This window comes from Pantherophis guttatus, chromosome 8, assembly GCF_059756535.1.
Source record: "Pantherophis guttatus breed Tessera chromosome 8, ASM5975653v1, whole genome shotgun sequence".
Lineage (NCBI taxonomy): Eukaryota > Metazoa > Chordata > Lepidosauria > Squamata > Colubridae > Pantherophis > Pantherophis guttatus.
The window spans coordinates 29,505,481-29,739,083 of record NC_142070.1 but is presented as its reverse complement, the minus strand read 5'-3'; the positions used below and the strand labels follow the sequence as shown (position 1 = coordinate 29,739,083).

General features: G+C 37.2%; 2 protein-coding genes and 2 long non-coding RNA genes across 8 annotated transcripts; 3 read left to right on the top strand and 1 right to left on the bottom strand.

Annotated features, from left to right (window-relative positions):
- The first annotated feature begins 38,853 nt into the window (after positions 1-38,853).
- Positions 38,854-41,820, top strand: POU4F2 (POU class 4 homeobox 2). The gene is made up of 2 exons (XM_034401289.2): positions 38,854-39,745; positions 40,378-41,820. The coding sequence occupies exons 1-2, from the start codon at positions 39,464-39,466 to the stop codon at positions 41,311-41,313; spliced, it is 1,218 nt and encodes a 405-aa protein (XP_034257180.2). The 5' UTR covers positions 38,854-39,463; the 3' UTR covers positions 41,314-41,820.
- A 6,832-nt stretch (positions 41,821-48,652) lies between these two features.
- LOC132710409 (uncharacterized) lies at positions 48,653-55,935 on the top strand. Its single transcript, XR_009621108.2, has 3 exons — positions 48,653-48,746; positions 52,179-52,313; positions 55,877-55,935. It is a non-coding gene; the product is annotated as an uncharacterized LOC132710409 (long non-coding RNA).
- Positions 55,936-56,382: 447 nt separating this feature from the next.
- Positions 56,383-105,238, top strand: LOC117654663 (uncharacterized). Of its 2 annotated transcripts, none has more exons than XR_004588354.2 (4): positions 56,383-56,454; positions 60,421-60,844; positions 62,244-62,316; positions 104,988-105,238. It is a non-coding gene; the product is annotated as an uncharacterized LOC117654663 (long non-coding RNA). The 2 variants fall into 2 exon arrangements; XR_004588355.3 differs by lacking the exon at positions 104,988-105,238 and adding an exon at positions 66,106-66,271.
- TTC29 (tetratricopeptide repeat domain 29) lies at positions 84,101-192,274 on the bottom strand. Of its 4 annotated transcripts, none has more exons than XM_034401487.3 (12): positions 191,979-192,273; positions 181,748-181,842; positions 175,131-175,214; positions 161,749-161,972; positions 155,447-155,632; positions 147,695-147,907; positions 145,483-145,565; positions 122,679-122,770; positions 118,256-118,379; positions 113,935-114,172; positions 84,454-84,514; positions 84,101-84,204 (listed from the first exon to the last, which is right to left on the bottom strand). In XM_034401487.3, coding segments are annotated over exons 2-12 (1,395 nt in total). In that variant the 5' UTR covers positions 181,837-181,842; positions 191,979-192,273; the 3' UTR covers positions 84,101-84,203. The 4 variants fall into 4 exon arrangements, with proteins under 4 accessions (XP_034257378.1, XP_034257376.1, XP_060542851.1 ...); XM_034401485.3 differs by having other exon boundaries at positions 145,483-145,568; positions 191,979-192,271; XM_060686868.2 differs by lacking the exons at positions 181,748-181,842; positions 191,979-192,273 and adding an exon at positions 178,031-178,373 and having other exon boundaries at positions 145,483-145,568.
- Between the last annotated feature and the right edge of the window lie 41,329 nt (positions 192,275-233,603).

Here is a 233,603-nt window from a genome sequence, read left to right as displayed (position 1 = left end):
GACCGTTTCTGCAGCCGCAGTGTTAGCCTTGATCCCTGGGAGTTGGACTATGCGGTTCTGACTCAAAATCTCGAAGTAGAGTTTATCGATTATTGCGCCTGCATGCATGTAGTTGATTTGCTGTCTCAATCCTCATGGCAATTTATAGACCAAAAAAAAAAAAATTTTTTTTTTAACACTCCAGGAATAAAAATATTACAATATCAAATAACCTAGAATGGTTCTACCCATTAAATTGGCCATAAAGAGTTATAACGTCTAGCCAGAATCTTTAACTGTTCAGTGGAGAAAGGACAGGCCACAGATGCAAGATATCTTCTGGTATGGACTGAGAGGGCTATGATACACTCCCAGGCATTAGGAAGTAGTTTCTCTTGGCCTCATTAGCTCCTCGTTTCCTGCTCACCAATTTACATATAGGTATGACAACTGGGAACATATAGGTTCCCAGCTAGGAGGCTGGGCAAGGCTGGCCTACAATTCTGGAAATTCTAGTTTCAACTTCTGAAGGACACCAGCTTGTTATATTTGCTGATCACCCTTGTCAAGGATTTACTTTTATTACTCGTCTCTTCTGTTTTACAACAGTTGTATAATCTGATAAAAGCAACACGCCCACAAAAATGAAACACTACTTCATACATTTAATTTGTTAAATGTTACTATCTATTTAAGTAGTGGTGCAGTCCAATATGCATTTACAGAAATGTATAGTTAGTTACCTGACTTCAAGGAGAATTACTCCCTGTTAAAAGATTAAGATGATTAAGATACTTATATATTCTAGTGTCTTGTAGGAAAGAGATGTTATGACTCTCCAGAGGTTGCTGAAATACTGTTCTGTTTAACTGTAGCTAGCACAGGCATTGCAACATCCTCATTACTGTGCCTGGCTAATTCCTGGTGAATGCCAGACAAGTTTTATCTTAAGAGAGCAGATGCTACACTGTTTGTACTTAAGAAATGCCTGTTTACTCTTTAAATGTTAACAAAGAAATGAAATTTCTTAAGAAATGTTTCTATTTAAGAAATGCCTATGTTTACTCTTACCTCAAAGATTGCCACCATGGCATTGCTGTCATCAGGTAAGAGCTACTATGAGATGCTTTTCTTTCCCCAACAGGTAAGTTTGCAGTATAGCTAAAAGAACATATTCAAAAGCAGCATTAACAAATCAAATACAGATTTGACAACTGTCCAGAAGTGAGTTCCACAGACTCCCACCATAAAATAAGTGGTGTACAGGACTGTACTATAAAGACAGCATGAATGAGAAATTATCAGGACTATTGAAAGAGACTAAGCAGTGTCTCTGTAATATTTAACTTGGGAAGAGATCTGATTCTTATTGCTCATGTTGCACATTTTAGCATTGGCTTATCTGCTCCTGCATTCCTATTTATTTTCTTAATTCTAAAATTCAGGATGTTTTCTGTTACTGACCTGAATGACACCCAGGATGCTATCTATGCTTAGCATATGAGTGAGTCTTTCAAACTAGACCATTGAACCGCAAATTAAGCAGCCATTTTTCTGTCTAAGATGGTAGGATAACCTATGAAGTTATTTTATGTTTCTGTGTGTCATTCAAACAAAGAAATTAAATCACTTTACTAAATCACAGAAAAGCATGTGATATACAGACATCCTCTATGGTTAGGACCATTAGCTTCTCTTCTTGCCTTTCCAATTGATGTGTGAGGGCCACACCTTCTCAGTAAGCACTTAGGCATCACCTGCTGGTTCTGAGCATTGCAATCTTTACTAACTCCTCCCCAATAAATTATAATATGTAATCAGATAGTGAGGAAAATATATTCCAACCTTTTGAATTGTTTTCATTGATCCCAATAGCCCTCCCCCCCCCATCTCTCATCTTGGAGGATAATTTTTTCAACTGCTGCTCTGCCTTTTTAGACTCCATATATAAACTAACTTCTGCACAAAACTGTTCGAAGCCTGCAACTGTAGCCAGCCACTCAAATGTTCAGCAGTAATGTGGTACATGGTAACAAAGTACAAAAATGAGGAAGTAATAAAGGGGGAGGATGAAGAAGTTATGAGAGGTCCTTGGTGCTCTTTGAGCTTGCTTGTTAACTTGCAGATGTTTCTTTACCCAAACTAGATAATATCATCCGTGCTAGTTTCCTATTCACTAGCACTCATGATGTTACCTAGTTTGGGTGAAATGCCTGCAAGAAAACAAGCAAGCTCAGAGAGCACCAAGGACCCCTCATGACAATTCTGAGCTGCAAATAGTCTCCTTTATAAATCAGTTAGTTTCCACTTTTATTTTCACCGGCTGGAAAAGACAGGTGTTTGAACAGATCTCCCTCGCTTAGGCTTAAAGTGTTAAAACCAACCTTTTGGAACTACGGGATAATTTCCAAGGCCTTGCTTGTTTCTTGTTGATCTCTTGCATTCATATGGCTGCCATCTCACAAAAAGTAGCCCTGGACAGCATACAATTTGTAACATTTTCATGTTAGTAAGACGATTAAGAATTTGGAAAGTCATCACTTGGGATAACTCTTGGACTTTTGCATTCACAAACTAGCCAGCATGAACGTCATCAGACGTTCATCAGCCAAGCACAAGTTGACTAGAAGGCTACTCTTCCTGTTTCCACAAACACAAAGGTTCAGTGTTAACCCTTCCTAAATTTGTCTTTTTCTTGGCAGAAGACATATTTTCAAGCAAAAATCGGAGCTGCAGTGACATACCATATTTTTCGGAGTATAAGATGCACCTTTTTTCCCCAAATGTAGCCCCGCCCAGCTTCTCAAGACGGAGGTTTCAGAGACTGAAAAAAGCATCAGAAATGAAGCTTCAGAAAAGAAGCCCCCAAACAAAGCTTCAGAGGCTTTTTTTCTGAAGCTGTTTCGGAGGCTTTCAAAGGCAGAAAAAAAAGTTTTTTCTGAAACAGAGTTTCAGAAACTTCAGAGTTCCAGAGGCAGAAAAACAAAAAACAAAAAAAAACAAGGCACAGGCTCACAACCAAGGAACCGGTTGCTAAAATTCACCTCTGGGAACAGCTGATTGGGGGTATTCTGGGAGGCCGATCCACCTGCCAATCAGCTTTTTTCTTATTTTCCTTCCCAAAAACTAAGGTGCATCTTATACTCTGAAAAATATGTTATATTTATTTCCTAAGAAAAATGTGTGAATATACATTGTACAAATGAATGTACAAGGAGCCTGAAATTGCAAGAATGGTATCCACAGATAAAAGGTGACGTCTGAGGACCATGTTGAGGATCGCAAGGGTTGCTGGTTCAGGGTTGTTCATTTGGTGCATCCTTTATGATGAAACGGAAACAAATCCATCTTGTTTAGAAATGAATGGGTGACTGCAAGCCCCATTGTGCTTTTTGCTATTCTTCAATACTGTTTTAATAATAATACTGGCATTTCTGTGCAGTCAATTTGGAAAAGAGCATTAGCATTAATGGCTAATTCAGTCATTTGATCAAATATAAGCTATTGTAGAGAGCTGAGCCCCATGATTCTGTAACATCTGCCTTTCCTTTGGGAAAGGGCACACCTATTATAAAATAAAGACAACTTAATCTCTTGTGATTTATTCTGTTTCATTATGTATGAGTTCCTGCCGAATGAGATTTCTCCAAGTCTTAGGAAAATATATATGATCTTCTGTACTACACCTGGAAGTCAGTGGACTTATTTCAATGTTAAATAAATCTCTTCCAATCATAAAATACCATCTCCTTGGCTATATATGCCGTGCCTCTTTTGTCTCCCTCTTCCTTCAAACTCACCTCTTCTGTATGGCTTAACTTATTCCTATTTCCAACCATAATTTATCAGATGTTGTATGCATTTTCTCATATTCAGTATGGCAACCTTCACCTTTTTAGCCTTCCTACACACGCTAATGTTTTACAGTCCCACTGTGGTTTAAATGGTAAATTTCTTGGGAGAAGAAAGTTTTCTTTTTATTATGGAGCTCCATAAAACACAATATGCACTGATAGCAATGTATGAAATACTAATATCATTGTGATCTTGGCACTATAGTTCGACTTTCTGATTAAAAGATACCCATAATATGGAATTCTGTTACTAAAGTATTGTTACACATTATGATTTTGACCTTTGCGTTCTTCCACTACACTTAGTTATACCTTATAGCGCTTAGGCAGCATTTCATATATGTATTGCAAGCTTCATCTTGACTTGCAGCTTAGTGCAACAAACCCATCCAATTAGAACATAGCTGGTAAACCCTGGTTAGATAAGATGTGATTCAACATGTATTCCGCTGCTAATTTGACATGCTATAAATATGCTTTTGGTTGCATTTCCTTGCAAAGCAAGGGTAGTCAACTCACGATGGTAGAACAAAGTCCTCTAAATGAGGTCAGAACATGAGAAAGTGTCAACTTTTTTCCAGCTGCTTGCTGTTAAGTGACAGAGAAAACAATGTCATTCTCAGAAAGAGAATAAGAGAAAGAATTACTTTACAGTGGTTACAGAAAGAAAGAAAGAAAAGACAATATAATTTTTGGCTACAACCAAATGTATTCCTTAGTTTAATCCTACTCTTTGTGCAGCCACAATAAATTGCTTATTCATGCTAGGGTCCAGAGATGCCAGTGTAAACAAAATGCAAAAAAGCCGTATATTTTTTAAAATGATGTATGGCTTTTCTGCCATTCAGCATCAGAGAATCTGTAACAGATCAGCAGAAGTGATGCTGTGGAGCATGAAGGACCAAGCCATGGGCTGCCTGTCATCCTTGGGGACTGCCTGGTGCTCTGTTATAAGAAATGTAGCCTCCCTTCTACGGTTCTTCAATACCAATCAATGGACTGCTCAAGAGCATCTCCCAGTGGGAAGCAGTCTGGGACCAAAGGCGTACTGCTAATGTGGAAATTGTATCTATCTGATTTAACTGGAACTGCCTCTGGGGGAAAAAAGATGGGATGAGGGGAAATAGGACAACTTACAGTGACTCTGATTGAAGCAACATATAGGCATTTGCAATTAAAAGCATAACCAAAATATTTTCATTTTACCTATTTTTCAGCTAAAAAGAGAGACAGCTTGATGAAGTGGTTAAGGTGTGAGCAGAGGTGGGATTCACTTACCTTCCCTACCGGTTCGCAAATGTGAACGTGTGCATGCGCAGTGGTCGCGCATTACATCTGGGTGGGTGGGCGGAGCCACTTGCAGTCACCACTACCAGTTTGTGAGATCCGGAGAAAACCGGCTGAATCCTGGGTGTGAGGCTAGAAACTGGAAGGCTGCAATTCCTCACATTAGACATGAAGCAAGCCAGATGGGTGAACTTAGATCAGTCACTCTGTCCCAGCCCTGGGAAGGATGGAATGGCAAGCCACTTCTGAAAAACTTTATCAAGACAACCACAGGGACTAGGTCCAGTCACCAAGAATCAAAACAACTCAAAGGCAAATACATCATTTATCAGCTAAGACAAGTTTTTAACTTTCTGGCCCACAAGCCAACAATGCCAACAGAAGACTCGCTGAAGAACTTCCTTTGCTTGTTGCCTAAAGCCATTAAACATAGCTTGTCGTCCATTAGAAGGACACAGCACAGATAAGGCTTTAGAGCAGTGCTTGGGTAACTGGGCCATAACCTATGGAGGCATGTTCAAGAAGATGGTAGTTGGAGTCATCACATTATCACATGATTTGTTTAACTGGTGTACTGAATAAACTACAACAAAATTGCACAATTACTGGGCATTACTGGGATAGAATGTGAGTTTGACTCAAGAAGGAAAGAACGATGCTGTTACAGAAAAGATAATCTGAATCCTGGGGAAATGGAAAGTGTGACAAACCCCAAAGAACTCGGCTTCAGTTGTGCTAGGCATAAGTTGAAGTAGAGAGGGGATTTGACAGGCTTTCAAGAGTTTGTTACAATCCCTTAACCGCATTGAAGTATATTTTAAGTCTCCTAATAACTTCTGTTTCATCATGTTGCCTATCTCAACAGTTTAATAATCAAACCAAATGCCATTTAGGTTAGATGATGTGTGCCTGTAATTTATATTTCAGCTTGTTTGTACCTGTTAATCTTTTACATGTTTCCTTCTCTGATAGTCTAGAGCTATTTTATATGTTGTTTCTTAGCTAATGTGGTTAAAAATGTTAATTCACTAAATGTTTGTATGCTGACAGGCCTAGTTAAAGTCTACTCTATTAGGAATTATGTCTAAAGAACTGTCTTGACCTTTACATTCATATCTGATTTAATTTCATCTCCATATGACATTCTTTATCCTCATATAAATAGAGAGATAAACGATTTTCATAAATGCTGTGGGATTTTTAAATTATATGGTAGTGAATATCATCCGATTATGCATTGAGACAGCAGAGATTTCAGAATAAAAGGAAGCCCCCCACAAGATAAAGATACCTCAAATGAAAAAAAAAAGAGGGGAGTAAATAATTTAAATTGGGAAGAACAAAGAGCGTCAAAAGGAACAAGATAAAGAGCTGTATTAATTATAAATGCAGAAGTTGAAAAAATAATATAGCAATATAAGAGAGAAAGGTTACAACCCATTTTGACTTTTCATAAGTATTAAATGGTATAATTTTAAGTTTTCTCAGCCTCTGAGAGAAATGGGTCTTGCTATTTTGCCCCAGGAAATTAGTCAAAATTACATTAAATGAGAAAAAAATGTTCCAATATCTGCTAAGAATGTGGCATACTTGAAGAAATATCTGCTTTCAAATCCAGCTACTCATATATAAACTGCTTTCCTAAAGCTGATACTATCCAGATATCTAGGACTACAATTTCCATTATGTCAAGCAGCATAGCTGATGACCATATTGTCATCAGTTTGGAAACAGTGGTCTTTATACGTAATAGCAACCGCGCTTTGATTTATATACCGCTTCACAGTGCTTTACAGCCCTCTCTAAGTGATTTACAGAGTCAGTATATTGCCCCCAACAATCTGGATCCTCCTTTTACTGATCTTGGAAGGATGGAAGACTGAGACAACCTTGAGCCGGTGAGGATCAAACTCCTGGCCATCAGCAGAATTAGTCTGCAACGCTGCATTCTAATTACTGCACCACCATGGCTCTTGGAACCTGCTAAATTGAGAAAATTGAATTAAATTGTCAGGGGACATGAAGCATTCCTGTGCAGTGGTGAAATCTGAACCAATTTGTTACCGTTTTGCTGGTTGCGCATGCGTGCTATGCACGCACATGCGTGCTTTGTGCCAAACACACACTGTGTGCACATGCAGTGCACACCTAACACGCTGCACGCGTAATGCCAAATGGAGGCTTGGAAAAGTAAGTAGAACGGGGGGGATCAGCTGTGCCACGCGATTTAGCTTTGCTAAAAAGCAGGATATCCTGCTTTCTAGCAAAGCTAAACCACACGGCACAGCTGATTGTTGGAAATACCAGTTCGGAGGAATCGGTAGCTTTTTTAAATTACCGGTTTGCCCGAACTGGTAGCTTTTTAAATTACCAGTTCAACTGAACCGGTAGCTTTTTTTAACTACCAGTTCACCTGAACCAGTAGTTTTTATCACTACCGGTTTGCTGCGGTAGTGGCATTTCACCCCTGCTCCTGTGGTCATAAGAGTATGACTCAGAGGGGACACCAAAAATCCTGCACATTGACATGTGTTAATAAAAATCCCTGAGATTATGTTTGGGAAAAGACAATGAAAATTTCTAAAGAAGGAGATATTAAGTGTACAGTCGCAAACAACTCTGGTGAGAAGAAAAAACGGAGAGCAGTTAAAGAAGTCAATGTGAAGGTCTTGGTTTGCTTGATTTATAAGTAAGATGTGAGGGAAATGCAAACAGAGTCAGGCCCCAAGGGAAGAAGTAGCCTGCAAGTGGAGAACTTGTGTCAGCAAAATAAAAGCTCAGATTAAGCTGATATTAGTAAGGAAGCTAAGAAGGAGAAAAAATGATTATTTACATCAATTCAAAAGAAAAGGAGAAGAAAAGATTCTGTGTATCAACTGCTCGAAGAAGAAGGCAAAAAAGAAACAAAAACGTATAAGGTAACAAAGAAAAGGCAGAACTCCTCCAATTTCAGTTCAGTCTTCTGCAAAAAAACAAAAAGTGTTCCACCAGAAATTAAATATTAAGATGAAGGAACAAAACTGAAGTTGGCAACTGAAAGAGACTTCATCAGGGAATAGGTCTTTATTTTGAAATAATTCAAATCTTCAGCCTTTGGAGGTCCTGAAGGAAGTAATTGATGTTCTGTTGGGCACATATAATATTGTGCATGTATTGTTTTTCATGCCGTGCATTATTTTTGAGAAATCCTGAAGAACCAGCACAGTTCTACCGTGTTTCCCCAAAAATAAGACCCTGTCTTATATTTCTTTGAACCCTGAAATAAGCGCTTGGCCTTATCGCCATGTGCTCAAAAGCCCAATTGGGCTTATTATCAGGGGATGTCTTATTTTGGGGGAAACAGGGTAGATAAGGAAGGAACAAACATTGTCTCTGACTCCAACGTAGGGGAAAACAAGATACACCAAATCAGTCTGATATTGACATTTAGGAAAATGTTAGAATAGGTCATAAAGAGATTGATATGCATCTTGATATGCATCTTGAAAAAATATAGTAATTATCTGAAATCCGCATGGATTTGTCAAGACTGATTTACCCTATTTTTTTGTTTGGGTTACTTTTATAGATTGTGGGAATACTGTAGATGTTGACTATATTTGACTTCAATGAAACATTTGACAAAATATCCCATGGCACACTGAAAAACAGCTACTTAAATGTGGTCTAGGTGGCATGACAATTAAGAGGATACTGTCAAACTTTCCAACTAGGATTCTGCAATAAATAAATCATAAATCTCTTGATACTTCTCAACTTGGCTAAGTTTCTCTTTTAGATTTGGCAAAAATCTCACAGATACAACTTGACTTAATAAAAAGAAAAGTTATTGATGATAAGAATAAAAAACACAAGATAGTTAATTCCCCACAGCCAGTAAGAAGTTATCCACTTCTTTCTTCTGTCTCATACATAAATCATCAAACTCTTGATGTGGTACTTAGTTGCCTTGAAACAGAACATTATATGCTTACATAACTGCCATCTTTGACCTGATAAGAATTATTGCATAATCCTCACAATTATATTTTTGGCTTGAAATTCAGTCCTTTTTAACAATGATTGCTCATCAAATCATTGTCAAGTAGAGTACCACAATGATTGCTGTTCTGTTTTTCAGTGTTTTCTTTAATGACGTGGGTGAGGAGGTAGAGAGAATGTTTAGCTTAATTGCTGATATAAAATTGGATGGGATAGTTAACTTAGAAATAAAAGCCCAACCCATCTTGATAAATTATAGAAAAGAACTGAAACTAAGAAAATGAATATAATTTCACTTAGGAAAGAAAAAAAAGGAATGTACCCATACAGAATGGGAAATACTTGGGTTGATAAAAGTACTTATAAAAAAAAAAAAACCTAGTGGTGATTGCAAACTGAATATAAGACAGCACATATAATCCCAAGAAGAAAGGAAAAAGATTAAATTTGATACAAATATATTCTTAAAGACTATAAAAAATATAGTGAGAAAGCAAATGCATGTGCACACACACAATATGTATAGGTACAGTACATGGCCAACAAATCATGAATACCCAGCAGACCAAAAGGTATTATAGTTTGTTAATGGTAATATACTCTATATACCATTAACAAACTATAACAAATTTCATAACCAATTTCTACTCAATTGATGTCTCTACTGAACAGTCAAAATCTTTGATTAACAAAATTAAAATCAATAAAATATTGAAAATAAAATGTATATTAATCCCATTCAAAGTATAAACTCTAGAACCCATGGCATGTGGCATAATTTCATATGTAGAATTGTAGTCCAGAAATTATTTCCAAATAAGATTAAATTCTATGTCAGATTTAATTTTTAAATACAAAAATTCTAGATATTCTAAAATTTTATTCTAGATGTTGAAATATATTCCCACAGTTTTATTAGCCCATTAATTAAGGATTTAGAGAACTGAAACAATCAGAGAAAGCAAAGATGGTGGAACTAGAAACTAAGCCAAATGTATAATCACAAAAGAGTAGAATATATTTAGCTTTGATAGTACGAATATGATTTATTTTTTCTTCCATTTAACCATGTCTAATTGTCAAAGACTAGACAGGTCCCTGCAGGGTTTTTTTGGCAAAAAGTTTCAGAAATGATGTGTTATTGCTTCCTTCCTAAGGCTAAGAGAAAGTGACTAGCCTTGCAATAACTTAAACTATTGGATTTAAATTATTGGAAGACAGATTCAGAATAAATAGTAAGCTATTACCAAAATTGTCTCGGACTTTTTGTCCCTTTCTTTGTTTGTTAAGCAACCAAAAGTTTTTTCGTAAAGAAAAACTCAGCATTGGTGCCATGGATATTCCATTATGCTATTCCCTAAAATTAAGCCTAGGGAAGGAAGGGACATGCAGAATTACTCCTTATGTAAAGGGAAACATGAACAATTTGAACATACTCGATTCATACAGCATGCTGAGCATAATGAAGCAACCTGTTTTTTGCTTACTATGTTGTGCCAGCACACACATGTTGCTATTTGAAAACTCTGGTTTATTGAAAACTGTGGCATATTATGTGAATGTAACCAGGGGTGAAATCCAGCAGGTTCTGACAGGTTCTGGAGAACCAGTAGCGGACATTTTGAGCAGTTTGGAGAACCGGTAGCGGAAATTTTGAGTAGTTCGGAGAACCGGCAAATACCACCTCTGGCTGGCCCCAGAGTGGATGGGAATGGAGATTTTGCAGTATCCTTCCCCTGCCACGCCCACCAAGCCACACCACACCACACCCACAGAACTGATAGTAAAAAAAATTGGATTTCACCACTGAATGTAACCAAATGTTATTTGATGAACTCTGGGTAAGCAAAGGGTCTGCTTAGAACAGAAGTCTTCAAACGTGGCAGCTTTAAGTCTTGGGGACTTCAACTCTCAGAATTCTCCAGCCAGCATTGCTTGGCTTGAATTTGAAGACCTCTGGCTTAGAATGATCCCACATTTCAGAAGTAAAAGTTCATCTCTTTGGCCTACCTTGGTGGAGAACACAGGAGATAAAGATGTCTTGAAAAAGATCAGTGAGATACTGCTTTTTGTCTTTAATCAGAATTTAATGCCATTTTAAACCATCTCTGCTCCAATAAACCCATGTTAGAATAAATAAAAAAGAAGAGCAAACAAAATCATAAGATAGTGTGAGCTAACTTAAGGCAGAATGTCAGCAAATAAAAGAAAATCTTGCAACCATTCTTCTTTTCTATCCTTTTCAGGAGCTGAAGGTTGCAACGCTGGTTTTAAAAATGTTTTTTTTTTGTCCAAATAACCATTATTTCTCCCATTCATTGAAATTTTAATTTTTCTTTTGCTCACACAGACGTGCACATACAAAAGTTATATGCTTTACGTAAAGAGCAATTTACATTCTCGTACCTCCCTGATATTTAATGGTATTAATGCCATACACTCTTAAATGCTGTTTGTTGTTCTATACTCTTTTTGTTGTTACTCTGTTATCTGCGCATATGGGTAACGGTAAATAATCTCCATTTTGAAAGCTTTCCTTGTCTGGGAATATTTCTTCTAAGAAAGCTGAGGGACTTTTCATCAAAAGAAATCAGATGTAAAAGCAAATCCCAGCTGAGAGCTGTTTCTTGCATTATATTTTAATGATACATACAGACACTCGGGAGTCATCACTACCATATCTGAAATGACATGCAAATGTAACATGAGAATACCAATACCTCCCTAGGCAAAGGAGAAACTTTTAGAGGCAAAGACTTCGGAGAGTAGCATTGTGACTTTAAATTTAAGCTGACAAATCTTCAAAGCGACCTTAAACAGAGGAGAAACTATTGCTAACTTAACATTGGGTGAAACATCCCTCTTTCCTCCATATTATCATATGTTGTCCACCCCCCCACCACCAAATTTCACCATCCATGTAAGTGCCTGGTATACATATTTATGCAGGCTTTGGGGGATTGACAGTCCACGCCCACCTCCAATAAAATACATGAGAGTTGATCTCTTTATTTTCAAAAATTGTCTCTTCACTTTTTTCAATATGACTTGGCATCATTATGTTGTTCTTGAATAAGAAAACTATTTGGTCTACTTTGCTAGATGTGAAGAAATTGTAAGTTAGCTATTTGTATAAGAGGGGTGGTGAGATAAGAGAAGAGAAATAGGTTTAGCACTTGACCAGATCTGAAAATTGTAAGAACTTGGCCCTGTCTTTGGGTATATTTATTTCCCATGTCCAAGTTCATCCTGAAGTAATAATAATAATTGGATTGGTAACCAATATTCTTACATTTAATTGTAGAAGGAAGTCATTTTAATCTGCCGAAAGAGCAACAAATGTACAAGGAAGTCCTTACTGGAAGCAAGTGAATCTATAGAAGCTTATTCTTATATTTAGCTAAGTAGAACCTTATTCATCGTATAGAGTCATATGGTGACTCTTCTTGTACAGTATTATAAACATATTCATCTTTAAGATGCTCATAATATTCTTGCTTTGATGTGACCCAATACACTTCATTCCTATTCTTTCCAATCAATACCTTCCATTTTTATCTTTAATTATCTTTAATTAAGCAAACTAACTAGGAATAGGTTTTTGAATGTACTATTGGTACTGTTTGCTTTCCTTTTAATTCCATCCAGATCACAACATATTTAGTTTTTCCACCCAATTATCAGAAAAATGGTGCTTTCTGATACCAAGGCATTCACAGTCTTTCTATATAGAGTCTATGGAGCCACAAAATGAAATATTTAAAAACAATTTAAAAAGAAGAAAGTTACAATTTTTTTTCACATGGTTTTGGCATTTTGTCATGAGTTTTTTGCAATTTCAGACAAAGTCTTATGAGATTTCACATAAGAATTAATGAGATTTGGGAACTGAGATTATCAACTTCTATGATATCTGAAGATTCAAATTCCAAAAAGATTGCTGGATGAAACTGATTTGCTTTACTTTTATCAATATGAAAAAAAAAACTTTGTACGTTTTATTTGTAGTTGTATTTCTAATAAAACTGAGCAACAACTACCAAAAATGAACAGTGAAGATCCTTGGTGTCAGAAGTATAGAATAGGTCAGTTTGAGGAACAACATTTTGATTAAGAACCGATTGTAGAAGAAAGAAGAGTAATAGGAAAATATTTTAAAAGTCGTTAAGAAATCTTGCCTTCTTGTACCTGTGTTTTCTTGATTGTAGTCTGTTTCGATTTCTATAACCTGGTGATGCAAAGATCAGATTTTATTGTGAATTTTTAAAAATATATTTCTAATTTTTATCCTTGCAGCCATGAAAAAAACATGCTAATTTTGGAACATTGACCAATATATCGGGGAGAATTTCAAGAGATTTTGCTTTTCTGATACTATGAAGAAACTCTCATTGTGTTTTAAATACCTCTCATATAAACACAATATTTTTAGAAGGAGTGTGTTTGTGTGTAAAATACAGTTGATGGAACCTGAATAAAGTTGAATCCAGTTTTAGAGTTATGAAATAATATATTTTCTATTAGACTGCACTTGAATAAAGATTTGCATTATATAACCTGTCCAGCAAATATCCAACACTCTGCAATTCTTTCTTAATCTTATAGAAATAATAACATTTTATATATAAGATCCCATGTGGACTCTATATTAATGTCTGGCTGGTAATATAACAGCACCTCTAGGCATAAACAAACGTTTATTAAAACAATAATAATTTCCTGTAGACTGGCTGGTGCTGTTAATTTCTTACTAGGTACTTCAAGAAGAAGAATGCAGATAACTTTATGCAAAAATGAAAAAAAAAATACCAATTTAGAAATTCTTAAGTAGTATGTGTGAGTTACATATAGCACCGCCTTGAGCACAGCACTGCTTTATGTTCATAAACTTTTTCTTCTTTGAGAACCATTAAAGATAAAACAAAATCATTTTCTTTTTTAATTGAATCATGAACATTTGCAATATAATATCTCATATTAAAATGGATTAACACATGCCAAAACTAAGTTATCCAGGTGGTTACTAAGTTGAAATTAGTTGAAACTCAGAGCACATCCATGAAACAGTAATAATTTAAGTCTCATTAATTCCACTTGGATGTACACTAACAACATCTGCACTAGCCTTTCTAATCTGGTGCCCTCAAGCTGTCCTGGGTTTCCAAGTCCCAGAATTCATAAACAGCATGGCCTTCAGGCATCATGACTAGGAATCCTGGGTGTTACAATTACATTATATTTAGAGGAGAGCACATTGAGGAAGGCTTAGTTTCTACTCTGCGGAAAGGAGATCATTCAATCGCATTTATGGCCTTTGGTCATGATTTATCGGACTGACACATGCTCAGTTTAAAGCAGGCTTGATCAGTCTGACTGCATAATTTTAATTTTTTTATTTTTAACTCAAATGTATACAGTAAGCAATGAGTGATCCTTGATGCTCTAGGAGCTTGGTTGTCTTCTTACAGACATTTCATTACCAAACTATGTAGCATCATCAGTGGTAATAGTGAGTGGGATTTGCTCTCATTTTATACTAGTGGCTTGCCCTACCACTGTTGGTGGAAGTGGTCCTGGTAGTTTACTGGTTGGGCTGCTTACTGCTAGCTTGTTGATAGCCACTTTTTGGCCCTTGAATGTTAGTCCAATATCAATCTTGGTGTTAATATCTGCTCATCTGACCACTGACCACTGGTGAGGAGGCATTCTGCTTTTTTACCCATTTGTGGTCATTCTGTTTCTTCTTTTAGGTAATGAAATATCTCTGGCATGATGACTCAATGGGGCACAGTTTGTCTATTTTTCAATTAAGGGGACATCGAGTCATTCTATGAGAGAGATGAATGGTCTCTAAATATGATATATTCATATATTAAAAAAATAAATATACAATTGGAAAGATAAGTATTTTATGAAATATGTGCTGCAATACTATGAGGTGATATCTCACAAAGAACATCATAATTTAAGATTAGATATGGGTCATAGGCATAAATAATCATAGAACCTGGAAGTACTCAAGAGGGGCAAGTGAATAACTGATAGGGATTTTGAGAGAGAGCAGCATTAGCATCTAATGACAATTAACAATAAGAGAGCCACTGGCTGAATTTACATGACACTAAGCTAGTGTGCTTTTAAGCTTAGTATTAAGTCAGTGGCCAGCCATTTAAGACCCTGCTTAAATGTTGTTAAATGTAGGTAAGTAAGCAGGTGTGAAATCCAGCAGGTTCTGACAGGTTCTGGAGAACTGGTAGCGGAAATTTTGAGCAGTTCAGAAAACCGGCAAATACCACCTCTGGCTGGCCCCAGTGTGGGGTGGGAATGGAGATTTTGCAATATCCTTCCCCCTGGAGTGGAGTGGGAATGGAGATTTTGCAATATCCTTCCCCCTGGAGTGGAGTGGGAATGGAGATTTTGCAGTATCCTTCCCCTGCCACGCCCACCAAGCCATGCCCACCAAGCCATGCCCACAGAACCAGTAGTAAAAAAAATTGGATTTCACCACTGTAGGTAGGTGAAAGTGTAGTTTTGACTGTGAGCTGTGAAGTTGGAATACATTTTTCCCCCTAATACTTGGATGAACAGATACAAATTCGATTATGGAAGAACAAGGAAACAAGGAAGAGTTGTGCCTAGTAGCAGCCTGAAGAAGGGATGTGTTCTTAATCTACAACTTCCCTACTTTCATCAATGTAGACTGTTACATGTGAGGCACATGTAAATATTAGATTAGACCTGACCTGGTAACTTCTTTGCCTAGGTAGAAAGGAGGCTTTTAAAAAAATTATATCAGTTCACAGCCTGCAAGTGTTGCATATTCATATCAATCTTAGTTGTTACACAGCTGAAAATTCAGGGAATGAGAATACTCTAGTTGCCTTTGTATTGCTTGGGGGTTTGCTGTTCTATCCTATCAAGTCAATTTCCCCCCCTCAAATTGAATCAGCACATGTACATTGAAGTTTTCAACATCACCCACAAGGTTTTTAAAGCTTGTCAGATGAATCTGCATAGGTCTCTAATCATGAATAAAAATGATTTCAGATATCATCTTTATTTCAAGTTTTATTTCATGGGATTAATTTAACTGATTGTGCTGATGGCAGTATTAAGTTGTTACAGCAATAAATAAATGTTCCGTTTCAAAAAATGCAAAGCTCTGGATTTAGTTAATTTTTACTATATTTTTTCAATCAGTATAAGAATTCAAAAGTGCCACCTCCATAGTTTACAATGTGATATCATTTTTATAAACAAGATGGCCCTTTTATGAATGAGAAAGGTCTTAGAATTTCTAATTCTCTTTATGGCATTCTCCACAACCTTTTTTTTTTAGTTTGGTTTCTTATTACTGTACATGGATGTGAAAAAGTCTATCTGGAAAAAAATGTTTATACAAGTTTCTAAGCTGTCCTTGCATAGAATTAGGAAGACCTTGATGGAGATGATCCAAGATATGGATTTCAGGGGGTGGGGGGAGAAAATGCAAAGTGACATGAAAATGTAGCCATTGTCAAGAACCAAAGCAGCAGTTAATATGATGAAGGCTAGATCAGTAGTGTGCAGTTTTCACAAAAGCAACTCTGGAAGAGCTGGTAACTTCATTACAAAAATGAAATTAAATTTAAACTTTAAAATAAGAGTGTACATAAAATGCAATCAATGATTTAAAAAGTTCCCTCATCTGCACCATTGACATTTGTGGAAATTTTTTGGAATGATTTAGATGGTGAACCCGTTGGTTCCTCTTAAAGCCTCAAATTCTAGATAATATTCTAACTATTCTTCTAAATGTTGTGAAACCAATTTTTTTTAATGTATCCAAGCAGGCTTTGGTCTTGTTTTTCTTTAAGGAAAAGTCCCATGCCAGAAAGTAAGCTTTTTAAAAAAAAAGAGGGGGGGGGGCAAAGAAATATCTAAAGGAACAATCAATGGTATATCTTTACTTTGCAGGATTGATGGTGTTGATTATATGGAAGGCCAGCTAATTAAGCTTACTATAAATTGTTGCTCATTAGAAATCCTGCAAGCTTTTTGATCAAGAAGCAGCATTTTGGTAGTGGAGTAAAATTGCCCAATTACTGTGCTGATGAGTTCTTCTATAAGTATTAATGGTAAGAAATCAGAAAAGTCCCTGAAGGAGGACTTTAAGCCAAGCCTGGGTTAATAAATAACCCAGTTGTGCTCTGTGTTCTCCAGATTCTAGAAAACCTGTGTATATAAATCAGTTTAGATGGGACAGAAACCTTGAAGACTCAAAGAGATAGAGGTGAACATAACAGTCAGGGGCAGCAATGTTCCCATAGACATCTTACTGGACTGCTCCCTCTCCCATGTGACAATTTATGATGCATACACATACAAGAAGAAGGAAGAGTCTAGGGCCTGGTGGCTCAGCAGACTGATAGCATTGTGATTAACACCAGCTGTCTGCAATTACTGTAAGTTCAAATCTCACCAGGCTCAAGGTTGACTCAGCCTTCCATCCTTTCTAAGGTAGGTAAATTGAGGACCCAGTTTGTGGGGGCAATAAGATGACTTTGTATAAATATACAAAAGTATGAAGGCTATTGCTTAACGCATTGGAAGCCGCCCTGAGTCTCCAGAGAAGGGTGGCATATAAATCAAATAAAAAAAAAAAAGAATAGAAATTGGTATGACACAAAACAAAATATTAGCTTCCAGCCTCACTTTGTTTGCATCACCGTGGCCACCAAATGGACACTTTCTAAAAAATAAACAGGATAGATCAGCCGGTACACTTCAGGTCTTTATCTAAAAGTGTGTTTATCTGAGCAACATGAGTTGGTGATTTCGTGGTAAGAAAAGGGATTGTGTAGTGGCTGGTAAATTAATACCTTCTAATCAGCTGGAACCCTCTTAACAAAACTGTGACTGGGCCAGCCGTCCAATGGATATCTTGAAACACAACATACTTTCTCAGATGTTAGATTTCTCTAAATGCACTCAATAATAGACACATCTTCAGAAGATTGAAGGGAGGCACTATGATGAAAGCAGCATTACACTGAAAACTGCACCTCCCTTTTACATGTATTATGACATCACACACACACACACACACGTGACATGGAAGCTTGCAACCTGATGGTGGGAGACACCATTTTGGTGAAAGCATTGGATTTTGTGGAAATCTTTGCCAGCAAAAGGAAAAAAAAAAAAGTTTAGATGCTCTGCTCCAGGATATCATTTACTATGATTTGGACATAATATAGCAACTTTCTTAAAGGACTATTTAAATGCCCTTGAGAAAGTAGTTCTTGTTAAAAGAACATTACAATTGTACATAACAGTCACACTTAGGGGTATAATTGTAAATAAATTCTGTGATACAAATCAGTAAATATGGTGGGGGGGGGTGTCTATTCAAGAGTCGGAATCTAGGAGATGGATTAATTTACCCTGTTTTCATACACAAGTTTACACAACTTTCCAAATGTTATGTTATTTCTATCCTGCCTTTCTACAAAGTTGCAAAAATAGCTTATGACTAGTTTGGAAATACCATGCAAGCCTAGTTACAAGAACTGAGAGTTTCACATAAATTTTTAAACACCCTATCTACTATTGTTTTTATATCATCTTTGGTTTATTTTGTTTTCACAGATATATTTATGTTTCTTTGCTTTTCTTTGCAGAATAAAAATCAAGATAGATTTCTTAAGTGTTTTTGTTTGCCAGTTCCTCCTTTTGTTTCTAGATTGTAAATTCCACACTGAATTTTGGGGAAAAAAAAACACCCTTGATTTTTCTTCTCTTTAACTATGATCAATATACTTGACAAACTCTTCTAGGAAAATTAAGCAGGCAGCTTGTGAATGCAACTGTTTATTCTGAACATTTCATTTTATCATTTACTAAAATATTGCTATAAAATTCCTTGTCTAAGATTATAAGATTTAATTTAAGAACATCTCTTCCTTCTTTCTTTGCATCCTATATTGGTCAAGTACCCCACAACCCACTTGACAAATTTTCTGAGACTTACGTAATGCCACAGGCAAAACAAAACAAAAAAAGATGTGAGGAGGAAATAGAATTTTTTTTCTCTTGTTATTACATTAATCTCTTAGTTCAGATGTATATAAATTCTATTTTATATTAATATTTTGTATTAATTCTGATTAAGCAGATACAGAAAAACATCTCCAGCTTAATAAATGAACTGTCCTCACCTGAATCCTATGATCTGAGGCTATGCTATCTCAGATAGAACCTGGCCTAACAGTTTGAAGGAAAACTCCATTGCATCAAACTTACTTAGTGAATCCACAGATGCACCCATGCACTTGTCTTGACTACTATTGTGAAGCCAACCACCTTCATAATGAATTGGCTGAATTGTCAGAATGCCAGACTCCCAGGAATTTGCTTTTAATTTGACTTGGCTTACAATGTTAGTAATTTACCAAAGTGATGAATGTTCATCATGCTTTTGACTGCCAACATGTATCTTCTACCAGTCTGTCCTATATAGCTGTTGTTACATTCTTTACATTAAAACAACCAAATCTGATCTATCTCATTCTACCCCGTCATTCTGATATAATGAGAATACAGATCTGGAGTCTGAATCTCACTATTCAGATAACATTAACTAATATTATTTCAGTATATTCTTACTCTTACTTACTCTCTAGCATCTATGTTTTGTTTTATATCAAGTTCAGGCTAAAAGCATTCAACTCATGGTACAGAAGAAATGAAAATTAAGATCCTCATTGTCAATTCATTGTAAGAAGAAATTGTAACAGTATATAAATTTGCAGCTCAACCTGCTTAGAAAAATATTAATCCTTGGTGCTAACATCCTGATAGTGAAAGATCCCAGGTCCTTCTGTATCAATTGGGATCAAGTTGCATCCATCTTATCTAAGTACCAAAAGATACTAAGATGTATGCAGCTGTAATGTGGATTACTTACAGGCCATTGCCAAACATAGGATGTTTTAGTCTGCTGTTGTGGCCCGCCAGCGGCCAGCAGAGCTGGCAGCAGATTCTGACAGTGAGGAGGTTGGGGAGGAACATGGGCCAGTCCTGGAGTCTGGGGAAGGCTTGGACAATGGCTCTGAATTGGAGACAGAGAGGGAGCTAAGGCCATCTGGTAGTTCTTTGCTGCCTCCGGAGTCTCCGGAGTCTGACATCAGCGAAGCAGAAGAATAGCGTGAGCCTGTTCCCAGTGTGCGCATGCACAGAGCTGCCAGGAGACAGAAACAATTAAAGAAACAGGGTCGACTTGGGAGTAAGGCTTGAAGATGATTAGCCCCTCCCATAAGACATAAAAGAGAAGCGAATGGGACCTGAGCTTTTGCAGGAAGCAATTTGTTCATCTGGCCGATTCAAGATTTGAAAATTCTGTTTGTGACTCTGTGCCAAGTTTGTTAGAAGAACGTCATAGACTAAATATCATTGATCAGGAAGAACTGGCGTACAAAATAAAACAAACCAAACAACACTATTTTGAAAATGCCAATAAACTGGGTAGATGGCTGTCCTACAGATTAAAAAAAGAAAAAGAGAAAGGGACTATTCACCAGCTGGAAGATACAGAGGGCCACATTGTTAACAAAGAAGAAGATAAATTAGAGATCGTCCGTGAATATTATGCTACTCTATATAAAGAAGAAGAAATTCCTAAAGAAAAAGTGGACCAATACCTGTCGGAAGAAAAACTTCCACTGATTGGGGAGGAGGAGAAAGAAATGCTCAACAAAGAAATTACAATGACAGAATTAAAGACAGCTATATTGAAACTCAAAAAGAACAAATCACCAGGCCCAGACGGATTCCCAGGAGAACTATATAAAAATCCAGATTTAGAGGAAATTCTCCTACCAAAATTGTTGGAAATTTATAATGAGGCCTTGACAAAATCCAAAATACCGGAATCGTGGAAAAAGGCATTTATCACACTCCTCCAGAAAGAAGGAGCGGACTCAAAATTGATAAAAAATTACAGACAAATCTCCCTCCTTAATACGGATTAAAAGATTTATATGAGCATTATAGCAGGAAGATTAAAGATAATCCTGAACAATTTAATACATGGTGACCAAAACGGATTTCTCCCAGGGAGACAGATAAGAAACAACATAAGGATGGTATTAGATGTATTTGAATATTATGAGGAACACCCAGATAAAGAAATAGCACTGGTCTTTTTAGACGCCCAGAAAGCATTTGATAACCTGAATTGGGAGTTCATGAAACAACAAATTAATAAGATGGGATTTGGATCAAATTTTGTAAACACGATAACTACAATTTATGAAAAACAAAGGGCTAATATTCTATTAAATGGAGAATTGACAAAAACCTTCCAAATTAGAAAGGGGGTGAGACAAGGATGCCCTCTGTCACCACTTCTGTTCATATTAGCTTTAGAAGTACTACTAAAAAGGATTAGAGATAACAATCAAATTAAGGGACTGACAGTTAGGAAGGAGACGTATAAGACCCAGGCATTTGCTGATGATGTAGTACTAATTATGGAGGAGCCATTGGAAACAGGCGTTAAAATACTGGAAGAGTTGGGTAAGTATGGAGAGGTAGCAGGTTTCAAATTAAACAAATCCAAAACTAAATTGTTGACCAAAAATATGACTGAGGACCAAAAGAAAGCACTGGAAGAATCAATGGGGCTTCAAATAGTTAAGAAGGTAAAGTATCTGGGTGTATGGATATCGGCAAGGTGTTCGGCCCTTAAGGAAAATAATTATGTGCCCCTGATCAGGAATATCAAACAGGACTTAGAAAAATGGGGGAAACTTCAGATATCATTCCTAGGCAGGATTGCAGCAACAAAGATGAGTGTACTACCCAAGTTGCTGTACCTATTTTAAACTGTTCCAGTCAAATTAGATAAAAAAAATTTCTCGGAGCTTAATACTATCATTAGAAAATTTATTTGGGGGGGGGAAGAAACCAAGGATAGTGATTAGAAACTTGCAAGACAAAAAGGATAGGGGTGGTTTCGGACTCCCTATATGGGAGACTTACTACAAAGCAGCAAATTTAGTATTTTAATTTAGTATTAAATTAAATTAAATACTATTAATTTAGTATTAAATTAAATACTGGGCATAGTAGTAAATACTACTATGCCCACTCCTAAATTTAGTATTTAGGAGTGGGCAATCTTGGGAAATAAAAGACTCCTGACCTTGGAAGGGCACAACCTTCAGAAGGGCTGGCACTCTTACCTTTGGGATACTGGAAAAAGAACTAGAACATACTTCCATAGACACAAAATAAGAGATACATTAATGCTGACATGGGGTGAAATAAGACGAAAACAATACACAAAAGTTCTGAGATGGCTTTCCACAATGGAGGCAATAATATATCCCAATGTGTTGGAAATGGGAAAAATGGTTAAATATAAAGAGATATTAGACGGGGGAGAGAACCTTAAAACAATTGAAGAACTGAAAGAACAGGGTATTCCTATAGATTGGTGGCCATATGCACAAATAAAATCCCGTTATAAAAAGGACAAGGAGGAATTTGGCATAGAGACAGGCACTAACAGATTCGATAAGATCTGGATGGGCACTGATAATAAAATACTAGCCAAATTATACAATTACCTGCTGGATTACGACATGGTAGAGGAGGTGGTCAAGGACCCAATGATAGCATGGGCCAAAAACATTGGACAAAACATAAATTTAAATGAATGGGACTCAATTTAGAACAGCAAACTCAAAATGACTAGGGCAGTAACCTATAAGGAAAATCAATATAAGATGTTCTATAGGTGGCATTTAACACCAGCTAGGATCGCCAAAATTTATCCTAATACGAGTCCGAACTGCTGGAAATACGGCCATCATCAAGGCACTTACTACCACTGTTGGTGGACCTGTACCCAAGCGAAAAAATTCTGGAGGATGATTTGGAAATGGATTACGGAAATAATAGGAGACAATATTGACTTTGAGCCAAAAATCTTTCTCCTGGAAATCCTGAAAATAGAATACGCAAAAGAGAAGAGGTACTTAATTACACACATAACGACAGCTGCAAGAATTTCTTTCGCTCAGTATTGGAAAGAGAAAAAATTACCACCCGAAGAACATGTAATCAGGAAAATATTGGAGTGCGCCGAAATGAATAAATTAACACTAGAAATTAACGATAGAGAGAATACAGAATATTATAGCGTGTGGGATATGTGGTATGAGTGGATAGAGAAAAGAAACAAAAAGTGAAGCTCAAGTAGCATAAAGTTTAATTTAGTAATCAATTAACAATGATTATATAGAATTGAGTATTACTACTTGTAGTATGAACTGCAATTGAGTAGGGATGTAAGAATATGTAAACAATAAGTAAATAACATGTATATATGATCATAAAGAATTGTGTATGATTATATGTAATATCTCTCAAACCAAATATAATGCAAGGAAGCAATACCATGCAAATAATAATAAGTAAATAACATGTATATATGTATTAACACCACGGAACTGGAAATGTTTGAATTGTATTATCATATTTCACAATAAAAATTTTTTTAAAAAATAAAGAAACAGGGTCGACTTGGGAGTAAGGCTTGGAGATGATTGGCCCCTCCCATAAGACATAAAAGAGAAGCGAATGGGACGTGAGCTTTTGCAGGAAGCAATTTGTTCATCTGGCCGATTCAAAATTTGAAAATTCTGTTTGTGACTCTGTGCCAAGTTTGGCCTTGCCCTGCGTCTGGAAATTAGCTCTTTGGTAGCGTTCCATGTGAGACAGGTGGGTGTTGATAACCTTCCTCTGAATGATTGTTTATCAAGCCTTGCAGACTGTAATTGAAAGTAATTTACAACCATATGAATTAAAGAGGTTTGCCGGGACTAAGTTTGTGCTGTTTAATTTCTAAGGAAGCCTAGGTCAGAACAGCTGGGCAGAATAGATTGAAGGGTCTGAAATTAATTGGCAGTTAGGGGCAGAATACCAATGAATGGGATATTCTACTGTAAAGTAAAATTTATAGTTCAGAATTTGTTTTAGAAAGTAACGATTAAGGACCTGCATTACAGTATATTGAGAGCATTTATAACTATGAAAATAAAATAAATAAAATAAGAGCTAAATGAAATATTACCCTTGTTTTAAACATATTTGTATCCATATGGAATATATAATTTCTTACATAAGCTTGAATTTTAAGGCAGTTAGGAACCAGGTCCTTATATGGTTAAGGACCTGGTTCCTTATGCATAAGAACATCTTAGTGATTGATGTACTTCCACAGTTTTTTTCCCTTTGGATTCATGCTCATTGGGTGCCCCTTGTGCTCTATCTTTACAATCTAATAGTGCACACCTAATCTTACAACATAGTTTGGAAAAGTCTTTATCATAAGCAAAATTGCTTGGCTTGGCTCATTGAAGCCAAGCTGCTAATAACAAAATGGATGTCTGAACTACTTGCTTGTCAAAAGGATGTAATTACCTTATGCTGTATAATTAACTTTAGATCTTTCTGATATGACTAGTTTCCATAATGTATAAAATTATGTTCTTATTTTTCTAACTATGTTAATATACATGCAAACTCAATCATCTTTCCTTCAGCTGAATACAATAGAGGCTGTTGTATGATTTGTTCTTATATTATAATCTAACAGCAACATTTCTGGTTGGAATAAATGATTAAATTTTAAGCAATACTAGCTGCATTATAACAATTTTGTCAAGACATATAAGCAAAATGTTCTTTAAAAAAAAAAGAAAGAAAATGCCATGACTGAGCCTACATAAATGCTCCCTCATCATCATCTCTAAAGAAAGGCCTGCTCCTTAATCCTAAAATTGGAGAGAGAGTTGTTATGGATCCATGGAAAGAAATATCAATTTGTACATGCAAATAGGCACATCATTACATTACTATATTTCTGTTTTTAAAGAAGAGACTCATATGGGAATTGCTTAAAAGGCAGGATCAATCTTCAGCATCTAAACCAATTTAATTTGTCATTCTGATTTGTGTTTTTCTAGTTTCCTTCTTATATTTACAGTTTAGGTGGGATTATTTTCCCCACACATAAACACATAATAGATTTTATACTGTCTTTATGTAATACATATATACATACATACATATGTGTATGTATATATATATACATATACACACACACACACGTATATATTTGTGGGTATGTGTCAAAGTTTATCTACCCTGCTTATTCAGAGTCCAACTTTTCTTTCCATAGGGTATCACATTCTCTTTTGATTTTTGTACCAGTAGGTTTAAACTAGGGGTGTCAAACTCAAGGCCCATGGACCAGATCCGGCCCACAGGGTGCTTAGATCTGGCCCGCAGGGCTGACCTGGAAACAGCAAAGGACCGGCCCTCAGTGCCTCTGCCAGTGAAAATGGCCTGTTTTGGACCGCCAGAAGAGCTGGTGGCAGACTCAGACAGTAAGGAGATTGGGGAAGAACATAGGCCAGTCCTGGAGTCTGGAGAAGGCTCTGATGAGTGCTCTGCGTCAGAGGCAGAGATGGGACCAGGGCCATCTGACAGTTGTCAGCTGCCTTCGGAGTTGGACATCAGTGGGGCAGAAGAACAGCTTGAGCCTATTCCCATTGTGTGCATGCACAGAGCTGCCGGAAGGGAACAGCTAAGGAACAAGGGTCGACTTAGAAGTAAAGCCACAGGTGGACTGTGAATGACCCCTCCCAGAGGGAATAAAGAGGAGCAAAAGGGGAGGGGAGTTTGCAGGAGGCAATTAGTTCGCTTAATTGGTTCGTGACTCTCAGAGACTTTTTGCCAAGTTTTGAAGATATTGTCCTGGCAGCTCTCCAAGTCAGATAAGGTCTGTGACTGTAAATTCTCCCTTGAAAGACTTTGCTGGATGTGAATGAGAGGAATTCACAGTAACTTAATAAAAAGGAGTATTTGTCGGGACAAGGAGTCTGCTTAATGGTCTTGGGAAGCTTAGGTCAGAACATGGCCCTCCCAAGCTCTGTTTTAGCTGGCAGAGGGTTGCAGGAGGCCATCACAGCCAAAAATGGAGCTCGGGAGTCTGTTTTCGCTAACAGAATGCTTGGGCCACCACAGGCGCCCCAACATGAGTGACATCGAGCTGGCCTTGCCCACCCTAGCCCACCGAGGACAAACACAACCCTAATGCAGCCCTCAATGAAATCAAGTTTGAAACTTCTAGTTTAAACACTTCCCAGCCTTTCAATATCTTTTCTAAGACCTTCATTATGACCCTAAAATGCTAGATTTGTTGCATATTTCTCCACTGCTGGTTCCTTTACTGTTGAGAGTTTATTCTAAAAAGCAGAAGCTATCCATCATGCTTCAGTGTATGTGTATATTTTATCATTTGTTTGGTTTTCTTTATACTTCACAGTACCATTGCTTCAATGTGCTCCTTGACTTTCATTATTAGAGCTTGCAGATCATTTTCAGCTGTCAGAATAGTGCTGTTTATTGATGTTTCTTCCTCTAGTTTTAAAACCATGTTCATCTTTTTCCAATCCAGTCTCCCTCAAAATATATCCAGCATATGTTAAATAAGTAAAGAAACAAACAAACAAATAAATAATATTCAGCCTTGCATTACCCCTTTGCTGACCTGGAACCAGTCTGTTTCTCCATGTTTTCTTCAGATTGCGGCCTCCTGTTTTGTGTATAGATTTCATATGAGGACCATCAGATTCCCATTTCACCAAGGGAATTCCACAGCTTGGCATGGCTGACGCAATCCAAAGTCTTTCTAAGTCAATGAAGCACATATTGACCCTTTTCAAGTATTCCTTTGCTTTCTCAATGTGTCAGCAACAATATCTCATGTTCCTCAGCCTTTTCGAAAACCAGGTTTGTTATTTGGTTTCTTTTTCCATCTAGGTTAGATGCTTCTAATCAGTATTTTGCTTGTATGTGAAATATTGAGAGACACTTTGTGTAGTCTATTTTGTTTCCTTTCTTTGATACTGGTAAATAGATTGATCTCTTCCTGTTGGACACTGTATCATTCCCCAGATTTGTTGGCATAATTTGGTTAGAACCTTTACTGGTTGTTCGGGGAGAGGAGCAAACAGGGGGGCAGGATGACTCAGCCAGCAACAATGATTCCCAACTAGTTTGCTTTTCACGGGGGCAGGAGGAGTGTGTGTGGCGGTGCTGGAAAGCGAGGAAGCCTTTGAAGAAGGAGTGCAGGTGGGCTATGAGTCATTGTTCCAGGCTGGATGCTTCAGCAGGAAGAGCCTTCACCATGATGGCTGTCAGGAGCGAGTCGCCCTGTCACTGTTCCTGTTTTCCGTCTCCTCACCCGGAAGCTGTCAGGGTCTAGCGGAGCACACTGAAGGAGAGGTCCTTCTCTCCAAGTCCAGGTGCAACTGGCAGCTTGCTAGCTCGAAAGTGGATAAAAGTTACCAAGCTTGGAATGGTGTATGTGTGTATAAGCAATGACCCCCATTTAGCCCGCCTTTCACATGTGGGAGAGGACTGGAAAGCGAGGGCAGGAAGTCTTCAGAGAAGGAGTGTGGACTGGTGGGAACGTTTGCCTCCTTTAAGCTGGACCAGCTTTGGAAACCAGTGTGGAAGGCCCAGGCTCACAGTGAATTGTCCCCGTGGTGAGTTGGCCAGGCCGAAGTGTCCCATGGTGAGGTGGAAGGTGCAAAGTGGAAGGGATGAAGTGGTGCCAGCAATGTGCCAGCAATGAGGTGGCAGTGGCAAGTTGTCATAGACCCTTCTTGATATTTCTATATTTTTTTGTTTTGACTTCTCTTCCCTTTTTTCATTTTTCACCATCTGTATTGATGTCCAGTTTGGTTTCTTCTGTTTTTTGGTCTTTTCAGATTCATCCTTAACAACTTTTTATGTTTCATTCTGTAGTTTCTTATGATTCTCTATTAATGAAGTTCAGTATGGCAATGTATGCAGTTTCTGAGTAGAAATAAAGAAAAATGTGGAATAGAAAGAATTAATTACATAACAGGAAAACAAAGTGAGTTTAATTGAGTTGGAATGTCAAGAAACTGGATGCTTTGAAGAAACTTCAATTAAAACAAGATAAGAGGCTACATTTAACATTCACTTTATAGAATTTTGAATCCTAAAATTTAAACTTGCTTTATTTACTTACCAATCAGTTAAGAGAGAAACACTAACAATTGCTACAGTGTTGAGAATTGGAGATTCCTAATCTAATTAAAATATTGACGTAATGTGTTTATGGTGAGTATAGTTACAAACACATGTATTTTTTATTGGATTTGGAGGTCACCTTATATCTCTACCACAAATCTTAATATTGGAGAAATGTATCGATATTTTGTTATAAATTGTTTTAAAAATGATTTTTGTATTTTCAAAGTTTTAATGGTTATTCTTAACCTGATAATAAAGAAACCAACACAATATTACGCATGTCTTTTTAAAAATAAGCCCTACTAAGCTGAGTAGATATTTTTTTCCCCAACAAACTACATTGGGTTGCAAATGTAATGCTCTACCAAGAAATAAATGATAGGTGGCCGATATGCTTTCTCATAAACCTCTATTTCCCCTTAAATAATAAAGCTATCCTAATTGAATTTCTTTACTATCTGTTTCATTATTTTTTATTTCTAGTACTGTGGAGGCAAATGACAAATTATTTCACAGTTTTAAGCATGTCCTAATAGGGATGTTGGTGGACAAGAACCGATTTCTTAACAGGCACCATTCAAAGCAGTGGCAATAATCTTAAAGATGCTTAAAGATCTTAGTCCCCAAATGTCACAGGGAACATGACTTTCTAAACCAGGTTGCTGGAACACCAAGATCTGATGAACTTGGTGTACCAACAACCCTTCCTCTGATCTAACTGTGGGAGAGGACTAGTTGATTGCTATTTTACAGTTGACCATAAATAACCATTTGGGACTTTCAAATGGCCTAACCTTTTTTTTGTGGGGGGAGGGGTTGGAAAACTTCGAAAAGAATATAGATTTAGATTGAAGTTGCTTGTCTCCCCCGCTCCCGCTCCTCAGCCCATATGTGAAACAACTGCCAGTCATCATTAAGTGTACTGGTTTTAAAGGTTTGAAATGTTTTAAAGCAGTGGTTTTTTTTTTCCTCTTTAAATTTATCACCACAGCTTCAAGATACTGCATACAAAATCTGTAACACTTTGTCCATCGTTATCTTGGAAACAAGATCAGCTCCGGTATGATCAGAGATATGTTTTGGACTGCAATGAGATGCATGCTTGCCCTCTGCCCCCTAGCCAGCCATTTTTTGGGCAGAAAGCCAGAAAGAAAACTACTCTCACCTTGTTTATAATGAGTTATGTGCTCACAGATCAGGACAGCGCTATTCACTAGTGATTTAGAACAGACATAATAGAGACAGGTTACTGATTGACACTGAGGATAGCAAATTTATGCCAGTATTTTTTTGTGGTGACTGACTGAAGTACTCAGTAGCTGGGAAAGACTCTATTATTATTTCCCTATTACCAGCACATCATCTTTTAGAGTTTCCAGTCACTGTTGTGTCAAAACAAACAAACAGGATACATTTGATGTTATTTCACTGATTGAATACTGTAATACTATGAAAATATTCTTGATTACTAGTGGAGAAATTAACTACATCTGAAAAATTTCTTACAAAACATACTTCACATCCTCATTAAGAAAGGTTGCTAGTTTCAAGAAAGCTATTCTTCCTGTGGACTTTGTCTTCTAACCTTTTAGGGTTGGCCATAAACACTACACAACATGTTACATTGAACACTTTCATAATCTGTAACACTTTCATAATTTTTCAGAGTATAAAATACACCAGACTATAAGACGCACCTACCTTTTTTGGTGAGGAAAACAAGAAAAAGAAATCTACCGCTGCCACTTCCTCTGCCTCCCAGCAATTTTGCCTCGTTGCAGCAAACAGCAAACAGCCTGCTTTACTTTCATTTTCAGCATAGCTTGATTAGCACAAAGAAGAAAAAAACATCTGCTCCAGCAATTTACCTCCTTGCAGCAAGCAGCAGAGGCCCGCGCAAAACAGCTGAGAGCAAAACAGCTGAGAGTCAGGAGGCCGATTCAATCAACTTGTGCTAATTAGGCTGTGCTGAAGCTGAAAGCTGTTTCTTCTTGCTGCTTGCTGCAAGGAGGTAAACTGCTGGGAGGCAAAGGCCAAAGGGTGGGGGCCAGTGGGTGGGCTGGACTACATTCAGGGTATAAGACACACCTAAATTTTCATCCCCTTTTAGGGGGGGAAACGGTGCACCTTATACTCAGAAAAATACGGTAGTTAAATTCAGCCAACAATGGATCTGAATAAACTCAAGTGTAATCTCCCTTCACATCTGACAAACAAAAGTATTTCATTCTCTTGTAATGTGTTTTGAAAGGGTGTGCTAATGAATCTTTCTGAATGAAAAGTTATCAGAAATAGAAGAACTTATGCCCTATGCCCTATATTGCTGAGCACCTGCTAGTATGGAAGATTGTAAGCTGGGAACCAACAAAAATAAACCCAACATGAAAAAAATCCTTGTGTTTTTCATATATTTATTTTGCCCAATCCTGTACACCAAGGCAATAATTGTTACTCCACTTGATTCCTGATCAGCAGTTTGCTCACATCCTTTTCACATTAGCTGTGTTCCATTTTCCTTGTCTAAGGTAATGAATGGTTATGAATACTAAGGACAGTCATTCAGTAATTATTTTTTAATTATTAATTGTTTTGTTAGAACCCTTATTTTTTAAATTGTATTTTCACTATTGTGGAGCTAAATCGAAATATGGTTGGGTTTCTAGGGAGTTCCCCTTATGTATTTTTTTCTCCTTTGATAACATTACTACAAATTCTGTACAAATACACTTTGAGTAGTATATAGTTTGCTTCTGACTTGGAGCAACAGCTCCTAGAACTCTACAAAGCAGCACCAAAGTGAATTGAGCTTTCTTGACACACTTCCTGTTCAAATATCCTGCTTAGCAATTGCAATCAATTGCCAAGAAACATAAACCCAGCAAGTATTTGCTGAGTACTGTCCAGCAAGACCTATAGTTCTCACCCTTAACCCCAAAGAAATCATGAATTCTGGAAAGGAACAGAAATTATTCAGACGACTATCTGTGTTTTCTCAGTTTAATGTGAAAAATAGTTAGAATTCCATTTCTTCCAAGGAAGAATGCATTGCATTTCATTAGATGACTGTCTTATGCATCAAATTGGTCCATTATCTGATCAATGGCAATCATTCTCTAAACTGATCTCTTTACATTATTATTTCTCTCTCTCTCCCTTTCCTCCAAATCTGAAATTTTCCAGTAGGCAGAAAATAAAAGGGCATATGACCCTTTTAAAGTTTCTGAACTGATATGGGGAATCCCAGTGAAGTTGAATGTGTAGAGGTCCCATCAAAAAGCAGGTTAATTTTTTCACAGAAACCTGTGAAGTATGTTCCATCATGTTTCCCACCAAGTAGGATTCTGAAGCATCTGTAGAATTGTCATTTACCTGGGAATTACATTTCTATTGAATTCATTTTGGAAGACCCTGGCAAACAATTATGATTTTTGTCAACTAATCAGGTTTCTTGAAGAGTCCAACTTCCCTGTTTAGTTTACAGAAGGAGAATTTAGAATGGTCCAATAACCAACAGTATACACATGTAAGAGCTGAATCAATTACAAATTCAGCTAAGGGTGAGGGGAAAGAGAGAAGTGAGCAAATAGGTAGCCAAAAGGCAGTGAGTTTAAATGCATACATTCAAGACAAGCTCTCCCAAGAACTCCTGGATAAATTATGCAGTGGGATTTCTGGATTTCTTTCAAGTAATTACGTTTCGATTTCTTGCATTTCTTTTAGTGCCAGGAAGCACAAGGCGCCACAGATTGCAAAAAGCTTCATTGATTGTTCCGTGCTTTAAGTTTGATTTCGTGACTTGACTTAACTTCAGAAAAAAGGTACATTCACTGGCCAGGGAACAACTAGCAGGTAATTGCCAAAGATAGCTCCACTCTCACTGCTCTGTTCTTGGAAAGGAAGGACATCAGGCTTCAGCAGCAAAAACAATTAATTCCAAGGGAGCCTAGCAGAGATGCATGGACATTTACAGTACTGAAGAATAGATGTGGCAAGCATGGGCTATAACGTTGGTTACATTATAATTGTACTGGCTAAAATTGAAAGGCTGAGTTTAAGTGCATACATGTATCCCTGTCCTTCCAAAAGAAGTTGCAGCAGTCTCTTCAAGAATTTGGTTATCTGTGTGTGCAAGAAAAATGGGTTATTTTATTATCGTTTTCTGCATGGACTGACTCAAAATAATTCATATTTCATGGTCCCAATTCTAAGAGAATTTCCAAGTAAAAGTGCATCAGTTTACCTCTGTCAGAAAGGTGCTGCATGTTTCCTCATAAGTTCCCCTTCCCCCACACACAAACACACACTCAAGCAATAAGTGACACTTACTTGCCAATAAATATAGATATAACTGCAGGATGCCTGCCTAGCAAGCAAGCTCTGAACACAATGGAACTAAATCCAAGTTAAGAGTGGGCTGCTACTCTTGTATAATGCTCCATCTATGGGACCTATGAAGATAGACATCTGGAGATATGTTTGAAGCTCTCAGAAAGTTCTGGGTAGAACAATGTTCTCCAACCACTGAGAAATCTTACAAATTCACTTTCCACTTTCTTGGCTTCCTGATTTTGTGGATATCCAGAACAAATTCATGTATCAAGCTAAAATGTAGTAAGTAGTTTGATTCTCAGATGACATCTTTATAGTGATTGTGTCATTATGACAAATTCAGGGGACTAGATGAAACAAACTGTATCTTATTATTATGTGCAAATCTGACTGTAACATTGCAGGAGAAAGGTTGAGCCTGCCCTTGTTTTCACTTCTTCCCAATCTCTAGCTCCAGGCAGGCTCAACAACATTCTCCTCTTTCCCTGGAGGCCACGTGTAGGAGTAGCTCTTTGGGCTAGAAGCATCAATGGGGAGGGGGGAGATAAAGGAACTTCAGCATCTGGAAAAGGATCGACGATTCAGCTTATTTGTTGCTCATGTCACTGACATTATCCTGATGAGAATCAGTTAGGTACTTCTGAACGTGTTGGGAAGGAGTAGTTCCTTTTATTCCTTCTACTGTCTTTGCTACTGGAAGAGTGGGGTTGAGAGCAAAGTGCTCAGCTCTGACCTGAATTCAAGTCGTACTTCCCAAAATCTAGAGATCCTAGTTCTCCTTGGTGCACAAGAGAAAAACTGAGCAGGTTGTCTCAGTCCTTTTTTCTATTTCAGAGTACAAAGAACAGAAGAGACATGCAAGCCAGGCTTCTTTTCTTCCTCAGTCATCTGTTCTATAATTAGTTTCCCACCAGTTAACACTTGGCTTGAAGTAAACCCACCTGCTGGAAACATAATAGGGCTTTCTCGGAGAAACTAGTACCAGTTTAATGGCAGAATTTCATCTCAAAAGGAAATAACCCCTAGCGTCGGGTTGGGCAAAAGCATTTCCTTCACTCACGCCTCCTCTTTACTGCGCATTTGTGTGTTTGTGTAGGTGAGCGCGCGAGAAAAAAACCCTAAAAGGCAACTTTTCAAGATGAGCCGGTTTGTTTTCCACGCTGAGTTAGAACGTCCGAGGCTGTGCTCTGTCCAGGGTGCTGATCCTAAAATTGTTCTGTAGAGCCAGCACTCATGTTAAAGCTTTGCGATGCCGCTTGTCTGATTTCACCGCCTGCGCTAGAAGCCACAGTATAGAATCTATAGTATATATTGTATAGAGTGCGAAAGATGACGTTGTGGGAAATATGAAAGAACTGTTATCTAGGTAAAACGGGCTGAAAAACTTTAAACCCTGAGAAATAAGAGTAATATTTCGAAGCAACTGCAGCAAACAGCTCCTTGATTCTCTGGGGTATAAGAAGAGGGAGCTGGGAGGGATGAGATACAGCACAATCAGGCTTGCAAGATTAAAAAAATCATGTTGTTATGCCTAATTTCAATAAAGGTAGCTTGGAGTTGATTTCCTTATCTGGTCTCTTGATGGAATTGATAATTAGATTGTCCCAGGAGAATTTTTAGTATGGGGCAAAGAAAGTGAGGAAGTTCTTTGATCAGGTTCCTTCACTGGGAACCTGTGATGTGGCAGGGTCTAACTTTTTTATGCACTAGATAAAACGGAGCTGTTAACCAATATGTCTTCATTGCTATAAAAAGTGGAAGGTATCTGTCAGTTATATTCTGATTTAAAAAAATAGATATAAAGTAGTTACAACCAAACTTTCTGCAAAACAAATGTAGGATTTCCAAAGAATATAGCCTGTATCTTTAGTGGATTAAAATTTCATTTGGCAGATTATGTTCAGTAAAATATGAATGTATTGCTTTAAATTTTAATCATAAATCAGAACAGAGATACATGAGAGGTGACAGAGTTTTATGTGCAGATGTCCATGGAGGTCAGGCAATGAAAGAATGGCTCTAATTTCATTTAGTCACATCCATTTGTGGAGAGGCCATTCTGAAGACTAGTGGATTTGGAAGGCTTGCAAAGGCAGCGGTGCTCTTGTACTAAAAGGTTTATACAGCTTAGGGATAGCTGCATTTCACTTCTATCAAAGGCTATTCAGTGACCTAATATATATAAAGTGTAATCAGATAAGGAGGCCTCCAAATCCAAATGTACCCTTAAATCCTTTGGTCTTCAGATTTTCTGATCACTTGTACCAATCCTCAAATAAGAACATCTCCTTCCTTAATAGTGTGGAAATCAATAAAGATTGTTGTTCTGCAGAACTAAGAATTATCAATATGTTTACCCTGGAATGCCTGATGGGTCCTATAGAATTAAGATTATAGCTGATTTCTTACTAAATTCACAGAGGCTACAATCTCACAATGATTGGTGTCCAAACTATATTCCATCAGGTGGCACAGCTTTATTGCCTTGATGGGGTGATAGGGTTGTTTTTAAAAAATCTTTAAAAATGACTAAATAGGAAATCGCAGAGGTTTGAATAAATTTGTTTAGAATATCCTATTCATCAATTGTTCTGGGCTTGAATGATGACATGAGGATTTGTTTCAAAGTCCTTTCTCAATCCCAAAAGGAAGTTTGCAACCCTAACTGAGAAGAGGATCATACATATTTACCGACAAGGATTGAAATCAGATCACTGTTGAGCTACCTAACTTTCAATGAACTGATCAGATTATTTAGTAGACATTTAAAAACCCAGCATTTCTCTAAATACTTTGAACGACAGCCCTAATCACTTCAAACTCATTGACCATGATTCTGAGAATGATAAAATCTGTAATCTTAATCATCTCCATGACTACTTATTGGGAAAGGCTAGCTTAATAGCAGGTGAATGAAACTATTTCCATCCTGGCCAGATCTTTGGTGGGAAAAAAACCATGGAAATGGTGGTTTAAATAAACTTAACTAAACGTAGCATCAAAGTTTGCCTACTTCTATCACAAATACACTCTCTATTAATGAATATATTATAATCCTTCATTTATTGTAGGAAGTGGTGACAAGTGTTTAGCATTTTTGAGATCACTTGTCAGTTGCTATTAAAATCAAGATTAATTCATATTAACGATATGCATTCTCAGTTCTCCCAAGTGACAGCATGCATTAAAACAACTATTGCAAGTAATTAAATTCAATACATGGGGTCAAATATTTTTAAAAGCAGTATTTAAACTCTAAAGTTCATTTGAGAAACATGCATGAAATTCAGGTCATCTTGTTAGTTATCTTTTGTAACATTAGGGATTTGAAAGTTTTATTTTAAATCTTTTGGGGAAACGTAATTGCTTTGCTTTTATTTTTCAATGTTTCCTTCAATTTAAGTACTAAATGGCTCTTGTTTATTTTAAAATTCCATATCTGTAACCAAATAAACAACTTCCCTGTCAGATCACCATAACTATGAGCATGCCAGCTACTTTCTCCTTGCTTTTAGCTCTCCCTTCTAAATTTATTTTAAATACAATACAGTGAAAATACAAAAATATTATCTGTGGATTTTTATTAGGCTTTTGAGATGTTCAGTAGTTTAGTCTAATTAGACAAGCCAAAAGCCTTTTGGAGATTAAGCAAATTGGACAACCCTTGTTAATTAGAACATAATTTAAAGTTTGAAATTATATCACTGATAAAGTAGCCTAATTAGCATCACAATATGGTAATGGCCTACCAAGACAGCCATGTGGAGGGTTGGTATGAACTCCTTAAAGGCTTGCAAGAATCTGTTTCCTTTCTATGATGTCATTAATAAAAGATTTCTATAGACTTCAGGCTTTCAACGGGTACATACAATTTATAGTACACACAATGCATTAGCCCATAGTGTGGCTTCTTCTTCTTCTTTTTTTACTATTATGAAAACTAATAAATTCGTCAAGCTGAATTAAGCATACAAATCAGATGAGGCATAACAGATTACATATTGAAGCACCGTGTCTCCGGAGCCTAAATGAAATTTCAATCTAATAATTCCTTCCTGGCCCGGCCATAATTTGTTTAGAGATGTTGTTCCACTCCTTTCCAAGCGCTGTTCGCACAATAATTAAATGATACTCAAGCTTTTAACTTTGATTTATTTCATTTCACTGAGCTGGCGACAGTGAGAGCTGATACAATGGATTTTCATTTATATATTTATTTCCTTGAAAATTACAAAGCCTACAGTCTGGGGTGAGAAACTCACTAAAGCTGCCTTGTATGAAATTAAAGAAAAAGAGGAGGGGGACGAGGAGAGAGAAGAAAAAAAAGCCTACTGCACTGAAATTAAAAATAGCGCAGGAACATAAGATTGGGCTAATAGGCTCAGAGAAACCAGCGCTCTGTCTCACGCAGAGACCAACTGGGTGTATTTGGAAAGGCCACAAGAGTGGGATCTTCCACTGTCCCGGCAACCAGGTCTTAAAGTATCTATGATTCAGGAGGTTCTAAACAGCCATCAAAGCAATAGCGTCTCTACGGTCTTAGCAGATACACCTGCCGAACCCCACAGATATTTTAAAGACGGAGCCCAACCGTTGTCACTTTAATAGCCCTAAACACTTGTTTAGTTTTGAAGTCAGAAATTCTGAACCTAAGCGTGGCTTCCTTGAGGCGTACGTAGTTCATGAAGTACTAAGGCGTCAAAGCGGAGAAGAGTTGCCCAAGGAAACCTGCCTATTGTAGGTGAGGCGTTCAATTCCCTCAGCGTTGCCGTCAGCTTGAAGCGCTCCAGTGGAAAGCTTGGGAATTCCTTGCAGAAAGGCATAAGGCCAAACTGGGAGGCACAGCTCAGTTAAAAAAAAAAAAAAAGGCTTGCTGGCGGTTGGCAAGAAGCATAACCATCAGCGGTCTTCGCTGCAGCGGTTAGTCCTCCTACCCGCCGCAGCTCCTACCCTTTAAGGCACCCACAACGAGACAAAGGTTGACGGGCGTGGGAGTGACTGAAGAACAGGAGCAGCGGTGTCGGCGGCCACACGCTCCGGCGCGCGCCTGCACCGGAGAAAGGGGCAGCAGCCGGAGCAGCGAGAGCAAACTCCCAGGAGCCCGCGCGGCAGAATAAAATCGGGCGCCGGCAACAACTTACCCGGCTTGTGCCAGCCGCTCATTGGGACGGCGCCATGTGCGCGCGGGGAGGGGGGGCGTATATGCGTGTGTTGGGGTAGGAGGCGGTGAGGAGTCCTCCCCGCTGCATCTGCGCAATGGGGTCTCTTAGGGCATCTCTCCCCCTCGCGCCCCCTCTCTAATTTCAGTGTGGTGGCGAATGAATGACGGTCATTCGAAGTGAAAGGCTCTCAGAATGTCTCCACACGCCTTTTCGCTCCAACCTCTGGGCGAATGTTTCTCTCAGTCGTGCCACCCTTGCTCCGCATCGCCCTTCCCCATACTGGGGCCGTCTAAAAGTATTTTGACTTTCATTCCCTCCCTCCCTCCCTCCCGCCCATCACCCACCCGCAAAAGCTTAGGCTGTCTTGTCCTATGTTCGGAGGCCATGGGAGTTGTAATTCAAGGCGTTTCGCAGGACTGAGGTTTGGGAAAGGTTGTCCTTACAGGTACGGTCTCCAAAGTTCATTCACCAGGAAACAGGCGCGGAGAAGGAGCCGATTCAAAAGTTATCTACTCCAAAGCAGCATGATTTTGGTGACCTTTCAATCACAGCCCTACTCCCAGGAAAGCTCAAAGGAACCGCCTCAGAGATACGTTCCAAATAGCGGTCCCTCGGCAGACCCAGCCTTCCGTCTCCGAGGAGCCACCGGACACTTTTCTAGCCGAAAAGAAGGCCAAGGCGCGACTTTTTTACCCGCGCTTTTTCCCCCCTCACATTTCACTTCGACTTCAGCACAAGCGTTTTGCTTTTTTTCCTCAAGTCCTTTCTCCCCGCTTTCACGTCACCACACAATCTCTCACACACTTTCCCACACTGTTTTCTCACACCGTTTTCACACCTCCCGCCCACATATTTCTAATGAAACTTCCTTTCTTGATACGTCTCGCCGTTCTTTTCAAGCGTTATGTAAACGCCGGTCTTTTCATCCATGAGCGCACGGCCGGGTAGCTACCCATGTGGATACACGTGGGGTGAGGATAATAGCAGCGCGCACTCAGATGCCTTTCGCCCCCGCCAAGCTTTCGCTTCGCGCTCAGCGGCTCGCGCCGCCCCGCACGGGCTCTCGCAGGACGCATGCGCCTCTCCCCAGTCAGCCCCAGCTTTGCCGCCATCCAATGGGTGGCGAGCAGCAAGAAACAGAGGGAGAGAGAAAGAGTCACACAGCACAGTTACTCCGGGGTCTCTCTCGCGGATAGGCACCTGTCAGGCCAAGGTGTACCGCAGCCGGCTGCTGAAGGGCGGTTGAGCCAAGAACAATAGGGCGCCCCTCGAATTGGAGCAGGGCAGGCAGGAGTAACTGGCAGACCAGCAACCTTGGGGGCTGTTGTTGCTCCAGCCGCAGTTAGGTTCCGAAGGCTTCTCTGGAGAGGAAGGGAGGGCTATCCGGATAGCAAAGAGTGGGGCAGGTGGAACAAGGGGACCCTCAGCTGAGGACAAGAGGCAGGAGGAGAAGGGAAAACGGAGAAGGAGGGGCGGGAAGAGACTTTCCCCAAAGAGTCGCGAGCGAGGGAGGAGGCACGGAGCGTCCGGCGGGGTAGCTGTCGGGGAGTAGTTAGACGGCGGAGCGAGACGAGAGGTGGCGGCTGAACCGGAGGGAGACAGCTAGGCAGGCGCCCTTCAGTTTGTGTGGCAGAGGTTGCAGTAACTTCTCAGCGCGCGTCTTTTCCCGCCTCTTCGCCGTTTTGTTCTCGCCGGCATTCCGGACTCGGACTCGGACTCGGATTCGGACCCGGATCGCCGGCCGCCACAATGATGATGATGTCCCTGAACAGCAAGCAGCCCTTCAGCATGACTCATGCCAGCGGCGGCAGCCTTCACGAACCCAAGTACTCGGCCCTGCACTCCGCCTCGCCCTGCAGCTCTTCGGTTGCCGGCGCCGCAGCAGCTTCAGCCAGCTCGCCCAGCAGCAGCACTGCAGGCGGGGGCAGCGGCGGGGGCAGCGGCCGGAATAACGCTTCGAATAGCAATAGCGCCGGCAGCAGCAGCAGCGCTTCCGAGGCCCTGCGCCGCGCCTGCTTGCCCACCCCGCCGGTAGGTCGCTCTCGGGGCAGGGAAAAGAAGAGCAGCATCAGGAAAGAAGAAATAACCGCTCGGTCTCTTCCCGGATACATGATTATTTCATTGGGAGACGGCAAATCAGTCCGGCACCCTCCCGCCCTCCCCAAAACCTACAGAGGCTTTCAAGAGAACTCCCACGAACTAGTATAACCCAGGGTGCTAGTCGAGCCAGGCTATTTGCGGCTCTGTGTGTGTATGTGTGTGTGAGAGAGAGAGAGGGAGGGAGGGAGGGAGAAAGAGAGAGAGAGAAGAGCTGCTTTGCGTTCCCTCTGCCCCTGGCCCTTACTTCGTCCTACTGTTACTTGCTTTCTCTCTTCTCCTACTCTTCACTCCCTTTACTCTCTTTCATCATCTATCTTCCATTATCGAACCATTCTTTCTTTCCTTGTTCCCACCGTTATCTATCTTCCATTCTCTTCCCGTTCATACCTCCCACTTTATTTCGTTCCTTCCAATTCTCCTCCCTCTCTCCTTCCTTTCCTATTTCTACCACCCTCCAACTCATTTCAACGGGGGATAGGGTTGGCTTGCATGGCACTCCAAGGAGAACAGAGTGGAATTCCCTCTTGGCAGCAGTAATGTGTGCCTTTTATTTGCAATTTCAGAGCAACATCTTCGGAGGTCTAGACGAGAGTCTACTAGCCCGCGCAGAAGCCCTGGCTGCAGTAGACATTGTGTCGCCAGGCAAGAGCCACCATCACCACCCACCACATCACAGCCCCTTCAAACCTGACGCCACCTATCACACCATGAACACCATCCCCTGCACCTCGGCTGCATCTTCGTCCTCGGTGCCCATCTCGCACCCTTCTGCCCTGTCTGGCACCCACCACCACCACCACCACCATCACCACCACCAACCTCACCAAGCTCTGGAAGGGGAACTCTTGGAACACATCACACCAGGACTGGCATTGGGTGCCATGACAGGCCCCGATGGGTCAGTGGTTTCCACACCAGGCCATGCCCCTCACATGGGCAGCATGAATCCAATGCACCAAGCAGCACTCAGCATGGCGCACGCCCACGGGCTACCCTCGCACATGGGCTGCATGAGCGATGTGGATGCAGATCCACGGGATTTGGAAGCCTTTGCAGAACGGTTCAAACAGCGGAGGATCAAACTAGGGGTGACTCAAGCTGATGTGGGCTCAGCCCTGGCCAACCTCAAGATCCCCGGGGTGGGATCCCTAAGTCAAAGCACCATCTGCAGGTTTGAATCCCTCACCTTGTCCCACAACAATATGATTGCTCTCAAACCCATCCTGCAAGCATGGCTGGAAGAAGCAGAGAAATCACACCGGGAGAAGCTCACCAAACCAGAGCTCTTCAATGGAGCAGAGAAGAAAAGGAAACGTACTTCAATTGCTGCTCCTGAAAAGAGGTCCCTAGAAGCCTATTTCGCTATCCAACCGAGACCTTCCTCAGAAAAAATTGCAGCCATCGCGGAGAAATTGGACCTCAAGAAGAATGTGGTCCGAGTCTGGTTCTGCAACCAAAGGCAGAAACAGAAGCGGATGAAATACTCTGCTGGGATTTAGTCTTTGGAAAGCTTTCTGCTTAGGGGGAGGAAATAAATATCAAAAAGACAGAAAAAACATTTCTATTTCTTTTTCCTGGAAAGAGAGAGGACCAAGGTTCAGAAAAAGAATCCGATGGAGATGCGGTTAGACTGTGACTGGACAAAATACCAAGTTTAGAAAGTTGGCAGCAGATTTTATCGGGTTTGCAGGCTCAGACTTAAATTGGCATCAAAGAGACTGATTTTTGTGAAGGCAGATAAGAACTCTATAAAGGACGGAAGACATATCAAGTAAGAATTGTTTTTATTCTTAAAAGACATCACCTTTGCTGAGATGTAAAAGTACCCTTTACAGCTATTTTTCAGGATTTTAAAAAAAATTAAGTGATTAGAGAGACTGAAACTTTAATCTAGATTAGAGAGGCATCTCAAAAGTATTTTGATTTTTTAAAAAATAGATGGCAGTTTCTCTGTCATTAGACAGCATATTATAAATATATATAGATATATTTTTACTGTGGTTATTACCCATTTCCTCCTCTGAAAAAATGCAGAGGGAAAATTTGATCCTGCTGTGCTTTTAAGAACTTTTAAGAGCTATTATTAGACTACTGCCAAACTCCTGTAAATTATTAATTTATCTCTCTAGTAACTTCATTTTGTGCTCATCCTAATTAATTGCACCTCTTTCATCAAAGGCTTGATTAAAAAAAGTAAAATAAAACAGTATGGTTAATGTAAATTAATTATTTTATGTTGGTTAGTAGAGTTTATGAATTTGCGCTTTTTTCCTTCTTATACAAAACTTCCTCTTGAGCCATTTGTATATGTTCCCAAAATTAAGATATGAGTATTCTTATTTGTGAGGCGTTCTCACTCTATAGTGGCTGTCTTGCGTTGTTTGTGTAGTCTGACTCACTTGTCCAAGGAGGTATTTGTTGACTGCGTTACATATTTAATGGGGATTCCCCCACATAGATTCCACAGCCTCCACCACACGCACTACTTTAAAAAGAAGCACTTGAGTAAGTGGCTGTGGTGGCTTTGTTGCTTTGGATTTCCTTTCATTCAAGTATTGTCTATTCTAGATTCCGACACTAGTTCTCGTTGTTCAGATCTCCTAGTTACTCTTTTATTCCCTTTGTTTGCAATAGATTTGCGTTATGTTTGAAGGTTTTATAGGTAGAAAAGCCAAAACTATATTAGAAAGAGTAAAGGAGAGTGAGACAGTGAGTGGACCGAAAGAGAGACAGTGCACTGTTTGTAAATCCACATTATTTGGTATAATTCTTTTGGGTCTCCCTTCCCTCACCCACAGGTACTTAGATTGCGGTACCATTATGTATTGTAAATGATTCATTTGAGACTGATGCACATACAATTATATTCTTACGGATTTCACTGTATTGCTGTTATGTTTAAAAGTTATTTGAAGTTTTACCTCTGTACATTATAACAATTTGTTTTGTTAATAGAAATTATTATTATGGCAATGTATTAATTTACTCAAAATGTTGTCTAATTGTCTTTCATTAAAAAAATATTTTAACATTTTATTGACAAACCTATGTTTTTCAGGTTCCTTTTCCAGGTATAGATTGTATTACTGAACCTGAAGCACTTCCAGAATAAGTATAGATATTCATTTGCATGGCAACAGATTCATAATATTCGTTGTTATTGCTAAATCAGTATGTTAGGATCAGAGAATCAAACTGTGGCAGCTATTCCAGATTTAAATAGGTCTTGGATTTTTTGCTAATAATTCCTATACAGCTATTTTACTGATCAAACTATTTCAATGTTTTCTTATTTCACATTGAGAGACAACTAGATTATGCTTAGATATTTATATTTATTGGACAATGAAAGTATTACTTTTTTTTCCTTTATGTGAATCTTTAATATAGAGTTGATGCTCATGAAGAACACTTTCAAAGTAAGAATTGGTTTAGATAACCAGGTTGTAAAACTGCAGAATGTAAAACAGGCTTAAGTATGTTGGAAGGGAGCTTTTCAATTATCCTATCTTGCTAGCTGGCTTCTGAAAGATGGTGGTAAAAATGATTGAGCCTCAAGAATTCAGCACTATTACCGCAGCATCAATCACAGAAATAGTCAAATTAAAAAATAGATGGAAATCCACAGGAAAGGATAGGCAGAAGGGGGAAAAAAGCTTGCTTGCTTATTTACTTGTCCATATTTCCTGAAGCAATTAAAATGCTTTAAGAACTAGAAAATAAAAATTATCTCTCCCATATCTAAACAAATCTGTCCTATAGTAAATATATGCTGCTGATTTAAATACATTGACTAGGAGGTAAAACAGAGTTGTTCCCAAGCAAGTGATACTTAAGATGGCAATGTTTGAAGAGAAAGATCAAATTGTGATCAGAATTTGAAATAAATTGTAAAATATATTTCTATGGAGAAACTTCCTCAGCCTCCTAATTTAAGGAGGAAAACCCCTTATTCCAATAAAGAGAGAGAAGACACTCAAGGGAAAAGACTGAGAAAGCAGATTGTTCTTTTTTTTACTCCACCTCTGCCAGACTCCCTAAAGAAAACATTCCCACTTTTCATCTCCTCTTGTATTTGATAAATGATCATAAATCACCTGGATCAAGAGCTAAATTAAAGCTATACCATGAGATCAAAAGGTAGCCCTGAAAGAGTTATATAAATACCCTGCAGAACATGGCCTTTGTGCTATAAAGATCTAGCAACCAGAGCAAGGTATTCAACTGGCATATGCTGTCTTCTAGAGGATCAAACTAAGATGTATAAATTGGTAACCTTGTTGCCCAAGGAACTAAGGTCTTTGATGCAGCGAGTGTGAATTGAGACAATAGTGTGCTGTTTTTCGGTTGGAATTTTTAAAAAAGAATCAAAGGTAGTATGCTTTGAAATGCCACCTAATTCCAGAAATAGAAGTTGTAATCCATGAGAAAACAGTAACTGAAAAGTCGTGTGTGCGAGTTTGTGAGTGTATAGGCGCACGAAGGTGTATATGTGTGCGTATGTATGTATGTATGTATGTATGTATGTATGTATGTATGTATGTATGTATTGAAACAGCCTGCTTCCCCCCTCTTTCCACCTTTTATTTTATGTGACAGCGATTAGAAAGCTACAGCAGCATCTGCGCACAGCAGCCAGCGCTTTCAGGACCAAGGACAGCTCCTCGGCGCTCTCTTACTCTCAGTTCAATCTTGCCTGTTTGCCAGAGGCTGTCTCTTCCGGCTCATCGAGGGAGAGAGCGAGGTCGAAGGAAAGGGAATGGGGGAAAAGAGGCGGAGTGTAGGGGAAATGGGGATGATGAAGGGGGGGCAAAAAGGTGAAGGGAGCAGCTATTTTCTATAGAGAAAACATTTAATCATAGATTCCCCCCTCCCATAGTCTATTATAGCTATGCTTAAGAAAACAAAATATCAAGGGGGGGGGGGAGAATCTTGAAAGAAACCCGTCTAATATATTCGCATAAATCCACAGACTCTAGGCATGTGACTTATGCAAGTTTAGGATAGCACTTCCCGTTCCCTCCCTCCACCCAAGCGTTAATACAGTTAATACACGTTTTACTGCTTGGGTGATGTCTCAGAGTATGACGGTCATTTCATGATTAGATAATCAGTAATACTTCCTCTACATCAATTTAGCACCCTGTGAATTCAAATAATGAAATATTTCTCTATCACTTGCTTTTTAAATTGAGATCACTTTTACAAATGTTTAATCACAACACAGTGCAAAAGGATTAATTGCCTGATTCTAAAATCCTATTTCCCTAAGAGTAGCCATGTCTGATAAACGAAATGTAAATTGAAAAAAACTACTTTAAGGTACAGATTATTTCAATACGCTGTAAGGCAGTGGTGTTGATACCAAAGGAAAGAGTTAATCAATTCTTTTCAACATTGCCATTTAATATTTATCTGCTTCTGGTTACTGAAATGTTATTTTGAAGATACTTTGAACAGCCAAATGGGCACAGCTTGAAGCTTGCTATTACTGAACGCTGCTTCTCTTTCAACCCAATCAAGTATAAAATCCATCAGTAAGATCCTTAAAAATATTTGTGAATCCTCAGAACCGTGCAGCTTTTCTGGTCTAGAATCTAATTATTCTGAAAATTGGGCAGGGAGATCAAATGCTAAGGTTGGGACTCTGTTTACACATCTCATTTTCAGGGACTCTTGGACAGAAATGTAACTACATTATGACTTTGCTTCTTTTAAAATAATCTTTGTGATAAACATACATGTACTGGCCTGGGTTAGGTGTGGATCCTTTAAAATTGTCCCAAAGTAAATAGAACTTCAGTAAAAACTACATCCAGTTAAATTTAGCTGTACATAGAAATTCTGGACAAAATTTATAAGGACAGATGTTACAATGAAATAATATTAACAATCATGCTGTATTATTTTGTTCTATGTTGTGGACAAAAAAGGCAAAATATATTAACTGATTAGCTTATATCAAAACTTGAGCAGCCAGCAAGGGTCAAAGAACTACATATGCATAGATAGTTCAATAGAAAGCAGTGGTGTATGTGTGTGTGGTGTGTGTGTGGTGTGTGTGTGGTGTGTGTGTAAGGCCAATAAGGCTTTTCTATGTAAGTGGAAAGAAAGAAGGATGCAGACTTTATGATTTTACTCCATAAAAAATGCCTGACTCTACCTTGATTGCTCATTTCTTCTACTGTCCAATAGGGAGCATCTGTGACCTAGAAATTTAAGAGTTAAAATACAACTGCTAAGAAGTCATTATCATCCAAAATATGGTTTTTATTTTTAAATTACCAAAGCAGTTACTGTTCCTTCCTGAAACAAAGCCAATTTGGAATTCATAAATACAGCCCACATTGAAGGAGAATAAGCGTGACAATTGCATACCTATGCAGAGATGAAAGGCTCAATCAGGCATTTTGGAAACGTTCCAGAAAGCAAGTACAAAAAAAATCCTGAAGAATGACAGAAGACCAGAGGCCTCACGTAAGTCCTGTGAAGTCTTTTATCTTTTCACTTCCTCTTGGCCCACTTAAATGAGCCATTCACTTAAAGGCTATTATGGGAGAATTAATAAATTACACAGCGAATTATTAAATCCAGATAATTACAAGGAATAAGTAAGTAATCATTCGTTATCTCAGCTAATTACTGCAGGTCACAGCAAGCTGGAATGTGAAACCCTCCTCGGGAATTGAAATTAACTTTGCACAGCAAGGCTTTGCTTGACATCCTTAGTCTGTAGGCACATGGCAGCTCCCTTGTGAGCCTGGCCTTTCTATTTAACTTGGAGAGAATGGAAATAAAATTAAGTGGTGGTAATAGGAAGCTGCTTAGAAAGCCAAAACAGTTAAAGGAATGAAAAAAAGAAAGAAAGACTGGCTTTTAACAAAACTGTCAGACATAAGGTTTACTTAATCCCTATTTTTATTTTGTTGATAAGGAAATTGTTAAACACAAATTTAAGAAGAGGAATTGGAGGTTCAGAAATAGATTTATAGAAAACTTATGCTTTTCTTAGTACAAAAGGGAAAGGTTTTCTCAACTAAGAAAAGCCTGGGCTTTGTTTCAGCTACAATAAAGCACCCACCTCATAACTGCAGGAACCTAATTAAGGAGGTAGTCATCTTTTTCATTGATCTTCCTCCAAATCTTGCTCTGAGCTCATGTTAGGGTTTCCCTTTCCCCTGACTCCAGCTTTTTAAAAGGAGTATCTTGGATAGAGGAGACCTATAATCTATAATGTGTGATTGCCTCATTTCTTGCATTTAAAGCTTTAGCATATAAAATAAGCTATTAAACACATACTGGAGAGAGGAAAAACGAGGGGTTTTTTATCAATTGTAATTAGGTGGACAATCTCTTCCCTTTTCCTTGCTCAAGCCTGGGATGATAATTAAAATTTAATGAAGCCTGGGACTTGAGAGGGCCTCATCTGGGGACTCTGGAGTAGAATATTTTAACTGTACATTTATACTGAGTGTCTGGCTTCAAAGACGTGACTGCTTTTAATCTCAAATTAGGTAAACTACAGATCTGAAATTAAATATTAGAAGCATTTCTAGTCCCTTTTCCTTTCGAGGGCAGTGTCACCAATGTAGGATTCTCTTTTGCCCATTAACATATATACACATATAGAGTCTCTGATTACCTTTGTTTGAATAATACATGGCTTTGATGGGGTGTGGGTTTCTGGTGCTTTTGGGTTGTTTTAAAACAGGGGTTAATGCAATATTAATCGGCTGTAGCTGTTATAAAAATGCGCAGGCTTTTCAGGAACAAATCGATGAAGGCTGGGGACGGGAGAGCAAAGGCAGTCTCTCTCTCTCTCCTTGTGGTGTAATCTCATTTTCAAACGCTCCCAAAGCTTTGGGTGAGTAAGGTTGTCATTTCTGTTTGTGTTCCTTTGACAAGTTCGTCAAGTTTCAGTTCCTGCAGGTAGACGAAGTAAAGCAACATATAGCTCGTGTGCTAATCATACATCCAAGGGGGCGGGAGGGAGAGGAGGAGGAGGAACAGAAGTGCTCTCTAGGCTTTGCTGAACATTAATCACAGTAAAATCTCTCCCGCCCCGCCCCGCCCCCCCCCCCGACAAAAAGCAAACTCCGCACCGCTGGGAAACCATATCCCAGACCTGAGTTGGAAGGCATACTCTGAGCTCCCTGCTCCCTGTAACAGGAGTGGATTAACCAGCCGCAGATCGCTTTCACCTGCCACTGGTCTCCTGCTCCGCAAAAGAGGGAAAAGCCCCAAGTTTCCCAAATCAGTCAGGACTGTTTTAAACCGTGGTATGTTAATAATTGCGGCTAGTTATAATGCTATCTGGCTTCATCACTTTCCTTTACTGAAATACTCTAGAGAATTCCGCCCATAAATTATTCTTTGACAAAGAAAAAGGGAGGAAGGAAACTAACTAACTTGAGATTTCCATTTGTAGGGGGTGGGGTGGGGGTGAGGGTGGGGGTGGAAAAAACGTTACTTAATTTGTGCATTCCACCTCTTAACCATTTCCAACGATAGTTAAGATATTCCAATTTTAAACCGTGAAGCAGTTCATTTATTGAATTTATATCCCACTTTTCTTCCAGGGATCCTAAAGGCAGAAAACCCTGCTCTGGGAATTGTATTCTCAAAACAGTCTTGTGAGGGAGATTATCCTAAAATTAAAAGTTGGCTCAAAGTCTCAAGGCAACCTTTATGGCTGATATTGTATATTTAAATGTATGACCTTCTATTTGACAAGTGTTAGAATTATATATTTTTTCTTTCTGGGTTCAAAAGCCAATATCTGAGATTATTTAAGTAAATAGGATGAGCCTAACTTTTGGATTTTGTTTTTTTTTTCCCCTCTAGAAATACTGAACAAACAAAGAGTGCTGCAGAATTGTGGCTTCAGGCTTACACAGAAATGGTGCTGGTCCATTGAGTTCATGGTAGCAAGGTAATCTTTCCCTTCCCTTCCTCAAGTTATCCAGAAGAAATTCTGCTGCAAGCACCTGGAAAAGAATGTGTGTGTGCACGTGTGTGTGTATGTATCTGTATTTATATCTCGATTGTTATCCCCAAACCAATAAATTGACTTTGATGCTTCCCTAATACAGCATTAAGCCAGCCTGGCCACATAGCCCTAGCCCTCAGAGGGTTACATTAAATTAAACTAAGGAGCCCCAGGCAGGCACAGAGTGAGCAGGAAGAACTGGAGTAGGAGAGGTGTTAAAGGAAACCACAGCTGCAGACAGTGCCACCCACTTTAATGAGAAAAGGAACCTGCTGTGGGCATCAATAAGACAGGTATGACTGGCCACCTATTTTGCTTAAAGCGTGTGAGCTTGTTGAGGCAGAGATTTGTCATGTGTTTAGGGCTCCAGCCAAAAGTAACTGTAATTAAATATCCTTGCCACTATTGCTTTCACAAAAGGAAGGCAACCGTACTTAATGAGATTTGCAGCACATGCCTAATCTTGGTAATGTTACACTTTGGCTGTATAGATTATGCCCACTATGATATTTGCTTATGAGGACAACCCTGAACTGTGTATTTTTGATAGAATTGTCTCTCCTGACATCACTGTCTGCTTTTTTGGGAGGGAGAGGCACTTAATGAATGCCTTTAGCTCTTCTAGTTTTAATAAAAAAATCTATTTTGTGAAGTATAGTAGTTGAGAGTCATGGTGGAGTGGGCAAGGGGTTTGGCCTCTTTTTATTCCTTTATCCCTTCCCCTCCTCTAATGCAGCTATGCCCAGTACATTTGCTGAAAAGTTGTTGAGGTGGCATATCCTCTAAAGTAAACTACTTTTACTGTTTAATTACTGCTTTTAAACTAATGCAGTTCAGTTCTAACCTCTCAGTCACACTCTCTGAAATGTAGACACTGCCTCACCCACCCACCAACTCTGCCCAAAAGAAGGCAGAAGAATTCATTAGATTCCAGTAGAAGTGAAGGTGCTAGTTTCTTACAAGTCTGATTATTATTTCCCCTTGGTTTTTCACACTCGTAAAACAAATGGTAAAAGTTAGATACTTGATATATCAACCCTACTGTTTGCTCTACCCTAATACTTAATGGGACCTAGCTGTACTATGTACAAATTTGGGCTGTCATACATTTAATTACTTATGAATAGTTCCTTTCAAGGATGTAGAAAATCAAGGTAAAATGTCTGAACAATGTTTATGTATTCCTTTATTAATCTGTACTTCATAGTTCAATATCTATAAAATAGATGAAAGCTTATTGTAAGATAAAGGAAGTGCATTTAAAAGTATTGCTTGTACGATATCTTGACCAGAAAAGCACTTTGCTGTACCAGAATTAATGTAAATTAGATCCTGCACGGTAACTGCTTTTACCAATCAAGTTGTCCTCAGTAACTTTGCCAGAGCTTCTGTACTTAGCATCTTCCAAGAAACTGCATCTCCCCTGGGCTGTCTGTAAGTTTGACTTATCTGGTGGTAAGACTCAAGAACATTTACTTCTGAGAAGAGCTGCATATAGCCAGGCATCTCCCTTTTCATTAAAAACTAGCATTAGCATTATTTACCATTGTTTTTGAAATGGACTGCAAGTATTTTTAGAAAATGAGGAAAATTAAACTAGAACTGAGTTAGATATGTACAAAAACAGAAATGAGGACCACAATTTTGTTAAATATTCTCCCCTCTCTGGCAACCTGTGGCTTGGCTGATCGATTCTAGAATGTTAAACTGTTTCTTAGGAAGGACCATTTGTGGGAATGTGATTGTCTTTTGGTTTCAGGTTTGTAAAGTCCTAGTTAATTTCTCAGCAGTTATTTTAAGGCTAAATATTCGCAAAACGCCCTCTAGTTTATCATGTGGAAATGAACAATTTGTAACTAAAAATGGCATGCATTTGAGCTGCAGGTCAACATCAGACAAACATTTTAAAATGTAGGTGGCATATATTTAAACATCCAGTGTTAAATGCCTATAGCATTTTAGAACAAAATTATACGACTTGATTAGAAAGCCAGTAATGGTTCAACATTCAGAAAGCTGGCTAAAGATTGAAAAAAGTGCAACTGGTAAATATGGTATGTTTATCCAATAACATTTCAGTTCCTCTAATTTGGTGCAGGTTTCATAACCTTTCCAGGCAGAAGAAAAGCTGCAATAGAATCCCAATTCTAGAAGAGCTAAGTTTGAGTTCTCTCAGAGTTGTATTGCTCACAATCAATTGTCAGCTAAAATTGCGATCTGGTCTTGAAAGTGTATGTGTGTCAAACTGAAGCTGAGTTCCCAAGATAACCAAAAGGCTAACCGTCTGCCTCCTCTCTTCCTAAAGAGCTGGGGAGAGCACATTCTAGTGTATCATCCATCTCCACAATTGGGAGGGTGGGCATGGATTCTGTGCTGAACTCTCCTTAATTGAAAAAAAAAAAAAAACCACGATAGCCCAAGGCTATAGGAGTTTTCTCAAAAATGAATCTCATTGAAGTCTGCCGTGCTCTCTGTAAGCACAGGGCTATAAGCTAAAGATGTTTTATTTTGGATATTCTTGGACTAGAGGGAGTAGAGATCCTAATCTGCCATGGAAGATTTACTCCTGACAAAGAACCCAAGATGTCACTACTTTGAATCAACTCCCCCTCCCCACCTCCTTTTGATATTTTTGCCCCGGTTTCAGTGACAATGCCCTTTAATCCTTTAAAACCTCCTTAAAGCTAGCCTGAAATTATCTCGCCTGGGAACAAATGGGAAATCGGAGGAGTGTGTTAAGGTTTTCCAATAAGCCATTTCGGGGGAATTGTGTGTTGAAAAAAAAAAGTCAGGAGGGGGAAAAAAAGCCAAGTGATTACAATGGAAATGTTTTTAACGCTGTGGTTGAAGACCCGCCTCCTCGAAGCGATCGTGGGGAGGGGAAGAGGGAGGAGAGAAATCGCTTCGGTAAACATGCATTGATTGTTGCCTACAAGTGGGTGGTAACCCAGCCCTAGACAAGTAGTCTCGGTAGAACTTTCCTTCAAGTCATACTGAGGAGACAGTGCTCCACAATCTTTTATTGGCGCCTAACAATTTTGAATATTAAAAAGTCAATCCTTTCTGTAATAAGGCGTGTAGTTTTGAAGATTTATTTATTTATTTATTTATTTATTTATTTATTTATTTATTTATTTATTTATTTATTTATTTAGCTTGTTTGCCGCCCATCTCGCCTAGAGGCGGCTCTGGGCGGCTTACAAACATTAAAATTCGATGAAACACGACGCTTGTAAATCTGATTCCCTGACACACATACACAAACGCACACACGATTGTTTCCACCAATATCAAACACTTCGGTTCGGAAAGCTATTGATTCATCCATTGAGTTCTTAGTTGCGCGTTTCTTACATCGTCCTATTGATTTCCCAGGGCCGCTTGTTACCGTAGGCGCTGCTTCGGAAATATTTGGTAGCAAATCTACATATTGTAGAGTTGACTCTGGAGGCAACGGAGATGCCATTAACTCATCAAGAGAAAAGAAGTTTCTGCGAACTTCAAAACCGGGTAAGTAAACACCCGGCTCATTAGCGCACCCTAGTTGGTTAAAAAAGAAATAAAAAAGCCGGAAGGATGTATTATCCTGCTTAAAGGGACGCTATTATTTATAATGGTTGGGCTCACAGTCAGACGTTTAGATTCGATTTGGCATTTTCGTCCATCTATCGAGTTTTTCCCAAGGAGCTGGCTTATTAACAATAATAACACTTAATAACATTAATTCCCATCTCCGCATATGTAATTATTAAGTGGAATTCCATTTGGAACATTAGCAGCATTTCATAACGACGAAAATATATGTCAAATCTTTCAGAAAAAAATAAGATCTATTTTTCAACTGGAATTTAAAAGCATAGGTGCTTGATAGATTTGGTATACTTGGAGACAAACTCCATAACCGCTCCATCAGCAAAGCTGATTTCTCTCTCAATGTATAGGACAAGTAACAAATCTGCTTTCAGGGGTTTCCGCAGTGTCCATCTGCGAGAGGATTGACTAGATTGGTTTGGTCTAGTAGGAGGAGAGCAGGCTCTGGGTAGGGCCCTCATTTCCCAGGGGAAGTATTGGAAGCAGAGGTCGTGGATTCGAAAGCAGAACTGAGCTGAAAATCGCGTGTCACCCTTCGAAAGCGAGCAATCCAGATAAGAAGGCACTCTCCGAGCAATTGCAGACTGACTGCTTCTCTCCACCGAATAGCAACAGTCGCCAAATCACTCATCTTACATTAGGGAACAGTGGAAAAGCCTTGTTAGCTATGCAGCATGGTAAAAAAAAATCGATTCCGAATGAAATTTCGCATATCGGCTAAACCAAAACGTTATCCCCTCACTCCTCAGTTGGCTCATGTGAACCCAGACATTATGGTTTATAGTCAACAACTTATCACGATTTATTTATTTATTTATTAGTCCAATTTATATGCCGCCCTTCTCCGTAGACTCAGGGCGGCTTACAATGCATTATAGCAATAGCCTGCATACTTTTTTGTATATACCTGCTTATTAGGGCTTTGCCCCCCCCCCAAGCGGTGTTGTTCTATACAAAGTTGGTTTATTGCTCCCACAATCCGGGTCCTCAATTTAAGAGTTAAAAATAACTCTTGAGAACAATGTCCCAGGCAGCTTGCAGTTATGCGCAGCTTTCCCTCACTTTTCCCCAAGTCTCCTGCGTGAGCAGGGGGTTGGACTAGATGACCTCCAAGGTCCCTTCCAACTCTGTTACTGTTAAATTTTTCTACCCCTGGCGGGAACCGCCGGGGCCCTTCCTTTGGCGCGTGGAGGACGTGGCTTGGAAGGTCCTACACTTCCCAGAACGTTCATGGAACAGTTTTACCTATGATTGAATTAGTCCAATTTCACTAGCACACATAGGCTAAAATGTGACTGGCTAATTTTTATGTTGGGGGGAGGCGGGGGTGGGGAAAATCCAGATTAGCGTATACCGGCAGCGGGGCATCAGTAACATGCAAGCCATTTAGGGTGTTTCTTTTCTGGCTTCCCTACTGTGTGCTCCCAAAGACGTCTGCCCACGTTTTTCAACTGGTTCCGTTTGGTGCCCAAGAATCCAAGTTTCTTCTTGACTGATGGGAAGGACAGAAGGCGGAGACTGGGATACTTGCTAAACTACGAGTTGTTGTACCGCGCGATGTGTTAAATAAACCCAGAGCTACCTGAGTTCATATTTAGGAAACCACAGGATGGCCTTGCCTGCTGGCGGCGATCCTTTCCCTTGCACTTTAAAAGCCATTTGAAAGCTCTGATCCACCACGTGGAAAACAACCGCTGCTTCTTCCGCAACCCTCTGTTGTACTTCTGGATCCGGAGGCAGGAAGCCAGTCTGGAAAAAGCTGTAGCCGTGCCCCCTGTTGGCGCTCCAGGGCCTGCCGAAACCGAGTTCAAGGCTACCGGTAGGGAGTGCAAAGGCCTAGCATCCCCCCCACCCCACCCCACCCACACACGCAGCGGGAAGGCCCGAAGAAGGTCGGTGGGACCGGCTGAGTGAATAGGGCGGGGGGGGGGCTGGCCAGGGCCCCGGGTTAGGAAAGTGGCCGGTCCCTTTAATTTCCCAACTGGCAGAGCAAAACAAGACGCTGAGGCTGTCTGTGGACTTTCTGCAGGGGCGACCTTATTGTCTAGCCCTGTTTTCATCAGCAAGAATTTAGGGTTTCAGGCTCATTTGTTGCAGCTAAAAGGCAAGTTCCCAGAATGTGGAAATGTTATCTGGTGGAACTTGTAAGGGCCGTCCTTTTCTCTGAGGGTCCATCTTTTTAGTTGCCCAAGTCCAAGCAGCTGTGGACAAGAGACTTGGCTGATTGACTGAGGGAAGGCCTTCAACCTTACCAAGAAATGCACAGAGTGGAAGAGGGCATGCCATTCCTCCTTGAACAGGTGGCCTTGCTGAAACTTAACAATACAGTAATGCAAGAGCAGCCAGGCAGTCAAACCTCTTCCTAGGAAACAAGAGTTTTATTTTTTTAGAAGGGAGTCTCTAAATCAGTGTTTCTCAACCTTGGTAGCTTGAAGATGGGTGGACTTCAGCTCCCAGAATCCCCCAGCCAGAATCCCCCAGCCAGCAGGGCCCATCTTCAAGCTTCCAAGATTGAGAAATACTGCTCTAAATTAAAACAATAAGATTTTAATGTGTTAGCAATGTACAAATACATTCTTCCGTGCCCCCCAACAATTTCAGGTTACAACTAATGTATCTTGATCAAAATCAGTAGAAACAAATAATGGTTCCTGCTCTTCAAAAACCATTTTGTGGCACCTCAGATGACCCACCCATATGTCCAGGAGTTTGCCCTTCACGAGATATTTTATTTCATGTTTCAAGGAAGATGTGGAAACTTGGAACAGCCTTTTCTCAACCTCCCATCCAAAAGTGTTGGAGATTACAATAATCTTTTGACAGGAAATTGAGGTTTATACTCCCAGTGTACACGAGAGGAAGAGAGTTGAGGAAAGGGTGTTTTTTAAAAACAAAATATGGTATTTCAGAAGTGTTTTCATCTTGATTAAAGAGGAAAATAGTTGAGGTAACTGGCGATACCACCTAGCTGACCTTGCCTGATCTTAAAATGCTAAACTTGGTGGACATGGTTAATACCTGGATGAAAGTCATTAGGAAATTACCCAGTTATAGTTTAGACAGGGAAGTTCAACAAAATGTTTGGGAAGAAGAAATATCAAATCATATCTATACTATTGTCAAGTGAAGTACATGGAGTTGTCTATGAAGTCATCAGAAATAGACATTTAAGATACTTTTACTTTACCTCATTGTTTAATTGGACAGTTTATTTTATTTATATTCACACACAAAATGAATGCAATATATACACAGTTGCTCAGTTTATATCAATAGAAACAAAAACAGCTATATCAGTTCACAGGACCAGCCCTTTAATGAGGAACAACACACAAGAAGACCAAGTTGACACAAGTTGCTTTGTTTTTCAGGCCAGTCAGTCATTCTACTGAAGTCTTTGTAGCTCCCTGTGTATTTCTATCAAACACATCTCATGAGGCTCTGCTAATAAAAAGTAATCTTAATTCCTTATCTGGCTTTAGATATCCTAGAGGCCCTTTCTAGAATTGATGAAGGCATTTGCACTGATGAGGACTGCTTGTTCAGTACTGAGGAAAATTTGAAGGCACAAATAGATTGCCTGTTCTGTATTCCTTTGCTGCCATCTAGCACTTCGGATTTTTGCAGAGTCTGGTATGGGTAAGTCATAAGGTAAAATGCGGTACTCTGACACCTAGTCTGTTTTGCAAAATGGAGAGTTTTGTATCTCCTCCCTCTATATCAATCCTCAGTCAAGCACATGCAGGTGGCTGCATGTGCTTGACTGAACTATGCTTTGATAAACCGACCATGTGTGGCCAGGGTTTGATGGCAAACAGATTTTTGAACAGAAACGCTATTTGGAAGAAAACAACCTGGAATAGAAAAACAATGGCGGGAAATCTCAACTGTGTATTAGGCAAAATCCTTTATTACGTCAATTCATCTGCTTTCAGAAGAATCCAACAACTTGAAAATACCCTAACACATTGAATGTGGGGTTTGGCTTTATCGTTCGAGTTAGGCGAGTTGCTTCCCAAAGCTCGCACAGACCCTTCACCGAGAAAGCAGAATAATCGAGGTAAGTGATTGTAAATCTCCACGTTGCGAATGTAGCTGCGATGGGGAAGGAGGTTTGGTCTTTTGGGAAGAGAACCGTGTAGCGTTTCTTCTCCAACATCCAGAATGAGTTTCTTGTCTCCTAGAAAGTCAAGACTTTTGACCAAGACTGAAGGGGACCCAGGCTGCCGGGAGGACTTTCGAGCGGATGTACCCCTTTCATTACCAGGCTTGGCCTCTAATCCTTTGTCATTGGGCGGTGGATCTGAACGGAGAAAGGTGAACCTACCAAATCTTGGATGCTTTAGGAAGGCAGCCCAGCCAGGACGAGTTGGAGGCCGGTGAGAGCAGCTCATGTGCCCCGAAGGTGGCACAGGCGACCCTTCCGATGCCAGCGCGGAGCGTGACTCGCTCTGTCCCAGCTCTCGGTTTCCTCCCTCCCCATCTGTCCTCGCTGCGCCGCCGGCCTGCGCCGACTCACCCTCCGGCCGCGCTCCTTGTCGCTCGCCACGCTATTTACCGTTCCGCCCCCCCGCGTGACTTTTCCGCTGGAAATGCCACGCGTCTCGCCTGCCCAGTTCGTCTGCAGCTCTATTAATCATCTCCTCGAGGACTGCCAACAGGCCGGGCGCTCTTCGCTTTTCAGTTTATACAGAACAGGATCATTTACATAAAGTCCTTAAGGCAAATAACTGTTGGGGCTCTAATTTATATCTGATCGAAAATTAGCCGTCATTATGCGCTCCATTAGCAGCGTCTTTAATGTGCTTCTAAGCACCATTTGTCAAGCGGCTTGTTAATATCCTTCAAGTCTTTAAAGTTGAGAGCTCATTAAAGAGTGCGCTCTGTTATTGATGTAATTTAGATGAGTTTGGAAGACCAAGCACGCCCTGCCTCCAGCCGATGCACAAGAACGAGGGGCGGACCAGGGCTTGGCTTGGCCGGGTCACCAGGGTTAAAGGAAGGACACCGAGATAGCGCTTGATCCTTCCAGCACCGCCCTCAAGGCCTTGGGGTCCCCCAGACCGGCTCTTCTGGAGCTGGTGCTCCTAGCATGTTGGGAGAGGGGCAGGTGAAGGCTGGCCCACGCAGATTCCCGGTATTCTTGACTTTGGTCTCTCGGGCACATCTTATTACAATCAGTCTTTAAATGGAAATCTTAATAGTTCCAGTCCTTAAAACTTTTAGGAGGTTAGCACTCAGACAAAGATACAACTCTCTTTGTGTTGTCACTTTCCTCCTGGCCTGTTTAATGTAATACCATACTGTAACTCTGTGGTTGGGAGTGAAGACTTGATCTCAGTACCAGAACTGCTATTTTGACTTCTCATGGACACAATTGCAGTAAACTATGGTTTACAGTGACTTAGAGTTATGTCTGATCTCAATTCTTTTTATCATTCTGGCCAAACTCTATTTAGCAGGGTTTCATCTCTGTTCCGCAGTATCCCTAGCTCCACTGAGTTCCAGTGGCTACCACAGGATAACAGCCTCAACATCATTTCAGTTTTTCAGGGGTGTTGGAGGGGAATGATAGGTTCTGGATAGTGGCTTCTGAGAGAGGAGTTCCTAAACTAGGTAATAAAGACTAAGAGTGGAAAAGCAGATTCTTGTGGGCATCCACACTAAAAACAAACCTAACATGTTGTCAATATATTCTTCCAGGTATACACACATAGAAACATATGTACGCACATTGCTATTTGTATTGAAAAAGAAACTTCTAAGAAGTCTCCTGCCCAAAAGGCTTGTGATATAAGATGCAGCACAAAGGAAATTGTCAAAGATATGAAGAAAGGTGTTAAAAGGGAATATAGAAAAAAACATTAGGCATTAATACTGTATCAGAGTTGAAATCTCAAGTGAAGAACAGGAAGAATAGAAAACAGAAAGGAGGTTGGTTTTTTGATCAATATTAAGTCAAAAATGTTTACATAGGTTGACTTTAATAAGTGGAAATCAGTCATCAAAAGCCCAATTTTCACTTATTGAAGTATTGAAATCAACCTATGTAAGCATTTTTTTTACTTAATATTGGTAAAAAACAACAATCCTGTTTGTTTTCTGCTGTTCACTTGAGATTTCAACTCTGATACAGAATTAATGCCTAATGATACAGAATTGATACAATATTGATATTAATGTGTTATTTTAAGTACATTAAACAACCTAACTTTTCAAGGTACTTCCATGAAGCATTCAATCTTTTCCTATTTCCAAAAACAATGTTTCAGCAAATTGGTATTTCTTTGAAGACTGCACTTCAAATATAGGATTCCTTTCCTGCTTCACAAAAAGTTTAAGCTACAGCTGTTTTATAGATTTGTATTGTTCAAAACACCTTAACACATATAATTGTATTAATTCATCTATTCATAATACATTTTTGTTTGTCCTTGATGTCTATAACTACTTTTTTCTATTTTTGAAAATGTTGTGGTAGTACTGGAGATGATTCCCTTCTAATGATTTTCTATACATTTTTTATGCTTAATTGCTTTCATTTTTAAGATAAAAAATGAGTATAAATTGGTGCTCTCATACTGTTCAATACATCTTGGGCACCTACAGGCAGCATGCAACCCCCCTTTGCAAAAAATTTTCTCCTCTCCATTTCATAAAGAATGTGTTCATATTTTCCAACTTTCATTATACAAGATTTGTCCTTAGTTTGCAGCCTTGTCTAATACTTCTGTACTGCTTTATGCCATTCTCTAAAATTCCAGTAACTATAAATCTGGTCCCTGAGAAGAACCTCTGCTGGTCAAATGCATTTTATAGGTATTAAACATAGCTTTGGCTGTTCAAGAGGTGATGGATAGTCCTCCCCCAAATATTTTATTATATGACTTGAAGCCTCAACACCCCAAAATGAAACCATAGCTATCCACATCTGCAAAAAACAGAACTGAAAATATATATTTACCCAGGACATTCCCTGCTTTGTGTAGGACAGCAGAAACTTCCTATTACTATATTTAAGTACTTGCCTCCTTTTGTAGTGGTATCTTCTTTTGACATTAATTTCCCCTCTCAAGTTGGGAAGAAAATGTTTCATATGAAATCCCAGTTATGATGTGTTGAGAGGAGGAGTGGGGAGAAACACACATCCAGTGCAGCCAAATTTAATTTGATGGACGAAGAGTAAGCCCGCTTAATTATGTACATATTATTACATTATCTATCAACCATTCCATCAGTAGGAGCATCAAGGGCAATAAATTACCCCTGTTATTTATCTAAAAATCCATATATTCTGTCATCTTTTTTTCCTGGAGGATATTGTGTTAGTGAAAGATAATAAAGGGAAACCCATTAGGCCAGGCATTAAATTGTCGCTGAGTGCAACAAGCATTTCACTAGGCCAGATAAATAAGAGAAATCTGCATTCAGCCTCCGCCCCCCCACCTCCTTTAGCCTCGCATCAACCAGCCAGCCAGCCAGCCAGCCCAATTCAGAGAGAAGGGAGGTGAAGGCGAAGCTTGTCCTCCTGCTTGGCTTAGCAGCGAGCGGGCGGGTGGGAAACAGGAGACGAAAAGACCCATTAAACAATTGTCTTGCTTTTTTGACTGCTCCATCGATTATCAATTTATTAACCTGCTTAAAAAGGCAGCTATATAAAGGATTAGGAAAAGCCTTCAGCAAAGTCGAGCGATTTTTTTCCCCCTATTGTGCAATCCTGAAGCGCATTGAGACTCTTTAAGCAACTTGGACCGAGAGCTGCTCCCGGATCCTGTGCCCTTTTAAATGAAGCCTGTCCCGGGGCATTAAGTAGCGCTCCGTTCCAGGCTAAAGTAGTCAATCTGGCAGCCTTGGCCAGCACAAAAATAAATAAATGTGCTTTTGGTTTACAGCTGCTTTGAACAAAACAAACGTCACGTTTAAACGGCAGATGAAAAGGACCGTCTGGTGGAAAACGCTTTTACTTCTCTTTCTCTCTTTCTCTCTTGATTTTTTTAAAAATGACCGCTCAACTCTTCCTCATCAGGATCGACCCTCCCGAAAAATAGAGAACAAATGCAGAGAAGCTCTTCGAAAGAAAAGGGAAAAAAAAAAGAACAGCCAAAGCGACGAAGACGAGAGAGGGCCTACATGCCCGGCTTTCCCTTTTTCTCATTGCGTGGGGGGAAGGGAGGAAAAGCGCTCTTCGCCGGCAGCAGCTCCTCTGCTCTCCCCTTTCTTCCTCTGGAGCCATCCAGGCTGGAGCTGGGATTCGGCGCCGGATCCCCAGGGAGGAAAATGGCCTCCTCGGAGAGCTGAGGCGGCTAACATGAGGACACGTTGAGGTCATCTCGGCTCGCGCCTCCTCTCCAGGGCGGAACCTAATCGGCAGCGGGAATCTAAGGCCCGGCTTTATTGTTGGTCGGCGTCTTTCTTTGTGGCTGCGTTTTACGAGATTGCTCCAGGCGAAAGTAATAAAACGAGTAATTAGAATGCTAAAGACAGATGTAAATAACGGGAATGAGAGCGTGGTGACAGATGAGCGGCTGGGTCGGAGAAAGGGGGGTAGGCGGGAGGCCCGCTCGGTGGCAATGACACGGTGCCAGTGGCCTGAGGCGATGAGGTTGGGGACAGCCGGCCGTCAGGCCTTCGAGAAGCCAGTGAGGGAGCAAGCAAGGCAGCCGGCTCATTGTTCCAGGGAGGCGAGGCTGGAGGGAGCCTCCCCCAACCCCTCCGCGCCCCCCCCCCCGCGCCTAAGAGGCAGAGACTTTACTAGGGGTCGCTTCAAGTCCAACCAGGAGCCTCTTTCCTCACAGGCCCACACCACACTGATGCTGGTCCGGCATAGGGTCTGGCTGGGCTCCAGCACCGAGTCCTTCCCCACCCCCCACTCCTGCTCCCGTGGTGTTTTCTTCTCAGGCGCAGCAGCGCTGACAGGCCGCGGTTGGGATTTTGGTTAATGGTTATGGCATCCTCCGGGAGGCCGCTCAGCCGATGCCTCCGACCACGACCACTTTGCAGACAATGACCGTCAGTTCCCCTCCCTCCCCCATCCCTGGGCTATTAATCGCCAGATAAAAAATTGGGGCTCTGCTGCACAAGTCTTTGCCTTCATTCTGCTGTCAACCCACCCAATAAGTTTCTACCATATCCATTGCAATATTTTCCAATATTGCAAAATTGGTATATCCATTGCAGGAATTGCAGGTCTCCATCCAAATTTAGACTTTCTTACATGCCCTGTTGGGGATGTATTGAGTGAGGCACTGTGACAGTATGTTGAGGGTGGAAGGTAAATCCTACCAAGATATAATGTGTTCTGTCCATCCCCTCTTCCTTTGCATGAGGTGTTTTTACAAGCATGATGGTTGGGTGAGATGTATAGAGAAGAAATGCTCTCAGACTTACAATGTAATTAATATAGCCTATATCAATAAAGTAGAGTTCTAGTATTTCCTGTGTCTGTATCGTGATCTGGCCTACGCCAAAGAGCTGATGTCAATCTTTATTCTTTTCTAAATGGTGCTGGAGCATTTGTCCTGGGTTCCAGTTTGTGTAATGAAAGTCCTGCTTCAGAGTGAGGTGCTTTACAACTGCTGATTTGAACATGGGGTTCGAGCACTGGAGTGGACATGTATGTGATGATGATGTGGTGATTGGAAAGGACATGGCACCCGGAGCTGAGAATGCTCCCAAACATGTTTTCATAATTTAGCCAAGGTGTGGTTTCCATGAGTATGAAAGATAGACAGGGCATAGACCTAAAAAAATTAGATTTGAGTCCTGGTCTCCATAAATCTTCCAGAATAAATACCCTTCCAAACTTGTGCTCCAAGGCCCAATGATAAAGTGCTTCTGTTCTTTTCCCAGGATCTGCAATCTCTTGTGGAACATCTAGATGGCTTCCTGCCTTTTCTCCACCATGATCCTGATAACAGTACAGGTAGTGCTTGACTTACAACAGTTCATTTAGTGACCATTCAAAGTTACAGCGGCACTGAAAAAAGTGACTTACAACTGTTTTTCACATGACCATTGCAGCATCCATATGGTCACTTGATCAAAATTCAGTTGCTTGGCAATTGGTTCATATTTATGATGGCTGCACTGTCCTAGGGTCATGTGATCAGCTTTTGCAACCTTTCGACAGGCAAAATCAATGGGAAATCCAGATTCACTTAACAACAGCGGAAAGAAAAGTCATAAAATGGGGCAAACTCACTTAACAAATATTTCACTTAGCAGCATAAATTTCGGGCTCAATTGTGGCCGCAACTTGAGGACTATCTGTACACATGAGCAGAACCATAAACTTCTCCTGAACAGCAACCCAAGTCATGACTGAAAGAGACACTGAAGAGAAAGGAATGAGAGTTATGCCTAGATATTTATTAAGAGCCTTGGTAGTACAGTGGTCTAAGGCACCCTGTTATTAAGCTGGTTATTAAGACCAGCTGCCTGCAATTACTGCAGGTTCGAATCTCACCAAAGCTCAAGGTTGACTCAGCCTTCCATCCTTTCTAAGGTAGGTAAATTGAGGACCCAGTTGTGGGGGCAATAAGCTGACTTTGTATAAATATACAAAAGAATGAAGGCTATTGCTTAGCACATTGTAAGCCGCCCTGAGTCTCCGGAGAAGGGCGGCATATAAATCAAATTTAAAAAAAAAAAAAAATGAAAAAAAAAAGTTTCTGGAAATCTACAGCTGCAGCCTCACTTATGAGCAAGTGTGTTAATACCCCTTGCAGTGAGTATCCAAGTAACTGGTTAGGATTGTGTGGATTAAGCCTAGACTATGTTCTGGTATTAGGCTGAATTTCGAGACTTATTTTCCTTTCCCACCACACTCTGCTTTGCTTCCTATAGATTCCCACTCTTCAATGGAGAGCTTTTGGTTAAGGCAGGTTAAGTTCTCCTTAGCTGTTTTTATTTCTTTTGATTTGTTCAGGAAAAGAAGTTCCCTAAATGTTAAAAGTAAAGGGGAAGCCTACCTAGTTATCCACTGTATGTTCTGGGTGGGAGTTTTACAACTGATCTTGGATAAAAGGACTTGCCCTGGTTTTTTTTCCACATGGCAATGTAAAAAAGAACTGGTTTTGTAATGAGAGCTGCAGGTCTTTTCATGGAAGCTTAGATTCGCCCCCCCCCCTTATACCTAGCTAGGTCACAAATATGCCTAGACAATTTTTTATGAATTTGTTTTGCTGCCTTCTGGAGGGTTCACTATATTGTCTAAATAATTGGGTTTTAATATAATTGTATAATGTATAATTGCATACAATATTGTATACATTATTATACACTTATACAATAATTGTATAACCTTGTATAATTTTATATTAAGTCTCCCTTATTCAGACAGCATCTGAATGATGTCAGCCTCAGGTGTGTAACATTCGTAATGTCACCCATTATCTTGAAGGAAGTCAGGTGAACAGAAGCAATAGAGGCAGAAGCGGGATCAGCAATCAGCAAATTTCATGCCAGTACAACTTTCTGGTTAACTAAGGATAGATGGATAACATTTCACCTCAGTACTGGAAAAACATTTCCTATTTGTATAGAAAGAGACCATTGAAGCTAACCTCTTGCTCAGTGTGGGAATTCAAACCAGACATGTTAAAATAATTAGGCAACAACGAGTCAGATATATTCCTAACCTCTTCATGCTGCTGCCACTGATTTTGCCAGCATCCCAACGTGAATTGTGTTCGGACTTTAAAGAAATTCATATTTTGCTATCTACACATTGTTCAGCTACCACAGATGTTGAGTAAAAAACTGACTACCTAGGACACAAACTGGATTCTAAAATGAAAGCAACTGAGTTGCTGCATTTTCTGTAATCTTATTCTATTTCTTTTTAATATATTTTGTTAAAAGCAGCTCTGGGAAAATCTTGGTTTTGGTTAAAAATGGTTGCTAAAGCTTCCATTAATCTGAGTAGTTGAATGCTTCACACTTTAGAACTAAACCTAACCTCTTCTAAAGCAAAGCCTTTTGGTTGACGAGAGCCAATAAGAAAGTTTGATTGGGCACAGTGTAATTGTTATGCATGCAAAAGTCAGAATGCAGAATACCCATTACCACTCTTCGATTCTCTTTCACATACAGTAGTGGCCAAAATTGTGGAAACCTTTTGGGAAAAGTGTATTTTTGAGGTTTGATGGCTAATAACCCCACTTTTTTTTTGAGTTTCAAGATAATCATATTCCATTGCTGGAATGGCCTAGGAATAGCCCAGACCTTAGCCTAATTGAAAATCTATGGAGCCGACTAAAGAAACTTGTTAGTCAGAAGCGACCCAGCAATAAAACCCAGTTAATAGAAGCAATCATTCAATCTTGGTTTCACATTATGACACCTGCAGAACTAAAACACTTGGTTCACTCCATGGGAAGACATTGTAAGGCCGTAATTCATACTAAAGGTTACCCAACTAAGTATTAACTGACGTAATTTTTGTATATCTCATTTTTTCTACGTGTTTCACTTTTCTTCTTTATACTGTAACTGCTATACTAATAGCAAATCCTTCATAAAAGTTCTTGCATTACATTCTTGATTAAATTATCTTCCCATTGATATATAATTTTATGGTATTACTACAAAAAAGTGGTGTTATTAGCTAGTTTTAGAAAATACACTTTTCACTTTCCACAGTTTTGGCCACTGTTGTATCATGATCCAGAGAATATTACTTCCCTGCTTCTTAATTTAGTCCATAGGTTTTTCTAAATCTGATACTGAGATTTAAGTACAGATTAGCACACATTTACTAATCCTCTGCACTAACAAGAGTGGGTTCACAATAGTGGGTTGGTTGTAAGTGGATTGGAGGCTGATATATGTTCTGTGTAGGTTGAGTGAATTCATGCTATGTTTTGACTAATGTTGAAAGCAATTGATGTTCTGCTATTCTGTAAGAACCAAAACACTTAAATAACACAGCATCCATTAGTACTCTTTGCTCTGCTTCTGACCTGCAACAACTCTTTTGAAAAGTGAGCAAACCACTTCTGATACCAGCACTCAGACATAAAAAACTAGAAGTAATGAACTACATAATCGCAATCTAGTACACAGGACAGCAAAGCCTTTTAAAAGATTTTATTTATTTTTTTGGATTTAGTTTTGGCACTACCCAACTTCAACTGATTCCAGTTAAACACAGATATATCAGTTCCTAATTACCTTTTTAGCCAAGAATGTACAACTAGATGAGATGCCCCTTTTCTACATAATGCCTGTCACACATGCATATCAAAATCGTCTTTATATGCTACTTTCTCTCAGTGCTACGGTCTTCATTTCTATATACTTGAAATGCTACATTTAAATGTCCATTGTTCCTCCCTTTCAGTTTATTAAGTGGATTTTCAATATATCTGCTTGCTGTACTTCTAGGAAATTCCTCAGCTTTCTACTACATGCCACCATTCACATATCCAAAATATTTAACTGTTTGTGTTTATTAATCACCATTAAGTGTTCTGGTACAATAGATATCCTAAAGTCTGCCATTAGCATTTGCAGCATGTAGTTTAATTACCAGCTCTTTACATGTGTTAGTTGTATGTCTGTGTAATGATTGTGCAATCCATGGTTGGATCCTTTGCATATAACCCAATCCATCTTTGTCTAATACAAGAAGTAATTATCAAATAAAGTACTCATCTTGATTTGCCAGTACCATTTGAAAGAATTTCCTATTTCCTTTCACATCATCCAGCTCTACAAAGACAGGAAAACAGGTGCAAACATATACATTCTTCAATGCAAAGTACAGCTGTGGAAAAAAACTGGGAAAAATGAACATGTGAAGAGGAATATGTAACAAGTAGTACAACTGAAGAATTACGAACGATAAACAAAATAAAACATTAGAATATTATGAATATATATATATGGATATATTGTGAAAGAAGGAAGGGAATCTTCTCTTTACTTGGCTAAACAATCTCCATCACTCAGAATATTTTTGTTCTAGGCCCCTTATAATCTTGGTTACTCTTTTCTGGACAAAGCCTTCTATTGTTAATTGATGACAAAAGTATCATAAAAACACTACATGCTTAGTGTCTAACACTGAATACTGATTAACTTGTTCTGGAGGGGAGTGTTCAGTTTGCAGCTCTAGAATCAGGTATCTCTCAAATCTCTTTCTGGGGTTTCAATAGTCCCTCTAAAGCAGTGGTTCTTAACCTTCCTAATGCCACGACCCTTTAATACAGTTCCTCATGTTGTGGTGACCCCCAACCATAAAATTATTCCTAAAACAGTTGAAAATACTTGTTTTCTGATGGTCTTAGGTGACCCCTGTGAAAGGGTCTTCGACCCCCAAAGGGGTCGCGACCCACAGGTTGAGAACCACTGCTCTAAAGGCTCCTCTTTATGTTCCTTTTGCCTCAGTGTAAAGAAAATTCAAATAACCATTTACTGAGAGCACAGACACAATATTGTTCTCAGCCTACTCATTGCCCCCCAATAAGGAATTTCCAGCTTTTGTTGGCCTAAGCTGTGCTGAGAGGACAGTCTGCAGGAAATAATTCTGAGGTAGATTTGGGAATAGGGACTGTCCTACTACTTTTGACCATCTTAGGCCAAGGTGTGCATGACCCTTTCTGGTCTCCACCTACTGATTTTAGAGTAATTCAATTTGGGGCAGCAGGAGTGCCAGGATGTGCTCACTATGCCAAAAAGCCATCTCCACAACTCCTCTTGCCAATTCAGGGATGTCAGGAAAAATGAGAAGAGAATGAGGAGAAGTGCATCTTTTAGTTCCACTTGTCATTCCCCACCATCCAGTCAGAGCTGAAGAAGCTTCTTGGATGAGATGCAAAACGTCTTCAAAGAAAAACCAGAAAGTCCAGTTGCCTCTTGAAAAAGCACCTTTGGGACAACCATGACCTGGATGACTGACAATCTCCATAGACCCTTGTCTATGGAGATTGTCCCTTATTACTAAAAGGACCCATTGCTTCCCCCATGGCAGCTTCAGTGTATGGGTGACAGCTGCAGAACCCCAAGGCACTGCTGCTTTCCTCTTGAACTGCAGTGCGGAAGCCTCGGGCAGGCAATTTAAAATAGACCCAGCAGTCTTGAACTTGTCTTGAATACCCTCCTTCATTTCATTGTTGCAATGCCCAAGCTGTGAGTGCGGTATTTTAGACATGTGCCCAGCAGTCTTTTGGCAGCTGAGCCAAATGCACAGGTTATGCATTTAAAATATGTCTTCTCCCATTGCTTTGGTATATGGTGCCAAAACAAGGTTTTGTAGGTTGTATCTCAGGGAAAATGACATATTTTGAGATATATCTGCCAACCAAAGAGAGGCAGGTAGCTGTTCTGTGGAGGCTTCTGTTTGCGGGGAATTTTTTTTCTGGTTTCTCCTCACCCGAGGAAGATAGTTTTGAGCTTGTATGCTTGTAGTGTGGGGAAGTGAGTAGGAAGACCTGCTTCTCTTTCTTCTCTTCCTATTTCACCTGCCTTCCTTATCCAGAAAAACAGGAGGGAGAGAAAAGCACAGTTCATGGGTTCTTCGAATGGCATCATTAATTGATCCATAACCGTAGGATAATCCAGTCTTACAATACAGGCCCTCCGCATGGCTTTGGATTACAACAATTGTCAGAATCAACAAGCATGATCATTAGTCTAATAGTGACGTAAATTGTGATGAAAATGAAGACGGTCCCTTTCTTCAGAAGGTTTAGGTCAGTGTTTCTCAACCTTGGTAGCTTGAAGATGGGTGGACTTCAACTCCCAGAATACCCCAGCCAGCAACGCTGGCTGGGGGATTCTGGGAGTTGAAGTCCACCCATCTTCAAGCTTCCAAGGTTGAGAAACACTGGTTTAGGTAATAGATCATCCTGCTATAAGGACCCTATTGAGAGCTCCTAGGAGCTGCCTGGTATATTGGCTTTCATATATGCCTAATACAAACTAAGAAAGGTTTAATATCTATTTTTTTAAAATCCATGATTTATTCTATTTGGAGATAAATACAGCCAAAATAAAGTTAATAACAAAAATACTTTTGTCAGTATGCAATTAAAAATGTGCTTGGTTTTTACAAACTGAGACAAATATGCTTAACTCTGTGATAAAAGTTTTAAATTAATTTTCATTGTAACAGTCAACCCATTAAAAGTTCCATTAAACACAGAAAAGGTACAGTAGTTTGGAGAAAAGCAATTAAAAATATTGATTTATCCCCAAACTGTGGCATAAAGAATGTAGCTTTACTCTATTATTAACGAATGCTTAGAATGGAGAAATTGGATGAAATTCATGTATATTGGTTTGAAATAATACTCAAACCGATACAAAGCACAGGGAAGAGAATGTAACTCTTTAGGATGCATTCCTATTTTCAATGTGTTTTTTTAAAAAACAGAGATTATTATTGTAATTTTGTTTCTCCTTTTTATGGAAATTACACGTGTATATCCTCTTTATTTAATTGCCCAAATAAGTAAGGTACTAGGCAATAGTTTGCAATTTATACAGATCTGAATCTATTCTTATGTAGAGGTTGATACCATAACATGGTATCATTAAATAATTTATTAAAGTATAGCCCTAATAGAGATAATACATTAGGGCTTTGCAAAGTATGTTAGCACAAGTGAAGCACCTCTCCCTGAAGCCTTGAGGCAACCACATTCTTTGAGAAGCTGGCTTGGCTGCTTGAAACTCTGTCCCTGGTGGTTTGTATTTCATGGCGATTCCAGCCTAAAGGAGTTGTGTGAGACTTTGAAAAGATGTGGCTGATTCTCTGCTTCATGGACAAGAGTTTTGCAAAGCACCTCTTTCAAATGTGTTGTACAGCCCTGTTGTGGCTCCGTTACCTGAGCCTGTGTCATCGGCAGGAGAGGACTCCGAGAGTGAAGGAGAGGAGTTGGCAAGGCCTCCCTCTCCAGGACCTTCCTCTCTGGCAATGCCTTCGGTGTCCGCCGAAGGGCAAGAGATAGGGCCAGGGCCAAGCACGTCCACACAGCCACAGATGGACAGTGATGAGGGTAATGAGTCTTGGCTGGATCCACGCCAGCGTCGCAGAGATAAGCGCGTGCAACAGAAGAAAAGGCGTGCCCAAGATTAGGCTGAGTTACTGGACCACACCCCACAAGGTATAAAAGGGAGCGTCAGCGTAAAAGTGGCCAGTCAAACCTTGTGACGAACAAAGCTGAAAGCTTCCACTCCATTCTGAATTGCCGGATTTTTGCTATAGACTTTGCTGGATTATCTCTGGACTTGATTGACTCTGTAATTATTGAGCTGTTTCTTTTGATGTACCAGAAGTGGGGAGAGGTTATCTCTCCTCTTCGTAAGTAATAAACTCTTGGCAGGCAGCCACTAGGTTGTTACCAAGTTCCGTTATCATAAGGGAAAGGATTTTGCCGGCTGGTTTGGTCTTTAACTCTTGAACGTCTGTTGGTGTGCGTGCGTGTGGGACGGGGACAGAACAAGCCCTATTATAATGTGATAGATGGCTTTTTCCAACAATGGCTAGGTTACTATATCAATAAAAGATGATAAATAATAGATGAATAAAAGATGATAAACTTGCATATGGCATGAAAAGAATCAAAATTACAACATAAGTAAATAATAAAACTGAGGACACCAAAATGGTAAAAGCTAACCCATACTATTGTGTTACCTTTTTTTTTGAAATACTCATAGGTCACTATGATCTAATGCTTTTTATTTTATTTTGAAAAATAAAGCTAACACATATTTTGTTCACAAAAAAAATTATAGATCTTTTTTAACCATAGAGAATATTCAGGCAAAGATACATATTTCTCTAGAGATTCTTTCATGCTGTTTTCTTATAAATACTTTTGGTTGAGAAAGTCTTTTTGTTTTTTTGCTACAGCTGTTCTAATTCTGTCTACTTAAATGTAACTTGTAGCTATTTGATCCTCTTTCTGATGAAATGGATTCAACCTGAAGACAGGGACTAAACACAGGTAGTCAGGTTTTTACACACAGCAATTGATATTTCATTTCCATAATAAAAATTGCCATGATCCCAGGATTGCTTTTGTTCATACAAAACTGCCTTGTCAAAACAATAAACAGAAACCCAGACCCCCTCCCAAACAAATTCAATAACAACACTTGATTCTCCTCAGTGTCAACACTGTAGTTTTTCTCATTTACATCACAATGCCAATAGGGTTCAAACCATAGAAAAGGTAGTCACATTAAAAGAAGAAAACGTGTGTTTCATGCATCTTATTTACCTTGAAGCAAGGCTGCTGCTGTAATACCAATTTCTTTGTAGCATATTTTAAAACACCATTTTATATCATGATTTGCTGTTGGCACCCAAGGTTGCAATGAAGGTCAAAAGGTAGCCACTAAGGTTTATGCCATGTAGTGAGAAGCTACTCCACATTGCGAGAAAAGAATGAACTCTTAGAACAGTAACATTGTTGTGACTCCGACCCCTGAGCCCGTCTTATCGGAGGGAGAAGGCTCCAAAAGCGAAGGAGAGGAGTTGGCCAGGCCTCCCTCTCCAGGGCCCTCCTCTCTGGCAATGCCTCAGGTGTCTCCCGAAGGAGAAGAGATTGGCCAGGAGCCAGGTATTGCTGAGCAGTCGCAGTCGGACAGTGATGAAGATAAGTCTTGGCTGGATCCATGCCAGCGTCGGAGAGACAAGCGCACGCAGCAGAAAAGGAGGCGTGCCAGAGATTAAGCTGAGTCACTGGACCACACCCCACAGGAGATAAAAGGGGATGTGGTGGCCATTCAGGCTCTGTGACGGACAAAACTAAACAACTAGCGTGTCGCATTGTATCTCTGAAACTACGTTATCTGCCTGCCTTGGATTTAATACGGATTGGACTTGACAACTCTGTGGCTTTGTGTATTTGTTTTGGTTCTCTGTGAGTAAAGTTCTTGGCAAGCAGCTACTGGGTTGCTGCCAATCCTGTTATCGAAGGAATTTATTGTCTGCAAGTTTTATTTAACTCCTGGCTGACTGTTTGTGTGCGTGTGTGAGACGGGGACAGAACAAACATATCTAAATGTTAGGGACTAATAAACCCCCTCACAAGGACTAGGAATAATGTGTTTGAAAAACAACTGGCTAGGCTCATCTGAAGGACTTTAAACTAAAACTGGAAGGGGAAGAAGACCAATTTTCAGAACCAAACCTCAAGGATAAACTTCAAAACAACCAACCAGACAATGAGAAAGGAAGTGATGACAAGGAAAGAGAACTTAGGTATAAAACAAGAGACATAGAAAGCAAAACCAAGGCCAGCCATAAAGAACTCAGATGCCTATACACTATTGCTCATAGTTTGGATAACAAATAGAGAACTTGAAGTCCTATTACATGAGGCAGGTATGATATTGTTGCTATCACAAAAAACTTGGTGAGATGGAACCCAAGATTGGAAAATACTACTATCAGTAGAAGGATATAAATTGTTCAAAAGAAACAAAACCATACCTCTACAGAAATACATAATACTAGGGACCAGGACCTTCTTGAAAGTATTTGGGTGAATATTAGAGAAAAAAGAAGTGACATTGCTATAGGCCACCCAATCAACTGGAGGAAATAAATGATTTTTTTGCTAATCAATTAGCCAAGGGGTGCAGGAAACATAACACTGTAATAATGGGAGACTTTACCCCAGCATCAACTGGAGAGATCAAACAGGTTTCTGATGTTCCTAGCTGACAACTTTGTTACCGAAAGAAATATAGTTAGGAACTAAAGGATCAACTATCCTGGACTTAATCCTAACTAATAGGAATGAAATGGTTGAGGGAATGGAAGTTGTAGGAATCTTGGGGGAGAGTGACCGTGTCATACTAGAATTCACCATAATGCAGGCAGGCAGGTGATAGAACAAAGTCAGGCCAGTGTTTAAGACTTTAAGAGAGCTGACTTCAATAAACTAAGAAGTTAGAAAGAATTCCATGGTTGGACATCCTAGCGGGAAAAACAGTTCAGGATGCATGGGAAATTCTGAAAAACAAAATATTAAAGGCACAAACAAAAACAATTACCACCAAGGAAGAAAAACAAAAGATTCTAGATGAGGCCAGCATCGTTGTACAAAGAGTTCTCTGATCAAAAGCAACACAGTGGGAGACAGAGGAGGAATGCAGGTCAAAATAGGTAAAATATTGATAAAAAAAATACCTATCCACTTTAGATGAGTTCAAATCTCCAGAACCAGATAGTTTACAATCCAGAGTACTGAGGATGCTGGCAGATGTGATGTCGGAGCCACTAAACAAAATCAGAGTTCTTGCAGCATGGGAGAACTCCCAGAGGACTGGAAAAGAGCTGATGTGATTTCAATCTTCAAGAAGGGGGAAAAATGTTGACCCAAGAAACTACACATCAATACCTGGAAAAATCCTGGAAAAGATAATCAAGCAGCAGATTTGTGAGCAACTACCGGTAGAAACAAGAAAGGTGATTACTAGAAACCAGCATGGATTTGTGAAAAACAATTCATGCCCTATAAACCTTATTACCTTCTTTAATAAAGTGACTAAATTAGTGGATCAGGGAAATGCTATGGATATAGTTTACTTGGACTTCAGTAAGGCATTTGAGAAAGTAGACCAGTCTATTTCTTGGTAAGTTAGAACAATGTGGGATACACAGTACCACGACCAGATGGATTTGCAGTTACCTGACCAACCACACTCAGTGTGTAGCCCTCAATGGAACTATGTCTACATGGAGCAGGAGTGAAATCTACTTACCTTCCTTACCAGTTCAGAAGTGTGTGTGCCCCATGTGCATGCGCTCGCTTCACCTGCGTGCGTGCATCACATGCACTTGCTTTGCTCACGCACGCATCACATGCGTGCGCAGACCCTCTATGCATGCGCAGAGGGTAAAAAACACATTACTTCCTGGTTAAAACCAGGAAGTAACGACACCCAGGCGGGCGGGCGGAGCCTCATGCCGCCATCACTACTGGTTCTCCAAACCACCTGCCACAATCGCTACCGGATCACTCGATCCAGTCCAAACCGGGAGCATTTCACCCCTGACATGGAAGGAAGCATACAATAGGTATGTCAAGGTTCTGTCTTGGGCCCAGTGTTCTTCAACATCTTCATAAATGATTTAAATAAGCGGGTAGAAGGGCAACTCATCAAATTTGCAGATGACATTAAGCTGTTTCTTGGCAGTGCCAAGAAGATTCCACAACCAATTGGAAGCTGAGGGCAAAGATAAACCCCCAAGTGGCCTCAAGAGCTCTCACAGAGTGCTAATGAACCAGATGAGTGCAAAGAAATACAATCCTTCCCCCTTCCCCCCACTATCCAGTCAGAACTTAACTTTCCATCCCCTACTACCCAGTCTCCTTCATCCCTTCCCCCCTTCACAACTGATGACGTTTATTGGATGAGAAACAAAACATTTTGTTCTTCTTCCTCAAGGAAAAAAAACCAGACCAGTTGCCTTTTGAAAAGCACCTTTGAGATATTTTTTAGGATATTTTTTTTCCCTTTGCTCATTTTAATTTTTATTCTGTGGAAACTAGGACATATCCATAAAATATAAGATCATCCTTGGGTAAACAAATCCATAGACAAAAATTGTTCCTAATGAGCACATAACCTCTATGCATTTTCATAGAAAATGGCATGCTATGAGAGAGCTACAGGCAAGTTGAAAACTTTCCTTTCCAAAATTGGAAGAAGAGGATATGCTGTATTAAAGATCAAACATTTTGTTTATTTTTTAAATGTTTAAACAAAGAATGACCTGCCTTGAAGTTGGTTAGAAGCACAGATTGATCCTACCTACTCTATAAATGCTTCACATAAATGTCACTGTTCATAAAGTCAATCTACACATATGAAAAATCAGTTTATCAACAGCTGTCCTGAGGCTATTTGAGGGTAATCACTATCAGCCTTGTACTAAAGCAGCAAAGACATACTTTGGAGACATAAAAGTTAATAAGTCTGTAAGAAATATGCATACAGTACAAACATTGCAATATTTTAGAAAATGTATAAATACAGGAAGTGCATTTTGTGTTTTTTAATAGTATTTCTCAGTTAAATAATCATCTAAATGGGGAAAAAATGACATGTTAAGTGAAAATTATCCTAGAATTACTTTCTCTCATATACTGGTTTGCAATTGGTGAGGAAGGATTACTGTGAGGAAGCATTCAATTTACACTGGAATAAAATCATACAATCACAGGATTGGGAGGGATCTTGGAGGTTTTCTAATCCAACCCCCTGCCCAAGGCAGAATATTTTATTTCATCCTGGACAAATAGCTGTCCAATGTTTTTTTTGAAAATCTTCAGTGATGGAACCCAAGCTGTTCCATTTGTTAATTTTTTCTGTCAGAAAAATTCTCCTTAGTTCCATTTTGGATTTCTCTTTAACACATTTCCATCCATTGCTTCTTGTCTTGCCCACAGGTGCTTTGGAGAATAAATCAACCCCCTCTTCTCTGTGGCAGCCCCTCAAGTACTGAAAGACAGCTCTTACGGCATCCCAAATAATTTTCTTCATTAGACTAGACATATCTAGTTCCCTTAACCACATATAGTTTAACCTCCAGACCCCTTATGATTTTTGTTGCTCTTCTCTGCACTCTTTCTAGAGTCTCAGCATCTTTTCTGTATCATGATGACCAGAACTGGATGCCGTATTCCACATGTGGTCTCACTAGTGCAGTATAGAGCAATACTATCACTCATGATCTTGATGCCATTCCTCTATTGATGCAGTTTAGGATTGCATTGGCTTTTTTGGATGCTACAGCTCACTGATGGCTTATACTTAAATGATGGTCCACTAGGACACCTAGATCCCTCTCACGGTTTCTACTGTTGAGTTATATGCTACGTCATCTATACTTGTGCATTTGGTTTTTCTTGCCTAAGTACAGGACCTTATTTTTCTCACCACTGAACTGCATCTTGTTGGATAGGGTTCATTGCTCAGTCAACCACAGCTCATTCTCCTGAATTTTTCAGATATTCAGATATTTCTGCAATGTATGGAATGACTACGTTGCTACATTTGTTGTTCTTTTCTTCTCTCTACAATGACAACATTGGCAATGTTGCTACAACAAAAGTAGCAATGCAGTCATTCCATAGGTTGCAGGAATATCTGAAAAGCTCAGAAGAATTTTCAATCAACACAACATACATGTACACTCTAAACTCAAGAATGACAAAGGTATAAGCATGTCCAAACCAAGGATAAAACACCCAGACAAAAACTGAGCAATGTGATATATGTAATGCAATGCTGCGAGATGTGCAGATCTGTACATTGTGTGTGTAAAACAAAATGACCACTTCACAAGCACATGGCACAACATAGGTAATCAAACTCATCAGGATAAGATTCAGCTGTTCATCTGCATTTGAAAGACAAAGGTCACTGTTTTGAAAACAGCAAAGTCCACATTTTGGATCATTGGTTTGAAAGAGGTGTAAAAGAGGCCGTTTATTTTAACATTGAGCAGCCCTCTCTCAACAGAGGGGGAGGGATAAGACACTACCTAGCTCCAGTCTACAAACTGAACTTCTTGCAGCAGCACCAAGAAGATTCTACAATCAACTGCACTAGAGCGACACATGGTATCCACAACTTTCAAAAGCAGCTTTTTTATGGGACCTCTGGGAAGCAATAGCAAACTGAAGGCAGCTCTGCTGAGAGTGGAGCAAACAACTATGGTGAAACAAGGAGATAGTGAATCGATTGGCTTCTTAGACTTCGTTTCTGGATAAAGAGAGGACTTGGGATCATATACAAGCATTCCATGTAGCAGCTTCCACAAGGAGATTGTAAAACAGTGGTTCCTGATAGATTTAGAGTTCTATGAGCCAAAGGGTTGCTGTCTTTGCCAAAATCACAGTTGTCACTTTTCCAGAGTCACAATCAGTCATTGGGTTTGCATAGTTTTTGTCTTAATCATTTTTGCAAATTGCTTCCGATTCTGAAGAATCTGAATATAAGAGATTGTAAGAAATCTTGTGGGAAAATGCTGTTGATTAGTAAAAAAACTTGTTAAGATGGAACTTTGAACATTGGATACTAAAAGGAACAAGAAAGAATTAAAGATTATAATTAAAGGAAAAGAGACCCACTAATACAGAATGGAGCAAAGTACTCTAACTTTGAAGAATTCAAGGATATTTAAGAATGATTCGCTCAGCAATTACTCTTAAGATTGTCTGCTGTCATAAAAATGAATTTTAAAAGTGTTATAGAACAGGAACAGGTTCTGTTGGATAAGACTGAGATTGATATTGATTCGAATGTGGATTTAAAAATGAGAGTTATAATAATGATATGGAAAAAGATCTAAAGTACATTAGATTTACAGATAAAATTGGCTGTCTTAATAATTAAAGAGGATATACAAATATAAACCAAAGAAGTGACTTGGATAACTTTGTTATTATGGATTTACAAAAAAGAAGTTTTAAAGTTTTGGAGGAGTTTTCTGTAACTCTCAGTTACAGTATGCAGTTTGCATATGAGTTGAGATCTCTAAACATTTTTGATCCCTGATTATATATGACTGCTCATTAAACTAGTTTTATTCTCACTCACTAATACCAGATATGAGCAAAAACTGTTTTCTTGGACAGCCTGGTGATAAATCATATTTGCTGTAATGATTTGAAAAGGAAAATATGACCACTGAGCAAATAGAGAAGGACAAATAATTCCGAGTAGTGAAAAATGGTATGATCAAAATTGCGATAGGAGTATAAAGTAGAAGTAAGTTTTAATATTGTTACAGACTGCCTTATGGCTGTTGGTTGGATCACCGCTTAGTTTTGGTTAAATATCTTACCTGGATTGTCAATTTGCTAATAATAATATTAATAAAACAAAAAATTAATAATCCCAAATATTCATGCGATGAATATTAATTAAAATTAATGCTTAGAAGTATGGATATAAATTAACCATCAACGTTGCTGTTGAACATTTCTTTTGGGCAAGTTGTGTCTGCATATAGGATTAATGTATGAGATCTGTGTGGGAAGGAATAAAATGAGTGTTTTGGAACTGAAAGAAATGGAAGTCTAGGCACCCTTTGGATGCAAATATACAGCCTATACGTATACTGTAGTACTCTCTTCCTCAAAGATGCCAGACATACAGTATGTAGAATTGGCTCTGGAACTTTTCATAGCAGCATTCATTGAACAATATTGGCAATATACACATTTCTGAATTCACAGTACTTAGATTTTTTTTATCTTTTGCTATTCATTTATTCTTGAATATATCTTTAGAACAGGAATTGGTTTCAAACAATTTAGATCTGGGGTGTTAAACTGAAGGCAAGGGGATTGGATCCGGCCTGTGGGGTGATTAGATGTGGCCCGTGGGCTGCCCTGGAAACAGCGAAGGACCGGCCCGTGGGGCCTCTGCCAACAGAGTTTGGCCGCAGTGTCCCTCCCGAGCTCCGTTTTTTGAGTTTGACACCCCTGATTTAGATGATGAACAGTAAGTAAACATGTACACTAATGTTACTATTTTATTGATTTTCTTCATGGTGACCCTTCATATCACCATTTTGATTTCTTCTGTGAAGCAAAAAAATTGTTGAATTTTAATAGTACACAATAATAATACGTATATGTCATTTCAGAGTAAGTCTGACTGTAATCAAAGAGACTTTGCCTGGGTAAGAGGACAAAGCATAGATCAACGTTGTGCTATATGAGAATTTTCAAGAAACCATGGTGATGGATGATTTAGTATCAGGATATTATAAATGTAAGAAATTGTAAGTTGGAGAAGCAAGCTTCTTGTGTATCACAAAAAGTGATTTCTCATAATTTTTGGAAAGCATGTCCTTGTTAAGAATCTATTTATTGTAAATAATAGAAATCTGTGCAGTACACATGTAAATACTTAAACTTTATATGGAATCAGAAAGGAGCCTATAGATTTTTATAAGGCTGTGCAGTTTATATTACCATTATTGAAAAATATGCATGAGGAGTATGTTTAATATTTACATCCTTCTCAGAGCATTTAGTTTAGATTAGTTCAGAGTTTTCCAAGAACTGCAATCTGCCAGGACAAATTTTTGAAGTAATAAATCTGGCCCTGTTCCACTTAGGTGTATTACTAGTGTATACATTTCTTCAATCATTGTTTCCTAACGTATTGTAAGATTTGGGATAGTTTGGCAATATCATTTTCTCATAGTACATCCTGGAAGAAGAAAAAGCAAAATATTCAGGTTATTATACTCTGCAAATTATATAAAATCCTTGTCAGAACTGAAGGCTATTTATTCTAAAGGAGTACCAATGTTTTTCAATGCAGTTATGCTGTGCTAAGGGTTGTTAATCATTGAGATCACATGGAAAGGAACCATACAGTGGTTAGTTTATATGCCAGTCTAATTGGTAGAGTGGTGATATGGAGCACGTGTCATTCCAACAATATGCCCAGGAAGATATGAAATTTGATTCTGATGCCAAATGGAAATGTTGGAGCAGCAAAAAATATATCTAAATATGAAAGCTGGTAGGAAGGGTGATTGTTTTATTTTATTTAATTCCTACTGGTTAAATTGCAGCATAATATAGCTCTTTAGTCCATCATCATAATTTGAAAAACAAATTAAATTCAAAAGAAGAATACAACAAGAATAATTTACAGTATATAGATTGTCTAGCACATTATATTGTCTTTAAAATTTCATATACTGTGATGCATATAATGTAGTTTTGAGCTAGAGATTTTATTAATTTACACTAAAATATTTAGCAATTAGGTCCCTGCAGCATGAAGCATTTCTTCCTATTAATAGAACTATGGTTCTTCTGTATTAATTACAGATTTACTTGTTGAGATAGGCAGCTATAGAAATCAAAGAAATAAATTTAAAAGAACTAAAAATAATTTTTATTATTACCATGATCTGATTCAACTTGTAGAAATGGAACTCTTAGCTAATGACAAAGAACTCTGTGATTGAATATTTATATAATTTGGAAGAAAAAACATGTAGAAATAGAGATTAAATATTTTTACCTTCCACCAATAATAGAAGAGACTTTTGGTAATAAATGCAATGATCCAGTGGTGAGTTCCACTTACCTTTGCTACCGGTTTGGAACTGTGAGTGCAAGAGCGTGCGTGCGCTTTGCTCGTGCATGGTGCTTCTGCGCATGCAAAGGTTCTGTGCATGCGCAGAGCATCTGTGATGACATCCGGGTAGGTGAGCGGAGCCTTCTGCCACCGCCACTACCAGTTCACCCAAACTGGGGCAAACCGGTAGAAACCCACCATTGCAATGATCATGTAAGAACCTCTATTAATCTCAAGACTAAATGTGCCAAATCTGTAGCACAAGGTTTGCAAAAATCCTTCAGTATTTATTTAGGACCTGCCTCACTCTCAAATGACCCTGACTGCTCACAATATAACAAAACCAAAATAATTAAACAATATCATGCAAGATAAATAAATAGGATGGAAATTCAGCCATCAACACAAAACATATGCCACAAAGGACTTCATTCAAAAAGGAAACAAAAAGGAAAAGGCCAGCATATAGCGGAGTTTAATGTGTGGCTAAGGGAATGGTGTAAAAGGGAAGGCTTTGGTTATATTATGATGTCTGCAGCTGGTCCAATGAAAAACTGTACAAAAGAGATGGTATGCATCCATCAAAGAAAGGGACTGAGTTACTTGGCATTAAATTCACAGATTTTCTAGATAAACATTTAAACTGAACAGCGGGGACAGAGAATTAATTAATACAGAACATTTCTGTCCCCAGCAATCTAAAATTAATAGAGTTATCAGTGCATGTAACATAGATGTTTGTGCGGGTAAGAATATCAACCTTGCTGTCAAGCAAAAAAAAGCATTTACTAGTGAGTGCCATACCATGTGCAAACAGGTGATAAGGCAGTATAGGGAACAACACAGGTTATGTAGAAAGTAAACACAGGGTCAATCAAAATGGACTCAAATGTCTATACACCAATGCACAGAGTATAAAGCATAACCAGGGTGAATTAGAAATTCAAATAAATGAAGGCAGATATGATATTGTTGCCATTACGGAAACTTGGTGGGATGAAATCCACAAATGGTACGTACAGCTAGAGGGATTTAAATTATTTAAAAGAAATAGACTAAATAAAAGAGGTGGTGGAGTTGCACTATATAAGAAATAATTGCATCTCTACAGAAATAGAGCACAACAATGATGAAATGCATTGAATGCATTTGGGTCAATGTAAAAGGGGGGAAATGACATTGCCATAGGTGTACATTATAGGCCACCCAACCAAACAGAGGAAATAGATGAACTTTTTGCTAGTCAGCTAACTAAGTATGTAGGAAGCACATCACAATAGTAATGGAGATTTTAACTACCCTGATATCAACTGGGAGACAAACTCTGCACCAAGTGGAAGATCAAACAGGTTCCTGACAAACTTAGAAGTTATCCTGACAGATAACTTCGTTTCCCAAAATTTAGAGAAGGGAACAAGGGGATCAGCCATATTGGGCTTAATTCTCACTATCAGAGATGAAATGATAGAAGGTGTTGAAGCTACAGGAACCTTGGGGGGGGTGTGTGATCATGCAATATTAGAATTCAACATTATGCAAGCACAAGTAATAGAACAAAGTCAAACTAGACTCTTGGACTTTAAGAGAGCTAATTTCAATAAACTTAGAGAGAGCTTGAGAAGGATTCCATGGATGAGAATCCTCAAAGGGAAAACAACTCAAGAAGCTTGGGAAATTTTGAAAAGTCAGATTATAAAAGCGCAGTCTAGCACATATCAATGAAGAAGTAAAATAACAGCTCTCAAAAGAAACCAGCATGGCTGCATAAAGAACTGTCTGATAAATTGAAAGACAAAAAGGACAAGTATAAAAAGTGGAAAGGGGGGCAAATAACTAAGGCAGAATATCAGCAAATAGCCCGAGCCTGCAAAGATGAAGTGAGGAAAGCTAAGGCTCAGAATGAACAAAGGCTTGTGACAAAAGTAAAAATAACAAAAAAAAAGCTTCTTCCAACATATTAAAAACAAGAAAAAAATTCAAGGAACAATTTGTCCATTGGTGGGAGAAAATGGCAAGATGGTGACAAGCAACACGGAGAAAGCAGAACTACTTACTCATTTTTTGCATTTGTCTTTACACAAAGGGAAAAAACAGTCCAACCTATCAAAAACAGCACCACAAAAAAACAGATTAGGACCACAAGTCAAAACAGGAAAGAAAATGGTGAGTACCTGCCCACCCTAGACGAGTTCAAATTACCAGGACCAGATGAATTACACCTCAAGGTTCTGAAGAAACTGGCAGGTGTGATCTCAGAACCACTGAACTATATCTTTCAAAGATTCTGGAGCACCGGGGAACTGCCAGAGAACTGGAAAAGAGCTGATGTAGTTTCCATCTTCAAAAAAGGAAGAAAAAAAAACCAGATCCAGGAAACTACAGACCTATCAGCCTGACCTCAATTCCAGAAAAGATTCTGGAAAAGATAATCAAGCAACAAATCAGTGAACACCTAGCAGCAAACAAAGTAATAAGCCAAAGCCAACATGGGTTTGTGAAAAACAGTTCATGCCAGACAAATCTTATTGCATTCTTTGACAAAGTGACAAAATTAGTAGACCAGAGGAATGCTGTCGACATAATTTACTTGGACTTCAGTAAGACTTTTGATAAAGTAGACCATAACCTACTATTTGATAAGATAGAAAAATGTGGGTTAGACAGCATCACCACCAGATGGATCCGTAACTGGCTGACCAACCGCACTCAACGTGTAGTCCTCAATGGAACTGCATCTACATGGAGGGAAGTATGCAGTGGGGTGCCCCAAGGCTCTGTTTTGGACCCAGTACACTTCAACAACTTCATCAATGATTTGGATGAAGGGATAGATGAGACCTCATCAAATTTGCAGACAATACCAAGCTAGCACGAATAGCCAACATTCCGGAAGATAGGCTTAAGATACAGAAGGATCTTGACAGACTTGAACATTGGGCCCTATCTAACAAAAGGAAATTCAGTGGTGAAAAAAGTAAGGTTCTATATTTAGGTAAGAAAAATAAAATGCACAGGTACAGTATATGTGGTACCTCACTCAATAGTAGTAACTGTGAGAGGGAACTTGGAGTCCTAGTGGACAATCATTTAAATGTGATCCAGCAGTGTGCTGCAGCTGCCAAAAAAGCCAATGCAGTTCTGGCCTGCATGAACAGAGGGAAGAATCAAGATCACGTGAAGTGTTAATACCACTTTATAATGCCTTGGTAAGGCCACACTTGGAATACTGCATCTAGTTTTGGTGGCCATGATGTAAAAAAGATTTTGAGACCCTAGAAAGAGTGCACAGAAGAGCAACAAACATGATTAGGAGTCTGGAGGATAAAACATATACAGAACAGTTGCTGGAATTGGGTATGTCTAGTTTAATGAAAAGAAGGACTAGGGGTGACATGATAGCAGTGCTCCAAAATCTCAGGGGCTGCCACAAAAAAGAGGAAGTCAAGCTATTCTCCAAAGCACCTGTGGGCAGGACAGGAAGCAATAGGTGGAAACTAATCAAGGAGAGAAGCAACTTAGAACCAAGGAGAAATTTCCTGACAGTTAGAACAATTAATCAGTGGAACAACTTGCCTCCAGAAGTTGTAAATGCTCCAACACTGGAAATTTTAAAGAAGAGATTGGCTAACCATTTGTCCAAAATGGTTTAGGGCCGTGATGGTGAAGCTATGGCATGTGTGCCACAGGTGTCATGCAGTGTCCTCTCTGTGGGCACGCGAGCTGTCACCCTAGTTCAGCTCTGCCACGCATGCATGTGTGCCTCCCTCCGGCCAGCTGATCATTGGGTCTCTGCCATGCATGCGTGGGAGGCAGGGTGTGTGGGGAGCCATGCATGCACACGAGGGGCGGGGCACATGCAGGGGTCCACGAACATGTGGGGGGAAGGGCCGCATGCATGGGGGCCGCAAGTGGATTGCATTTTGGGGGTTCAGGCACATGCACATGCATTCGCGCGTGTACACACACGCTTTGGGCACTCGGTTCAGAAAAGGTTAGTCATCACTGGTATAGGGTTTCCTGCCTAAGCAGGGAGTTCATAGAATTGGACTCCAAGGTCCCTTCCAACTCTAATTCTATTTTATTCTTCTATTCACCCTAGCCCGAGGATAGCCAAGTCTTTAAGGCCTTCCAGAATGCCAGCAAATGGTAGCCACACAGGTTTTCCCACAGGGCAGATGCCTTAATTGTCTTAAATTAACTTAAAATTGGAATACTCTATAGGACATTTTTGATTCCTTAAACAAAATGTATTGATATGTTATGACATGATTGGCTCATTCCTAACTCACTATGTTAATCGTTATATAAAGTCCCCAAGCTCACAAAAATACATTAAAAAATACAGACTTTTTAACTGAAATATATATAAGAAAAGTGATTTCATTTTGTTAATAATATCACTCAATTATGATTCTAATAAATGAAATAATAAAGCATGGAAGAAAACTATAAATATTAGTCATATCAGATGTTGAATTTTAATATATTAGTTTATTTTAATAGGAATTAGAGCAGTTATTTAACTACATGGGATAGAAAGTCAACTATGTTTATAAATAAATTTTTGGAACTTCTTATTTATTGTATTACGAATACAAAAGCTAAACATATTAAAATATTCATTTGATTAGCCTGTTTATTTGGTCCGATTTTAACATTTCAAAGTATGTTTGAACCAGCATCTCCTCATATTCATTCATCAGCTTTAGAAATTCTTCAATAGATTCTGCAAAATGAAAAAAGAGTGAAATGTAATTAATCATTTAGCTTTTTAACTGTGAAAAACTCAGTTAAACTAGTAATGTTTAAAATACATTACTAACTTTCATCATTTCATCAAGAATAAAATTTCATTGGATGCAACACAAATATAATAAAAGAACATTTGATGGAAGGTCAGATTATATTATTTCCACAAGCATTAACTAAATGTATTTTGGATATACAGTAGAGCAAGATATACAAAATATTGTACCAGATAGTTGTTTCAGGTGTTGGAATGTAGCTAATATCTTCAGTTTTTTCTTGTTGGGCATCTAAAAAATTAGAAATATATAGATCAGTAACATCTACCTAAGTAAATTACAGGGCACAATGTGAATGGTGACTATACCCCTTCCAGACCAGTGCTATTCCTGGACAGTTTACAATATTTTTTTAATCAGGGTTTCATTTTCAAGGGAAACCCTTTGTCATTATTTGTTTAAGCCTCTTATAAAGTATTCCTTCCAACAGTCCTCAACACATTCAATTTATCAGCAACAGATATATGCCAATGGAAAGGGAAAGGAATGTCACAGTCATATAATTTTTTTGGCAGACCTCACAGAATTCAAGGTTATCAAACTGATTCAAAATCCATCTTCTGCAATACAAGTAATTTTAGAAACATTGAGATAATTCAGAGCAACATTATATCAAGTAAAAGTATTTACATCATTATTAATATATATCTTTAATCAGGTACATATATTTATTTATTCCATTTTTTCTAGACACGTCATATTTTGAACACAATTCGGTCAAGACGTAAGATTTATGCAAACATTATGATCATACCTGTGGGCAACTGACATGACAATAATAGTAAACTAGGTTGTAATGAAATTGGCTGAGCTCAAGCTTAAGAATCTTTAGCGCTAAAAATAATTTATTAAATTATTAAAAAGATAACATTATACATTTATATATATTTAAGATTTATGCACTTGTCATAAAATATAGCTAATAAGATCATATTTATTATTCCAATAAACAATGAAGGTTTTCCATTTACTATTTGAATTAATGATATGAAGATTTATCCAAGCACTGACTACGACCACTAAAAGGTATTATGAATATAAAGCCTATTGAAGAACCATTATGGGGAGTATAAACTAGAGGTCACTTCTCATATGAATCAATTGAAGACAAATAAAACTTTCTCTGTCAGTACTACTGCTGAACTGATATTAAAAAAAAACTCCTAGTGTTAGTAGTCACCTGTAATTTTTACTAATAACTAATGAATTAAAAATAATAGGCCCTCAAGATGAGTTTGTGAAGTGGTTAATGTTTTGAAAAACAACAGAGAAGACCCAGATTCAAGACAAAACTGTGTCAAAAGCTTATTGAGTGATTCTGGGACTGTCACAGTATCGCAACATAATTATTTTACAGAATTGCTGTGAAATAAATGGAAAGAAAAAAAAATTGTTTTGGCTGTTTGAGATCTGGGAAAGGAGAAACTGTTCTCTTTCAAGTAACAGAAAAGCATTTAAACAATAAACTCCTGAACTTGTTTTCTTAAAAAAAAAATCCTGTGTGAAAACTAGTTATTCAAAAAAATAAATATAATAAAAGTATTTGCGCCATATTTCAAACCAATAATCTTCTTTATATAAAGCAAAGATTATCTAACACTGTGATGCTATATTAGCAGTGCTGAAAAAGAGAGGTATAGAACTATTAGAGTGCATGGTAAGTACTATCTCATTTGAAATGGCAATACTACTTCTTCAAAGTAGTTACTGAGCTATTGAGGTTAATTTGCAATAACCTGAGATGGTCTATCCCAAATGGACAGGAATGCTCAAAGCAACAAACAGATAAATGTATTTCAGAAATGGAGCAGATTGAGTAGATGTAAGCAAGCTGGGAGAAATGAAAGAAAAGAAGCTGAAGTACAAGAAGACCAGAGAATACCCAATTAAGAAATATCATCTAGAAAGGGAGATTAAGGAAGCAATGGAAACAATACAGAGCAAATAACAGCTCTAGCCAGGAAGATCATCAGATACAAAGCTTCTATTGTATGCTATAGGCAGAATCTTCAATTTCCGTCAAATCAATTTCTAGCAATCCATAAATGGGGACAACTGCAGTAAACCAGTCAAGAGCTGACACCAGTCAAGAGTTGATATAAGAAGAAACAGTGAAGTTCTGAGTGCAGCTTTGGGACTACCCCAGAAATGCAACAAATGTACAGCTTGGATGAAGGAAATAAATAAAAAAGAACATGAAATGAAAGAATAGCAGAAATGGTGCAGAAAAGGTCAAGGAAAATCTTGATTTGACTGGCATCAGGTGAAGATGAATTGCATAGTTTTTTGTTGAAACACCTAACCGGTCTACACCCACTCACTATCAAGAAGTTTAATAACATACTGCAAGGAGATGAAATGGAAGCTTGGTTAACATTTGGCAAAACGTACCTGTTAATGAACAATCCAACAAAAGGGGCATCACCTGGCAAATACAGGACAATTACTGCTTACTAACAACTTTCAAATGGCTAACTGGTGCTGATGCAGTCAATTCTTTAGGAAGAATTTGATAGATGGATGCAAATGCCAACTCCAATCTAAACTATCTATCTGACGGTGTTACCAACCATAATAACAACGATCATAGCAACAGCAGTTGGAACAAAATAGTTTAAGGCCTTTTCTTGAAAATAAATTTCCTGTTCATTTACACAGTGTTGTCTTGACATCCTAAAAGGGTTGAGAGTCCTACTGAATTATGTTGGATAGGGGCATTGAAAGCTGTGAAGGTGGAGAATATTTTTAGTGATTCCTTTCCAAACAATTTTCCATGCTTACAAATATAATTTATGAGTATTCTTCAACTTCTTTGGGAGGTGTTAATTTTAAAAATGAAAGAAAGGAAACGTTCAATAATCTTCTACATTTTCCTGTCTTTCACTTTGTGTCTTAATCTTGATGCTACAAGATACTGCATTGTGTCCTTCATCACGCCTCCCTTTGAAGTATTATTACATTTCATTAATTCTGTTTCATTTCTTTCTTAATAAGGAAACAAGGCCTTCTAGATATTGCTAAATAAGCCTTAGCATTTTTTTTTATTATGGAGTTGCTGTGAATTGAAGTTTCTCAGCCTTTATCCAGTTGATTTGTTTGTGTATATTCCAAACTGAACTGATTTCCTGCTGAGCTTCATAAAGTCTAGCTTACTGATCAAAATAAGAGTTGTTCTTGGAAATTTCTGTCCCTCGGTTAAGAACCCTATCCTTTAATTCTGTAACTACAATCACATCATGTATGAGAGGTTGATAGAGCAAAAACCCAATTATACAAGGAAGAAGCAGCAGATTCCAGAAATTTGTCCTAATAATCACTTGAGCAAAATAGTGAAAGGAATTCTGTTTTATGTATATAAAATGCATAAGTTATCTGCTTTCACTCTCTCTACAAGTATTGGTTGTCATAAAAGGTATTTCCTAAGCAAGACTTAGGGAAATCTATGAGAAATTAAAATGATTGTGTAGTTTTAAAATATTTTTTTGTGGCGGATAAGAACATTTTGTATTGGGGTTCACCAATATAAAAATGTCATTGCAAAATATTTTTCAGCTGCAACAGCCTAGTCAGCAGGAGCAGTAGCAGTAACAGTCTGGCTTTCAGAATTTGTGCCTCTAGTGCTTTCCAGTCTCAGGACTAAAAGTCCAACATTTTAATATTTTCTAAAGATGCAGATTACAAAGCAAATGAAAGCTGTAAGACTCAAGTCCTGCTCTGCTCTGCTCTGCTCTCCTCAGAATCACCTGTATTTGGTTTTAATCATTCTGTCATGGAATTCAGGGTTTGTTATAATAGCTTCAATTGTTTTGGAGACTTTGACAGCCATTATAGCCCTCAGGATTTCTAGGGTGTTCAACTCACATTTCAACTCCTTATAGATTAAAATGTAAAGGTTCTTCAAACCTAGCAATTGCCCACTTTGAGTTTTTTTTAAAAAATGGAAATGTAAAAAAAAAAAAGAAGAAGGAAGCAATATATTTTTTTAAAAAAATACATATGTTTAAAGATGCAACCCAAACAGTTATTATTTTAAGATTATTTTTTAAATACATGGTCTTGTGCTTTTTTAAAAGCACGTCTTACAATTTAACATTGTATATGGGCATTTTGTATTAAATGATCAACTTTCTGACAGTGCAGAAGTGGACAAGCACATCTAATGGAATAATAGCCTGCAGGGTTTAGCTAACTGATATACGAATGTAATCAACCTTTGTGATGTCTATTCAGAAGCAATCTCCTTAGCTTTCAAGTGTATCATATATTTCAGCACAGAAAGCTGTGTGAAGAAAATCTCTGCAGACTACACAGATACAATATGGTCTTCATATCTCTACAGTGAGTTTGTGTTCATTTTGAGGTTAAATTTAAGGTAATAGCTACTGTATATTCATGTAAGCTGAGAAAACCATTTGATTTGTTGAAGAAATGTTACTTTAGTTACCAAGGGCCCTATTCTGTAATTTTGACACAGTTTTTTATGCAGTTCATTGTGTCCTCTTTTTTTAAGAGAATGTGCCAAATAAACATTGTCTCTATAACAAAATTTTATAAAGCCCATTTACTTTATCTTCTAAAGCATTTGTTTTCAAGTTATTAATAATATTTATATGCCTAGTAATTAATAAGACACAATATATTGATCAATAGAAGGAATAAAGTTAGGAACATTATTCTGGGAAGTTTTCCTACCCATTGAAATTCATGAGAATTGTACAAAGCCCAGCTGTATAAAGAAAATTTCTGTGTGAAGTGGTGGATATGTTTCTCCCATATTTTATTTTATTCTCTTGAGTTAATGAAAAACAGAAATGCAATAGGATATACAGTTCTTGTCATCTGAATTATGTCAATCCTGGTCAAGTTCTATGCAATGTATTAAACATACATTCTATGTTAGTATAATATATGTTAGTATAAAAATATCACGTATATGATTTGCATCTATGCTTATTGAAACAATAACTCAGAAACTAAGAAATCATGTAGTCTGCAGTGAGGCAAATTGAGTTATATAAAATGAATGTCAAAATCTTAGATGTGGTCCTACTATCCTCAAATAAAATACATTATAATATATATTATAAAAGTACCCTTAGTTATTGTTTTAATTTCTGTTAAAAGCTTTTTGTGTATAAGACTTATATGTGCATAATTTTATGACTCAAGAAATTGTGTATGTTTGTGTTCTTTCTCTACAGAGAGAGAGAGAGAGAGACAGAATGAGAGAAAGAGAGAGAGAGAGAGAGAGAGAATGAGAGAGATTCATTTTGGAAAAGGGGAAAGAAGAAAAAAGATAAGATAAAGGGATGAAGAAAGATTTATTTCAGAATTTCTGTCAGATGCAAACTCTAGTAAACAAATTTAAGATGTCTTGCTTGGTGCTGGTGGAAGAAATTATAATCTCCCCTATCTACCTTTTAATTTTGAGTGAAACCATTGGTTTTCTTGGTAATGAGATTATAAATATCTGCAATGTTTTATATTATTATCAAACAAGGTACTTTTTTGAGGATTGAGGATATTCAGATCCCTAACTGTTTGTTTAGGGAATCTGTCCAAACAACCAGTTAAGATTTAATTTTTCTTAAGTATGTATTGCTTACTCCAATTCTTAGGTAAAAATTGCTTACTCCAATTTTAGTAGTTTTAATTTTATATCCTGCATTATTGTGGTCGCAGTATTCCATCGAAACCTCAAAAATTTCCATTTTTTTGAAAATTCAATGTCTTGTGATTTGGTCAATTTTATATGGAATTTATTCCCAATGATTCTCCCCCCTCCGCCCCCTCCCCGTTTAAACCGGTAATTGAGTTCCTAAACCTCTGCTAAAGCTCCTACTGAAATAACACACAGCTATCAGAGAAAGCGAATCCTCTGTCCTGTAAGGTACAGGAATTAGATCTAAATAGAAATTTTTGAGAAATGGAGAAGAGATGGATTGGCATGGAATATAGATAGGTAGGATGGAACAATAAGGTGGCTGTGATTGCCAGTTTTTTGTATCTTCACCAGTATTTTGATCAGAAGAGTACATATGTAAAAAAGGAGTCTATTCCAAGAAACAAAATGAAGATATTGCCAAAGAACTGGAGGTCTATCACAATCCTCCGGCAAAAGATTTACATTTGTCTGGTAATACAAATAGGTCAATCTTGAGTTGCCCTGCATAATTTGATGAAGGCAATCACCGACAGATACAATTTCCATTCATAGGTGTTTATTTGATTATGACTAAACTGGTCTGCAAAAATATTATCACTACCAGACATGAAATGCCAAGATAGAAATGGTGTGGATCAATTGACCAATATCAAATCTTTGGCATCAGTTTAAAAGAAAGGTGTACTTTTGTCTCATCTTACTTTATATACTTCTAGCTTGGCTATGGTGACAGCTTTGTTTTAAAGTACTTTCAAAACTAAAGAGACTAAAAAAGGTGACCTCAATGGATATATACAAGATCTGTCGCTAGAATGACAAAGGGTGAAATGTGTTTTAAATTTACAGCAAGCAAATAGCATGGAAATAAGCTTCTGATTCAGATTTAGAGGCATTAGTGACAAGAATATGCACTGAGGAAGAAAGGATGAAAGTAATACTTCTAGTGGCATTACCTGAAATCAGCCAACAGCAGAGAGATTTTTTGATAATGATTGGATGACAAAGGTGATCTGTCTTACATCTGTGCCTCAAGAAGAATGGATACTGTGCCTGGAGAAAATGTATTCTAACATAAGTGAAGGAAACAAGTAAATTTGCAATCACTGCGTACCCCAATAACTGAAACGTTACAGTTTCCAACTTGGGTTAGGTTGACTTATTTGAAAAGTGACTTATCTGGTGATGTGTAGGATGAGGTGACTACCTCACCTTATCAATTGTGAGGGAAGAAAAAAAAGACTTCTCAAATTGATCTAGATATTAAGGCAGTGTAGAAGATGAGAACGTGGAATTTGTGGTGAGACAGCACAACACATAAACAGAAATAAAAATCCTAGTGCAAATTTTTGACTTGATATTGTTAAGTGCTTCTACAGAGATTGCAATTTTCTAAAGTTCTTCACTTACCTGAACTTCCCAGAGATTTGTGCAAATTCCAAAGTTTAATCTGAGGTTGTAGGGAATGATGGTAGTTCCATGCTTTTTCTAATGTTGATTACCAGATTTCCGTGGTGGCGCAGTAGTTAGAATGCAATTTTGCAGGCTAATTCTGCCAACTGCCAGTAGTTTGATTCTCAACTGCTTAAGATCCTCCATCCTCCCTAAAGTGGTAAAATGAGGGCCCAGATTGTTGGGGACAAGATGCTGACTCTGTAAACTGCTTAGACAGGGCTGTAAAACACTGTGAAACAGTACATAAGTCTAAGTGCTATTGCTATTCTGATGAATCCTGTCTAACGTTTTAAATGACCAACTCTTCTATTTCCGATAGAGGAAAAGCTGGAGTATCTCATTTTGTAAATAACTTGGCATTTCTCCCTTATGAGGATGTGTACTAGCAGTATTGCATGAGAAGCTGTTTTCATTTATAGTGATATAGAATGACAGCCTGGCATGATGTAGATTGACAGACAGGCATAACTGTTAGTCTACATTCACAACATGTTTTGAAAGATTTGTAAAGTTTCAGTTCAGTTCAGTTCTGTGTTGTCTAGGTGTTACATTTTGTATGCAGATAATTCTACACTCTGTATGGTTGCCGCCTAAAACCTTTTCCCTCATAGCTCTTTTCTGGTCTTTCTCCATTAATCCTAAACTTTTGATGCATAAAAGTATTGTACAATGTGGAGGTCTTCCTGGATTGACAGCTCCTGCTCAATGATCTGGTACACACATTGTGCCTTCTTACATGACAGGCCCTTCATATAGTCGCCATGCCCTAATCACCTCAGTTTATCTACTGAAATGTGCTTTAATGGGGCTGCCTTAAAGACCACCTAAAACTTCAGCAGGTCCATAATGCAATGGCATAGGCAGTGATGGACAGTATATTCATGTAACAGCTTTGTTTCATGAGCTGCACTGATTCTCAGTACACTAGTGGGTGTACTTCAAGGTACTGGTTGTTATCTATAAAGCTCTTCATGGCATAAGGTGTGGCTGCTTGACATCTGCTTCAAATCTATCTCCCACAGTATCTCCTGGTCAATCCAATCTGACAGGGTTGGAACGCTGTGTATTACCTCAATTAAAAAATACCATCTATCACAATCCTGGAAGCACATTTTCTCTGTAGTAGCACTTGCCCACTGCAATGAGATTCCCCTGAGATTTAGATGGTCCCTACCCTGCTTGAATTTTGAAGTACCTTGAAGACTTGGTTCTTTGACATGAGTGAGTGAAGCCTCTTGGATTATGTGGGTTTTTGTTTTGTTTTTGTAGTTTATTAGCAATAGCAATAGCACTTACTTATATACCACTTATATACATATATACATATATACATATACACATACACACACACACACACACACACACACACACACACACACACGCACATATATATATATATATATGTCTTTGGTTATTCGGGTTTTCTCCCGCGTAAAATTGGAATTGTCTTGGCGACGTTTCGACGAAGTCTCATTTGTCATCTTCAGGCTGGTGCTTTCGGCTTCGTGCTTCTAGGAGCAATGTGTGATCGCAGCTGTTTCTTCCTTTTAACTGTTAGTGGGGGTGTGAACTGATTGGGTCGGAGCTTTGCTGTGTTCTGATTGGGTGGAGGTGTGTTCTGATTGGGTGGGGGCTTGGCTGTGCTCTGATTGGATGGGGGGTTGGATGTGCTCTGATTGGATGGGGGTGTGTTCTGTTTGGGTGGGGGCTTGGTTGTGCTTGGGTTAGTCTGAGTTGCAGGGGGATTTGAGCCAAGACACTAATCTCCAGAGCAAAATGCTTAGCTGACGAACAACACCTAAAAACCAAACTACACACTCTCACTAACGTACTAACATCCAATGGATTCCAAAGAAATAAGATTACGAACCTAATCCAAAAAGAAACCCCCACTAAAATCCAAGACAGAGAACAAGAAAATGGCAAAGCCCTCCTCCCATACATAAAAGGCACCACAGACAGAATCAGCAAGATCCTCCACAAACACAACATCAAGACAGCATTCTGCACAAACCGAAAAATATCCACCATCCTAAGGAACTCCAAAGACAAAATTGAGTTAGAAAATCAAGGAGTATATGAAATCCCATGCACCACCTGCCCCACCACATACATCGGACAAACCAACAGAAGAATAAGTGCACGCATTGAAGAACACAAGAACTCAGTCAGAAAAGAGGAACCAACTTCTTCCCTGGTCCAACACCTTAAAGCCACAGGACATGAAATTGACTTTAAAAAGACCAGAACTATCGCCAAAACTGAACACTTTAACAACAGAATAATCAGAGAAGCCATCAAGATAGAAAAATACCCACACAGCATGAATAAATGAGATGATACCTCCCGCCTACCAGCCATTTGGAAACCCGCCCTTATTGACAAACGAGTCCCTAACACGAGGAATGACACCAGACCCACAGTCACGAGGGCCACACAGGATGTCACCACCACACATCCACGCGGAAAGCAGACTCAAACACACACCGATGATGAGGCACGACCACGGACCAGAAGCCAGACCTCAGCTGCATCATTAGCCACTTTAAACCCCTCCAATCCATACATGAAGCAGACTGACACCCACCATGAAGATGTGGCATGACCACGAATGTGAAGCCAAACAACAGCAATGCAGCTCACCAGCTCAAATCCCCCTGCAACTCAGACTAACCCGAGCACAACCAAGCCCCCACCCAAACAGAATACACCCCCAGCCAATCAGAGCACAGCCAACCCCCCCATCCAATCAGAGCATAGCCAAGCCCCCAACCAATCAGAACACACCCCCACCCAATCAGAACACAGCCAAGCTCCCACCCAATCAGTTCACACCCCCACTGGCAGTTAAAAGGAAGAAACAGCTGCAATCACACATTGCTCCTAGAAGCACGAAGCCGAAAGCACCAGCCTGAAGATGACGAATGAGACTTCGTCAAAACGTCGCCAAGACATTTCCAATTTTACGCGGGAGAAAACCCGAATAACCAAAGACCTACATACAAACACCCACGAAAACCTCAGAAAACACACACACACACATATATGTGTCTTCTCAAGTTTTTGCGGGTGTGTGTATGTAAAAAGTTAAAATCTCAGGTGTTTTCCCGCATCATTAAAAGTCTGTTAGTTAAAATGCTTAAAATCCTGGCTAAAATCCCATCTTAAAATCCTCCAAAATCCCAGATTTTAAGGTGGGATTTTAGCCAGGATTTTAAGCATTTTAACTACAGACTTTTAATGACGTGGGAAAACACCCGAGATTTTAACTTTTTACATGAGCTGTCCAGAATTGTTGGAAAAGTAGCTATAATAAAATATAATAATAAATATAATAAAAATCTCTTTTATGTACCCTGAGAGTGTATGCACCAAGACAAATTCCTTGTGTGTCCAATCATACTTGGCCAATAAAAAATTCTATTCTATTCTATTCTATTCTATTCTATTCTATTCTATTCTATTCTATTCTATTCTATTCTATTCTATTCTATTCTATTCCACTTTACTCTACTCTACTCTACTCTACTCTACTCTACTCTACTCTACTCTACTCTACTCTATTCTATAAAATACAAGCAGAAAGTGAGGCAAAGAGGCTTCGGAGGTAGGAATATTAAGCAAGTTAAGCCTCACTTTCTTTTATTTCTTATACTCTTATATACTGTACATATATAAAATCACATGCTGGTTTTGTATATATTTTCACTTGTATTTCATATTAAATCATGCTACTTTATTAGGATAAGTATCATAGCATCAGGAATAAAATCCCTAATTTGTTTTAACTATCTGCTATGTATGTGTTTCTATCAGCTCTGTCTTGATCCAGCCTCTGACAGAAACATCTTAGTTGACATCTGACAAATGATATTACTGCTGTACATGCCATCATCAATTCCAAAAGCCTCCTGGCATGGTTTGGAATCAAATAATGTTTGTGAAATATGTGTGGTGTGATACTTTATTGGAAGAAAAATATGCCGAATAGTTTTTACCTGGAACTTTTTTGCTTTGATATAGGAGTTCTCAGCTGTAACCTCTAAGATACTTATAAACATGCCTCTAAAAATATAAATAAACTTTGGACTTAATTTGTTTTAATCAAATATATCTCATCCAAATATTCAAAGAAAATTTAAATATAGAAACTTGTCTAAATGCTTTTTGTAATTACAGGAGGTATATTGCAAAGAGCCCTAGTTCTGAAGCAGCTGAGGTCTTTTCTTTACAGCAATATCCTCAGCTAGAATGAGGGAATTCCTCTATTCCAGTTTTATGAATTTGGCAAATGAGTCAATTTCATCCAAAATGCCTTCCACAAAAGATGGATTATAAATGATGGCTGTTGCTCATTGGTACTTTTGCGCCACACCTAGTGCTAGTTATTTTGGTGGGGAGTGAGGGGGACAGGGGAGAAGAGAGAGAGAGAGAGATGACAAGATGTAAAAAACTGAGAAAAGTATAAGATGATCTGGGTTTGGAGGAGCGGCTTGTTTGTTTTATTAGCTGAGAACATGATCCATGGGAAAATAAAATGAACAACATATGTTGTGCACAAATTTAGCTGCTCTGATAGGGAGATGAATTGGGACACACTTTTGGACTGTAGTGTAGTCCAAAAGAAACTTGGAATTGATGTATAACTTCTCAAATTGTAACTATCAAGAGAATATTAATTAAAGCATTTCATATTACAGCCTTCTTTAAAACTGCATCTTTTCTAAACAAAGCTTGATTTGTTTTAGGGTTTCAGATAACCAATGTGTGAATGAAAGAGGATGCTCCTACCTTAGAGCCATATAAACCAGTTAAATTTTACATGGGTTTTACTAAATTTTACTAGGTTGCTTTGATAGCTAGACAGATGAAAGCTATAGTTTAATTTAAGTCCATTAGGGCCACTGCTGAAGGTTACAGTTTATTTCAGGAACTCCAGTCATGGAATTTAAAGTTTTCCCGCTGAAGAGACTATATGGAATATATTTTTCACAAATATATTGAGAAAGGCACTAGACAGGATGCGACTACCTATAAACTTGAAGCTTCTTGTGCTGCGAGATTCCCCTCTCTCGCAGGCCTGGCCCTCTATGTTATCGAGGGCCCACCTTAATGACGGATCTTGGGACCCCGAGAGGTGGCATGTCGCAAAAAGGGGATTGAGGGGTTTTTTAAAGACTTTTTTAATTAGACTTTTAAGGGGTTCTGAGGGTGGGGGAGGTTATGTGGGTTTGGGGGAAAACCCACGGGGGTTGGAGACCAGTCCGGCTGCTACTAATGGTGCCGTAGGGGGTACGGACTCTGGGGGAAAGGGGACTGTTAGAATGCCCTCTAGTGAGGGCTTTTCTATTAGCACGCTGAGTGGGAGGGGCAGGTATGGCGGGAGCAGGGGGCCATATCATGTGGTGGGGGCACGTGCTCGCTATCTCCGAGCGATTGCGTGCCCCGGTCCCCTTAGCTCTTCCCGTTCCCCAGGCTGCTTAGAGTCTCAGCGCCCGAGTCTCCGACTGATGTTATGTAATGCCAGGTCCGTAGTAAATAAAGCCCCCCTCATTTGTGATCTTATTCAAGAGGGGGGAGCGGACCTGGCAGGTATCACGGAGACCTGGTTGGGCCATGAGGGGGGAGTTCCCCTCGTGGAGATGTGCCCATCAGGCTTCTGTGCATTTCATCAGCCGAGAGCTCAGGGCAGGGGTGGGGGGGTGGCGGTCATTTTAAAAGAAGGTCTTGATCCGAGGGAGACCACTGTACCTCAGATAGCCGGATGTGAGTCCCTTTTTGTGAAGTGGGGTCGTGGGGTGCAGATGGGTCTGTTGATCACGTACCTGGCTCCCTGCCACGTGGCAACGACCCTGCCCGAACTCCTCAATGTTATAGCCGAGGTGGCGGCTGATACCCCCAGACTTGTGGTCATGGGGGATTTCAACCTGCCATCCATCGGTGAGACATCTGAGGTAGCTCGGGAGTTCATGGCTTCCATGACGGCCATGGACCTGACCCAAGTAATTCACGGCCCTACTCATATGGGGACACACACTCTGGACTTAGTTTTTATCTCTGGTCAGTGGTTGAGTGGCCTTGATATAGGGGATGTAGCTATTGAACCCTTGTCATGGTCTGACCACTCGCTCCTTCGACTTGACTTTCTGACCGCCGTACCCCGTCGCAGGGAGGCGGAACCGACCAGGTGGTTCCGCCCCAGGCGCCTGATGGACCCTGATAGGTTCCAGATGGAGCTTGGGCCATTTCCTGAGACTCTAGCTCATGACTCGGCTGACGACCTGGTGGCCGCCTGGGATAGGGCGGCTGCCGGGGCTTTGGACCGGGTCGTGCCTTTGCGGCCTCTGACCCGGCACCGAACTCACTTAGCTCCTTGGTTTTCCGAGGAGCTGAGGGTGATGAAGCGCCGGAAAAGATGCCTAGAGAGCGGTTGGAGGGCCAGTCGTTCCGAGTCTGACTTGACACTGGTAAGGTCTCATATTAAGACCTACCTAGTGGCGATAAAAGCGGCGAAATCTAGCTATTTTGCCGCTCTTATTGCGTCATCAGATAACCGCCCAGCCGCCCTGTTTAGGGTGACCCGCTCCCTCCTCCATCTGGGAGCGCGGGAGGACCCCTTGCAGGGCCGAGCTGAGGATTTTGTACAGTATCTGGATGATAAAATAACTCAGATTCGGGAAGACTTGGCCGCCGACTGGGTTAGTTCAGACGAGACGACTGAGGCAGGCCTTGAGAGTGTTATCTGGGAGGAGTTCGATCCTGTGGCTCCCGAGGACGTGGACAGGATCTTGGGGCGGCTGAACGCAACCACATGTTTATTGGACCCGTGTCCCTCCTGGTTGGTGCTGGCTTCCCGGGAGGTTACACGAGGCTGGCTCCAGGGGATTATTAACGCTTCTTTGAGCGAGGGTGTCCTGCCGGCCGCCTTGAAAGAGGCGGTGGTGAGGCCTCTCCTCAAGAAGCCATCCCTGGACCCGGCTGTTTTGGCTAACTATCGTCCAGTCTCCAACCTTCGCTTTATTGCGAAGGTTGTTGAGAGTGTGGTGGCACGACAGCTTCCCCAGTACCTGGATGAAGCTGTCTATCTGGATCCGCTCCAGTCCGGCTTCAGACCTGGGTACAGCACGGAAACGGCATTGGTCGCGTTGGTGGATGATCTCTGGAGAGCCCGGGATAGGGGTTCTTCCTCTATCCTGGTCCTATTAGACCTCTCAGCGGCTTTTGATACCATCGACCATGGTATCATGTTGCGCCGGCTGGAGGGACTGGGAGTGGGGGGCACCGTTTTGCGGTGGTTCTCCTCCTATCTCTCCGACCGGTCGCAATCCGTGTTGACAGGGGGGCAGCGGTCGACCCCAAGGCGCCTTGTTTGTGGGGTGCCGCAAGGGTCGGTCCTCTCGCCCCTCCTGTTCAACATTTATGTGAAGCCGCTGGGTGAGATCATCCGTGGTTTTGGGGTGGAGTTCCATCAGTACGCTGATGATACTCAGCTGTACATTTCCACCCCAGACCATCCCAATGATGCCTTGGAAGTGATGTCCCAGTGCCTGGAGGCCGTGCAGGTCTGGATGGGGAGAAACAGGCTTCGACTCAACCCTTCCAAGACCGAGTGGCTGTGGCTGCCGGCGTCCCGGTATAGCCAGCTGACGCCATCGCTGGTTATTGGGGGCGAATCATTGGCCCCCACGGAGAGGGCCCGCAACTTGGGTGTCCTCCTGGATGCGCGGCTGTCTTTAGAAGGGCATATGACAGCCGTGGCCAGGGGGGCTTTTTGTCAGGTTCGCCTGATACGCCAGTTGCGCCCCTTTCTGGACCGGGACTCCCTACGCACGGTCACTCAAGCACTCGTCACTTCTCGTCTGGACTATTGTAACGCTCTCTACATGGGGCTCCCCTTGGGGTACACCCGGAGGCTCCAACTGGTGCAGAATGCGGCTGCGCGGGGGATTATGGGAGCGACGGGGCGCTCCCATGTGACTCCTCTCCTGCGCGAGCTGCATTGGCTTCCGGTGGACTTCCGGGTGCGCTTCAAGGTGTTGGTGATCACCTTTAAAGCGCTCCATGGCTTAGGGCCAGGGTACTTACGGGTCCGCCTTCTGCCACCAATAGCCTCCCACCGGCCGGTTCGCTCCCACAGAGAGGGCCTCCTCAGGGTGCCGTCGGCCAGACAATGCCGGCTGACGACCCCCAGGAGGAGAGCCTTCTCTGTGGTGGCACCTACCCTATGGAACAATCTACCCCCAGAGATACGAGTGATCTCCGACCTTCGGATTTTTCGTTGGGCCCTAAAAACTTATTTTTTCCAGTTAGCCGGTCTGTCTTGATTTTAGGGTTAGTTTTAAAATTTTAATATTGATTTTAAATTGACAAGTTTTAAATTATAGGCCAAATTTATAAATTATTTTAACTTTATTTTTTAACTGTGATGTTTTGTATAGATGTTTTTATCTTGGCTGTTCACCGCCCTGAGTCCGAAAGGAGAAGGGCGGTATAGAAATTTGAATAAAGTAAAGTAAAGTAAAGTACATTGTTTTTACAATAAATATGAATTAATGAATTTTCAGAAAAAAATATATGTGACGGCTTGGAGGAAGCTGTGATATTTCTTAATGCAAATTTAAAATGAAGATAGAGAAATTCAAGATAGAGAAATAATAATAAAAAAGAATGTATTTTCTCAGAGCTGCAAAACTAGTTGTGTACAGTTATAGGTCTTGGATCTGATGCATCAGGGATCACAATAGCCTGCCTTGTAATGAGCATTTTTAGTTATTTGGGTATTTAGAGTAGTAAGATAAGTCTGAACCACATATGTCAGGAATTTTGTGCAATATTCCACATTAAAAAAATACTTGGCACATGTACAAAGCTGTTATCCAAAAAGCTCACTGAACTTAGCTGACTACTCCCTGAAGAACAGTTTGCATGACATTTTAGCTAAAGAAAGCTATAAAAATAAACTGCAGTGTTGTTTTTTGGAAATGGTTCAGTAATGTTACTGTCTTTATTGTAGCAGAAAGCCTTCCATATATTCCTGCTGATCACAAGAATAACAGTGGTTAAAAATGCTAATAATCTGATGCATTTCAATTTTCAGTCTTTTAAATTTTTTCATCATTGATCTCATTGGACGCAATTAGAAATAATATACCAGTATTTAGTAAAATACACCCCAATTAATTGAACTGGTATCTTGAAAGCCCTAATATATTCTTGCTTCTATTCTTAAATTTCCCAATCTGCAGTTTTTAGAATTCCCACATAAATCACAGTACGTATTTACAAAATACAAAATTCAGCAAACATAAATTATATATTAAAGCCCAAAAGACCAATTATTAAAGAAGTTAAAAATAGGATATTTACTTCTCTACTCCAAAATTACAAAAACTGTCTCTAATATAAATTCTTATTTCAAGACTTGAGTATTTATTAAAGTGCTGGATTATTTGGATTATTTGACTGCTTAAGTTACAAAATATTTCAAACTGAGGAAGACGCATTTATATAAACATAATACCAAAAAATTGAAAGCATGTGATTTCCACTCATATAATTTAACAGTCTTTATATTTTGTGAGCAGGATTTATCAATAGAATTTAAAACAGATTACATTTTCAAAACATATTTATTTTCAAAAGGCAAATTTTCAAAAGGCAAATTTTATTCAGTTATAATCCCAGGTTTTCAATTCATTTCAGTACATAAAAATGCAATTTCCAGCTTGACAAGAACATGTATCCTTGGCCTGCAGAGATCTCATTTTTGTAGATCTTATTTATTTATTTACCACATTACTTAAGCAGATAAGTGACTACAAAGATCTCTTCCATTATTCCTTACCTTTTCAAAAAATGCTGAATTAAGAAAAAAAATCCCAAACTCTCTGTACACATATGAGAGCCTAGTAAATCAAGGAGATGTTTGCCAAGGGTAATTCATATTATTTTTACAATAATAAAAACAATCAATTACAAACATTCACAATCAATTATAATCACAAGTACAAAAAACAAAACAAAACAAAAAAGAAGCATTTAATCAAATGACAAAATAGGAATGAGATAACAATTGCTTGAGGCTTAACAAACAAATGGGCACTAGGTGAATATTGCGAGAAGAGCATTGCAGGCATGTAATGCCATCACAAAAAAGGCCTTGTTCCCTGGAGCTGAAGGAATTAGGCAGCAGATGATGCAAGAAAAAACAGCTTTACTTGCTTCCACAAGACAAAGTCACTATCAATATATTAGTTACCAAGGTACCATGTTTTCCCGAAAATAAGACCCTGTCTTATATTTTTTTGAACCCTGAAATAAGTGCTTGGCCTTATTGCCATGCGCTCAAAAGCCCGATTGGGCTTATTATCAGGGGATGTCTTATTTTGGGGGAAACAGGGTATATAGAACAATAATCTCTCTCAACATAAGATAGCTTTTGATTTTCTTTCTTAATACATAATAAATACTGAGTTCTAAAACATATCTGATTTGAAAGTCTGACTGAAGGAATAGATATATTCCCAAGGGCAAGGTATGCAAATAAAACTAAGTAAATTATAATCTGAAACAACTGCTATTTCCAAAAGAAAGGAAAAGAAATGTCAGTGTATATCCAGCATAGAATGCTGTACAAGCAAAATTCCCAATATGTTATTACAAACTGTGACTTGATTTCATAAAATAGGCATAGGAAAACAAAGGAAAAAATGATGTTGGTGGGCTTTTCCTTTACCATCTGTGGAACCTATTGTAACTATGAAACCATGATGGAAATATTAGAGCTGCTATGCCTGGAAAAAAAAATGCAATGATCATTTCATTCTTCCTGTCTTTTAATGCTCCAGGGTTTTGGAGACAAATAGGAGCAATAAGTTCATTTTGCAGAATTAATGCTGTAATTCTTTATCATAAGAGCAAAGCATTACCTCAATCTGATTTTTCTACAAAATGATTCAAAGTATTTTTAATGATGGCCCTAATTTGTTAACACCTCTTAAATTATTAATCCGCCTTTATATTCAAGTAGTTATTGCATGTCACAACAATGTATCTATGCAAAGAAATTTAATAGTATTTTCTGCATATCAGAAAAAGGCTTGTTCTACAAGATGCTATTAAAATTGATAATGAGCTAAATATTTGCTATAACAAAAGCTAAAATTACTGTATCAATCAACCTGAATGCTCTTATTCAAAACCTCATTAGCTTTTTCTATGTTTAAGTTGCATATTTGTTTTTACATATACCTCAAGTCTTTTATTGTTTGTCTTAAAACATCCACCTTTTGCTATTTTCAATAGCAATACGAATATTTTATGTTTTGTAAATAAACTGTATTATGAAATGCAGAACATATATAGAAAACCACTATGATGAGCAACACTTTTCAAGTCCTAGGACATGCTTAGCTATTTCAATGGGGAAAAAAATGAGAAAAATAAGAATATAGTGCTTTCAGATACATGTTTCCTATTTGTTAGCTTTGTTTATTCTAGATAAATTTATCTGCCAACAAATATGAAATACATGTCTGAAAGTACTATATTCTTATTTTCCCCATTATATTTTCCCATTTAAATGGCTAAGTATGTCCTAGCACTAGAACTGTAGAACTAAAATTGCCCACTAAATATAACAGGACACATATTAGGTTGAATAAAAGCAAAACAAGTAGGGAGGAAAATTTGGCAGCTGCCCTGTTAGAAAAGAACAATCCGAAGGAGCTTCTTGGAGGAGAAGAAAAACATCTTCTTCTTCCTCAGGGAAAAAACAATCCAGTTGCCTTTTGAAAAAGCACCTTTGGGTCAAAAGAATGGAGACTAAAGCGATAGCAACAGAAAATGAACACTTGCCATAGATGGTAGGGTTCTACCTCAATAACAGGTTTGTTATTCCCCTTGCCATGAAATATGGTTAAGTGGAATCAAGATGAATCAAAGTATAAGAGATTGTGCCAAATTATTGTGTGAACTAATCTGTCGTGGCTTTTATAGAGATAAATCTTTTTCTTTTACTATCTAGTAGTTTGGATGATCCAACATATATTGTACATTTGGATTCAAAAAAATTGATACAGTCCCTCACCAACTGCTTCTGAGCAAACTCAGTGGGATAACAGATTATGGTCTGTCATAGACTAAGTAACTAGTTAAAGAACAAGAAGCAAAATTTTCTAATTGGAGAGACATACAAAGTATGATTCTAGGACGTACAATACAATGGACCAGAGCATTTAAATGTTTAAATAAATGACCTCGAATTAGGAGAAGACAGAGAAGTGGTGAAGTTTGCCGATGATGAATAATAATGAATAAAATGTTCAGAGTAATAAAGCAAAAGTATGGTTGCAGAGAATTACAAAAGTATTACTTTAAATCAGATAAATGGGTATAAAAATGAAAAACTTTATTAACAAATGCATATTGGTCTAAAAAAATTCCAAGCTTTACATTAATTGCATCTGAGATGACAGTGACTGGTGGAAAGAATCTTGCAATTATAGCAGATAGTCTGATAGTTCATGAAACTATCTGTCCACATAGTTTCAGTTCAGAAAAGAAAGTTAAAGGAAAGTTACCTACCAGTATGCTAATGCTTTATATCGCTCTATAGTAAAATCACACTTGGGGTACCAATTCTAGTCACTACAGAATGTAGAAAGCTACATTATGGAGGTAGAAAAGATGCAAAAACTGCAAGCAAAATTACTAGCAATTTACCTACAAGGTGAGACTATAGTGATTGGATATATTAGCTTGGACCAAAAATGGTTAAGGGAAGAAATGCTTAAAAATAAGAATTTTACTCTGTTAAGACTTCAAGATCACCCACTGAAAATAAATACAGGGAAATTTTGGATTGGGAGCAGGTTCATCTAAAGCCTTGCAGCATTAAGCTCAACAACTGTTCTTCCATACTGTCCCTAAGCAAGTCTTCTGTGGAGCAGAGCAGTAAAATCTCTTGTGCTTTGTAGGTACAAGAATATTGTTTTAAAATAAATTAGAGATAAATGAAAATATGGGGAAGCTATATTTAGTGATTATCCTATTTGAAGTATATAAAATTAAATTTGAAATTACATAATTCCTCTTAGAAATATGTTTTCTTCTGTTGAGCATTTTATTATTTGAAATTTCAAGGCAAATTGCATATAATTATGATCTTTTTCTGCTTGCTTGGCAGATCATTCTTCATAACTGTTACTATTAGGATAAGTAGCTAGTAATTAGCTTTGTAATACGTTCTATACCGCTGTCAGTTACATTCAGCATTGTAATGAGTCAGAACAGTCTAGCCTTATGACACTACAGATCTACCTTACGTAATATTAAAACAATAAACATGAACAGTAGAGCAGAAGAACACTTGATGTGTGAACTTGCCAAAGAACTCCCATTCTTCGGCATCAATTCCTAACCATAACAATGCCAAAGTGAAGAAAGAGTATTAATACCATGACACAAATAGTGTCATCACAAAAGTTCCATTCTTCATACTTACTTCACAATTTCATGCACAAGTATACAAAAATGGATTTGCTTTACAATTTCACTTATTTTCCTCTTTAATTTTTACCCCTGCAGATGTCGATGCTCCCATCTCATGTTAGACCTAGGATGGATGGATGGATGGATGCATGTTCACCATAATTCTGAAGTCAACACAAGATGACTAAAGCAACATTATCCAGTAGCATTTTCCAGTCTAGAAAAATGCCTCCTAAATTTTTCATATAAATAATTAGATTAACTAGTCTGAAAATTCTGCAGTCTCACTACTTTATCTGAAAGTTAAGATAATACACATGAATCTTTGTTGGAAGTGAAACATTTAATAGTTACTGCTGTGTGATTTTTTTTTTTTTAAAAAAAAACCTTCCCTAAACAGGATTATAACTTTGGAGGCAAGGGCTAAATTGTTTGAGATGATTATGCCTGTCCAAAGAATCCTTAATATCCAGCAATAGATATTTCTACTCTGGCTATGGTGCTAGATCAACATGAGAAACATATACAGGCGTGTTATCTGAATTCGCAAGAAAACGATGGCAGGGAGAGGAATTTTGTTGATTACACGAGATAATTATGTAGTGAAGCATAATTGATTCATATTTTTCTTCTCTCAGTAATAATACGGTAAAATACCATAATTTATGGAGACAGAAAAATAGGTTTTTTTGTAGATAGAGGTACATTACTGTGAGGATTTGGCAGGCCCTCATTAGGAGTATCGGAAAAAGCATTGGGGCTTAGAGAAAAACCAAACTCATATTCTCATCCTTTCAGCAACAGAGTGAGCCTTGATCCATGAAAAAAAGCCAAGATTTAAGACAATATAATTTTCACAACGATGACAAGCAGAATGTAGCTGTTACTACAGGATGATCTGCTAGTTGTTAATAAGAAAAAAAAAGTGAGTTTGTCACTGGTCTTTGCAGGTTCTTAATAGAACTTAGATTACCAACCTGAATAAACTGAAATACAAATTTAATTTTTACATATGTATAATGTATAATGTATAAAATGGAAAGCCTTACTAGATATCTATATTTAAAGCATTTTTGTCAGAAAAAAATAACATAAATAGGAATATTCTAATTTTATTTAGCTACAAAGATGAACATATATTTGTTTGCCAATTTCTGCCAATTTTATTTATTTCTTTATCCAAGCTCTACAAATACTACACTAGTATCTTCAAGAATAGATCTGGTCGGTAAGAGCTCCAATTTTTTTTTTTTTTTTTTTTTTTGCCCCAATTCAATTATTGCATTCTTGAACTGCAATGTATTCATTTGTGGGCACTGAGTCAGCCAGTGGGAGGGTATTGATTGGAATATAATGTCATGTGAAGCAGTGAGAGTAAGATGAATAAGTGTTTGCTGCTTAACGGGTTGGTATTAAGTAGGTGGGAATGGCTTCTAATTAGCCCCAAATTGCTGTGTTTCACAGTTTTCCTTCTTTCCCTCCTCCTATGGCCACCAGCTGCCAATCTCCCTCTCATTTTTTTTTTCAAATTTTGTATGTGGAGTTCATTGCTCACTGCAGTGCAAGCCTTTGTTTTAAAAAGAGGGCTCCTAGGGTCTCAGCTGCTGGGGTACAGCTTGCTGCCTGCGATGAGTAGCAACTGTCAGTTTATTTTATCTCAGTCTTTTCATCATTCTGCTGAAACTGGTCGAGTGAAACCACCTGAGAGACCTGAGGATTCAGTACCTACAAGTCATTAGCCAGGACTGCTTAGTCTCTCCCTACACAGCAAGTCAACTGAATACAGCCTAAAATACAGTCCACATTAACCCTATTGTTTCCACGATACTTTATTCTGCAAGGGCATCTCTTCTTTAATATATCTAAAATGAAAATTAGAAATGTTTCCAGTAGTAATTAATAGCATGCAAGATCAGCAATCAATGTTGGCTTCTCACGTCGGGATTCTGATTTTCTGTGCATAATCGAATCACCCAATGTTTATCACAGCAAAATTTAGTTTAATTTACATTATGGGAGAATGCTAACATTAATTTTGCTGGAGCATTCTTTATCAAATTAGGCATTCATTTATATAAATTATGTACTATAATGTAAGAAACGAAAAGTTTATTTACAGATCAGCTACATTTTCTATCTACACTTTTTTGATTCTGGTTTCGATCTTTGCAGGGGATCAAAAAAACTGACCTCACATGTTGCTTTTTACATTAATATTAGCTATTCTTTTGCAATTAGTTTCTTGACAAACTGTGCATAAAGGCAACAACTGATATCTTTATTCCCATCAGAGTTTAACAATACAGAAAATGAAAAGTGTGATGTCTCTTGCTTAGTATGAAATGTTAAAAGAAAGGGACCCAGCATTTTTCTATAAACATATGCATATACGTATTTTACTGTAACCATGAAGAAATTAGTAGGTAGGTAATTGTAAGATATCTCAGCTATGTGTTGGCCCAGGTGACTTGACTTTCAAAAAATATCACCTAAAATTTACATTTTCTTAACAAGGCCTTTGGGGAGATCACATTTTAGATAACCAGCTCACTTGTTTTGGTTCATCCAATATAATTTTTATATAATAAAAGAGACATAAATAAAATATATGTGTGCATTGTGCATTCACTCCAACACACAGGCATCATTAAATATTAAATATCACCCAATGTGCTCTAGGATTGAAATACCAGGAAGAAACTGGTTTAGGGTTTGGAGATGGCCTAGTGGGCAGCAGCAGAGTATTTATTATTTCACAGATTTAAGGTGATAGCCTCATTCTGGGAAAGCACAGTTCACAACATTGTGTTCTAGTTTGTTTTTCTTCAAAAATGTTCTAAGTCATTTGGAACAAGCCTGAGATTTTCTGAAATAAATGAGGACGTTAGAATCTTTAGCCATGGATATCACTTTAATAAAAAGCCTAACCAATAATGATTAGACAATATAATCTGTCCAAAACTTTGGGCCAATTCAAATGTTTCTATAGATCTATGTTTGAATCCTCTATAGTTGCTTCCGAACATCTCTTACTGCCTGTACTCTTTGCATATAGATCAACCATTCCATCAATTATATGTTAAATGTTGAGTGTGGAAGTCCTACAAAATGAAAGTACAGAAAGGCTAGCCCAATTGTTTGGATGAACTTATTCCTACTCTGCCCAAATGAGTAAGTTCCATGCATTTGATCTAAACTCTTCTTTCTAATGAATGTTCTTACATTTTCCATCATGGGCAAAAGAGAAGCACATCCCTCATTGCTCAAGAATAGAAAAATGTAAAAGAAATGAACTGGCTGAAGATATTATTATGGAGGACAAAGTAATTTGTATAGGAGAAGAAATGGGAATTGATTATTGTTTTTGCCAAAGGATGGGGAAGGAATAAGTATAAGAAATGTAAAAAGAAAGAAAGAGGGAATAGCAGAAATAGAAAAAGAAAATGGTCATGAGTCATTCCTTGCTTTCCCTCTGGATTATTTTTCATTTTCTCTGTGGATTATTAGACTTTATACACAAAAAAAATAAAGACATGCTCCTCAGAAAGAAGTGGGAGAAAAGTTTGTTCTTCATTTCTTTCTTTTTTTTAGTGTTTATTTATTTATTTATTTATTTATTTATTTATTTATTTATTTATTTATTTATTTATTTATTCAATTTATATACTGCCCTTCTCCTAGTGGACTCAGGGCGGTGCACAGCCAGAACTAAAATACATAACAATACAAAATTTAAAATTAATTAAAAGAATTATATACTTTGGCCCGAATTAAAACAATGCGAATTAAAACCCATTAACAGATTAAAACTAAACAATTAAAACAATTAAAAACTAAAAAAGGGGACGGGCTTCACGCCAGCCCTGCTTGCTGGAAAAGAAGAGTTTTCAGGGCACGGCGAAAGACCCGGAGATCCAATATCCTTCTTATCTCCGGGGGCAAATTGTTCCAGAGGGCAGGAGCTGCCACAGAGAAGGCCCTCCCCCTGGGGGTCACCAGCCAACATTGCCTGGCTGACGGCACCCTGAGGAGTCCCTCTCTGTGGGAGCGTACTGGTCGGTGGGAGGCTATCGGCGGCAGAAGGCGGTCCCGCCTGGGCGTGTTGATTGCTAACACACCCAGAGGGCACCAAACTACTAAAGAAATGTACTAATGTTTCACCATGTAAAGACAAAATTATAAATGAAGCATACAACAGATGAAAGAACTTAAAAAATGTAAAGATAAAGTATTTAATTATAAGATATAAAAAAGGACAGGTGATGTTTTAATGTTCACAAGAAAGTAGCAAAAAGGACATATTATAATTAAAATGAGAATAACTATTTTTTTTTTTTACAAAAAGGAAGTACAAAATATCAGGCTAATAATTAGTAATGTTTAAACACATAGTGAAATAATAGAGTCCAAGACATGCCTCTGAATATAAAATTGTGTTTTTCCTTCATAATTTTGCTGGACCATTAGAAATCTCCCTCCCACCCCAATATAGCAGCAGCGGTATCTTGAGTATATTTTCTTTCCTTTTATATATAATTTTTCTTAAGGATTTTGATTATAATAATCAAACTAAACTTAAGGTAGAATAGAAAATGGAGAGTAGAATATGTTTTCAAACTTATTCTGAAGGTCTTAGCTCAGAAGAATTAATGAGTAATTTCCAAAAGTTATTAAAAAGTGAGGTTTACAAATTTGATTTCTTTTTAAAATCTCTGCCATGGTTGTGAGCAAATTGGCTAATCTCCTTATCTCTTGGCACTCAAATGCAAGGAAAACTGCTATCCTCCAGTCTCCTTGCAGGGAGCAGCCATCTGGAGCATATGTGGATGACTTCCTCTCATCTCTTTATTTGGAGAGTTTAAAGGAACCAGTCTACTCAGACGTTTCTTGGTTTTTATTGTGGTCATTTTCTACTTTCACAGAGCTGTCTCAGTTTGCCATACTTCTCCCAGAAATCCAGCATATTTTTTCGTTTTCTGGTAAGTGGGATGAGCTACAGTATGTCTAGATAAAAATTCAGAAATGAAACTGAAAGTCAGTTGCAAAAAAATATTTAATGAAAATTGCAATTGACTTTAAATGTTATTTTCACACTAGTTTATGTGGTCTATATCTCCCAAACTATATACTATCCTGGGTTTCCCCGAAAATAAGACCAGGTCTTATTTTGTTCTGGGCCCCAAAATAAGCACTAGGACTTATTTTCGTGGGTGTGTATCATTTTCCCCCCATGTACAGGAGACCCACTTCTGCTTGCTCGCAGCAGGGCAGGAGGCCGCATGGGGTGCTAGTGCTGCCGCTGCATGGCAGGGTGTGTGTGAAACTGCCTCACGTGCCCCATACCGGCTTACCTCAGGGCCCCAGCAGCCAGGCCACCCATGCCCCAACACCTGCCTCACCTCATGGTAGCGGCTTCAACAACCCCGTCCAGCAGAACCCTGCGTGGCTGCCAGACTACTTCTACTTGCTCATGGCCGCAATGGAGCAGGAGGCTGAGCGACGTGCCCGGTGCTGCAGCTACCAGGCAAGGTGGGGATGGAGCTTTACCACACACCTCACACTGGCTTACCTCAGGGCCCCCACAGCCAGGCCATCCACATCCCAACATGAGCCTTGTCTCTCAGCCGCGGCACCAACACACCACTCAGCCTCCTGGCCACAAGCAAGCAGAAGAAGTGAACCAGTGACTATGTGGGTTCCTGTTGCACATGGCTGTTGATGCTGCCATTGCGAGGCAGCTATCGAGACATGGATGACCCAACTGCGGGGGCCCTGAGGTAAGCCGGTGCAGGGCACATGGGACAGCTCCACCAGCACCCTGTCTCGCCTTGTGGCCGTGGCACCATGAGCAACCAGATGGAATGGGTGGCCGGCCAGTTGCGCAGGCTCTTAAGTAGGGTTTATTTTGGGGGGTAGGGCTTATATTGGGCGCACACATAAATGTATTTTAGGCGAAACAGGGTACTAAAGCTTTCCTGTTTTTCTGTGTGTAACCAGAAAACAGGGCACTGCAGGGCAACTATTTTTCAACCAAGATATCTGACATGGGCTAACTTACAGAATGCATCTAAAATCCAGGAGTCATGAATCCCATAGAATTAAAATTTGGCAAACTCTATAAAATATATACATATATAAAGCATATATATGAACTAAAACATAAAGGAAGTAAGTTGCTTTTTCCTTTTTAGCAAAAAGGAGAATGTTATGAGTTACTGGCAAATGATATTATTTTCCTATTTAAACATTTAAAACTATGATTGGTTGAAGAAACTCTTTCACTGAAACAACATCAACTTCAATCATATTAATCTTATTAATAAGAGAAGTAATTAGTGGACATATGCAATACCTATAATCCAAAACTAAAGTATACAGGTAGTCCTTGAATTATGACCACAACTGAACCCAGAATTTCTGTTGCTAAGTGAGACATTTGTTAAATGAATTTTGTCCCATTTTTATGGCCTTTCTTGTCACAGTTGTTAAGTGAATCACTGCAGTTGTTAAATTATTGACAACATTGTTACCTGAATCTGGCTTCCCCATTGACTTTGCTTGTCAGAAGATCACAAAAAGTGATCACATGACCCTGGGATACTGCAGGGGTTATAAAGCACCTGAATTTTGATTATGTGGTCATGGGGATACTGCAATGGTCATAAGTGTGAAAAGTCATAAGTCACTTTTTTCAGTGCCGTTGAACGTGCACTAAACAAGCTGTTGTAAATCAAGGTATACAGGTATACCATTTACAGTATAAATGATTTAATAATTACTCTCATATTGCAAAAAAGGTATGAATGTGGATTTGCTTACTGATAATGTGGTTACTAATGACTATGTAAACAATATCCAACTATAGACTAGCCTGCCTTCTAAGCATAGACAAGAAACTCTCCCATTCACCAAAAGATTGGGAGAAAGTTGGGATAAAAATATCTAAAAAATAACAATAAAAAAAATTCAGGCTAGTGAGAAGGTAGCCTGATACTAATTTCTAGAAAATATTTCTAGCACATCATTCCAAATATGCTGCAATAGATTCTAGCATATAGGAGAACAATGCTACTTCCTCTTGTCAGGGTTCTGATTGATGCCCTAATTAAATCTTGAACCTTGAGCCAAGCTTCAAAAGAAAACCTGTTATTTAATAGGAGCTTCATGTCGGCACGTTCCAAGTGAAGCCAGCTCTGACCTCACTTAATTTACATCCCGGCTCTAACCCTGTTTTCTCCCTCCTCCCAAGGTGTGTCATCAGTCACATTCTCCAACGAAGCAATTTTGTGGGTTGTAGAGATCACTCCCCTCTGGCCACTGTGGGTAACCACAGAGATGGCCTTGACAGAGAGATGGCTGGAATGTGTTTTTGTTTTGACTGAAGTGCTCCCTCGCTGCAGCTGCAAAGTTAGTTTTCCATCCCCCTTGCCAGTGGTGAAATCTAAAATTCGTTACTACCAGTTCTGTGGGCGTGGCTTGGTGGTGGTGGGGTAATGTGACTGGGTGGGCATGGCCAATTTTTTTTTTTTTTACTTTTAAAACCATTTTTTCTACAACCTCTTTGGGGAAGACGTTTAAAAAAAAGCTTTCAAAAGGCTCTGATGATCCCAGCTGAGTTGCCTGATTGGCAGAGACTTTTTCTTTTAAATGCCTCTGACAATCAGGCAACTCAGCTTGGATCGTCAGAGGGGTTTTTTTCTTTTAAATGCCTCTGACGATCAGGCAACTCAGCTTGGATCGTCAAAGGCATTTAAAAGAAAAAAAGGGGTTTTTTCTTTTAAAAGCCTTTGATGATCCCAGCTGAGCCGCGCGATCATCAGAGGCTTTTTTTTTACTTTTAAAAGCATTTTTTCAGCCAAAGAGGTTGTAGAAAAAATGCTTTTAAAAGTAAAAAAAAAAGCCTCTGATGATTGTGCGGCTCAGCTGGTCGGGGGGGAGGGATTTTTGCTACGGGTTCTCCGAACCACCTGCCTCCATCGCTACTGGATCAGGCAATCTGGTCCAAACCAGGAGCATTTTACCCCTGCCCCTTGCCTATGGCAACTCAAGAGCAGGTCAGGGATGCTTTGCGAGTTGACACCTCTTTTTTCAAAAACTGATGAGATATTTTTTTAATTATTTCTTTCTTCCAATATGATGCTGCAAATCTATGAATGCCTGAGTTGTTTCAATTGTAAATTACATTAACCAATCAAAAATATGTATTGAAGTATTAAAAATAATGTACAGGTAGACCTTGACTTACAACAGTTCATTTAGTGATCATTCGAAGTTACAATGGCACTGAAAAAAGTGACTTATGATCATTTTTCACAGTTATGACCATTACAGCATCCCCACGATCACGTGATTTATATTCGGATGCTTGACAACTGACTCACATTTATGACTGTTGCAGTGTCCCAGTGTCACGTGATCCACTTTTGCAACCTTCTAACGAGTAAAGTCAACGGGGTAACCAGATTCACTAAGAACTATGTTAACAACTGCAGTGATTCAGTTAACAAATGTGGCAAGAAAAGTCATAAAATGGGGCAAAATTCACTTAACAAACTTAGCAACATAAATTTTGGGCTCAAATTAAATTGAGGACTACCTGTACTGCATTGTATTATATTGAAAATACTGTATTGAAGGATCACAATAAGTTTTAATGAATTTGTTATTTCCTTTCAATATATCATCTAATAATTTTTAGCTAATTTTTCTAAATTTAAAATTACAATGTTTTAAAATTAATTTTTTAATTATCAGAGAGCAAAAATAGTTACATCTTCTTTTCCATACTCTTTTAAAATTGTCCCATCTATCAATTTAAATGTTTGCAGTAAAATGAGCCAATATCAGCTGAAAATGGTAGCCTACTATTTTGTTAAAGAATGCTTAATAAAAGGTACAAATTAATAGTATATCCTACCTCCATAGAGACATGGATATACCTATCGTTTTAACTCAGCAAGTAATTTAATAAAACTATGCAAAAAAAAATGACTTAACCATAAGGACAATGCAACACTAATGCGTTTCATAATGTGTATCTTACCTACTGTAACAGGGTCATTGCATGTGTCACTTCTATTTTCTTTCCAGTCCAGCAGGCACTCGAGGTTGATGGGATTTGCAGCTTCTATATGAGTGTTAACTTTCAACATCAAGCTATGAGCTTTTCCAATGCCACAATATACCTTTATTTCATTCATGAGGGCCAAATCGGAGAGATTTGAAGCATTTGCTGCTTCAAAAGCCAGATTGAAATATTCACAGGCCTTGTTGTAATTTCCCTAGAAAAAAGAAACATGCTTCAACATTCCAGCTTCCAAACTATTTATACAATGATTCCAATAAAGAATTGCAATGGTTGGGGGTGAGGAAAGAAATATGAAGTTAAAACTGAAGTAAATCTCATCATTATTGTTCAGGAATGGGATTTTAGGATGTTATTTAAATGTCATGACCTTTGGAAAATAAAGGGATGGGATGGAATAGGATGGGACGGGACGGGATGGGATGGGATGGGAAAGGAAGGGAAGGGAAGGGAAGGGCAGAGGAGAGGAAGGGAGGGAAGGAGTAGGGAAGAGTGGAGTGGAGAGGAAAGAGGAGAGAAGAGGAGAAGGGAAGGGAAAGAAGAGAAGAGAAGAGAAAGAAGAGAAGAGAAGAGAAGAGAAGAGAAGAGAAGAGAAGAGAAGAGAAGAGAAGAGAAGAGAAGAGAAGAGAAGAGGAGTGCTCTTAATAGAGGTTAGAGTGCTGGCCATTGGTTCAAATCTCAACTGATCAGTGATGGCTTAGACTAATCATACCTTTCCATTCAACTTATGTCAAGATTTGCTAAAAAGACTATAATGCATGTAGAAAGAAAAGAAATATATACAGTATATTTCCCCAAACTCCTTGGAAAAATTATTAAATCTAATCTGAATAAATAAAACTATTCCTGCATAATTTTATTTATATTTATATGTAATATAATAAAGTAGAATGAATATAGAATACACTTTATATGATCTGTTAATCAAACAGTTCAAGTATTATTAATATAAAATATAAAAGAGTAAAATTACAATAAATAAAACATTATCAAGTCAAATTACTATTCAAGCCAGCAATTAAACACAACAGTATAAGTAATTTCAAATGGAAAAAGCCTGTGGGAACCAAAAATGTTTATATTCTAGACAGTAAATCTCCTGCTTATTTTAGTCTCACGATAAAACACAGATAAGATCATCCTTCAGCAACCTCAGCGCTCTACCACAATATACCACTTTAGAAAGTCTTGGTAAGACTTGGAATATTGCATCCAGTTTTGGTTGCCACGATATAAAAAATGTTGAGACTAGAAAGAGTGCAGAGAAGAGTAGCAAACATGATTAGGGGACTGGAGGCTAAAATATATGAAGAATGGTTGCAGGCATTGGGCATGTCTAGTTTAATGAAAAGAAGGACTAGGGATGATATGATAGCAGTGATCCAATATTTGAGGGGCTGCCACAAGGAAGAGGGGCCAATCTATTTTCCAAAGCATCTGAAGGCAGGACAATGGATGGAAACTAATCAAGGAGAAAAACAACCTAGAACTAAGGAGAAATTTCCTGACAGTTAGAACAATTAATCAGTGGAACAAGTTGCTTCCAGGAGCTGTGGCTGCTCCAATCCTGGACATTTTAAAGAAGAGACTGGACAACAATTTGTCTGAAATAATTTAGGGTTTCTTGCTTGGGCAGAAGGTTTGACTAGAAGACCCCCAAGGTCTCTTCCAACTCTATTATTCTGTAATCCTATTCTGATATGGAACAATACCACTAATGTATGCTAATATACGTATATACTTGATTTAATTGTACATCAATTTCACCTTTCTATACATATTAGCACAATTTCTCTTGAAAATGTTAGAAAAAAATTTAAAAATGAAAGATAATTAGGATACTGAATTCAATTAATATCTGTTAATTTTTTGTGGCACAGGATGATTTCGACCAGTGATAAAAAAAATTGACTATGAAGATAAAACATATGGGTATTATGCTTTATTAAAAATAGAATGGAATAAATCACAAACTTTCTATATTGTATTAGTGGTTGTAAACATTCCACATTACCAAGTTTTGTGACAATGTCCAATTAGTCAACACTTTTGACTGAAAAAAGTTGGAAAATTGTTCAACAATCCTTCATAATAAATCCTTTAATATATATAGTTCTTATGCACATAGGCAAACATAACATTAGAATTTCCTTCAGTTCATATTATTGCTCCTCTTGAGGAGCACCCGGAGGCTCCAACTGGCGCAGAGTGCGGCCGCGCGGGTGGTTATGGGAGCAACATGGCGCTCCCGTGTGACACCTCTCCTGCGCAAGCTGCACTGGCTCCCGGTGGTCTTCCGGGTGCGCTTCAAGGTTTTGATTACCACCTTTAGAGCGCTCCATGGCTTAGGACCTGGTTATTTACGGGACCGCCTACTACCTACTACCTGATCTGTCCCCGTACCCACACACACACAAACACAGCCAGCCGAGGGTTAAGGAAACACTTTGGAACGCACCCAGGTCTTATCTCCCACTTGGCAGCAATAGACACACCGTCTGCCAAATGCCTTTATTTTCACAAACAGAAAGATAAGGTACTTAACGTGCAAAAAGTCCAAGCAGAAATAATATTTCTCTCCGCAGTTCCGAGCGAGGCTTTAGTGACTATCCAAGGTTTACTTTTGTTCGTCACAAGGATCACTGACCACCACCCTCTATTATATAGTCTCTGGGGTGTGGTCCAGTGACTCAGTTCTAATCCCTAGCACGCCTCCTAAGCTGCTGCAAACGTTTATCACGCCTTCGGAGGCGTGCGTCCAGGAATGATGTTTCTTCGTCACTCTGATCTGAGCCAGCTGTCTCCCTACTGATCTCCTCTTCTTCGGCCGGCACCTGAGACAATGCCAGAGGGGAGGGGCCTGGAGAGGGAGGCCTGGCTGACTCCTCTTCCTCATGCTCGGAGCTTTCTTCCTCCAATGGGACAGGCTCAGAGGGCGGGGCCACAACACTACCTACCTACCTACCTACTACCACAAACAGCCTCCCACTGGCCGGTACGCTCTCATAGAGAGGGGCTCCTCCAGGTGCCGTCAGCCAAACAATGTCGACTGGTGGCCCCCAGGGGGAGGGCCTTCTCTGTGGGGGCACCTACTATCTGGAACGAGCTCCCCCCGGAGATACGGAGGATCCCAGATCTGCGCACTTTCTGTCATGCTCTTAAGACCCTCCTATTCCAGCAGGCCGGCCTCACCTAATTTTCTCCCCTTTCTTTTAAATTTTTTAAACTGAAATTTTAATTTGTTTTTAAATTATTGGGAATTTCAATTGTCTCGGGCGAAATTATTTAATTTGGTTTTAATTATGTTTTTTAACTTTTGTATTTATGTGTTTTATTCTGTGCCTGTTCACCGCCCTGAGTCCTTCGGGAGTAGGGTGGTATACAAATCTAATAAATGAATGAAAATGAATGAATGAATTGCAAAACATTGGACGACCAAAATAACTATTTCACTGGATTAGGGGAACTGAAAAATATTGGAAACTGCCTTAATTAAACAATTAATGTAACAAAAATATATTTGGAAAAATATCTACAATCTAGGTCAATTTTTTTAATTTTGCCAATATAAATCTTATAGATTACTCTGATCTGTAAAGCTATTGTTTTGGATAGATATATTGAATATGAATGTTCTCAGTATTGATTTCCGAAGATCACAAACATGACCACAGACACAATTTTTGTTTTGTTACTTTTCCTCTTTCCCCCTCCACCTCCTTTTTTATTTGACAAAATACAGTAGCTAATTGGGAACTGGCACAGAAATTTCTGAATTTATCTCATATGCTTATATCACAGCAGCTTTGTTCTGCAGAAATTAAAGCTTCCAAACAACTTTGGCAGCAGTATAATAAGATAGAATTACCTGAACTGGAACAAATCACTATATAGCCAAACGTTACTGAGGCAAATTCAGTCTTAATTAACACACATACACATAAAATCAGCCTAAAGCAACAATTTTGATATACTGCACACACTGTTCACTACTTTGTTGGAACTAGAAATGGTGATCTGAAGTGCCTAACTTAATAGTACCCTTTTAAATATTGAGCCAATTTTTAATCAAATATCATAAAAACTGAAATATTTAAAAACGTGTATAATCTCTAGGATTTGTTATTATTACAATGCAGTAAAAAAATCGGAAAATTCAGCAACAATATACTCAGATTGCAGAAGTGTGGTGGTAAAATGTTTTAACATTACATATATATATTAATGCTGTTGCTGACTGATGTAATAGTATATGATATGTTATTAAATTAATACTTACACTTTCATTGTAAATGTTTCCGAGGAATGTATATGCATCCACAAGACCTTGGCTCTGCTGAATATTCTTGGCAATGTCCATGAACATTTCCAAGTATCTAATAGCTTCATCTTTTTTCCCCTGACTAAGGACAAAATATTTATTAAAGAAATTCATTATATTACACAAGAATAATATATAACTGAAGATCCACCAAATAATCTGTGTAGGTAACTTTGTTTTTAAAAGTGATATGAGTCTAATATAGAAGAAAATGATAAACTGCAGCAACTGCTATAGAATAGATTATTTCAAGATCTAATGACTGCTTTTTAATTGATAATCTTATACTACCTACCATTGTTACACTCACTTGAAATGAATAATCTACAATAATCAGTTTTAAAAAACCTACCCAGAGCTTTCCCAAAGAAAAGTTTAATGTTGGAAAACAAACACTAAGATTTTTGCATGTTTTTAATAAAGAGAGCTATATTTACTTCTCCTATCAGTATTGCAATGTAGCCAAACCTATTTGTGAATAAACATGACAAATACTTGCCTTTAACCTGAGTGCCTAATGCAATGGTTCAGATGATAAAATATGAAGCTACAAATAAACCACAACTTCTACGCTAATATAAAAGTAATATGAAAAATAATATCTATGTGTAATTGCAAAGGAATTTTTTATTTAAAATATAGGAGCAAAACAGTAGATATAAAAATAAAAATGTATAATGCTCGAATCTTGCATGCGAACATAGGTTTTTACGTGACTCTAATACTGTTTTTTAATATGTTCACGCGATTAAGGTGAACCAAACTAATTCAGTAGCTAACTCAGTTATAGATATAATGCTATCTATAACTAAAAGTAAATTCTACTAATTTCCATTTTTCAACTGTAGCTTAAAAATTACATGAGATTAAAACTAATGTATTTTAAAATTTTGCAATAAAATGTATTGATTTGATGTTATTTTATTACATTTTGGAAAGAAAAAGGCCATCATATATTATGAGGATATAAAATGCATTGGAAACATTTACTGCATGTCAAAGGGTTTCTAAAGTTTAAAGAAGAGCCATGTTTTGAAAGCTATTTTTTCTTTGAAAGAGGAAGAAATCAAACATTTCCACACAAGAAGAACTGAACTGATTCATAGAAGTTAAAGAACAAGGTTAAAATGTTATACAAATATTAATTCCAGTTTTTCTAGTTTTCTATATGCAGTGCACAGGTGCAACTTGAACAACATATTATATGGTATAATCACTAGATTCATTCAACCAGGCCTTAGAGAGTTAAAAACATATATTCTGAGGAAAGTACTCTTCGGTCCAAAGAATGAGAATGAAACTGTGCAGAATATTTGTGTATCAAGGTGATTCCAGTTTCCAACTGGGAAAACAGGACTGTTAACACCCACATCCCCTGACAACTGTCCAATTATGTATATCACACTTGGCCTACTGTTTGCAGTAGAAGTAATCAATAAAGGATGTGGTTGAGTGAACATAGATTTTGGTTGAACCAATGCATGAAATCTTAATCATTTACTCAGAGTGAAGAAATAAAATAGAACAGAGATGAAACAGCTACCAAGGGGGTTGTTGATTGTGCCACCATGTTTGTGGGTTAGAAGCTGAAAGTAATAAGTCAAATGGAACCAGTGACAGGAGAAAATGAATAAAGTTTTTTTTCCAATGCAATGAATTAATAGAAATGTTTTTGAGGATATTTGGATACTTTTTGAGATTGCCCAGTTAGATTCCACATTTCAATTATAAAAAATAAGGATGCTACTAGACCATTCAATTTCAATAAAGCAAATTGAAAATTAAAAAAGGGGGGGAGGAATTAATGAGAATAATAATCAAAATATGCTTCTACAGAGTTTTTCTTCTGCCATGAGTGTAAAACTCTGATACACAATTAAAATAAGATTGAAGAAGTTTGAAAAACAACAAAGGAGGAATCAAACTCTGCAAACAAATAGCATTAAATAATAATAATCTGCTTAGATTCTACCTTGTATTTAAAACAACACTTACTTTTATTTTATATAGCAATAAACATAATCTACCTCTTAAATCAGTGAAACCATATAGTGAAATATGAACTTATATTAGAATGCAGAAGTTATTTGCCATAAGAAATATCTACGGTATATCCCTATGCCTATGCCTATGCCTATCCATCCATCTATTTTCCATCATCCATCCATCTATCTATCATCTGCCAACATCACAATACTGTGATTAGAAATAATTGTAAATTTTGAAGATAAATAGTACTTTTTAAAAATAAAAACATTTTGAATATGTTGAGAAACTCAATATATACTTTTACAATAAAACTAGATCTGTAGAAAGTTCTTCTGTGTGACCTATTTATATTACTAAGATGGATCATCTTTATATACACAAGGTAATTATGAGTAATTCATAATTATTTAATTAATTTATAATTAAGCAAAATGGTATTATTTTTGGAGTATTACAGTAATTAAATTATTTGATTTAAATGCCTCACCGTATGAAGCATTCATATGAAACACTTTCCCAATCCAACCAATATTTATGAAAAACTTGAAAAAACAATCTGTTAAATCTATTTTAGTCATTGAACATCCTATTTTACCACTCTAGTTTAAGTATAATAAAACAGAAGTTTATATGCACAAATCAGTATGACTCAAACATTTCAACCCAAGAAGTTTCTATATTTTTGAACGATTGCATTTGGAATTATCCTAAAATCTTGGAAGGGGGGGAAGCTTAATTAATAATTTAAATAATTATTTAAATAATTAAATCCAAGATCCTTTCATAAAGAATCAGGTCTTATGGGACTTTAGAATTATGAAATTCAGTTCAATTTGAGACGTAATGTTCTAAAAAAAATGCAGTTTCTCTGTTGAAACAAAAGTTGCATCGGCATCTGTGCATATGATGTAATTTCAAACCTAAATCTCCATAATTTAAAAGAAGTTTAATTCACACAAATATACAGTATACACCACGTGTAATTATATCATTCTGTATCAACTTCTTTTATTTCAATAGGACTTGCGTAGTGCTCTGAAATGAATCATGCATTTGCACAATTAAGTCTGAGGGTAAACAGGTATGAATTAAAAATAAAAGGAAGCAATAAAAGAGAAAACAGGGTGGTGGGTTTTTTTTGACAATTTAAATGGTAATAACAATTATCATTATATCAACTACCTTAAAATTAATTCTGTGAAAGTGTAATAAAATGCTTGCAGCATGTTAATGGTAAATAACAGATATTTTTTAGATTGTGCAGCATAAAAGAACTGTAGTTATGCAGCGAAAAATTAACTCATAATTAAAGGCTCTGAGAAGTCTACAGAGTCCCAAAGGAATCTGTCCACTCAGCCTCTGCAAAGTTCATTGCTGAAGATTTGCACCGTTTCAGTCAGCTTTTTCTGGGAGAATGATTAGTATTGTCTAATCAGCAAATGGTTGTGAATGATTCAATTATTCCCAAAGCAAAGATTTAGCGGAACTGCCACCCTAGTTTCCCTTTGCATTTCTGGATATCGTTGCTTTCTTCCTGCCAAATGGAAAGCAACCCTCAAAAAGATACGGATGTAGCTTCCAGTGAGGTGAAAAGAACACCTAATAAATTGGTTTTTCTGTTTTTCACATAAGGAAAAATCCTGTTTATTGATGTTGTTAAAGATCATGGCCTAATAGCTGGATTTTATATTTATAAAGTTAGATGCCAATAATAGATTGCTAATCTCCCTTCCTACCAAATGTCTGTGTTCTAAACATTTAATACCACCTTTGCACCTTACTGAAGACAATTTGTTTATCTGTGGACTAAGCCGATATTGCTTATCAGAGTACTATATAACCTGTAAATCCAATGTAGGCATTTCTTAACTAAAAGCCCACATTTAAAACTACAATGTATCTGAAAACGTCATGGAAATTCAAGAATTACTATGCTTGTTTACAGATTTTGAGGTTTTCTAGCTTTTTTGTTGTTGTTGTTGTTGTTCCATGAATAACCAAACTGTTTACTTTTTTGCTTGAAAAAGTAAGTTAGAATAGTAAAATCTAAGTTTTAAAAGAATAATTTTGGAAGTAATATATCATAACGTTTTCATTGAAGCATGACATAATTTTTTGTATTGTTTAACCTGCAAGTTTTGGCAGGATATTCTGTTTTTCACTTGTGGCTTAAGCTTTCTGAGTGGCACAAATAATGTAACTTTCAATTCTCTTTAATACTGCAAAATAATATTATATATAAAGAAACCATAAGGTATCTTAATTTTAGATGCTTACAATTAAGATGTCTAAATGAAATATAGCCTGCCAGTCATACAAAACCAGAATGTCTTACAATTTCCAAAGCTGAATTAAATTAAAATGATAGCAAGACAAGAATATGTCAACCTACCTTAAAAGGACACGAGCTACTGTTTGATATGCTCTTGCTAGTCCAACATAATCTTCCAGTTGTTTGGTTATTTTCAGACAAATATTTAACTTCTGGAAAAGAAAAGAAGATAAAATAGTTATTTCTGCTTTGATACCACACCTAGGGCTGCATATAGGTAACTTGGTTGTTAATATTTGGAAATATCCGTTTAAGGATTTTATTATAATGGTTTCACTTCAGTCTAAAAATCATGCATACACATACTAACTAGCCTATAGGGAAGTTAACAAATGGCTTCTGATTTATAAGCAAGTTACATTTCAATGCTTGTTCTTACTGGGCTCCTACAAGTACATCATCTTTGCCCATATATGCAGTGCTGCAGCAATAATTACAGTTAGAAGTTTTCAAATTATGTCCAAAATAACCAGTTGCAATATGTTGTACATAATTTAAAGAAAAATAATATTGAAAACAAGTTGTTCTATCCAGAATATACTACATATACTTCTTTACATAAGTGTTTAGTTAATTTTGGAATCAGTCAATTAGTATCACCACTTCTATAAGTAAAGTTGCTGTAGTGAAACATATTATATTAATTTAACTAAAACACTGCCATCATCTCTATGCCCTACTTTTTAAAATCATGCATTTGAATGAGCAGTAGCAAAATGTGTATATATAATGACATTTCAATTTTTCTTCTACTTCTCATGGTACTTTGATCCAATCTATTACACAAGTCTCCAAAGACTATCTATGGAAATCCTTTTTTGCAAATTTTTAATAAAAGATTAGTGAATGTCAGTTTCCAAGTTTAATGGGGAATAGGAGATTAAAAAGACTACAGTGAGAAATCTGGGCAAACTATAAAGCTTGACTGGATGAATAGGTATACTCTGTGTGAACCACAAGCATTCTCAGCCAAAGTAAACTCAATTAGAACTGTGGATAAATCATTCAGATTTTTCTATAAACACTGAAGAAGCTAAAGTGGATTTCAATCAAGTCACTTGGAATAATATTTGCAACCTTCACTGTATACCTATATGGTTGGGTTCGTAGAACATGTTAAGTCATACTATAGTTTGGTTTTTTTTTAGATTTCCATATAACATGAAGAGTTTCTTTAGTTTCTAATTTACAGCTACACTAATTTATAGCATAAATACTATTTATAGTAAATACTATTACTAAACAAGCCATGATTTAAAATAATATACATACCCTGTCTGCACAATGGGGTGCATATTAATATATAGCATGTCAGTTTGAATCACTCAACCAACAAAAAGATATTTATTTTCCAAAATACAGATAAGAATTAGAAATATTTCAATATACTCTTCTGGATCTCAAAGTAAATTGATTTGATTCACACCTCCCAACATATATGCAAAGTGACATTTTGTTCTACATTTTTAGCCTTTAAGAAAATATTAAGTGTTTACAACACCTGTTTATGTTATAGACATATATGATATGCACATTTTAGTATAAACGGTATCCAGAATACATTGTAATACCCTGCAGACTGTTTTTTCTAATATTTCACCACAAATTACTATAGTAATGGCAGGTCAGATTTATTAAAAAAATACATATGAAATTGATATCTCAAAATAGTCTTATCTGTTGTTAGTAAAACCTTAATTGTGAATTATTATTGCATTTAGTGAATTGTGAATTTAGGGCAGTATAGCAATTATATTAATAAATGAATAAATAACTGCTGCGATTGAAGTATCTAATAATCTTTGAAGCATTCGTTTATTATACAGCTTCTTCTAATCCTATTGTTCTAGTGTTCCTAAGGCCACTTTCATATTAAACTGACCTGCTACCATTGAGTTACCATATGTTATTTGATGCCCATAAAACTAATACAGATAGTCCTTGACTTACGACCACAATTGAGCCCCAAATTTCTGTTGCTAAGTGAGACAGTTGTTAAGTGAATTTTGCCCCATTTTATTCTTGCCATGGTTGTTAAGTGAATCAATGTACTCACTAAGTTAGTAGCACAGTTGTTGAGTGAATCTGGCTTCCTCATTGACTTGGCATGTAAGAAGGTCGCAAAAAGTGATCAAATGACCCCGAGACATTGCAACCATCATAAATATGAGTCAGTTGCCAACTGTCTGAATTTTGATCATGTGACCATGGGGATGCGTCAATGAGCCTTGATAGTACAGTGGTTTAGTGCACCCTATCATTAACACAGCTGCCTGCAATTTCTGCTGGTTCGAATCTCTCCAAGGCTCAAGGTTGACTCAGCCTTCCATCCTTTCTAAGGTAGGTGAAATGAGGACCCAGTTTGTGGGGGCAATAAGCTGACTTTGTATAAAATATACAAAAGGATGAAGGCTATTGCTTAACGCATTGTAAGCCGCCCTGAGTCTCCGGAGAAGGGTGGCATATAAATCAAATTTAAAAAAAAAAAATGGTTGTAAGTCACATTTTTCAATGCCATTGTAACTTTTAACAGTCATTAAATGAACTGTTGTAACTTGAGGACTACCTATACATTCTATATTTATCCTGGAATACAGTAGCCTATCTAAACATTTAGAAAACCATAGTGAATGAGAATGAGACTAAAAGACTGTTATACAGCTGGATATCTTTTATATAACTGTATTGCCAAATGGAGACGCTTGTGATAATTCAAAAGCTTTTTTTATGGAGTGAAAAGCATTACAAGCCAAACTTATTTCTGTTACAGAAGACCTATAGCAGACATAACTACCGTATTTTTCAGAGTATAAGATGCACCGGAGTATAAGACACACCTACCTTTTTTGGTCAGGAAAAGAAAAAAAAGAAATCTCCCTCTGCCTCTGAGCAATTTTGCCTCGTTGCGGCAAACAGCAAACAGCCTGCCTTACTTTCATTTTTGTTTTCAGTATAGCTTGATTAGCACAAGGAAAAAAAAAAATCTGCTCCAGCAATTTACCTCTTTGCAGCAAGCAGCTGAGCCCTGTGCAAAACAGCTGAGAGCAAATCAGTGGAGAGTTGGGAGGCCGTGCTAATTAGCCTGTGCTGAAGCTGAAAGGAGCTGTTTTTTCTTGCTGTTTGCTTGCAAGGAGGTGACTACTGCGAGGCAGAGGCCAAAGGGTGGGGGCCAGTGGGTGGGCGGGGCTAGATTCGGTGTATAAGACGCACCTAAATTTTCACACCCTTTTAGGGGGGAAAAAGGTGCGTCTTATACGCTGAAAAATACGGTAATAAATATAGCAAAAGGGTGGCATAGGCACTAACCTGAAATAGCAGCTCCCTGATATAACAAGAGAAGAATGGGTCATTTGGAGGGCCCTAAATTTCCATTGTGTCCACTGGAGCAGGGGTTCCCAACCTTTTCTGTACCGTGCACCCCTAGAATGCTTCTGATATATTCTCGCACCCTTTACAAAAGTAAATAATTATATGCATATATAATTATGCATATACACTATAATTTTGAAACTTCTAAACCCAAGTTTTCTCACCACCTCGCACACACACACCCCAGTTAGAAACCCCTGCACTGGAGCATTTGAGAATCAAGTTGGTTAACAGAGAGATTCCACTAGATCAGAGATAAGAAACCATGGCAAGACTATGCACCATCTTTTACATTACTGCTTGCTAAAACCAACTCAAAAGTATTAAAATGTACACAATAGCTTGAAAGAAGTATATCTTGGTAAATAGATATAAGAAGAAAAACATTTTTACCTTAGTGTTTTGTGACTGTTTAGGTACAAATATGTTAGATTCTAACCCATCTTAGAACCATATACTCTGTAATTTATATGAAAAGCACAGTATTCATTTTTCTTGGCATGTACAATATAATCTTATATTGGGTACATCCTGGGTACATTTAAAAAAAAATTAAATGTAGGATATTTCTTATCTGCATCTTATAATCAGTGTGAATTAGCATGGTTTGGAGTGACAACCAGTATTGTTAATAAATTTAAATAAAATGATTACTAATAGGTGTATATTTAAATTAATTTTATTATGTCTGTTAAAAGTGAAAAAGAACAAAAGCCGTTGCAAATTTTATTCAAGTTTAGAAACAAACATCTACTTCGCTAAATCTAAAGATTTTCTTTTGTCATGGATCTATATTTTAGTTATATGTGGAATAAAAAAAATCCTAGTGCAAATCTAAAGTTTTTCTAAATTTGTAATAAAAATATTTCTTTATGAAGGCAAATGTTCTTGTGCAATAATCACTAGTCATATTTAAATTATTTTATTTCACTATAAGTATAATGATGATTCCTGAGTTAATGTGGTATAGTGCATACATTTTTTTCTTTCTAATCTTATGATTCTTTTCCCTTAAACTATTCCTCTTCTTAGGATGACCTTTGCAAGAATGTGTCAGGATATTTTGAAATATCCTTGATTATTTGATTATTTTGAAATAATCCTTGCAATAATAGAATTATCTTTGCAAGGCAATAGGGAACAGATTTTGTACAAAGGGCAACAACATTCCCACATTGTATTTGCAAAGATATTTTTCATATGGTTAGTTTTGCTGTGAAAATATGAGGCAAGAGAATTATGTTATCTAGAATATGTTCTCTCTCTGTGGAAAAAATATACAGGTGATGGATCTAATATAATAAATATCAACTTCCACTTGATTAAGAATATGCCTAGATGAAAAATGGATGCATATATTATCAATCAAATCTCAGCATTATATATATATATATATATATATATATATATATATCTATCTATCTATCTATCTATCTATCTATCTATCTATCTATCTATCTATCTATCTATCTATATATATTCATATATTCAATATGATTTCCCCCCATTGTAATAGTAGGTTATTTAATTTTACACGGTTAATGGAAGTCTGTGGATTAAAATAAAATGAATTCAAGTCCATATACATAAATGTCAGCTAATCTGTCTTCTAGAGTGAAAGCTACAGTGGAAATATATTACTAGTGAAGAAAATTATAAGAAATATTAAAACAGGGCATTCCAATTGAATAAGATAAAATAAAAATCTATAGTACAGACAGAGGTGATACAAAAAGCCCTGAAAAAATGTTTGGAATACTCTAATCCAATAGTAGGTCTAAATTGTATTTATGTTGTCTTAGCATTAAATATGTATTTCCAGAGGTCAGACTTCAAAGTGGAGGTCAGCTTCAACCCAACATTGCAGCTATGGGCTTTGTCTTACAGATAACATAGGATAACATTCTTTTTTTTATCAATATCCATAAATCTGTCTGCACCATCTTCGACCTTGAGTTTCCCTTCTGTTATATAAAAACCAATGTAGAAATTGCCAGCTGCAATCCATTCGCACTCACACACACTCTGTATACTATTTATCTTCTACTTTAAAGTATATTTTTATGATATCTTTATGAATGCCTGTTTTTGACTGTTTTGTCCTTTCTAAAATAGTTTCCAACTCTCTCTCATATTACCTGTGATTTGAAGTAATATATAGTAATAATGGTTAGCTGCCCTTTCCTCAAAAGTTTGAGTAATCTTGTGGTTAGGGATTCTGTAATTTAACTATACAGAAAGAAGTACTATTTTGATCACTCTCAATCTTTCACTATTTAGCTTCATTTGCTCATCCCTGGTTCTAGTTTGAGATTCATAGACAAAAAGTTCCTATTTCTTTCATACACATTGTGCTTTCTTGATACATTTGTATAAACTGAATAATGTTCAAATAGACCTCCAATATTATTTGATAATGTCTTAATGTTGAAAGAGGCCATTCAGCCTATCAAGTCCAACCCTTTGTTATGTGTACAGAAATTAAAACCTCCTTGACAGATGGGGTATAGCCTGTGTAGAAAACATCTGTTTGAATGAAGATCACATATCTGCTCCTTTTTCCACTCTTTTAAAGATTTTTCTACTCTTTTAAATTTTATTGCATCCTTTTAGAAGTGAAGTGGTCAAATCTATATAAGGTGTTCTACATATGACCACATCATTATTTATGACATTTTCGATTGTTAGCATGGAATTCATCTTTTTCACAGCAGCTGAACAGAGACTAACATTTTTATCAATCTATTCCCAATCTGAGATTTCTTCCCTGATCAGTCACTCACAATTAAGATCTCAGGCCTAAGATTTTGCCTCAGTATTTATAATTTTATATAAGCTGTTTATACTCATGTAAATAATACAATTTAAAAACAATTGTACTGTTTTGGAAAGGCAAAGTATATATACATATAGATACATATCCAAATAATTACATTACATATCACATCCATCCATCCATCCTCTGTTGCCTGTGGCACAGAAAATTACACTAGGAATGTTTCCAATTTCATATCCAGAGTAAATTAAAAGATGAGATTTAGATTTTTAACTATAAAGTAAGAATTTCCACAGCAGTGTATTTATTATTTGACGCTATATAAACACCAATATTTTTATGTTGATGCTTATGAGGTTATGATCCTCATAGATTCTGGTTTGACAATCTATCTTAAATAAAAAAAATATTTTATTTGAAAATTAAGACAAAATACAAACTCCCATTTTTTTATGAAAACAAAAGAAAGAGACAAAATATATTAGAAAAGAAAAAAAATGTACTTAAAAAACCCAAAAGACAAAAACCCATATACGTATATTATCTCCCCCCTAGTTGAATACTGATAAATATATTGGAACAATATCAGATTTGCTCCCTTGCGAAGCAGGCCCCTAATTTATAAACTTTTATCTCTATTTGCAACCAATTTGACCTATCATTTATCTACCATATATAAAGGTAAAGTAGTTTACAGGTGAATTAATAGCAAAATTAATAGCAAAGTTAAACTTCAAAGCCCTCTGTTAACAATATACTATTGTATTAACTCTTAGAAAATCTACAACAGCTTCATACTATACATCACTATGGTCTTTATCTCTGATCTGTCCAGAATCAAATACCCTCATTTGTGTTGTGGTCCGCTGCTGGCAGCAGCCTGCGGAGCTGGCAGCGGAATCAGATAGTGAGACTGGGGAGGAACATGGGCCAGTCCTGGAGTCTGGGGAAGGCCTGGACGAGGGCTCTGCGTTAGAGGCAGAGATGGGGCCAGGGTCATCTGGGAGTGATGCGCGGACTCTGGAGCCCCCAGAGTCGGACAGCAGAGAGGCGGAGGAATAGGAGAAGCCTATTCCTACTGCACACATGCACGGATCTGCCAGAAGGCAAGAGCAGCTAAAGCAAATGGGACCACTCAGGAGTAAGGGGCAGGAGATGATTGGCCCCTCCCATAAGTTTTAAAGAGAAACAAAGGCACTTGGGCCTTTTGCAGGAAAGCAACTTTGCTAACTCTGTTTCCAGTCGGCATCTCTTGTTTGTTTCTGAACTTCGTGTGGCTTTGCCAAGTAAGGCCTTTGGCAGGGTGTCAAAGAAGATAAAGGTTGATGATTATCCCGAAGGACTTCTTCCGAAGGACTTATTTTGCAACTAATTGGGACTCAGCTGGGAATGAACATAATTTTCAGCTGTTACAATAAAATAGGTTTGTTTGGGATTAATTGTGTATTGTAATGACTTAGTAAGCCTAGGTCACAACAATTTGCTTCTTAACAATAATACTTCTCATTAAGTTGTGAAAATTGAAAACTTTCACAACAATTGTATCTTATTCCCCAAAATCATAAACCTCTATTGTTGATCCATTTTTCCAAAATAGTCCAGTCCAAATTGTTTTCCAGATAGATATATAGTAAGTCCATTACCACATCACCATGAATCTTCTTAAGAAAGCCCAGTTCATCACTTATCAATTCTGTTAACTCCAAATCTGTAGAATTTATATACCAACAAACCCACAGTTTCGAAACCAAATTTGTGAGCTTGGTTTAGCTACCATTGCTTGTATCTGGATATCCTCTTTAGGTTGATTTAAAACCCTTGTTACTTTGTCAAACCTTTTACTGAAAAAAATTGAATTTGCATTTTTAATATAGGCCTGTAGCTGGGTATTCACAACCAGGCATAAATAATTTCTTTCCAGAATAGAGGAGTTAGATATGGTGCACCTTCTATTCCATAAACCTGAAATATGCTTACTTTGATATAATGTATTTTAACACTTCAGAGCCAGTTTGGTCTAGTGGTTAAGGCACCAGACTAGAAAGAGGGAGACTCTGAGTTCTAGTCCCACCTTAGCCATGAAAACCATTTGGGTGACTTTGGGTCAGTCACTCTCTCTCAGCCCACTTCACAGTGTTGCTATCGTGAGAAAATAGGAGGAGGAAGATGTGTTGTAGATACAGTCTCCACCTTGATTTATTTGTAAAAGTAATAAAGATGGGATAACAAACAAACATTTGTTTAGTTATATAAGAAAACATAACTAATTGTGGCTGCTCAGAGTTGCTTAAAATGGGAGGTCATATAAATCTTTTAAATAAATAAAACAAACTTTTAAAATTAACCAATCAAACTATATCTTTTCGACTACTGTATGATATATTAAATGAAACATTATTGGGTGCATATTGTTCAATATATTTGAAATATTTGAAACCCTATCAAATAGTTCTGTGGCCATAGCTTAGATACTACTTTTGGAGAAGGAACTAATGCACAGTAACATTTGAATCAAACGTTAATTTAAATTAAAGGTAAAACATAGAATTTTATTTTGGATAGGTACAAACAGAATCAGATCTTTGTTTGCAGATATAGAAAGCTCATGTTTTTAATTATTGGTATCTGGAAAATTTAAAATTTGTATATATATATGTGTGTGTGTGTGTATGTGTATCTATATCTATATCTATATCTATATCTATCTATCTATCTATCTATCTATCTATCTATCTATATGAGATAAGTAAAATATGGCATCCTTGCATCTGTCTAATATACCAACAGACATCATAAGATAAAATAGACACCAAATATATTTCTGTAGAGATATATATCTCTCTATCCACAACACACTAAGCTGCAAAAATATAACCAGTTTGTGGTATAGTGCAATATGAGTCAAATTTCACACTGTGAAACCAGTGATTTAGTGAAATTGTGACCCTTGATCTACCCACTCTTAATCCAATATTAAGTCCTATACTACATAAGCTTGACCTAAGGAGAGAAATAAGTGTTAAGTTTATTAAGATGCTATTAATACAATGTAATGAAGTCATGTGGAAAGATATGCACTCTCTCAAAGCAAGGATGTTTTATAGATGCATTCACAACTCTACTCTCTGATTAATCATTTACAAAGATATAAAGATATGCACTTCCTAGAATATGCAGTATATGTTAATGTGACATACATGAAGTTTCTCTGTGTGCTCATCTCAATTAAAAAAAAATGTTCCAGAACTGATAGGCAGGTACTAATACCATCTCAGAATGTTAAAAAATAGAATGTTTTTGTTTGTGAGTTTTTAGTTATGGAATTGTTGACAGTCTAGAATTTTAAAGTCTAATATTCTATTCATGATAGGTAGCACATCTTTTTTTCTGAAAGAGCAACAATGTTAGCTAGTAACTCCTGTACTAATAAGGAGACTAAAATGTTCCACTATTAAAACTAGTTGTTATTTGAATTTTTGTAATTGTAGAAACTTCTTGTGAGTCCTCAGAGTTTTGGCTGTAACAAATGTTTGAAATTTAAAATTGTGACAGAACTTGGGATGCCCATATAAGCCTGGCATTTTTTGGTTGAACTGTAATCAATTCAAACCAATTTGATGCAACTTTTTAGTCTCAGTATTATGTTACAAACTCAAAATTCATTTTCCATTTTGTGCATTCATACTTCAGGTCATTCTACCACTTCAGAATTCTGCTATCTCATTTTGTTACATAAACATGTCATATTAAAACTTCTTATAATGAATTTACTGTTGCCTATGTATGAAATACTTAGTTGGCTTTATGTTTATGTTTATGTTTATTGGATTTCTATACCGCCCTTCTCTCAAAGGACTCAGGGTGGTGTACAGCCATATTAAAACACATAGATTTACAAAATTGAAAAACAATTTAAAATCGAATATATAAAAATTTGGCCCACAAATTAAAAACTAACATACACCCATTATAAAATTCATATTAGGCCAGCCCAGCTTGTTGGAACAAAAGGGTCTTCAGGGCGCGGCGAAAGGTACACAGATCGGGGATCATGCGAACCTCTAGGGGCAGCTCATTCCAGAGGGCTGCTGCCCCCACAGAGAAGGCTCTCCCCCTGGGTGTCGCCAATCGGCATTGTTTGGCCGATGGCACCCTGAGGAGCCCCTCTCTGTGGGAGCATATTGGCCGGTGGGAGGCTGTCGGTGGCAGAAGGAGGTCTCGTATAGCCATGGAGCGCTTTAAAGGTGGTGACCAACACCTTGAATTGCACCCGGAAGACCACTGGGAGCCAGTGCAGCTCGCGCAGGAGAGGTGTTACGTGGGTGCGCCGAGTCGCCCCCATAATCACCCGCGCGGCCACATTCTGGACCAGTTGGAGCCTCCGAGTGCTCTTCAAGGGGAGCCCCATGTAGAGAGTGTTATAGTAGTCCAGACGTGATGTGACGAGGGCATGAGTGACTGTGTGCAGGGCATCCCGGTGCAGAAAGGGACACTACTGGTGTATCAGGCGAACCTGATAAAAAGCTCCCCTGGCCACGGCCGTCATATGATCTTCCAAAGACAGCCGTGCATCCAGGAGAACACCCAAGTTGCAAGCTCTCTCTGAGGGGGCCAAGATCTCGCCCCCAATAGTCAGCAATGGAACCAGCTGACTATACTGGGACACCGGAAACCACAGCCACTCAGTCTTGGAAGGGTTGAGTCTAAGCCTGTTCCTCCCATCCAGATCCGCACGGCCTCCAGGCACCGGGACATCACGTCAAGGGTATCATTGGGATAGTCCGGGGTGGAGATGTACAGCTGAGTGTTGTCAGCGTACTGGTGGAACTTCACCCTGAAACCACGGATGATCTCGCCCAATGGTTTCACATAAATGTTGAACAGAAGGGGCGAGAGGACTGACCCTTGCGGCACCCCACAAACAGGGCGCCTTGAGGTCGACCTCTGCCCCCCTGCCAACACAAACTGTGTACAGTCGGAGAGGAAGGAGAACCACCGCAGCACAGTGCCCCCCACTCCCAACCCCTCCAATCGTCGCAGCATGATACCATGGTCGATGGTATCAAAAGCCGCTGAGAGGTCTAATAGGACCAGGACAGAGGAACAACCCCTGTCCCGAGCCCTCCAGAGATCATCAACCAATGCGACCAATCCCGTTTCCGTGCTGTACCCCGGCCTGAAGCCCGACTGGAACCGATCTAGATAATCCGTTTTAGTGGAATGATGCAAACTTATTTATTGTTGGGGGAGGGTTATGATTGTTTGTAAGTTTATTTCTTATTGCAATTATCTTCTAATCTTTCCTAGTACCTTCTCCTATTTGTATCTTATGATTATATTACTTTGTTGTTTGTATGTACTCTGAGAGCTTATGCACCAGAGACAAACTTCTTGTCTGTCCAATCACACTTGGCCAATAAAGAATTCTGTTCTGTTCCGTTCCATTCTGTTCCGTTCCGTTCCATTCTGCTCCACTCCATTCCATTCCATTCCATTCCATTCCATTCCATTCCATTCCATTCCAATCAAAGGCCTAACGGACTGCTTCTTGTTCTGGATGGCTTGGTATAAGACAGTGATTCCATTGTATTGCCGTTGTGACAGTGTATTGCCACCTTGTTCTCTAGCCAATCTCGGATAAACATGTGAAGTCTCAGAAGTGGTTTTGAAGGTGCTAAATTTTTTATTCTTGATGAAGTTCAAAATTCATCTCAGCCTGCATTGTTAGACATGACTCAGGATCTTGTGTTCTTTGTATCATGCCTGGAATGCAGTCATTTGACTATTATCTATCTGGAGGCTTCCCAAAAGGAGACTTAATCACTTAATCAAGACTTCAAATTAATCCTGACTAGATGGCTCAGTGGCTAAGACACTGAGCTTGTCAATCAGAAAGGTTGGCAGTTCGGCAGTTCGTATCCCTAGTACAGGTCTCCTGCGTGAGGAGGGGGTTGGACTAGATGACCTCCAAGGTCCCTTCCAACTCTGTTACTCTCTTGGCAAATGCCCCCAAAAGTTCCATCATATCTCCCATATTTTGGCATCTATATAAACTTCTGATGTGGAATATACACTTTCTCTGGATGGGTACATGCCCTTTTCTTCATCAAGATTGGTTGTGGCAATCTGTAGGTCTTCCTATTTATATTAATATTCCAGACAAAATCATTTTAATTTTTTTAAATAAAAGCCAATTCTGGCACATACTTTTCTACATGAAAAAAAAAAACTACAATATAATTGAATATTTTCAAATTAAAAAATGTGGGGAATATACAATATTTTTAAGTTATAACCAGTGCAATAGTCTGAAGACAATCTGCTATTCTGTAGAGGATATTTAAAACAAACATAATTTATGTATGTCTTCCATTCTGGCAGCTGTGACAATGCTAACCTGCCAAGAGCTTTTATCAAGTATGTTATAACAACTAGTAATAAGTGTAAATAATAAATGCCAAAGATCTTATGGGAAGCAGTAGCAATAGTAAACAATTTTTGGTATTTGCTGATAGGAATCTGCTGGACTTGGAATTCCCTGGCTTCTCAGTAGATGTTTGGCCTGACAATAAACAACAGTTTAATACTTTATCTAATCCCCGTCAGGAGGTGAATTCAGCAGCGAGCTTTTGCAGATGTTCACATCCAATAATCTATCCATAATTGATGAAACAGGGAGGTCAGATGTAATGGTTGCTACTATTCTAGCAACATATAAATGGTTATTGACAAAACAAGCCAGAATGGCACCGAGTCCTGAACAGTGACAATCCTGAAAGCAGTGCAAAGACAGAAGAATGGATGAGGATTATAGGACTGAATTCTTCAGTAAGATGTGTTGCATAAAAATCATATAAGCATATAGAGGGCATTTTTGGACGAGAAAAATCTTCAAGGATGGGGAAAAAAATAACAATGAGCTAAATGTAAGATGACTGGAGATTTGAGTAAGTAGAAATGCATGCATGCGTTTGATTAGCAACAATGTGTTCTAGATATCTGGAGTGCCTTATTGAATTAATATGCCGATACTGTACACCTTGTAACAAGGATGATATTCTTTCACATAAACTGCATGTGGAATGATAAGAAATTTAAATGGAAATTGTTGCATTAGCAAAAAATGAACATTTTTATTTATTTATATGTAATCTTCCAGTCTGTGACAAATCTTTGATAGTCAAAGATTTTTACTTATATATTTTTACTTAATAACCATTAAATACTATAGGTTTCATCAACTTTATATTGGATAAGTGGCTAAAAGAAACTCATACTATAGATACAACTGACTGAATGTGCAGTTTATAAATAGGGAAAAAAGCAATCCTATTCCTCAACCATTTTGTGCAGCCTGAATCCATTATTAGAAATGCATGTAAATATAAATATAATTTTATTGGTTAATTTTTTCTCTACATATTCACATATAAATGTATAATGAGATGCTGTGCATCTATACATGTTGACAATATTTCTTCAGTGCTGCTATCTAATTTCATACTACAGAAAACTGAATTATTGTGTTACAATTTGCAATAATAAAAGCTTTTGTTATTATAAATACTGATTGTTCAATTAATTCCACAGTTCATTACCAATTTCTCATCAGATCTGCAATTAATTATGTAAGTATATATTGATTAATCAGTTAATTGATTATAATTATGTATTAATTTATTTGTAACAAATTAATTAATTGTTGGAAAGACAACATATAAATTCTGTAAATATGTCATCAAATATTAATTGCTGGACTTCCACCATGAAATTCAAGCAGTATGAACATGTTTGTGATCAGAACAAAAACTTAAGAATTTTACTGGATTTTGATGTAAGTATCTATATTGTCTTTTATTTATCAGGTGTTAAAAGATGCAATTTAAAAGTGCATGTGATAATATAAGCACAACCGTAAATTGAATACAGCTTGTGTTAAATTATACATGACCACACTGTGTTCTGCATGACTATGTCAGAAAAAAAAATGCAAATATAAGAAACACATTTGAGGCCACATGCCTCAAGGGAATAAATGAATATAAGCAGTTTAATACATAGCATAATCCTATATGTATCTACTTAAAAGTATGTTCTAATGAGTTTAATTGGACAGTCACAATAAATTGAGCATAGACATGCATCTCTTCAATATCCTCTTAAATCCTTTATAATACAGTGGACCTGTCTAAGTACTCATCCATAGCTACTGCTTTTACTTGTACTAGTTTGTTAGAACATGTGAATTTCTAAGCACATTTCTTGTTCTAAATCATAGAGTTTTCAGAACTCACAATTTCGTGATTGTCACAAAGGCATAAAATGAAAAGCAGAGAAAACATAATAGAACTGTGGCGTGAAAGGACAAGATTAGCTGCTTAGTACCAAGCGTTTAATAACTGTATATGTTACTTCTTCACATCAATTTTAAAAGTGGTTCATAAGGGTTATATAAAATATCTAAATATACCAAATTATAATATAATAAGTTAGCAAACACAATGCAATACATGATTATATAAAGCCAGGGGAAAGTGCATTTTAATGGCTAAAATAAAAAGGGGTTGTTTATTTTTTTTTTTAAAAAAAACATTAATAAGGACCTGATTGGATCTTACCTAGTAAAGAGTTCTACCATATGAGAATCAGTACTGACATGGCATTGCTTCTTGCAGGATAGTCTTTGAACAGAACCTGATCATAAAATTTTAAGTGCCTTGGCAGCACCAAGTTTTGGACTTCCACATTCTGCCTAATTGAAATTTCGGAGCCATTTTTACTGCCATGTTATGTAGAGCACTCTATGACAGGGGTGTCAAACTCAAGGCCAGGGAGCCAGATCTGGCCCACAGGATGCTTAGATCTGATCTACAGGGCCATCCTGAAAACAGCAAAGCACAGGCCCGCGGTGCCTCTGCCAGCGAAAACAGAGCTTGGGAGTCTGTTTTCTCTGGCAGAGCGCTTGGGCACCTCAGGCGTCCCTGACATGAATGACGTCAAGCTAGGCATGCCCAGTCCAGCCCCCCCCCAAGGTCAAACACAACCCTGATGTGGTCCTCAATGCAATCGAGTTTGACACCCCTGCTCTACAACAAATCATGCCTAAGCTAAAGCTTAAACTTTATTAACATCTCCAGTTAGTCTTTTGTACAAAAACTAACTAACTTCTTCCAATGTTTTAGACACAAAGAGGTATCTCAAATGTTCATAGAATCCATTACTTTCAACAATTATTTACCAAAATCAATTGACTGGAATTCTCACATAAGAAATTGCCTATCTTTGCTATATATTTTATCAACCAAAAGTTAAACTCATTTGCATTAAAATAAGAATAAACATGTGCTTTAATGTTAGCACCTTAAGGGAAAAAAATCAATTCCATAATAAGTGGTTCACTTAATAAATAAAAATGGCTATATTTGATATTTTATAAGCTGTATCATAAACTCAGGGGACTACGTAGAACATGTTCTTTCTCTACTGTTTGCATTATGGGAAGAAAGTAAAAAAAATGAAATAACAAAAAGAGTCAAAAATATCTAGAGGCAGTGGTTATCTGAAAAATCTGCTCCCATTAGATTCCCCCAGATGGAGGCTACTTGAGGTGGGTCACAGAACAAAGGGAAAATGATGATGAAAATTCAAAGCAAAGCAGAAAAATAACTGCTGAGATCCCCAAGTGTATCTCTGAATAGTCCCACGCTGTGTGGCAAAACCCTTTGGCAAGCTACAGAAGCTAGTGATGAAATACACATTAACATGTGGCAAACAGGCTCGTAGCTATATTGTATGTAAGTTACAAGTAATGATAACTAGTAGTCTCCTGGGAGCAGAAGGCAATGATTTTGACTCTAAGCATCTGAGCTCCCCTTGGATAAAGGGACAATTAAACCGAGAACAGACAGATACATTTTAGCAATCCTTTCTAATTTGACAGTAAAGCTTATTTGTCCTCAGCAGAGATGAAAACAATTGATATTTAACATAGTATGCACTGGTCACTACTGATGATTAGGTATAAACTTAAAACTACTTGGATTAATGTTCATGATTAGGGATTTGTGCTTAGTAAAGTAATAAATTTGATTTTCACAATGATAGTGAAATGTTCTGTTCTAAAGATACTATAGTCACAAGAAGGATCATATTAAATTGTTTAAATAAAAAGAAATCAGTAGAGAATAAGCCAAGAATGCAAGATGTTTCTTGCTTGTTCAATGTTATTTATGAACAAATGTATATGAAATGTTTGTGATGACATTAGAGGTGTGTTATTTGATATGTGAATGCACATATACGTTTGTCTGTTGATAATGCTGTATTGTTGGCTGGGTGCATGAATGATTGGCCAAAAATGTTAGACAGAGTGTATAATGCAGCAAAAAGTTGTGTTTGAAAAGAAAAATGATATGAATTATTGTAAATCATATATATGCAAAAAGAAAAACACAAAAAAGTAAATTGTTAAATATGTTGGTAAAACATTTTCTAAAGATGGGAAAATGGAGAAATTTCAAGACTATGCAAATCTTAGTAGAAAGTAGTGGGTAGTATGTGATCTGTTTCAAGGAATGATTGTTCGTTGAAGAAATATAAAGAACTGGGTTGAGAGAAGTTTATTATATGGTAGTGACAACTGGCTATGTCAGGAGAAACATAAAAGTTGAATACAGTGAAAAGAACATACTTAGAAAGTATGTCTATAGTAAGAGTAAGAAGGAGTGGGTGATCAACAAATATGGATAGAATTCAAAAGTGATGACCTATATGAAAGAAATATGTTGAGGTCCTTTGAAGAAATAAAATGAACAAAAACAGAATTAGAAAATAAATGTCTGAAAGAAGAGGAAAGAGGAAAGTATGGCTGGATGGAGTTAATAATACCCTCAAAAAGAGGGAGAAGTTTAAATAACAAAAGACAATTTTGAATTAATGTATGGACATGATGACAGCAAGGATGGCTTACAAGGAAAATAAAGTATGAAAAAGAATGGTACTGATGTAAACTTAGATTAGAAAGATTTTTTTTCTTCTTTTTATTATGTCCCACTTCCAGGTATTTTCGGTAACTACTTTTTTTCTGCACTTTGCCTACAAAGGGAACAGCACAATAGATATGTAGGTAGGAACATACAATGATTAAAACTTAATATGGGAATTCCTTCTAGTTTAATTTCTTTTCTATAATTATTACATTATTTATAGTAAACAATATTTTCCCTGAAATTACCCAAACCATATCTTTTTAACTAAAGATATGAATTCAGAATTGAGTAGTGCATAATAATTTGCTACATAATCGAGGACAAATACAAATGCTTATGGAAGCATTTAAATACTAAACAAAGGGCATGATGTAGGGAACATTGTCTGCATTAACTGATAAGGATTTACCATGGGGTCTCTGTGATCAGCTAAGTTACGCAAAGTACACAACAGACAGGTTAGGTAAGAGCTGTGTCAGCATCTTCATAATAGAAATTATATACTGCCATCTGGTATAATGCAGTGATTAAGAGTTTAAATTGTGAACCAAGAAGTCCAAGGTGAAAATCTTGCTGCAACCTTGTCTTCCTTATATGGAAATTGACAAAACAGTCAGGTCATACACCAGTCATACATTTAGATACGAAAAGAAACTGTTATCAGAAAACTTATGTTAGCCATTCTGGTGTTCTTCTGTGCCTTATAAGTAAGACACCAACACAGTAAAATGAAGTGTTAAACGAAGATCACAAGTTACAAATCTAAAAGGTGCAAGAGAGAAAGGAAAGAAGAAGGAAAACACATAATGTAGATACCTTATAAGTGTATATACCTTGAGGCTCTGCATAAATACTGCATAAATAATTTCAGATACATTTCTAAAGCAGCCTTTTCAATCTGGTGTCCCTCAGATATATTGGGTTTATAACTTACCACACTTTCTGACTGGACTGCTTTAGGAATTGTATTCCTTCTTGTATTCCTTTACTGGCGAGACTGTCCTAAACCCCCCACCCCCACCCCCCAATGCAGCAGTTTCAGGTAAAACAGATTTTTTTCCTCCCCATATGATTCCTATTAGTTACACTTGTTTTTCAGTATTTTCAAATCTAATATCTACCTCCCAACCCAGTTCTCTTTTGTTCTTATCCACCTGAGCTATAGAGGATAGCATGACAAAATATTTTCTTATATCAATGTTTCCTACCTTGGCATGGCCGGGGAAGTTTCCAACAAATACTCATTTGACATTCATTGCTTCCTCTTTTCTAATTTTATCTGCTCGGTTCAAGCTCAGCTAGAACTACCTTTTATGCTACTGTATCTCCTCTTTTTCCTGCTCATGATGCTGTCTTTCCTCAGCATGAAAATGTTGTTCTTTCTCAATTTATCATGTCACTTTCTTTTTAAAATAACTTACTTCTACAAATGGTTTCCTAGCATCACTATTTGTTCTTCTTTTATTACTTTCCCACTCTTTCTAAGCCTTGTGATATTAATATTATCTTAATTTCTCTATCATCTAACTTTCTTCATCTCATGTTATAAAAAGCATTCAAGATAATGCTGCTATAATTTAATAATAAAAACAACAAGAATAACACTAATTTTATAGAGAAACCAAAGATTTATCTGAATGAAATATATTACCTAAGAGTTTAACCCTTCAAGTGTGGTTAGAGTCGAATAAGACCTGACTTTAGGTATAGAACTAACCTTTGTGTTTAAAGATACCATATTTTTTGGACTATAAGGTGCACCGGACTATAAATCACACCTAAATTTAGAGGAGGAAAACAAGAAAAAAAAGTTTTTGGTTTACCTTTTCTTGGGCCTTTTTTCGGCCCTTTTCCAGGCATTTTTTGGCTTGTTTCCAGGGCTTTTTTCAGCCTGTTTTCAAGGCTTTTTTTGGCCCATTTCGAGGCTTTTTGCGGCCCATTTTGGAGACTTTTTGCGGCCCATTTTTTCATCTTTTTTTCAGCCCATTTTTGAGGGTTTTTTGTAGCCCATTTTTGTGGCTCTTTTTGGCCCGTTTTGGAGGCTTTTTTTGGCCCATTTTCAGGACTTTTTTGGCCCTTTTTGAGGCTTTTTGGGGCCATTTTTGAGGCTTTTTGTGGCCCATTTTGGGGACTTTTTTCAGCCTGTTTTTGAGGCTTTTTGTGGCTCATTTTTTCCAAAAAAGGGCCAAAAAAGCCTCAAAAACGGTGCCCTTGGGGTGCACCTGGAGGCTCCAGCTGGTCCAGAATGCGGCTGCATGGGTTGTTACGGGAGGTTCCCATTACTCCCGTGTAACACCTTTCCTGCACAAGCTGCACTGGCTGCCAGTGGCCCTTCGGATCCACTTCAAGGTGCTGGTACTCACCTATAAAGACCTTCATGGCATAGGCCTGGGGTACTTGCAAGACCACCTCCTATCGGCCTCCCACCACCCAGTGCGCTCACAAAGGACTGCCCTCCTCCGGGTGCCGTCGGCCAGACAATGTTGGCTGGCAACCCCCAGGATGAGGGCATTCTCTGTGGTCGCACCGACTCTCTGGAATGGGTTACCCACCAGGCTCCGGACGGCCCCCGACCTCCACACTTTCCACACCAACCTGAAGACATGGCTTTTTCAGCAAATTCCCTGATCTGCCGTGAGGTTTTAATTGTCTGGGAATTTTAAATTGGCTTGTTTTAGCATTATTTTATTGTTGTTGTTTTTCTTCTGTGAGCCGCTCTGAGTCCTATGGAAGAAGGGCGGCATATAAATTTGGTAAAATAAATAATAAATAAATAAAAACAGGCTGAAAAAAGCTCCCCAAATGGACCAAAAAAGTCTGAAAAACAGGCCAAAAAAAGACTCAAAAATGGGCCAAAAAGGCCTGAAAAAGGCTGAAAAAAGGCCCCAAAACAGGCCGTGCGAAGGCCAAAAAAATGGCTGGCAGGTGGGCAGAGCTTTAGCTATATTTGGTCTATAAGATGCACAGACATTTTCGCCCCCTTTGATAGACAAAAATGTGTGTCTTATAGTCTGAAAAATACGGGTAGTTTAAATAGCAATGAAGGGGATAACTGAGGGTCAGAACTATAATATGGGAGACAGGACAACTACTTTGGTCACACTTAACTGGATTGCAATGTTTTTATTTATCTGTAAGGAATTTAATCATTAATGGCACGTTGTTCCTTTTCTGAAAGGAAATTTAACAGCTGTGAGAGGACGGCACTGAAAAGGCTAAACAAAGGAAAAAAGGTAAACATCCTTTCCTTGGTTGCAGTTCTGATTCAAATCTCACTTCAACAACTGATGTTATGAAGGCAAATTCAAAGTAGGTAAAGAGCAATATTTGCAATATTGTTTATAGACCAATTATATAGGTTTAAAGATCAGCAAATCAATTATGTGCTTCACATCAGTCTATGGTTTAGTTAGTTCTTTTAATGTAGTCCAGAATAGGTAGCTATCTTTCACATTCAACCGAGCATCAGATTTTACATTATATTAAATGATTTAATTTAAACCATTATTGTCCTAGTGATTCACAAAAATACATATAACAACATATTTTCTTTGGATAGTACAATCACATAATTTAATCCATATCAGCTAAAACGCTTAATATGACCAATTTTATGTACAATACAAAAATGCAATAAATGCAGTATTTAATATACATCTTCTATACAAAATAACCTTGAGTGGCTCACAGCAGTAACCAACAAAATAATATAGATTAAAGGAGGAATCATGCACTATTTTAAAAAAAACAGACTTCCTACCACAGTGCCCTAACATCTCCATAGCTCCCTCCCTGTTTGCTTGTGAACTCCCATCCTCCCCTTCCAACCTGATGTGTCTTCTGAGATCCCTGGGGATCTCAGTTGGGAAGACATATTCCATAAGGCACTTCTCCTAGCTCCTGCTGATGGCAACACTTAAGAGAAGGGTCCTGGAATACACCCAACCTATCTGTTCTGCTGGGAAGGGCAATATATATATTTATATTAGAATATATATTAGAATTAGAATAAGGAATGTAGGGTAAAGAAATTATTTTCATTTATGCTGGCAATATGGTATATTACCAATTATTGCCAATAAAAATAACATAAACTCTGCTCAATCCTTTCCAGGGCAGGTAGTAAGTTAAACAGTTAAAAAGCACTTACCAATAGAGGGTTAATAAAATTATTATGATATTTTTATATAATTATGAAGGCTGGAATCTATACTTTAAAATAATTAAATAAATAAATAGATTGTCCTGATCTTGAACAAATGAAAATTCTCCATGTGGTTGCCTTTGTGATCTGTAGCTGTTTTAGAGAGCAACAGAATCAACATCTCAACAACTAAATTTGGAAATAGGTTGAGCAAATAGGGAAGGGTTGTTTCTCCAGTCACTCATTTTTCCTTCAGACAAGTTACTTTATAGATTATTCTTTTCCTTTTCCAAGAAAAGAAGAAGTGTCAAGTTTCGAGGTCGTCTCAAATAAATTGCATTTCAAACAAAGTCTTTGATAAAAACTCCCATTTATTGAGCACGACATTCTAGATCCTGGCTCATCGTAGCCAACACTGACTTCCAGACCCAAAACCCTCCCTTTCCGTTCCCCACTCCCCTGCACTCATTGGCCATCTTCCAAGTCATTCTACCCCTAATCTACCGCTTCAGCTCAAAGGAATTTCCCCCCTCCCATCTCATCTCCTAGGGGATATTATCTCCAGGGAAAATAAGTAGGTGAAAAGTCAAACATCCCTTTCCAGACGCCTCCGCTTCTCCTTCTTATGTCAGCACTAGAGTAAATGAAGCTTGAAGTGCTGACAAGAAGTTTACTTCATGGTAAAAAAGCAAACTTGCAAATGTATGCACTGCATATCAGATATAGGAATGAAACAGGTTAATAAAGTCTAGCCAGGAGGCAAAACTACTATTATCACATAATTCTTCAAGAAAGCTTTATATTACATTCTACTGCAAACCAAGACCAAAATGTTAAAACCAGTATGGACTCCACTAAGAGGGTGAAAGGGAAATAGATAGTGAACAACTTTATACAATGCAAAACATACAAATAGAGAGAAAAATTAAAGTTAGGAATGCAATTTCTATAACTATAGCATGGGAGGGGGGGAAAAGGATAAACTTTTACTTAGGAAACGACATGATGTGAAGATAGTCTAACTTGCTTAATTCTACCTACAATTAAGATCCTGTAATGTATTATCCAATGTCATGGGGAGCAATTTGGTGACCTGCACAGGTTACAATCAGAAGAGAAAGAAAACTGAACTAAAAGAGAAACGGAGTCATGAAAAGCCCGAGAATATCACTCTAAACAGCAGAATGCACACTAGATAGAAACACGCAAAACAATACGGTATTTCACAGAAGATAAAGAGAAAAAAGTGCAGAACGCTACTAATATTTCTTCAACTCTTTCCCCAAGTGGTCAATCAGTTTATATGGGCAGAAAGATGATGTACTCAGGGATGAAGTCCAACAAAGGACACACCAAAAGTCTTATAGCAATTGAGAATTTTCAATCGACTGTTTGATGTTGGAGGGAAATAACACACAAAAATTAAGAGATAATGAGGAAACAATATTCATCAAGGCAGCCTGGCAGAAAGTAGAATTCTGAATAGGAGTATTTCATATTGCAACACATGCTTCAGATCTCAGTTTAATTGCTATAAGCAACTTAATGTTACAACCATAAAAGAGAGTATGTATCATTTAGACTTACTAACATAGCTTTCTGTAATTCTCCGGCTGAAAAATATGCTATGCCTAAACAGAAAGCAGTTTCTCCTTCCATCTTCAAATTCTCTGCTAAATAGAAATAAATATTGTTTTACAATTAGGCATAAAAACAAATTAAATGCCACTGATTTTTTGTGTGTGTGAATATTTTGTTTTCAGCTCATCTTAACAAATGTTAATGTTATCTATATGGAAAAAACGTTGTATAAAATATTATGTCAAGTGTTTGCTTTGGGTGGTAGGTGCAGGCAGAGAAATATAATAGAAAAGAAAAACATCTCTTATTTGTTAGGCACTGGCAAACCATGTGCAAGGTAACCAGAAGAGTAAGTGTTACATGTTCACCAAGAGATTCCATAACAATCTCCTTCTATTTACGTCTGTGCCTGGGATGTCCAGTGCAGGGGTAGATTCTAAATTTTTTTACTACCGGTTCTGTGGGCGTGGCTTATTTTGTGGGCGTGGCTTGATGGTCATGTGACAATTATTTAGGATTTAGCAGAGGTACTGGTCTACCAGGCTTTTAACTGCTTGCAGAGCTGTACCCATCTACCCATTTATTTTTGCAGGCACTGATCTACTCATGTGTTTTTGCAGGCACCGGTCTACTCATTTGTTTTCTTTTAACACTGATCAGCTGTAAGGCGGCCCTTTGAAGCCCCGCGGCAAGAGTTTAAACAGTTTTTTTTCCCTCTAGCCATCAGCTGGGACTCAGGAGGCAGCAATAGATTGGGGGTGGGGCCAAATAAAAGGTAAGAATAACGTGGGGGGGGTGGCGGGGGTGGTGGGGGGGCAGAACCAGTTTGGTGACTTCATATCGTCACGCTACTGGTTTGGCTGAACCTGGCCGAACCGGGAGGAACCCACCACTGGTCCAGAGGTGTGTATGTCAAATTCTGCGCTGCAACTCAAGTGTTTTATGCATATGTATACCATTAATGCATCCATGAATGGGTAGGGCTTGGATAATAATTGTGTCAAAGTTCTATCTATCCCAGAGTGATAAAATAGAATTGCTGTATATCATTGAGATAAAAATTACTCAGAGAATTTACTTAATATTGTAAGGGTATTTCTTTATCACTGAGTTCACTGTTTTCCTCCCATATTTAAGCTGTATTGATACAATTGATTATCAATCATGTATTATTTGTTTATTATATGGTAGACTTATATCTATAACATGCTTGCCAATTAGATGGAAAAGACGGTATAACTGTACACACTCCTAATTCAATTTGATTTATTAAATTTGTGTTGCCCAACTCCCAAGGAATCTTGACAGTTACACATGGTTAAAAACATGTACAAACAAGAAAACAACACAAAAGAAATAAAAACGGCAAAGATACCAAACCCAGATAGGAACAAGAAAATGAAGACATAGGGGCTTCAATCACACTCATCAAAGCCCTATATGAAATGGTAGGTCTTTGGGATCTTTTGAGACACCAGTAAGATGGGGGCCATTTGAATCTCATTCCAGAGAACAAGTACTGCTACACAGAAGGCCTGCTTCCAAGGTCACAATAGATAGCAGTCAAGGCACCTGAAGAGCACCAATCCTGCCAGGTTGGATTGGCCAGGCAGATATTATGAGAGATATATGGTCCCTCAAGTAACTAGGCTCTATGCTATATATACTCTTGATGTATTCCCACATATATTATAATTAAAAAGTATCAAAGAACACTACAAAAAAGAGGTTCCATATGACAATGTCTAGAATTAAAACTACAGTAACTGCATTAATTATTAAAATCATTTGTTTAAGAAGTACTGGCATAATAGTGATGCTCATTAAATAAAAATCTATACCTGTACATGTACTTGAGCCATCTACCTTAAGATTTCATTACCTTATTTTAATGCATAAGTAGCGTCACTCACGAAATCAGTGAAGAACACAACCCAAAATGTTGCCAGAGGCCTTATTTCTGACTATGGACTCATTTTTTAAAAGTTGTAGTCCTGGATGACTCCATTTTTAGAGTTAAAAGCTTTCTTGAAATAAAGTAGGTACTTCAGTTTTATAAGATTTAGAAATACATCGATAGCATTTGTTTTGAATTTCATTGAAAACAATCATCAAGCACTTGGTGATTTTTTTCTTCTATTTTTTTCTTTATTTTTTGGGGAAAATCCAGTCTTGCATATGAAAGAAAGGCAATGCAGGAATGTTATTTCTTTCTCACCTTCTTCTGCCATTTTTAAAGCTTTTGTTAGAGTTCTGATGGCTTCTTGTTCTTCTTTATTTTCTAGCATTTTGTCTGCCAGTAATGTGTAAATTCTCCAGAGATGTTCACAGGCCAGTGAATTTAAATTCCGGCCTGTATCATCTTTCCATGTCCGTCCTACTGTCAGGTTATAGAATGCTTCATAATGTTCTACAGCTTTCAGGAAGTTATCTGAAGAATACAAAACAACTCATAATCAAGTAGAATGTTATATATTGATTAAACAATCATAATGATAATGAAGCTAAAAACCCCTTCCCGAAAAACAAATAGGCATCATTTTTCAAAAATGTCCATAGACACTTAAAAGGAAATTGTAGAAAGTAGTATTTTATGTAGGAAAATTATGAAGAAATATTTTTAGAAATGTCAGATTAGACTTGGCTTCTATGATTCATTTATTTTAGCTTTAAGAAAATGGTTTAAGTAGCTTAAGTAATTATACCATTAATTCAGACAGCTTCATCAATAAAGAAATCAACCTGTAGATCACCACAAACATTTTGAAATATTTTTAAAGAACACGCTAATACTTCTATTATACAATAAACTGCTGTATACATGGAGCTTTAGGATGAAAAATCTGAACAGAGGACCAAAACATATTCAGTCTACACATTGTTAAATCATCAGCACTATTATTTGTTTTGTTTTTGTTAAGTTTGTTAAATTCATATTCTCACATTTTTGAATAATTTTTTGCATTAAGTACATATACAATAACTACTAATATTGCCGTTCCATATGCATACAAAACTTTAATCATGAATTTAACACAGAATTGGAAGACATGAGTTATTCCTTTCTATAGTTCCATGATATAAAAATCTAGTAAGAATGAACTTAGGTTAAAGGACAATATAGAACATGGGATACCTGTCCTTTCACCTCACCTAATACAGGGGTCCCCAACCCCAGGCTGTGGACCGAGCCATGGACCAGCACCAATCTGTAGCCCATTGGGAACTGGGCTGTGTAAGCAGCGGGCAAGCACATAAAGCTTCATTTGCACATGGGTGGGATTAGGTTGAGTGCACAAACCCATCCCCTCCGCTGCCACCGGTCTGTGCAGCCAAAAGGTTGGGGACTGCTGATCTAATAGTTAATAGTGTTTGAGATTAACATTGTCCAGCCTTGTCAAGTCTAGTTTCTTTGAGAGAAGCAAGTTACTACAAACAATATAGTTCCTAAAATATGTCTTCAAAAGAAGAATGCTAAATGGATCAGTTCTAAGAATTTAAAATGGGCAGCTTTATCAGTTTGACAAAAATTCCAAGCAAGCTGCTCTTTAAAATAAAGTCATAAATAGTTTTTTGGGTAAGGAAATTTGTCCAGTAGTTTAAATAAATTATTGTACAAGAAATACATAAGAAATATCTATGTTGTGAAAGAAATATGATTATACATAATGATCCAAAAGAGTGATTTTTGATAAATTACTATGTTCATATAGTCATGAATCTGGAAGTACTAAATAAAGTAATCCTATCTGCTCTTGATCAGATATTTTATTTTAGGGGATTAAAAGGGATAATAAAATTTTACACTTGAACCAACCGTTTGTCCTGGTTAAATATCCTAACTAGAAGACCTAATAGAGAACATAAATCATTAAAGTATAGGGATATACTAGTATAACTCTTTATATTATAGTACCTGTAATCTTTAACAAAGTGTCTATCATTTGATTAATCTAATTGACAAAATAAACTCACAGTATTTAAAATGTAGAAGTGCAGAAATTCTACAGTAAGAAATTGGGCAATATTATCCATAACATCATATGCCAATAACAGAGATACTATATCCTAAGATAAAAGATGTTCTAGCTGATTTGGAAGAATAAATGGATATGCATAATCAACTGTTTTGTCTGTATTCATAATACAATTCTTCCTTACATTTATTCTTCTACAAAACTGTTCCCAAACACTCTATTTGTATTAAATAAAAACTATCTTAGGCAAATATTAATGAAAAAGAGATGCACAAAATATCTATAATTTTGTACTATTTTTGAATAGAGAGATTGACTAGATATTAACACAAATGGGTTTTAACATGAAGCTGCCATAAAAGCAGGGACATAAATGTAATTCTCCTAGATGCTATTTTGATGCACATTTTTGATTCCATGAATATTTTATGAAATGGTCCAAACTAAAGCCATATAACATTCCTGCATTACTGATGCTTGCACCCGTAAGCTACAAACATTAGAGGCATGATTGAATGCATTAAAATGAACTCATTCAGCAGCACATTGATTACTTGAAGGCGGGTGAAGCAAAAGAAGGGTTGCTGCACTTAAGAAAACAGTGCACAAATTTATAATATAGAAAAATAAAGATACTGAATTGGAAAAAGTGGCATTCAGTAAGAAAATTATTGTGAATCTTTCATTGGCCTATGTGTATCAATATATCAATTAGGCAGGCTATTAATTAGGTTTCAAAGATTATTCTGGTAAATAAAATTCTGGAATCTCAAATTATTCTGCTGACCAGTTCAGTTCCATGCTTCAGCAATAGCACAAATAGCTATTTTCTTTTTTTAACCAGACTTCATATAAATATCAGTTATATATAACTATTAATGATAATTTAAAGGTATGGGATGTTTGTTCTGTAATGTTCGTCTTACAATATTGTAATATAAATCACATATTATTATATATAATTACATGATACCATTTTAAAAAGCTAAATGTAAGAGTGACTGAATAATATTTTAAATTTTTGAGAAATGTTAATAGTAACATTTCCATTAAATAATTAAGAGAAAATCCTAATTTTTTGGTCCAGAGTGTATAATACTGAAGTTTTAGCCATTGTTGTTATTCCTACTGTTGTTATTATTACCGGTTAAAGAGTATATTGACCTTCAGCCTTAATAACAATCACCTACATATTTAAAATATTTATAATTTTTTAAAAAGTAAACATTTTAAAGGTACTTTTAAAAATAAAATATAGATATTAGAATAGCAATAGCACTTAGACTTATATACCACTTTACAGTGCTATACAGCCCTGTCTAAGTGGTTTACAGAGTCAGCATATTGCCCCCACCAACATTTGGGTCCTCATTTTACCGACCTCAGAAGGATGGAAGGCTGAGTCAACCTTGAGCCTGGTGAGATTTGAACTGCCAAATTGCTGGCAGCCAGCAGTTAGCAGAAGGAGCCTGCAGTACTGCACTCTAACCACTGCGCCACCACAGCTCAGAACTTACCAACTTTATGATTAATTTAAATAAAAGAAAAGAAAACCAACCTGGAAGCTACTAAACCATGGGGAAAAAATCACACTTAGAACAATGAACAACTCAATAAAACTCATCGAATGGAACAATAACATAATACAGCTTTAGAAAATTGATATACATATGCTAAGAAATGCAAGTTTGAGCAAGTACAAAGACTTCTAGGTAGTGCCTGCCAGTACAATTCTTTTCACATACAAGCAATCAAACAGGCAAGAAAGCAAGCAAGCAAGCACAACATATCTAGTAGGTGTAACTAAAACACAGATATGCCTCCAGCTACATTTAGTTGATTCTATAAATGTTCCCTCTTTTGAGGTGGCGGGGGGAATTCTCAGTGGAAGGGTTGCAACTGGTGACATTTTGGCTAAAACTGTTTGGAAACATTTTTATTTGTGAACATCAAGAAAAGAACCTACCAAACATTATAACTAGGAAGAAATGTATTAAATATATTATAGGTAATCAAACGGTAAAAAATTGCATTAAAATTATGGACAAACTTCATTAAAGTGCACATTGTTGTTATTTTCAAATGTCCAACTTAATAACAAAATGGGTTATGTTTATTTCATGTTAATATATAACGAATATATATCAATTTATCTGCAATATTTATCTGCTTAACATATTTTTAAATTTTTAATTGGTTTGTCATTTTAAACTGGGGCCAAATTAATATATATTCTTTTAATTGTTCTTAATGTTTGTATTGTATGTTTTTATCTGGCTGTACACCGCCCTGAGTCCCTTGGGAGAAGGTGCGGTATATAAATTTGAAATAAAATAAAAAAAATAAAAATAAAATATTAAATGGAAAAATAATGGTAAAATTGAAATAGCAGAGCTACTCAACTCCTGTTTTGTTCCATCTTCATTAACAGGAAGAAGGAGCTAGATTGAAACTTGAAATTGATACAAACATGGTCAGAGAGTACCTCTTTATTTGTAATTAGTTTGAATTTTGTGGGACTCTTGCAAAGAACTAAATGCACCTCTTGGGGAGCTGATTGCATTTTTATGACTATCTTTGAGGAATCCTGAAGAACTGATGACTGGTAAGTAAATCTTTTTCAGAAATGGAAAAAGGAAGAAGCTCTGGGGAACTACTGATCACTCTGTTAGAGGCAAATGAAGAATCTAGAGCAGATAATACAATAATTGATCTATAAGCAGAGGAGAATTATCTAGATAAATTGATCTGCTTCCTGCAAATAGGATGTTAAATTTTGGTAAATCATACATTGTTTGTCAATAAACAAGCTTTTAATAGCAACAGGGGAAGCAAACAATTTGTGTACACACACTAATGAAATGGGGGAAGAAAAAAACATGTGAGAAGAGGAGCAAAAAATTCAGATTTCACTTGTTAATACTTTAGATATTAGATATTTTTGGCTTAGTTGTAATTCAATGTTTTGAAACACTAAAGGCTGTGAGGAAATGCATCTGCTTGGATGTGGCAGATAACCTCAGCATTATATGCCCCCCACATCCCACCTTGGGTACAAGCCATAATGATCAAAGTTCAAAGATCATCATTTTCATGCTGTTGGGAGGACCAGTCTATATGATTGGTGCACTTTTGCAGGTTCTGTTGCTTCTGGCTGATGTGATCAACTAAGCTTACCTAGAAGCAGGCTCCACTGAGTAGAAGTACTTGCTTCCCAGTTAGCAAACTTTGATTGGATGGCACCATATGTGCCCAAGAGAGTGTCTTTCTCAAACATGCTTCTTCAAAAGAAGTAAACTTAGTTAAGTTTCTACTAAGAACTTCCAACCAACAGAATTTCCCCTTAGATTGATACTTATGCCATATTGGTATCTATGGTCAGAATCCCGTCTCCTCTCTATTTCAGTGAAGAATTGATTGTGAAGAAAATTCAGCTCTTAGGAAGAATCCAGAGTTCTAGGAAAGAGGCTGTGGTTTATTCTTGGAAGTGTTTGTGCTTTTGACTCAGTGTTGATTCCTGGCGACTGCCTGGACTGGTCCCTGAAGTGTCCTTGGCAAGAATTTGGGAATGGTTTGCCCTTGCCTTTTCTTAAGGCTGATAATAAGTAAGTGACTTAAAGTCATTCACAGGACTTTGTGCTGAAGACAGGACTAGAACTCATGGCTCTAGGTTTCCTGGTTTCTAGCCTGATGCCTCAACCACTACATCAAACTGGCTCTCTTGTTTCAACTAGATTTCTTAAAATAATCCTTGGCTTGCTGCCTGAAATAAGTTCAAATGTTCAAACAGGCTAAATAGCTTTCTTTCCTTTTTTTTCCCTTTCCTTTTCCCTTTCTTTTCTTTTCTTTTCTTCCTCCCTTCCTCCTCCCTCTCCCCCTTCTCTCTCTCTCTTTCTTTCATTCTTTCTCTCTCTCTCTCTCTTTCTTTCTAAAAAGCCTGCTATTAGAATATATAAGCTTCGGAATATATGAAGACTTTGCACAGACATTCTGCACCTACTTGTCACAAAGAGCAATAGATGTACAAATAATTAGTATAGTATAGTATAGTATAGTATAGTATAGTATAGTATAGTATAGTATAGTATAGTATAGTATAGTACAGTACAGTACAGTACAGTACAGTACAGTACAGTACAGTACGGTATAGATAAGATTACTAGATATTTATGGCTGTCTTAGAGTACAACTCCAGTTGGCTCACAAGAACAATAAAACTACAAATCATAAAACCATAAAATCATGAAAACTAAAACCAAGAACTAAAAAACCCAACATCTTAGTCATCTCCTAGGATACCCCAATAACCATCCATAGGCTCTCATTGCTCTATCCCAGTATCTGGATAAAGAGCCAAGTCCTGATGATCTTCCAGAAAGCTATAGGGATGGAGGTCCTGAAAATAATTTTTTATTCACTTTCCAAATATTTAAAATAGACATATATAATTTTAAAAAGGAGGAAAATGTAAAATGTAAAAGAATGCCAAATCATAAGTTGATCTTGCTATGGTATCCTATATTAAAAGAGTTCCAGTCATTGTAGAAAAGCTGGTTCCCTGACTTGGTCCACCTCAAATGACTAACAGTATCTGAAATAAAGACCAGTTTGTTTGTCATGACTTAGCCAGCAGTTTCCTCACTTGAGGAGAAAACCTGTTAGTTTTCTTTAAAAACAAAAAAAAAACCCTGATCAAGAGGTTGGGGATAGAAAATTAGCAGTCTTCAAGTGATTCCCCCCCTTGGGATAGTCGCTTTCTGTCAGTCCTAAGAAGGAAGCAAACCACTTCTGAAAAACCTTGCCAAGAAAACTGCAAGAATTTGTCCAGGAAATCTCTGTGAATTGATTACAATGGAATGGGGAGGGGGGGGATTACTTAAAGCTTTTAATAAAAATGTTATTTTTTAAAAAATAACACTTTTATTAAAAGCTTTAAGTAATATTAGCCTTAAAAAAGAACCACATGTAGTTTTTAGCTTATTCTATGTGGTTTACATGATATTTTGCTGTCTGATTTGCCTTCGTGCTCTCAGCTATTCATTTCTAAAAATGTTGAACACAATACACCTTTATGCATACTCTTCAGCATTCACAATATTGAACTCTGTGGCAGTAGGAAAAGGAATTATGGGATCTCAGTATGCTTAGAAAAAAAGCTCAGATGCTAAAATGGGCAAAAGCTTTGTGAATGAGAGAAGAGCGAGAAATCTGTTCTATCCACCATCAACATATAAGTAGTGGTATAAATGAAAGAACAACTTTGTTTTAGGACTACACAACTGTTGAAAAATTTAAAATATTAATAATAATATTCCACATTTTTAAAAAAGCAAACCAATGCAATATCTTACATTGCCTCATATTCCATTATTATATACATGTTTACTTGTAGAGTTTTCTTAATTATAAATACCATTGATAAAGCACACCAGTAAATCCAGTATATAGAGTTCTTATAAAACATAACTATGTTTAAAGAAGAAAAAAATAGAGGGTAACAATTGTGTATGTCTTAATTATCCTATGGCACAATTAGAATGTGAAGCAGTGGTTAATTCTACATCATGAATTTCTCATGGAACAAACATCCACATCTCTGTAAATACAGATAGTCTTTTTTTAGTAACCAAAATTGGACCAGCAATTCAATTGTTAATTGAACTGGCTGCTAAGCAAAATTGTGAAATTGTGAAATGATCTTACTTCAGCTTTTCTTTGCTAGATAGCCCTGCAAAAGTCATAAATGCAACAACTGGCTGCAAAGTTACTTTTTCATTACTGTCGGAACTATGAATGGTTGTTAAAGAAGGCAATCACTGAACAAGTATACAAAAGTTTTTAGTAATGCTAAAATGCTCAAATTTTATTTTTAGTACATCAAACCAGCTAGTTTGATCTAGTGCTATATTCTTATGGTACATGTTAACTCTCTCTGAATAGATTTCTGGAAATGGTGATCATAATTTTGACTAAATGATAAAAACTATACATACCTTGTTCTTCATAAACAAGGCCCATATTAGAGTGTGCTTCAGCTTCTTTCCTCCCACCATCAATTTTAATCAGTTGAGCAGTATTGTAACATTGTTCATAGAAATAATTCCTTAACCATCTGTCTTCAGTCTTGTTGAAGCAATAGGCTAAGTTCAGTTGATTACAATAAACTTCTCCATAGTTTTCTTCAATGAAAAGAAAATGATTATATCTTAATAATATTGAATAGGTTGTATAACTTTTGTTTTTGTTTAGGTTTTGCCATACTATAACATTATAGCTATATAAAGTGATATTTTTTTACTTTTATTTTATTTTACTTTAGATTTATATACCGCCCTTCTCCCTAGGGACTCAGGGCGGTGTACAGCCAAGTAAAAATACATAAATACATAATACATAATACATAGATTAAGAACAGATTAAAAGGAAATATCTCAATTTGGCCCAAAATTTAAAAAGACAAACAAATTTAAAATCATTTAAAAGGATTTGTTAGGCCAGCCCAGCTTGTTGCAATGTAATTTTGTGCTATAACATATTGTACGATATATAAGCAGCATTGTATGTGCACAGATATCTATAAAAAACATTTGCTGATATATATTTCAAAATATCTTCTGTGCAGTTCTCTATTTACACCCTTAATTAATATATCATAATTCCAGTTCCTATTGATGTTTCCTTCTCTCATCACTTGTTACAATTGATTATGTGATATGACCGATATTATTTTTAGTATCCCATTTCACCAACACCTCATACTGGTTTAATAGTCTACAGAATAAATAGGAAGGAGTTAATGCAAAATCTATTAGGTCTCTGGATGATTTCCTCATTTGTAGGATCAGCAGCAATAAAATTACACCCAGTCCAAAATACAGTAGATTTAGGTGTGGCAAGTATTTAACTCGAACCTGTTGTTGAAACAAATTCCCGAGCTACTGTATATATTTAGAAGTCTATAATGCCATTCTACCTATTTTCAGCTTCTGACAGTATTCAAAATACAATGACAAGAAATGTGTTATTACCACAATAGAACATATTGTTTAAACACTTCTTTGATGTATCTTCTCACACATTTTTTCTTTTGCATTTATGAGATCTCATGCTTGTCAATCTTCATATGCTCTTCTTGATACTTTTTGCAATCTACTGCAGTTTTTAGTTAATAGAAAAATGCTTCAATCTGAGCTGCTGTTTTTCATCCATGAAAGTAATCTACATCAACTTGATTACTTAGAAGAAAAGTTAAGTAGTTATGAATTGAATCTGATATGAAAAACATATAGACATGGATATTAAGGCTATGTCCCTTACTAGCCTATAAAAGTTCCAAGAAATTATTGAAACCTTAAGATCCGTCAACAATGTTAAATAGTGGATCAAATGGTGCCATCACAAACCCATTTTAGAAAAAAGAAAATTCACACATACATATAAAAGCATGGGTTTTAATATTACATAGTGCATTCCGTATTATAGTTTCAGTCCTTATAGTTATTCACCAAGCAGATACAGCAGAAAATGATAACTGTGTTAAGTGATATTATAACTATATTACCTGGAAACAGATAAAAGAGGAAAAGATAAAAAAGGAATATTTCTAATTTGGAGAAAGCATTATCTAGAGATTAAAATTATTCTCTCTTTGCTACTGAATAGCAAAGCAATAAACTTCAGTAAAATTATGTAAATAACTTGAGGTAAGTACCCTACAATTCTCAAGAGGTGAAAGTGACCTGAGGCTGGTTACTGTTAGTGTCGCAGTCTTGATTGAATGAACTTTAATGTGACCCTATACTATTCTAGTGTCTACCCACTCAGTGAATAAGAATAAGCAGTGCACCAAGACAACCATTTCAATGTAATTGTTTTGGACACAAACTGGCCAAGTGGGCTGGAATCACATGAATAAAGCAAAGCAATGTTAAAACATTCTCTTTTAAAATGACTATATTTTTAAAATATAGAAACCTCAGAAATAATTTTGCTTTCACAAAGCATTGGCCATATTACACTCAAAAGTGTTTTAGTTTAACTTAAAAAATATATTAGCTGAAATCAATTTCTTCACTAACCTCTATGCAATTATTTTGAATTTCAATCCCCGATCATTTTACAATTAAACATCTTGAATTAGAACATTACAACAATGATGAACCAAGTAAGTACCCTGAAGGATTTGGGAAAGGTTGACAGATGAACAGTTTTATAGTTCTGCAGATATAGCTTAAACTATATCTGCAGTTTACCATGTGTGGTAACATGTACCACACAGTAGTACAAAATGAAACTATGTTCAAACTGAAAATATTTGGGTAACCTGGGAAAATATTTCTAGTAACTTAATAGCATATAAGGCCAAGAGTCAGTATACAGCATCACAAATGCTACAGCTACACTATCCACTGACAGTAGTAAAAGAGTTTTAAAAATCCAAGAATGTACATACTAAATGTACATACTAAGCTCCATGGCTTAGGCGTAGGACCTGGGTACCTACGAGACCGTCTTTTGCCACCAATAGCCTCCCACCGACCAGTTCATTCTCACAGGGAGGGACTACTCAGGGTACCGTCAGTCAAATTATGTCGACTGGCGACTCCCAGGGGGAGGGCCTTCTCTGTGGGGGCTCCAACCCTTTGGAATGAACTGCCTCCGGAGATACGGAATATCCCTGATCTCCGTGCTTTCCGCCGTGCCCTCAAGACCCTGATGTTCCAACAGGCAGGGCTAAACATACGAACATGTGAATGATTTTTTAAATGTTACCTAATTCTGGGTTTTATTTAATTGACCAAACTAAGTAATAATTTTAATTAGCAATTTTATGATGTTTGTGTGTCTATATTTTTCTTGACTGTACACCGCCTTGAGTCCTACGGGAGAAAGGCGGTATAGAAATATAATAAATAAATAAATAAATAAAATAAATAAATGGGTTGTCTTTTTCTCAAAAATCTTTAGGCACCATCACCGATTTATCATTACTACACTGAAGGCAGGCCCTACTTACTTTCAATGTAGAATATCCATTGGAAGAAAATAATAAATGTAAAATTGGATTTGCTCAGGCAGACTTTCTCCCCCCCACCCCCATCCACTTTTCAAGAACCAAATGCAACTGAAAAAAGCGGGATAGCCCAAATAGCCTGCTCTTATCTGCTTCCTCCCTGTTACTGCTGGCCATATTGCAAAGATGTTGTGTAGGCAAGAATAACTTTCCTAACTAGAGGGTTTTTCAATGTTTTCTGGAAGACAGTACTGAAAATATTGGCATTAGAAAATTCCAAGATTTTAATTTAATATTTTTGAACTAGAGAGAATGATAATCTAGAATTGGGAGTGGGGGGATATTAATGTCCTAATAAAATTTAGGTATCAGTTGCTGTCCCTTTCTAGACTATGGCCTGCTGTTTGGCTAAGTCTTCAGTGCCTTCTTGAAAGAGGCTCCCTTGATTAAGACCACGTAAGACTTCTCTTAAAAAACCCTCACTGGACTTGAAAGATGGAAACAACTTCTGACTTCCTGCCAGCTTCCCCACTGAATTACCTTGTGGAAACTCAGCTGGCAGAGAGCTTCATTTATTTATTTATTTATTTGTTTGTTTAAATTTCTATACCGCCCTTCTCCAATATAGGACTCAGGGCGGTGAACAGCCAAAGTAAAAACAAGACAAACATACAAAATCTAAAAACTGATTAAAATAATTAAATATTTTGGCCGTAATTAAAACAATTCCAATTTAAAATCAGTTTAAAATTTGACTCAAGCCAGAAATCCTTCTTCCCTCCCTCCCTCCCTCCGTCTTGAGAATCCATGAAATAAATATGAATAATTTTGGCCTGCTGGTTGGAATCTGAAATTAAATGTCAGATGCAATGACAAATTTGTTCTTGAATAATCACAGAAGAATCCCACCCATTCCTTATTTGGAGGACTTTTTTGTGCTCCACATGATGTCATTTGGAAGAAGTAGTTGTACTGTCTGATGTTCTTCCCGAACACATTTGCAGGAGTACATTAGGTAGAGGCTGAAAACTGCTTATCCTAATAATTCCATACAGCAGAAATTGGTGGTTTCTTTAGGGAATAGAAATGCAAGACAGTGAGGGCAGACTTTGGCCATTGCACCAACATCAGAAGAAATTTTATGTTGTACAAATCGTGCATTTTGCCTCACTCTGTTGAGAGAAAGGCAATGTTGAGGCAAAATGCACAACTTGCACATGTGTTCCTAGTTATTAGAAGCTGGTATTATCACGTTGAGAAACTCTTATGGTAATTAGTGCTTGTCACATATTCTTGCCTTTCTCTTGCCTTTCTCATTCCTGCTTCATTTTTTCTCATCTCCTTGTTCTGTACCTTTCCTTGATTCTGGAGACATGGGGCTACATGAGTTTGATGTTCTCTCTTGACCATGATAAGACTAAAGATCTTCTATCACATAGCATATTTATACTGATATTTTATTTTATTTTTACTACAATTGTTGCATAATTGTTCTCATCTCAAAGCAATTTAGAATTTAAAATATCCACTGACTTCTCTGAGTTATAGGAATCTGACAGTGACAGTTTAGAAAGAGAAAGACATGATATCCTGAGGGCTAGGACAGGACTGGTCTGTCTGATCTCTGAGGGCTGATCTATGTTTAGTTTTAAAGCAGGCAAAAGTTGAAAACTGAAAAAGGAAGGGGAAGGACTAAGAAATAGTGGCAAATGTTTTTGACCACAGAGATCCATTTTCTACTCCATCTGCAGCTATAGCAATTCACTCGATGACTTTCAGCCCAACTACTTCACAGGATTGGTGTGAAGAGATATAGGAGAGTGGAGTACAATGCATATATCTTGAGATGGGCATGACATGTTTTTGTGCCAAAGAAGAAGGGACACCTAAAGCAATAAAAATATCCAGGCCTTTCTTCATGCAACTTCATGCTTTTTTTCAAGAGTCACACAATGCATCAATTCCTTGCTGCTGGATGAGGGAAGGAGTGAAGAATTTAGTTATTACTCTTTGTTTGTTCCTCTGCCTTTAGTCTGAAATGGTATAACTTAGACAAAACTTTTCTTAAAAGAATTTGGTCTTAAAGAATTTGGTCTTCTATATGTTTCATAATCACCTGGAAAAATCATTGGGGAAACTAAAAGTTTGCAAATTGCAGAATCTAGAATCACAGACACTTATCTAGATTGCAAAAACCTAAACAACCATTAAATTGCAGTGAAGAGCTATAGTTTCTGTATTTCTTCTTTAGCCTAATTTTTTAATTATTTTTTAATATTTTTTTTGCAGGCCAAGTCTGGGTGCCATACTAGAAATTGAGAAACAAGTTAAATTGTGTCTTTCATTCAGATGTATGTAAGTCTTTCCTGGCTTCAGAAATGTAGCTGGTTTCTATACTATTTAAATTCAGAATTTAGTTTTATAGTTAAAATGATAACTATCTGACAATTTGCAAAACCTGTCTATACAGTATATTTTCTATGGGGCTCCTGGTCCCATATAATAACTAGCATTATGTCCTATCTATTCCTTATACTAGTGGTAGGCAATCTACTTTTCTCTTTCTCATTTGAAGCCTAACGTTAGTCATTCATTACATATTTTAATTTCAGAACTGACAATCATATTGCCTTTTTCAAAATGATGTGAGGTTTCTTTCTTCATTTTTCTCTGTCAAGAGAAGCAGTCTTGATGTGTTTTCTCAGTTATCCATCTAGCTTCTCACATTTTCCTATCTTATGGCTCCTATTTCAGAACATCGACATGAATTATATTTTGTTAAAATTAGGGTATTTAAAGGTGTGCACCAATATGCAGCCATGCTGCCTGGAAAGCAATCTTCAATGACAAGAATATGAGGATTACAACTTAAATGAAACACGTTAAGAATTTACATTTCAAATAAAGAAATACACGCCATGTATAAGAAATGAATTTGAAAAGCTGCTACATTTATCTGAATATTATGATGTTTTAAATTTTAAAAAGCAATATGTTAAACAATGACTTCTCAAGAAAAGTGATAATTGAGTGATGATAGTATGAATCCATCGAAGGCATCCTAATCACTTCATTGCAAAAATTCATCTTGTCAGCGGAATGTTTTGTTCCAGCGTTGGGATTCATCATTTCGAATTCCACATCATTTACTGCAAAAATACAGCTTAGCTGACTAAAGCTGAAAAATTCTATTTCCAGAAGAGTCTCAAACTCACACATGAAACAACTGAAATCTTCCCTGAGGCACACATTGCTGCTCCATTACCCAGAATCCCCGTTTACCTGATCGCTGGGCTGCCTCAGCTCTGGTCAGGAAATAGTGAAGCTGATCCAGCTTATCAGGCTGCTCCTCGAGGGACTTTTCCAGCCATATGGCTGACCCAGGCCCTGAAGCCTCCCTCAAGGCATTCCACTTCTCTATCAGAGTAAAGAGCTCAGCAAAAGACTTGTGATAACCCTGCTGCAGCATGTCTATGCAGATGTTCTTCTTGTATGAATTCCGGTAACTGGGAATTTGAAAAGGCTGGTTTTAATTTTTTTCATTCTTGATTATCATTTCTCCCTAAGAAAAACTCACACAACATATACGAATATGATTAAATATGCAAATACAATGCAAAGGTAATGCAGTGGTTGTTATACCAGTTCTTTCTTTATTTTAAAATGCTAGCATGTTTTTGAAAGAAACCAAACGAAAGCGATAGTAGCTCTAGTTCCACCAAAACTACATTATAAATCTTCTGCAATTGAAATCAGATAGGAATGTCAACTGAATTAATTCACTAAAAAAGCAACTCTTAAAATTGCTGATGTATATTTTCTAGGATGCCTCTTCAATTATAAAAATATGCTCGGAGGCATATTAACTCCAGCAAGATTAGACAGTGCGATTATACAACTTTTCCGAGAAGAGGAACAATCACACCCCTATGTGACTGCAGATAATCACATCTGTGACTTTACCAAGGATAACTGAGGCACAAAGCATTTCATTCATTTCTCAATGTATCGATTCAATTTACAGTCATGTTACCAAACTATAGAAAGAAAAACAAAATGGAAAAAAGAGAAAACTTTTTTTTGGTATTGTTTAAAAGATGACCAAAAGAAAAATAAAAGACTTAAGATTTAAAGAGTTAAGAATAAGAATTAGTAGTTTTTTTAAAAAAAAATCTGGTGCAGGGTATTTCTTTTGTTGAATCCAAATTTGGCTTTTGACCTTAAAGACAGCAAAACAAAATTTGGCTACTGCAATAAGTAGGATTACACTGATCAGCCAGCAGTAATTGATTTTAAAAAGGGCTGTAAGTCTTAGAAAGTCCACTCAGACAGATGCAATGTAATGTAAATGTTGAATGTAAAGTGTAAAAAAACCCTTTTACTAGTATCGCAGTAATTTTGAATTTTTCTTCCTAGATCACAATTGGCTTATGATGACAATTTTATCCCTTTTGTCATGGTCCTTAAGTGAGTCACATCAGATGTTTACTGAATCATACAGTCATTAAGTGAACCTGGCTTCCTCCATTGACTTTGCATGCTGGAAGCCAGCTAGTAAGGTTTTAAATTGAAATCATGTGATCCCAGGACGTCATAAATATTTGCATGTTGCCAGGGATTTATGATTGGATGACTACAAGAAAACTGCAACAGTTACCTCCTGAGGTATCTACAGTTACCTATTGAGTAGATAACTGTAGATACCTACTGAGTAGATACCTACTGAAGATGAAGTTATTAAAAAAATTATGGAGTGTGCTGAAATGAGTAAATTGACATTTGAAATTAGAGAACAGGAAGATAAACAATACTATTTGATTTGGGCTTTTTTTTTTAAATTTGATTTATATGCCGCCCTTCTCCGGAGACTCAGGGCGACATACAATGCGTTAAGCAATAGCCTTCATACTTTTGTATATTTTATACAAAGTCAGCTTATTGCCCCCACAATCTGGGTCCTCATTTTACCTACCTTAGAAAGGATGGAAGGCTGAGTCAACCTTGAGCCTGGTGAGATTTGAACTTGCAGTAATTGCAGGCAGCTGATGTTAATAACAGTACTTTAGTCTGCTTTAGTCTGCTGCGCTACCAGGGCAGCCATTTTATCAATGGCTAGATAATAAAGTATGGAGATGAAAGATGAAAGATGAAATTAATGTAATGGTAAAATGTATGAAATGTTTTCTTTTGTTAGACAATGGCTAAATGAGTATAACATATAAAATTGTTAAGTAAGAGAAATTAAATAATTGGTATTTAGGGGTAAGGGATTGAGCACAAAAGAATTCTAACTGATGAACATACTTTTGTAATTGTATTTGAATGATGGTGATTTTATGTTTGGTTTTTGTTTTAAATAAAAAAAAATTTCAAAAAAAAAAGAAAAGAAAAAAGAAAACTGCAACAGTTTTAAGTGTGAGGACCAGTCATAACTCACTGTTGTAACTTTGTATGGTTGCCAAATAAATGGTTGTAAGTCGAAAACTACCTGTACAGATATTTAATTATTGTGACATGGAGGATTCTGTAAGAAATATCAAAGAAATTGGTATTGTAAATACTGTAAATGTAATTTTGTGTAACTATACTCTTTTTTTTTTCACTCAGCCTATCTCTTGCATTTTGCTTTTATAATTAATTGTAGACCATAAATAAATAATATTAATTATTTACCTTGGAATAGATTAAAAGGAACCAAACCATTATAGTTTTTTTATAGTACAAGCTAGTACAAGAAGTTAAACTAGAAGTCAAAATTGCAAGAGAAAGGTGTAAAAAATAAGCATGAGAGACAAACACAGTGGGAGTGGGCATTCTTTTTGTGACCAAACCCCATAAAAGGTATGTCTGGTAGGGAAGGCTGTTCTCTAGCAGAGGAGCTACTGTGTCACTGTGAAGTTCCCACATTTTCTAGCCATGTTGAGTTGTAAAGCAAACATTGTATGCAAGTCGCAGTTATGGTTCCATAATTTTAATATGGAACCATATTAAACATTAAATATGGAACCATATTCATACTGAGCTGTGGTGGCGCAGTGGTTAGAGTGCAGTACTGCAGGCTACTTCTGCTGACCACCAGTTGCCAGCAATTTGGCAGATCGAATCTCACCAGGCTCAAGGTTGACTCAGCCTTCTATCTTTCTGAGATCGGTAAAATGAGGACTCAGATTGTTGGGGGAAAATATGCTGACTCTGTAAACCGCTTAGAGAGAGCTGTAAAGTACTGTGAAGCGGTATATAAGTCTAAGTGCTATTGCTATACATCAGGATCAGAGGCAATACACTGAAAGTGTTGGAGATATGCAAGATGAAAAAAGCCGGTATTCAGAAACTCTGGTGTCTATGGAGATTCTTACTCATCCAGCTCATGGTTGTCCCAAAGGTGCTTTTTCAAGAGGCAACTGGACTTTCTGGCTTTTCTCTGAAGATGTTTTGCTTCTTATCCAAGAAGCTAAATGTCTTCAAAGAAAAACCAGAAAGTCCAGTTGCCTCTTGAAAAAGCACCTTTGGGAGAAACTCTGGTGTTTTGTTTTGTGTTCCATTAAAGCCTAAACTCACTGAAAGGTAATTCTGTGCTCACTGAGAAAGATCATCATAAAAAAAATTTATTCCAAAAGTAAAACCTTACAAGGTGAAAATCTCACAATTTTAGGAGTTTTCTCCTATGCTTCTGGCTTCAAAACTGAAGTGTCGGTGAGTAGAAAATAGAAAAGGTCTTTAAAAGGCATCCTTAACAAAAATAACTAGGTGGACAAATGTTATTCATAAATAAGACAGAAAATGTCTCAGTGCAGCTTCTTTTAACCTGGTCTTTTTCTAATATTCACCTATCATCTGGCTTTTTAAAAAAAATACAGCACTCTCCTAATAGATCAACTACTAGTCAATTTATTATGTTTGATTGTTTGCTTTTGATTTAGGAAGTTCTTTGAACCCAGCTATGCTTGTTTGTAGATCATTTACCTTGTTCACATGAGTGAACCTAGTTTATTAGCATGTAACCTTGAATTTGCAAACACTGTCTTAAAATTGGGATGCCTATCTGTCATTGGTTAAGGTAATACATCACATTGTCAGGATCTGTTTAACTAAAGTTTCTTAAATAATTGAAAAGAGTTCATATTTACTACATTACATAATGAACATATTACAGCTTATGTAATGTGGGAGGTCAGTCTATGATACATTTCACATATATTACTAAAGCAAAAATATTATTTCTTTAGACTTTGATTAATGTGATGTAATCTTGGTTGCAGTTTGTAATCAAACAATATCTGTGAAATATTTGTCATAAAATGCATTGTCATAATATGAATTTTGGATTTTGATTTATTCTTGAATAATCAGAATTTACATTTGCATGTAAACATTTTATCAATTAATTAATAAAAAGACAAAAATAGGATAAACTTTATAGAGCTTTATGGAGCTGTCACTAAAAATAAAGTAATATACCACAAGGTACGTGCAAAAGATTTTTGATTATTAAAATCTCATAAACTGTTATGGTCCTGTTGGTAAATATTCATTTCCAAATTGCAATAATATCCTATTAGTTATAATATGCAGCTAAAGTTGAAAATTCATTTTAAAATTATGTTTTATAAATCAATAACATTTAATGAAATTAATGTTCACAAAAATTGTCTCCCAAAACAGTTTTTCAATAATTATAATGGCCTCTGGGGGCCTCTACTGGAAACATAGCAATACTGCAGTTACATATTACTATTGAAGCAATACTCAAAATAAAATGAAAGTTGTGGAACTAAAACAAATATATAATGTTTTCATACACTGAGTCTGATACTCAAAGTATTACTTTCCTGTGGATGTTCCTGCTAATTTAGTTTTAAGGCAAAGTTAAAAATGCAAATATATAAAGAAACCACTCTAATTTAGTGTACAATCTTGGTCAGCCTCTAGAATGGAGAAGATGGCAAACTTGTAAAATTAATAATAAAAAGGCCATGTTGCAGACAGTGTAGATATTCTCATACAGATCTTACTGTGTTTGCTGGGATGGGCAGCTACTGATTTATTGTCCAAAGGAAATAGTTCATATGCTGTCAAAACTCAGTGTATTGCAGTTCATATGCTGTCCAAACTTTACTTTACAGTTGTGCAAACTAAAATTTCATTGTATATTGATGCATCTCAGCCCTTGACTTATGTTATTTATCTGTATGCCACTGTTATTATTTTTAAAGCAAACGTATACAATACAACTTCCTTCTCTTATTTTCCCCACAACAATAACCTGAGTTATTGTGAGTTAGGCTAAGAGAAAGAAAGACTGGCCCAAAATCACGCAGCTGGCTGTCATGGCTAAGGCAGGACTAGAACTCATGGTCTCCTGCTTTCTAGCCTTGTGTCTTAACCACTAACCCAAATTGGTTGTCAATACATCTGATACCAGTCTCTTCAGAGTTTATTATTTTAAAAAATGGGTTGAGCATCACCAAAACAGAATCACTGCTATTTACTCTGTCTGTTTAATTGCAATTTGTATGTTGTTCTTTTCCCCTGCTTCAAGTATGAACATAATTTAATTATTTATATTTGCCAACATGTGTAAGACTTTTCAATAAAAAGATAATGCTGTACTTTCTAATTTTAAAAAGTTGGGCCAAGTCATTAGATATAAGTTTGAAGCTTCTATACTTATGAAACTGCAGAAAAGTACGAGATAAAACTATTATAAAACATATTATTTATTCAAGTTCTTACATAGTCAACATTTCAGGAATTACATATTTGTCAGGTAACAAATATTCTTTCATTGGAAAAAATTCTTAGCTTGCACTAAGAAATCCTTAACTTTATAAGTGTTATATTTGTAGATTGATCTTTGCAGAATATTATAGAACTTTCTAAAAATGTAATAGTAGAATGAATTTGTTGTTCAAATTTTATTGAAAGTCTAGTGGCAGGGGTATTACTTAAAGCATTTTAAAAAATAAATATTTATTAATGTAATAAGCTGTTTGATCAGGTAATGAAATATTTTAACATATACTGGATATTTTCTTAACTGGGTATTTATTCTCATTGTGAACAATCAGTTTCATTTTCCAAATATTGTATTTTTTTACTTTTACAAATATAAAATTGAAAAAGCAAAACTTTTAGCAAAAATATTGAAATGTCTCTATGTTTTAAGATAGTTAGTAAAATGGTAAGGAATTCAGCATAGAGTAATTCCAGTTGTTTTTATTTTAATTCTAAATATAGCATAATAAAATTTTATTTTGAACATATTTTTATTAACTTGAATGGTTATTTAGCCTAATCTATGGTTCAGAAGAAAGATAATGATACTTGAATTAAATGTATAAATATGGATATTAATAATATACTTATAACTATTTTGGTTTTTGTAACCATGTGAATGCAGAATACTACTACCAAAATGTAGATGCCAAATTGACATCTTTCATAAGCATAATCTTAGCAATCTACTGTTTGCAATGCAAGCAAAATATATATTATTGCTATCCATGATGTTTTAGAATGTTCTGATTTTAAGTAACTGAAAAGTGATGGCTATAGAAAACTAATGTTTATGTGAAACCATATGTACTATTGCGCCTACCTAAAGTACCTATTTACAATGTTATTTACAAGATACAGGGGGAAACAAATCTCAATTTCAACCAAAATTTAAATTTTAGTCTGTATTACTTTATACAATATATTAAATAAGTAAATGTAGTACTTCATAAAGCAATAAATGTTACAATATAAAAAACCTCTCTATAGTAGCAATTTATTAACTGAGATATATGTATGAAAAATAGTCAGTATATTAATATCTTAAGCCCATTTAAAATATACAGGGCTCTGAGACAGTGAGAAGAAGCTGTATTATTATTTTTTGATTACACTTCAGGAAATATTTCTCCAGAATCAGCTTTGTTCATTCCTAATGTGACAAATGTTTTGTACTTCTAAATGTGTTCACTTAAAAGAAGCCTAACTTATTTACTAATCAGTAACTCTGTAAAATTGAAAAGAAAGATTAAAGTTTGATTGTGACATAAAGCTTTGTATATTAAATCTTATTTTACATGTTATTTACCAGATGGATGGTAGACACATACACATACGAAAAAAGCATTTTGAGGGCAGAAACTCTTCAAAATGCTGAAAAAATGTGAAATATATGGTATAATATTCATACTGCAATCCTATCTCCAGAAAATAATAAATCCCACCAAATTCAATCTATTTTACTTCTCTATAACTGTATGTAATATTACAGCCTTATTCTGGAACATTTCTATGCAAAGCGTAGATATATTTATTTATACTTTCATTTAGCAATTCATTTACAAAATACAGTTTATAGTTTAAAATATAGTTTAAAACTGAGGTTTTAAACTGAGTCCTTCCAGTGGCTATTTAATCATGCTTCCAAAAAGAAATCAATAATTTTAATTAAGTCCAAAACTATCATGAATTCTAAGTAATTTCGTATTGGAATCTCCCTCTGAAATTCAGAAAGAAAATTCAAAAACTATGGTTTTGGAAAGAAAGCCTTATACTTCATTGGGGTTCATATGCAGAAAGAAATGTCTTTGTTTCACTGAGGAAACAGTTGTATCAGTTTTGGTATTAACTATTTAACTAATTATAGTTTCCTATGAATTCTGGAAAAAGTCCTTGTTTACATTCTCTTATGCAGACAAGATGGACAAAGGGTCTATGGTTTAAATTCAGTGTTATGAGAACAGGAATCTGGTCCTACAACAGATTCAGGCCTCCCCACCATCTTCAATGCATCCTTAAAAGCCTCTTTCACTGAAATTCAACATTATATTAAAAAGATGCAGTATTGTTTTTTTTTTTTTAAAGAGGGGATTATTTTGGACTATTGTACTATGTAAAGTGAACATCACAGAAAAACGTACTAGATATGCAGTGCACCAATAGGATAGTTCCTCTTAGATTTTCATGTTGAATTCTTTTTGTAACATACAAGGGAGCAAAAATGAGTCCAAACGAGTTCAGGAAGATTAAAAAGCAGAATTTCTGTGTAGCCCAGAAAATTTACTCTATATATTCCCGGCTAAGCAAATTCCTACTGGTATTTAGTATCACTTCACAATGAACTTTTCCATAGTATTCTATGCACACTTAAAGCACAGCTATTTACTTGTCCTTATATTCCCTGCCAAGTACTGATGAACTATTGAGAAATGAAAGGAACAAACTATAGACTTAAACTTAGCAAAACAATGTATGTAAATAAGTAAACATTCAATACTCTTCTTTATTAAAGTATGACTTTTATTTCATATTTCCTAGAATCTGATGAGTTTTTGCAAGTAAAATTCTGTTTCCTCTACACTTGCTAATAGTCATGAGAATCTGTAGTTTGCACCTTCCCATTAAAAATGTATTGCATTTTTTGAAATTATTCACCCCGCCTTTTATCCAGATCATTTCTTTGAAAGGAAGAAGTAGATAATAAATGGAATTATTCATGATTTCCCATTAAATATGAAACTTTCTTTTGCAGAGTTTAGAAAATGGAACTTCTACATAATGTACTGAAGTTGATTAGAACTTTTTAATCTCTCAAAGAAAATATTCCATATTACAAAAATGCATAGCATATTTTTAAAAAGAAAGTAAACTATTTATCTCTTCCATAATCATATTCCTTAGCACTCTCTTAAGAACATTACATCATACCAAGGCATAGAGTGTCCATGTTTTTGAATAGAACTGTATTCCTTTCTCTGTTTCAAAGGAGCCATTAACTTCCAAAGAAAGTTGGTTAGTGAAAACACAGAATCTTAGTCACAACAAGCAAGATCACTAAAAAAATACTAAGACAGAATAATAATATATACATATACAATATTAACATTGGAATGCATTCAAAAATAATAATACATCCTTTATAATGAAATCTATGGCTTTTTTTCTGGACAGTATCACTTCAACAATGAGTTGAATGGGATATAATAGGATAAAATATCCTATAGATTCAAAGTAAACAAAGTGTACATTTTTCTGTAGTCAAAAATGTACAAGAATTGAGGAATCCTGAAGTTTATAGAAGTTCAAAAAACATTTTCCCTTTATAGGGGAAAAATAACCCAATAAAGACAAAATATGTTAATGACACAAGATACTAATTTATTCCTAAAAAGTATACATGTTCTTTACTTTCTGTTATATCAGATATTATAATAGCAATTTTTGAAGGGACTTTGAGAGCATCCAAGATTGGGGAGAACTCATTCAGCATGGATATTATACTTTCTTTCTTCTTTCTTTCTTTCTTTCTTTCTTTCTTTCTTTCTTTCTTTCTTTCTTTCTTTCTTTTTCTTTCTTTCTTTCTTTCTTTCTTTATTTATTTATTTAGCGTATGGTTGGTCACACACAGTATTAAAACACTTCATTTTTACAGGTTAAAAACAATAAAAACAATTAAAAAAAAGAAAAAAAGAAAGAAAAAAAAGCAAAGTTACTCTCGTCCGTGGCAATCCTTAAGTCACACGTGCCTCCTGGGTGGTGCTAAATGAGTAACAGACGGACTGGTAGCCAGACATCCGCGAGGATCTCCTGGCTTCATACACAACCCCACGGTCCTTTTAAGGACCTTTTAAGCTCCAAAAAACTAGCGGATATTATACTATATATCTCCAATGCACCTAACTAAGATACAGATGTTAATTCATTGGGAATAGGGAAAATGTAATTAAGACAGCACTGAGCAAAAAGAACCTTGGATGACTATAGGAGACAGTAATTTTATCAAAGGCAAGTAAGACTGTAATCTTACATTCATACATGTGTGTGACAACAAGACTAGCTCCTGAATAAAGATATACAATATATTAATGGAGCAGGTCTTAGCTGACTAGTTATCAAATGTTTAATCCACATTAATAGATTAATTGCTTGGGGGCATCCTGAGAAAGAAATTCAATGTCAATTAATTTCAGCTAAGGGAATGCAGATTTGTAGCTAAAATCTGAACACAAAAAAAAGAGGATTTTTCAGACTAAAATCTGATTTTTTTCCTCCCATTTTACAGAATTTACAATTCTGGCTCGGGACAGGGGTTGTTCCTCTCTCCTGGTCCTATTAGACCTCTCAGCGGCTTTTGATACCATCGACCATGGTATCATGCTGCACCAGCTGGAAGAGTTAGGGGTGGGGGGCACTGTGTTGCGGTGGTTCTCCTCCTTTCTCTCCGACCGGTCACAGTCTGTGTTGGCAGGGGGGCAGAGGTCGACCCCGAGGCCCCTTGTATGCGGGGTGCCACAAGGGTCGGTCCTCTCGCACCTTCTGTTCAACATTTATGTGAAGCCGCTGGGTGGGATCATCTGTGGTTTCGGGGTAAAGTACCACCAGTACGCTGATGACACTCAGCTGTACATCTCCACCCTGGACTACCCCAATGATGCCCTTGAAGTGATGTCCCGGTGCCTGGAGGCTGTACGGATCTGGATGGGGAGAAACAGACTCAGGCTCAACCCATCCAAGACCGAGTGGCTGTGATTTCTGACATCCCGATATAGTAAGTTGGTGCCATCACTGACTATTGGGGGCAAGTCGTTGGCCCCCACGGAGAGGGTTCGCAACTTGGCTGTCCTCCTGGACTCACAGCTGTCTTTAGAAGGGCATTTGATGGCTGTGGCCGGGAGTGCATTTTATCAGGTTCGCCTGATTCGCCAGTTGCGTCCCTTTCTGGATCAGGACTCGTTAAATACAGTCACTCATACTCTCCTCACTTCCTGCCTGGACTACTGCAATGCTCTCTACATGGGGCTCCCCTTGAGGAGCACTCGGAGGCTCCAGCTGGTCCAGAATGCAGCCGCGCGGGTGGTTATGGGAGCGACGTGGCACTCCCATGTGACCCCCTTCCTGCGCAAGCTGCACTGGCTCCCGGCGGTCTTCCAGGTGCGCTTCAAGGTTTTGGTTACCACCTTTAGAGCGCTCCATGGCCTAGGACCGGGGTATCTACAAGACTGCCTTCTGCCACCAGTAGCCTCTCACCGACTAGTACGCTCCCATAGAGAGGGGCTTCTTAGGGTGCCGTCAGTCAAACAGTGTCGACTGGCGGCCCCCAGGGGAAGAGCCTTCTCTGTGGGAGCACCTGCCATCTGGAACGAGCTCCCCCCGGAGATACGGAGTATTACAGACCTGTGCGCTTTCCGCCGTGCCCTCAAAACATTCCTATTCCAGCAAGCCGGCCTGGCCTAACCTCTTTTTTAAACTGTTTTAAAAAATTTTTAATTTTAAATTTGTCTTATAAATTTGGGGTGTTTTATATTTTGTTTTCTGGTCCAAATTATTTAATTGTATTTTAATGGTTTTTTAACATTTGTATTATATGTATTTTATCTTTTGGCTGTTCACCGCCCTGAGTCCTTCGGGAGTAGGGCGGTATACAAATTTAAATAATAACAACAACAACAACAACAACAACAACAATTATTATTATTATTATTATTATTATTATTATTATTATTATTATTTCACATCCAGGCTGTAACAAACTGGATGTTACGTTTTCCACATCTATTGTATAATCTGTTCTGGGTGAAGACTTTTTTTTTTTTAAAGAAAAATGTCCAGAAAGTTTTTAAAAATTGGAAGTCTCAGCTCCTGAGTGTAATATATACCAGCTAAGATATGTTGAAGAATAATTTTATCTATTACTCCATTGCATCAAAATATGGGTGGACAACTATACATTTCTTATTTGAATAATTTATTTGCAAAAAGAAAAAGGTTGATTTTGAATATTTCAATACATTTACCAGGGATGGTTTTAAATCTGTGATCCTATAATTATTTACCTGGGAATAAATCTCATTAAATTAAATACTTCTAAGCAGAAATGTATAAACTGTAATATTTCTAGGAAACAAAATCTTTTTAGTGAAGGCTGACATGATCTTACAGAACTACAGTCTATTATTAGGAACTATTCATACTATTATTTGTCTGGTATGAAACCCCAGCTCATGTTGGAACCCCAAATTATTATTTTGATACTGCTGTGATGAGAAGCCTGCAAAAGATGTCCCAGCCACCTTGATGCAATTTGCCTTTCGAATTGAAAAAGTTATGAGTTGTGAAGGTAAAATGATGGCACATTGGCGACTTTGCAATTGGATTCTTTTCTTAGCGGTGTGATCATTGTTGCATGTTGCTACAGGGGCTGGACTGGGTAAGTGGGAGAGACAAATTCTAAATAGTTATATAAAAAGTAGGCTTATAGGAACAAGACACTGAAGCTGTATAGGTGGGAGTAGAGAGAGACAAAGACAAAGGTTAGGAGATAGAATGAGGGAAGAATTTACCACAGTGGGACAAATGCCACCAATAAAGATTACAAAGCTACAGTAAGGCAAAGGATGTATCACTTTTATTCAATTTCCAACTATAAAAACTATAGCAGAGTCAGAAATAAATCGGCTCAGCTCACAAAACCAGAAAATATAGAGAGATAATCAAGTCTATAGTTGATCCCAATGTGGTGCAGGTACTAGCACAGAGGTAACCTTAGCAGTCTCTCATCAAAAGCTTTGAAGATTTTTTTTCTAAATAAGAGAGCATTTTTGCCCTATGTCCTCCATAATATGCAACCTGAAGCATGATCAAAGGGAATCATTTGGGACTCCATCAAAGATTTTCTTATCAAAAAAAGCAAGAGGGGAAAGGCAGAGGGCCAGAGTTGTATAGTTTATTGATGGGCCCATGCAAGTTATTTTTCCAGAAACCAAAGAAGCATACATTCAAGCTCTGGCATTGGAGTTCATAAAAATCATAAAAAACTTCTATAATCCTCAAAAGAAATGGCTTTCTATTATATGACTGATTATGTCAAATCAGTGCTTTTTGAAAGTTCTTTAGGGTTCAAGAGTACCCTTTAAACTCCAGCTTGTTTTAAAAACAAGGCAATGACTTATTTTTAATGACAGAGTGTATAATGAAAATAATACCATAAAAAGAAAATTCAGGAAACTATAAAAAATAGCTGCTCCAAGTTTGCAGGCTTAAAAACAGGATCATATTTAATCTGCAGTGATATTTCTTTTACATGTATTTAAAGTATCAGTGGCTAAAGCAGCAATTTCTGAACAGAAAATGAATCACTGCAATAATTTTAATAGCATAAGCAAACAAGAAACACTTTTGAAAATTACTAATACTAAAATGTTACAATACACCCAGTTTTAAAATGTTATACAATGCATTATCTATTTTGCTATTGCATGAAATTATTTTTCTCTTAGGAGTTTTTAAATCTATCTTTCAAAACGCTCATGAATTTCATAGAGTCAATTTTGCAAACAGTAGTTGTATTTTGGAAATAAAAGTTCATCCTTGAATGGCTTGCAAACATCCATGAAAGAAAAATATATGTTTTTAATGGCTAATAGATAATCAAATGCTGTAAAAGCACTAGTGGTTCAGTAAATCATTTACCAAACATAGACACTGATCTAACACATTTAATATATGCAAGATAAGTAGTGTGAAACATAATTATTTAATATCAATTTTAATTTTTAAATGCCATGTTCTTCTGAAAATTGCCCGAGGAACTTCGGATATCAATGAATAACACTAGAAACAAAGAAAATAATAAAGTTGCAGGATAAAATTCTCAAAAAGATCTTACTTACGCAGCAGCCTCTTGTTTTGACAATCCTTTGATATGCATGGCCAAATAACGATCTATGGCATTTTTTCCTTTGATCAGATGCATCCTAAATTTTTTAAAAAATAAAGAATACTGAAAGATGGCTTAATATTACAATACACTCCATGTAATAGGAACTAAACCTTGCTCAGAGAAAGGCAGGTATGTATTGAAATATTGATGAATTCAAGCATATTATAAACATGTACAAATATAATTTATTTTTTTAATCCAAATCTATCTCAAATCTTTGTTTTTTGTAGATTAATAAATGTAGCTTAGGGTAAGGTGACCAGATTTTAACATTGGTAAAGAGGGACATTGTGGGCGTGGCTTATTTTGTGGGCGTGGCTAGCTGATCATGTGACTGGGTGGGCGTGGCTAGCTGGTCATGTGACTGGGTGGGCGTGGCTAGCTGGTCATGTGACCGGGTGGCCATGGCTATGTGTATAGGGTAAGGTGAACAGATTTTAACATTGGTAAGAAGGACACCATTGTGGGTGTGACTTATTGCGTGGGCATGGCTTGGAGGCCATGTGACTGGGTGGGCGTGGCTAGCTGGTCATGTGACCGGGTGGCCATGGCTGTGTATAGGGACTACTCAGAGGGCTTAAAAGTCATTTCTGACAGGTCCTCACACTTTTGACTGGTCCTCACACTTATGACCATCCTCACATTTATGCCCGTGCAGTATTCTTAACAACCATGTCACTCATTTCACAACTGCTTCTCTTCACCATGGTGACAAGATAGGGCAAAAACATAAGATGTGAGGACAGTCGTAAGTTCGAGGACTGGTCAAAAGTGTGAGGACCAAGCAAAAATAACTTTTTCAGCCCTCTGAGTAGTCCATATGCACAAAAGGACTAACCAGAGGGCTGAAAAAAGTCATTTCTGACAGGTCCTCGCACTTTTGACTGGTCCTCACACTTATGACCATCCTCACATTTATGCCCGTGCAGTATTCTTAACAACCATGTCACTCATTTCACAACTGCTTCTCTTCACCATGGTGACAAGATAGGGCAAAAACGTAAAATGTGAGGACAGTCGTAAGTTCGAGGACTGGTCAAAAGTGTGAGGACCAGGCAAAAATAACTTTTTCAGCCCTCTGAGTAGTCCATATGCACAAAAGGACTAACCAGAGGGCTGAAAAAAGTCATTTCTGACAGGTCCTCGCACTTTTGACTGGTCCTCACACTTATGACCATCCTCATATTTATGCCCATGCAGCATTCTTAACAACCATGTCACTCATTTCACAACTGCTTCTCTTCACCATGGTGACAAGATAGGGCAAAAATGTAAAATGTGAGGACAGTCGTAAGTTCGAGGACTGGTCAAAAGTGTGAGGACCAGTCAAAAATAACTTTTTCAGCCCTCTGAGTAGTCCATATGCACAAAAGGACTAACCAGAGGGCTGAAAAAAGTCATTTCTGACAGGTCCTCGCACTTTTGACTGGTCCTCACACTTATGACCATCCTCATATTTATGCCCATGCAGCATTCTTAACAACCATGTCACTCATTTCACAACTGCTTCTCTTCACCATGATGACAAGATAGGGCAAAAATGTAAAATGTGAGGACAGTCGTAAGTTCGAGGACTGGTCAAAAGTGTGAGGACCAGTCAAAAATAACTTTTTCAGCCCTCTGAGTAGTCCATATGCACAAAAGGACTAACCAGAGGGCTGAAAAAAGTCATTTCTGACAGGTCCTCGCACTTTTGACTGGTCCTCACACTTATGACCATCCTCATATTTATGCCCGTGCAGCATTCTTAACAACCATGTCACTCATTTCACAACTGCTTCTCTTCACCATGATGACAAGATAGGGCAAAAATGTAAAATGTGAGGACAGTCATAAGTTCGAGGACTGGTCAAAAGTGTGAGGACCAGTCAAAAATAACTTTTTCAGCCCTCTAAGTAGTCCATATGCATAAAAGGATAAAGCAATAGAGAGGGATGAAGGAAGGGAAGGGAAATTAGAGTAGGAGTGAGGGTAAGAGTGGGAGGAAGAGAGGAGGAGAAGGAGAAAGGAAGAGGAAGTAGGGAGGAGAAGAAGAGGGGGGGAAGAGAAAGTAAGAAGGAAAGAAAAAAGAGAGGTGGTAGGTTTGAGGAGAAAGATTGCTGTACAATAAAAAAGATGAAAGGGAAGAAAGCCAACCCCAAACAAATATAAAGATATTAAGATAAAGAATGAATTGTTAAACTTTAAAGAATAAAAGAGAACAAATATGAATAAATAGCAGTAATTAGAAACACACATACAAACATACAATTTATTTTCTTTGAACAGAGTATTTGGCCGGTTCACAAATTTAAACAGTGTTTAGTCACTTCAATTAAATTTACAATTTCTATATTTCCTTTTTGCCATATTTATTCCTCATCTATTTTTTTAAAAAAACCAATATTACCCTTCATCCTCATCTCTAATCTTAATCAAATTCAATTTTTCCCTTCTATTCTATATTATACCTCTTCCCATTGTCATCTATTTTTATATCCATCCTCACATTGTTAAATTATGTAATACAGTTGTTTAATACAAATTCAACATTTTAATATAAATCAATTAGTTATAAAACTATCTTTTTTGTATATTAATCAATATGAACATGAATATTCCAATTATTTCCATGCAATCCAATTTCTTATAAATCAATTAATTATATTTACCAATAATAATAAACCAAATAATTTCCCCCATATATTCCTCAGAACCACAACTTAACCATTTCTGCTTTCAATACAATATACAATTAATAGTATCTCAATTATTACAATTCCCTAGTTAAATACAGCTTTTTTTTCTTTTGTGTTTTAAAATCTTGAACTCTCCTCCTAAATTTCCCATTGTTTGCAGTTTTTCACCTACCTTTTTTGGGGAGGAAAAATAAAAATAAAAATAAATCTCTCTCTGCCTCATTTTGTCACGTTGCACCAAAGATCCTGGTTTCGGTTTCGTTTCTGCAGCTTAGCTAGGGGAAAAAAAAACTGCTTCAGGAACTCTTTACACTGATTGCCTGTAGGGCGGCCCTTTGAAGCCCCGGGCAAGAGTTTAAACAGTTTTTTTTTCTTCTAGCCATCAGCTGGGGCTCAAGAGGCAGCGGGACTGAGGAGGCAGAATGAAAAATCGGGACTTTTTTGAAACGCCGCGGGACGCGGGACAAATTGCTAAAAATCGGGACTGTCCCGCCAAAAGCGGGACGTCTGGTCACCTTACTTTAGGGGGATAAAATCACTGCTTTCATGTTCATTGTCCACTTATCAAAGCTTATTATACTTGTCTAGGGCATGCAGAATGAATTTGCTTTCTTAAGTGAAAATAATTGCCAAAGGATATTGTCTTAGACAAATTACAAAGTAGAATAGTGGCAGAGCATTGGATGTGTGTAAATCTTAATAGAAGGTTTCCTATTGGGTGATCTCAAGTTCAGGGGGAAAAAAGGCATCAAGCAATGTACTCATTCTAGATGAAATTGCATTTTTCTTCGAGAAGCAAATGTATAGCTTTAAAATTAAATTACCTTAATTAAAGGCCAAAACAGTTGCTGTGAAAACAAAGGCCTATGTTAACTTCATAGTTAACTGTCCTTTCCTGGACAGAAATAGTGTAACTTATACATTGCTAAGATCTGAGAAGACCCAAGTGCAATTCAACCTTCAGCTATGGAAGCTCAATGGGTGGTGTAGCAAATATTAATCATTTTCTTGCCCATCTTATTTCAGAGTCATATGAAGCCCTCAGAGTAGCCATACTAAGTCTTTAGGAGGCCATAGATCTTCAAGTAGCAGATTCAAACATGAATAGCAAGTAAAAAAATGTTTTTATAACCAAAAATTACACAAAATTCATAGGTTTATACAAATATTCTTTAAATAGATTACTATAAATTCCTGAATAAGAGATAAAAATATGTATGAATACAAGCATCTCAGTCATAAATATCCAATAGAGTACAGTTCTTTGTTAAGCATACTTAAAGCAATAAAGTCATATTGCTGGGCATCTTAGGGTATAAAAATAACCCAATTTAAACATTTCTCTAGTTGACACCTGTGCACTTACGCTGTATGACTTTTTCCATTTCCACTTTATTTTTAATTTTCTGAGACACTCTGTATGTATGTAATGCAAACATAAATTGACAAATTAAGGAAAAAAAGAATTTATTTGCCATCAGATCTGCACAGTTAGATTATTACAACATTGTACATAGATCTTTACATATGGAAATATATCAAACTAATAAAGTATACTCAGAATTAACATGGTCTTACAATTCAAAAAAGATCCAAGTGTAACTTCCTTGAAGTGAAAAATGTTAAGGAATTGGTAAGGAATCTCAGACTTATATCTATTTAGAACTAAGTTTCATGGTATTAATTCTGTATGACATTATTACTCTTTCCCATCCATCCATATTTTAAGGTTCTTTATTCTGACAAAATATAGCAAAAATGAGCTGTGTTATATTTCTGTTTTCTTGCTCATTACGAACAACGTATGGTAAGAGAAACTATTTTTTCTATAAATATTAACTACTTTTAGTAATCTTATAAAATAAAACTTACAACACAGCATTTTTAAAAACTGCAAACTTGGTATGTGTCAGCAGTTCCTCTAATTTCCAAAGAAATGTACAAAGGCTTATATAATTTCTCTATTGGAAAATGTGGATTATTTTTCGATGTTCTATGGATTTGACATTTATGCAGTGTAAAAATAGATACAATACTAAAAAAACATAAAAGCAATCTGATTTTAATACTTATATGTATATACGTGTAAAGTTTCAAAATACTGTCCCAAATCTCACAATAATGGGCTTTACAGAATTCATCACAATCAACATCAGTTGCAACGGAGAGGTTACAAATAAAATGAGGGAATAAAATTTATCCCCAATAACAGCTGTCTGAAGAAATAGAAAATGTAAATTAAATCTCTAGAGCAGTGATGGCAAACCTATGGCACAAGTGCCAGAGGTGGCACTCAGAGCCCTCTCTATGGGCATGTGCACTGTCGCCCCAGCCCAGCTCCATCGTGTTTCTCCCGCAGGGGGAGAGAGAGAGAGAGAGAGGGAGGGAGGCAGGGAGGGAGGGAGGGAGGGAGGGAAAGAGAGGAAGAGGGAGGGAAAGAGAGAGGGGGGAGGGAGGGAGAAAGAGAGAGGGGAGAGAAAGGGGTCGAGAGAGAGGGAGGGAAAGAGAGAGAGGGAGGAAGGGAAAGAGAGGAAGAGGGGGGAAAGAGAGAGGGGGGAGAGAGGGAGAGAGAGGGAGTGAAAGAGAGAGGAGGGAAAGGGAGAGAGAGGGAGGGAGGGAAGGAAAGAGAGGAAGAGGGGGAAAGAGAGAGGGGGAGGGAGGGAGAGAGAGGGAGAGAGAGAGGGAGGGAGGGAGGGAAAGAGAGAAAGAGGGGGGAAAGAGAGAAGGGGAAGAGAAAGAGAGAGAGAGAGGGAGGGAAAAAGAGAGGGAGGGAAAGAGAGGGGGGAAGAGAGGGAGGGAAAGAGAAATGATATTGTTGCTAAACTTAATATTTCAAAAGCAGAAAAAAAATGAAGCGGCATAAAAGTGCACTTATCACGTTTCTCTTAGAACTCTGAACGCTGCATTGCTTATCATTATTTTAGGTAGTAAAACCTCATTATTCAGGTAAAATTGCCATGTTGGCACTTTGCAATAAATAAGTGGTTTTTGGGTTGCGGTTTGGGCACTCGGTCTCTAAAAGGTTTGCCCTCACTGCTCTAGAGCATAATATGCTGCACTATTAATAACTACTAGCTATTTATAACAAGTGCAATTTCAAAATGTCATTTTGAATTTTAACAGCTCTAACAGCGAATAACAAACGAGACAGCGTCCAGACCAAAGCGGATCACTGCTGATTGAGCGGCAAGGCAACTAGCAGCCCCTTAGCGCTGCAAATAGTATTCAATGTAATTTCGCTTCTATATAATGTCAGCAAGCTATTGAGTAAGCAGCAAGGTGGCTAGCAGCCCCTTAGTGCTGCAAATAATTAATTAATTTCAGCTTTATAGTGCTGTCAAGCCAGCTAAAAAATAAGCGGCAAGGCGACGGGAAGCCCCTGAGCGCCTAAAATCTTTGTGAGGCAATTCCTTTTAGAACAATGTTTAGCTACAGCAGCCCTCTATTAGATTAGAAAACACCAATTAAATTTATAAATGTAAGTATTCAGTAATATAATAAGTCAAATTCACTACAATAGAAAGCACTCCAGTCCTACCACATCGACTGAGTGAAAAAGACTGAGCATGCGCAGATGGTGGGGGCGGAACCATACTGCAGAGGGAGAGAAAGATTTTGACAAGCACTCAGTGGAACCAATCGAAAAGAGGATAACCCAAGAGTGAGGAATGTCGGCGCAACGATGCATGAAAATACATAATTTAGATTCTTACTATGGCTTGGTTACTATATTAATTTTTTTTTGTATCTATGTATACATTTATTTGCAACTGTAGATTTTAGCAAGATTGTAACTGTATTATAATTATTCTGTTATTAAATTTTAAATGTCAAAGAATCACAAATGAACTGAAAAGAAAGGTAATAATTTTTTTTAAAAAATGTATACCTTGCAAGAGGCGGTGAAGTGCATCTCATATCCTCCATACTTGGATGTGATCTGGGACTTTGTATAGGTATTCGAGGAAAGAAACTCATCTTGAACTAAATAAATATAGAATATTTCAAAAATTAGCATCAGATAGTTCAATTTGCATAGACATTCCAAATTTATTCCAAATATTTGCTGACATAAATATTCAGACATACATTAAGACACCTTAAATCCCATCTGACAATAGTATAAATGATGCATAATATAATCAAGGAGATGTAAATTCATCCTCTGGCCTAACCTCTTATCCATTTGACATTCCTAAATAACAGACACCCTTGCTCTCAATTAATTCATTTAAACACATTTCCCCTGCAGTTCTACAACCCGAACACTTTCTATGAAGCATGTTGAACTTTGAGGTATAGCTTCTATTACATTAGAATTAGAATTATGATAGTGAAGAACTAAAGTTATAAAATGTTTTTTATAAAATCAATTTTGTCAGTACTTAAGAACTAAATTTGTCAATACTTAATTAAGATTTAAATATATCACGGAAGAATGGAAAATTGAGCAGGTAAAGATCTGCATGGGCAAACCCACAATTTTTTTCCTCTGTTTTATTTGATATTATTGCTATTATTAGTTTTAGTCCTGAGCTTTAGTTTTAATCTATTATTAAGTTTAATATTTAATATATTAAGATTAATAAACGTCTGTTTTACCATCCCCATGACCACAATTGAGTCCAAAATTTCTGTTGCTAAGTGAGACAATGGTTAAATGAGTTTTACTTCGTTTTACTACCTTCCTTGCCACAGTTGTTAAGTGAATCACTGCAGTTACGAAGTTAATAACACGGTTATTAAATGAATCTGGCTTCCCCATTGATTTTCTTTGTCAGGAGGGCCCAAAAGGTGATCACATGACCCCAGGACACTGCAACCGTCATAAATATGAACCAACTGCAAAGCATTTGAATTTTGATCACATGACTATGGAAATGCTGCAACAGTCAGAACTGTGGAAAAACGGTCATAAGTTACTTTTTTCAGTCATTATATTTGAATGGTCACTAAACAAATGACTGTAAATCAAGGAGTATCTGTACATTAAGTATCCAAATTTTAAGAGTTCACAAGGACCCAATAATCTCGGTTTTGTATTATTATTTTTTATTATTTACCCTGTTGCCTTACAGTATTGTTTTTGTTTTTGTCTAGGTTTTTTTGTTACAATGGTCACTGATCAAAATAAAGGAAATTTTAGGTGATTTGTGGTACAATATATCTACTTATATAAAAATCTGCACTTAAATTGTAGCTATCACTAAAAATAACAAATTATGGATAAAATTAGTGCATGTAAGACTATTTATTATCAATTAATTCCCTGCAATAATAAGATAATATTATTATTAGTCTTGTATGAAACTGAATCAGCATTTATTTTAAGCAGAATAACATCAACAACAGAGTAAAACAAAGTAGACTTGTCAATCATTTTGGAATTCATAAGCGGTAAAAGGATTTTCTTTATTTTTATACATGATACTGCACTATTTTTCCAACATACTTAGCTTATCCTTTGTACTGTTAAAAATTGCAGCTGCCACTTCCTTCCTTTTATACCCCTGTGATCTGACAATCTTAGCAGCAGGAGTACCCTTACTCTTAAATTTAGTTTAATGTAGGTATTGTAAATCCTGTTGGCAGGCCTCAAGACACAAACATTTAATAGAGGCAGAAATATAGCTCAACAAATCCCAAAGGGATATTCACTAATTGTCAGAACTATTGTAAGGAAAGATATAGTATTTCATTTTAAAAATAGAACAAATTTATCAGAAGAAAAATATGGTTTTAAATGATGGAAAAATAGTGGGTGTGTGGGTGTATGTAAAATTAGTAATATATTTAGTTCAGAATTGGCAAATCTTTCTCCAATGAGAAAATTCCAGGCAGGTTCCAGGACCAACACAAATTTATCTGAAATTAGGGAATGCTGGCAGTTCCAATCTCTTCCTTCCACAGCCATTCTCTCCCTTTCCTTTTTATTTTCTATTGTAATTTAGACAATTCTTCTTGCTCAGTATCCTAATGGACCATGTAGCAGCTTGTCAGCAACATTTCTTAGCTGTTATTATTTTTCAATTAAAATATTCTTTATTAATTCAATTTATTGAATTGATATCCTGCAGCAATACTCACAACTCCCAATAGTATACCAGATATGAAAAGAAAAGAAAAATTAAACCATCCACAGTAAGACTAAAATATAAACAAAGAGAGACAGAAATAGAGGTGTACATAGAAAAATAGGAAAAATCGAACTTTTAAAAATATTTATTTCACAGACTTATAACCCCCCTACAATTTTAATTTTAATGGCACACAACAATAAAAGGCAATAAAATAAAATAAAAGGTTTAAAACATATTATCCTCCTTCTTTGAGCGAGGGTGTCCTGCCGGCTGCCTTGAAAGAGGCGGTGGTGAGGCCTCTCCTCAAGAAGCCATCCCTGGATCCGGCTATTTTGGCTAACTATCGTCCAGTCTCCAACCTTCGCTTTATTGCGAAGGTTGTTGAGAGTGTGGTGGCGCGACAGCTCCCCCAGTACCTGGATGAAGCTGTCTATCTGGATCCGCTCCAGTCCGGCTTCAGACCTGGGTACAGCACGGAAACGGCATTGGTCACGTTGGTGGATGATCTCTGGAGGGTCCGGGATAGGGGTTATTCCTCTATCCTGGTCCTATTAGACCTCTCAGCGGCTTTTGATACCATCGACCATGGTATCATGTTGCGCCGGCTGGAGGGACTGGGAGTGGGGGGCACTGTTCTGCGGTGGTTCTCCTCCTATCTCTCCGACTGGTCGCAATCTGTGTTGACAGGGGGGCAGCGGTCGACCCCAAGGCGCCTTGTTTGTGGGGTGCCGCAAGGGTCGGTCCTCTTGCCCCTCCTGTTCAACATTTATGTGAAGCCGCTGGGTGAGATCATCCGTGGTTTTGGGGTGGAGTTCCATCAGTACGCTGATGATACTCAGCTGTACATTTCCACCCCAGATCATCCCAATGATGCCTTGGAAGTGATGTCCCAGTGCCTGGAGGCCGTGCGGGTCTGGATGGGGAGAAACAGGCTTCGACTCAACCCTTCCAAGACCGAGTGGCTGTGGCTGCCGGTGTCCCGGTATAGCCAGCTGACGCCATCGCTGGTTATTGGGGGCGAATCATTGGCCCCCACGGAGAGGGCCCACAACTTGGGTGTCCTCCTGGATGCGCGGCTGTCCTTAGAAGGGCATATGACAGCCGTGGCCAGGGGGGCTTTTTGTCAGGTTCGCCTGATACGCCAGTTGCGCCCCTTTCTGGACCGGGACTCCCTACGCATGGTCACTCAAGCACTCGTCACTTCTCGTCTGGACTATTGTAACGCTCTCTACATGGGGCTCCCCTTGGGATGCACCCGGAGGCTCCAACTGGTGCAGAATGCGGCTGTGCAGGGGATTATGGGAGCGACGGGGCGCTCCCATGTGACTCCTCTCCTGCGCAAGCTGCATTGGCTTCCGGTGGACTTCCGGGTGCGCTTCAAGGTGTTGGTGATCACCTTTAAAGCGCTCCATGGCTTAGGGCCAGGGTACTTACGGGACCGCCTTCTGCCACCAATAGCCTCCCACCGGCCGGTTTGCTCCCACAGAGAGGGCCTCCTCAGGGTGCCATCGGCCAGACAATGCCGGCTGACGACCCCCAGGAGAAGAGCCTTCTCTGTGGTGGCACCTACCCTATGGAACAATCTACCCCCAGAGATACGAGTGATCTCCGACCTCCGGATTTTTCGTCGGGCCCTAAAAACTTATTTTTTTCAGCTAGCCGGTCTGTCCTGATTTTAGGGTTAGTTTTAAAATTTTAATATTTATTTTAATTGACAAGTTTTAAATTATGGGCCAAATTTATAAATTATTTTAACTTTATTTTTAACTGTGATGTTTGTATAGATGTTTTTTATCTGGCTGTTCACCGCCCTGAGTCCGAAAGGAGAAGGGCGGTATAGAAATTCGAATAAATGAAATGAAATGAAATGAAATACACAAACAAAATAAGCAGGTAAAAGCAACTTACAAGCAACACATAATTGAGACTCGAAATAATAAAAATATATATACTCTCATCATAGAAAGAATATATCTATTATGACAATCCAATGCATGGAGGTGTAAACCCAAATCTTCGTGGCTCTACATGGCCTTAGGGCAATAGGGTTAGGACAGTAGGTGAAAATCACTGGAGTGCTTTCCAAAAAACTTGTTTTCGATACAGTCTGAAAGCCATCCATAGGAAAAATAATCCAGATCTGTGCAGAAAAATCCTTCCAAAATACCAGCAAAAACATACCACTAAGCTCCTTCTGGTCTTATCTCTCCTCATTTTCAGAAATGTGGGATCATAAAGATTTTCTCCCTTAATGCTCTAGTCAGTTAGGTTGATACACGTTGGAAGAGGCAGTCCAAAATATGTCTGTTAAATTATAAAAGGCTAGACATGTTAAAATTAGGATTCTTGGTATATATGTTAGATTCCAGTACCTGGAACTGAATTGATGCATGGACCATAATATTTGTATTATGTACTGTAATGGGTTGTGGAAAGACCTTGGGAGATGGAAGAAAGAGCTGCCAACTAGACAACTGGCATGTAAAAGATTTTTCAGCTCACAGAAGGAGAGTAGATTCAGAAAGCATTTCAGAAGAAACCCTCCCTAATTTTCCCGAGAGTTAAAGAAAAGGAAGGGGTGAAAATTCTATTAGTGTAACCTTACAATAGAGTAATATTTATTTCTGACTCTGCTATAATTAATATGAAATTGAACAATACAATAGTCATATTTATGCTTCTTATCTGGACTAACTTGAAGAGTTAACCAATTATCATAGGTAGTTCTCACTTATTGACTACAATTGAGAGTAACAACTGTGTTGCTGTAGAAGAAGGAATGGCAGAACTGGAGGTGGAGTGAAAAGAGAGATCGGCCTGGAATCCTTAGGTAGTGATAAGTAAACTAAGTCCAGCCCTTCTCAAGTGCTATTGATCTTTATCTAGCTTTAACCCGGTGCTGGCTGTTAATTGAGAAGATTCCTGTGTGTATGTTTTTAGCAATTAATCAACTAAATTGAACCTTCGCATGTGGACTTGGTCTTTTGTGTCTGAAGTTCTAAGTGACATTTGTAAAGTGAAATTTCACAGCACCACACCGATGTATGATGTCAGTTCTATCTGCGATCATTAAGCAAATTACCTGTATAATATCCCATCTTTTTTTTTTTGTACAGCTAAAGGGAATGTACATAATACTCCCACCTTATATTTTTCCCATAACAACAACTTGTGAGATGGATTGGGCCCAAAGTCATCCAGCCAACTTTCATATCTTTCATATCTAAGGGATGACTAGAACTCTCTCGTTCAACACTTGAAACTACTATGCCTAATGGGTTCTACTGGATCAGTAAGACTGCAACAGGCACACCAGTCAAATCTGGAGGAAGGACACTCTAATTGTGACCTCTTACCCAAGGAGTCCCCAACCAATGATGGTGGAAGAAATATGAGCTGATATGTATACTGCACAAGTCAAAAAGAGGGTTGTGAAAATATTTACAGACCCCTCGCATCCTGGACATAAATTGTTTCAACGCCTACCCTCAAAACAATGCTATAGAGCACTGTACACCAGAACAACTAGTGACAAGAACAGTTTTTCCCCTAACGCCATCACTCTGCTAAACAAATAATTCCCTCAACACTGTCAAACTAGTTACTAAGTCTGCACTACTATTAATCTTCTCATCATTCCTATTACCCATCTCCTCCCACTAATGACTGTATGACTGTAACCTTGTTGCTGGTATCCTTATGATTTATATTGATTGTTTCCTAATGTGATTTAATTCCTTATTTGTTCCCTTTGACTATCATTAAGTGTTGGGAGTGTTGTACCTTATGATTCTTGATGAATGCATCTTTTCTTTTATGTACACTGAGAGCGTATGCACCAAGACAAATTCCTTGTGGGTCCAATCACACTTGGCCAATAAAGAATTCTATTGTATTCTATTCTATATTCCTAGGTGGAAGAATATTATTAGGCTGTCCTACTGCTTTCTACTGTGTTACCTTGGAGTTAACAGGGCCCTAAACCTGACCAGGCAAGTCAGTACTGGTGGTTTCCACCTTTGACCATCCTTTATTCTTGACTCACATACTATAGAAAGAAAGCCATTAGTCTACATACCAAGAGACAGAGAAAAAAATAGGCCATTCACTTGCCCAGAAGATTACTCTATATATAACTTTCTCTTAGGGCTTGAGCATAAGATAGAGAGATTGTATGACCTCATTTGTGAACTCACCATATATCGCAAAGGCCATCTTTCTTTTCACTGGAACAGTGGAATAATTAGAAAAGATGGGTGGCTAGAATGGATGATGGAAAAGGCATATTTCTTTTCTCTATCAGAGAATAAAATACAGTAGCATGCAAACCTATTCATTGTACATAAATTCAATTAAGTGATTTAAATAATTGTGCTGCAGCACTCAAGTGTCTTTTACTATTATTTCCCAGGAAAGAAAATGGGAATTAAAGCCAAAATCAGTTGTTTCTGTGGCTCTATTAGTCCCAAATGGGTACCAGATGCTATAGTTGCCCACTATTAAGATACAGGACAATTAGTCTGGTCTAGATTTTTCTGATAGGAAAAGCCCATGTAACAGAATATTTGCCATGAAATAGAATCAAAATAGAAAAAATGATGATGTATTCAGTTTCAGACTAAAATGCAAATGCTGGCATAGAAAAAGATAACAAATAATTAGATGATATTATTAAAGGAACTTTAATAATATAGTCTAATGAAGGAACTTTAATACCATAGTTTAATGAAGTCAAATAAAATATAAGATGTCAAATGAAAGCTAGGTAAACATCTCAGAATAGGCAAACTATACAATGTATTCAAAAGTGGTAACATATTATCCAATATTATTCAAAATGCTACTCGGACCCACTATATGTTAAAATAAAATTTAATCCGCCACCTAAAACAAAAACAGCCAGATCTCCCTAATAAATTTGGTTTACAATGTAGTGATCTTTTTAGTAGTGTCCCTGTGATGATTAAATTCTTTCCAAAGGGAAATAAGTCCCTACATTCATAAATGTATACTAAAGTTAGTAATATTCTTATTACATTATTATAGTTCCATTATTTTTGTTATGGAATATTATTTTATTATAGATTGTTTTCATTGATGCTTTAATGGAAGACAATTTTTATCCCTTTGCTGGAGGAAGAAGTGTCTAAATATTACCTCTGTAGCTATCATGATTAAATTTATAGGAATCATAGCAATTTTATAACTTTACTACAGCAAAATTATCCTGCCCTCCTAAGCAGTTCAAAAGCATGCAAATGCAAGTAGATAAAAGCATGCAAATGCAAGTAGATAATTAGGTATCACTTTGGTGGAAAGGTAACAGTGTTCTGTGTCCCTTTTTTTTTTTAATTTGATTTATATGCCGCCCTTCTCCGAAGACTCAGGGCGGCTTACAATGTGCTCAGCAATAGCCTTCATCCTTTTGTATATTTATACAAAGTCAGCTTATTGCCCCCACAACTGGGTCCTCAATTTACCTACCTTAGAAAGGATGGAAGGCTGAGTCAACCTTGAGCCTTGGCGAGATTCGAACCCTGCAGTAATTGCAGGCAGCTGGTCTTAATAACCAGCTTAATAACAGGGTACCTTAAACCCCTGTACTACCAAGGCTCTTGCTGACCACATGACCATGGACAATGCTGACTCCCTTGGCCAAGAAATGGAGATGAGCGCTGTGCCCTAAAGTCAGACAAAGAAACCTTTACCTTTACTTGAGAAACAGATCACATGTATTAAAAATCTGTGTAATGTTTTGCTAATAATTGACAAATCATCTCTGGATTAAAGATAATACACACACCCCTGAGAAACCAAACTGGTTATAAACAGTGCTTGTACTGTTCAGTATTTCTCTTTTATTACAATGGAAGGGAAGAACATCTAACAAACGGTTCAGTTTCTTATACAGTGAGGTTATACTTAAAATTATAAAACTAAACTATAACGTTAAGGTCTGCAAAGAGCAAGACATGTGCCTTATTCTTCATTAAAACAAAGAAATAGGATTAAAGAAGAAGAAATGTTAATCTCAAAAGGCATTCTATGCTCATTTAGGACATCTTGCTGTAATAAAGGCAGTATCTTAGGTCTTTTCCACACTGCAACCTTAAACTGCTCAATCATATGCATAAACAGGCAGGAAATGAGGTCAACTGAAGAAATTCCACTTCAACATCTTCTTCTACTTAGTCAATAGTGATGGCCTGGGGTTCTGAATGGGCTGTGTTTCCACAGGCCAAATTGTGGCTGTCCCTCTACTTTATTCCTCCCACTCCTGTTGTGAAAACAAGCATCAATAGCTTCTCTTTGTAGTTTAGTTTAACTTTATTAATTAGACAACTGACCATATCAAAAGCATGAAAATGCAACATCAGTTGACAAACTACAGTCAAATGGCTCCTTTTCAATAGGAATGGGTGGTTTTCACTGATAGATCTTTTGTCTAATTCTCTTCTCTTGTAGTTGACATCTGGCAAACAAATGGTTTTAGAATTCAGCCAGTAGGCTGAATTCTAAAAATTCAGCAAATATCACCTGGTAATACTACGAAGTTTAGTAAACTTGATAAAGAAAAAAAGTATCATCAGAAGGGGGGCAGGCAACTCATTTCAAGAGAGCAACTCAAGGGGAGGGATTGTTCCGGCCACAGCTGGAATGGAGATAGTTACTTACAATGGAATAAAGTGTAGCAGATAAATTGGACAGCCCAACTTGTGTTATCAGAAAATGGAAATCACTCCTTTTGATGTGGATGGAGGTTACCTTCTCAAAACATTGGGGACAGGTTGAAGACAATGTTGCATGTTCTAATCTTGAGAAATTGCTAGTGGTTTGAACTTCTAGTTGGGACAACCTAATTGTGGAAATTAAACCACTGTGCCAAAGGGAAAGGCTTGTTATCAGCATGATCCTTGGTTGTGTTGAGTGTTTGATTATGGCTTTTATCATTTTTTTCCAGCTGCTGGAGTTTTATGTTCTGTTGTGTATGTATTTTATCATTTTTAATATTGTTAGTCGCCTAGAGCCATCTATTTGAGATGGGCAGCAGAGAGAGAGAGAGAGAGAGAGAGAGAGAGAGATTGAGATTCTCTGAAGGGGATGTCTAATTCTTTTGCTCTTTTACTTGTTCTCTCAGTTTATACCAAGAAGACCACATTCCTAAAAACTTCTAGTTAAAGGCATTTTCTATATTTTCCTTCAAAAATATAAAATATATTTTTATATTTGAACAAGTTAGATAGGCAAAAGGGAAGCAACTATTGTCCATAATGTAGTGCATTCCTTAAGTAAGACTGAGCTGAAAATTATCCCGCCAACTGACTTATTAGACAAACCACAATAAGTCAGGTAGTTTCAGTCAATGCTCTTTAAAAAGGTTATGGGTACGAAATATAACCTTGGTGGGGGGGGGAACACCCATATGTATTATTTTATTTGCTTGGAGATGTTTTTAAAATATTGACAGCCGCCTTAAGATGCTGGTCAGCATCTCATCCTGCCTACAACGAAGAAGAAAAGGCACTGCAGCCCTTGCTGGAAAGATCCCGTGCAGATGGTCGGTGGGTGACCTTAATTCAGGGAATCAACCGTTAGGAAAGTGAAGTTGAGTAAAGTTGAGAACGATCCCTTTACGCTTTCTTCAGGAGCCGCAGTCCCGGGCTGGCAGTTCCACCTCCTTCGTGGAAACTCCGATAAGGTGCTTTGTGTTTGTGTAATGGCGCCACGCGTGTTTGCAGTATCTGAATGCCGTCCTTCCAGAAGCCTTCAGCGTCCCCATTAAGGAGCCGCTTACCCCACTCGGCTCCCGGTGCCTCAAGGCCGCGAATCCTCAAAGTAAAGAGAAGCCACTCGTTGCAGCAGCTACTCTTCCCTCCTTCCTCCAGCAATGCTTTCTTTCCCCCGATAGTTACAACGGCTCCACGTCGCGTTTCCCTTCTTCCCTCGGGGCACAAGCGGAGGAGCATTGCTGACCAACAATGATCTTTACGCGCAGAGACGCCCACCCCATTTCTAAACGCTGCGCCGGCACACACGTACCTCGGTTTATATCAATCCACTCGAGAAGAAGACGGGGAAAGGGCGGAACGGGCCACGCAGGAGCTGCCCCGAATCCCCCTGCCTGATCGCCAGCGTCCCTAGGGGAAGAAGGACGCCTCCTCGTTACTATGGTAGCGGGGCGGACCCTGGAGGGGGGGGCGGGACTCCCGAACGCTCCGCCCAGCACAAGCTGAGCCTTCTGTTTCAGTGCTGCGTGGGGTTCCGCCGAGGCGCCTTTCATCCGTGGACCTCTCAGTCCACCTTCGGAGAAGGTGCCTCAGATGGTTGAAGCTGCTGCTTTGAGGTGTTGTCAGCGTCGCTAGTCATACCTGTGTGGTTCAGTTGCGATCAACAATGAACAGCGTTTATTTATCACCAGCGTGTATGATTATGCGTTTTGTTTTGTTTCGTTTTGTGTTTGTGTTGTTAGGTTCAGCTTTTAATGTTCATACTAATCTAGGAGGTCAGAGTCAGGCATGGATGGCATGGCATAGAAGTCTAGTAAAATAAATAACAGTTTTATATATATATGCATATTCTTTCTAGCCAGGTTTTACCTACATAAACTTAGTTGTTCTACAGCCCTAGGTTCTGTGAAATCTCATTCACAAGTTTCTGGGCCTTTTTTCTGCTGACAAACTGCAACTCTGTGTTGCTCTCTGGGAGACAGAGTTGCAGTTTGTCAGCAGAAAAAAGGCCCAGAAACTTGTGAATGAGATTTCACAAAGAATATGCACATAAAAGCCTACGAAAAAGGAATATATATATATATTATAATGTATGTATGTATGTATGTATGTATATATTGAATTTTTTTTTATTTTTAAACAAAACTTAAAACATAAAAAAATTATCATCCATTACAATTACAGAAAGTGTATTGATTGGTTACGTATCTTTTGTGCTTAATCCTCTATCCAACATTTTCTTATTTAACAGTTTATTACATTATTATTCTCATTTACCAATTATTTAACAGTAAATTGTCCTCTATAAGGGGAAAAAAAACCCTTTATATGTTTTATTATCTTAAATAACAGTTATATATTGATCCTTTACTGATTGTCATCCAGAGGTGGGTTTCAGCAGGTTCTGACCAGTTCTGGAGAACCGGTAGCGGAAATTTTGAGTAGTTTGGAAAATACCACCTCTGAGTGGCCCTGCCCCCATCTATTCTCTGCCTCCCGAGTCTCAGCTGATTGGTAAGAAATGGAGATTTTGCAGTAACCTTCCCCTGGAGTGGGGAGGGAATGGAGTTTTTACAGTATCCTTCTCCTGCCATGCGCACCAAACCATGCTCACCAAGCCTGGCCCCAATCTATTTTCTGCCTCCAGAGTCCCAGCTGATCGGGAGGAAATGGGGATTTTGCAGTATCCTTCCCCTGCCATGCCCACCAAGCCATGCCCACCAAGCCATGCCACACCCACAGAACCGGTAGTAAAAAAAGTTTGAAATCCACCACTGTTGTCATCCAAATGTTGTGGACTCTTGGCAACCAGATATTTTTCTCCATGATGATCTGTTCCTATCTTGGTTCTTCAGGTCTTTCAACGGTAGCCCCATTGCCACTGTTACTGACTCCCTCAAACTTGCTAACTGGTTATCATCCTCTTCATAACTCTCAATCTTTCCCAGCGCTGGAGCCTTTTCTAGAGAGTTGGGTTTTCACATAATGTGTCCAAAGTAAGATAAATTGACCATGGTCACTTGTACCTAGAGTGAGAAATTCTGATTCTGATTTGTTCGATGATTCATCAGTTTGTTTTCTTAGCTGTCCATGGTATTTTCAGCAGTCCTCTCCAGCACCAAAGTTCAAAAATGCAATTCTCTTCCTGTCCTGTTTTGTCAAAGTCCTATTTTCATTTCCTTTGAGGGTCACAAGGAATATTATAGACTGCACATGGGTGCAGCAAGATCCAGAGATGATCTGAACAAATGGTGGATTCTGCTCTTTGCGGTTGTGGTGACATGCAGAAAACATCACATACATATTACCTGTCCTTTGTGTCCTGATCAGCGTACACTCAAGGACCTCATGAAAGCGTGACAGAATGCAATTAATATTGCTAGTTTCTGGGCAAAATCTCTTTAATTTGTACATATTTTAATTTTGTATTTTAAATTTTATGCCCTATAGTGTGCCTTATTTTAATTGTGATGCTTCTGACACAAATGAAGAAAGTGGTAAATCCTATATCAAACTAATTGCAACCAACTCTTAGTATTCTTTGATATGTGTAGTATATCTTAAATCATTTTAATGACTTTTTAATCTAAGATCAAAAGAAACTCATTTTTAAATGTAATATTTGTAGAGAAAAAAATGACACCTGGAATCCTAGAGTTTGCAGAGCTAAATAGTATCAATTTCAACAATTTCCTTAAACTTCCCATAAAATAGATTGCTAGTTTAGCAGTGCCACTTGTCCCGTGTGCATGCCTTCAAGTCAGTTTTGACTCTTAAGCAAATACATGGACAGATCCATGAAGTTTTTTTGTAAACATTTTCAGAAGTGGCTTGCCACTTCCTTCTTCCTAGGCCTGAGGTCACCCAGCTGTCTTCTCTGCCTAAGGCAGAATTACAATTCATGTTTGCCTGACTTATAGCCCAGCACCTGTAACAACTTAATGCCTCCAAAATCTCTAACAGCTGTGTAACTTCAAAAACACAAATAGAAGGGTTTCCTATGGTTCACAAACATGGTTAGTGCAAATGAAGGAGCTCTCTTTGAAGAAGGAAAGCAACCAGCAAAATGAAATAGCTGTGCAAACTCCTAAACAGGCAGATAACAGGAAGGCTTTCAAAGCAGCTAGGGGAGTCTCTCTTGAAGAGAAAGGCTTTTGTTCACTCTTAAATGCTTTATAAAAATTTTCTTTCAGATACTTACTCTGCATAGCCCTACCATATATTCCAGATAACAGGTTCTCAAACTGTCTAGCAGACATTCTACATAACATTAGTAACCTCACATAATTTGGGAGCTGAATAAAATTTGATAAATATTAAAATATTGAAAAATAGGCAAAAAGACCTAATCTTCCATCAACATTTCAGATCCACATTCTACTTAGCATGCAACAATATAATGGATGATGGAATCTATCTATATTCTACTACATTCTACTGATTAGATTCTTGATTGATATGTTTGCTTTTGGAATAAGCAAACACATTGATCAAGAATCTAATATGGTCAAGTATTTGATAGTATATTATTATTGAACATTATAGCAATAGCAATAGTACTTAGACTTATATACCGCTTCATAGTGCTTTACAGCCCTATCTAAGAGGTTTACAGAGTCAGCATATTGCCCCAACAATCTGGGTTCTCATTTTACCCACCTCGGAAGGATGGAAGGCTGAGTCAACCTTGAGCCTGGTGAGATTTGATCTGCCAAACTGCTAGCAGCCATTTGCAGTACTGCAGAAGTAGCCTGCAGTACTGCACTCTAACCACTATGCCACCACAGCTCATATATTCATTATGGTCTATATATACACACATATAATTACTATATTGTGTGCTTTGTTAATATATTTTAAAATATTTTGACTGCTGGAACTTCTATTATACAGTGTATGCATTGGCAGCTAATTAATTTTTAAAAAAATAAGTTCATTTCTGTCCATATAACTTAAAATAATTGGGTTAAATGTGGGGATTCTGTAGACAGAAAATGATACTATGATACTAGCACAGATATTGGGAAGCGAGTAAACCAATTCCATAATGTGCAAAATCCACAGGGATTTTCAACAATTCTATTGCCAGTGCTGTTTCTTTGATTTATAAACTACTGGATTTGTAAAGAAAATAAGCATCTAAACTTAAATGTATATTGTTCTTTTTAGTCACATGGTTTTCTTTTTTCCTTCTTGGAAACATAAATATAATTTTGGCTATGGATCAGGGGTGAAATGCTTCCGGTTCGGACCGCATCGCCCAGTAGCCATGGCGGTGGGTGGTTTGGAGAACAGGTAGCAAAAATCCCTGCGCCCCCCACCCCATGCCCAGCTGAGCTGCACGATCATCAGAGGCTTTTTTTTTTTAACTTTTAAAAGCATTTTTTCTACAACTTCTTCCAACGAAAAAATGCTTTTAAAAGTGAAAAAAAAAAAGCCTCTGATGATCGCGCGGCTCAGCTGGGATCATCAGAGGCTTTTCAAAGCATTTTTTCCTGCAACCTCTTGGCCGAAGAGGTGGTAAAAAAAATGCTTTGAAAAGTCTCTGACGATCCCAGCTGAGTTGCCTGATTGGCAGAGATTTTTCAAAGCATTAGAAAAAATGCTTTGAAAAGTTTTTTTTAAAAAAAGTTGGCCACGCCCACCCAGTCACATTACCCCCCCCACCAAGCCACGCCCACAGAACCATTAGTAACAAATTTTACATTTCACCCCTGCTATGGATTATTCTGTAAATACACACGCCTTTTTTGAACTAAGTTATAATCTATAGAAGTTTTTCTAAGGAAGTATAGACATCCTTACAACTGAGCTTTGTTTTTGGTGAACTCATCAAATGAAACAAACAAAATGTTTAAAAGTTATGATATTTATGCAGTTACATAACAAGCACATCTAAATTACATTAAAGTAATCAAAATATATTTACAATTCCCAAGGCATGTCACAACTTTTGAGCACTCCTAACATTTGGAAATGGTAAGTTGAAAAATTTGACAGACCCTAGAAATCATACCATGTATATTTTCTTTTAATTATTCTTTTATGCCGAACATAACATATAAAGTTGCTATTATTTTTTCTAAACAATGAGGAAGATAATACTTTCTTTAAATTGCTGATATTGTTAGACTAGAATTCGTCTTAAGCAATTTATGAATAAACAGTTTTCAAGATCTGAATTCATTTATATGCTAGTTTCTGCCCAATTTACTCCACATCTATATACACATATGTGTGCCTATAATACATATGTGTGATGGTAAATCTGGTGCTAAGCTTCAATTTATTTTAATTTTAGATCATGGGATTATTTGTTTTAACAATGGTAGTATAACCTACATTACTTACAGCAAAATTGTGAGGGAAAGCTGAAACAAAGAAGAAATATAATAATTTACAAATGAATAGTAATTATAAACCTATAGTCTGTCCTCAAAATGTTCTTCCCTTCTTCATCATAAAGAACCAGAGATTTTGTCTGCCTTAGGCAAGGTAGTTGGAAGGTCTGTTTCAAGAATTAATGAACAAAAATGGCAAGATAGGCCAAAGTGCTTTTACTCTATGTATTTGCAATGGGTGTTTACTTTGTTTTTATGATAAAATCACAAGAAATGCAAAGTAATTTGAATAAATGCTTTCCAAGCCCTGACTTATAACAGCTATATATTTTTCAAAATTTAAATAACTGGGGCTTTAAAAAGGAATACAGTGTTATTATTAATGATACCTGTGTTTATATAAAGCATGTAAAATAACATTTTGCTTTGTTTTGTTTAGGGCAAAGTTCCCTTAGCAATGCTATGCAAAGAACTACATATGAAAAGTGGATGAAATTTTTTTTACTAAGTTTTCTGTGCCATCCTAATTCACAAAACCTTTTCCAGCAAAAGGATTAAAATATGCATTCAAATAATAAAGAAATAACAAGAACGAAGATAATGATTTTTTTTTTTTTGTATGAAAAGGATGAATCAAACTATACTACAGCAGGGGACTACACTCTCCATAGTCAAATTTCCAGCTTTTGGGAAATCAGGTCTTAATGGCTTTCAAAAATCTTAATAGGTATCTCCAGGTGTACATAAATGTGAGATAGGGGAGTGGGGTCGTGAAAGTAGGTTCATATACACTATCCCTGTAGATTGCACTGTCTTAAGGAAAGGCCCCGAGGAGAATGCACTCTTCAGATCTTATTGGACGGGCAGAAACTAGTTGGAGTAGTAGACTGCCCTGAAGACATTCAGGTCTCCTGTGATGTAGGGCTTTATAGGTTGCAACCAGAAAATAATGGCTACCAGTGGAGTTCCAGAAACAGAGGTGTTGCGTTAAAATACCTAGTAGCACCAGTTCCCTAGGAGCTGCTTATTCTGAAACTAGTGAATTTTCCAAGTGGTTTTCAAAGGCAGCTGCACAGACTATGCATTGCAATAGTCCAAATCAGGGGTCTCCAACATTGGTAACTTTAAGGCGGGAGGACTTCACCTTCCAGGCTGGGGAATTCTGAGAGTTGAAGTCCGCCCGGCTTAAAGTTGCCAAGGTTGGAGACCCCTGGTCCAAATGATAAGTAACTAAGCTGTGAATGACTATAAGTACGGCTTTTCAGCTCAAGTAAAGACGCTAAGATGTAATTGTTTGAAAATCCTCTCAGGTGCAGCTATAAGGACTAGAACTAGAAATAGGCAAGGATGAGGACTAGAATTGAATTTACTGGCTTTGAAACCTTTTTCAAAGGAGAAAAAAGAAAAGCTTTCTTCCTTTTCTTTCTCCTCTTCACATGTAGTAGACAAGGACAGATTGTTCTTTCAAGAACTCTCAACTGCTTATTTGAAGAGTTTTTTTCAAACACCTTCCTCCCATTGCTAATCGGTGGTACTGTGTGCTAGATGGCTTACAGCACAAAACCATTTACTTTAAAACAAAGCATCATAAACTAATATTTTGGAGGATAAGAGCCACCTGTATGACAATTTCCAGAAAGAGTGAGTATAATGAGAAGAGAGAGCGTACAGGATTTCATCAGGGAATTGGAGTGGGGTACGGGATGTTAAATGAAGATCCCTAACCCATTTTTTTTCTTTTAACGTGTTTGCACTTGGCTAATTTAACAGCCTGAGAAGGGAATAAGAAGAAACAAAGGCCTTTCTGGTGGTGCCTTAAGAAGCAAAAGTGAAGATATAGAAACAGATATAGAAACAGTTGTCAAAGGATTGGAGCACTCAGTGCCACATTGATGAGAAAAGATGAGGATTAACTAGTTCAAAGAAAGGAGGCTTTGTAACAAAAACTGACAGTGTAAGGAACTATCTTTAAAAATGTTCAAAAATCAAACAGGAGCAAGCTCGATTGCAGAAAATATAACTTCGGCAACAGAGTCAATGCCTGGAATGCACTACCTGACTCTGTGGTTTCATCCCCAAACCCCCAAAATTTGAACCTAAGACTGTCTACTGTTGACCTCACCCCATTTCTAAGAGGTCTGTAAGAGGCATGCATAAGAGCACCAGAGTGCCTACCGTCCCTATCCTAATGTTCCCTTTAATTGTATTCATTTTATGTATTCCATTCATGCTTATACTTATATATATTATTTAATACATACTCAACAAATAAATAAATAAATATAGGATGTTGTAGGAGGCTTATAGACTCTACAAACATTGATTTACTTATTTAATTCAGCAACTAATTTAGAATAGTATTCCACAATTTTAATAAACTCTGGATAGCATAACAATTCATTGGATACATAGTTGGCTGAAAAATCATTTATAGCGTACTCATATCAAATTGGAAAGGGATGTGGACATAGGGATGTCCTAGTTGTCAATATTCCTATTATTAACCTGGTTGAAGAGATGAATGAAATGCTTACCAAATTTTCAGACGACACAAATTGAATGGGATAGCTAATTCCCTAGAAGACTGAAATAAAACAATAAAATGAAATAAAATGCAAGATTTTTCATTTAGAAACATCAAACAAAAGTACTATAGAGTGAAGGAGATCTGATTCCATAGCATGAAGAAATTTTGCAAGCTAAACAGCAAAGATATGTGGCCGCCAAAAAAAAAAAAAAAGTAAATCCAATTGTATGAAAAGTGATATGATTTTCAAATTGGAAGAAGCTATTGTTCTGCTTTGTCTGGAACCACCCAGAATACAGTTCCAAGCATAGGATTTAGAAAAATTACTATAGGTCCGTGATGGTGAACCTATGGCACACGGAGCCATATCTGTGGGCACATGAGTGTTGCCCTAGTTCAGCTCCAGTGCGCATGCGCGCACCAGCCAACTGATTTTCAGGCCTTCCGGGCCCACTGGAAGTCAGAAAACAGGCTGTTTCCGGCCTCCGGAGGGCCTCAAATGGGGTGGGGAAGGCTGTTTTCGCCCTCCCCAGTCTCTTAGAAAGCCTCTGGAGCCTGGGAAGGGCAAAAAACCCGGGCCTACCGAGCCCACCATGCCATCACGCGCCAAAAGCAGGGGGACTGCACGGGGTTGTGCGCGCATGCACGGGGGGCATGGCACATTGAATTATGGGTGTGGACATGCATGTGCGTGACCCCCCCCACCCTCACCCCACTTTTGGCACGCAACAGCAAAAAGGTCAGCCATCAATGCTATAGGTCATAGAAACTATGTTCAAGATGTACGATCGGAAGATTAGAAACTCAGTTCTGTGGAAGAGATGGAAAGAGCTGGCAATGTTTAGCCTTTAAAGTCTTAAAAGATGACTGAGAGGTGGGTAATATGATACCACGAAATGTATCCAAGTAAAAACTGGAAGCCATTTTATCTTAGACGCTTTCATTTGTACTCCTGCACTGAACAAATAGTTGGACTCAGTAGCTTAAATACTCTGTTCCAATTCTTTAGTTCTATTTGAATGAGAAAAGGTAAGTAAAATTTCATTACCCAGAGTAGTTAAAAAAGCACATTTTTCTAATGGCCGGAAGAAAAATGCCCTCTTTAAAACTAACAACAATAAATTGAACAGCAGTATACAGAACTGGAAGGAGGGAAGCTCTTAATGAATTCAATTCCAAAATCAGGTTGCCTTTATTAAAAACAAAACTCCATTCCATTCATCATAATAAACTTGTACAGCTCATTATCTGGATCATAAAGAACAATTTCCAATAAGAAGGATCTCAAATACATGCTAGGAACCAACATCGTTGAGAAAATCATTGCCACCAGCATACTATTATTATTTTCCAGCTCGAATGTCCTTCATTGAAACTACCACTTCTGAACTGTTTTGAAAATATGTTCCATGTGAAATGATCAAAATGAATAAATTAAGCTATTTAAATGAAACCAATTTAACAATTGAGAAAAATAAATGTTTTACTGCGTACAATCACAAATCAGGAAAGATGAGTCAGCAATAAAGATGGTTATGTTCCATTGTCAATGTTGACTCTTAGTGAGAATATAATTTTGCTCATGACAATCTGTCCCTAATTTGGTTTTTCAATTCTTCCAACAATGAACACGTCACCTCTGAAACTGACTCCATCCACCCTGTTGCTTGTTATCATCTTCTCTTATTTTCTACCTTTCCCAGCACTAGAGCCTTCTCCAAAGAAGTAGCATTCATTTAATGTATCCAATGTATGATAATCTGAGCCCAATAATAATTTGTGCCTCAACTCTGAGTTATTTTGTTCATTGATCAATTTGTTTGTTTTCTTGTCTGCCTATGATATTCTCGGAAGCCTTCTCCTACACCAAAGTTAAAAAGTGATTAGCTATAAAGAAGGAATAAGACAGAGAAGGAACACAAGGAAGGGAAGAAAAATATTAATTTAAGAATGAAAAAAAATTAAGAGAATATGCTTTGGAAGATTTGTATTCTTAAAAGACTGAAATCTTAAAATATTTCTTTTTAACCAACTTTCTCTGTATATTAAATTGCAGACCTTCTACATATAATGCCATTTTAAAGCTCTGAGATTATACATGTGACTTTTGCTATTTTTCTCATGCTAATCATATTTCTTCCAGTATGAATATCTTAGTTTGCCTAACATTGTAATACTTATGGATGAGAAAATATTTGTTGTTCTTTGCCATATATCTGTTGCTCATATTTTAACAGAGGTCATCCTAATATTCTCTATATATCAGATGAAAAAGTTGCTTTATTAATTATACTGATTAGCCATGGGGCAAGCATTTAATTAAACCATGAGAGACAAAAAAATTGACATACAAATTACCCACTCAGGAGAACAAAAGTCTTTATATTTAATTAGTTTAACCCAATAATTTTGCATGTTAAGCTGAATTTGTATTTTAGCAGGATTGAAGACAGCCAAAAACCTTGTGGTTTTCCTGTTACTTGTTTGTCAAGTGTTATGCTTTTGCCTTATATTTAATTAGTAAATTATTTGTATTATTTTTCCAATTAGTAAAACCAATCATAGATAAACACTTTGAAAAAATCTTTCCTAATTTTTAGAAACTTTTAATAAGCATCAAACAATGTATGAGCTCAGTGTACAAAAGCTGTGATATTAGATGACCAAAGAAAAATACTGTCTTCGTTTACTAAACCTCTATCACTACTCTTTAAAAATGGAACATAACCTAACAAGGGTTTACATACATTCATGTTAATAGACATTTGAATATAACCTTTAAATCAACCTTTCAATAATCATAGGACATGCAACAAAATACTGCACCATGGAATGTTTTCAGGTCATTGTGCTCTCTAGAAAATGGTCGCCAAGCACCTAATTCTGATCACATGACTGGGGGAATGCTATATTGGATTTATGCATGAGGATCGGTTGTAACTTTTTCCAGTGTCATTGTAACTTTGAATGGTAATTAAATAAATTATTGTAAGTCATGGACTACTTGTAATAGTAAAGCGTTCAAATTCTCAAAAAAGTTTATATACCAATGATTTCTACTCCCCATTTTATGTTCATTACCCTGGGAAATGTGTTACAGATTACAGTTCTTTTCTGGGTTCACTTCTACAGCTATCCTTTCATCTCTGCTTCCTCTGCTTGCTTTAAAATGGCAGATTCTTGATTGAATGCACGATCAAGCTGGGTACTTCAGTGTTTAACAGCTGATAATGCCACAACTCTTCCTCCATTTATCTTTTCTATTCCACAGAATAGAAGAATAATGTATATATTGTTTTCGTCCTGTACAAATATTTTTATGCAGTATCCTCAGTGTGAGACATATAAAGCATCTATTTTGATCATTCATTTCAACTTCTTTAATCCTCACAACAAATACCTGTAACTAATTAATGCTTGTTAAGCAGTTAGTGTTGGGGCTAAGGGTCCTTAAAAAAAAGAGTTTAACATTTTGTTTTTGAAGAACATGGAAAAATCAGATGGAAGTCAGTTTTAGCACATTAACAAGCAAGTAAACAATAAAAACAAAGTAATTCAGCAACAGGCAAAACTGAATACTGAATGTTGGCATATGCTTCTTATATTGAATTATGTTACTTTATACTCAGTTAGCAAATGAAAACAAAATCTTGTGAAGCACCAACATTTATATAAGATTTATTATTATTATTATTATTATTATTATTATTATTATTATTATTATTATTATTATTTAACCAGTAGGCTGGTGACCCCCAGGGGGAGGGCCTTCTCGGTGGGGGCTCCCACCCTCTGGAATCAGTTGCCCCCGGAGATAAGGAGAATCCATGACCTCAATGCCTTCCGTCGTTCCCTTAAAACCCATCTTTTCCAGCAAGCCGGTTGGCTTAAGAAGAAATTTTTAAATTCTTTTAATCAGTCTGTGGTTTCTTAACTTTTGGGCCAAAATTTATATATATTTTTAAATGTTTTTTAATATTTGTATTCTATGTTTTTTATCTTGGCTGTACACCACCCTGAGTCCTCAGGGAGAAGGGCGGTATATAAATTGAAAATTAAATTAAATTAAATTAAATTAATTAAATTTTTATACCGCCCTTCTCCCGAAGGACTCAGGGCGGTGAACAGCCAGGGTTAAAATACATAAAATATGAAAATTAAAATAGTTTAAAAAATCCAATTTGGCTTTCCAATTTTAAAACCCCTTACCCATAAAATTAATCAATTAAAATCTTAAGCCAGCCCGGCTTGCTGAAACAAGAAAGTCTTCAGAGCCCGGCAGAAAGTCCGGAAGTCCGGGATCAGTCGTATTAGCAATGCATTTTATAAAACCCTAAATTTGGACTCCGGTACATAGGGTGTCATAGGTAGCTTGACCCTGAGTTTCCATGAGCAACCATGGTTTCAGGAGCTGATAGGAACAAGATTATTAATTGCCAGAATTTTAGAATGTTGCAGTTGCAGCACTGTACAAGACTAGGTTCTTCTCAGATGATCCATGGAAGGGACAAATCACAACTGCTTTGGTTGGATTTGTGTCTACAACAACCCTTAATATGGGCCATCCTGCCCTGGATTATTAGTAGCTATAATTCAGCATTGCTTGGACAGCCACATGTTTACCACCAAGTTCATATCAGAGGTGGTATTCAGCAGGTTCTGAACAGTTCTGGAGAACCGGTAGTGGAAATTTTGAGTAGTTTGGAAAACCTGTAAATACCACCTCTGACTGGCCCTGCCCCCATCTATTCTCTGCCTCCCGAGTCCCAGCTGATTGGTAAGAAATGGAGATTTTGCAGTAACTTTCCCCTGGAGTGGGGAGGGAATGGAGTTTTTACAGTATCCTTCCCCTGCCATGCCCACCAAGCCACGCCCACAGAACCGGTAGCAAAAAAAAATTGAATCCCACCACTGGTTCATATGTTCTTAGATTCAGCAGGAATCCAATCAACAAAAATTAGCATTTGTTGCTCTAAAGCATCAGCCCCAACTTTGTCCTGATCAACTCCAAAATTACTGTTTCTCTCTCCTCCTCCTCAGCAGAGAGATAAAAATCCCATCCCCAATACACAAAAGAGATTCCTACTTATCATTAAATCATGTAATGATACTATTTCCCAATTTATGAAACATAGCCCATCATTTGGGGCTACCCTAATGAGGAATCCATTGTCTTAACACATTTTTATAATTTATAGAATTAACATAAATTTAATGTTAACAGTAGTAAGACTGATAAATTAAGTGTTAAATTCTATCATTCAAACTGATGAATCCTGTTAAAGAATATGACTCTTTCCAGTTGCATGTTCATACAAATACTATAATTTGTTACTCATCTGTTAATAATGATGCACTTCATGTTGTGTTTTGTGCATGGTACGTTTATTACTGTAATTGTAACAAGCATTGAAATTAATTACACTGCAACACTTGCGGTCTATAAGCCAACTGTTGCATATCCAGTTAATTTTTATTCTTTTTATCATTCAACCCCTCCTTCCACCTTTGATGTGTTTTATTCTCCTTATTTGGTTCCTCTGTGGAATAGTCTTGGAATAATTCTGCAGTTTTCTTTTATGACTGAAACTTTGCATTTTAACAGTTGTCTGGAGAAGGATCTTTTCTTGTGAAATATCAGTTTTAATAACCAGAAAAGAAAAGTGCCATAAATCTACACTAACCACATAAAACTAAGCTGAAATCTCTCAGAGACTGATTAACATTGAGACTGTACACAGATTTTTCAATAATTAGAGGATGTGCTTGCATGGAAACACGACTGCTCTGGCCTTGATGCTTTTTCCCTCAGCAACCAGCAATTATTACAATCTAGAGAACATCTCCCTTCTCCTTCTTCTTATAGGGGGGCAGGGGGGAGATGATTCACTTAAATTTATACAATCTTGTCATCAAGGCTGTGATAGCAACATGATTTAATTATTGCATTTCTGCTTTCCCAGCTCCTGATTTTCTCAGGAGCAACTGACAGCAGTTGTCTCTTTGCTCGAATATTGCTTTGCCTTCTGCTGGCAGAAAATGAGTGGATCATCATAATTATAGTAACATAGCAGATTCCATTTTCACAAGATCATCCAACCAGGTTTTTTACTCATGGAGTTCTAACTCAGGCTACTCTGGAACTCTGACTTAGATTGCCCTGTAAGCATTCTTTTGAATAAGCCTTACATCTACTATTATTTCTGAAAAACTCATGGTTCCAAGGTTCACTAATAAATAACAAATTATATTGAGAGGTAAATCTTAAGTGTTCTGTTATGTGAATATCCGGAAATACAAATGCAAAGTAAGTTACAGTACAAGACAGAATCTCAGAATATTGCAACTTCAGTTTTGTTGCTATAAAATTATAGATTAGTTTCTCAGAAGAACTGAAGCGGTGTAACTGGAGTTCTTTATCAAACTAAAGGTTATAGCGGTGATATAACTTATAATTATATATAATATTATATAATATATAATTATAATATATAATTTTCCTTTTGGTAAGTGAACAGCAAATTCATTGGCGTAAAATTTGGACCTTCTAATTATTGCTGGAGGATATCGGCACTTTGCTAAGGAAATAGAAGCATTAGGCCAAGTAAGTCTTAACTGGTATTTTTTCAAGCTTATACTTGGCACTTTGGCACTATTTAATACCTCCCTCCCTGCCTCCCTCCTTCACTCTCTCTCCCTCTCCCTTCTTCCCTCCCCCTCTCTTTCCCATCATAATGCTATGGTATTTGGAAATATCTTCAAAGCATTCCTATCAATATTTTCTGGTTCCAAACTTAAGTCACCTGCATTACTTCTGCCCTGCACACATGAGATGTATTTCACCATTATGTCCAAAGAACGTGAAAAAACTCTTAGATTTATAAATGAAGCCCATCTTGAAAATGATGATATATTGTCTTATAAATTGTTACATGACAAAATTACATCTTTTTCCTTTCCTCTCAGGCACTGCAACAATGAAGGCTTGGTTTTTGAAATGTTTGCTTTGTAATTTCCTTCCTCGGTTGTTCAATTTACCAGTCAAAACGGGTTTTTGATCATTTTACCACTGTCTAACAAATGTGTAGCTATGTTCTTTAGTTTCATACATTATCCCAGACAATAGAAAAACAAGTTAGGCAGCCACCTTTCCATCCACTGCTAGGAAAGCTGTCAGAAACATAAAGTACAGAGTTTCATTGAAAAAGCACAAACTCCCTAGTTCTCCCCAAGTCCATACTTTTCTAGACTTCGTGCTATGTTCATTCTCCCATGACTGGTTGCCGATCACTCACAGATCTATTCTAAAATTCTAAAAAAGCAAGTGCAGATAAGTATCAAAGCTTTCAGCATGAAGCTGAAAGCTTTAATACTGCACCGAGAATCATCAGAATTCTCTGTTTGAATTGTCAGACTGTCTTTTCTTCTCATTTACTAATTGAATGTCCCCAGGAACAAAACTGCTATCCCTATTAAAATTAATAGTTCATTTCTGTTGTCTTCAAGAAGGAAGAATTTTCTCCTCATTTTCTAAAGCCATCAGTTTATTATAAGACTAAGTATGTCTTTCCCCTCTGAGCAGTGAGATTTTTCTTAAGGTACTGTCATATTTTTTTGTTTTTTTTGGATAAGAGAACATGGAGGGATAATAAAATATATTAGCAAGTGTGCAAGTATAGAATAAAGGACACTCTGGAACAAGTGGCATAGCTACTGACTTTATCTTAAGTACCCAAATAGCAACAATTTAATTGCTTCTAAAGTTGTCTCCAGATTTGGGCTAAATTCAGATATGTTTCTTCAATTCCGGATCTGCTGATTATACATTTAGAAAATACCCATTTCATGCAAACTGCAGAGGGAAAGGTAGTTTTTTTCCTGTTCCATGGACAGATTCCTGAGCTGTCAAGTTGACCACTGAAAAGATGCTTTTCTGTATCCAGCATAGCATTGAAGGATGGCAAAAGTGATCCTTTCTCTACAGACAGCTCACTAACAGCACCCTGCAGCCATAGGCTCTCTTTTTTGCTTCAATTGCTTACCAAGTTCTGCTTCTAACTGAGCAGCAGGAAGAAATCATAGGTAGGAAAGGCTAAAGCTAATTTCTCCATCTCAGATGACTGTTCTGGTGACAACAAGTAAGAAAAAGAAGCTGTGGCATTGGTGATGTGAAGAAGAGTGGGCAAAGAATGAGAGAAGAGTGGTGTTGAATATTGTTGCTTGACAAATGAGTTAGCCTGCCTGGCTTCTTATATTCTACACTCAAAGCCTAAAAATGACCCCAATTTAGGGTTTTTTGTTTTTCTAGTGTCTCTAAGAAGTCATCTTTACATTCTAGTAGATCTGTACCCAAAGACCAAGAAGATATTCCAACATACTAAAACGTAATAGCTCTGTTTTTTAAAAGCCCAGCCATTCATCATTGCTTATTGTCAATAAGCATGATAGCTCACGACTCAAGAATAGGTCTATAAGACCTCTGAAAACCAGAATGGAACACTTTGTTTTCTGTTGTTTATATTCCCCATATGGAGCGGTGGTGGCGCAGAATGCAGTATTGCAAGGTAACTGCCCACTGCCAGAAGTTAGATCCTGACTGGCTCAAGGTTGACTCAGCCTTCTATCCTTCCAAGGTCAGTACAGTTGACCCAGATTGTTGGGGGCAATATGGTGACATTTGTAAACTGCTCAGAGAATGCTATGAAGCACTATGGAGCGGTATATAGGTCTAAGTGATATTTGCTATTGTTATGAATTTATACTAGTTGGGACTTTACAGGCTTTTGTGGTTGCTTGGAGAGTGTTGTGTTTGGACAGTGAGTGAACAGCAATAGAGTTTTAAAGTTTAGAACCTTGTATGTAGGCCATATGGCTTGCCCCACACTAGTTAGGTACTCAGTAGCCTCTGGTGGGTGAAGAATACTATTCCATCACCAGTATTAATGTAAACTAGAAATTCCATTCTCTTGACTATGGACCTTAGAATGCAGAATCTGTCCTTTTCTACACTTCAGGCATTGACCCTTATTCCAGGTATTACCACACACTATATGTTCCTCCCAGGACTTCTAAATCTTTGTTCTGAAGCCCTGTATTATTTATTTAGTTAGTACATTTATATTCCACCTTTGTTCCATCTCATGTCTTTGTTTCCCTGGAACTAAGTTTGATTGAGCTTGTTGTGAACACAGCTGTGGGACTTTTGAGTCCAAATGAATAGGACTTAGTTCTATAGTAGGCAAGGAATAATCAGTTTGTCCTTAGCGCAGGTTGAAGTTTTATTTTTTTTAAAATGCAGTTATATTGAAAGATATATATTCTCTAAAATGGATTGTAACTTTATGTTTCTGTTTATAGGGTTTGTAAGGAATATTTATGAAACACAAAGTTGCAATGAAATCAGGCAAAATTATATTAGTGCTATATCTTTTAAAATGGAGCAGCAGGAAGTAAAATAAAAGGATTTTCTTTTCCTTCTTCCCATTGTGCCTGTTAAATCAGATTTCTTTTTGCCAATGCATGTTGATTTTGTAGACCTCTGTGCACATGCCATTTAGACTGAGTATGCAACATTGTTTTACAAATGAACATGAAAGTCAATGAAGATTTCTAAAGGACTAGAATTAAATTATTCTGGAATTTCCCTCTTATCACCATTAATATATGGCATGATGATTCTGAAAGTCGTTGTCTACTGTGCAGGGAAGGAAGTACATATAATGAGAACAGCTATAATAGAGACTGCTTTTGGCAGCCTACAGCCTTAGCTTTGACTGCAAAATCAGTGCAAAAGGTCATCTAATACTAAGTTATTCTGTTTGAGCCTGGAGCTTTGAAAAAGCAGCTGAAAGTCATGAAACATAAGGTCCCTTCGAGTGTAAATAAAACATTGGGGAGCAGAAATACAACTGGAAAGCTCTTTGGAGACGAGAATATAGGAAGAGAGTAACAGGGAAAGTGGTTGTAAAAAACATAAAAGTTGCTTTGGCAGCTATTGGCCAAATTTGGCATACATACCGGTAAAATTAGGAACGAGGAAAATCCAAGTAAAATCTTAGTTGTACCTAATGATAAAAGATTGCATGCTGACTAAGCCTCAGAGACATTTATTTTCAAGATACATACAATACAAGCATCTTTTCTGAACCACCTGATCATAAGAAAAATCACATTTTAATACTTCTGATACCGCCTAATGTTTTAGCTCAGGAGTGCTTTACATGTAGACTTTAAAAAATCATTATGTTAGGAGAACCATACTAAGAATATGAGACAGATATAGACACAGGTTGTTTCTGAAAATATCTTTATTGGCTTCAGTACAAGAAGGTTTATAGAAAAAAAGAACCATGGATAAATTAAAACATGTTAAGACTTGCTAGTACAGAAAAACAGAGTTAAGTTAAAATCAAGAAAACAGATGATTACAAGCTTTTCAATGGTTTTCGTACCCACAATAAAGTGAGAGGCTTAATATAGTCAAAATTAACAGGAACAGAACATGTAATGGAATTTAAACAAAATTATGTGCAAATGATGAACATGTAATTGCTGAAATGTATTAATTTCTCCTGAAATTCGAAATGGAGTTACAATAGACAGATGGATCAACATTAAAGTATATGATTAAAAGGACTGAAATTTACATTACATTATAACTTAAAAGAAAATTTCTATAAAATGTTGTACTGCTGGTATATGTCAGCAGCAAAATTATCTAAAATGTATATAGACATTTATAATTATTGTTGGAAATGTGGAAAACATGAAGGGCCATTTCACCATATAATTCCAAGATTGTGAATTGTGAAAAATGTCCCTTCATGTTGATTGAAAAAGGCTGAATACAGGAAGAATTGGATATGTGATATAACTTTGATATGGGACGAGTGTATTTGTAACTGTCGTAAGGAAAATCAGAAGTTACTTCTTTAAACATTTGTTTTCTTATTTATTGCACTTTATCTTTTTTTATTTTCATGTTGTTTTCTATATATTCTCATGCTTATTTTTTATCTGTTTTTAAAAATTTCTAATAAAAATATGATATAGGGGTGCTTTACACATTATACTGTTCATTAATGACAGAAACCATCTGAGACTCATTCCTGCATCTGAAAACATTGTGTGGGAATGATTGATCTATTACCTGCCGTTGTCCTGGAAAGCCACTTCTTGTTTGTCATAGCATGTTCCTCTTTCCCAGGGCTCAACATCCTCATACCTATGCTATAATAGATTCGTAATCTGGGTTCATATCTTTTTCTGCTATTTAAAATCATTCACACATTCCAAGAACTGTCAGGAGTGCATAAATCTTTAAATGGTGATGCGGAAAGCAAGTCACATACCTAATATTATACGGCAATGAAAGACCTAAGTTATCATTCCGATAGAGCAGTGGCAATCCAGTTGTGGTAACTGGGTGCTAAATGTAGACAGAACACTTTCTCCCTGAATACATTCCTGAAATACTGCTTAATGGAAACAAAAATGGACAGATTTCCAGGGCCAATTACACCAAACACTGCAAGATGTTGCATTTTTTGGGGAGAAGACTTTTTTTGCAGGTATCAACATAGGTGGCCAGAATTGATACCAGCATGACCATAGCTATCCCCTGTTTATTTAGGAGGATTCTTGGAAGGAATGGCATGTGGCAACATGTTGTTTTCTGAAATAATTTTAAAATTGGGTTTATTTATTCTGTTTACTTGAGAACGTATGTTTAGGGGAAAAGAGACCTTGCAAGTCCTTCGGGAGTAGGGCGGTATACAAATCAAATAAACTAAACTAAACAAGCAACCTATTTTATTTATACTTTTTATTTCATTATTTATTTGACTTGGAACTAAATAGATGGCCAAAAGCATACTAGCACAGACAATTGTCTTAAAGAAAATCTATTTCAGGCAATACTAAAAAAACCCAAAACCCTATTCTCTTCCGACTCACCCTTGATTTTACTTCTTCTTTGCCTCAAGAATGCTTTCTGATTCTTTCCTTTTTATTTTGTATTTTTCATCTGGGATACCTCTGGGCCCAGATATACTCTATTTGTGTTCCTAATATTTTAATATAGATTGTTTCAGGGAAGTTTTCCTATTGATTCTCCTTTGAATAGTCCCTCTGTTATTCTGAACAACTTCACAAAGAATTGATAATACCAAGTATTCATTTCTGATTTGCAATTTCAGCTCAAAATATTGTTCCACTCCTAAACTCACCCCTTAAATGCATAGGCCATTTCTATCAAATCTTTCTTCTATCACCTAGTGATTAGAAGGATCCGGTGTTATAATTTTCCATATTTACAACCTTTTAAGGAAGCCAATTATGTTTATATCCATTATAAGTCAAAGAAAGATTCAACTGCTTAGCATGATAATACCTGAGGCACAAGACAAGATCTGAAGTTTTGCAAGCTTTTGTATTTGTATTTTTGTGCTGAATCATTTTTTTTATTTTTATATTTCTGCTTATTGTAATTTTATTGCATGTTATTTCAAATCTATATATTTAAATTATGCATTGCAGTGCACAACCCATTATTTTATAAGACATGAATGGGGAATATTTTTTCTCAGTTTGGAGTTCTTATCTCAAGTTACCCTACAACAGCTGCTAGCACAGTACTTTTATAATTACTATTTTAGCAATTCTAATTGACCTTTTCTGGGCTCAAAAAGAAGCAGATCAGGCCTGCTTAGTACTTGGATGAAAGATTTCCAGGGACTATTGGGCTGTTAATTTCAGTACAAAATCCAAAGGTAAGCAATCATAAGTTACCTATGGACTTTTAGCAGTTCTAAGAAGGTTCCACACCCATTTGCACTATTCAGGTGACCGTAAGGACACAGATAAACGTCAATGGCCTCAACGATTCTCAGAATGAGTGCTAAAGACCAGATGCCTGCAAGAAATATAAATCCTTCCATTCTCCACCATTCAGTCAACTGAAGAAGCTTCTTGGATGAGAAACTAAATGTCTTCAAGAAAAAACAAAGTCCAGTTGCCTTTTGAAAAAACACCTTTGGACAACCGTGATGTGGATAACTCCATAGATATTAAGCTATAGATACTTTTCTAACAGTTTGCTCAATTTGTTCCTTGGCCACTAATATCTTCCCAATCAAGAGGGGAAATCTTGAGACCAATCAAGATTTATTCATAGCTAACAGTCCTTATTTTCAAGAAACCCAACCCTGCACTTTTGTGCTACTCAATTTCCTGAGTATATGAAGGCCTCACCATGTTCATTACCTAATTTTCTATCATCTACTTCTGACTCAGAGCCTCTTGAGCTAGATGGAAGAGGCTATGGTTTATATTATGTATTAAGGCCTGGGTCTCTCAGGGATTCATCAGCCTCTAATACTTCTATTTACTCTCTGAAGGGATATCAGGTTTCACAAACATATTTGACTCCAGTGTTCAATGCTTTAGCAACCTAAAGGTATCAGTCAGACCTGCTAGAATTCTAATTTGTCACCTAGTCTGAAAAAAAATCTGTTAGCTGGTTATTTATTCTTGATATTAGTCCAAATTGTCAACACTTCGCAAATGACCTGAGATTTAAATAATGGGTGTTATTCCTATAATGCTACTTTTTGTGCATACTGAGTTCAGTACATGCATATAGTAAGAGATTTTGTTTGGCAGCAATGCCAATTTTGAAATACCCTTCTAAAGGAGATAAGATTAGCTTTGACATTTTGTTCCTTTTGGTACTAAGGCAGAATATTTTTACTCAAATAAACATTTTATTTGGGGGGTTTATTGTTTCCCTACTTTATTATATATTTTATTTTAAACTTATATTGATATTTGGTATTTTTATATATCCTGGTCTAGGATATCAAACCAAATAAAGGAATACAATTCTTTCAAATTAATTGAAAACTGAATACTTTCTGTTAATTGAAGTCAAATTTTATTATTTTGGTTATTGACTTCAGTGACTTGTGATAGATAATTAATTGAAATTTTAAACTCATGTAGATATATCATGTAGCATCTACTTCTGTCCTACTATCGCAGCACCATTGAGAGTGTCCTGAAATACGGCATTCTGCATGGTATGGGAGTAGCTCTGCAGTGGACATAAAAGCTCTACAGAGAATCATTAAAATTGCCCAGAATATCATCGGACTCCAGCTACCAGTCCTGGATGACATCTTAGAATCTCGCTGTTTGAGGAAGTTGCATAACATTCTCAGAGACTCTTCCTATCCTGCTTATAATCTTTTTGGACTGTTGCCTTCTAGCAGAAGATACAGAACAATTAAAACTCGGACCACACATTTTCTGAATAGTTTTAATCCCAGAGCTATAATTGCACTCAACAATGAACTAAAGGGCCACCATCAGTGAGCTGTTGGATAGCATTACTTGGTCTGTTGTGTGGATGTTTGGGTGGTTAGGGGTGGAGAATTGTGGTGGGTGGGAGTGTGTTTGGGGATTGTTATGTGTGTTGGACCTGGTCTTTGGACCTGGTCTTTGGGTGTTAAGTGAATTTTGTTGTATGGGTATACTGTGTATACACGTACAATGACAATAAAGTTATTATTATTATCTTATCTTATCATTATTATTATCTTATCTGTTCTGCAATTCTACACATACACTATCTGGAATTAAGCTCTCCTATACTTAGTGGGATTAATTTTGAGTTAGATATAAATAGGACTACTAAATTAATTTTTTAAATTATGATTCATTTGTGGCAAAGCATTTATCATGCAAAACTACTGAATTGGTTAGGAACAATCTTGAATCATGGGTTCCAATTCAGACTCTTCTTTGCATTTACATTAATAGCAGACTTTCAAATGATTGCCATCTAATAATAAATATTCATGCTTCAAGGAAGAGCAGCAGAGATTGTCCAATCAATCTATTAAGCACAATCAGTAAAAATTTTCCCAGGCTTATATACTAAAAGCTGTTAGACTGACTAAATTTAGGAAGCATATTGGCAAAGGAAAAACTCTGCTTTATAACTGTTTATAGTGGAATTATAACCATGATCCATCCCTAGTATTAAGTTATCTAATGGACAGATATACTCCAAAGCCAAAGTCTACTTTATATGTAGCTTTTGATGATATTAAATAAACTTGAATCATATCCCTAGACACGAACTGTGGAAAAATGTAGAATTGATAAAATTGAGTGCTCTTTGTTTCTTCTCGTTTACAAACTCAATCTAAGATTAAGATCCAATGCAGCAAATTATTTATCGGAATAATTTGCTCAATAGGGAAGGAGAATAGGGAAGGAGTTAACTGAAAATATTTCCTTAACTTTTACCAAGCAACCCCTGACCGGTTGTGTCATCATTTCAGAGATATTTCTTTACCTAAACAGAGAAACAGAACGATCCTGGATGATCAAAAAAGCAGTAGAAGCAGAAGCAATTTCCAACTTCCTGCCGGCTTCCCTATTCATTCTCCTAGTTATGAGAAGCATTGGAAATGATGATCACATGATTGCAGTTGACTGTAGTAGTATGGCAGCCGGCAGCACTGAAGCAACCATAATTTAGCCAAATTTTAATCTCATGGGAATCATGAGTCCCAGATATTGGATGCATTCTTTACGTCAGTCCTTTGGGGTCCGTTGATTCAAAAATTATTTCCCACAATGCACTATTTCTCGCAATTGATAGTTACAATCAAACAGACTCAAGGCTTTTAGTAATGTGTAGTTATGGTTGAGATTTAATTAAAATGGAAATTATCCACCTTAAACTGGACACATAATGTGAATGCTGTTATTGTAATAATTGCAAATGCATTCTGAAAAAACAAACACTGTTTTCTCTAAGTATTTTTATAATAGCTTTACTGGATTTTTAATGAACAATATACAGAATAGATAGCATAGCCATATTCTCCAGGGAGTCAGAGAGAGTCAGTCTGAGGCTGTTTCTCATATTTTCCTGCCTGTCTTCTCCAGTTTAACATATATGTACGTATTTTGCAACTGTCATTGTCCAAATAGTTTCTGGATTCCTTCCCCAAGTTCAACTCCCTGGCTCCCTACATATGGTGCAGAATTGGACCAAACTCAGCATAAGCTTGGAGAATATCTAAGCAAAATGTGTGGTCTGTTCTATCTCCAACATGGTTTTATAAATGGAAGCAGGCTTACTAAGTTTAGGAAAGGACTGGATTAATAATTTATGGCTGAAATTGACTTTGTTTAGCCAAGTTTAAACTTTCCTAGTACTTGCTGAGTGTTTTGCATCCTTTTGGAAATGTAAGATTGAACAGGAAATGACTAAATTTGGATTTCCCCCCACCATTACTGAGAGAATGGGACTACAAGCAAGCAAATAATGTATCAGAGCAAAGATTGGTAGATGTTGAGAACCAGGCAGAGTTTGATTATTTCTCACAGACATTAATTATATGTAAACCTGCATGTTTCTGATTCTGAACCAAGGATTTAGAGCAGCTTAATCTCATCAAATAGTGCTGAGTGTTTACAATATATTCACTCAACTAATAGATTTTCAGAGGTATTTAATAGCTGATTCATGAAAGCCCTTACATTGGTAGAGTCTGCCTTTGTAGCATTGGGGCAACTGAAACGCATCCTGATTTTTATTGTATCTTTTTGCCAGCTTCATACTAAGCCTGGACAGTAAATTACATCTTTCCAGATAATTAATTCCCTATTCAGGACTTGTGGCAGAAGACTCTCAGAGATTATTCAGGAGAGCTAAAAGCTGTCTTACAAATAAGAGTGATGTGTTAGCAGTTTATTATTTAATCCGGTAAAGAGAAAAAAAATCAGCGCCTTAATAAATATTTATTCTTCAAAGCTTAACTCTAGGCTGTTTCTCCCACCATTCCAAATCAACAGAAACTTGGCTAGTTTTTTTGGTAGCCTTGGGATATACTGAGGCTGAAATATGCTTACATATCAATTAATTTTACTTTAGGACTAGTTTCTACCTTGACAGTCTCAGCTCTTGCACTTTTACAGGAATAATTATAGCAATCTAATATTGTCTTTGATAGGAACATTCCTGGATGTCCAGATGAATCTTATGATAGTTAACTTCTGGATTAGCAAGATCCAAACACAATACTCCAGTTTGATAAACTTTTCTACTCACTCTTTATCTAGGAAGAATTTATTGAAGAATGGATTATACTTGTACTTACACTAGATAGAAATATCACAGTATATAGTATTTTACCTTTATTTTTTTTAAAAATGGTGATATTTAAATGCTTCTTTGTATTATGGTATCTGACAATAATAAAGCTTCATCTCTACATTCAAACTGATAAAAATAAATGTTAAATAAATATATAAATGTCAGTAAATTATAGATCTTCCTTGAAAGGAGCTAAGAATAATTGGATTTAGGGTGTTATTGATTCTATCAATAGCTATTCATTTTATGAATAGAATTAAAATGATGGGTACAATTGATTGCCTATTTTTGGACAGAGGGAGTAATATATTTGGAAAAAAGAGATAATAATAAAAAAGTATTACCTTAAGGTAATACTAAAAAGCAATTGAAAAAGTTGGTGAAAATATGTTAACTAATATCATCATGCTCCAGGATTGTTGTGAAAAAAAGAGTAACATGACATTATGTTCCCCAAGAAACAGGAAAGGGAGATAATTCTATAGAAAAAATATAATTTGATTAAATAATATTAAAGTAATAATTAAAATAAATAAAATGGACTAAGGAAATAAATATATTCAAATCAAGTAAAAGACTAGAACAACTGATAAAACTGTATTTAACTTTACAAATACATTAATGCTCAGAAAATACTGCCAAGTGAAAAATATTATATAAGTAGGTAAAAAAGAATCAGACTAGGTAAATGGTAGACTTCAGGGTGTTTTGGGCAAAACATTATTTGGTTGAGGATAATCTTTACCAGGGGACAGAAGCAATGTGTAAATGTCAAGATCAGAAACAGAGACGTATTTTGCTTTTTATGTTCTACTTTTGCTTTTCTCTAGCATGTATTTTTTCTCTCCAGTTATAAAGGCTTAGATTTTCCCAAACTAAACATTAGTAACTGGGCTGAAGCAGCATCACATTTGAAGAATAGTGTTTCCTTAAGCACAATTCAAGAAGTATGTCTAAACAATTGGAGAACTAACTTGGCTGAAACACTGTTCGTTACTATGGGACTTGAATGTACAAAACCCAAATCAGCCAATATGATCAAATAATGAGACCTAAAAAGAGAACAAAACTTTAATTGATCAAGGCCACCTTTTCAAATATTGCAAGTTTTGCTTCTTGCCTGGAAGTTTCTATATCTAGCCATTTTTGTTTTGTGGATTATATCAAATAAATATCTTGACTGTATTGATTCTGAATGTTTAGAGAGTGTTCCTAACACCTACATATGTGGTATATTGTTGGAAGAAACATCCTTCTAGGTTCTGCTCCAAGTGGGGAAAAAGACACTGGAGACATGGAGACTGCTTGGAAAGATGGTTTAATGGTGGACAGGATCACATGGCTTGAGTTCCTGAACAGAAAAGGGGCAGATACAGTAAATCCTTGGGTTTTTATGCTCTCTCTGGCTCTGCATTTCTTGGGGCCCCGAAAGAGTATCCTGATTGGTTGTCAGACTCCCAGGGGGTGGGGGCCTTGCTGGTTGATGGTCACATGTGCTTCCCAGGTCACATGTGGTGAGTTTCTGCTGCTATTCTGTAGAGGGCTAATCCTATCTTTGTTGGATCTTTGGCAATTCCTACTATGGCTCTGCCTGAAGGAGGCAGATCTTTGTTATGTAGAATAGACTGGCCCAGGCCTTAATGGCCCATTGACAAAGGGTGGGGGGCAGGAAGGTGGGAGCTGCTTTGTCTGTAAAATATGCTTCTCCATTTCTCATCCAGGGAAATATAATATTCTGCCTTTTTCATATTTCCTAAAATATTTCACTCTTCCAGGAAAGGGGTGGGTGCTAACTTCCTACAATATGTTTTGATTATTTCACATCTGTTGCTAATTTCTGTAACAGGCTGCAAAGTATGGTCACATTGCTTCTAATCATGTTGAAAATAGTAGAAAATATTACTTCTTCTTCTTCTTCTTGTGCCATATCTGTCATTGGACATCGGCGATCATGTTGGCAATCCTATTTTTATCAGCAGCCGCACAAAAAAGTGCTGCTGAGTTTTGTCCAAATCAGTCCCTTAGATTTTGAAGCTATGATTTTCTCCTTCTGCCTGGATCTCGTTTGCCTTCAATCTTTCCTTGGAGTATTAAGTGAAGTATGCTGTATTTTTCTGGGTGTCACATCACATGTCCGAAATATTCTATCTTTAGCTTTTTAATGGTTTTGATGATTTCCCTTCGTTTTCCCAGGTGGCTTATCACCTCCTAATTTCTGATTTTGTCAATCCAGTTTATACGTAAGAAAATATTACTGGGTGGGTTAAAAAGCACAAATTCCAAAAACATAGTAACATGCTGGAAATATGGATTGCCCATTAAGATGATCTTTGTAGTTTAGGTAACTGATGACTAAACTGATCAATCCCTATTTCCTCCAGGCAAAGAAGGATTTATTTATTTATTTAGTGTATGGCTGGTCACACACAGTATTAAAACACTTCATTTTTACAGGTTAAAAACAATTAAAACAATAAAAAAGCAGTAAGAAAACCTAAAAGGAAAACAGAAATAACATTTCAAAGTTTAATGTCGAGTTTGGAGATCCAGTCAGTAGCTGCCGTTGTTATGCAGCAAAGAAGGAAATTTGATATGGTACAAACTCTCTGTAAAGATCATTTTGTCTGCTCTGTGATAATACACCAGGAAATTGTTTCAAAAGATTCTGTCCTTCCTAAAATATCAAACATAAATGCTGCATTCAGTACTGGGTCATTAAATGGGAATTTTTCTTTGATATACAGGAGAGTATTCAGGTGAAATCTCTTTACTTCACTCTGGAACCTGGCAATTTCAGGTGATCTATCACAATACAGTTTATTGATTGACTGTGATACAGCAAAATATAGAGACCAATATTGGGTTAATTTCTTAAATTGTCCTTGGTGGTATTAACATAAATTATATCACCTTATTTTTCAGAGGCAAATTATGATTAAATAATATCAGAATCGGCCCAGAAATAGCTTCCTTCCTATACAGTCCATTGATTATAGGTATCCTATGATGAAACACTATATTAAAGTTCTTGAACTGAGGACTAATTACAAAAATGATGCAAAAACAGAATGCATCATTTATAACCTGAACTATCTGCTCTACGTAATTTTTTCTTCTGTTTTATTTGTATGTGTTGATGAAAAAGACCAATTATCATCACAACAGAGATATGATATAGCATTTATAGCCATCTAAAGTATTTGATTGCTATAATTATTTGACACATACACATATACACATATACATACAGACATATACAAATGGATAAATTGTTCCTCCAGTTTCCTAGCAATTTTATAAAGGAAATTTGCTTTGCTATAAAAATAAACAGATTCAGTTATTTTGTATGTATATTCAAAATATTAATGTAACAGGAAGCTAATGATAAATAAGTGCATTTCAGTCTGATGTTCAAAGTTTTCAGTTACACCGGTTAGTTATTCGACTTTTGTAGCACAGATGGATTAAGGCTTTTGATGAGTGCTTTCTTTAGCTAAGTGCTAAAATGCAGTATTTATGCCCAATCTGCTAGACACTGTACATATATTTTTCACATATTCTTTCCTTGTATTTATTTATTGGTTAGTACTTATGCAGATCACTATGTGGTCTAAATTTCAATAGCATGTACTACATCTGAATAAATAAAACAATATGGAGCAAACATACCATGCACAATACAAAATATTTTCCTAAGAAATTGGAAGCATAGCAAAAAGCTGCACTCAAGCGACACCCACTTTTCCTTCTAAGAAAAACTGGTTTGAGTTGTGACATAATTGGTCATCTTTCAAGTGGCAACCTTGCACCTGTACCTGCACCCCACTCCCAGTTTTTGAAGTCAGGATCTTCTAAACAGAAAATGGTACCTACAAGTTCCTTTCCGTGGCTGATAGCATTGACTACCTGTGATGGAATTTGCCAGTTATTTGCCAGCTATGGGTAGCAGGCATGCAGCACAGTAATATATGTTCAGTATGTCTCCTTTTAATCAAGCTGAATTAGAACACAAGTTTGTTAATCAAACAAAAATCTGGACTGAATCAAATGTTCTGTAGAAGTTGTAAATTAGATATCATCATTTATCTGTATTTATCTTGACCCTTTAGTGTATATGTAAAAACGTTCTCCTAGAAACAACATGAAAAGTATTTTGCTAGAAACAATAAATATTCTTTTTATTGAATTCATAAACTTGGCTGATTTTCTACATGCTTTATTCTGGAAGAAATATGATGTTTTCTACTGTATGACTTACATGGTTTGTTTTTTAAAATTACAATCTATTTTTAAAATTAATTTTAAAGCTGATTTAAATTGGGAACATGAAATAATGACATGTTTGTCAGCTCAGATTGTTAAACAAATATTTGTTAATGGCAGAATTGGATTCATTCCTGATTCTCCAGGTGATATTAACTGTTCATATAATCTTTCTCTCCTTTATATCACTAAATTACAAGCAGGGTTGATTTACGAACCTTCTTCAGACAAAAATTTGTAAGGTTACAGATATTTGAAAAACTAAAAAAGCAGCTAATGCATCCATTTAAATTGCCTGGGAGCAAACATTGCACATAGTCTTTTTTAAAGCTTTTCCCCCTTAGGCTATTAAATAAGAAACCGGTCACTAAGTGCTGGTAACAACCCATTTCGGGGGGATTATGCCCATTGCCGGTATGCAGTGTTTTATGGCTACATTTTGTTAAAGGCATTAGAAAATGAAATACAGATTACCCAGCTGAGCTGAGGGGGAAAATAATTCTTTTCCCAGGAGGTTAATAGCTATTCTCCTCCCTCATTCTAACAGGACTGAGTATGCTGATGAAATGTATTAAACCCATTAAAATGAGCTGAGCACTCTGAAATATTCGTTTCAGTTTTATTCACAATCCAGTTTTAATAAAAGGCAAATAATTATGAAATCCTAGGTTATATAAATTTTGGTTTAGAGCATCATAATCCTTATATGTAATTTGATATCCGCTCAGATTTTTTTCACTGGACTCAGTGTAGTTTACTCCTAAGTGGCTGCATAGTGTTGCCTTAAGCATCTGTGAACATGTCTCGGACACCTGTTTCTTTCTTTGTGGCTAGAGAAGCCATAAGAATTAAAGAAATCTGTTTTAGATTTAATTGTAACAGACTACAGATTGTTGAAAGTACTAAGTCTTATTAAAGATTGTGGCATAAGGTTTTAATCCAGGAATCATTTATTATCTTCCTTTCTAAATACTAGAATTAAGAAAGAGGAAGCAATTTTTTTGCTAAAAGAAAATGGGAGAATCCCAAGAAGTTTATAACTTTAATTAAAGATCATTTCAAACAAACAAAAAATATTTTGAGACAGGTTTTATTTACTGACCTACCTACAATTTACCTGTATTTAATATTTTGTGATATTATTGAGGTAGAACACAAAGTGCAAATAAGTTATTTGCATGAAGAACATGTTTTCATTTCCATTCTCTCTTTCCCTCTACCCCTGCTCTTATTTTAATTTTAAAAAAAAATAGATCAGAACATATCATTAGCCATGCTTCTCAGTGAACCTGACTTTTCTCAAGAAATTTACATCTTTCTCTCATTTTCTGTTAAGGTTTCTTACTCTGTTTTTTCACCCAAAGAATTATAATGAGGTAGAGTGAATGAGATCTATGGGGAAAGCATTGGACCTAGAGAGTAAAGGTAAAAGGATGATTGATGGTATGAAATTACCATAAAAGTACAATCTGGATCAGATTTTAAAATGAATTTTTAAGCAGCCTAAGAGATACTCTTTGATTTGTAGTCTAGTGGAATGAATAATGTCTCATTCAGTGAATAAAGTTTCTTACTGTGTGACTTGAGCTTTTTCTGATCTTTCTGACTGGGAGTTACGTGGAACCAAAGCCTAAAGTGGTCCTTAATGCTGAAAGTATCAAACACAATATTCCAAGTGTCAAAATCTGGGCATCACAGGTGAACAAAGTAAATTTGGGGAAATGGTTACCCATATTTTAGACCCTTTCGAACTGGTACTATTTCAAAATAATACTAGAGAAAAGTGATCAGTCCATCATATTGATATGAAAAGAGAAAACAAATGTTCTCTTCATATGTGAAATGGTCACGAGTTAACAAAAGGCCATATTAGAGTCCCCTCAAACTCATTATGCCACAACACTAATTAAAAACCCCTGTATTTAAAATTGAATGATAGAAATCTATACTGTAATTTATGCAGAGCAATATATACACCATCGATGGTGTCCAGCTTTATGGTAAAGCCAGCATTTATGTTGAACATACAGAAAATGTTAGCATGCTTACTTCCCTGTTCTGGATTAATGCAATGTTAGTATGCTTATTTCCCTATCATGGATTAATGCAAACATCTATATTCAAAGTCCTATTCTGAGATTAATGATTGAAATTTTGAAGCTGCTAGTGTATTGATTTAAACAAAGAGGCTTTTACATTTTGAATAAACATTTATTTTTCCACATGCTCTCTGAATGATGGAAATATTTCAATTTACCAATAGAAGAAAATACTTCAATTTCACATTATTAAATAAACAAGTGATGAATTTACAATGGCAGTTTGTTCTTTAAAAGTGAAAAGATAGCTGTTTCACCTACAGTAAATGAAGATGGCACCGATGCACATATGCCTGTTTTGACCCATTTAAAATGCTATTTAATTACACTTCTGAAAGTCTCGTAGATTGCTGGGGTCAAACATGAAAACTCTGGTTGCTTTAGTAGGCTAGTTAGTTGATCATATTTCATTTACTAAAAATTGAATGCAGTCAACACAAAATAAATAATTTTGCTGAAAATTGAGAGTCATGTTATTTGGCCTAAAAATTGTTATCTTAACTTTTACATTAATTCAGCTTCACTAAATTAAAACCATATATTTTAGTTGTATTGAGAAATGCACCTGTGCATATGTGTGTGCGTGTGTGCATACACACACACATACATATATATATATACCTGCCAGTTGATTTTTCATGACATTTTCCATTTTTCCTCCCTGCTGACAGTTCCCATAATGACTTTAATCATACAGTCTGGAGAGTGAACATTTTATTGAACAGCAGCCATCTCAATGGTCAATGTCAGTGTCACTTTCCAGGGAGCAGGACTTTCTGAGCATCAAGGAACAACTAGAATTCTAACAGCCTCCTAGAAAAGTGTTAAGTGCATTAAATCTCTGTCAATCACATTTTTTTTCAACTTGCTGGCCAAATTATTATTATTTAGCTGAATATATTCTCTGGCAAGTTATTTGTGGTGTCCTTATCTGTGTACCTTCTATAGCTAATGATGATTGTTTATGGAGAGCTGCCTGTCCAATTATTTTTGAAGGAACACAAGAATGCAGAATGACTGGAAGCATCAGGTTTTTGCTAGAGAATGCCTCAGGTAAGAGGAGAATGGCTAGAGGCTATAAGGAATCACAAGAGACAAGTCAGAGTCGTAAATTGGGAAACTGACATATCTCATCTAATATACTTGCTAACTAGGCCTTTAAAAACCTTGACGTTTAACTAAGTTTGTGGAAAAGTTATAGATTTTTGTCCTTTCCCATTGACTATAACTCATTAATATGAGGAACTGAGGTGTTTATAATCATTTTCGACATTAGCACACTAACCTCGGGAGTGATTTAGTGTTGCAGTTCAAAATGTTGCATCTGCAGAGCTGCTTCGGTAGACTGCATGTCTTTCAAAGGCAAGTCAGTCAAAATGATACTTGCAAGTTATTTACCGTTTTGGGCTTGCACTGAGTGCACTGACACACACAAAAAGGCTCTTATTCTGCATAGACATTTAAAAAGTATTTTAGGGCCTGTAGTCAGTTTCAGCCAGACTGAAATGCTAGTTCAAATAAAGAAAAGTTGCCAATGATTTAATTAAAAGTTGAAGTATTAAAAAGGAAATGTTACATGAGTGCTGGTTATTGGAAATTTAATTAAAGTTCCATTCAAATCATAAGCAATGCCGAAATAATTTCTTTATTTCATGCTCTGTGATTGGAAATAGTAAGCATTAGGTAACGTCATTAATCAACAGGACTGTTAGCTGTGATCCAAATGCCTGAAGGTACATTTTAGGAGGGGTCAGATATAATAGCATAAATTTCAAAACTAAATATCTGCAGCTCTATTGATAGTCTTTAATTCCATACTATCTACTTTAACACCATTCATCCATCTTCTTTAAAAAGCTAAAGGAAAAAGTTAGCAGTTGTAATCTTTTCCAAACAGTTGTAATCCTGAGAAAAAGGAAATTTTAAAGGAGAATTGTGAATAAATGACTTAGAGAAAATAAATATTCTTAAATTTATCACAATACTCATATTCCAATTTTTTTATTGCTATTAAGTATCATTTTTTGAATTTTTTCTTTGAAAAACTATCATACTTGATGGGATTGTCTACTAAAGGCAAGAATTACACAGAAAAAGGATACATGGATAAAGCAGTAGGGAACATACTTAGTTTCAGTCTTCAGTAACTTCACTTAATAATGTTATATAACTGCTTCACATGACTTTCAACTATGCTTTTTCAGTTCATACATACTGCATACATACAAAAGTACAGTGATGTCTAGTTTGTGGAATTTACTTAACCTATTGTTCTGGATTTTTTTTCCAGAGCAGCTGTAGCTGTATCAAATCTCAACATTTATTTGCTTCTATACTCCCAATAACAAGGTAGAAGAACTCAAAAGAGGCTTCATTTCCTGGAACCAACATCTTCTTGGTCAACTACTTATTAAATGAACGTTTAAATAAAAAACATATTATGCAAATTTCTCGCACACTGGACAAACTAATACAGGTTATAATATCTACAGAGCAGTGGTGGGTTTCAAAATTTTTTACTATTGGTTCTGTGGGTGTGGCTTGGTGGGCATTGCTTGGTGGGCGTGGCAGGGAAGGCTACTGTAAAATCTCCATTCCCACCCCACTCCGGGGGAAGGATACTGCAAAATCCCCATTTCCTCCCAATCAGCTGGGACTTGGGAAGCAGAGAATAGATGGGGTGGAGCCATCAGAATTTTTACTACCAGTTCTCCGAACTACTCAAAATTTCCGCTACCGGTCCTCCAGAACTGGTCAGAATCTGCTGAAACCCACCTCTGGTACAGAAGTAGGGCTGGGCAATGGGTTTTAATCTCTGGTGATAAATACATCTCAGAATGCATCTCTCTCTCTCTCTCTCTCTCTCTCTCTCTCTCTCTCTCTCTCTCTCTCTCTCTCTCTCTCTCTCACACACACACACACACACACACACACACACACGGGGGGGGGGGGAGGACAAAATGAACAGTTGGTAGCATTTATACAGGAATGAAGCATGCCTAAAGCATATCCTGGCCTGAAACACATTTTAATCCAGTATTGTTGCAGACCACGTTTGTTTATAAGTGTGCCAAAAAAGAAAAAAAAAAAGAATAAAAGTAGAAATCTGAGGGAGTGAGAGCACCCTGGAAGTCTAAATGTTTGGTGGCAGTTTCACCAATTTGTCTTGAGGTAAATATGATGATGACTATGATGGCAGCCTTGCTATGAGACAGCTCAAAATTTCCTCTGAATTCCAAATGAGGTCATCATGTTTAATGGACAAGAAACCCAACATATGAGAAATAATAGTCCCAAATAATTGGAGGCTGTGGAAAAGCTGCTATATCTGCTGAAAGTGGAATTATCATTTAATTTAATAGTATAAACCTATTTTTTTCACCCGTTTCATATTTTTCAATGTTGGACATCAGAGTCATCAAAATGCAAACTTCCAGAACTTAAATTATCCTTTAAGTGGCATGTGTAGACAAGATTCATAAAAATATCTTAACTCCAGCAGAGCAAATTAGAAAATGTAGCTTCTTATTTGTGTCTTGAGTCTACCAATGAAGCCACCAAGATTTCTTCCCCTCATCTCCCAAAACCTTGTAAGCTTTCATGCTAAGAATAAACAACCAGTAGGTCCTGTTTTGTCTTTTTTTCTTTTTCTTTTTAATTTGATTTATATGCCGCCCTTCTCCGGAGACTCAGGGTGGCTTACAATGTGCTAAGCAATAGCCTTCACCCTTTTGTATATTTATACAAAGTCAGCTTATTGCCCCCACAACTGGGTCCTCAATTTACCTACCTTAGAAAGGATGGAAGGCTGAGTCAACCTTGAGCCTGGTGAGATTCGAACCTGCAGTAATTGCAGGCAGCTGGTCTTAATAACAGGGTGCTTTAGACCACTGTACTACCAAGGTTCTTGTTCTCCTCCAAAGTAGTTCCAAGAGCTGTCACTTATTTGTAATTTTACAAAAGGGGAAATTGCAATGTATTGTATTAGCCATGTTTATTTTCAATGAGAACCAAGGTGGAGCAGTAGTTAAGGTTGCTGGGTGAGGAACAGAAAGATCCAGATTCTAGTGCAGAGATGGCTAACCTTTTCCGGACCAAGTGCCCAAAGTGCATGCTCACGCACACAAATACACATGCACCAGTACCCCCTTACACTTAGACTTACTATACTGCTTTACAGTGCTTTTACTGCCCTTTCTAAGTGGTTTACAGAGTCAGCATATTGCTCTCAACAATCTGGGTCCTCATTTTACCCACGTTGGAAGGATAGAAGGCTGAGTCAACCTTGAGCCTGGTAAGATTTGAACTGCCAAATTGCAGGCAGCCAGAAGTCAGCAGAGATAGCCTGCAGTACTGCACTCTAACCACTGCGCGCTGTGGCTCTTTAATACCATCAAACAAAATCAGCCTATCCCAGGTCCCTGGGAATGATCATAGAAAGGCTGTAGCAACTTGGGGCAGGAGAATCTGAGGCAGCAAAATGTTGAGTCAATTCAACTGTCGCTTATTTCCTAATGGTCAGATCATCCTGACTGAGAAAAATTATTGTTATGTTTCTACTAATAAAAACTCCAAGCGTATTTGTGAACTAGATTAATGGATTGATAAAATTTCAGGAATAGATGCAAGAGATAATCATTTATGACTTTGTATCCCATTATTCAACCAGTGGCATATAGGAAATATGCTTTCAGAGTATTAGATCAGAGTTGCTGTGACAAAGAAATATTGATTATAGCAAAGGTGGGCTATTTTCATTCTTATTGTTACTTCATTGACTATACAGTCAGGGATAAATTTAGCCCATTATTTTTATTTTTATTTTTTTGCTGGGATAAACACTTTCTAGGAATAGGTAGAAAAGTGCTGGACTATTAAATGTGTCTGGTTTAGCATTACCCCTTTCATTTCATATTTCCTGTGGTAAGCTGTGGGAATTTGGTCTTTGAATTAGACACGGTTAAGTGTATGCTTTCATAACACATTCTCTTTGACTGCACTATATACAATTGTATGTCACATTTTTTGATTTATAAAATATGCTTATCAGACTGTATAAGTACATACAAAATAAAAATTCATTACACATACTGAGATACTGCCTTTTTTTTTAGTAATCGTAAGGTTTCGGGGGAGAATATCTAATGATTTAATAAATTTTTATCTAGAATGTATGAAGACACTTCAAATTTATGTTGAAAATGTGAATAACAAGAAACAACATTTTATTATGTTTGGCAGATAGGGAAAGAGCTAGAAAATTCTGAATTCAAATACAAACACTGATTCAAAGGGATTTTAAAGATTAATATACAATTGAGACCAGAGGTTTTTCTTTTGGGATTGATGGAAAAACAACTGGAAAAAAGTATGGAACCTTTTTTTTTTTTTGGTACATGATAAATAGTGATTATGGTGTCCACGAAGATGGAAAGATTTGGTACTGACCACAATAAAGGATTAGTTGGTAAAGACAATAGAACTAGCTTAAATGGCTAAATTGACTTGTTGGATCAGAGAAAAGGCAACAGTTGTGTTTATTGTTGACTGGAATCTCCTTATGCACTTTTTAAAAGCCAAAAATGAATTTATGATTTATGGTTTGATGATAAGACAGGAAAGGTTACAGACAGAATAAAGTTATGTTTTAACTATAGAGTTGGAAGTAAATTTATCTATTCATAACAATGTAAAGGAGATCAGAAGCTGCTCCTTTGTATAATTTTTCTTTCTTTTCTATTTTTATTTTATTCCCCCCCTTCTCTTGTTTGCACTTTTAGCTTTACGTTTTGCTTTTTATTTTTTGTCTTACTTTATGTCACAGCATTGACTTTTTAATATTTTCTTTTTAAATTAATAAAATTATATTAAAAATAATGATTTAATAAAAAAACTCAGCTTGGAAGAATTACCATGTGTCGTTCTTGGTTTTGGGCCTGCCATTTGTTTTGAGCCTTGGTTTTGGGCCTGCCAATGATTGTTTTCAATGCAAATATGCATTGCTATATATTGAAAGTTATATGTACGTTGTATGACATTTGCTTCTGAACTTCATACTGCCACAACACATCTGGCTGAGAATTAGGTACCGTCCCCTATGAAGGCCATTACATAATTGATCATCATAGACTGAGGCAGAACCTAGACTGAAACAGACCCTTGATACTTTGGAATACAAAATCTGATTTGCAATAGCCATTAGATGGGATTGAAGAGTTAATTTTTTTTTTTATTGAAAAAGTTTTTCAAATACAAATTTCCCCCCCTTTTTTCCATTAATTTTTTAATGACTTCTTGATGCCTTCTGCTAATCATCTGGATATTTGCAGCTCAGATCCAGCAGACCTACAAATACAGAATGATGTTATAAAAGGGAAAATGTTTCTAGAACAAAACAAAGAGCAGAAGTAGGGTATCTGCATTTTTTCATCTTTTTGCATGGAAAGGGTTAAGCTAAACCTTGTAGTGTAGTATTGGTGAACCAGTGAACCTCAATTCCTAGAGTTTTAATTCACCAATTATATAGAAGAACATATAGAAGAACAGATTTCCTGCCTTGGGAAAGTAGCATAAAAACTATTGTTCAATCTGCATTAGAAGCTGTTCATCTTTATCTCATGAAACTGGAGAATTCCATTAATTTGTCATGATTTATTAATATTATTTGTAGACTGCCATACAATGGAAGGTTCTCTGGGCAGTTCACCAAGTTAAACAACAATGAAATAACATGATAGAAACCTTAACTTTCTAGAACTGGAATCGTAGTGGACATTCTATCCTTTGAAACAAAGGAACTATCACAGCAAAATAAAATACTATATATATTTACAATAGCTTTCTCTCATTTTGCCCACTTCAGGGAGAGAAAACTAAAAGCAACTTGGTAAGAATTTTGAATTAAATAACCTAGATTAAATTATATGCAGACTGGATTCATTTTCCTTTCCTCATTTCTTACACAAAGGCTGAAATAAGTAAAGTAATAAAAATAATCAGGAAAAAAACAGGTAACACTATCACTTGCATTTAAGCAACTTATTTCCTCTTTCTTTCCTCTTTTTTCCCCTGATAACAGATTTTTGAAACACTTTTTATGTGACATTTAATGTTTTATGGATTTACAACCCTGATAGAATTGTGGTGCTGATTTCTTTTGCTCCTGGCATTTTTGAAAACATGCTGTTTTGTCCTACCATCCAATTCCTAAAGGTTTGAAAAGTATATTTCTACATGCTGTAAAATTAAAGAAAAAACTGGGGGTGGGATTATTTATTCCTTCTGGGTTAGAGACATGAATTTGAGTTGAGAAGAGTTCATTCATTGCCATAAGAGAAGTTAATTTTCTTACAAAAAATGTGGCTTCTTCTGCAGTATCTAAGGCTAAGCCACATAATCACAGTCATGCCTATCATTTGTTGGCTCTCCAAACTGATAGACAGCTGATAAAGATAATTTAAGAGTTTGCACCAATAGTTAACTCAAAGGTTCTATTTTCTATTTTCCATTTATTGACCAACAGTTGTACAAACCAAACTGTGGTTCCCAAACCATATTTCAGCTGAAATATGGAAGAAGTTCCTGACAACCAATTCAATTCTTCTGTCATCTGATCCTTGGGGAAGTTTGTAGGGACAGAGAGATGCTACGTCCTTAAAAAACAAAGAAGCTATGACATTTCTTAAGAAGGGTTCCTCAGAGAGGAATCGTTCATAAAGGAAAAGATAAAGTTGTGCATTTTGAGGAAGTAGATGAGTTATGTAGAGGATGAATATTACATGGGAAAAGCTAGCTTTTTTTTTTTATTTGGATAGCTGCTGAAATACAACATTTCTGAAATAATCTTCCTCCACTACCACAAAAATGAAAGTTTTATTTTCAAAAAGATCAGACAACAGCTAAGTTCACACCCCTGTCTTAAATCATAGTTTTTAACCATTGATTGTTGAAAAGGACATTTTTGATGGAGTTCACACATCATGCAGTCAGTGGCTGTGGTGGTTTTTTATAGATCATGCATTAAAATCGTGGCTTAATATATTGTGTAAACTCATGTGTAAATACTATATAGCACAGGACTAATAAGAAGAAGCTTGTTCCTGCCAATGGAAAAATTTGCCCACTATTTTGCTGACAGAAGTATGGAGAAGAAAAGAGGAAGTGGGTACTTTCTGACATTAAAAAGATTTCGCACTTATATAGAGTTTATCATCTGCTGTCAGTTTTCCAACCTCATGGACTGATCACTATGTGAGATCAGAGAACTGTCAGCAAGTGAGCCATTCTTTCCCTCTTCTCTTCCTGTGATTCTTCTGCTATCCATGGGAAGTAAAGTGGGGGGGGAGGAGATCTTTACCTAGCACTCCATCAGGAAATCAGATATTTTTGGTGCTAGGAAAAATGATACCAAAGAGCCAAATCCCCTCCTTCTCTTTCCCCTCTTCTTCTGACATCCTCTGGTGACCAGAGAATAGAGGAAAAAAGTAGGTCAAAGTCCTTCCATCTATCCATCTATCCATCCATCCATCTATCCATCTATCCACCTACCCACCATCCACCCACTCACCCATCCATCCATCCATCCATCCATCCATCCATCCATCCAGATTAGAGAATTGATAGAGAAGACCAGCTTATCTCCTTTTTCTATATTCTTGCCATGGTTGGCAGAAACAGTAATTAGGACACAAGGGGAGAATATCAGTGGTAGGTTGCCCCTGGTTCAGATCAGTTCTATAGAACCGGTAGTAAAACTGGCGGGAGGCTCCGCCCACCGACCCCGACATCATCAGGAAGCTTCTGCGCATGCGCAAAAGTGCAAGCACATGAACAAAGTGTGCACATGCGTGCGGCCCTGTTGCGAACCGGTAGTAAAGGTAAGTAGAACCCATCCCTGGAGAATATGTACCTTTCTATCTTCACCACTATCTATGGGAATCAGAAAAAGTAGGGGGAGAAGCAAAGAGAACAGTCCCTTTGCTGCCAGTTTTTTAAGTCTCATGGACTGATCACTGTGAAACCTCTACGGAGAATTACTGGTGATAACTGAGCCTGGTAGAGCTATAATTCATTAACATCTGAAAAACCATAGGTCTCCTACCTTTGTATGAAAAACTCTTATTTACAAAGCTTCTGCTCAAGCATGGCATGTAGATAGTCCTGCTTTTAAAAAGTAAAATTACAAATACTCCTATTACAACTCTTTGTTCCTTCTTAAACACACTGAAAAATCAATCCTTTAATTCATACCACCAACTAACAACTCTTCGCTAACCTTCTTTAGAGTCACATCATCTCTGCATGTTTTCTGTCTCGGGTCACAACACTGTATTGGGAAGGGGAGGCACAAAGGAGTTCAGCTTTTCCAGAATACACTGGAATTGATAAATTGTATGATATCATCAGTCAGAAGATTAACTTTTCTTGGTTTGTTGTTGTTGCTTTTATTTGGTGGCGCTTCATGTTCATGTTCTCTATGGTGAGGCTGTCACTCTTTGCTACTTTCAGAAGGTTTTTTTTTATTGTCCCTGTCAGTTAGCAGCCCAAGGTTACTGCCAGCTCTCTGTCAGTGCTTTGATTTTTGTCAGCGATGGCCAGGTCCTTTTAGTTATCTGCTATCTTTTCAGCTTTGTTCAGTCTGAGCTCTACTTGTCTACTAATTAGCTCTTTGGAGATTTCCTTTTTAAAACTCACTATCACAGAGGACAGGAACCGTTCAAAAGTTTTATGCTTCATAGTAATTCCATATTCATCCACATCCCATGCAATCATCCTTTTAAAATTAAAAGTGGCAGCTCAGGCCAATTTAAAGTATATAAGCCACATAGCCTAGTTTTTTTTAAATTCTCTCTCTCTCTCTCTCTCTCTCTCTCTCTCTCTCTCTCTCTCTCTCTCTCTCTGTGTGTGTGTGTGTGTGTGTGTGTGTGTGTGGGAGAGAGAGAGAGATGGATATATATGTATTTGAAAGATATTTTTAAGATTCTGGAAAGAAGGAAGGAAGGAAGGAAGGAAGGAAGGAGGGGGGGAGGGAGGGAGGGAGGGAGGGAGGGAGGGAGAAGTTTATAACCCAATGACCAAGGTATTGCACATTTCAGAAAAAAAGCCATCCTTTTGTATAACTTATTCTGATTTTCTTTATTTTCTGGTGCGCAAATATTGTGCTAGCTGAATATAAAAGTAACACAACTTTTGGGTACAAAAAAAAAAAAAAAACACCAAAACCCTACACTATAACAACATCAAGAGTGGTCTTACATCTAAGGAGGGCCCTGAGGATGTCTTTGTTGTCAACTTCAGAAGAAAAGAGAGGAACAGAAGAGGAAACTGGCAGAAGGAATAGATGCCAAAGAGAACTCAAAGGATTAGGTCTGGGCGAGGTGATCGGTATTCGAAAACCGTCTGCCTTCTGGCTCTGATCTAAGGGAATAGGCTGGCAGCCAAGCCAGAGGGCATAACAGCACAAACACACCTTCAGCAGACTGCTGGAGGCTTGCCTCAGTACCTTAAAATTGTACTAGCAATTAGAAATCAAGGT

Bases quoted from the DNA above. Each gene is read 5' to 3' on its own strand.
- POU4F2 (XM_034401289.2), top strand. From the start codon at position 39,464: ATGATGATGATGTCCCTGAACAGCAAGCAGCCCTTCAGCATGACTCAT. The intron at 39,746-40,377 runs GTAGGTCGCTCT...TTGCAATTTCAG, and splicing joins CCTGCTTGCCCACCCCGCCG to AGCAACATCTTCGGAGGTCT.
- TTC29 (XM_034401485.3), bottom strand. From the start codon at position 181,836: ATGAGTTTCTTTCCTCGAATACCTATACAAAGTCCCAGATCACATCCA. The intron at 175,215-181,747 runs GTATACATTTTT...TAAAAAATTTAG, and splicing joins ACTTCACCGCCTCTTGCAAG to GATGCATCTGATCAAAGGAA. The intron at 145,569-147,694 runs GTGAGAAAGAAA...ATTTCTATTTAG, and splicing joins TTTAAAAATGGCAGAAGAAG to CAGAGAATTTGAAGATGGAA.